General features: G+C 36.0%; 24 protein-coding genes and 2 pseudogenes across 33 annotated transcripts; 14 read left to right on the top strand and 12 right to left on the bottom strand.

Moving 5' to 3' along the window:
- The first annotated feature begins 28508 nt into the window (after nt 1-28508).
- Nucleotides 28509-91040, top strand: Pgant9 (polypeptide N-acetylgalactosaminyltransferase 9). The gene is given in 9 exon segments (XM_088041095.1): nt 28509-28563; nt 41558-42110; nt 58505-58613; nt 72841-73112; nt 73159-73475; nt 79495-79887; nt 83779-83926; nt 83929-84038; nt 90013-91040. Coding segments are annotated over 8 exon segments (1914 nt in total). The 5' UTR covers nt 28509-28563; nt 41558-41815; the 3' UTR covers nt 90283-91040.
- A 2056-nt stretch (nt 91041-93096) lies between these two features.
- On the top strand, nt 93097-94846 carry LOC148171075 (uncharacterized). Its single transcript, XM_088041617.1, has 6 exons — nt 93097-93321; nt 93368-93747; nt 93796-94209; nt 94258-94501; nt 94549-94713; nt 94762-94846. The coding sequence occupies exons 1-6, from the start codon at nt 93097-93099 to the stop codon at nt 94822-94824; spliced, it is 1491 nt and encodes a 496-aa protein (XP_087897743.1). The 3' UTR covers nt 94825-94846.
- A 224-nt stretch (nt 94847-95070) lies between these two features.
- LOC148171074 (uncharacterized) lies at nt 95071-96150 on the top strand. The gene is made up of 3 exons (XM_088041231.1): nt 95071-95242; nt 95291-95843; nt 95891-96150. The coding sequence occupies exons 1-3, from the start codon at nt 95166-95168 to the stop codon at nt 96065-96067; spliced, it is 807 nt and encodes a 268-aa protein (XP_087897357.1). The 5' UTR covers nt 95071-95165; the 3' UTR covers nt 96068-96150.
- On the bottom strand, nt 96067-97658 carry LOC148171073 (innexin inx2-like). Its single transcript, XM_088041230.1, has 3 exons — nt 97216-97658; nt 96822-97165; nt 96067-96764 (listed from the first exon to the last, which is right to left on the bottom strand). Exons 1-3 carry the CDS (start codon nt 97454-97456, stop codon nt 96246-96248), a joined length of 1104 nt encoding a protein of 367 aa, XP_087897356.1. The 5' UTR covers nt 97457-97658; the 3' UTR covers nt 96067-96245.
- Nucleotides 97659-100657: 2999 nt separating this feature from the next.
- On the top strand, nt 100658-115450 carry gw (trinucleotide repeat containing adaptor protein gawky). Of its 2 annotated transcripts, none has more exons than XM_088041229.1 (14): nt 100658-100803; nt 109601-110279; nt 110669-110788; nt 110840-111096; nt 111151-111889; nt 112165-112451; nt 112508-112684; nt 112735-113340; nt 113392-113534; nt 113760-113913; nt 113968-114185; nt 114235-114481; nt 114535-114654; nt 114727-115450. In XM_088041229.1, exons 2-14 carry the CDS (start codon nt 109640-109642, stop codon nt 115033-115035), a joined length of 4017 nt encoding a protein of 1338 aa, XP_087897355.1. In that variant the 5' UTR covers nt 100658-100803; nt 109601-109639; the 3' UTR covers nt 115036-115450. The 2 variants fall into 2 exon arrangements, with proteins under 2 accessions (XP_087897355.1, XP_087897354.1); XM_088041228.1 differs by having other exon boundaries at nt 112138-112451.
- An 8953-nt stretch (nt 115451-124403) lies between these two features.
- Nucleotides 124404-125100, top strand: l(1)10Bb (BUD31-like protein). The gene is made up of 3 exons (XM_088041128.1): nt 124404-124586; nt 124634-124923; nt 124972-125100. The coding sequence occupies exons 1-3, from the start codon at nt 124493-124495 to the stop codon at nt 125020-125022; spliced, it is 435 nt and encodes a 144-aa protein (XP_087897254.1). The 5' UTR covers nt 124404-124492; the 3' UTR covers nt 125023-125100.
- Nucleotides 125101-127074: 1974 nt separating this feature from the next.
- On the top strand, nt 127075-130658 carry peng (Pumilio and CPL domain-containing protein penguin). The gene is made up of 2 exons (XM_088040645.1): nt 127075-128908; nt 130471-130658. Exons 1-2 carry the CDS (start codon nt 127298-127300, stop codon nt 130642-130644), a joined length of 1785 nt encoding a protein of 594 aa, XP_087896771.1. The 5' UTR covers nt 127075-127297; the 3' UTR covers nt 130645-130658.
- A 29-nt stretch (nt 130659-130687) lies between these two features.
- Nucleotides 130688-135289, bottom strand: Syngr (synaptogyrin). The gene is made up of 4 exons (XM_088040646.1): nt 135008-135289; nt 134535-134769; nt 132032-132171; nt 130688-131981 (listed from the first exon to the last, which is right to left on the bottom strand). Exons 1-4 carry the CDS (start codon nt 135107-135109, stop codon nt 131775-131777), a joined length of 684 nt encoding a protein of 227 aa, XP_087896772.1. The 5' UTR covers nt 135110-135289; the 3' UTR covers nt 130688-131774.
- LOC148171069 (ribonuclease kappa-B pseudogene) lies at nt 132215-132709 on the top strand (annotated as a pseudogene).
- A 59-nt stretch (nt 135290-135348) lies between the features above and the next one.
- l(2)41Ab (lethal (2) 41Ab) lies at nt 135349-138441 on the bottom strand. The gene is made up of 7 exons (XM_088041810.1): nt 138252-138441; nt 138083-138209; nt 136567-138037; nt 136309-136517; nt 136047-136262; nt 135804-135998; nt 135349-135756 (listed from the first exon to the last, which is right to left on the bottom strand). The coding sequence occupies exons 1-7, from the start codon at nt 138305-138307 to the stop codon at nt 135349-135351; spliced, it is 2682 nt and encodes an 893-aa protein (XP_087897936.1). The 5' UTR covers nt 138308-138441.
- A 12-nt stretch (nt 138442-138453) lies between these two features.
- LOC148171066 (phosphoribosyl pyrophosphate synthase-associated protein 2) lies at nt 138454-140154 on the top strand. The gene is made up of 5 exons (XM_088041812.1): nt 138454-138533; nt 138723-139045; nt 139092-139656; nt 139706-139852; nt 139908-140154. Exons 2-5 carry the CDS (start codon nt 138849-138851, stop codon nt 140064-140066), a joined length of 1068 nt encoding a protein of 355 aa, XP_087897938.1. The 5' UTR covers nt 138454-138533; nt 138723-138848; the 3' UTR covers nt 140067-140154.
- Nucleotide 140155: 1 nt separating this feature from the next.
- Nucleotides 140156-143520, bottom strand: LOC148171065 (uncharacterized). Its single transcript, XM_088041809.1, has 5 exons — nt 141294-143520; nt 141059-141252; nt 140877-141013; nt 140545-140663; nt 140156-140496 (listed from the first exon to the last, which is right to left on the bottom strand). The coding sequence occupies exons 1-5, from the start codon at nt 143327-143329 to the stop codon at nt 140289-140291; spliced, it is 2694 nt and encodes an 897-aa protein (XP_087897935.1). The 5' UTR covers nt 143330-143520; the 3' UTR covers nt 140156-140288.
- A 206-nt stretch (nt 143521-143726) lies between these two features.
- Spf30 (survival of motor neuron-related-splicing factor 30) lies at nt 143727-144677 on the top strand. The gene has a single exon (XM_088041816.1). It carries the CDS (start codon nt 143852-143854, stop codon nt 144590-144592), a length of 741 nt encoding a protein of 246 aa, XP_087897942.1. The 5' UTR covers nt 143727-143851; the 3' UTR covers nt 144593-144677.
- Nucleotides 144622-145315, bottom strand: LOC148171063 (ras-related protein Rab6 pseudogene; annotated as a pseudogene).
- On the bottom strand, nt 145169-146826 carry LOC148171062 (NFU1 iron-sulfur cluster scaffold homolog, mitochondrial-like). 2 transcript variants are annotated; one of them, XM_088041815.1, is made up of 4 exons: nt 146538-146826; nt 146134-146492; nt 145343-145685; nt 145169-145248 (listed from the first exon to the last, which is right to left on the bottom strand). In XM_088041815.1, exons 1-3 carry the CDS (start codon nt 146609-146611, stop codon nt 145369-145371), a joined length of 750 nt encoding a protein of 249 aa, XP_087897941.1. In that variant the 5' UTR covers nt 146612-146826; the 3' UTR covers nt 145169-145248; nt 145343-145368. The 2 variants fall into 2 exon arrangements, with proteins under 2 accessions (XP_087897941.1, XP_087897940.1); XM_088041814.1 differs by lacking the exon at nt 145169-145248 and having other exon boundaries at nt 145333-145685; nt 146538-146825.
- A 1104-nt stretch (nt 146827-147930) lies between these two features.
- Nucleotides 147931-148922, top strand: Thor (eukaryotic translation initiation factor 4E binding protein thor). Its single transcript, XM_088041817.1, has 2 exons — nt 147931-148128; nt 148495-148922. The coding sequence occupies exons 1-2, from the start codon at nt 147987-147989 to the stop codon at nt 148707-148709; spliced, it is 357 nt and encodes a 118-aa protein (XP_087897943.1). The 5' UTR covers nt 147931-147986; the 3' UTR covers nt 148710-148922.
- A 98-nt stretch (nt 148923-149020) lies between these two features.
- On the bottom strand, nt 149021-150340 carry LOC148171060 (glyceraldehyde-3-phosphate dehydrogenase-like). The gene is made up of 4 exons (XM_088041813.1): nt 150148-150340; nt 149947-150103; nt 149368-149902; nt 149021-149324 (listed from the first exon to the last, which is right to left on the bottom strand). Exons 1-4 carry the CDS (start codon nt 150223-150225, stop codon nt 149051-149053), a joined length of 1044 nt encoding a protein of 347 aa, XP_087897939.1. The 5' UTR covers nt 150226-150340; the 3' UTR covers nt 149021-149050.
- A 2085-nt stretch (nt 150341-152425) lies between these two features.
- Usp7 (Ubiquitin-specific protease 7) lies at nt 152426-162877 on the bottom strand. Of its 3 annotated transcripts, none has more exons than XM_088040487.1 (11): nt 162607-162877; nt 162382-162563; nt 162089-162331; nt 161890-162040; nt 157859-158127; nt 157633-157807; nt 156442-156959; nt 153459-154390; nt 153106-153396; nt 152669-153054; nt 152426-152617 (listed from the first exon to the last, which is right to left on the bottom strand). In XM_088040487.1, the coding sequence occupies exons 1-11, from the start codon at nt 162686-162688 to the stop codon at nt 152517-152519; spliced, it is 3330 nt and encodes a 1109-aa protein (XP_087896613.1). In that variant the 5' UTR covers nt 162689-162877; the 3' UTR covers nt 152426-152516. The 3 variants fall into 3 exon arrangements, with proteins under 3 accessions (XP_087896613.1, XP_087896610.1, XP_087896611.1); XM_088040484.1 differs by having other exon boundaries at nt 153106-153411; nt 162607-162790; XM_088040485.1 differs by having other exon boundaries at nt 152426-153054.
- Nucleotides 162878-165077: 2200 nt separating this feature from the next.
- Nucleotides 165078-214522, top strand: bsk (mitogen-activated protein kinase dJNK). Of its 5 annotated transcripts, none has more exons than XM_088041648.1 (10): nt 165123-165167; nt 170609-170656; nt 199185-199242; nt 205860-206008; nt 206436-206565; nt 206917-207114; nt 207165-207429; nt 209694-209977; nt 210031-210218; nt 213255-214522. In XM_088041648.1, exons 4-9 carry the CDS (start codon nt 205896-205898, stop codon nt 210211-210213), a joined length of 1173 nt encoding a protein of 390 aa, XP_087897774.1. In that variant the 5' UTR covers nt 165123-165167; nt 170609-170656; nt 199185-199242; nt 205860-205895; the 3' UTR covers nt 210214-210218; nt 213255-214522. The 5 variants fall into 5 exon arrangements, with proteins under 5 accessions (XP_087897772.1, XP_087897774.1, XP_087897771.1 ...); XM_088041645.1 differs by having other exon boundaries at nt 205847-206008; XM_088041646.1 differs by lacking the exon at nt 170609-170656 and having other exon boundaries at nt 165078-165167; nt 205847-206008.
- LOC148171058 (divergent protein kinase domain 2A) lies at nt 165125-174585 on the top strand. Its single transcript, XM_088041652.1, has 5 exons — nt 165125-165167; nt 170609-170656; nt 173409-174181; nt 174228-174340; nt 174390-174585. The coding sequence occupies exons 3-5, from the start codon at nt 173416-173418 to the stop codon at nt 174570-174572; spliced, it is 1062 nt and encodes a 353-aa protein (XP_087897778.1). The 5' UTR covers nt 165125-165167; nt 170609-170656; nt 173409-173415; the 3' UTR covers nt 174573-174585.
- An 18-nt stretch (nt 214523-214540) lies between the features above and the next one.
- Nucleotides 214541-219129, bottom strand: BicC (protein bicaudal C). The gene is made up of 6 exons (XM_088041641.1): nt 218907-219129; nt 218610-218861; nt 218411-218565; nt 217740-218364; nt 217098-217692; nt 214541-215459 (listed from the first exon to the last, which is right to left on the bottom strand). Exons 1-6 carry the CDS (start codon nt 219127-219129, stop codon nt 215045-215047), a joined length of 2265 nt encoding a protein of 754 aa, XP_087897767.1. The 3' UTR covers nt 214541-215044.
- Nucleotides 219130-219496: 367 nt separating this feature from the next.
- On the top strand, nt 219497-221068 carry Mettl14 (methyltransferase like 14). Its single transcript, XM_088041650.1, has 3 exons — nt 219497-219694; nt 219748-220346; nt 220393-221068. The coding sequence occupies exons 1-3, from the start codon at nt 219629-219631 to the stop codon at nt 220898-220900; spliced, it is 1173 nt and encodes a 390-aa protein (XP_087897776.1). The 5' UTR covers nt 219497-219628; the 3' UTR covers nt 220901-221068.
- Pten (phosphatase and tensin-like protein) lies at nt 220919-229726 on the bottom strand. 2 transcript variants are annotated; one of them, XM_088041643.1, is made up of 6 exons: nt 229642-229726; nt 225898-226146; nt 225354-225801; nt 224811-225306; nt 222971-223103; nt 220919-222489 (listed from the first exon to the last, which is right to left on the bottom strand). In XM_088041643.1, the coding sequence occupies exons 1-6, from the start codon at nt 229685-229687 to the stop codon at nt 222368-222370; spliced, it is 1494 nt and encodes a 497-aa protein (XP_087897769.1). In that variant the 5' UTR covers nt 229688-229726; the 3' UTR covers nt 220919-222367. The 2 variants fall into 2 exon arrangements, with proteins under 2 accessions (XP_087897769.1, XP_087897770.1); XM_088041644.1 differs by having other exon boundaries at nt 220919-221889.
- On the top strand, nt 229056-233527 carry LOC148171053 (uncharacterized). The gene is made up of 3 exons (XM_088041653.1): nt 229056-229567; nt 232466-232936; nt 232987-233527. The coding sequence occupies exons 2-3, from the start codon at nt 232544-232546 to the stop codon at nt 233320-233322; spliced, it is 729 nt and encodes a 242-aa protein (XP_087897779.1). The 5' UTR covers nt 229056-229567; nt 232466-232543; the 3' UTR covers nt 233323-233527.
- A 1417-nt stretch (nt 233528-234944) lies between these two features.
- Nucleotides 234945-236788, bottom strand: nmd (no mitochondrial derivative). Its single transcript, XM_088041876.1, has 3 exons — nt 236475-236788; nt 236207-236424; nt 234945-236156 (listed from the first exon to the last, which is right to left on the bottom strand). Exons 1-3 carry the CDS (start codon nt 236639-236641, stop codon nt 235435-235437), a joined length of 1107 nt encoding a protein of 368 aa, XP_087898002.1. The 5' UTR covers nt 236642-236788; the 3' UTR covers nt 234945-235434.
- A 1262-nt stretch (nt 236789-238050) lies between these two features.
- On the bottom strand, nt 238051-255019 carry LOC148171051 (calcium-activated chloride channel regulator 4-like). The gene is made up of 4 exons (XM_088041120.1): nt 254787-255019; nt 241543-241973; nt 239918-241491; nt 238051-239864 (listed from the first exon to the last, which is right to left on the bottom strand). The coding sequence occupies exons 1-4, from the start codon at nt 254931-254933 to the stop codon at nt 238411-238413; spliced, it is 3606 nt and encodes a 1201-aa protein (XP_087897246.1). The 5' UTR covers nt 254934-255019; the 3' UTR covers nt 238051-238410.
- Nucleotides 255020-260434: the final 5415 nt, after the last annotated feature.

The raw sequence follows: 260434 nt of genomic DNA, 5'->3' as shown, positions 1-260434 counted from the left end.
CCTCAACCGCTCTCCTTGCGAAAGTAAAAGTATATCCTCAACCATCATCAAATTAGATCTAAAACGAAAGTCATTACATAAAGTTCGTCGTACGTGTCTAAACTAGATCAGTGTAATGATTCCATCTAATCTTCATTAATAAGCACCTGACCTTGCGATCGCCATCGAGTTCTGATGAGTACGAAAGGTGACGAAACCGGTCAACGTACCGTACGTTTCCTGCAACGGCTTAGTACGGTATAATGGCAGTGCTTGTCCTTGTCGAGGTCCTAGTCGTTCTTCGCCTTCGAGATCGATGCCATCGCCGGCATAAATTCGCAACCAGACGCGTGATGCAGACAAATTAAAAAGTGTGGAATAGTTGCTACTCAGTCGGTTTCGGTAATTCGCGGTTTTGGTGCGATGTGAAAAATGTTTAATTTATAGTGGGCGGTTTGTGTATGAAGGATGAAATTTGTTTGGATTAGTTGATGGTTTAGTCTGACCAAAGTGGTGAGTAATAATAATAAAATCGAATTCGGATTATCCGTCCCTCAAGAGTCTAAAATCAAACCGTGCTTGCGTGATTTTTTAAGAAAAATAAACAGTTTTCTGCCACAAACATTCAGTTTAGTAGTTTATGGATGCTACAGATTTCTGTTTAAATTTCTGAGGCAATTTTATCGCGGTTTTCGCTTATTTGTCGTACCGTTAAGTCGCCCGGAGCGCAACTTTGACATTTGCTCTTTTACCAGAATCGCGTACATCATTCTCCGCGTGTTTGGCTTTTCGCAGGAAATAAATATAAATAAATATTTATTTACAGTAACCTTTTAAATACCAATCATTTTTCAAGCTTGTTGATGTCAATTTATTTTGATTGAGGTCGTTTCGAACCAACTTTTCCACACATAGTTGCATCATTATTGACGAATTCATTAGCGGCTGCTAATAGCTAACTAATAACTAAAGAAGGTTACTAATTAAAAAACTGAGAGTAAATTTATTCGGGATGATCACAGTTTGAATGTTTCAGTTTTATGAAATTTGTTGGAAAGTGCAAATAAAAGTCGATCAGGTTTAGATTGAAAACTTTAAAATACTGGATGGAGAGAAATCGTTTGGCGTTCTTAAGAGATCTTAAATTCTCCAGACATCAAATAAAATTGTTGTAAAATGAACTGAACTTGAGATTCTGACAAAATTCTTGAGTAGAATTATTTATCGATGGCATAGTTTGAAATCTTTTTCTGCACTTCGATTTTGGGCTCTTCAAATTCGTTCTATATTTTGGACATAAATTTTATTATTCTAGCGTTGAAAGTACTAAAATTTCAAGTCGGTTTTAATAAAAAAAAAAACAAATTTTGGCGCGTTCTTGACATAAAATTAAAAAAAAATGTTTTTAGCTTGATAATTATGTATTTTGGTATATGTAGTGGAAAAATAAGTCGAGAACAGCAATTTCTTTAAATTTTATGATGTCTTTAAAAATAAAACTAAAAAAAAGTATTCTTCCATGAACAAAAATTTCCAGAACTTCTTTTTTTTTTATTTATAGTTTTGAAATTTGCCACAATTAAAAATCAAGTTCAGAGTAGTAAACTTCTCTAAGTTTTATTGTTGTGGCGTTAAAAGTACTAAAATTACAGGTTGGTTTTAATTAAAAAAATTAAATTGTGGCTTGTTTTCAAAATGAAAATTTCTAATATTTGTCTTTTTTGCTCGATCATTATGTACTTTGGCACAGTTAACAAATAAGTCGAGACTAGCAACCTCTCTAGATTTCATGTCTATAGCATTAAAATTCCAAAAATGACAGCTCTTGGAATCAAAATGTACAAATTTTTGCTTCTTTCCAAGAATAAAAATTTCCAGAACTTACTAAAATTTTGTAATTTGACACAATCGAAAAACAAGTTAAGAGTAGTAATTTCTGTCAATTAAGTTGTTGTAGCGTTAAAAGTACTAATATTACAGGTTGGTTTTGATTGAAAAATTAAATTTGGGCTCTTTTTCAAAACAAAAATTTTTAAAATTTGTTTTTTATGTTTAATATTTGTGTATTTTGGCACAGTTGACAAACAAGTCGAGAGTAAAAATCTTTCTAAATTTCATGTCATAGCATTAAAATTCCAAAAATGACAGTTCTTGGAATCAAAATGTACAAATTTTTGAATCATCCCAAAAATAAAAATTTCCAGAACTTGTTTTTTTCGTTCTATAATTGTGTAATTCGGCACAATTAAAAAACAAGGTCAGAGTAGTAACCGTCCTAAATTTCATATTTTCAGCGTTAAAAGTACCAACGTTACAGGCTCATTTAAAAAAAAAACACAAATTTTGGTTCTTTTGCGAAACAAAAATTTCTAGAATTTGTGTTTTAGGTTCAATAATTGAATACTTTGGTAGAGTAGACAAATAGGTTGAGAATAATAATCTCTCCAAATTTCATGTCAATAGCATTAAAATTTCAAAAATGACAGCTTTTGGAATCAACATGTACGAATTTTTACCTCCTTCTAAGAATAAAAATTTCCAGAACTTGTCTTTTTCGTACTAAAATTTCGTAATTTGGCACAATCAAATAACAAGTTGAGAGTAGTAATTTTCGTAAATTAAATTGTTGTAGCGTTAAAAGTACAAAAATTACAAGTTGGTTTTGATTGAAAAATTAAATTTGGGCTCTTTTTCAAAACAAAAATTTCTAAAATTTGTCTTTTATGTTCAATATTTGTGTACTTTGGCACAGTTGACAAACAAGTCGAGAGTAAAAATCTGTCTAAATTTCATGTCTATAGCATTAAAATTTCAAAAATGACAGCTCTTGGAATCAAAATGTAGGTACAAATTTTTACCTCTACCCAAGAAAAAAAATTTCCAGAACTTGTCTTATTCGTTCTACAATATTATACGTTGGCACACTTAAAAAACAAGTGAAGAATAGCAACTGTCATAAATTTCATTAGTTTAGCGTTAAAAGTACTAAAATTGCAGGTTCGTTTTTATTAATAAGTCAAATTTTGGCTCCTTTTTAAAATAAAGATTTCTAAAATTTGTTTTTTTTGGTTTCTGATTGTGTACTTTGGTACAGTTGAAAAATAAGTCAAAAATAGTAACTTTTCACAAGAAAAAGAAATTCGGCAAACTTCACAAAAATGATCACAAAAATGATCATTTTAATTTCATTTTGAAACGCTATTTTAACTTACAGAATCTAATAGAAATTTTAAGATTCTTTTATTTGCTTTAAAATATTGTAACTGCAAAATTTCTAGTCACTATAAAAGTATGAATATCGAAGTAAAATAAAAATAATACTAGAAACCAATAAAAAGTCCAACGATTCCTATCGTATTGATGTAATGTATAAATATTGAAACCACTTTACTTCAAAATTTTTCTATTCCGATCATAACTTCCATATTTCATACTCAGTGAATGACAACCACTTACTTCAATTGAAAACGTTGAATTAATTTTTCGATCGATACGATTAAATTAATGTTTTCCTTTTTCTTCACGAATAACGATTAACTCGTAAGTGAAAAATAATTACACAAGACAAATTTCTCATCGCTCAAATTACCATTCTTAATTAAAACCATGAATTAAGAATAGCAACACTATATTTACCAGTGAAACGACTCTACCGCACCGCCATAAAGTACACCTCATCGTCATGCTCGAATGGCGGAGCTAATTATGGATTTTACAGTGATTATAGTTGAAGGTGCACTTAGTAGCTATCAATTGCCATATTCCGAATTACTGCAGTCTCGGGATTTACCTGTATAATAGGTCTTGATTAAGAAATTCAAATGAGGCCCGGCAAAAGAATAGTGGAGTTGCCGCACACATCGCAATTAATCCGCGATAATTAACTCAATTATCCGTAAAACCTTTTCGATGTTATCACGGTTGACATTTCTCGCATCCAGCGAATTCCGATAAGATCAAGACGATGATGCATCCAACGAAATGAAAGTTGCATGATGGGTCTGGGTTTTACCGTATCTTGACCTTTCTACCATCACGACGTTATTGTTATTGATTTTCGTGGAAAAAACTTGCCGTTCGTCTAATCTTCGGCCACTGCAAAGTGCTTGTAATCCTTCTTACGAGTTGGTGGTGTTAATTAGAAAAAATTGTCGACAGGTGGAAAGGTGAACATTACAGTCACCAGTTTCTTTGGTGCTACTTTACTTAATAAAATGGAGTTCCGACACGAGTTTCTCTTAGGAAATCTCAAGAGGTGCTTCAATGATTGATAAATCATTTTAGAAACCCACGTCGAAGAGAAAATTACCGATAATGCATCGTAATAGGGCGATACGACACAATTGCTGGGAAAGGCTGAGCAAAAAAGGGTCCTATAATGGCAGACAAGTATCTACTCAAAATTCAAAATGGGCGGCAATCACATGAAACAGAAATATTTGAGTGGTTTATTGACTCGAGGGGGCAATAGGGAAACGAGGTAATTTGTGGAGATTGTTCAGGCTCTGTTCAACTATCTATAACGTGTTCTATTTAAAATAAAAACGCTAAATGAAGACACAAGGATCATTGGAGGAGGAGGAGAAAAACGGGACAAAAAATTATTCCGATTTGGAAGGAATTCTGCTTCTGACTATGCAGAGCGTCTCTTTAAAAAACAATAAATCAACCATGCAAATGAATGTAACGTCGGAGTAAATTTTAGGATGGAAACCTTATGCCTTTTCTTACTTACTTGCGTTCTGTAAGTTTTCATAGCTGTCAGCAGACACGAATTACTCATAAAGGTTTTGTCACGGCAGTAAAAGAAGTGTAATTTGTAATGGCCATTCTGTGTCGCGTCATTGTAATGTTCGCACTTTTTCCATACTAAATTCATTTCAAGTGTTGTGATATTAATCAAAGTTTACTCAAAAGTGAATATGATGGATTATACTGTAGTTTCGCTCGTTTTACCGGTCAGTAAATTTACTTTGGAGATCTCAGAAGTACCAGTTTTACATTTCAGAAGCTTACATCAAATAGTAGATTACATACCGAGGTGGGAAGTTCATGATTCCTCTCGAGAGAAAAAGTTTGTCACCGAGGCGTCAGCCGAGGTGGACAATTTCTTGAGAGATAGGAATCGAACTTCTACCGAGGTTTGTATACTATTTTATTCACAATACTATTAAAAAAAATAATAAGGAAAGTTAAAAGTCTAATATTGTTAAACGTTTATTTGCTTCCAAAAACTGTTACCAAATTACTTCGGCCCATGGAAATGACATTGGAAATGACTCATCTGGAGTGGATATATCTAACACTTTTTAATAAGTAGTCCAATTTGGTTCAACCTCCTACCAAAGTCGCTACTGTCAATTCATGAAGTTTCAGGTTAGGAATTTTTGATTTCAATACAACTTTATTATTATAAATATCTTGAATAGTAAGATGAATAATATATTTAACCAACGAAACTTAAAACTAACAAGTTAAATTACAGGGCTATTCACATAACTGTACGAGCTGTAATTTCAAAAAATGCAACCCATTATACATTTTCAAAGCAATCTTCGCTTTTAGCAAATTGAAATACATAAAATCGATCAATGATGCCTGCATGGTTAATGCTTGACATTTAAAAAAATCATCACACTGACATTTATTGTTCAACGATTTATTAAGATAACAAAAGTGGAAGCCAAATTTATGTTACAGTAACAAATTTTTCCGGAAATCGTCATTGAAACAGCATTTCCTTGCGACATTAGGCGCAGGAAAATTGGATTTCCCTGACTAGTACTGTAAAAACTACAAAAATGACGCAAAATAATTAGTTATTTAAACAAGAAAAATTTATTCAAAATTTCGTAAATTACACTATTTACAGATATTAACATTAATTGTAGAATTCGATATATTTGCAATGTTAATTCCAGACAGAGATTTATGATCAAGTTTAACCTTTTTATCAAAAATTTCAGTCGAGATTTCGGTGCAACAGATTTCAGATGAATCACTACTTGTAGAGGGACACGTCTCGATATTAGTGAAGGGTCTTTTTTTCGGACCAGCTTGTATTTTATTAGCTATATCTAATTTATTTTCGATGGATTCTTCTATGTATCCTTCTGCTACTGAACTGCTTTGCCATCCTCCATGCCTTTTTAAGTTGGTAATATCTCCTCCTCCGTCTACTAGTAACGTCGCGGAACTGCGCCGCATACAATGTCCTGTGTATTCCAGAGGTGTTGGTAGACCAAGGTAGGTAGCAATTTGAGAAGGAAATTTACCAAATGAATGCAAGCCCACTGGTTGGACCGTACATTTCCCTTTCTTGTAATTTAAAAATAAGCGCTTGTGTGGAGTACTAGGCGGACGTAATTCCAAATAACGTCTGTATGTAGCAAGATTTCTTTCATCAACAACTACAAAGCGTCGAGGTTTTTTTGTTTTAGAATCAGGAATGTGTACTATGAGCACGTTATTTTGATCTTCAATGTCGTCAACTAACATCCTTGATAATTCGTCGCATCGACAGGCTCCAGACACCCCAAAAATAAACGCCACCTGAAATTACCAAATTTAATAAAACTTAAATATGTAATCATTGTAATAACTTACTTTCATTAATAAAAATTCCTTGTCGGGAGCTTCAAGCAGAAATTTATCTATCTGGTCCCGAGACAAACATTTCGATTTTTTTGGTTGGTAACCAGTCGATTTTCGTTTTAGGTAAGCAGTTACCTTACAAAACTTGCTGATATCCAAATTTTCCTTCAACAAAAGCACGGCTTTCAACATAGAGTAAGTGTTCCAGAGGCTTGAAGCCTTATAAGAACTTGATTTTTCCGCAAAATAAGCCAGAAATACGTCTTCCGTTAGCGAAGTAACATTTTTAAGCCTGCGCCAATCTTCAAAGATTTGGAACTGCTTTTCATACCGCTCCTTAGATTTCGACGGTAACAATTCTTCTGTAGCAGCAGCGGCTGCTTGTTGGAAACTTGTTGGAAAATCTCGATTTTTAGCGATTTATTGCGATTTCCGGAAAAATTTAATACAAAACTCGTCAGTAAAATGTCTTACTTGACTCGGAACTTTAAAATACTCGGCACAAAGTGCCTCGTATTTCAACATAGCTCCTCTTCAGTAATGAGACATTTTCCTGACTTTTATGTAAATAACTATAATAAAAATTGGAAACAAATCATCATAACAAGTGTTGAAAATGCTGCCCATTCCTTGCTTCGCAACAAGCTATTCTGTTCATAAAGAATCGCCGCACGCGTTCCAAAATTTCTGGTGTTACCGATCTACAGGCAGCCGTAATCTTTGCTTTTAAATCTTCCAGGTTTCCTACAGCTCTTAAACCTACATGATATGGTATAGATGACATTTGTTAGCGGAAATAATTCTTCAAACTGAAGACAAACTGGTTCCAACTTGACGTGCCACAAAATTTTGACTGACGTGCGGATGTTCTGTAACATCTTGAAGAACCGCAACTTCATTCTCCATACCTGTGGCTGTTCTAGTTCTAACTCATTTCTGTTGGGGCCAGTTTTCTCTTAAATGTTTTTCCAATTTTCGGAAAATTTTGTCTGTTGGGTGTGCAGCACGGTCAGGATATCTTTGTGCATATAAATCTTCAGCCGCTACAGCATCATCATGTCAGTTTTCTCGTTGGTAGAATACATTTTCGCAAAGACAATGATAACTAGTCGTATTAAGTTTAGTTTGCAAAAATTGACAAATCCTTATGACACTACTGGTTGATATAAAGCATCTCTGATTGTATTTTTGAAATTTTAATTTAGAAAACCCAAGTCAACACTGGAAATGTATTGTTGGTTGCATTTTTTGAAATTTTAGGTCGTACAGTTAGGTGAATAGCCCTGTATATTAGAGGAAACACCGTTAATGTTAAATGTGAACGAAGAGTGATCATAACCTACAACATACAGTGTCAGACCTTGTTTCAGTTGTTCATTTGAAAAGTTAAACTCCTGCAGTCAAACGAGACGCGGTTGTTTCTCCTCTTAAAATGTTGACATTCTTCTCATTTTTTGTAAAATTCTCCGGAAAATGTACTAGTTTTAAACGGTATAGAAGCTTCAGCACCCATTTTACACCCTTTTTGAAATCAACTTCGACGCCAAATGACAAGATAGAAATGAAAAATTCAGTAACGCGGCCTACTTCATTTATCAAAATCTAGTTATCTGGCATTTGGAGGTCGGGAAATGGTCACTTCCCAGCGAGTTGGGAAGTGAATTACCGTAGTAACAGCTCACTTTTCACCTTACGAAAAGTTAGAAAATGAACAATTGTTGACTGATTGTGAATAAAATTTTTCCTACGACCCCATATGAAAGTGACATTTTCCACACGGTTAAATGACTCCGAAAGTTGATGTTTTCGTACATTCATTTCTGGAAGTAAAAGTCACTAGTGTGATATGAATCAGCACAGACCTGTCAAAATTGACAGTTATTTTCAAATACAAATGTAACTCCTGAATTGTTGTCTCAAATATCTAGACGATTCACTGTAAAACAACAAGCATAATGATAAAAATGAATTGGTTTGGTCGTTTTTGACAAATCAGTTTTGACAGGTCTTTTACTTTCGGAAATGGATGTACAAAAACATGAACCATCTAAATATGTAGAATACATCACTTTTTTATGAGGTTGTAGAAAAATGACATTTAGAATATGTAGATAAGAAATGAACTATTGTCGAAACTTATCGGGTTCTTCCTGATGATGAAAGGTCGTAGGAAAAATAGTGTACATAACTCGTCGGAAAGTGTCTTTCTTGCACTCGGCTGGCGCCTCGTGCATCTACTTTTACACTCGTGCGAAATTGGTTACTTTCCGTACTTGTTATGTAATAGTATATTGTATAACAAGTGTTGAAAATGGAAGATTTCACACGAGTTTTGCAGAATTGAGCCACGAGCCGTAGGCGAGTGGCTTAAGCAGACGAGTGTGAAATCGAATTTTCAACACGTGTTGTAGTCGATATTTTTCCGACGACCACAAAAATCGCAGAGTTAATATTTATTTTTTTAATTAAAGTTTATATTTTACGCTCTTCCACTTGCTAATTACGGTGCAAAAACACGTCAAGTTATCTCTGGTCAAGTTAAAACTTAAAATATCATTCGGCAGAGCACCTAGCCGCGGATAAAATAATTATGCCGTTAGATACCGATCTGCGTCAACCTGTGTGCAATATAAAAACACACAGTTGTCGGCCAATCAGAGATCGCAAATTTTTCATTGCACACGGGTATGCGCTTCGTTCGCCTTCGCACTGAAATTGTTTGCAATTTTAAATTTTCACTACGAGAAAACTGTATGAAATGTGGCATATTTTATAGTGGTCGTCGGAAAATATCTATATTACACGTCATGATTGATTTTTGATTTTGTGCTCTTTTGGTTTAGAGGGAAAAAACAAAGATGATGCTCAAACTCAAAAAAAGTGAATAGAAGCGACCAAATTTTAGGATGACAAAGAAAAAATCAAATTTTTTGAATTTCTGAGACCAAAAAAAACGGAAACTAAATTAAAGTTACAGAAAAAAATCTTTCGTTGATTGTTGAAAACGAGTGGACACTTATCTCAATTTTTCGCACTAGTGGATTAGACAACGTTTTTGCCAGATTTTTTACATGCCGCCGTACAAAAGTTTCTGCCATCACCACAACAAATTTCCTTAAAATGAAATAAACTGTAGTTCAGAGAATTTTCGATTTTTGATATTAAAACACAAAACATCCGGGCTCTAACAAAGCAGAAATATGTATAATATATTCAATGTGTGAAAAAAGTTCTCTTTTATCAAACATTTCTGAATATCTTAACAAGGCCAGAATATTTTTAAGAACAGATCTAGATTAAGTGAAGTGAAAAAAAAGTTTCCGTGCACAACTCCTGTAAACTAGTGCAATCGTGATTTGCCACTGAGATAAAATGAAAGTGTTGTACCAAATGTGGCTAAACCGATAAAACAATAGACTTCCAATTCAATCGGAAGCAAGAAAGAGAGCTGAAATTACTTGAGACTTTCATTAATTTGGTTTAAAAACTGAAAGTTATTCTTTAACGAATATAATAATTATTACATGAGAACGAGTTCTACACTATCCTTTTTCTACGATCTTCGTTTATTCGTACAAATGGCTGAGACGAACTGTTGCCACGGCAACGCGTGTGGAATGAAAAAGCCGTGTACAATGCAGAGCATTAAATGACTAAAAAAAAAAATCTGATCGCGGTTTGAGCGTCTGTAAAACGAAATAGCTTCGAATCAAATCAAGATTATTATGTCATGGTACCGCAGATTAGACGATATTAATGTCTAAACGAGTCATTTCCTCGACCAATTTTCTCGCACGGCATCTCGAATGTAGAAGAAAGCGAAAGCTCATCGCAATGTTGTTTTCACGGGAAGATATTTCCGGAGATCATTTCATGTTTTCATATTCCCTTTCATTTTTCCATGTCGCCGCTGTGAAAACATCGCACAGTTCAAGAGTTCAATGAGATTTATCGACGATGCCACCCATCAAAGAGCGCACCTTCTTGTGATTAATAAACAAAAAGAGAAACTCGACAATGGAAGAATAAATAGGAATGTACGATGGTTACAAAATATGCAAATGTCGCGGAAAGTAAACCAGCGAAGAAATTAGTTAATAAAGAATGAAGTCTAACGCACACCGTGACGCGGCGGCCGTTTTTACGAGCGCCGCGTTCTAATGAGTGATCTTATTAGAGGGAATTAAACTGCGAGCTAGGAGAAAAAATAGGCAATTTTCGTTGTTTACAGTTTGCCATTAGCCGTTAATAATAATTTGCGTCGGCGGAAAATTAGCCAACCACACACACATAAACACTTAAAACAACAACGTCGCGAACATTACCGCTAGACGCAGTACACCACTGCATAAATCAATTAATTACCGCCGGAAAATTGTTTATAATGCGGAAAAGGTACGAATTTGCTGTCGTAATTAAACGAATAAATAGCCGAAGGGAAGCCTAATGAAGCGACGTTTAAAGCGCAACTTGAAAATAATCAAATTTTACCCCAAGTGCAAACAGAGTTTAATCACTAAAAGACTGCATCTTGCTTTAATGGAAATTCGGAGAAATTCAGAATCTAAAGCCTGTTTTGCTCCATCAGGTCCGGAATCAGAGATATTTTGGGAAAATGTTTTTTTTTGTCCTACTGTACAAATATTTGTTTTCTTCAGTTTTTCTTGAAAAATATAAATCTTATCGCTACTTGCCACTCTTTTTTGAGATTTTTCTAGATTGTTCAATCACCATTCAACAGGGAATTTTGGGACTATAGCGACAATGGACAAAAAACTAAGACATTTAAAAAAATAATAATATTCCAGGCAACTATTTTTTTATTTTTGTGTCTAACATAGAGATCAAGTTAATTCTGAAAATTTTATCTTTGTAACTAAAAATTGTCCAATTTATGGGACTAAATACATGGTTTTGGAAAAAATGTTGCTGATGTCGGAATAAATTTTTTTATTTTTCTTCCTATGGAGGTACAATCTTGAAATTTGGTGTGCTTAATATAGAGATTGATGCTAGTAAATCCTGGAAATTTTAACTTTATTACCTAAAAATTGTACAATTTACGGGACCAAATACATAGAAGGTTTTGGGAAAATTTGTCAATTTCTCTCTGATGGTATAAAAATTTCTCATTTTTGATCGTGTGGAGGTACAATTTTGATATTTGGTGTGTCTACTAAAGAGACCAAAACTAGTGAATCCTGAAAATTGCAACTTTGTAACTTAAAAATTGTTCTATTTACAGGACTACATATAAAGTTTTGTATAAAATTACCACTTTTTCTTTGAAATTTGAAAAAACAAAAAGTATTTTTGATAGTGTGGAGTTACAGATACAAATATAGAGATCCAAAATAGTAAATTCTGAAAATTTTAACTCTGTTGCCCAAAAATTATACAATTTACGGAACTCGATAGAAGGTTTTGTGAAAAATTGCCAATTTTTTCTTGATAATGGTATAAAAATTTCCGATTTTTTATTGTGTGGAGATACAATTTTGATATTTGGTGTGGCTACTATAGAGTCTGAAACTAGTAAATTCTGAAAATTCCAACTTTGTCACCTGAAAATTATCCAATTTACGGAACTAAATAGACAAAATAAACCGTTTTTTTTTCGGAATTTTTATCAGTTTTTTTCAAATATCCTGGCAAAAACTGACTCTCCCGGCGACATCTATATTTTGTTGGAAAGCTTTGCCTTTTCAATGGTCTATTACAAAGTTTCATGATTGACCTGATGAACGCAATTCTGCTTTCCAAAATTTGTTGGCTAGTGAAATTATCCGCTCCTCTTATCAATTTTTAAGTTTCCAGGGTGGAAAAGTGCGCGAATGCCACCTGTCAGGAAACGTAAACTTTCAATCATTTTTGGGTCAGCTGGACTGTGATTGCAGTCATTCATTATTCCACTAACCCCAGATTAAGTCGCTATTATTAATTGGAACCGTGGGCTATCGATATGAATCGGGGGAGAGAGTAAACATTTCAAATAATTTTGTACAATTTAGAAAAGGATAAAGGAATCTTATTATTAGGGGCCGGAAAATCAATACACATTTACATTATTAAATTTTCTAGAGATCCATCAAATTTATTTATTTGACAGCACCTTGAAAACTGGAACAGGATCAGCAAAATTTCGCGAATAATGAAGATTGTCTAAAACCTTTTATGTAGGGAAATTGGATGCCATTTGTAACTAAAATAACTTCTGCTTTTTCATTCTAGACGATGTATTAACGAGAAATTCGGGGACATCACCCAGAAATACACAAATTTCCATTACATGATTTTGAATTTCTCAGATTCTAGTGCCTAAACGTTTAATATGATTTTGATTTCTCCAAATTCTTTTCTATATATTGTCATTTCATTCTAAAAATTATTAACTTATGTTTTTTGGAATTAAATAATTTAGTTCTGTTAATAAATTATTGCTAAAAATCAAAAATTTGGAGCATCTCAAGAAGAAAAATTCTACCAGAAATTCAAACGTTTCAAAATAATTGTAAAAGAAATTTTTTACAAAAATTCAAGTTATGTATATTCAATATAAAAATCCGATGCATAAATCTGATCTACGGAAACTTGATTTTGTTGCATGCTTTCCGCTCCTTAGTTCTGCAGCTCGTTGAAAAGATTATTTTATAACTGTGTTGCTTCTAAGCAAAGATGAAGAAAATAAAACTAAATGAAGCGCATCCATAAAAATAAAAAAAGTTTTCATTTGAGAAATTCGCTACTGATTTATTATCGAATTGAGTAATTAATTAGCGTAATTAGAAATGTACGTTCTATGCTATGTTTTGAGAATGGAATTGAAATGGAACAATCATAGTGTGTCCATTACAGTATGAGCAATAATTAATTAATTTTCACCGGACTGTTTGTTTAGATATTTGTTAATTTACGTAATTTGTTTACAATGTTTGTCCCGGGGGCAAAGGTTTAAACTGTTTAAGTTAATTTTGTTAATTAACATTAAGTTGAAGACATTTTAAAACGGTAATGACGGTCATTAATGCACGTTTTTTTTTGAGCAAGTCCACCCACGCCGGTAGTCTATACAAAATCGTTCAGTAATGAAGGTGAGTTAGTGACTAATTTTTTCTTTCTGTTTCAGAATGTAAGTATGCAGTTAGTTGGCTGCCTTTCCTGTCAGTTTTAGTCGCTCAGGTAAATAAATAATTAATTATTTTAGTAATAGAATAGACTTTAGAATTTGAAATGAGTTGGTACCACTATTGTCATTTGTGTCATTCTCAGCCAGGGCTACCAACTGACGACATAAAACATAAAACAACCATAAAATATCGGCTAGTTTAGCACCATCTTCATTCATTTGGAATGTAATATCTTGACCCTCTAAGCCGTCTAAATCCACTCCAAGTCTTGGAAACTAAGACAGCTGTCAGAGTTTCAACTGAAAGTTATAAAGTGTAACATTACTCATCAGAATTTCTTTAAAGTTTAAATTGTTACCGAGGTCTTCCTCGATATTTTCGAGCTCTGGATTTCGTGATCCCTTATTACGTAATAAAGTAGTTGAAAATTTATTCCAAGCATTCACGATATGTCCTGAATTTAACATCTTTGTTTCTGCGTGGGCTCTTTATATTCAGAATGCCTCCGCGGAACTTTGCCAGGAGATAAAGAAATAGTTTAAAATTTTGCGTTTCAATTAATTGTGTTCCCTCGGGACTTAATATTCATTGAAAAATCCCTCCGTTCCATTTAATTAATTGCATCAGATTTCCCATTAAGCTGCAATCGAAAAAGGATTGTTTGCCGAAGAGGTTGTCCATCAGAAAGTGGATCGGTATCTTTTTCCTCCACTTCCCGTGCTGAATATTTATTTCCGAGCCAAGCTTCCCGTTTGTTTGTGTTTTAGGGGGTTGATTTCCCCCGACATTGATCGACTCTAATTCGAGAGTTTTAAAGAAGTTGATGAAAAATTCACCATTTTTCCGAACACACACTTTCATGAAATTACGGTAATAATATGAAATGCCAGAGGGTAAATAAAGACAATTTATTTCGTCCTTTATTACTGTCTTCATTTTTATGATGGAAACGTCGAGGTGCCGCTTCAACCTTTAAAAATATTTATCTTTCTCATACGTCCCCGTGGCGCTCATCCCCGAAATTCAATTAAACTTATTGCGTGCTGAAGCTCTGATAAATATTTGTCACTCGCGGGTTAAATTGGAATCCGAAAATAGCCCCACTGCACAAATCGCGAATATTATTTTTATCGTCGAGGGAAAGTTATACGAATGTCGGCTAAACAAACACCACATTAGAATGGCTTTTTCTGCCCGGAAGCGCGGAGTCTTCATAAAATCACATTTAAACCGCCGCCCTGAATTCGGGGGTGGCAGTAAAATGATACGTTTTATCCTCGAGGGTCGCTTATATTACGCCCTAATTAAAGTTGATAATTAATTTATTGATTTTGTTTTTGCGCCTTTGTCACCGGACACGTCGCTGATTTGCATAGTCCGGTTTTTCAATTGTATAATTTACACCGCTGTTTAATTAATTATAATCCGATACCGGTTCCTGCAAATTTCGACTTTGAAGGAAAAAACGTATAATTGATGGAAAAACGCCGGAATAATAAAAGGGATGAAAACATGAAAACAATCCCTCCGGGACCGCAAATGGAATTATCTCTCGATACACTTTTATTGGGGTAAATCCTGATTTCGTTCCTCGTAGCTTATGTTTAATGTATTATGAGAACATGCAGTCATTACAATATTCTGCATAAAAATCAAAACAGATGTTCATGAATATTCCAAGGTGAACACAATATTGCTGATTATCCTTCTTTTACTCCGGATAATTGGTTTGAAGCAGTGCCTTATGGTAATACAATTTTAATTAAAATTAAGAAGAAATTAATGCATGTGGTTCTGTAATTAAGGAAGTCTTATTCGTTATCTTAAAATTATTCGCATTGGATAAGCATCGCAACGAAAATTCAGATTCTCGTTGTAACAAGAATGATATAATGGGATGATAAATAGGCTTACAGATTTTCAATGCAACCAATAATACATATTCATTGGAATAAATGTTGTAAAAATGCAACGGTATGCAAAAATATGTAATTGAAAAATTTAGGTCTTTTTAGATATATTTTTTAAGAGTTTTGGATTCTACTATTCTGTCCTACTTTAAAGGAATTTGTGCATAATTCAGATTAAATTCAAGGAGAAAATGTAAACAGAATTCGCGGAATATGTGAACAAAATCTACAGTTACAGCAGAATCTAGGGGATTTACAGAAATTAGATAGATACTTGATTTGAAAGGGACTGGAGACTCTAAAGATACTCTAAGTCTTATTTAGACCATCGAACTAAGATTAAATTTGAGGGATTACAAAGGTATTCCAAATGGAAACCTTATGATTAAGGATTTTTTTTTTACATTTAATTCGGTTATTATTGTCATGGTGCTCCCTTTACATAGATTTGACGTAGAAATCAACAAGGCGAGAGTTTTTAAGAGCGGTAGGTATACAAACAGTAGTGGATATTAAATTTTGAGTTGCAAAATTTGCAAAGCTCAATATTATCGAAACTAAGACAGATTTTGAGAAACGGTTTTTACCATCGTATTTCTTGCGTCTTTTATGTCTAGAATCCGCCTTCAATTTAATGTGATTTTTTGGACAAAAAAATTTTGCGACTCGATTGATGAAAATTTTAGATTTTTTGTTTTTTGATCGCCTCTCGTGAACTACTGATGTATGAATGATTCCAAAACTGCCTTTGCTTCTCTTGTCAGTCAAAAAATAACTAATAAAAAGAGAAACATTTTGAGTAAGAGAAGTTTTGGGTTGTCACCAGAGGACCAAAATTTTGAAGCTCTGGAAACGATTTTGCTCGATATTTACGGAATTAGGACAAATATAAAGAAACTCTTTTTTAAATCATTTTTCTCCCGATTTTTTAGCTTCGGTTTTAGATAGTTTAAATTCAAATTTTTTATTTTTTCAATGTAGAGGTTGCTGGCTTTTGGTTTCTCATTGGGACTCGATATTGATATCTCGCTTATTTATGAATCAACCTTAAAGTATTGGTGGGCATTTTACGCAAAATTTCACGTCGAATCCAAAAATGTACGAGTTTTTAAGATCGGTGCACAAATAACTCAGTTATGAGCGATCAATGTTTCAGATATGGAATTTCGAGTTGCACAATTTTTAAAGCTGTATATCTCCGAAACTACACAGATATTGATAAACTATTTTTACCATCGAAGTTCTTGCGTTTTCTTTGTTTGCGAACCGCCTTCAAAAGTCGAAAATTTGATGGTCGGTTTTTTGGGCAAAAAAAATTTGCGACTCAATCAATGAAAACTTTTAAATTTTTCTATTTTTACGCAGATTTTCGCATTGAGTTCAAACTGCCCTTGTTTTTTTGTCAGTCAACAAATAACTGAACAAGTGGCGTTTGAAATTTCGGGTTGTCGCCAGAGAGCCAAAATTTTGAAGCTCCGAAAATGACTTTGCTCGATATCTCTGGAATTAAGATAAATATGTATAAAGAAACGCTTTTTGAAAAAATGCGAAATATTCATTTTTTCATTTCAGGAATTTTTCCTTTTGGTCTCTAATTCAGACTCGGTCGATATCTAATTTATTTACTTGATGTATTGATTTTCATTTCACGCAGAATTTCAAGTAGAAGACAAAATTGTAGGTCCACAAATAACTGAGTTACAATTACAATTTCGGATTTTGAATTTTGAGTTTCTATACCGAACCTAAGACGGGCTGAAAGATGCGGTTTTTACCATAGTTTTTTTGCACTTTTTCATGTAAGGATTCTGAAAAGAAAATTTAAAGTTTATTTTCAACCTCGAACGATCATATTAATTTTTAAATGTTTTTTTCGAAACGTCACAAAAAGTCACTATTTTTTAGTCGTTTTTGGACAGTAAAGTAGGCAATTTGGTTATAAGTAATAAAAAGCGCACGTTGACATGGAAACACTTTTGCTGCCTACGCAAAAAAGTACTTTTGTGCGCCTCCGTCATTTTTCATGGCATTTGTGATACTCATTTGCGGCAAGAAAACCACCTTTTGAATGTCTAGGCAATCAAACGTGACATTTCGAATAGTTGGTTTTATTTTACAAGTTGGCATCGCTGCATAAATGTCAATAGTGTGAATTTGTGTGCAGATTTGGAGGCCAATGACCATCGAAAATAATAAAGGTAAAATAATTAAGTGGAGATTCCACAAAAATTTGCTGAAACACATTTGAATTTACATTAATCTGCAATCGTTTGATTTGAATGGGGTGCTACCTATTTCCCAGCTGATGAAATTCCCCTAAATGAGGGAATGACGTTTCAAATTCAAACCAAAAGTCAAAATAAATAACTATTAATAATTGTCGGCGCACAAAATTTCGTGTTTGACACGGCTAGAAAATGTTTTGGAAATGCACGGAAATTGAAATCCTCGCCCTCCGGGCTCGGATTTCAATACTTTCCTTGCATTTCCAAAAGGCCATATTCTAGCCTAGTGAAACAAATAACTATTGTATTTGTTATTCGGCCGAAAATTGACTTTGCTGTCCCACAACGGCTACGTTACCTTCGCCTTGCAACTGCAATTTAATTGCTCCACAAAAAGTACAACTTTTCTGCCATATAACAAAATCTACAATTTTTTCATACAAAGCAGATCATTTTAGATCTTATGCTTCTTTTCTTTCTTCTTTTTTGATCCATTTTTTCTTAAGATTCTTTGGTTTTTCTAGTTTGTTTAGGTTCTCCGAATCGATTTACTTAGACGAATCAAGAAGTGTTAAGCTCAAACCAATAAATTAGATGTATGTAGGCTATTTTGAGTTGAAATACGAACTCTACTCAAATTGATAAAATATTAAAGAGCCGCCAACTTTCGACTTCCTGTTCAACTAGTGTTGAACAAGTTATAAAACGGGCCAGCAAAACCAATTACTGCCCTCGAGGTCTTTTGGCAAAAGCATTTTCCGTAATACTCCGGTTGTGTAGTTTGGTCGCCGAGGGCTTTTTGCTCAACTCTTCTGGTTGCATTTACCGAAAGTTTGATGAAACTGCATTTTATGTCTCTTGCGAATTAAATCCATTTGTACTAGTAATCTTTCGACCTCAACTTTATTAAATATGGCGTGACTAAAAGACCTTTAATAAAACAGTCAATCATTATAACACCCGAAAAGCGGCATTCAAATTTCTTCTACTTAAATTAGCACTCATCTTCGTGAATAGGAAATGTATTCATCCGCAAAAATCTCTCGGGATTATGGCTGAGTGAAAGCGCAATTTCTTTTTGATATTCACTGGATTTGCATCGCGATCATTAAAATTCCATGAGTCTCGAGACAATGAAGAAGTCTCGGATCCTTTTTGCGTTTTCTCCGATGACCCTTCGTAATCCCCCAAATCTGTTGCGTTAATGGACGAAATGGCACTTCATCTCCGCAGGACAGCACATTAATAATGTATAAGTTGTGTGATTTCGGTTTTCATTTTCGACACGTATGAGAATTAATTTCGGATGAACAAAGAGGCCGGAAGCCAACAGACGCGGTGACGTTCCTATATGCCACGATGCTTTTAACGTATTACCAAGCATTACCTTAATCAGAGTGCTAATGATAACATATACACCTAATTACAGCCCTTTTGTCATGTCACTAGGGTGTGCGTTCCTATAACGCTCCACAAATTACCAAGGGAATTAGAACAATGAGGCGATGGCATAAATTCCCTCAAATATCATCATGGCAATAGCGGACCGCAACGACGAAAAGCTTTTTACGGAAACCTGATCGATATCTCTACTTCGAAAACGTTGCACATACAGGGCGTTTGTTTTTCCATCCATAAACAACGAGATTATCCGTGTTAGGAAACTACAATTTTAGACATTCTTTTATTGTTCACTGAATGCTTTGTACGGAAAAGCATTCCAATTATTTGTTGCTCTGTTTATATATTAAATTTATTTCCGCTTAAAGTGGGACTCGGACGGTGCTTAATTTTTATTTTTTTATTCTTGATAACTATAGAATGTAAAATACTTAATTCGAGAAGTTGTTTTTGATATTTGATTTGTCGAAAAAAAATTCTTGACTAAAACTATGTCAAACTTCTGCGGTCAATACCTTGCTTATTTTTCTTAACAAACTTACGTTAGCTCATTGTACGTGGAATTTTGCGCAGATTCCAAATCTGGCATTGAAATTCAGATCCGACAACAAATAACTGAGTTATGGTCGATCAAAGTTCCGGATAGTTGATTTTAATGTTTCCAGTTTTTTCTAATTTTTAAAGTTAAATATCTCGGAAACTATTAGAGATATTGAGATGCGGTTTGCGTCATTCTTTTTCTCGGCTCAATGTTCTCAAAAGCCCTAAATTCTAGTCGATTTTTCGCAAAAAAAAAATCCGACTCAAACGATGAAAATTTTTCAATTTTTTTATTTTTGGCCATAACTCGTAAACTGTTTGTTTGATTGGGTTCAAATTTGGCCAGTTGATAGACTTTGAGCTCTTCTTTCGACTGATGTATAACTCAAAGCTATTAAACGTATTTTCATTTTGAAAACATTGATTGAAAATCACTCTAAAATAATGTTTTCAAAACAGTTTTTGACCAATACCTCGTTTATTTATTAAGCAAACTCAACAAATTTGGGTCTCGTTGTACGCAGAATCTCACGCTGAATCCAAAAACATGAGAATTTTTGAATTTTTGTCAACAAATAATTGAGTTATGGCCGTTTGAAATTTTGGGTTGTCACTAGAGGGCCAAATTTTTGAAGGTTCAAAACAATTCGTGCTCGATATCTCGGAAACTATTTCAGATATTGAGATGAGGTTTGCGCCATTGTTTTTCTCGCGATTTTTTACATAAGAAGCAGTTCTTTGATTTTTTTACATCCGAAATTTGCAAATTTTCGCAAAAATTCATGACTAAAACTATGGCCAAACTTCTGATATCGATATCTCGCTTATTTTTTAGAGGAAACTCAAGTTATTATACTTCAGTGTATGCAGAATTTTACGCAGATTCCAAATCTGGGATTTAAATTTAGATCCGACAATAGATAACTGAGTTATGGCCGATCAAAGTTTCGGAAAGTTGATTTTAATTTTTCCTCATTTTTCGTAATTTTTAAAGTTAAATATCTCGGAAACTATTTGTGATATTGAGATGCGGTTTACACCATTGTTTTTCTCGGCTTATTTTACGTTAGAAAATGTTCTCAAAAGCCCAAAATTCGATAATCGATTTTTCGCGAAAAAAAATTCCGACTCAAACCATAAAAATTTTTATTTTTTTTTATTTTTGGCCATAACTCGTAAACTATTTGTCCGATTGATCTCAAATTTGGCCAGTAGATAGATTTAATTAAGGATTACCCGAAAATGACGATTTTAAAACTGTTTTTGGCCAATCCCTCGTTCATTTATTAAGCAAACTCAACAAATTTTGAACTCACTTTACGCAGAATGTCACGCTGAATCCAAAAACATGAGAATTTTTGAGTTTTTGTCAACAAATAACTGAGTTATGGCCGTTTGAATTTTTGGGTTGTCGTCAGAGGGCCAAATTTGTGAAGGTTTAGAACAATTTGTGCTCGATATCTCGGAAACTATTTCAGATATTGAGATGCGGTTTGTGCCATCGTTTTTCTCGCGATTTTTTACATAAAAATAGTTTTTAGATTTTCCAAAAGTCGACAGTTCCAGTTTTTCGCGAAAATTTATGGCTAAAACTATGCCAAAGTTCTGATATTGAAATCTCGCTTATTTTTTAGAGTGAACTGGGATTTAAATTCAAATCCGACAACAAATAAGTGAGTTATTGCAATTTGCGCCATCGTTTTTCTCGCGATTTTTTGGATAAAAAATCGTTCTTAAATTTTCTAAAAGTCGAAATTTTGTAGAATAAAACTTTATGATTGTATGTCAAACTTCTGGGGTCGTAATCTCGCTTATTTTTGGAGCAAACTTGTATTATTATAGCACATTTTACGCAAAATTTTACCCAGATTTCAAATCCGGTCTCAAATTCGATGTACGATAACAAATAACAGAGTGATGGTCGTTTATACCTTCGGATACTTAACTTTTATGTCTCAGATTTTTTATTCTTAATATCTCGATAAATATTGTTTTTTTTGCACTTATTTCTTTAAATTCCTTCTTTTCTTAACTTCACAAAAGAAGCAGAAAAGTCAAATTCTAGTGCGGGAACAGAAGAGAAATTTTTTATTTCAAATCAAAGCCGGTATTGCCCAGATAAAGGTCAATCGCACATCGCTTCCTTCTCTGACACAAAAAGATCGCAAAGAGATAACTGTCTAATTGTTGCTCTGGATAACAACAATAATTTATAAATATCGTGAGAAACTTTTACTTTAGTGTCATTATTTCTGTAAATTTATAAGTGATGTAACTCACGTAGTATTTTAGATACCTCGCCAGACTTCTGTGTCAGATAAATTAATAGATTAATGCAATAAAATTCTATTGTCCATTGACTAGAACGCGGTCAAGTTGAATTCAGATAACGAGGTGTTATTTATTTGTTTTACATCACAATTACATTAATTGCAGCTTGCACAATTTCGCAGACTTTCCTCGGATGTGAAACGATCACTCCTCCATTTAACCGTGAAATTTATAAACAAATAGAAAATATCACTCCCTTATCAGCCTCCAGAGCGCCAAAAATGCCGCTTTTCATGCATAAATTTCGAGAATCCACCCCAAAATTCCGATAAAAAGCACGTAAAGCCAAAAAGGGTTCAAAATAAAATTGCCGATTTGATTATATCGCTCCAACTGAGGTGGCTATCACAATTTAGTACAATAAAATAGCATCGTTAGGGCCGCCCTGGGCTTCCCCCACGAAGACGGTGAACAAAAACATCACGTGCACATGGAAAAAGGGACGTGCGTCCCGGTTCACGATCCTAAATAATTTATGAGCGGGCTCATCAATTCCGGTTGATGAAAAATGAACGTGGAATCAGGGAACGGGACACGCGACCTTTAGTGTAACCTTCGAGGGAGAGATCCAAGTCAGCCTCTGACCTCAACGAACAAAGAAGTGAAGTTTCTATTCTTGCTAAGCGGAAGGAATAAGAATTTCGCCTAGTTTAGACCACAATTAGTTTCGGAACTAAATTTGGTGGAGGCGCCGGTTCTCCACCGGAAACTTCAAAGTAGACAGATGCAGTAACGTAATTCGTGTTGACTTCCTGGCCGTTTTAATGGGATTTCACTCAGTTTGAATAAACACAATATCAATTGAATTCTGCGGTTGCAACTCGTTTTATTTTAATGGAAACGTTGTGCACAGGATTTAAACATAATGGGCGTTTAATTCGAATTAGGAATGAAAACAAGAAGGATTTTTATCAGTGCGGGAAAGTTGCAGCAATATCTGGATGGATTTTTGTCTCTCCAGCAAATGCCGCCAAACGTGGCTGTCGAGCCGTAAAATCCTACTTACGGCTGCTCGAATGTAAATAACTATTTGCAGCTCGTACAGTCTAGTGGGTGCTTCAGTTTCAACTATTGAAATTGGAGATTTTATTTGAATATTTTCCAACGATTGAAGTGAAAATTTCGTTCTACTTTCTACGGGAGCTAAACTTCAAAGTAAAGGAAAATTGGTACATTTTCGTATTTTGTTAACATTCAGGGATACTGAAATATAAAAGTTACGGTACGAATCTGTAATGTTTATAAAATATTCAGGCTTAGTTGCGAGGGAGCGGTTTTTTATGAAAAATGCAGAATTTTTATAATTCATGAGGAAGAGTAGAGAATGTAAGCAGGTCCAGGAAATTAGCATTCTGAAATTATTAACAAAATTTGGTGCGTTTGTATTGGGGAATAATTTCAATTTTTTTTTCTAATTTTTTTCCCATGTTCTAAAATTTAGAAAATAAATTTGGTGGAAATAGTAAAAATTCAAAATTTTATTGTATTAGGCTTAAAATTACCAAAGTTAAGTCATTTTATACAAAAATGAAGAAATATGAAATTACCGTAAAATTAAAAATTTTCAAAAATTGTTATTTTTGATTTTAAAATTTTATAATTTGACACCCTTTTTGAACGTTTTAAAAGTACTGATGCCTCCAAATTTTACTGTCGTAACTCGTAAACTGCCAACATAATGGAATTTAATAGGAAAATTTGTAATCTTGAGGTCACAGAAATGAAAAATTTCAAAATTCTTACTTTTTGTTTTTAAATTTTGTACCAAAATTGGAAGACTTAAAAAAATTTAACTTTTCAGCTCGGTATCGAAATGAAAAATTATTAAATTCTTGGGTTTTGTTCTAAAAATTTTGTAATTTAACGCACTTTATATGAATTTTGGGACTAGTTATCGCTTCAAATTTCACTGTCCTAACACGAAAACTATCAAAATTACGAAATCTAATAAAAAAAATTGTACTTTTTAGTTGACCATAGAAAATAAAAATTCTAAAATTCTTGTTTTTTGAACTAAAATTTTGTAATTTGGCAGACTCATTAAACATCTTAAGAGTAGCTATCTCTCCAAATGTCACTGTGTTAAAGCGAAAACTGCGAAAAGTAAGGAATTTAATGGAAAAGTTTGCAGTCTGAACTTCGTCATAGAAATGAAAAATTCTAAAATTTTTCCTTTTTGTTTTATATCTTTGTAATTTGGCACACTAAATAATCGTCTTAAGATTAGCGATCTCTCAAAATTTTATTGTTTTAACACGCAAACGACCGAAATAATAAAAAAAAATGTACTTCTTAGTTTGTCATAGAAATGAAACACTATAAAATGTTTCTTTTTTGTTCTAAAATTTTGTAATTTCGCATACTTAATAAAAGTCTTAAGATCAGTATTGTTTCTAAGTTTCACTGTTCTAACACGAAAATTACTAAAATTACGGAATTAAATCAATAAAAAAAATTGTACTTTTTGGTTTTCTATAGAAATGAAAAACTCTTAAAAATTTCTTTTTTGTTGTAAAATTCTGAAACTTTTCACACTTAATAAAAGACTTACGACTAGTATTTTTTCGAAATTTCACTGTCTTGACTCGAAAACTACTAAAATTAAGGAATTTAATAAAAACAAATGTACTTCTTAGTTTGCCACAAAAAGTAAAAATTCAAAAATTCTGGCTTCTTGATCTAAAGTTTTGTAATTTGGCAGACTTACTAAACGTTTCAAGAGTAGCGATCTCTCAAAATTTCACTGTCTTAACGCGAAAACTGTCAGAACTACGGAACTGAATTGAAAAAAAATTGTAATTCTGCTTTCGCCAATGAAATAAAAATTTCCAAAATTCTTGCTTTTTGTTGTTTGGCACACATGATAAGTGATTCAATAGAAGGGATTTTCCTTCTAAATTTTACTGTTTTAACACAAAAATTTCCAGAATTGTCAAATTTAACAAAAAAAATAGGATATATTTTTGAGTTTGAGATTAAAGAATCTTCGGCTCGACATTCGATGCTAAAATGAATTACTTCTGCGTCTAGTTTTGTAAATATATAGCTACAAAAGAACCAATCTAAAAGATTTCTTTGCCAGAAGGAGCCATAATGGATATAATAAGAGCTCCAGGAATTGAAATTTCAACTTCTCCAATTACATACATTCTGATTCGGTTCATTAATATTGCGGTTTCATTATGTTTTCTATAATATCATAGATAAAGTATGAATATGTTTGCTGATGTCAAAAATCTCTTCCATTTGTACGCATCTATTCATCACAGAATCAAACAGTTAATGACTTTCCTAGTTTAGTAGCTCCAACATGCGTCAACAATCATTAGAGTTTGCACAACAGATCCATATCACCAATTAAAATTGTCGTTCTCTCATCATGTCTCGTTTTACTATATTCTCAGTTCTATTCACGTTTTAATAATCCTTTGATTTTCCAACTACAGAACTAGAACGAAATGAGCCAAACACACAGAATTTTAATTTTAAGCGACACATAAAAGAATCAAAGGATTCGCAAAACTCCGCTAATTTGCGTTTTCATAAAAACCTCGAAAGCTCTAAAATAGAAAACGACGGATTCTTTTCACATGGCTGGGTCTAAAAATGTGCGTGAAAAACTGGAAGGCTTGCCCTTCCGGCAGTTTATTTTTCAAGCGGTCCTCGATTAAAATTTAAACGGATTTCAGTCGAATGTTCATTACAAGCGCATAAATTCCAATTTGTTGTGAATTCCCTGTCTCTCGACCGCACAGATACGTTGCTCTTTTTCCACTCTGAAATTATAATGAAGCTGAGTCGAAATAGAGAATAGAGAGGCTCCGGAATATTAATTCCAGTTTCAGTTAACTCCGCACAAGCTACATTCGTTATCTTCTGGTTTTCCAGTGCGCTGTTTAGAAATGTAATGAAACGAACGCGGAGTTGGGTGTGCCATTTTACACCAGATTTAACAGTGTTCGTTTAATTATTGTTTTTATTTGTTGGTATAATTTGCTCGTATAAATTGTTTATAATTATGCGCAATGTTGTTTTCATAAACGAACTTTACAATTATTGGAATTGACGGGAACTCAATGTTTTGATTTTTCCACTTTTTAATCGGATCAAACTAACTCGGTATTAACTGGGAATAAAGCTTTTAGTAAATTATTCATTGGCAATATCAGATTTCGAATTTATGGACCGAAATTCCAATTGTTGAATTACGAATAACTTTATTTGAGAGAATTCACAGGACTGATCTGAATTCTAAAAAATAAATGGAATTTGGAGAATTAATATCAAATCTTCAGTTTCCTGAACATCTTTAGGCAAAAATCTAATTATCTAAAAACTTGAGAGAATAAAAAAACTTTAAATTTTGCGGAAACAATGAAAAATGTTAAATACCCAAAGGAGTCCTGGGATCTAGCTCAATTATCTAAAGAGAAAACAGCTTAAAGGACCTTAAATGATAAAAAAGGAATTGTGGGTTAAAAATATGAAGACTAAGGAAACAATAAGGCAGCGGAAATTTTAAGAACCAATGGAATTCGGTGAATCTGAAAGAATTCAAAAATGTTTTTCTTAAATGGACGAATTACAGAGTGTTGAAAAAATTTAATTAGCTTTTCCAAGATCTCAAAAAAAAAGAATAAAGAAATTACAAAGTTTTTAAAATTTTCGTAGATTTTGTTTTTTTTTGTTTATAAATCAAAAATTTCTAAAAATTTGTCTGTTCGATTTAAATTTTTGCACATTGGTAGTCTTACTAGAACAAGCAAGAGGAACCACGTGTATAAATTTCGTTCTTGTGACACGAAAAATGAACAAATTACAGAGTATTGAAATAATTATATTAAATTTTCGGAGTTCTCTAAATAAAATTTCTGAAAATTCAAATTTTTTGTCCATTTTTTTTTAAACTGGCACATTTAATGAGACAATCAAGAGTGATATTTTCGACAGTTTTTGTTAAAATCACACCCCGAATAAAGAAATGCCAATGAAATGAAAATTTTGGTAAATTTTGTTATTTTTTTTTTTCATTGCAATTTTTAGTTTATCAATAGAAATTTTTTTTAGCTTTATATTTTTATTAGATTCGTTTAGAGTCTCTATGTTTCATTGCACTTGTTTTCACATTTCAATAAAATTTTTCAGATTTGCTTGATTTATCCTCACATCACCAGGATTTTTTTTTCAGATTTCGTTTATATTTTTCTCTTTTCTTGTATTTTTTCCAGGTTGTCTTTAAGTCTTTTTTATTTTTGTTCTGATTCTACTTTTAGATTTCTTTTTTTGTTGTTTTGAATTAAAATTCGGCGTCATTGTTAAAAAAATTCTGCAAAGACTTTTGGATGACAGATTCTTTCTTCAAGCAAAGCCCCGCACAAACAAAAAATATAAAATTCATTTCCAGTGACATACGTTTAAGGTCTGTCTGTCTCTTTATGTTTTCGGGCAACGACTTTAAGCCGTAAGAAAAAGAAGTGACATTTCATTTGATATTTTCGCCGGTGTAGGTAAAACCAAAGACGATTTACGTAAATTTTGTTGATTTATTCCGTTATGTTTAGACATGTTATTAGTAAGCAATAAGAAGATCTTACTACACGTTCCGCGCAATGCATATTAATCTCCGACTGACGTCTATTAGCATAGAGACAACATACAGAGCTCATACAAATTTTCATTAGCTAATTGGAATGTGTCTCGGCTCGGTGATAAATCGATTAGTCCGAACTTTGTGCAAATGAATTCCTAGCGGCGCTTCTTTGCATGCGATTTTTCCGTCACCTCAGCCTATAATTTCCGCATGTTTCCAGCTGTATGAAAGTTTGTTTCGTAACATTTCGGCATGTAATTTTCCTGTAGTCTGGAAACAAATGCGTCCCTCGAGAATTTTTCTCGACTTTATCTTTAAGGTCAACCCAGTTACGGCTTTTCAAGAAGATTACAGCTTTAGTTTTTCCTTTATTTGCAAAGAAACCAGAGATTTATGTCTTCACATTTCGCCAAGTTCAGTAATGAGGGTTAAAAAGGTCGCAAAGCGCCACCTGATTTAGTCAAAGATGACCACTTCCACCCCCGTGGAGCCGCCCTTAACTGCGTCATTTTATTGTTTTAACAGCCCGATATAATCAAATCATCGGATTTTCCCCGAAACCCTTTTACTGTTATGCCCTTTTTTTATACGTGTCTCGTTTCCGCTTCCGGAAACACACACGCATACGGAGCTAATGTTTTCCACGGGGGAAAACGCACTTATGCTAATGGTTACGTGACTTATCCAGGCACGGATTAATGAGGAATCGATCCCTGAGGCGACTCCGGGGATTTCTACACTCCCGGAGTGTTCGGATGCGAATGTATCAATGACGACCTTGGAGATTTTATCGGTGAAAATAGCCGAAGACGAGCTAGTGTTGGATGAGGTGTTGTTGTGTGTGCGTCTGCTTGATTTGCTCTGTTGTAAGTCATCAGTTTTTTCAACCCCTAGCGGATTTAACACCCTTATATCTTACGAGGAAAACGAGATTTACACGCTCGGCGGATGAGAAGCGTGGGCGAAAGAAATTACGAAATTTCGGGGGCGGCGAACCGACGTCTACGACAAATTGTTGAATGTTACAAATAAACTTGTGGTGTGTTGTTTTCCGGGATTCGCTGAATAATGGCGCATCTGAAGATTTCAAGATGTTTGAAAGGTCAGCAAGTTTCGCTTCTTTTTTTCGACAAGAAAAAAGGTCTAAACTGACGATTTTACAAAAATTTTACTAATTTTAATTCTTAGAACCAATCTATCGCATTTCTAACATTTTTAATTTAATTTTGTAAGTCTGGTAATAATGAGTTGAACTGATACAATAATGAATTTTGAAGGAATTACTATTTTTGGCATGCTAATTAACTTTGCCAAATTTGAAAATTTTAGATCTAGAAATAGAAATTTTACAAAATTTAATGTTCAGACCCAATAAAACGTTTCTAGCATTATTAATTAAATCCCTTAACTCTAATAATTCAAATGACACATCAATAAATTTTGAAGGAATTACTACTTTCGGCATGTTTGTTATCATGGCCAAATTACAAAATTTTAGAAATAGAAGTAGAAATTTTACACATTTTAATGTTTAGAATCAATCCTAAATTTCCAACATTTTCAATTAAATTTTGTTAACTCTGATAATTCAACTGTGACAGTAATCAAATTTGGAGGAATTACTAGGTTCAGCTTGTTTATTAACTTTGCCAAATTTCAAAATTTTAGAACTAGAGATAGAAATTTTACGAATTTTAATTTTTAGAGCAAATTAAAAATTTCGAGCATATTCGATTAAATTTCATAACTCTGATAATTTAAATGGTACAACAATGAAATTTGAAGGAATTATTACTTTCAGCATGATTATTACCTCGGCCAACTTTTAAAATTTTAGAACTAGAAATAAAAATTTTACAAATTTAAATTTTTAGAGCGAATCCAAAATTTCGAATATTTTTAATTAAATTCCATACCTCTGTGAATTTAAATGGCACAACAATGAAATTTGGAGGAATTACTACTTTTGGCGTGCTTATTAGCTTGGTTAAATTTCAAAATTTTAGAACTAGAAATAGAAATTTTACGAATTTTAATGTTTCGAGCAAATTAAAAATTTCGAGCATATTCGATTAAATTTCATAACTCTGATGATTCAAATTGTACAACCATTACAACCATGAAATTTGGAGGAATCACTACTTTTGGCATGTTTATTAGCTTGGTTAAATTTCAAAATTTTAGAACCAGAAATAGAAATTTTACAAATTTTAATTTTTAGAGCAATTCAAAAAGTTCTAGCATATTTGAAAAAATTCCATAACTCTGATAATTCAAATGGTACAACAATGAAATTTAAAGAAATTATTGCTTTCGGCATGCTTATTACCTCGGCTAAATTTCAAAAGTTTTGAACTGGAAATAGAAGTTTTACAAATTTTAATTCTTGGAGCTAATCCAAGAAAATATTCTTATCAATAGGATTAGCCCAAAATGACAAAAATGCCAATAATAGGTCAATGTTTTAAAAGTCTATTAGCAAAATCATTCATTCTGGTGTCAATAACTCAATCCAATAATATCATTATCCACTTGAGTTTAAGTCAACTGTTTGTAGATAAGATAAGAATATCGTTCAATTAAGTATATACACAATAAATCAAAAGTTCAGCAATTCCAATTTAGTTAGTTAAACTGCGAGAACTGTGAGCCAGTGAGCTAAAAAGTAGTTAAAAAAGCTCGTTTTGTGCCCACAATGGCTCATTATTACCTTTTTTCGCAGCTCGTAAAAGTGAACAGTAAATTAAAGCCGGGAATTTATGTCACATAACCTATCGACAGTAATCTATATTCACCGCAGTTTCTAGGAAATTTATTAATCACGTTTAATGGATCGTTTAGCTGCTCCCGCGCATAAAATCTTCCTATTTAAAATAAAAAAAATACCGTTCGATTTACAGATCCGACAATATTAATCCCCGAAATCCGGAGATAACTCCTAATTTATGACACTTGATTCTCCCGGAAAAACTCCAGAGGAATTTTTCTTTTGTATTGGATAATTAGATCCGACTACTAAAACTTTAAGTGCGCTAATAAAACCCATCGTAAATTCTCTAAATTAGCACGAGATGCATTTAGCGAATTATAAAATTCCCTTGAAACAACAGTTGTACCAGTTTACGAGTCTAAAGGAGTCCGAGAATTTTGCTTTGTCTGCTTGAACGGTGGGGAATCCATAAAAAATAACGTAATAAAACTCGAGATGCTTAATAATTGAATTATTTTAATCTGGCGAGATTGTTTTCCTTTCATGGGCTGATATCTAGGGGACGGGAAAGTGACGTTTATTTTTTTAGTCAAATTGACATCATTTGTATCTCTTCATCTTCGGTTTTCAGCTTCTTCTTTGTTTTTACCAACGCCAAGGGTGTACAAAATTTTGCTTCTTCTTAATAATAAAATTTCGAAGAATTACTACTTTTGGTATGCTTAATATCTCAAATTATAAAATTTTAGAACTGGAAATAGAAATTTTAAAACGAACAATTCAAAACTTCAAACCAGTATTTTTAATTAAATTCCGTAACTTTTATAATTCAAATGATACAATAATTATATTTGGAGGAATTACTTTTTTTTATATGTTTATTAACTTGGTCAAATTACAAAATTTTAGAAATAGAAATTTTACAAATTTTAATTCTTAGAGGGAATCCAAAATTTTCAGCATTTTCTATTAAATTTCGTAACTCTAATAACTAAACTGGTAAAGTAATGAAATTTGGAGGAATTACTACTTTTGGCATGTTTATTAACTCTGCTAAATTTGAAAATTGTAGAACTAGAAGTAAAAATTCTACAAATTTAAATTTCAAGAGCGAATCTAAAATTTCCAGTATTTTCAATTAAGTTCCGTAACTTTAATAATTAAAATGATACAATAGTGAAATTTGGAGGAGTTACTACTTTTGATATGATTAATAACTCTGTTAAATTTCAAGATTTTAAAACTAGAAATAAAAATTTTACAAAATTTTTAGAGCAAAATCTAAACTTTTAGTCTATTGTAAGTAACCAATGTTTTTAAATTTTCAAGATTTTTTAACGTTACTTTCGCGATTTCTGCTATTTAATACCATAAAGCACTTCCTCTTCCGTTCTCAGAGACGTAACGTCTTCCTCAGAGAATTAAAATTCATCATAATTAGTCCAACTCCCAGAAAAATCCTCCAGAGGAAAGAGCGCAACTCAACCAAAATTCCAAGAGGACATCTTTATCCGCGACCTTACCGAATTAATATGTAACATTAAACACGAATCCGATCTTTCAAATCGCCCTCAAATCCCGAAGGTCGCTGATGTAATCTCAAAGTAAGAGGAAAAGAAAAAAATCGGATGCAAAACAAGCAACAATAAAAAATCCGCGTCTGCGGTCGTCTCATTTCACGCCCCATTCGATTCCCGAACGGGTAAATTGACGTAATCTTCATTCTCCCCATTAAACCGCCTCCAAGGCCGCAGTGTGGATAATGAAAATAACTCATTTTGTCGAGGAGTCAATACTAAAATAAAATGGGTACGTGTCCACTCATTTAAAATTAATTAGCTTTTAGTTCAGTAGGTCGCGACCTTATCGAGCATCGAAAAAACGTAACCTTTGAATTCGATAATAATTGCATCTATGGAGATTTTTCCCATAGTTAGAGAGATGACACGTTACAAGAAATGTGATCATCACCCGGACTTCTCATCACGACCCTGCTCACCTTCAACGAAATTAAAAAGCGGCGCGCCGGTCGTTTCTTGGCGGAAAAGAAACCGAGATTTTTTCAAATCCGCGTCGTAATCATCACAACTGAATTAAACCGTTGTCAGGAACATAATTTGCTCCTCAACTCTTTAAAAATTAACAGATTCATTTAAACTTGACGAGGAAATATCTCTTCCCCATCTCTATAGCTTCCAAACTTTCTTTTCTCTCCGCTCTTTCATTAAAAATTTACCGGGGCGTCGGCGACGCATTAAAATCATACAAAGTTTCTCCGTTTTCTTTATTTTCCGAATGAGATTCTCGGGCCCAAAAACCGACAAAGCCCAAAAAATGTAATAAAGCCTCCATTAGTTCTGCGAAAAGTTGCTAATGAAAATTAGTTTCCACCAGCTTCGCAACGCCGCGATGAATTCTGGTGCATTTTTCTGGCTTTTTTATAAATAAAAAACGAGTTGGAATCGATTCGAAGGTTATTAACTTCAGAAATTGATCAGCACGAAACCGGTCGATCGGACGAAATATTCAGGCAAAATGGTAAGTTTGCTCTCTGGACGGGAAATTGAAATGAATACCGTCTTGAGTAAATTTAATTGAGTCGTTAAATTTAATTTTTACAGATAAACTGGGGAATTTAATTTGTTCTGGAAAGTGGGAAACATCAAAATATTGATTGCGAGTTTATGAGTTGACGAAACTTCGGGTACAATGCCGCCTTCGCATTTGCTAGAGAGCAGGATTTGAATAACGCTTTTTGGCATATTTCCTCGTTTATTTTATTTTCTTGTTGCATTCTTTAGATTTTCGGTACATATAACAAGTAAAGGAAGAAGAAGAAGTTAAAAGATGAAAAAAAGTAAAAATACTGAATTTCTTGGCTCGTCCTAACAACGAAATTTCTAAAATTGCGCGTCTAAGTTTGTAATTTCTCACACTTAAGACAGTCAGAAATGACTAAAAGGGTGAAAATCTGGAAGAGTCTATGAGGCATTAAGTCCTTAGAAGTCCCGGAAGATCCTGAGGACTTATAAAGGATATAAACAGCTCTTTGAAACTTTGACGAGCACTGAAAAGCCATCACGCTCAAATAATTCTGTCTGACCATTAGAAGCTATCTAGAAAAGCTGGAGAATTGAACGAATGTACAGAATACTAAAAATTAATTTTAAAATCGTTTAAAGAAATTAAAATAATTTGAAAAATTTAAATTAAAAAAATGTAAATTATTCTAAAATGTCAAATTAATAAAAAAAATCTGAAAAATGGAAACATATTCCGGCTAAATATTTTTTTATAAAAATATAAAAGAATTACCAGAAGGCATTTGAAACGGAAAATCAAAATTCTGAAATATTCTTATCAGATCCAAGCAATACAAAAAGATTCAAAGAATTTAAAAAATGTGAAAATGTCCTGAAGGATCCTAGCAAGAAGTTTCTTTAAAATTATCTTCTGACTCTGCAAAGTCCTGAAAAATCTCTAAATATCCTGAAGGATGCTGGTGCTTCATAATTCTGGAAACTTCAAAGAATTCAAAGCATCGAGCAGACTCAAGAAATACAAAAACTCAAAAAATCTAAAGAAAGTTGAGGGCGCCAAAAACAGAAATGAGACATTAAGGGCCGCTTTACACAATAATATAGTTGAAAGTAAATTAATCTTGTACCAAATTTAACGATTTCTGACATTTGGTTGGCGGGAAAACAATCACGTGTCACTTGAACACAATGTTAGGTAGTTAACTTTTCTTCTAAAGGTCGGTTTACACAATATTTTAATTGAAACAAAGTTAGTCTCGCACCTAATTTGAAAATTTTTGACATTTGATTGGCGGAAAACGATCACATGTCACTCTAACACGATGTTAAAATATTTCATCGAAATTAAAGATTTATTTAAACTCTGTAACCCTAGCCTAAGGATCTAAAGGGCCGTTTTTCACAATAATTTTATTGAAATTAAGTCAATCTTGCACAAAATTTGACGATTTCTGACATTTGATTGCCGGAAAAACGATCACATGTCATTTTAACACAATGTTATGGAGTTAATTTAGCTTCTAAAGGCATGTTTATATTTTAATTGAAATAAAATTAATCCCACATCTAATTTGAAGATTTTAGGCATTTGATTGGCGTAAAACGATCACATGTTTATTCTAACAATGTAAAAATAAATATTTCATCCAAATTAAAGATTTAACAGTCTTTTATATTTTTTGCAGGAATTTAAACTCTGTAAACCGGGCTTAACTGTTCAAAAGATGGCTTTACACAACAATTTTATTGAAACTTAGTAAATTTCGCAGTTATTTTGACGATTAGACATTCGATTGGCGGAAAAACGGTCACATTTCACTTTAAGACAACGTCAGGTATTTAATCAAAATTAAAGATTTTATTTAGCTTCTAAAAGCCGATTTACACAACATTTTAATCGAAATAAAGTTAACATTTTTTATATTTGATTGGTCGAAAACAATCACATGTTAAAATATGTTGTCGAAATTAAATATTTATTTTTTTCCACTTGGTAAATCGGCCCTAAAGATCCAAACAGCCGTTTTACACAATAATTTTATTGAAATGAATTATTAACATTTGGTTAGAGGAAAAACGGTCACGTGTTACTTCAACACAACGTTAAGTATTTATTTCAAAGTAAAGATTTAATTTAGCTCTTTTAAACCGGACCTAAAAGTGTCGAAAATGCAAACTAGAAGAATTCGAGTCTCATAAAAACTAACTAATAACTTCGAGATTTAGAGCCGTTTTAATAAAATTGGAACTTTTTATCCTCAAAATGAGATTTTGTAATTGACCACTTTTAATAAATAAAATTAAAAATAAATCTCATTGTTTTAGCCGTATTTTAAAGAATTCTGGCGAATTTTTGTCCTGACTTGTCCGAGAACTTGCTGAGAGTGTTTTAAACAGAGGATTTTAAAAATTAAAATTTGGAAGGACTTCCAATCAATGTGAACGCAAGTTAATATGTACTTTGTGGATTTAGAGTTGCAGACACTCCCATGAAGCAGTCTGGGTCACCGTCATTGCAATCACCCCCCAGACAGATCACGACATACTTCAATTCCATTTTATGATCTTGCTGAGCGATTCTATTACATCGTCGCGAAATAAAACCGGAATAAATTTCAAACAAAATATTACATTTCATGTTTATATAAAATATCAATAAATTGATTGATATTGTGTTCGCATTTCCCCAATAATTGAGTATAAAAATTAAATGTAGAGGCTCAGTTTTAATTTCGTTCAGTAATTGTTTTAAAATCTCCAATATTCATTGATTTCCACTCAGTGAATTTATTTACTCTCCTCCCAATTATTATTTCCACGTTTTGCTCCCACGTTATAACAATAGCAAATGGTTGACTTTTCCGGATTATCCGAAAATCTCGCTCGACTTGTCCGTCTCTAAATCAATTCCGCATCGCCTCCCAACCTTTTCCAATAAACATATCAAAAATCCCGTCATCACCAATTTCCTCAATTCCGTGCACGTCTTTACATCCATGACACTTCCATATTTCACATTTACCGCATAATGACGTCATTTATCAAACGCTATGTCCATCCAGTCTTTTTGTGCTACGATAAATAATATTTAGAGTGTGCTTCTCTCGGTATCCATTGTGTTTACGAAACCCGGAACAACCCATAGTCGGAACCTCCGGGAGGATGATGGATGGGTGGAACGGCACGCCACTGACTTGTTGGACTTGTTATACATAAGCAGGCAACAATTTGATTTCGAATCAAGTGAATAATGTCTGGGCGATTTTTCCTTTTTCGAGCGTGCATTATCTCCCTGGAGGGCGCTTTGTCAAGTCCGGAGTCCGGGCTCCGGAATCACGTCCTTGGGCTATTAATCATCATCAATTTGTTGGTTGGAGAGTGTTTTTAGTTATCTCCGAGGATTGTTTTGTTATAATTTAATTTGCAGAGAGGTCTTCTGGGTCTGCACATTTTTGACCAGAACTCTTTCTGCAATAAATACATCACCGGAATTGAATTGTTTCTCTGGAACATTCCCATTTATGTAACAACTTAATACAAATACCTCACAACAGAATTTAGTACCCGCTAAATGTGCAATGCACCAGAAGTTCCATTTCAAAATGATCGGATATTCAGTGCAATGTGCATGTCATTGCAGTAACCTACCCTAACAAGAGTGCATTATAAATTTTGAATGCAATTATTTAGTGACCGTACGTTAAAGACGACCACGACTAAACTAGAACATTGTTGTGAATAATGTGTTTTGTTGTTGCTAAAATAATTATAATGGAAGCATAACCATTTTGTGCAAACTTCGCTTTAATCATTGTTCTGGTAAATGGACTTAACTAGATATTTACGATTTGAATAAAGTTAATTTATCTGATGTAACGAAACTATTAAGTTGGGCGATAAATTTTCGAGAATGGGCTCTGTATTAGAAACTTGGCAATTCCACACAAGTGGAATTCGATGAGAAAACTTATAAACGCATGTCAGGATTTGATATTTAACTTCAACGTCGAATTGATCGCTTTTTTAATTGAACACGCGGTATACATAATGTTGGAGTAATATCGAAACTTGTTAGCAAACATTGTCGTCTTAATATTTCAGTTATCTTAACAGTTCTGTTGGCAATATAACCGGAAATATGTTCGAGCATTCCGGACAGTCTCGACCTAGATTGCTGGTCGAAATAGAAGTGCAACAAATGTCTCGATAAACGAATATGCGGAGAATGGAAAATCAATGGTTTCAGAGTAAATCGTTTTTTTAAGTGGTAGAGGTTTATATTTTGTTTTATTTACATAAATTTTACTCACAAACGAAAAAGAATCTGCACAAAGAAAAATGACTTAAAGAGAATTTAGAGAAAATATAAAGAGAATTTGTAAGAATTCAGAGAATCTAAGTAATATAAGAAAGAATTTGGAGAATTTAAGAAAAATTTTACGAATATAAGAAGAATCTAAGGAAATTTTAAAAACTGTTAAAGAGAATTCGGAAAATATGAAGATCTTAAATATCCAAGGAGAATCTAGAAAGTTTAAACAGAATCTAAGGAGGATAACAAGAAAATAGAATAATTCAAAAAGAATTTAGTGAGTCTAAAAAAATTAAAGAGAATTACAAAAATGTAAACATAATTTGAAGATAATAAGAAAATCTACATATAAAAAAATATTTGAAAAGATAAACAGGAAATATCGAAATAAAATATAGAAACTTTAAACTAATTGTAAGACAAAATTATTTATTTATTATTAGGATTTTGAAAAACCTAAAGAACTCTAAAGAAAATTTAGGAATTTTATAAATATTAAGTGATTTTAAAGTCTAAAGGGATTTTAAAGAATTTATAAAATCTCAAAATCAAAGAGCGTTGGTAGATCTTAGAGAATTCATGAATATAAAATATAAAAATAATGAATTTATGGGAATTCTCGAGAATATAAAAAAAATAAAAAAATTAAATTAGCTTGTAGAGAAACTAGAGAGTATCTAAAATTAATCTGTAAAATAAAGTAGAAACTTAAATCTAAATAAAAACAATAGAATAGCAGGCAAAGAGAATCAAATACAAAAAATTCAAGTCTTTCAAAAATTATCTAACAAAAACTGAAGAAAATTTATATTAATATTTAGAAAATTAAAGCATGAACGTTAGGGATTTTTAGAAAAGTTTAAAGAGTTAATTAAATTAAAATAGATCGATAACTGTATAGAATATAAAGAAAATCTAAATGAGAATTCAGATAGAATTGATAAAGCTTCTAGAAATTCTAAAGAAGAAAATTGCAGACAATTTAGGCATTCTAAGAAAAAAATCTTAAACGAAATCAAAAGGATGTAGAAAGGATTTAAAAAAAAGTCTAGAAAATTCGATGATAAATAAAGTAAAGTCTAAATACAGGGTGATGAAAAAAAGGCACCCTTAATAGAAGTGCCATGTTCTTCTGTTAAACCATCTCAGAAATCAAAGCAAAATTTATCTAAATCTATTCGTTTTTACAATATGAATTTTTTTCAAAGGGAAAATTGGCCATGCTGCTAAACACTTCCTAATAAAATTTTATATTTAGCAGTTTTCGTAACTAAGCATGATTAGGAGTGGACTGTTGTTACGAAGATAATAATCAACATCACTTTTTGGGTTTTTTAATGGGAATCTTCAACCATCTACACTCTTTTCGCTCATGTGCTTCAAAGCTTTACATCGAAAAATTTTCTAAAAAGTTAAGAAATGGTATTTTAAAAGTTTAAGGTTTTTGGTTTAAAGCACTTTTTTCTTTTTTCGGATACTGAATATCATTAACTGTAAAAAATCGAATCTCCAACAATGAAATTGTTATGCAAATAAAGTTTGATTGTTTAAAAAAGAAAACTTGAATCTTAGTTAAAAAAGCACAAATTTTATTTTGGTTTTCAATTTTGTGTTTTGGAAAGAAAATTAGCTGCAACATGATTGGTAGCGGGCGCTTTTTTTATCTTCCTGTATAGAAATCCTAAACAGAATGAAAAAGCAAAGAAAATCCAAGAAGAATAGACTAAAACTGTAGGGAATTTAAGGAAAAATCTAAAGAGACAGAAGGCGACTTACGAGAATTTATCTACATTCTAGAGAAAGAAAATCAATATTAAGTCTAAGGACAATCTAAACAATTAATAGAATTTGGGGAGAATCCGAAGAAAATCTAGAGCATCTAAAAAGAAACGAACTGAGGATGTAGAGAAAATAGGGAGGAGAATCTAAAACTGTTGATCTAAAAGGAACAAGAAACGAAACAAGAAACAAGAAAGAAAAACAATAAGAAAATCTAGAGAATTTAAAAAATGTTCAATTTCAATGTGGCATCTTTTAAATTTTCGAATAGTACTTTGTAAAAACCATGATTTTCTAACTGGTGACAGATTTCGTTTATACTTTTTGCGTTGTGGTTGTTCGAAAAGATCTCGTGCAGGGCTTCTTTTTCGACTACAGATTTTGTCACCTGGTTCAGTGGTTGGGTTATCGTTTACAGTAACTTCTTAAGTACTTCTTTCTTGAATTTTTGACACACAATCATCTAGAAAAAATGATTGTGAGTAGTTTTGAACTTACATTACATAAAAGAGTACCGAAGGGAATTAATTGACTGGGAACTGCTGAATTTAAAAGCCTTCCGTTTGTTCCAAATTCGGAAAAAGTAAAATGTCGTGAACAGTGTGCTGCATGAACACTTTGCCTGAATCTAAAGCTTCTAAATTTCTGTTGCCTGTTCTCTTCACCCATTCTTTAAACCTCTCATAATATTTGCCAGGATTTGGAAATCGGTGGAATTTAGGGCCAGGTTTGAAACACGTTTGAACACTGCACAGCTTCATATGATTACTTTTTGTGAAAAAACTTGTGATGCAATGACAATTTTTTACTAAGTGGTAACTTAGAATAATCTATTAATTCATTGTACTATATTTTATTGCTAGGTTTCAATTTAAAATTTTAAAATTTCGATGGGAAGGCCATCTATTGTCTTGAGTGAGGTGCAAACAAGGAAAAAACCACAAAAAAACAGTGACTTGGCATTCTATTTACTATTTTTTCTATAATTTGATTCAAGACCGACTCTATCCGTATAAGAGGCCTGTTCGCTCCCTATTAAAACGGGTTCCCGTCTAGCAAACCATGGACGTGCGAATTGTGGCGTCACCTACCTGCTAATTCGAATAACTGAATTGTCAAATCTCCGCTGTCAATCATTTTCCGAATCGTAATTCATCGTTTTGGTGTCTTTAAGTTCCTCTTTTTGTCTTCGTTACTTCGTGTTCAGGACTCCACTTGACCCTGATGCCGCAGTTTAGAAGAAACGGTGGGTGCTGTGCCGTGTGCGTCTCGTTCTTTTTCATTTAGGGGGGTTGTTGATCGAGTACCTCGCCTTTTTTTCACTTTGGCTAACGCGGTTTTAACTACTGAGACCGAATTTCTTTGATCTCCATGGCATAGCATCACCCGACTACCTTCCACGGATTGTTTCTTATTAAACTGTATCACTTTGTGGAACGCTTGCGCTTTATTGTAGAAAATCTCATGTATCCGTCGATTACTACCCCAAAATCCTCGCGGAGTCTCGCGCAGGGAGTTCTGTTGGTACTTCCGCACCGATAAGGGCTGTCAGACTTTCTCTTCGAACCCGCTTCACGCGCCTGGCGTAGAGAGTCATCATGCGTTCCCAATATTAGCGTAAAAGTGCCTATTTTCGATAAACAGTGTAACTACTGGCGTAATTGACAAATCAACATAACCTATTTGTCTCGTTAGTGACAACGACTGTCCCAGTAGTAGTGGAAAATTTCACAAGACGGCGCCACAATCCGCACTTTTTGACAGGAACTTTTAAAAGGCCCGAGCGAACAGGCCTCTTAAGGATATAGTCGGCCTTGATTTGATTTTGATTTTAAAAGCGAAAAAACAACTTAAATAACGTAATAAATAATACTTTGGTGTAAAGTCTATCTGTCTACTCTCCTGTGTAAACTTTCGAAAGTTCTTGGGTGTAAATCAGGCTTTTAATTCTTTGGGGACACAATAAGGGAAAAAAAATTGAATGTAGCAATTTTTAAGGTTAACACGTTGTTAAAGTTGCGATGTACATAATCATCTCTAATTAAAATTAATAAATTAATCAAAAATTTGTTCCATAGTAGAGATTTGAATAATTTTTGCAAACTGGTGCATCAAGGTCAAACGCTTGCTGCCAACTGGTACCGGTAAAAATTACTAGGGTAAACATTTAAAAAATAAATCAGAGATGCCATGACTTTCGAAATGTCATTCCAAATGTCAGTTTTAAATTGTTCAGTGCCACCAAATTATGAAACAACGATTGATAAATCATTGAAACAGTAGCGGTAAGAATAATATTTATTTAGTAATGACCGATAAAACTCGGAAATAAATAAAACCCGGCAAACGTATTACAAGAGATTATCTTGACTTTATCGAACCTCGAATCTCATTTCGTATTGATTTTTCATTTCGCTGAAGTGCTTTCAATTTTGAAATCAGCGCTCTTGCATCATTTTTTTCTATGCTATTATCTAGTGAGACCTTGTCACATTTTGACACTTTCATTTTTGTTCCAGGAATGGATCCAGCTCGAATCACATATCACAACAGCAACCTCATCCATAATCAAATAGGAAAAAGCGAATTATGTTGATCCTGTCGTCACCGTTCTGTGATAAAACTCGTTATCATTTAGACCCAGTGCTATCTCTCTGACAAAATGTTAATCCGAAAGTGTAGATAAGAAGATAAAGACGTGGAACAGTGCGTGTGTGCGCGTGTGTTGAACCTCCCTCCGCCTCGAACCGAAAGCACGTTGTCTCAAACGTCTGAAGATGGGTCTCTTGTGGAGGAAACGTTCGTTCTTGTTGAAACTGATAGTGGTAGTGGGTACGGCGTGGTTCACGATAGCTTTCCTGCTCTACAACGACGATCGAAACGCGAATAGAATAGCGGTGCCTTTAGACCCCGCCAACTATCAACCGGAAGCACTGCCGCGAGTGTTGCCGTTCAAACGGGAGCCGTCGCCGCCCCCGCCGAAAGTCGAAGAGGACCGCCAGGTGCTGCTGCCGCCTGTCAGCGACGCCGGTGAGATGGGCAAGCCCGTCATCCTCCCAGCAAACTTGACAGGTAAAAAAATAAGTGCCGGTACTGATAAGCGCGATAAAATTAGTACGACTCGGATCGGAAAACTGGCGTTCCCGCGCCGCCCCCAGGGAGGTGTCTTACATTTTACCGAGGGTATACACAGATAATGGTGTTGTGAAAATTGCGTAAAACTCCAGGGACGTCAGGGATGATGCGATGCAGCCGATACGGAGGCCGACCTGGATGCCTTCGAATTCCCATGCGGCGGTTTCTATCCGGGACCTTGCCAATCCCGGCCACGTCACGGGAAAATAAAAACTCCGGGAGAAACGAGATGTGTTTACTTCGAGTCGTTACGCCACCTTAGCCAATCTCATCCCTTGAATTAACCGATCGCCTCCAATTCTTTATGTGAAATGGAACGGGGTGGATGGGGGCGTATTGACAAACGAGGCGGGGGAAAAATTGCGATAAATTAGAAAAGTTTGTAGCGTTCTTTAATTATTTGGTTTTAACAGCTCCTAAAGGATCGCGTCTGTTCTTTATTTTTAATTGAACGATTAACGGAACGGGCCATTAGGAAACTCGTGAATTTATTATAGAGGCATAAATGGAATTGGCAGGAATGAATAAATAAAATTTCCGCTGATCGTTCATTAATAATTGATTTTTAAAGTACTAGTGGCGACCACCTAAACAATTTGTGCCGCTGCGAAAAAGAAAAAAAACGGGACTTCAGTGGGAATCGAACCCGGGACCTGCTTTGGAGGCCCGATTTATTAACGCGCGAGCGTAGTGAACTCTTATTGCACGATTTTGTACGATTTTAAACTGTCATTTTATTGTAGAATTGCCCTCTGATTCTGAATCCGAAGCCCGTTTTGCTCCATCAGGTCAGGACTCAAAGATATTTGTAAAATTATTTTTTTAATATTTAATATTTTTAGTTGAAAATATAAATCAGAAAAATCGAAAAAAATAGAAACTTTAAACTAATTGTAAAACGAAATTATTTATTTATTTATTTATTTATTATTAGAATCTTGAAAATTCAACGAGAATCGAAATTCAATGCAAATTTGAAGAAAATTCAATAAATTTGCCACAGACTATAAAAATATAGGACATTCAGAGAAAATTTACAAAATTTAGACAGTTTTGGAGGAAATATGTAGAATATCTACAGCCTAATGAAAATTAGAAAAATTTAAGAATATAAAGTGTATTCAAAGTCTAAAGGAATTTAAATTGTAGAATCTTAGAGAATTCATGAATATAATTTATTTCATGGAGATTAAAGCTTTTAAAGAAACTAAATATTTTATGAAAATATAAGAAACTAAAGAAAAATAACTAAATATTTATGACAATACGTCTGAAAATGCATTGAAAATTCAGAGGTTGTCTAAAAAATTTAAACAGACTCGAGAATAGAAAAAAAAATTAAAAAATAAAATTAGCATGTAGAGAAACTAGAGAGTATCTAAAATTAATCTGTAAAAGGAAGTAGAAACTTAAATCTATGAAAAATCAATAGAAAATCTGGCAAAGAGAATCAAATATTAAAAATTTAATTCTTCCCAAAATTATCTAAAAAGATGTAAAGAAAATGTATTGTTACGAGAAGATTCTGGAAGCTTCGAGCGCCAGCGCTGGAATGTTCCGTGCGTTTCGAGAATCGCCGTTTCTAGAAGGTCGCTGAGTCATAGGCGGAACTCCCGAATATTCTCGCAGCGCTCCAGCATTAGGCTAGTAGTAGGGGAATATCTGTATATAGGGGAGTAGCGATAGGATTGTACATAGTCTAGTATTTGGAAGTCTTGTAAAGTGAATAATTGTGAAGTACGAGAGTGTTCATAGTGTACAATAAAATTGTTATTGTTACTAGCGAGACGTTTGATTTTTCGGCCAACGCGACAACTGGTGTCAGAAAGTGGGATCCCGCCCAGTCTTGTGATCGAGAAAATTCTGGAATTTTCGATCGGAAAATTCGTGACATTACCGGACTGTGACATTGTTACTTGATTGTGGACAATTTTTATGCCTGTTCAAACCAGACAGCAGGCCGCAGAAATGGAGGGGCTACAAGAATTGATGACCACTATGATGGCAAAATTGGAGACAAATTTAGAAGAAAGAAGACAAAGAGAAAAACTGGAAGAAGAAGAAAGAAGACAAAGAGAAAAACTGGAAGAAAAAGAAAGAAGACAAAAAGAAAAATTAGAGGAAGAAGAAAGAAGACAAACAGAGAATGCAGCAATCCTGAACCAGCTTAAAGACATGGAACAAAACATGAACGGAACCATTATGGTTAAGGTCGATGAAATTCAAAAAGAGGTAGAAGAGTGCCTAGTAGGCGTTAAGGAGGAACTACTAGGCGTCAGAGAAGAAGTAGAAGAGTGCATAGGAGGCGTCAAGGAGGAACTACGAGGAGTCAAAGAAGAGGTTACAGAGCGGCTAGAAGGCGTTGAGGGAGAACTACAAGGCGTCAAAGAAGAAGTTAAAGATCTGGAGCGATTTAAACAGCACATGGAAAATGAGTTGCTTCGCTTAAGGCGTCAAGTTCCATATAGGACCGGCCTGACCACAACGAAAGAAATGAAACCCCCGACTTACGATGGGTCGACCTCACTGGACAATTACAAGCTGCAATTTGAAGTGGCGGCCAAACAAAATGGATGGTCGGAAGAAGAAAAATCCTCATTTCTGATAGTTTCCTTGAGAGGGGCGGCTCTGGACCTGCTAGAAACAATTCCAGGTCGAGACAAAGAGCGGTACGACCAGCTGATGGCAGCATTAGAGGCCAGATTTGGAAACCAACACCTCCAGCAAGTATACGTCTCAGAGCTCAAGACGCGGCGGCAGAGAATTGGAGAGTCTCTGCAAGAATTTGAGGCAAGTGTCAAGCGCCTTGTTTTGCTCGCCTACCCTTCGGCTCCGGCGAATTTTGTGGAACAACTAGCTGTGGATACGTTCCTGCAAGGGATTCGAGATCCAGAAATACAAAGAACGGTCCGACTGGGCAGCTATCACTCCGCAAAAGAAGCTCTGGTGCGCGCTCTTGAGGTGGAAGCCGTTTTCAAGAGCTCTGTGAACGTCCCCGACTACCGACGAATTCGGGGTGTGGGTATTGACGAAGAAGAGGCAACACCTACCGCTTTCGTTACGAAAGCCGAGCTAAACGACATCCTCAAGGAAAACAGGGAGCTACGGATGGCAATGAAGCAGCGAACTAGCCAGACCTGCTATCGTTGCGGAAAACCAGGCCATTTTAAACGTGACTGTAGGGTTGTTCTTAGGAACGACCAGAACGGTCCCCAGTCACGTCCTCAGCAGTCGGAAAACTAAAGCCCAGCAGTGTCAAGGGGCACACACTGGCTGGGGAGAGCACAAGCCCCAAAGTTATTTCCGTTATGCGTTTGAAGAGAAATTTTGAGAGTTTGATAATTGAAGGAAGTGTGAATGGGAGAAAAGTGAAGATGACGGTCGACACCGGAGCCATGGTTTCCCTCGTGAGGAAGGACATGTTGGACAACAGGACATCTCTGGAAACAACGAGTGCTATTTTAAAAACAGTCACGGGAGATGTCGCCACAGTAAGTGCCGAGGCAGAGGTCACGGTCCAGTTGGGAGGTATGAAGTTTCGGCATCGGGTGCTGGTGGCAGGAATTGAGGATGAGATGATCCTGGGAATGGATGTTATTGGACGACATGGGATTTCCTTTAATCACAACGAGAAGATCCTCAAGATTGGAACCGAAAGCTTTGTGTTATCGACCCCAGAAGTAAAAGAAGATGGAGTGAAAGCGTTCGCCTGTGAAAATACTTGTGTGGATGGGAACAGCGAGAAAGTGATAAGTGTGCGTTTAGGAAGTAACTTTGGGAGCTGCGTTGGAATGATTGAACCGACCAGGGACATGACAAAACCAATTCTTGTTGGAAAGACACTAGTAAAAGTGACGAAAGAAATACCTGTGCGGGTGGCGAATATCAACCCTACTCCAGTCACGATCAAGAAGGGCGATCTAGTTGCTGTGTGTGTTCCGATCTCCAGAATAAGTGACGCACAGCCATCAAAGGAAAACGTGAAGACCGTGAGAAAGTTAAAGCTGGAGGTAGACACGAGTGACCTTTCTGAAGAAGAGGCCCTTAAAGCACAGGCTTTCATCAAGAAGAATAAGGACGTGTTCGCCGTTGAGAATGAACCATTAGGAAGAACGAACATCGTTCAACACAGAATCAATACGGGCGACCATCAACCCATCAGACAGGCACCGAGAAGGTTACCGTGGGCGAAGCAAGAGCAGGCCGAACAGTTGGTAAAATCCATGCAAGAAGAAGGAATTATTGAAGAATCCAACAGTCCTTGGTCTTCGCCGGTTGTGCTCGTAACCAAGAAAGACGGTAGTACAAGATTCTGTGTGGATTACCGAAAACTCAACGATGTTACCAAGAAAGACAGTTTTCCATTACCCCGGATTGACGACACTCTCACAACTCTGTCAGGGTCGACGTGGTTCTCAACCCTAGACCTGAAGAGTGGTTATTGGCAAGTGGGACTTCATCCCGAAGACAAGGAGAAGACAGCGTTTTCCACGGGAAGTGGCCTGTACCACTTTACGGTTATGCCTTTTGGGCTTTGCAACGCACCCGCTACATTCGAAAGACTAATGGAATGTGTGTTGCGTGGATTGACGTGGAAAACTTGTCTGGTTTATTTAGACGACGTTATGGTCATGGGTAAAAACTTCGATGAACACCTGAAGAACCTTCAAGAAGTGGTAGACCGGTTTAGGGGTGCCAATTTGAAACTTAATCCGAAAAAGTGCCATCTATTTCGGAAGAAAGTGGAGTTTCTGGGGCATACGGTGTCATCTGAAGGAATCAAGACCTGCGAAGATAAGATTCAGGCGATTAAGGAATGGCCCAGACCCAAGGACAAGCACGATGTGAGAAGTTTTATTGGACTTTGCACGTATTATCGGCGGTTTGTAGAAGGTTTCGCCAACATTGCTGCACCTCTGCACAAACTAACGGAAGCAAAGGCATCATTCAACTGGACATCAGACTGCGAAAGCAGTTTCAAGCGACTGAAGTTAGCTTTGTGCACTAGCCCGATTTTGAGCTACCCCAGGACTCATGGAAAGTTCGTCTTGGACACAGATGCCAGTAACATCGGCATTGGAGCGGTGTTATCGCAGGTGCAGGATGGAGAAGAGAGAGTGATCGAGTACTACAGCAAAGTGTTGAGCAAGCAAGAGAGGAATTACTGCGCTACAAGAAAGGAATTGCTGGCCGTTGTAAAATCTGTAGAGCATTTCCACAAATACTTGTTTGGCCACGAGTTCTTGATAAGGACTGATCATGCTGCCCTCACGTGGTTACTACAGATGAAAGACGCCAAAGGACAAGTGGCTAGGTGGATTGAGCGGCTGCAGCAATACCACTTCAAAATCAAACATCGACCAGGAAAGCAACACAATAACGCTGATGCTCTCTCTAGAAGACCTTGCAAGGATTGCAAGCAGTGCGCGAAGATTGAAGGGCCATTGCCGATAAACAGGATGGTTATCGGTTGTGATGATGACTGGACTACGGAGAATCTTCGGAAGGATCAACAAGCAGACCAGGAAATTGGGCCACTGCTGGAGTGGAAAGAAACGGATAATGGAAGGCCGCGTTGGGAAGATGTCTCGGAAAAGAGTCCAGGATTGAAGGCGATGTGGGCGCAGTGGGACTCACTGCGAGTAGAAAATGGGGTACTGAAAAGGGCTTGGGAAAGCGCAGACGGGAAGAAAGTAATCTCCCAGTTACTAGTGCCCAAGAATAGAGTTCCCCAAGTACTCAAGGAGGTCCATGACGGAACATCAGGCGCTCACTTCGGAGTGAACAAAACCTTAAGTAAGATTAGGCAGCGGTATTACTGGGTTGGCTGCCGGGAAGATGTCGAACGATGGTGTAGGAGATGTTCAGTTTGTGGGGCGAGCAAGGGACCTCGAACGCGAACTAAAGGAGGCATGAAACAATACAACGTGGGAGCCCCGTTCGAGAGAATCGCTCTAGATGTGGCCGGGCCATTTCCAAAAACTGATGACGGCAACAAGTACATCTTGGTTGTGCAGGATTATTTCAGTAAATGGCCGGAAGCGTATGCTCTTCCCAACCAAGAAGCCACAACAGTAGCTCGAGTCCTGGTGGATAATTTCTTCAGCAGGTTTGGAGTTCCACTCGAAATGCATTCCGATCAAGGAAGGAATTTTGAGTCTGGCGTTTTTCAAGAGATGTGTAAGCTGCTGGGAATTAGGAAGACTCGAACCACACCCTTGCACCCGCAATCCGACGGCATGGTCGAGAGATTCAACCAGACGATGGAGGAACATCTGTCCAAGGTAGTGGAAGAGCACCAGAGGGATTGGGATCGTCGACTGCCCTTGTTTATGATGGCCTACAGAGCTGCCATCCATGAAACCACGGGAGAAACACCAGCGAAGATTATCTTTGGAAGAGAGCTGCGTCTCCCTTGTGATCTTCTGCTTGGTTCGCCTGGGGCGGAACGAAAGGAAGTACCGGAATTCGTCGACAACCTGAGAGAGACCCTACTGGATACACACCACCTTGTGAGGCAGAGGATCAAAATGGCTAGTGACAGAATGCGGTCCAGATATAATGTGACGGCTAATCATGAAGGATTCAACGAAGGAGACTTGGTGTGGTTATTCAACCCTCGGCGAAAGAAGGGCCTATCTCCGAAGTTGACACCTACATGGGAGGGACCGTATAAGGTGATCAAAAGGATCAACGACGTGGTGTATCGGATCCAACGCAGCGCCCGTTCAAAGATGAAAGTGGTTCATCTAAATAGACTTTGTAAATATCACGGAGAATCAGGTGTTTGGTCTGATCGGGACGATCAGAACTAAGAGGGGGGCAGTGTTACGAGAAGATTCTGGAAGCTTCGAGCGCCAGCGCTGGAATGTTCCGTGCGTTTCGAGAATCGCCGTTTCTAGAAGGTCGCTGAGTCATAGGCGGAACTCCCGAATATTCTCGCAGCGCTCCAGCATTAGGCTAGTAGTAGGGGAATATCTGTATATAGGGGAGTAGCGATAGGATTGTACATAGTCTAGTATTTGGAAGTCTTGTAAAGTGAATAATTGTGAAGTACGAGAGTGTTCATAGTGTACAATAAAATTGTTATTGTTACTAGCGAGACGTTTGATTTTTCGGCCAACGCGACAGTATGGACAATTTAGAAAATATTTAGGAAATCTCAAAAAATCGACTGGGATTTGTAGAACAATTCAAAGAGAATCAAAATAGAATAACTGAATAGAATATAAAGAAAATCTAAAGTGAGAATACAGACAGAATAGATAAAGTTTCTAGAAATTCTAAAGAGGAAAATTGCAGACAATTTAGGCATTCTAAAAAAAATCTTAAAAGAAATCAAAAGAATGTAGGAAGAATTCAAAGAAGTCTAGAAAATTTTATGATAATCTAGAAAACTGAAACAGAATTTATAATATAAATGAACATTTTTTTTAAGTACTATTGGCGACTACGTAAACAATGTTTGCCGCTGCGCGAAAGAAAAAAACAGGACTTTGGAGGCTCGATTTATTAGCGCACGAGCGTAGTGAACTCTTATTACACGATTTTGTACGATTTTAAACTGTGATTTTAAAGTAGAATTTTGATTTTGAATCCTAAGACCGTTTTGCTATATCAGGTCAGGACTCAGAGATATTGGTAAAATAATGTTTAGTGCACCGCGTGAATAATAAATCTCGCGTTTCTAAATGATTTATTTCACTGGTCAGAATGGAAGATCATAGATAAAAATAATGCGCCAATTTTCTCTAAGCGATTTTTTTTATTAAAGTGTCGTTTCACCGCTTTATGGCGCCACATAAAACCCAAATAAACATAATGTCCGTACTTTATCAAATAATTCAACACAATATTAATGACACAAAGTGCCCGAGCAACTCTATTTCAAACAACCAAACACGAGAGAATTTAATTTTTCCAACACTGTAATAATACTCCAACTCCGTGGAGTTTTAAAAAACTAGTTCTGGAACAGTACGAGTTGGAGAACTCTTAAGATAAATTATTCAATTATGACGAGACGACGTTGTATCCACCTCGACAAGGTTTTTTTTTTCATTTTTTTCATTTACATTGAATTATCCTGGCTTTGCAAGTTTTGTAGTTAATGGAGAGAGTTTAAAATAGACACGGGACTTTGGGTTTTAGTAAATAGCCCCGTCACGTCCCATTAACGATTTAGAGTTGGTCTGCCATATACGGAATATACTCTTAATTAGATTATACAATTCGTTTTATTACCCGCTGGAGTTGCTAGTTTACGGGATGATAGCTTGAATGAATTTAGAGTTGGTTTAAAATTCAATGCAACATTTTATGTGGTCGTTGGGAATATTAAATTTATTTATTAAAGGCCATTGGCAGTTTTCACGGTGTCCTTAAAATCTTATTGAGTTCGTATTTTTGACGATCGCATTGGGAAATTCTCATTTTGGCTTGAAGCTTCAATTTAATAAAATGAGGAATTTTTTACGGATTCACAGAACTAAGAGAAATTAGAATATACTAGCTAAACTCGGAAATTATAATTTTTGCTGTAAACTTCGATTTTATGAAATTATGCATTTTTTTGCAACATTTTTTTTTTAATGACAGTCACAAGGAATTTTTAACATATCCGCAGATTTAAGAAAAATACGAATTTTTTAAGATGCGTTCAAAATTCAGACTACTTAAAATCTCTAACTTTCTTTAAAAAACTCTCTTTTTTGCTAGAGGTTTCAGTTGAACGAAATGTTGCAATTTTCTTAGAGAATTTGCTCTTTTAAGCACAGAAACAAGGAATTTTAAACATATCTACAGAACTAGGAAAAATAAGGATTTTTACAAATTCAGAATGCTTAAACTCAATTAATGGTTTAACAATTCTCATTTCTAATCTAATGAAATTTGATCATTTTTTTGCATAATGTGTTTCTTGTAACACACAGACAATGAATTTTCCGTGTATCTAGAGACTTAAGTAAAATACGAATATTTTAAGATGTCTAAAATTTAGGCTACTTGAAACTTTCTTTAAAAAAATCGCATTTTGGCTAGAAGCTTCATTTGGATGAAATGTGATCATTTTCTTACAGAATTAGCTCTTTTCAGTCTAGAAACAGGAAATTTTCGACATGTCTACAGAATTAAGAAAAATACGAATTTTTGACAATGCTTTAAAAATTCAGACTGTTTAAACTCCGAAAATTGTATTAAAAATTCTAATTTTTGCTGAAGTCTTCAATTTATTGGAACTTGGTTATTTTTCTGCAGAATTTGTTTCGTAAAACACACAGACAAGGAATTTTCAACGTATCTACAGATTTAAAAAAAATACGAATTTTTTAAGATGCGTTCTAAATTCAGACTACTTGAACTCTCTAACTTTCTTTAAAAAATCTCATTTTGGCTAGAAGCTTCAATTGGATGAAATGTGATTATTTTTTTACAGAATTAGCTCTTTTAAGCTTAGAAACAAGGAATTTTTTACATAACCACAGAACTAAGAAAAATACGAATTTTTGAAAATGCTTTAAACTCAAAAAATTGTATTAAAAATTCAAATTTTTGCTGAAGCTTTTATTTAATTGGAATTTGGTCATTCTCTTACAGAATTTGTTTTTTAAAACACACAGACAAGACATTTTCAACGTATCCACAGATTTAAGAAAAACTCAGACTACTCAAAATCTGTAACATTTTTTAAAATATTTTCATTTTTCCTAGAGGTTTTAACTGAATGAAATTTAGTCATTTTCTTACAGAATTTGCTTCTTTAAGCACAGAAACAAGAAAATTTTGAGGTATTCACTGAATTAATAAAAGTACGACTTTTTTTGAAATGCTATGAATATTTGGACTGCTCAAATTTTGTACGTTTTATTAAAAATTCTTATTTTTGCAAGAAGCTTTTATTTAATGAAATGTAGCCATTTTCTTGTAAAATTTGCTTCTTAAAACACAGAAACAAGGAATTTGTTACAAACCCATAAAGTAAGAAAAAAACACGAATTTTTAGAAACCCAATAAAATATCTTAAAAATTTTTATTTTTGCTGCAACCTTCGATTAATAAACTGTGGTCCTTTTCATGCAACATTTAGTCTTTAGAATAGAAAAAACAAGGAATTTTCTAAGTATTCACAGAATTAAGAAAAATTCGAATTTTTGAAAATGTGCTTCATAATCAAAACTACCATAAAATTCAAATTGGAACTCGCAACCCAATCTATCATCTCGCATATCCTAACCTGTATTACCAATACTGGTATGATGGAGTAACCCTTGACTCATGTTCACCATTTCCACTCTTGCTTTGATCACATATTTTCTTACTCACATGGTAATTGAGAGAACTATGCAACATTGTCAACGACCAATTCAAATGCACAAAATGGGAAAAGAGACGAAAACTAGTAATCAATTGATTGATAATATTAACAGACAAATTTATAGCCCATAAATAAAGAAAATTCATCAAAATTGAATGATGTTTAATTTATTAATTAATTGAAAACAAACGGGAAACAATATGTTGCATTTCAAAGAGAATTTATATTATTGTTATTTATTTTTGTGATCGCAAAACTACAAAAATTGATTTTTGGTCTCTTGAATTATAAAGCACAATTTTTCACCGGTAAGTCTAATTTTGCACTTTTGCACCTTAAAAATCAAAATTGAAATAAAACAATCGGACTTACGACTTTATCTTTTTGACAATCGAAATCACAATTATGGAATTTAAATCGCTGTGTCAAATTTCGGTCAGATGCAAATGACGGATTTTACAATTAGGCGACTGTTAATCTGTTATCTGCATGTAAACATACACTAATACAATAGCATTAAGACTACCACTGCGCAAAAAACGGCTACACTCAGGGGTCAATTTCAAGTCGTTTGCGACGTCGCTATTTAGCGACATTGCTAAGGTAGCTGTGATGTGATTGACGTTGCTACGTCGCCAACACCTTTAGCGACGTCGCTAAATAACTTGAAATTGACCCCTTACACTCCGCGAGAAAACCGCAAACGCGACTCTGGAAGAGAAACATCCCATCGCGAGGTCCATTGTCGTTCAAATCTTGTCACCCAGAAGGATAAAATCCTACCTTGTTGGATTCAACGTCGTCGTTATCTTCGTACACGGATCTACTGCAATAGAAATTTTTTATTAAAAATTTGAATCAATAGTTTTAAGTTAAGCAGTTAATTTACCTTTTAATCCTGATCCCTAAGCGGTGTCGTCGCGCTCCTACCACTGCATCCCCCTCTAGGAACCAGGAACCAGGAACCACTCACTCACTTTGCTTCAACAACGATTTTAATTTTACTTTTAAGACACTACTGAACTGAACTAAACAATCTCGCGCACTAAAAATTTCGGCACTCGAAATCGATGGTGGAATTAGAATAGAAGGAATAATAAGAAAAAAAGAGAGAATTGAAGTAGATAAAATGACAAAATTAAGAACGTCATAAAATGGTGGAATGGAAGAAAACTCAATAGAAATGGGAGACAAGTAGAACTTGAAAAGTATGTACCATCGTACAAGTCCTACCTTTAACTCAAGGCAATCAGTAAAGTACACTAAAATAAATTTCAAGTCCGTAGCACGTCTTTCTTACTCAAAACTCGCAGAACAACTAAATAAATAATGGCATTACGGGCGTTATTAAATAACTATTATTTAACTCTTTAAAAAAAAAACGACTCCCAATGTATTTGTAACTGACCTGTTTTTTCACTAATTAGGAACAATGCTGCTCAGTCAATTACGTATTCTGCGTAAAAAAACAAGACTAAAACTGTAGCACTAAAATTACCAAAATTACGAATTTTTAGGTTTCGTCTTAAAAATTTGTGTCTTTTGAGCTACAATGTTGCAATTCGGCAGAGTTAATAAACGATCAAAAACTAATAATTTCCCCAAATTTCATAGTTGTCGCACTAAAGTTACCAAAGTTACGAATTTTAGGGGAGGATCTTTCATATTTCAGCTTCGCCTTGGAAACAAAAATTTCTAAAATTTGTGTCTTTTTATCTGCAATGTTGCAATTTGGCATTGTTAATAAACGATCAAAAACTAATAATTTTCCCGAATTTCATAGTTGTCGCACTAAAGTTACCAAAGTTACGAATTTTTGGGGAAGATCTTTCATATTTCAACTTCGCTTTGAAAATAAAAATTTCTAAATTTTGTGTCTTTTGATTTACAATATTGCAATTTGGCAGAGTTAATACAAGATTTCAAACTAGTAATGTCCCCAAATTTCATAGCTGTAGCACTAAAATAAAAAAAAATACGAATTTTAAGGGAGAATTTCTCATATTTCGGGTTTACCTTGAAAATAAAAATTTCTAAAATTTGTGTCTTTTGACCTACAATATTGCAATTTGGCAGAGTTAATAACCTATGGAGAACTAGTAATTTTCCCAAATTTCATAGTTGTAGTACTAGAATTACTAAAATTACGAATTTTTAGGGAAAGATCTCTTATATTTGGCTTCTTTTTGAGAATAAAAATTTCTAACAATTGTGTCTTTTGACCTACAATGTTGCAATTTAGCCGAGTTAATAAACAATCTAAAACTAGTAATTTCTCCAAATTTCATAGTTGTAGCACTAAAATTACCAAAGTTACGAATTTTTGGGGAGGATCTTTCTTATTTCAGCTTTACCTTACTAATAGGTGACAACGACTTTTCAGAAGGTTGAGTTTTAAAATAAATCTAAATCATCAAATTTATGATCTTCTCATGTCATGCCTGAACCGCATTTTTGAAAAATAAAAATTTCCCGGCGCATCCACCATTTTCCGTTCGAACAGAACCGCATAGAAATGTTAGCAAACCTCTCTACCCTCCGCTATTTTTTAACACTTCTTAATGTGTAAAGTCAATAGAAACAGCAAAGCAAACATTTTATTGTAACTTGCAGAACATGCACGTTGCACGTTCTGCAACAACAGTCTCCCGTTGTCACGTCGAATTTAGCAGCTCCGAATCATGTTCTCGCAATGTCTAATTAATATCCAATTGTCGTGATTTCACAATATGCTCACTTGTAACGCCAAGATTCTCTTGTACAACGTCACACTTCCACGGTTCGATTTGAATAAAACATGGCACTAAAATCCAAACCCTGCGAATTTGCATGACTGAATCGTCGTTGGAAATCATGCTTCTATTATGGGTATTAAAAACTGCATTAAAAATTAACCAGAAATGTTTTTGTTAGGATTATTATTTGCGTTGGAACCAAAAGCTGAAATATTTATTTAATTTTTTATTCCAAACGTTACATATTTTATTGTGGCATGTCTGATGTCTCATTATTTATTTTAACTATTAAAAAATGACATCCGCATAAATCACGTCGAGGTAAATTTATCCATGCTATTTTTAACCATTTGATCACACTACAACCTGTAATTAGAGAAGATCGAGAGGTGAAAAGCTGGACGTAACATAATTTGTGCACTCTATGTAAATTTGCCGGAAACGCGTTAAATGATAACCTTTGCCAGTAAATTGCCGCTGATTTGGATTTGCAAATATCGTGCTTCTAGACATTAAATCTATCGTCATTTCGTTCTTTTATTAATGCAAAAACGTGAATTAGTGTCATCAAGTGACATTTAGTGCGAAGATTTAATCGGATTAGTGTGCATTGTTGGGTACATTTTTCAAAGAAATGTGTGTTTGCTCGTATATTCGAGGAATTAAGAGTTTGTCGTTTTTTCAAATTAGCGAATAAAGTTGCCATAAAAATCTAGGATTTTCGAAATTTGCAGATTTTATTAAATTAGCTTATCCAAATATTTTAAATCTGGCAATTTTATGAAAAAATTGTGATTTTTTGTAAGCTGTGTGTGTCTATTTTTTTAAGAAATTTGTTACTTAAAAGACGGAGACAAAGATTTTTAGATCTATCAACAGAATTAACAAAAATTGGAATTTCCGAGATCTGCCTTTTTATTTCAAAATATCTCATTTACTCTGTAATCTTGAATTTAATGAGATGTGGCAATTTTCGTACACAGTTTGTTCCTTAAAACACAGAAACAACAAATTTTGCACATACTTCACAGAATTAACAAAAATAGAATTTCTTGAAGTAGCCACAAATGTTTTAAAGTCTTTCTTATTAAAAAATTGTCATTTTGGCTATAAGTCTCAATGCAAGGAGATGTGGTAATTTTTGTACACAGTTTGTTCACTGAAACTCAGAAGCAACGAATTTTAGACATATTCACAGAATTAAAAAATTAAGAAATTTGTCTTGAAAATTTAAATTAAAAAAATTATTGCCACTTTTTCCATAGGCTTAAATTTACCTATACGTGGCTATTTGTTTATAGAATTTGTTCCTTAGAACACAGAAGCAATGAATTTAGACATATCCATAGAATTAACGAAAATAGGAATTTTTTAAGCTCCGCGGATTTGATTTAAAGATTCGCAATTTTCCTGTAATCTTGAATTTAATTAGTTGTGACAATTTTTGTGCACAACTTGTTCCTTAAAACACATAAACAACGAATTTTAGACATATTTCACAGAATGAATAAAAATAGAATTTTTTGAGCCGCAAATGATTTAAATTTCTCGAAATTCGGGGATTTTATTAAAAAATTGTCATTTTGGCTATATTTAAGCGGATGTGGCAAATTTTTAGCACACTTTGCTTCTTAGTAAACAAATTTTAGACATATTTACAGAATTAAGAAAAATACGAATTTTTAAAGGTGCTTTGAACATTTAAGATTTGGAATTTTCATGAAAAAACGGCAATTTTCTCTGAAAGCTTGAATTTTCCCAAATATGTCTATTTTTTAAAGAACTTGTTTCTTGAAACACAGAAACAATATTTTTTTATCATATCCACCGAATTAACAAAAATGAGAATTTTTGAAATTGCCATGAGTTTTTAGAGTCTCCGAAATACGCGGATTTCAATTTTTTTTTGCTGTAAGTTTCCATTTAATGAGATGTGGCAATTTTGGTGCATAATTTATTTCTTAAAACACAAAAACAACGAATTTTAGACGTAGTCACAGAATTAAGAAAAATATGAATTTTTGAAGATGTCTTGAACATTTATTTTTACCCTTTGAATTTCATAAACAAATTGTAATTTTCTCTGTACGCTTTAATTTATCTAAATATTTATATTTTTTTTAAATAATTTGTTTCTTAAAATACAAGAACAAGGAATTTTTGGGATATTCACAGAATTAACAAGATTATGAGTTTTTGAAGTAGCCACAAGTGTATTAAAGTCTTCGACGTCTAAGGATTTCATTAAGAAAATATAATTTCCTCTATAAACTTAAATTTACCCAAATATGAGAATTTATTCCTTAAAACACAGAAACAAGGAATTTTTATTATGTCTACTGACCTAACAAAAATAGGAATTTTTGAAGTTGAGTTTTCGAAATACGCGGATTTCTTAAAAAAATTCTCATTGCTGTGAAAAGCTTCAATTTAATAAAATTTGGCAATTTTTGTGTGCAATGTGTTTTTTTAAAACACAAATACATTGAATTTAAGACAAACTCACAGAATTAAGAAAAATAGGAATTTTTCAAAATGCGTTGAACATTTAAAATCTGGGAACTCATAAAAAATTGTAATATTCTCTGTAAGCTTAAATTTACATTTATTTTCTTACATAATTTATTTCTTAAAACACAGGAAGAAGTAATTTTTGGGATATTCACAGAACTAACAAAAATAGAAGTTTTTTTTAAGAAATATAAGTTTTTTTTAAGTTGACAGTTAAAATTCGTGGATTTCATTAAAAAACATTTTTGCAGTCAATTTTTGGGCATAATTTGCTCATTAAAACACAAAAAGGACGATTTTTAGACATACCCACAGAATTAAGAAAAATTGGAATTGTTGAAAAGGGCTTAATATTTTAAATTTGCAAACTTTATTAAAAATTGACATTTTCTCTGTAAATTTCAATTTATCTAAAAATGTTTCTTAAAACACAGAGTCAAGAGATTTATCCATAGAATTAAGTAAAAGAGATGAATTTAATTTTAAAAATATCTGAATGTGAAAATTTGAAAGGATTATAAAAAACTAAACCAATAAGAAAGTGTAAAACTCGCTCATCCGTACAGAAATTTTCAAATGGTCACAACAGATGAAACTGCGTGTTTACCTAAATAACGAACCACATTTGTTAATCGAAAAGTTTATTTCCCGCCAACATATCAATTCCGCAGCTGAAAGTCACACCGAACCGCATTTTATTTATTCATTGTTTACTTTATTTACCTAATCGTTTTATCCGAGCTCCCACTGTATTTTTTGTGTTTTTTCAGGCGAAGTGAAGAAATTGGTCGACGCCGGCTGGCAAAAGAACGCCTTCAACCAATACGTCAGCGACATGATAAGCGTCCACCGAAACCTACCAGACGCCAGGGACGAATGGTAAGTCTTTTGCATTTATATCGAATGCAAAACGCGTATGTGCGCTCGGGATTTTCCAGAAACATAAAAACCGGCGAAACTTTCTCACCCTCGTTTAAAGATAAATGGAAACAATTAAAACTTTCTCGACTCCTCAGAATCACAATAGACTTTTCAAATTTAAATTGTCGCCGAGTGTCTTTCCCTGTCCGATGATCGATGTTTTGCATTAATTTCGTTTTGATGTTGTTTGTTCGAGTCCTTCAAACATTTATGACGTGCCATCATAAAGCGGTTCTGTTTCGTTTCTTAATCGAATTCGAACAGCCCCGGCGCATCCACCATTTTGCCATCTCTCGTAAAAAAAATTAGATTACTGTCTCCAAAGAAAATATAATGCTCTTTCTGTAATTGGATGAAAGGTTAAACGAGTTAGCGATTGATTTAGAATTTTCCATTTCCGCGTGTCTTAGTCAGGATGTCATGTTAGCAGGAAGCGAAACGCGACATTTCTAAATTGATATTCGGGCTTACATCCGAAATTTTAAGATTGCGTCATTTAGGACCGATAGAAACTCGCCGAGATGCTCCTTGGTCGGGAAATGAGTTATAACGAACGCTGTTTTTGAATTCGGGAAGAAGTTGGGAGATTTTTCATTGCGGTTTGGGTTTAATTTCGCTGAAAATGAAATGAGTTAGCGAAGAGCAGTTTTAGAGAGGTGATATAGAAAATCGAATTATGCGAATTTCGGGATTGATAAATTTTGATCCTCAGCTGTAATGACGTTTTAATGCCATCATAGACGAAACATGTCGTATTTTCCCGTCTAGGATGCCATCTCACGATAAAATTCTCATTTTTTTATATAAAATTTTGTAATTTTGTGCTCTTAATAAACACTTCCAAGGTGATAAGTTCACCAAATTTCAATCCTTCAAAGTCAAGGTTGCCAGATTTTTAGAATTTCATAGAAACTTTTGGACTCGAATTTGGACCTATAAATGAAAAACTCTCAAATTCGTAAATTTTGTTTGAAAATTTCGAAATTTTGCACATTCATTAATAATCTTTTATGCAAAAAGTCCAGCAAATTTTATTTTATTTATATAGTCCTATATCAAATTTGGGATTTTAAGTTTGTCGAATAAACAAAAAAAACGTAAAATTGTTATTTTTCTATTTGAATTTTGTAATTTTGTGCCCATAATAAACACTTCGAAGGTAATAAATTCATCAAATTTCAATTTTTCAAAGTAAAAATTGTGCGATTTTCAGAATTTTATAGAAACCTTTGGACTCGAAGTTGGACCTATAAATGAAAAACTCTCAAATTCGTAATTTTTGTTAGAAAATTCCGAAATTTTGCACACTTATTAATAATCTTTTATGCAAAAAGTTTAGCAAATTTTATTTTTGTAACGTTAAAAATGCCAATTTGACATAGCCTCATATCAAATTTTGGATTTTGAGTTCTCCGAATAAACAAAAAATCGTAAAATTGTTATTTTTCTATTTGAAATTTTGTAATTTTGTGCACATAATAAACACTTCGAAGGTAATAAGTTCACTAAATTTTAATTCTTCAGAGTAAAAATTGTGCGATTTGCAGACATTTATAGAAGCTTTTGGACTCGAAGTTGAATCTATAAATGAAAAACTCTCAAATTCATATTTTTTGTTTGAAAATTCCGAAATTTTACACACTCATTAATAATCTTTTATGGTTAAAGTCCAGCAAATTTTATTTTCGTAACGTTAAAAATGCCAATTTGACATAGTCCTATATTAAATTTTGGATTTTAAGTTCGTCGAATAAACAAAAAATCGTAAAATTGTTATTTTTCTATTTGAAATTTTGTAATTTCGTGCACATAATCAACATTGCGAAGGTAATAAATTTACCAAATTTTAATTCTTTAGAGTAAAAATTGTACGCTTTTCAGAAATGTATAGAAACTTTTGGGCTCGAAGTTGAACCTATAAATCAAAAACTCTCGAAGTCGTTATTTTTGTTTGAAAATTCCGAAATTTTGCACACTCATTAATAATATCTTATGCAAACAGTCCAGCAAATTTTATTTTCGTAACGTTAAAAATGAAATGCTAAGTTAACATAGTCCTACATCAAATTTTGGATTTTGAGTTCGCCGAATAAACATAAAATCGTAAAATTGTTATTTTTCTATTTAAAATTTTGCCATTTTGTGCACATAATAAACACTTCGGAAGTAATAAGTTCACCAAATTTTAATTCTTCAAAGTAAAAATTGTGCGATTTTCAGAATTTTATAGAAACTTTTGAACTCGAAGTTGAACCCTATAAATGAAAAACTCTCAAATTCGTAATTTTTATTTGAAAATTTCGAAATTTTGCACACCCATTAATAATCTTTTATGCAAAAAGTCCAGCAAATTTTATTTTCGTAACGTTAAAAATGCCAATTTGACATAGTCCTATATCAAATTTTGGATTTTGAGTTCGTCGACTAAACAAAAAAACGTTAAATTGTTATTTTTTTATTTCAAATTTTGTAATTTTGTGCACATAATAAACATTTTGAAGGTAATAAATTCACCAAATTTTAATTTTTCAGAGTAAAAATTGTGCGATTTTTCAGAGTAAAAATTGTGCGATTTTCAGAAATTTATAGAAACTTTTGGACTCGAAGTTGGACCTATAAATGAAAAACTCTCAAAGTCGTAATTTTTGTTTGAAAATTCTGAAATTTCGCACACTCTTTAAAAAATTTTTATAGAAAAAGTTCAGCAAATTGCACTGTCGCAACGTTAAAACTGATTTTAAATTCTGGACGAAGTTGGAGATTTTTCATTGCGGTTTGGGTTTAATTTCGCTGAAAACGAAATGAGTTAGCGAAAAGCAGTTTTGGAGACGAATTATCCGAATTTCTGGGTTGATAAATTTCGATCCTCAGCTGTAACGGCGTTTTAATAGAACTAATGCCCGACCGGAAATAAGACGAAACATGTCGTAATTTCCCGTCTATGATGGCATCTCACGATAAATTTCCGAAGTGAGCTTCAAGAAGCCATTGAAGCAAATTAACGCCAACATTTCGATTTTGTTGTTTCAAAACGAAGAGTTCCTTCCTTGAAGTTCCTGTAAATAATTAATCTCCCTCCCGATGTGACAGTAGTCTCTCCATTATAAAATCTAAATTTTATGATCGCCCCGAATACGTCTATCCACCTTTTTAAACTTTCAAGCTCCCGTTAAAAATTGCAAACGTCAGGGATCATGTCATCATATTTCTCCCCGTTTCTCTCGCATTTCTATAAATGCGCGCTCTGTAATTATAGACGTCCGTCTTGGACGTATATCCCGGAATTATCGACTCTAAAGCTTTGTGATTAATTACGGCGCGTGTTCGCCCGGAGCCGAAACCGGAAACCGGCCGACGCTCAAACACTGAAAGGAAAAAATGCGCCGCCCTTCCCTATTGTACCGAAACCGGACTCGTTTCGTTCATTGTTCCGGTGTGTAACATCGTTAAGTGGAGAAATTATTAAAAGGGAATCGATCGAGGATGTGTTTCCTGCCGGAATTTCGGCGGTTACGCATCGATGGTTTGGGTGGGCGGGAACGACGAAAAAATGGCCAATTTCGGTGCAAGTGTAATTAGTAACAACATCGTTGTTTGATTTGTTTGGATGTTCGGATGGAATGGAAATTTTGAGGGCAATTATTGGGATTGGGGAACTCAAACACAAATGCGTGCGGTGAAAAATTCATTCGTCTTTACAAATTTCGTCTGTTTTTAAAATTCGCATTTTCGATACAAAAATTTTGTACATTCTAAAAAGGACTTTTGGATTTAAGGTCCACAAAATTGCAACGTTGTAACGTTGAATTTAATAGATACAGGGTGATTTTTTTAAAACGGAAGGCGTTTTAAACCAAAAGATACTAAAACATTTAGAAAAATTTTAAAATCATCAGTTTATAGTAAATTAAAAACCATTTAATTTGTTTTTTAAATTTTTGAAATCGGTTCATAAATAAAAATGCTACAACGCCTGTCGTTTTTAAAAAATTATCCTATATACACATTTGGATTTTGGGGTCTTGTTCTAAATAAAAAACTCTAAAACTCTTATTTTTTTATCTAAAATTTTGTAATGTCGTGTATTTATTAAAGACTTTTAAGGTGTTACGTTCAGCAGATTTCAATTCTTTAAAGTTCAAATTGCCTGATTTACAGAATTTTATCGAAACTATAGGACTTGAACTTGGGCTTATGAACGAAGAACACTAAAATTTTTGTTCTAAAATTCTGACATTTTGTACACTCATTAAAAACCTTTTATGCAAAAGTACAGCAAATTGCAAAATTTTGGATTTTGTGTTTGGCGAATTAATAAGAAATCATAAAATTTTTAATTTTTTATATACTTCTAAAGTAATTAGTTCACCGACTTTTAAGACTTTCATTTCAAAATTGTGCGATTTTCGGGATTTTATAAAAACTTTTGGACTCCATTTTCAGAATTTTATAAAAACTTTTGAACTCGAAGGTAGACCTATCAATGAAGAACTCGCAAATTCGTAATTTTTGTTTGAAAATCCTGAAATTTTGCACATCATTAAAAACGTTTTATGCAATAAGTCTAGCAAGTTGCATTTCTGTAACGGTAAAAATGCCAAACTGACGAAAGTTCAATAAAAAAATTTGGATTTCTATTTGTCTAATAAACAAAAAATTGTAAAATTGACATTTTTTTATATAAAATTTTGTAATTTTGTGCACTTAATAAACACTTTGAAAGTAATAAGTTTACCAATTTTTAATCCTTTAAAGTCAAAATCGCCAGATTTTCAGAATTTTATACAATTTTTGAAGTCGAAGTTGGACGTATCAATGAGGAATCGCAAAATTCGTAATTTTTGTTCGAAAATTCTAAAAATTTGTACACTCATTAAAAGTTGTTTATGTAATGCATTTCAGTAATGTTAAAAATGTCAAATTGACGTAGTCTCATAAAAAATTTAGATTTTGAGTTCGTCGAATAAACAAAAAATGTGAACATTTTCATTTTTTGGCCTAAAATTTTAAAATTTTATCTACTTAATAATCATTTATGAGGTAATAGGATCACAAAATTTCAAATCTTTAACGTTAAAATTGCCAGATTTATAAATTTTTATGCAAAATTTTGTACTCTAAATCTAAAATTTTTCATTTTTATTCTGAAATTTAGAAATTTTACACTTTTTTTTAATTTCCAGTTTGCCCTTTAAACAAGCAATTTAAAAATCCCATTTTTATTATCTCAAATTTTGGAATTTCGTGCACACATGTTGTAATTTAAGCCACATTATTAAAAAAAAAACTATGAAATTTAGAATTTTGTGTTTTTTATTTCAGTTCTAAATTTCTATAATTTCGTAGACTTAGACGTAAAGTCCGTTCATTGCTGTATCGCTACTAAAGTTATCGGAATTGCAAATAAAAAAATCTCAAAGTAAAAGTTCAAAAGTTTAAAAGATTCTCCAATTTCCAAGCGAACTTAATAAGCGCTTCGGCCAAATTGCATCGCTTTAACATTAAACCTGCCGATCCCACAAAAATTAATAGAAAAGTTCGTAAAACGAAAAGACCAGGTCGAACAGAAATGAACTTCCAATAAAAAATGCACAACTCTTTTCCTTCCCCGGAAATTGTACCGGAATTTTTTATGGTTTCTTCCTAATCCCCATACATCAGTGAATAAATAATAATTGCAAGCGGGGCTTCTTGTTTCCGGGTTAAGACGTAACTTCTCGTCTAATTCCCGCGTAATCGCCCCCAGGATTCCGCCGCGCCTAACTAGAAGGGTGTGGAATTAGAATACAGAGATTTTGGGTGAAATTAATGTGCCTTGCTAAGAAGTAGGAGTCCTGGAGGATTCGTTTTCTTAAATAGCTGCTTGGTTTTATTTTTAAAAGGGTTTTAAATTAGATTTGTGCCCGCATGAGGCGTTTTTTCCCCACCACCCTTATGCACCGGTAATTAAAACTTCTCAGGGCGAAACTGCGAAATGAAAGGGTTGAATGCTATTGTCGAAAACTGAAGAAGTGGACGATGATAGTGTGCTTTAGCTGCCTCCATTTTTCCGCACGGAAAGATAAATGGTTTCGGGTAGTTAATACCCCATCAAAACTAGTGCACTAATGGCGTTAAACTCCGCTCTGCATGAATTCTGAAGTGTTGCCAACTTCACCCCATTCGCTCCGTTCCTTCGAGCGCGAACTGATCGCCCAGATTAACTAATCTAATTCATGCATGGAAAGCGTCAAGAGTCAACAGCTGTTCATGGTCAAACCCGACAATTAAACCCCCGAAACTTTTATTGAAAAAAACCGGAAACGTTCAAACGATTTTGACGCGGCGTCAATCGCCGCCAACCCCCGACGCAATTAATCGCTGAATTATTCGAATTTAATTGCAGGAAACGTGATTTTATTGCGACCCGATCTTCAGTTACAATAGCTGCGCCATCTGTCGGTGGCGGCGAGTCGTTAAATTTAAAATTCATGAAGTCGGGGGTGGGGTTTTTTGCATATAGACACGTGTCGAGGGATAAGGGTCGACCTGACAACTCCCGAAGTATAATCGAACAAAGAAGAAAAATGTTATATAGAATTTAAATCTATTCATGCATGCGTACCACCATGCTGGCGGATTCGATATAATACGGCCTTTTCGGGGGCGGCGAGGCGGGGGCAGAGACAAGAATTTGCGATAGTTATACTCGTATTTCAAACAAGTTTATTAAAAATCTTCGCCCGGCGCATCCACCAAAATGTTTCAGGACGGATTTTTTATTTTCTGACGAACAAAAACATTGATTTATTCGAATGAAACGGTAGAGAACATTTACAGAAATTACAGAGGTACTTTGAAGAGCTTGAAAGCTTCCAACACTCGACTAGAAATTCAGGATTTTTACGTCGGGTCACAAAGAAAAACTCGTGACACATTGCGGTGTTTACCAAACGCGTGCTTTACGCTACGGCGAACTAGAATATGTTCTTGTTGTTGAAAGATTATTTTAATTGGAGTTTGTAATTAATTATAATTTCGGGTGCATTATGGCGTTGCAATTTCGCTCATAACTTGCGTAAACAAGTGTTGGGGTAAATAATTGTTTTAAATGCGCGCTTTTTGGTTGGTTGGTAAATACAGCGCGAGAAAAAGTTATGTACACAACACGCCAATAAATTTATACGTTAAACTGGGTTTAATAGTTTTATAAAATTTGAAATCGAGTCGGAAACTCAATCGAAACTTGAAGTTTGCAAGGGATTTGGAAAATCTAAATATTTAATATATAAATCTCACATTTAAGTGACGTTGCGGCGAATTGCTACCCTTGTAATGAAAAAAAAAATTTTTTTTTAAGAAGCAGGAAACTTGATTTTGATCTTGGTTTAAATTTGCGACAATTTTTGGGTCGTTATTTTGTCATTTAGTTGCATTTTGTTCGAAAAATAAGCAAAAAAAAGTTTTAAGAAAAAATCTGTTATCTCCCTGATGCCGATGCTGGTACAAAATATTTTAACTTTTGATCGTGAGAAGCTACAATTTTGTAATTTAATGTGCTAAATTAAGAGATCGAAACTAGTAAATTCTCAAAATTTCAACTCTGTAACCCAAAAGTTGCCAAATTTACGGGGCTAAATAGAAGATTTTGTAAAACATTTCCATCTTTTCCCTAACGCCGGTAAAAAATTTTTCAACTTTTTATCATGTGGAGGTACAATTTTGAAATTAAGTGTATAATTTCAACTTTGTAATCGAAAAATTGCTCAATTTACGGAACAAAACAGAAAGTTTTGTAATAAAAATCCATTGTCTCTCTAATGTCGGTACAATTTTTTTTAACTTTTGATAGCGTGGCGTTAAATTTTTGTAATTTTTTGTGTCTAATACGAAGATGAAAACTGAAAAAATCCTAAAAAATTTTAAGCTGTAACTCGAAAATTGTCCAATTTATAGGATTACGTAGAAAGTTTTGTATAAAATCGCCACTTTTTCACTGATCTTAAAATAAATTTTTTTTATTTCTCATAGTGTGGAGATTAGAGAAAATTAGAGAAATTCTGAAAATTTCAACTTAAAAATCCAAAAATTGTCTAATTTACGGAACTAAGTAGAAAGTTTTGAGAAAAAATGTCATTGTCTCCGTGGTGTTGATACAAAAATTTGTAACTTCATGCCCTGGAGTTATAATTTTGCAATTCGGTACGTTTAATACAGAGATCAAAACCAGTAAATCCTCAAAATTTCAAATCAGTAACTAACAAATTGCTCAATTTCATAGAAAGTTTTGAATAAAATTGGCACTTTTGCCTCGATTTTGAAATAAAAAAATTTCATTTCTCATCGCGTGGAGATACAAATCTGTAATTTGGTAAGTCTAATATAGAGACCGAAACTAATAAATCCTGAAAATTTCAACTCTGCAACCTAAAAATTAGGCAATTTACGGTACTAAATAGAAGGTTTTGTAAAAAAAATGAGATTTTCTTTCTGTATTTTTGTAACTTTTTATCATGTGAAGGTACAATTTTGAAATTTAGTGTATCTAATATAGAGTTCAAAATTAATAAATCCCAAAAAATTTAACTATCTATTTCAAAAATTGCCCAATTTACGGAACTAAGTAAAATCTTAAGAAAAAATGCCATTGTCTTCCTCATGTTAACATAAAAATTTGTAACTTTTCATCGCCTAGAGTTATCATGTTGCAATTTGGTACGTTTAATCCGGAGATCAAAGCTAGTAAATCCTGAAAATTTTAAATCTGTAACTGAAAAATTGTTCAATTTAGAGGATTTCATAGAAAGTTTTGAATAAAATTGTCAGTTTTGCTCCGATTTTAAAATAAAAAAAAATCATTTTTTATAGTTTGGAGATACAAATTTGTAATTTCGTGAGCGTAGCATAATATCAAAACTAGTAAATCCTGAAAAGTACTAATTAGTAGCCCAAAGGTTTTGAGAAACAATGCGAATGTCGCTATACATTTTTTTTTAATTTTTGTTTGCGTGGAGTTATAATTTTGTAATTTGGTGGGTCTAATAAATACAAAGATCCAAACTAGTAAATCCTGAAAATTTCATTTCTGAATCCCAAAAATGTCCAATTTACGGGACTAAATATAAAGATAAAGGTTTTTGAAGTATAAAAAATTGCCGCTTTCTTCCTGATCCTGGTCATATCATTTTATTTTAAAAACTATAAATAAATCTAGAAATAAATTGTAAACAATCTGGAGAAAATAAAGTGTAAAATCTAAACAAAATCTAGAAAAAATCCGCCTCTAGCGCCCGATAATAAAATAACAAAGTTCCGACCAGAAGTGCTAAAATCTGATTGTATTTTCGTTTAAAAAAGGACCTCGCTCTTATGACAGCGACCATATATCGCCTGTTGTTTTTTCGCCGTTTTGACAACGACGATACATCATCCTCACTGTTGCATTGTCACCGTTTTGACAGTAGTTCTTGTTATTAAAGTAACCTCTTTATTGGTTGATAAATAATGACGCCAAGGCTTTCCATTAGTTGAATCGTCACTTTTATTAATACACTTGTTCGTCTGTCATAAAATCCGTAAATCCTATAAATTATAGACTTCACCATAAAACCACCGCTGTATCATCGTGTTCCTGAAATATCCCCATCATCCATATCAAATCCCTCGCAAGATCACACTTGATGTAAAAAATATGCGCAATTCTCCTCGTTCTGTTTATTCCTGCTTGTTCGCCGAAATAGTTGTAAACAAGAGTTTGACTCCTAACAAACATGTTGCGGTGAAAGCATCAGAAATCAATACAAAGCATTCCATGTCTTTACGAGAATCACACTTTTTTGGGGCTCCACGGAAATCTCCTGCTGCGGTCGTAAATTGCGTCGAACTCGGAAAGTTTGATGATGTTTTGACACGTTAGTAAAGCAAATCATTTCGCACAGTTTAATTAAACAGTCTGCAGACTCCGCCTTTGAAAAACGGAGTTTAATCAAGTGGAAATTATTTTTGCGTCGAAACGAAGAAAGAGGATTTTATAATTCAGAAAAAAAATTCGCATGAATGTCTGGCGCTTTGAAGTCGATGCGATGCAGCGTGTGCGTGTAATTAGAAGGAAGGGAAAAAAATTGTTATCCCACACTCGTTCCTGTTTGCCTTGCAGTTGTTCCTGTGGGAACCCGTTCGATTTTTGACTGAGAATCTTCCCATGAAACCCCTTTTTGAAAATTCCTCGACTTTCCCATAATAAACTCCCGAAAAACCCGTGATTGAATTTTCTCCGGCGCTCTCTTTGAAGCATTCAAAATTTGAAAGCGTCGTTAGAAAGGCGCCTTTTCACGGAAGGAACGTCGCGGCGTCTCTTAATGGGATCGCGCCGGCTCTTTCGGAACAATTATAACACCGGGCGACTCCAAACGGGCTTTGTTCTTTCTGGCCATTAGCACGACGTAATTGTGTTCTTGTTGCGGGACGTCGGGACGCGTTTGAAAAGGCTTCATACAAGAGCCCGACACGATTACACCGACTCTTTGAATTAATTAAGCGAGTTTCGGACCGGCATGCGGTTCTTAAAAACGAGCACGTTCAATCATTTTAATTACTTCTTGCATTGGAAATTGTCGGCTGGTTACGACGACCGGGAATTGCTTAAGGGCGAGACGACCAATGACGACGGTCTTAAGATGAAATTAAGGGTCGTGGCGCTAATCAAACGGGGGAGACGGTTTGAGGATTTGCTGACGAAGGAACGTCCGGCTACAATTACAGAGAGATGAATGAAAGTCAAATTGGCGGTTTCGGAGTTGACACTTTGTTAGAGTGGTGAGAGATTCTGCAAAGACAGCTGACCTAAAAACACGAATATTGTAGAAATTTCAACATTTTAATGAAGATTTCATTACAAACTAACGGAACGGAAATTTCGCAAGTCGAGTAACTGTACATCAAACTAATTTACTCTAACAACATAATTTATGGATTTGTAGTCTATAGGGTCTTTCTTCCCCAAGAAAATAAAGTTTTTATCGCTTTCCTTCCGCATCTCGAAAAAACAAAACCTGACGACAATGGATCGAGTTTTCAAGTTTACATTTATCGCTTACACATAAAATACCGACGCAATCACGAGAAATGTACAAAATGTTCTCCATTGTTGTTTAAACAGCTCGAGTGGGTTGCAATACCACAATCAGGTGCATGCGGATCGGGAATATGTTCCAAACAAATTCGGTTTGTTTCCGAGGGATTTCCACTGCAATTTCCCATTTTCGGAGGAGAAATAAAAAGACGAACGAGTTCAACAGGATTCGCTAATTTAGTGATGTGTTTGATGGATTTGCTTACATGAACGGATCGAAAATTGTTAATTGGTACTTTATGTGGTTGCTTTAAAAATAGAATGTGCTGGTGTTTTCAATTCTGTTATGTTTTCGTGCACGTTTCAGTCTCTAGAGGCCCAATTTTGCAATCTGCAAAGGCAGAAATTATACTAAAAAGATTTGTAATGAATTGTACGAACTCTATAGGCGGGAAAGCACTATTTAAAAATTTTCTTCTTATTTTTGCATATATTTACAGATAAAACCTAATAGAAAATAGCTGCAGTTTATGCAATTAAAGCTCATAGCCACTACTAGATTTTTTTATAACTTGCAGAAATGGAGCACTCAATATTTTACTCCATTTTTAAAAAATTGTGTTTTTTTTAATTCTATAGATTATTTAGAAAAATCTTTATTTCTGCGTTTTAACAGACATATTCTGGAAGAATATAACTGCGGTTCATGAAATTGAAGCTCATACAGACAATTTGGAAATTAATTCGGAACTAGCAGTTCCAGAGCACTGAATTTTTTTACTCAATTTTCAAAATTTTCTATTTTTTTAATACTGTGTAAATTTAGATTTTTTTTTATTTGTATCTTTAAAAAGGCAAAATGCAATAGAAAATAGACGTAGTTCTTAACATGAAAGCTTGAAACGACAATTAGAGAATTTATACAGAAGTGGCAGATTCGGAGCAGTCAAATTTTTTAGTTTATTTTCAAAAATTTGTATCCATTTTAATTCTATGGGTTATTTCAAAAAATTTTTATTTTTGTGTTAAAACAGTACTAATCGAATAGAAAATAGCTGCAGGTGAATGAAATTGAAACTTATAGAGACAATTAGGAATTTTATAAGGAATTACCAAGTCTGAAGCACTCAAATTTTGTAATTAATTTAAAAAATATATATATTTTATTTAAAATTTTATTATTTAAAATATATATTTTTCTTAATTCTCTGAACAATTTAGATTTTTTTTATTTCTGTGATTAAATAGTATATTAAAGAACATGTTTTATAATGGCCAATTTTGTGCACGAGTTCCCGGTGTACAAAACGAGCCGCAGCGTAGGCGAGTTTTGTATGGGACGAGTGCACCAATGCCATTATAAAACAAGCCCTTTATACTATTTTTTCGAATTTGCACCCTTTTTTTAATAAAAAATTTAAATTTTCCAATTCTAAGAGTTTTCGTGTTACACGATTGGTAATGGTTTTGTAACCACGATTTGCCACTTGATTTTAAAATTTGACATTTATTGAGTTTCACTGTCACTGAATTTTGACATAACCTCACAATCTGCATTCACATCCATTATATTTAGGTACAATTATTGTTGGTCGCAAAGGACAATTCAATTATATTGATACATTTTTTATTCACGCAACAATTTATTAAACACGAATCGTAAAATCCAAATTGACCAAGAACTTGACAGGAAACAGGTGACAGTCAGACTAATGAGTTATGCCAATTCTTAAAAAACAAAATTTCCCACTTTGAGTTCTTCTATAGATACCTATAAACGACTACAAATTGAGTACTCTAATGGACCTATTAAAGCGACAAATTCGAAAAAAGACATAATTCACTAGAAAATAGGTGCACTTCTTAAAATGGAAGCTCATAACGACAATTAGAAATTTTATTCAAATCTAGCTGATTTGGAGCACTCACAATTTTTAGTTCATTTTCAAAAATTTAATTTTTTTTTCAATGGGTTATTCCGAAAAATTTTAATTTTTGTGCTAAAACAGGACTAATTTAATAGAAAATAGATGCGGGTTATGAAATTGAAACTCATAGAGACAATTAGGAATTTCATAAGGAATTATTAATTCTGAAGCACTCAAATTTTGTAATTAATTTTCAAAAATTTTTATCTTTCTTAATTCTGTGGATAATTTAGAATTTTTTTTATGTTTAGACAGACATAATCTAGAAACAAATAAGTTGTAGTTTCTGAAGTAGACGCTTTTAGTGACTATTAGGAATTTTATAACGAACCAACAGATCTGGAGCACCGAAATTTTTGGCTCATTCTTCAAAAATTTGTACGGTCTTTAGGGTTTTTTAGACTAAACGCATTTATTAGTTTCGTTGAAATTAAGTACCAGTTCGCTCAAAATGCGACTAAATGGCAAAATGGCGCCCTCAAAATAATTCGCCGACTCAATGTCATTTAAATCATGAGATTTTGCAGCCATAATTTCTCGCTCTTTATCCAGCAGTTCCCGTTCCACAAAGTAAACTCTAAAAATTACTACCTTTAAAATCAATAAAGTGGCCACACTTGTGAAAATAGGTGCATAGAACGTGCCTAGACATAAAATAAATCGGTTCTACATGCAATTCCGCTTTATTTTCAAACGTGTTTCGTTGGTTCAAATGTAAATATCATTGTAATATCCAATAAATCTCATTTATTTGCACTGACACGTTTCACAACACTGTTGGAATTAGCTGTGTAAAATACAAAGAAGCTGTTCTTTCAAAGAGAAAAACGCGCTTTTAGGCCGACAGGTTTTTTGTTGTATCTTTTTTATTTTTTTTTCTAGTCCTTGAATCTAAATACTCACAATATATTAATAGTTATTTTCACTCAAACAACGTATTTTAAGGGCCAAAATAAACAAAAATTTTTTTACTTGGAACTACTCATTTGCGTCTCATTTGGACGCCCCGATCCATCATTCTTTCATGGTGAAACTTCCTCCGCTGGAGGAAATAAAACAAAGGCAAACAGCCCCGAATCAATCACTTTTCCTCCCTTAAAATTCGAGTTATTGATCAGTGATACTCCGACTCATGACCTGCCCTTTTACCTTCAACCTTCGCCCTTTCAATAAACCTGTTTTTTCACCTCTCTGCTTGTTATTCCAGGTGCAAGGAGCCGGGTCGCTTCCTAGAAGACCTTCCCCAGACCTCCCTGATAATATGTTTCCACAACGAAGCGTGGACCGTTTTGCTCCGCACTGTCCACTCCGTCTTGGACCGCTCGCCGACTCGCCTCATCAAAGAAGTGATTCTTGTGGACGACTTCTCCGACATGGATCACCTGAAGGAACAACTAGAGCGGTACTTCTCCGACGAGCCTAAAGTGAAAATCGTCCGTGCTAAGAAGCGCGAAGGGTTGATCCGTGCTCGGCTCTTAGGTATAACAAGTTTTAAGTCCTCCAGGTTGTTGACTTGTTGTTTTAGGTGCTGCCCACGCCACGGGGGACGTGTTAACTTACTTGGACTCCCACTGCGAGTGCACCACCGGCTGGCTGGAGCCACTCCTGGATAGAATTGCAAGAGATCCGACGACGGTAGTGTGTCCTGTCATCGACGTGATCGACGACACTACACTCGAGTACCATTACCATGACAGTGGTGGTGTCAACGTGGGCGGCTTCGATTGGAATCTTCAGTTCAACTGGCACGCGGTGCCCGCCCACGAGAAGAAGCGGCATAAGAACCCAGCCGAACCGGTGTACAGCCCCACGATGGCCGGGGGGCTTTTCAGCATTGATAAAGTGAGTCCACCCCTGCGTTGGCGTGATTGCAAATGTCGCGGATTCGTGTTTATTTTTATACATGCGAAGCACGAAAGCTCATAATAAATTTCTGCTAGTATTGTTAGAGCGACGTCATGCTGAGACGCTTTTTGCTCGAGACTAAGTGAAAGTGGAGGTTATTGTTTATTAATGACATGGGGGAAGTTTCGAATTGGGATGAAAAGCGGAATTTTTAATCGGAGCCAATTTCGACCTGCCACGGTGTGACATGGATTTGATTACCTGTTCTTTGTTTTCGTGGCGGCGTAATATCTTGAGCCAAATTTTCGAGGTAATTTTGTTGAGAAAATACGGAAAGAAACGCAAATAAAAAGTGGGAAAAATAGAAATCTGGCGCATCCACCACTTGTTACGAGTAGTGAAAATATTTCAAATTTTTATGTTGGCTGCTGGTTTTTGTTTTTTGAAATTTATTTCTGGTTTTGCCGATTACTGTCCAATCAATGGAATTTTATTGCAGCAAAATAGAAATTTGCATCCATGTTTGTCAAATTGTCTGATGAGTTTTATACTCATTGGAATGTTTTTTTATTACTTACACGAGTTTATATCATTTTATATCAGCGCTAATTCTAAATCTTTACTCTATTTTTCTTAACACATAAATATCAAAATTACACGCTTTTTATAAGAAAAATTTTTTTTTGTTTATTTACTAAATAAAAAATTACAAAATCTGTTTTGTATCTTCCAAATTTTGTCAATTTTGACAAAGTTAATAACCAACACTAAATTAGTAACTTCCCCAAATTTAATTGTTGTGACGTTAAAATTAGCAAAGTTAGAACCATTAATAAATAATTTTCGCAGTTTTTCGTTCATCCAAAAAACAAAATTTCTAAAATCAGTCGCTTCTACTCTTTAAACTTGAAATTTGGCACAGTCATTAACCAAGTTTCAGTTAGTAACCTCCCCAAATTTGATTGCTGTGGAGGTAAAATTACTAGATTTACAGCCCCTAAAAAAACTTTTCGCAGTTTTTGGTTTATTCAAAAAATAAAAATTTCTAAAATCCGTCGTTTTTACTCTATATTTTTAAAATTTGGCACAGTTAGTAATTAGGTCTAAGTTAATAACCTCCTTAAATTTGATTGATGCGGCGTTAAAAGTACTAAAGTTATAACCCTTAATATAAAATTTTCGCAGTTTTTGGTTTATCCAATAAATCAAAATTTCTAAAATTAGTCACTTGTACTTTATAATTTTGAAATTTGGCACAGTTACTCAGTAAACTTAAGTTGGTAACTTTTAAAAATTTGATTGCTGTGGCATTGAAATTACTAGATTTACAGCCCCTAAAACAACTTTTTTTGCCGTTTTTGGTTCAGTCAAAAACTAAAAATTTCCAAAATTAGTTGTTTTTACTCTATAATTTTGAAATTTGGCACAGTTATTAACTAAGTTTAAGTTAGTAACTTCCTAAAATTTGATTGCTGTGGCGTTAAAATTACTAAAGTTACAACTTAAGATGAAATGTTCGCTGTTTTCGGTTCATGCAATAAATAAAAATTTCTAAATACAGTCGCTTTTACTCTACAATTTTGAACTTTAGCACAGTTATTAACTATGATTAAATTAGTAACCTTCCTAAATTTTATTACTGTGGTATTAAAACTATCAGATTTACGGTCTCTTAAAAACTTTTTTCGGACTTTTTGGTTTATTCGACAAATAAAAATTTTTAAAATCAGTTGCTTTTACTCCACAATTTTGAAATTTGACACAGTTTGTAAATAAGTCTAAGTTAGTGACATCCCCAAATTTTATTTATGTGGCGTTAAAATTACTAAAGTTACAACCCCCAATAAATAATTTTCGCAGTTTTTGGTTTATCCAACAAACAAAAATTTCTAATAGTCAGTCGCTTTTACTCTACAATTTAGAATTTTTTTACACTTATTAACTAAGATTAAATTAGTAACGTCCCCAAATTTTATTGCTGTGTCATTAAAATTATCAGATTTACAACCCCTAGAAAAACTTTTTTCGCACTTCTTGGTTCATCCAATAAATAAAAATTTCTAAAATCACTCGCTTTTACTCTAAAATTTTGAAATTTGGCACAGTTATTAAGTAAGTTTAAGTTAATAACTTCTGTAAATTTGATTGCTGTGGCGTTTAAATTACTAGATTTACAGTCTCCAAAAAACTTTTTTCACAGTTTTTGGTTTATTAATAAAATTAAAATTTTTAAAATCAGTTTTTTTATTCGATAATTATGAAATTTGTCACAGTTAGTAAGTACGTTTGAGTTAGTAACCTTGATAAAGTTGATTCCTGCAACGTTAAAATTACCAAAGTTACAACTCTTAATAAACAATTTTTCCATTTTTTGGTTCATTCAATAAATCGAAATTTTTAAAATTAGTCGTTTTTACTTTATAATTTTAATTTTGGGCAAAGCTATTAACAAAATTTAAGTTAGTAAGCTCCCCAAATTTGATTGTTGTGACATTAAAATTAGCAGATCTACAGCTCCTAAAAAACTTTTTTCGCACTTTTTGGTTTAATCGAAAAATAAAAAATTCTAAAATCAGTCGTTTCTATACTATAATTTTGAAATTTGGCACAGTTATTAACTAAGTTTAAGTTAGTAACCTCCCCAAATTTGATTGCAGTGGTGTGAAAATTACCAGATTTACAACTCCTAATTGAACTTTTTTCGCAGTTTTTGGTTTATTTTAAAAATAAAAATTTCTAAAGTCTATCGCTTCTATGCTATAAGTTTGAAATTTGGCACTGTTAGTAAGTAAATCTAGGTAAGTAACCTCCCGAAATTTCTTTACGTGGCGTTAAAATTTTCAGACTTACAAGCTTTACTATATTCTTTGGGGACTTTTAGTTCATCTTTACATAAAAAACTCCCAAACTTATCTTGTTTGACATACAATTTTGCAATTTGACACATTTAATAAGCAACCCCAAATTACTAACCTCCCCAAATTTAATAGGTGTGGTGTTAAAATTATCACAGTTGCAGTCCTATATTTTATTAAAAAATGAAATTTTTAAAATCCGATATTTGATTTGTTCTAATTCGAGCTTCCGAAAATGGAAAAAACCTTTGAAAATTTAATGCAGAACTAAAAGACAGAACTGTCATTAAAAACAGAGCACTTAATAAATAATTCTCAATCAATTATAGTAATTAATTCGCGCTAATCACAGTTTTTTCGATCCGCCATGCGCTCACGTGAACTCAATCATTATTCAGTCATAACGTGCCGTCACAATCGTTATCATTAATACATAAATCAAATTCCAACTAGCATACGTTAACGTTCGTCTGAGATTTTATCGATAACAAGCCATCACACGGTCGCTTAATTATGCTCCCTGAAATTCGTTATTTCTGATAAAACCAATGTCGCATTCATATTCCCACGGCAGTAAAACCCAATTGGTTTCCATCCAACCATCCATGTTACACAAACAGCTTATTTGTCTTGAGGGCGCAACGTCAACGGATCCTGTGGGAGCGAGTCGTGTCAGGCGTACTTCCGCCGCCCCAGGGCCGGACTCCGTTGCAAAGCCAATAGAATCTTTGATGTGTGATAATTAAGAGCATTGAAAGCAAAATGTTAATCCGCGCGCAAAAAACAATTCACGTAAAGCCGCTTTCCGCGCGTTTTTAAGACGATTTATCGCCGAACGGAATCAATCCGATTAATAGATAAAGCGCGCGCCAAAAAAAGTCCGGTTTTATCCGGACCCGGCAGTAAACAAGAGTGTTATGCATATGTTGGAAGTTTGGCCATAAATCGAATTTTCGCGTTTCGCTTTTATATACACACGTCGATACACGCGGTTCCTCCCGTAATAAATTTTTTCGGGTTGACGTGAGCGCGCCAAGAATAAACACCTTGCTGCTGTCGGGGGCGCAATTTATTTCGGAAATTATTATCGCCACGTCAAAACGACACGGTGGATTTCGAGAGCTGAGATTGATAAGCTCCGATTTTCGACTATTAAAATTGCACAGGTGCGAGAGGATCGGGAGGATGAATGGGGCGATATTTTTCCAGGGGGGAGGTTTTAGGCGCCTTTGTTGGTCGCACAATGCTTGAATAAAACGGTAATCGCTCAATTTTCAGCTACTTGCCGACCTTTGTTCCGTAATTGACACTTTTTACATGCTCGAAAAGTGGAAAGAAACGTAGAAACTAAATAAATAGCCATTTTTAGTGTACGCAAAAACTGTATTTTTAGTAACAAAAATAGCTCTTTCTGCATCTAATTTTCGAGACTCAACATGTTCATTTTAATGAAACTTGCAAGAGTGTTTCTAGTGCTCTGTTTCACTGAAGAACTTTATGTTAGGAAGATTTCGGTGGCTTTGTTGCGTCGAGCAAACAGGAAATATTTGCTTTTCATTAATTCTATTTAATTAGTAATTATAACAGTTCTAACATCGCACAGCAGCAAATTAATTTAATTTAATTTCTTCGAAAATGGTGAATGCGCCGGGATAATTTTCTAAATTAAATCGGATTTAAAAACATTGATCTTTTTTTATTAATCACTTTCAAAGCACTATCTATTATCTTAAGTAGTAAAGTGAGCAAATTTACAAAGAAAATTTCAACGAAAAGAGACTTTAATAGAATAAAATGAAGCTAAAATTGTCTTTCACACGGTTGGATTTAGATTATGGCTATTTTATAATTTGATTGCGTGTCACTCAACGTTGAACTTCAAAGCAGTGATTGAGGTAAATATTAATAAATTGGTTAGTTTGGATTTGCTGTCGTTCGACCCGCTAGACCGATCATTTAATTTTTGGGAATTTAGATTGATTTAACGTGTTTAGGAAAATTTGTTTTGTGGATCAAACGCACGTTTTCAGCATAATATTTGGCTTTTTTAATGCTTTCAAAAGTTGCTTTTTATAAATGATTTTCTCTATCTATCGTTCGAACATTCGCCTATTTATGGACCAATCTTAAAGTATTGGTGCTCATTTTACGCAGAATTTCACGCGGAATCCAAAAACGTGCGAATAATTTTTAACGTAGGTCTACAAATAACTTTTTTGCACTTGTGCTTTCCCAGTGAAAATTTAGACGATCCAGAAATTCGAGAATTTGAGAATCAAAAATATGTGGAATTCGCTAGAAATGATTGACAGTTCTAGCCACCATTCTAAGTTAATGCAAGCTATATTTCTTCAGCAAATTATTGCTAATTTTCGCCGCGTTTTCATAAAATCCGCGATATGGTCGCCTGTTATAGCTGTAATATTAAACGTCATTATGCAGTCCATAATTCCTGATATTTATGCCCACTTTGAGTACAGCAAAATCACTAAAACCTCCCAACACACGAACACTATTTTTAAGCATCACATCTAATCTCATTACGATCTCTTAATAACACCAACTGAAGAAAATAAAGCGGGAAAAAATAAATTCAACAGATTAAGTATAAAAAATCTGCCTCCAAGAGATTAAAGGTATTAGTGGTAAACACCCCGTCCTAACGAACGCAGAGAAAAAAGCAGCGGCTGCTTTTTTTAGCGTCGCGACGTCACAGTAAACATAAACAAAGTTTTTACGTACGCTGCTGGTTTTCCGGAGTCTAGGAAAATTAGCTTAGTTTCGAACGGCATATAATGTTGGGGGAGTTAAGACAAAGCTTTGTTCGTTGAAATGTTTGACAGGAATTCCGATGCAATTTCCATAGTGAAGAGCACCCGGAGGCGTTCTTGGATGCGTAGTTTGCTAACTTGCCGAAAGAATACCTCCAACGCTCCTGCGGTCAATTATTTTCGTTTTTAATCAACTTTTTATGCGCCATAAATGCAATCTTAATTATATCTCGAATAAATAATAACGTATTGATTTTTAGCCGGGGTGAGTCTGCAAAAAATCACCCTAGTGGTGATGTTTTAATTAAATTATTGATTTTTCTTCTACTAAACCACTGTCGCACGAATTGCCGACAAGATTTTTTCTACTATGTCCGTTTTATTTTCCAGAACTTCTTCGAGAAGCTGGGGACCTACGACGAAGGCTTCGACATCTGGGGCGGTGAGAACCTGGAAATCTCCTTCAAGACGTGGATGTGCGGCGGCACCCTCGAAATCATCCCTTGCTCGCACGTGGGTCACATCTTCAGGAAGCGTTCTCCGTACAAATGGCGAAGCGGCGTCAACGTTTTGCGTCGAAACTCCGTTCGTCTGGCGGAAGTTTGGTTGGACGAGTATGCACAATACTACTACCAGAGGATCGGCAACAATAAAGGCGAATTTGGGGACGTCAGTTCACGAAGAGGACTTCGCAAGAAACTAAACTGTAAAAGTTTCAAGTGGTATCTGGACACAGTTTATCCGGAGTTGTTCATCCCTGGAGATGCCGTCGCCAATGGAGAGGTATTTTCTTATTTATTCGCAGTGGCGGATTAAATGACGACACTCGTTAAATACGCTGGAGAGGAAGGGGCCGCTATAGCGTGGCCAACGGAAACGGGGTGGAATGGGGAGATTTATCGGAATTGGTGTCTGCAATTGAGAGTGATGCTTATGTGAGGTTGAGCGCGTTTCTTTTTAAGAAAGATGAAAGTCTATTCGATTACTAACAAACGATCGTAATTTGAGACTGTTTGATTGAGTGCCGTGCAAGGAAGTATGAGTTGAAACCGGCATGCAGGTGCCCGTACACGAACGCGGTTTACAATTTCATCCGCGAATTTCTGTCTGTGCCAAACTTCTCGCCTAACATTTCTTTTTTTTCGTTATTATTTTTTTTCTTCTTTGTGATATGTTCAATTTAAATTCTTTATTTTTTCTTACAATTTTTTAGTTTATCGTTTGTGCAAATTTGTCGCCCACAAACGCGAAAATTGAGATTTCGTTTTTTTATTCACATTCTACTTCTTTTACTCTCGTTGGTTTTTCTGTGTATTTTAATTTTAGACTTGGTAGAAATTTCAGTCTTCAAAACTTCAAATTTCTGACCAAAACATACATTTTTATGTTATGTTTGTTTTCATTGCTCCAAATCTTCATATTTCAGTTTGAAACGTTCATTTCTACAAATTTTTACTGTTAAAAATTTTTATTGGTTTTAATTTTCAGTTATACAAAACCAAATTGTAAAAAAGTTTATTGGTACCAATTTTATTGCATTAGTTGAAATTTTCATGCTTTACGGTTTGTAATCTTTGAAACCTCAAATTTATGACTAAGTCGCACATTTTTATGTCGTCATTTTCGTTTTCATTGCTTCAAATTTTCATATTTCAGAAATATTCATTTTCCTAAATTTTTATAATGTACCTAAACCGATTCAATTTATTTAATTCTAATTCGCATTAGCTCAAATTTTTAGTTTTTCAATTAAATTTATTGGTTCAAACCTTCAGTTGTACAAAAATCAAAAGTTTATTGGTACAAATTTCTTTGCATTAGTTCAAATTTTTACGTTTTACGGTCTGAAATTTTCAAAACCTCAAATTTAAAATCAAAACGTACATTTTTATGTTGTTATTTTCGTTTTCATTGCTTCAAATTTTTGTTTTTCAGTTTAAAACATGCAGTTTTCTAAATTTTTATAATAAAAGTCAATTCAGTTTATTTAATTTTAATTCGCATTAGTTCAAATTCCAAATTTCTCAAATTTTGTTGATTTAAATTTTCAGTTGTACAAAGCCAAATTGCAAAAAGTTTATTGGTACAAATTTTATTGCATTAGTTCAAATTTTCATGCTTTACGGTTTAAAATCCTTGAAACCTCAAATTTATGACCAAATTTTACATTTTTATGTCGTTATTTTCGTTTTCATTGCTTCAAATTTTTATATTTTAGTTTGAAAAAATTTTCCCAAATTTTTATAATGGAAGTAGATTTAGTTTATTCAATTGTAATTGGCATTAGCTCAAATTCTTAGTTTTTCCATTAAATTCTCATAGTTTATTGGATCAAACCTTCAGTTGTACAAAACCAATTTGCAACAAGGTAGTACAAATTTTATTGCATTAATTCAAATTTTTGTTTTACAGTCTAAAATCTTCAAAAGCTCGAATTTATAACCAAATCTTATATTTTTATGTCGTCATTTTTGTTCTCACTGCTTTAAATCTTCATATTTCAGTTTTAGACGTTCATTTCCTCGAATTTTCGGAGAAAGTCAATTCAGATTTTTCAATTTTAATTCGCATTAGTTCAAATTCTTAATTTCTCAATTAAAATTCTTATTTTTATTGGTTTAAATTTTCATTTGTACAAAACCAAATTGCAAAAAAGTTTATTGGTACAAATTTCATTGCATTAGTTTAAATTTTTTTGTTTTAACGGTATGAAATCTTTAAAATCTCAAATTTATAACCAAAACACACAATTATATGTAATTTTTGTTTTTATTGCTTTAAATCTTTATATTTCCGTTTGTTAAATATTTATTTTCTCAAATTTTTGTAATGTAAGTCGATTCAGTTTATTTAATTCAAATTTTCATTTTCTGTTTTTTTTTGGTTTAAATTTTCAGTTGTGCGAAACCAAATTGCAAAAAATTTTTGTTGGTATAAATTTTGATGTATTAGTTCAAATTTTCATATTTTATGGTCTGAAATCTTTGAAACCTCAAATTTACAACCAAAATGTCGTCATTTTTGCTTTCGTTGCTTCAAATCTTCATATTTTGGTTTAAAACGTTAATTTCTTTACATTTTCAAGGTGAAAGTGAATTCAGTTTACTTCTAATTCGCATGAGCTCAAATTCCTAATTTCTCAATTAAAATTTTAATTTTTTTATTGGTTTAAACTTCAGTTGTTCAAAACCAAATTACAAACAATGTTTATTGGTTTAAATTTTATAAATTTTATTGCGTTAGTTCTAATTTTATTGTTTTACGGTCTGAAATATTCGAAACCTCAAAATTTATAACCAAAACGTAGATTTTGATGTCGTCATTTTCGTTTTCATTGCTTGAAATCCTTATTTCCCCAAATTTCCACAGTGAAAGTTTTTTCGCATTAGTTCAAATTCTTAATTTCTCAATGAAAATTTCCATTTTTAATTAGTTTAATTAGTTTGTCGTTTTGCCGTCGTTCCTCTGAAAAATACCAAAACGGGGAGAATGTTGAGTATCCGTCAAACCGCGCAACAACCTCCCCCGGCGTGTGGGCCGCTTAACCGCCTCGAACTCGTACAAATTGCCGGCATTCCCCCATTATTCCATAAAATAAACGCGAATAAACCAGCGAAATCGTATTAGGTATATCGCGTTTCCCCTTTTCTTTTTTACAACCGCCACCAGTCGTTGTAAACATGTCTGTTATTTTACCGCCGTGCCCATTTACACGGATAGCACGTCATGTCTTTTATCCTAAACTTTTACAAGAAATCCGAAATTAGCCGCCGAGACAATAAAGAAACAGAAAACTTGAGAAATTTAATAGAACGCGTCGCGACGGTCAGAGAGTTTTGTCGCATCATCGTCGTTAATGGACACACACGACCCGGCCGTTTACCGCTTCCGGGAGCGGCTGAATGGCTCTCGACTGGCTGTTTCCAAGAGAAAAATAAAAGGGATTATAGGGGTGTAGGGGGTAATTACGACTTTATATTCGGCGCGAAATTGTCGGAATGTGTCGCCGAGCAGCCAATTTACTTTTCACGCAAAGAAGTGGGAAGAATCGGGGGTAATTAAAATGCTCAAGGAATTGGCGCGGCGGCGGCGGCGGGCGATACCTCGCAAATTGGATTTTTCAAGTTTCTTTTTGCTTTTTTGGTTTTTCTCTAGGAGTTCGCTTGCATAGTTGCGAAAATGAAGTAAATTAGCCGGCTAAAAGACATTTACATTTGTGCGGCATTTGCTAGAGAGCCGTAAAGTCTAGAAAGTAAAGTTCTTCTCGATCATCCTGTGTTTCGAAGCCATTTTTCGACGAAATGGTGCGGAAAATCCGTTTTCCAATTCGCGCACGTGGATCGATTATTCACAACCGCAGACATTTATAAAAAAGTAATTTTCCCCACCGAAGGAAAAAAATTGGATATATCTGACCTAAAAGCAGCGTAACGAAGATTTTCTCGTCTCTCTCGAAAATAATAGCCTTTCAATAAGTCATGTGTCGAAAGTACTTTCATCCGCTCCTTTATCAATTCTCTTTGGCACACAGAGGCTTACAGCTATTTATTCTCTTGTGCAAATACACAAAATCCACTCAACTGCTCGTCTAAAGAGATTTCGCGCGGTTGTGTACCTTGAAAAACCATGATGACAAATCCCGCCGCCCCCATCTAACGCCCCTTCTGCCGACAGATCCGCAACTTGGGTTACGGCGGCAAGACCTGCCTGGACTCCGCCGCCCGCAGTAGAGACCTTCACAAACCCATGGGATTGTACCCTTGCCACCGACAAGGAGGAAATCAGGTAAATTCCCACTGCTCTATTTCAAGAATTTCTTTCTCTTACAGATTGCCGTCCACGAACGCGAAATCTGTCTCGATTCGGCCTGCAAACCTGAGGACTTGCACAAACCAGTCGGGCTTTGGCCCTGTCATAGACAGGGCGGGAATCAGGTAAAATCGCCGCCACCAAGAAGCGAAATCGGTGTAAATAACACGACTGGATCGTGACGTGGATTTCACTAACACGAGCTTATTAACAGCTTCTTCTTCTCGTTCTGTGGTGTTAATTTGAGTGCCGCGACCGTAACGATTGAGATCAAAAGAATGAAACACGTGAGAGTTCTTCCGCCGCGTTATGACTTCCAAGTTCCAATTTGTTCGGATCCGCGTCCTGGAGCGATGCTTATTATGAAATTATTTGGCTCTAAAGCTCTCAGGTTTTAGGTTTCTGCTCTAGTTCTTTACTTTTTTCTACAATTTGGCGGTTTTTGGGTTCTTAAGATTCTCAGGTTGAGAAACTACTTTTCTCAATTCAGGTTTTGAATTCTAGGATTTTCGGTTCTTGCTTTCCAGAGTTTTAGAGTTTTTCCTAGCGAAATTTCTAAATTTTCAGCTTCGGAAATTTGTCGATTCTAAATTTCCGTGATTATCTTAGGTTTTTAGGTTCTCCGGTTTCTGAAAATAGGCTTTCTAGGTTTTGAATTTTCAGAATACGACTACAAATTCTGTCTACTTCTCAGACGGTCAGATTTTTAGATATTTTCAGTTTTTCAGGTTTCAAATTCCATATTTTTCAATTTCTTAGATTGTTGACATATCTCGTCCTAAAATTTCACAGTTTTTCTTCCAAAAAGTCTAGTATTCTTAATTTCAGGAATTTTTATATTCAATAGCCTAACATTAGGCTTTTTAGGTTTTATTTTTTTTATATTTTTGGATTACGATTTTGTTACATTTTTATAAATATGTGAAGTTTAATTAATATTCTCAGTTTTAGATATTGATTTGATTCTTAGATATAGTTTTTGATTTTCAGACTTTCCTAAGCTAAAAAATTCAGTTTTTTTGACTTTTTAATCTCGTTTTCTCAGTTTCCCAAAATTCCAATTTTCTTGTTCGCTTCAAATTCTTAGTTTTTCTGATTTTTGCACAGTCGATTTTCCTAATTTTTTTCTCGGGCTTCTTTAGGTTTTCTCTTAATTTTCATGCTTTAAATTTCAGGGTTTCGATTTTTTGTAGAATTTGTTTCGATATTTTCGGAGTTTTTAATCATAAAATTCTTTAATTCCCAGCTTCAGAAATTTGTAGTTTTAAACTTTCTGTGATTACCTCAGTTTTTCACATTTTTAGGTTCTTAATTTTTGGTTTTTAGGATTGTATTGTAATTTTCATGATACGACTTTTAAGTTTCTTCAATTTTCGCGGGGTCAAATTCAAAACTTATTTTTATTATTGCCAAATCTTCAGCTAAAAATTCTGTCTTTTGAGATTTAAAAGTTTACAGCTTTTCAGTATATTTTTTTATTTTTCCTAAAGCTTTTCTCTGATTTTTTGAGCATTTAATTTTTCTCAGGCTTTCAGGCTTTTAGATATTCTCATTTTCTTAGGTTTTTAAAGTTTTTGTATCAAAACTTTTAGAAATCTTTAAAAGTTCTTCAAATTTTAGGTTCTCGAGGTCTCGGGTCTCCAATTTTTTAGATTTCATAATAAGAAATTTTAATTTCTACAGTTTTAAAATAAATTCAAATTTTGTTTACGTACTTTTAAATTTTTCAGATTCTAAGTACTCAAGTCTCTATTTAAAAAAAAGAATCTACGATTCTCAGATATTTTTTCTGATTTTCAGATTTTCGATTTTTTTTATTTTTTAGGCTTTCAGCTTGTAGATCCTCAGTTTCTATTTTTTTTAAGTTTCAAATTCCAGGCTTTCAATTTTTTGGCGAATTTTCAAAAATTTGTTTTCTGTAATCTCAGTTTTTTCACATTTTCGGGGTTCTAGTCTTAGATTTTTTTATTTTATTTTTTTATAATACGACTTTCAGGTTTCTTCACTTTTTGCAGTGTCAAAGTCAATATTGCATTGTTAAATCTCTAGCTAAAAATTTTCAGTTTTCCTCAGCCTTAAAAATTTGCAGCTTCTATTTTTAAATTTTTCGAGTATTTAATTTTCCAAAAATTTCCTTAGACTTTCAGATAATTAGATATTTTCAATTTCTTGGGTTTTTATAGTTTTCTAGAAATCTCAAAAAGTTCTTCAGATCCTGAATTTTTTAGTTTCAGAAATTTGCGATTTCCAGTTTCGTCCCTTGCAGACTTGAATTTTTCCGCGTTTGAAAAATAGCCCCACGTCCCAGCGCGCTATCACCCCCTCGCGTAGCTAATAACCGCGTTTCATTTTGTCACATCCCGCCCGGAGCCCGGATCCGCAACCCGGAGCGACGTGTTCGAAGCGTCAGTCCGCGCGCTTAACCAACTGTCGATCCGGACGTGATTTATGCGAACGCCGCTGTTGGATTTGATTAAATTTATGGAGTTTATTAATAACAATCAGTCGAAACAAATATAGAATTGTAAAGGGCGTCGTTCTCCATCCCCGGGGGTCATGCACAAGTATCGAAAAATGCACGGTCACGAGTCGAGTACTGCCTCGATTTCCAATAAATTCGAGACGTCGTGCGCCGCAAACCGTTTCGACACACTAACTTAGGGTCCTTTTTTCCTTACGTGACCTCCATGATGCTGATTCGTGTAGTCTTGTTCTTTCTTTCTCGCTATTCTTGTACATAACAAAGGATTTTTGAGGTCTCGCTCACTAACTAGCGAACGCCGCGTCAGCTGTTTATTCCTGAGGGTAGTCTGATGATGGTGGTGGTGGTGGTTTTTCCTAGTTCCATAATTTAATAACGCTGACTGGGGTACAGTCGTGGCCACAAACTCAAAAAAACTAAGTACAGTCGTGGCCACCACTGAGGTTTGTATCTCTTTACTTTAACTCCGCTCTTCTTTCGCTAAATCTCCAGGTAAGTGATAGTCGTAAGACACCGCGGAAAGTCTCTCAAATTTACAAAACAAAATGCTCCAACAGGTGTCGCTGTGTTGCTTCGTAATTTCGATAAAAGGCGACAAAGTTTGTGCATGTGTCTGACTAGAAGAAATTTACGAGCGCAATAAGAACACCGAAGAGATCTTATCCAGAAAGAGCTGTAACGTGGAACGAAACATTGTTCTGGCACAGAGCACGTTTCTTATTAGCGATGTGTAATTAGTTTCATACACAAAACACGTGGAGATGACGTCGCGACGCTGACACGTCGCCGCGTGTCTCCGGTGGATAAAACCGAGCTCGTATACAGAATCATCAAGAGGTTTTTTCGGAAATTGGAATGTCAGTTATTACGGAAACAAAACACGAGAGGAAGAGTGAAAATGAGGTTGTGACTGTTGAAGTGACGAAGAGAAAAATTACTGCAAGTCGAGATTTTACTACAAATGGAAGGCTCGTTTGGTATTCAGGGGACGGCGATGCATTTTGCTCTGCTCTTCTATTCACGGCGGCGTCTGTCGCAGGCAATGGAACTTTACCGGGTTTAACTTTCTGTGATACTGCACTGGCGAAGTTTTTAGGGTTCGAATATTTTAGGGTTTTTTGTTTTTAGGATTTCTCTACATTTTGCTCATGATTTCAGATATTCTGAGTATTTTAGCTTTTAAATTCCAGACTTTCCAATTTTCGAGAGTTTTGGCAGAATTATGGACTGTTTTATTACAAAATTCTGGAATTGTCGATTTCAGAAATTGTCAGGTTCTAACTTTGATTGATACTTTATTATCTCAGGATTTTACATCCTTGTTTTCCACTTTTTTAAGTTTGGATTATTTTTAAAATTTTTAGAATTCAAACTTTTTATGTGTTTTTCAAGTTTAGAAATTTGGAGATATTTAGTTTTCCTAAATTTTCCTGAGGCTCTCAGCTTTTAGACTTTCTGAATTTTTCAGGGTTCAGATTTTCCAATTTTCTACGTTTTTGGCTATTTCTTTCCAGAATTTTGGAGTTTTTAGTTAAAAAATTCTAGAATTGTTAATTTTAGAACTAACTTTTGCTCCATTGTCTTAGATTTTTAGATTTTCAGATATAAAAGCTTCTGATCCGACTTGAATTTAGGCTTTTAAGGTTTCGAATTTTTTATATTTTTAGAATTCAATTTTTTTAACATTTCCATAGTTTAATTTTCTCAAGTTTCTATCTTTTTCTTAACTTTAAAAATTCTCAGATTGAGATTTCGAAATAGTTTTCTTCAGTATTTGAAATACTCAAATTTCTCAATTTTCAGATTTCAAATTCCAGGTTTTCAAACTTCCAAGATTTTCTAACTAATGGCTTTCTGGATATTTGGAGTATTTTTTGGGACTATCTCAGTTTTTGAGATTTTTTGGTTCCTAATATTAGGCTTTTTAGGTTTTTATTTAAAAACTTTCAGGATTCTCAATAGGGACTTCAGATTTTCAAGTCTACAATTTTTTTTCGAAGTTTTTGATTTCAAATTTTGTGTAGATTTGTGTAAATTAGATTCTAAGGTTTTATATTTAAAAATTCTATTTTTCAGTTCTAGAAATTGCAAATTCTTGGAAAGATTCTTTCCCACATTATTACCAAGTTTACAGACTTTTAGATTCTCAGTTTTTCTGATTTTTCGAGCAATTTTTCTAAAGTCTAAGCTTTTTTCTAATTTTCGAAATTTTGTTCAATGGCAAAATGGTTTAGATTGTGCATTTTACTGTCAAATTTCTCTTTGATTGCATTTTCTAAAAATGCTTTCAATTTAGATTTTGAAACCTAAAAACTTTCAGGATTTTGGATTTTTAATTTTCTCAGTTTTTGAATCTCAGCTATTCAGGTTTGCAGTTTTCAGATTTCTCGATTTTTGACGCATAGCTTTTGAGTATCTTGAAGATTTCATTTATAAAATTTAGTTTCTTAGTTTCAAATTCAGTTTTTTTAGATATTTAGAATACTAAGTTTCAATTTTCTTACACTTATATCGTCAAATTTAATTAGATTCTAGAATTCTCAGGTTTTTAATTTCTAAAATTTTTATCAATAAATAATTCGATCTATTTCTGAGAGTTTGGAGATCTTTATTAGACATAATCTTAAATATTCAGGTTTTTAGATGTGCTTACAGGTTTTCAGAATCTTAGTTTTCGTGATTGTTTGAGCTTTCAGTTTTCCCATTTTTTTCTTAGGTTATCAAATTCTAGGCTTTTCAATTTCCGAGAAATATGTTGAATTTGTTGACATTGTCAAAGTTTTAATCTTTAATTTTGAAACTTTCAGGTATTCAGGTTTCAAGTTTCTCAGTTTGAGAATCTTAGCTTTTCAGGAGTTCAAATATTCAGGATTTTCGATCTCAGATTATCTGATTTTTCGAGCTTCCAATTGTCCAATTTTTTTTTGGCTCTCAATTTTTACGCCTAAAATTCTAGGCTTTCCATTTTATCAAATGACAAATTGTCTTTCAGATACTTTGTACATTAGACTGTCTTATTCTCATTTGTTTGCATTTTCAGAGCTTTCAATTTAGATTTTGAGACATTTAAGTTTTAGGATTTTTAAGTTTCTTAATTTCAGAATCTCAGCTTTTCTGGATTTTAGTTTGTTCAAATATTCAGAATTCAGATTTTCAGTTTTCCTGATTTTTCGATCTTTCGCCTTTCTTAATTTTTTTCAGGCTCTCAAATGCACCATGTGGAATTTCAAGTTCTTAAATTCCTGAGCTTAGGCTTTTTGGTTTTAATTTAAGTTTAATAAGTTTTTAGGTCTTCTTTCTATAAATTTTCAGATTTCTAAATTTCAGCAAATTTCAAATCGCAAGAAGAATGAAAACCATCCTGCAACTCGAGATTTTACTACGAAATGAAAGACTTGTTATTCCAGCAACGCTGCTGCATTTTCCTCCATTCTTCTATTCACAACATCGCAGCCAATAGAAATTTGCGATAGTTTTCGTCTGTTTACCATCGATAACAGAACTCGATTCTGTAAACTCACCTTCAACTCGAAGCTTTTTAAGACGTTCATTGTTCTGAATTTGAGAGACTTCTTGTTCGTTAAATAAAAAACACTTTAATCGAACTTTCTTTCCAGTTCTGGATGTACAGCAAGGGGGGAGAGATTCGCCGAGATGAAGCCTGTCTGGACTACAGCGGCCAAGAAGTGATTCTGTATCCATGCCATGGCAGCAGAGGCAACCAGTTCTGGGACTTCAACGCCGATACGAAGCTTTTACGACACGGCAGCAGCGACAAGTGTTTAGCCATAAACGAATCGAAAAATAAACTTATAATGGAACATTGCGACAGCGGTAGTAGTAGACAGCAATGGTCGTTAGAGAACTACGACGCCAATAAATTGTGATTACATAGTTCAATTTCTTGTTAGTGTGTGGCAAAAGGACGTTATTAAGTTTTTATAAATACATATTTGATAAGTTTTTTTCTTCCTGTTTGAATTCAGCCGAGGTGTACAAAGTTATTGTATAAAAAGTGGATTTGTTTCTGCGATTTTACAGTTTTATAATAAAAAGCCGTTTAGATTGTAGTTTCGATTTTTATCTATTGCTAGAGACTGTGTCTATGTAAAATATCAGAATTCCATAACTTATACATATCCAATTGTTTTAGTGCTCAATTTTATTCTTGTTACATTCCGTTGCTTAAGTAAAAATTTAAGACTGTAAATAACTGTTAACATATCTTACAATTGTTTGGAACGGCCTCTGTATATAGAAATTGTACTTAATTTCCACAGTTTGGTAATTTCGAAGGAAAAACTATCATCATGTGATAAAGTTAGTTTTTTAAGTACTCATCGTTTCATTATGTACATATCTTTATTTGCTCAATTTCGTTTCCTGTTTTGCGTCAATTATTGTTCTTAAAGAGCCATAAAAAGCGTTCTGTATATACGCGAGCGACAGTATTTCATTACCCTGTTTTATCAATTATGATTTATTAATTATTCATCAAACTTTTACGTGGGTAACATAACAATGTACTTAATATTAAATTCAATTATTGTACTAGAAAGTAAATGTAGGCCAGTGTATGTATTTTTATAATGTGCCTTAATTTTGTGTATATAAAACGTTAATAAAATTATGTTGATACCAACAATTTATTAGTTTATTGTTTATTTTATTTTCAGCTCGCTGAAAACGCGGTTTTTGTTTTGTCATAAATAAAATTATAATATGAAAGTGATAAAATGGTAGAATTTTTGGTTTGTTCTCAAAATAAAATCGTCTAAAAAGTTTGTTCTTGTTTTAAAATTTTGGATTTAGCACAGTTAATAAACAAGTCAAAAGTATTAAAGCCTTCAAAGTTATCAAATTTATTAGAAAGTGGTGGCAATTTTGAGTTCCTTTCAACATGAAAAATACTAAAATGTGGGCTTTTTGTTCTAAAATTTTGAAATTTAGCACAGTTAATTTAAAGATTCAGAGTTATAAAATCTGCAAATTTTACGACTTTACGATTGAAACAGTCAAAATTACGGATTTTAATGGAAAGTGAAGAAAAAAATTCTAAACATTGGGTTCTAAACTCAAAATTTTAGAGATCCTTGACCAAAATTCGTAATTTTGGTTATTTTAGTGCTACAGCTATGAAATTTGGAGAAGTTACTATTTTTGAGCCGTAATTAACTCTATCAAATTGCAACATTGTAGTTTGAAAGACAAAAATTTTAGAAATTTTTATTTTCAAGGCGAAGTCGAAATATGAGAAATCTCCTAAAATTAGTAATTTTGGTATTTTTAATGCTACAGCTGTGAAATTTGGAGAAGTTACTAAGTCTGAGTCGTATTAACTCTACCAAATTGCAAAAGCTTAGACCAAAAGATACAGATTTTAGAAATTTTTATTTCTAGCACAATGTAAAAATTTGAAAGATCCTTCACTAAAATTCGTAATTTTGGTAATTTTAGTCCCCCAGTTATGAAACCTGGAGAAGTTACTATTTCAGCGTCGTATATTAAGTTTACCAAATTGCAAAAGTGTAGGCCCAAAGACACAAATTTTAGAAGTTTTTATTTCTGAGGCAAAGTAAAAATTTCAGATATCCTTTACTAAAAATCGTAACTTTAGTAATTTTAGTCCTACAGCTATAAAATTTGGAGAAGTTACAATTTCAGAGTCGTGTATCAACTCTGTTAATTTGCAAAAGTGTAGGCCAAAAGACGCAAATTTTAGAAATTTTTATCTCAGAGGCAAAACAAAAATTTCATAAATTCTTCACTAAGACTCGTAATTTTCGTAATTTTAGTACTACAGCTATGAAATTTGGAGAAGTTACTATTTCTGACTTGTTTATTAACTCTACCAAATTGCAAAATTGTAGAGCGAAAGACACGGATTTTAGTAATTTTTATTTCTAAGGAAAAGCAAAAATTTCAGAGATTCTTCACTAAAATTTGTAATTATGGTAATTTCAGTGCTACAGCTATGAAATTTGGACAGGTAACTATTTTTGAGTCGTGTATCAACTCTACCAAATTGCAAATGCGTAGAGCAAAAAGTACAGATTTTAGAAATTTTTATTTCAAAGCAAATTTTGAAATTTTGGAATTTAGCACAGTTAATTAAGAGATTGAGAGCTAAATAATCCTTAAACTTTACGGCTTTTAATGCAGTAAAACCTTTAAAAATTACTGTTTTTGGGATAAAAACTTTCAAAGATACGGAATTGATTAAGTAGTGGCGGTGATTTCTGATTTGTTGCAAAAAAAATCTAAAAATTGAGTTTTGTGCTCTAAAATTTTGAAATTTGGCACAGATAATAAAAAAATCGAAGGCTATAAAATCTCCAAACTTTACGACGTTACGACTGAAACTGCCAAAGTTACAAAATTTAATGGAAAGTGGTAAAAATTTTTGATTCGTAAAAATTTTTAAAACTTGTTTTTTGTTCAAAAATTCTGAAATTTAACACAGTTGATTATCAAGTCTAAAGTAGTATAATCTCCAAAAATCACTGTTTTTAGACTAAAACTGTCAAAATTACGGAATTTGTTAAGAAGTGGCAGCCATGTTTGGTTCCTTTCAACATAAAAATTCCTAAAAATTTTGTTTTTGGCTCTAAAATGTTGGAATTTTTCACAGTTATTTGTGTACAACCCTAGCAACCCACTAAGTAACCATGACACCCCATCAACAACGCCAAACCGTCAAAATGGAGTCAAAATGGTACCTCTTCCCCGGCCAAACCTTCGAAAACACAAAAATCTCAGACCGCGCTCACGCTCTTCACATAACTTCCCACTCATGGAACAACATCACTCAACATTTAGAAAGGAAGAAGCGCCAACAAGAAGCCATAGACCGAGAACGCGCCCACAGAGACGCCCTAAAACAAGGATCCGAAGCAATGACGAAGAATTGGGACGATTCTATTCAAGTATCCTTTTACTTCCTCTCACTAAAAATGTAGCGATTCGTTCTAGAATCTCCGGTTACGGAAAGAACAAGAACGAAGAGACCGCTTGAGTAAGAAGCATGAGGACAAAATCCAACTATTTTACAAAATGCGGAAAGAACAAGACGCGATACGGAAGGAATACATTGAGAAAGTGAAGAAAGAGGCTTTTGTGTCCACCGGGTACCCTAAAAATCTGACGAGTGCGTTGATTCTTTCCGAAACGTTGTACGAACAGGAGAGGCAGAAGGAGTTCAACCAACAGCTGCGTGAGCAACAGAAAGAGGCGAAGAAAGTTTTCGACCAGAATATACTCGACACGGATACGAGACAACAAAAAGAAGATCAAGAAACGAAATTAAAAGAACGCGAAAAGGCACAGAAGAACGCGGAAATATTACAAGAACAGTAATAAACTTCATTTTCTTGAGTTATTCACCGCATTTTCTTTTTCAGGATTCGCGAATACGAAGAAACGCAACGAGCGGATAACCGAGAACGCCTTGAAAGAGAGAAATTAGATCGCTACCATGCAGAAACAGAATTTGAGTTAATTAAAGAGTACGAACACAAAGAGAAGATAAGAAAACAGACTGAACTAAGAGAGGAAATAAAAAGAACACTCAGAGAAAACCAGGAGACGCGGGCAACGGCAAACAACGCCAACGTTGAGGTGGAGAAAGCTGCAAAGTTCTACGAAGTGGCCAAATATCGCATGAAATGTTTGATGAAACTAAAAGAGCAAACGCTAAGAGAACAAGGAATAAAGGAACGTGAGAAACTTGCGGAAAAACTTGCGATTATTGCAAAAGCGAAAGACGCGGAAGAAAATGCGAAGATTGAGAAAGCTTTGGCTGAAGGAGAAGCGCGGTAAGTGGAGCTAATGATAAGAAATCTCTTTAGTAATTTTAAGTGTAGAGAGAAGGCCAAACTTGAAGCTAAAGCCGTCAAACTCGCAGCGGCCAAACAAGAAAGAATTGAAGACAGAAAACAATACCTGAAGCGATTAGAAACTGAAAAACACATCGAGAAAGAGGTGGATAGATGGGAAGTTCTAAACCGTCGCAAAATCGACGAAACCATGAAAGAGTACAACGAACAACACAAAAATGATAAGAAGATAAAAATGGAGGAATACAAAAAGGAGCTGTTGGAACAAATGGTGAGTGCTTTTTTATTTTTCTTACTTCTCAATCATAAAAATTTAAGGATGACGATAAAGAGAGAGTGAAACGAGAAAAAGAAATTGATGATCTCTTAACTCGTGCCAGTTACGAAGAAGATGATAAAATGTTCTTTGAATATGCCAAAGAAGTCTTGGATTTGGCCAAAAGCAAAAATCGCACGACTTATCCCATTGAAAGAGTTATCGCGGTAAGTTAATTAGCGTTTGAGGAATCCCAAATAATCAGTTTTTGTCAGGAATATAAAAAAATCAATAGACTAGTCTCAAAATCGCGACAATGTCGTTGCTGCAAGAAGTAACATCAAGCCTTTTTGAAAATTTTGGGGATTTTTGTTGCCGCAGTTGGTACCAACACCTTCCAATTCTAGAGTTAAACAAACAATAAATTATATAAAAACTACCAAATGAGGTTTTATTCAGTCAATACCAAATGAACAATGCTGGATATTCTAAATTTATTGGACAAAATAAATAATAAACCCTTAAAATAGACAACCCTTATTACCACCAATAGTGGGCTAGTCACATGACTCAAATATCCCACCTCATTGGTTACTCGTTCAATCCATACGTCATCGTCCTTAACCTCTCATCAACATAACCTCAAAATAAACCACACATTTTTTTGTTTATTTTTGCAATGGGGCGCAAAATTCCCGGAAGAAAGCACCGCGGAGTTCGAGATCCGGAAAAACAACGCCACGAGCGCTTCCAAAAGTAAGTCCCTGCTTTTCTTTAACCTAACCTCAAACTCTTGGTTTTTAGGATAAAAGACAAGATAAACACTCCTCCGACAAATCCTGACGAGCAACACGTCCCGAAGAGTCTTCAGCGTCTTGCTGAGCTCACTAGCAGGATAAAATCAGGGGAATTCAAGCGCAAGAAGTCGAGGCCCCGACCAAAGGAGATGTTTGAGCAAGGATCTAATGAAACAGAGCGACAGTTTTTGTACCGCGTGAATCGTGAAGTTGCGATGATAAAACACGAGGCTGCTTTTGAGCAGAAGTTCGGTGTGGAAGTCAGGAGGAATGAAGAGGGTGAAGTTGAGGAGGTGAGGAAGTGTCCTCAGGATCCTATTAAAGCTATGATGAAAGAGGCACGAAAAGAGAAAAAGAAGAAGAAGAAGGGGGGTGACGAGGAGGTGTTGACAAAATCCCAGAAAAGACGACGGAAATTGTTGGAGAAGAAGAAGAATAAAGGAGGGGAAGTGGATGAATTCAAGCAGTTTCAAGATAAAGTGAAGTTTGGGGAACAAGCGCATGAGCCCCCAACTCTCACGGCTCCTAGGAGGGTGAAAATTGGGGGTGAAGCTCCAAGGGTAAGGAGAATATTACAAAATATGATAAACTAAAGTTAGTTTTACAGCCTGGGAAGAAAGATTTGTTGCTGAAGTCAATGTTGGATCAAAGTAAAGTTATTGATAGGACTGGAAAAAGGAAAAATTTGCCCAACGCGCTGAGGAGGCAACTAGACAAACAACAGAAGGAGATAATTGACGCGTATCGACAAATTAAAGAACAAAAACGTGAAGTATTGCAATAAACAAGTTTATTAACAAACTCGAAATTCTTTATATCAAAACTATTAAACTTTCATATAACATATAAATATTTTACGTATAAATCTGTGGCGACCTTTGAATTTGAATCCCAAATCCAAAAATCACAAAACATCTTAAATAACTTAACAGATAAGTTTGGAACGTTTCACAATAGACTAGTTAAATTGTATTCATATCCAAAGGGTAGGCACAATAGGGATTTTTTGTTCTCAATGTTTCATAAATGCCTAATACCAACTCTCTAAAAATAATTGGATTTACATTCTTGCCAATATGATACAACACAAAGAAATCTCCATAGCTAAACTTATCAATGATGGAAGTTGCTTGTTTATTCGCGATGAACCTCGCTTGAGCCATGAGCAAATAAATCCGCAATTTTGGCACCAAAATAACAAACATACGATAAATTAGCGATAGAACTGTAACAACAGCCAGAAAGACCAACCAAAACCACAAGACAATAAACAATTTTTCATTTAACACGTTAAGTGGAAGCACACATAAAGTGTCCCGATTCTGGGGGGTTCCAGAGGGACCATAGTGATAATACTGACACTTTGTAACCTTTGGGAAAACTTGATTCATGGGGTTGACGTCGGTGGAAGTTAGAAGATTGATCCCATAAAAAGAGAACTGTCCTCCCAGAAACCAGTCCATGAGGAAAATTTGCGAAATCTGTGGTAACATTGTATCAATAGAATTTCAGGGCTTTGTTTAAGGGGGCGCACTCACCACGTTGATTAAGTTGAGGATCTCGCAGACAATGTAACGAATTGCGTACAGCTTGTGGAAGTATTTCCCGTTTAGTAGGTAGTGGACCATCTGTGACTTTGTTGTGGGGTTCCAAGCTGCTGTTACCAGCGGTGAATTCAAGTCACTTACTAAGAGACGGAGTCGCCCCCCTTCCCAGGTCTTCCATAAGTAGCGAGGAAGGTAAAACAGGAGCGCTTGGAAACAGAAGACTATGCAGACCCACTGGTAGTACTTCTGCCAGATTATACGATCGTCCTTTTCTCTAGCTAGTTGATTCGCCCCGTTGTAGTCGTTCCCTAAGCCCCGAAGGTCGCCCCCTTTCCCTGGAAAAAAAAACTGTCTTTGATGTCTTATAACCCAAAGGCGTTATTACCTGCTAGAGTCTTTTCAATGATGTAAGTCCCGGAAATCCAACAGTACGTCTCCACGACTTCCTTGAAGTCTTTAACTTGGCAGTCGATGGGGTCCCCGAAGTACTGCTTACTGGTCAAAAGAATTGAAAAAACAATTAACATTATCACAGTCAGTTTATAGTGGAGCCGGAACACATTATTGTCGGTACGGATCTGCTCCACTTTTACCAAAGACTTGAAAGAGTTCAAAAAGTCCATCATTGTACAATTATTTCCACTATCTTCATCAGTCAGAACAAAGCCACACTATTCAGATTCAGATGGTACTAAAATGGCGCCAACTTCACTGTCTTACGAACGCCGGCATAAGGTTGAATTCGTCAGAAAACGCACTGAGCAAAAAAGGAAGGTTTTTTTGTTTGTAATAAAGCTTTTTATGGGTTTTTTCCGCAGTTTGGGTTCGTTTTATTATTAATTACAAGGATTCGGGAAAACGTAATTGTGTCAAAAATTGTTTTTGTTTGCAGGGGTGCCACCCTATATGGGGTACAATATTCAAAAATTCCAAAAAAGAAATAAAAATACGTCTTTAACGGCACATTCTTTAACGATTGTAGTTTTTCCTTGCTAATTACTGAAAAAGAAAATTAATTTTGTTAATTTCCGGTCTCATTGAACAGGGCCGGCCTCAGCGGCGAGCGCAAAAAAACAGATGCTGACTTCACATTGTTGGGACACAGTCGCGAGCAAAAATACGCGTTTGACAGAACTTAAATCGTATTGTGACGGTCAAAAACAACAAGGATAGAATTTTAAACAGAATTTTTACGTTCTGTTAGGAAAAAATAGTGAAAACCATACTTTAATGTCTTTATTATTGATGTTTCAAATCTTCAAAGTTGACTGTTCATGGAGAACATAAAGGTCGTTTTACATTTGACGGTTTTCCACAATTCTATGGCGAGTCTCTATTTTTTCCAAAATTTAGTTGTGTAAATCAAGACTTCAATTATTAACAAAGTAGGCATAATGATTATTAAGGTAGGCATAACAACGATATTCTTAAAACAAATGAAAAAAATGACAATGCGTTCTTTTGGAAGCTAAAATTAGGTGTCTTTTCTTAAAATTAGGAGTCCTAAATGTGACGCTAACATACCTAGTTTGGCTACTTATTTTCTTTTATAGGTACTTTTAAATCCATAATTAATTAATTACCTAATTGGCTACTTAAGTAGTTCTGATAACGTGTTACTGGTAGTTCAAAAAAATTAGTTTTCAACCCGTTCTATTAGTCACGCCCTGACAATTTTGGACATCAATAGGGGCTATTCTGTATCGGGTCTGTTAAATTTAAAGGGTAGGTTAAAATAGTCCGATTTAACGGTGCGGGGTTTAAATAGCTATTCTGTATCATGAAATAAACGTAGTACGTTAAAATGGAGAATTTTAACGTACGTCTGTTAATTCGATTGTGAACCAGCCATGGTGGTAGGTTTTCGGACCCGAAAGTAGGCTGTTGTGATCGTGCGCGTGCGCTTTATGTGACATCGACTTAAATTCAAACGAAGCAAATAAAAAAATAAATATATTTGTTTCGTTGTTACAAACGTATAAACGCTACAAAAAATGAAAATTTCTTGTTTCTGGTTTGATAGCACCTTTAGATGCAACATCTGGCTTCAAGATGTACTTCGAAAAACCCATGAGCAGGCAAAGTTTGGGTCAAAGATAATAATATGCAAAATATTTATAATCGAAACGTGCTGATTTTCTTTCCATCTTATTTTATTACAAGAAGGTAAGTTATTTTGATCTAGAATTTGTGTTCATTATTGTGGTTGTGTTTGGTGCGTCTAGTTGATCCTCTACCTTACTTTGTTTAAAAGTTTAAATAAATATGTCGAGAGCTCCAAGAATTACCAAAAAACAAAAAGAAGGTTTAATTGCATATTTGGAGGAACATCCTTTCTTAATTGAGGGCAGAGCCAGAAATGCTGTTAAATTGAAGAGATTTGAAAACAAATGGGAAGAGTTGGTCCAACAATTAAACAATTTTATAAATAATTTATCCGGCAATGTAAATGGATCGCTTGAATCTCTCAAGTGTCAGTGTTTTATACGAACTTCATTTCTGCAAATAATTTAAGCTTTAGGTAAACATTTATAATCTAACCTCTAATTTTACCTTCGTATTCGATCTTCTTCATCATGCATAATTATCAAATGTATTAAACCATCCAATGCCATTTTTGAGTTGCAACTTTGTGGAAGAATTATGTTATAATTGCAATATTTATAAAAATATCAAGCATCGAACTGTCAAACAGAAACCCTGTTAAATTTAAGGGATGGCTTCGACTAGCCCTTAAAATAAGCAGTTTTTTAACGTACCTAGGTTAAAATTTTAACGGACTTGGCTGATACAGAATAGGAATTTCATTTTAAAGGACCTTTAAAATTTAACCACCCTTTAAATTTAACCGACTCGATACAGAATAGCCCCTAATGTCATTTAATTCTCATAAAGTGTATCCTTTATGTATTTTATTGTTACTGTTACTTTTGACTAAACTAATTAAAATTAGCACGTCAAATTGACAGTAATGCGTAGATTACACTCGAAATGTCAATAAAATGATGTCTAAAAAGATTTCATCACGACTGTACGACGACAAGAAGTTCCCAAATAAATAATTCGAGCGCTATTTTAATGTCACATTGAAATTACACATTTGGTCATAGAATAAATGATTCTAAAAATGAGATTATTAATAACTAATGACTGCTTTAGAACTGTAATGACAGTGAAATGATACTAGTGTCCAAATTTTTTTATCCGCATAGTACTAACCAATCACAGGCCTTTTATTTAAATTTGACGTCTTGAGTTTGAATGAAATCAAGACACCTGTAAACAGAGTTGCCAACACATTTTAAATTCTAAAGCCTGTTCCAGCACAAGGGCTTGAAAAAGTCTGAAGTCATCTCTGGACTAAAGTTTCTGTTACAGAAGATGCCGACCAAGGTTCATATTCGCAATAAAATAAACAAAGAACTGTATAGAATTACAATGCGCAATTAACAGACTATTAATTTAGTAAACTAAAATGATTAAAAATTAACAAGGAGAAGGACTACTTAAGTTGTTAAAGTTGGACCAATAAACCAATAAATGTACAAAAAATGCTTTAGAAAATGCTTAAATAAGTGTGTATTGTTTAAAGAGGTTATCGAACAAGGAACAAAAACTTATTAATACTCGATAAAACGTGACAAGTTCGCTCATTCGTCGCATTTATTGGAGTCGATAATCGTAATGGTCCTTTCATTTCGCGTCATTAGCTCGAAATCTCCACATTTCCGGTTGTAAAGTTTCCCCCGTTTGAAACGAAGATTTTTTGCGCGAATTTCAAACCGCGCTGACGGAAGTGGCATCCGGGACGCATGCGTGCCAACCTCTCGCGAACTACCAACTAGAAATAGACTTAAAAATGGCGTCATGCTTCGACGGTCATTTATATGTTTGACGAGAATTTCAAGCTGAATCTTTGTGATTTCGAGTGATATTTGTGCGAATTTTTTAATTAAAAGACTTTTACGGATAGGTAAGTCATTTTTGCTCAATTTCGCTTGTTTATTACTGTAGTTTTAACGATGGGGGTTCTGAACGAATGGCGTCGTAAAAACTGTTTTAAACCACGAAATTATGGCTGCAGAAATAAAAGAAATGGTTGAAAATTGCGGGGTTATAAGGGGGCTACTGGGTTTGGTGCGCATTGTGAAGAGCGGTGGTGAGAGTTGCCATCTTGTTGACAAGGGGGCTTCGGTCGGAAAAGTTCATTACGTTATCACAATGTAAACACGGGTTGTGAAACTCGCCTTAATTATAACCACCTAGCGATGTTATCAGTTGATAATCCCGATAATGATTGAGATTACGTTGTTTTTTTCTCTTTCGCGGAATCGGGGGTACAGAGCGTGCGGCGTGAAATCGACACCGCGATCCAAAATAAACATTGTTGTTTTGATGATCGGTGTCTTGCGCAGTATTTTTCTAATGCAACACCAATTAGTATTTATGCAATGAGAACGAGTGAATGTATCTTTGAGCAGCTTCCAGATTAGTGTCTAGTTGGACTTGCTCGAGGGCAAGTGGCGGAGCGCCGTTCTTCGCAAATATGCGACCTTGATTAAGTGTATGCTCCTAACTTACCTACCAACTTGACAAAGCTGTACTGTTGCCAGGCTCGGGGAAAACACTTTTGATTGTGTCGTCGGTGGCGTCGGAACGCTTACACTGTGACGAAAGCTTCGGCTTGGCCAGCGTCCAAGTGCCAACTGGAGCTTTCCGAGCGCCAAAGGGGAAATGCGGAAAAACAGCCTCGAGGGCCCTTGGGAAGCCCACAAGTGGCGCATTCATCAAGTTTCCACCAAACGCGGCCTTTGGGGGGCTTCGGCATGCAATATTTAGCAAGTTTTTGGGGCATTTAGACTGATAGATACAAGTTTCGGGGCCATTAAACTGTGTAGAACTTTCATGTGGGTAGTGGGAAAACGACAGTCAGAATAAGTAAGAAATTGACTCGTTTGATTGGATGAGGGGTCGTAGGAAAAATGGTGTACATAACTTGTGTCTTCCTCGTGCATCTGCATTCCCACTCGTGCGAGATTTGGCACTTTCCGCACTTGTTATATAAAGACGAGGGGTTAATATGCCTCAAAAATGGCATATGGCTGATTTCCCAGTCATTTCCTTGTGATTTCTCTTGATTGACCTTATTTAAAAAATATATATACAGTGTGTCCCAGAACTCTTGACCTAGAGAACAAAGGCTTATGGAAGCAACAATTCTGAACCAAAATTTTGAAGCTAAAGCAGTATTTAAATCGCTAACTATACCATTCATTGGTCAGATTAACATGACACTCTCGATGCCTAGGATATTTTACTTCATCTCGAAAATAAGCTCTCTGGATTGCTCGTTAAATTTTTATCCTTTTTCGAATACTATGTATTAAACTTGATCAATTTTTGTTTTAAAATTTACCATCTGTATTGCTGTCGCCAACTTAACGCCTATATAGTCTTGATAACTTAAAAACTTACAACTGACAGATACCAACTTTCGGGGCCATTAAACTGTGTGGAACTTTCATGTGGGTAGTAGGAAAACGACGTTCAGAATAAGTAAGAAATGGACTCGTTTGTTTGAATGAGGGGTCGTAGGAAAAATGGTGTACACAACTCGTGTCGTCCTCGTGCATCTGCATTCCACTCGTGCCAAATTTGGCACTCTCCGCACTTGTTATGTAAATATCTATATTTGGCTCCATTTTAGGTCGAACAAGACCACTGAGAAGTCGAAGCCAAAACACTAAAGTTGGAGTCCAGTCTAGAAACCGAAGAACTGGTGTCTTAAATTCCAACATAAATCTCATTAACCTTTCACGGAATTGTTGATATCAGAAAATACATTCTTGAGTGGGTGTAACTCCTGCAAGTTGTGTTCAACCGTTTAAAGCGCTTTTCTTCGGGCGCTCTCACAAATCTGCACAATAACGGAAGCAAAACTGCTACTGTGCGTGTAACATCAGCATTAAAAAACAGTAACTGTCCGTTAATGAGTGTTAATAACAACTTGCAAACACCACAATCGGGCTTTACCACTTTACATCCTGTTTTCTTTCACTTTCGTTTTATCGTACTCTTTTTGATAACAAGAATCTTGAACGTAATTACGTCATAGGAAGAATTCAAGTTGTTTTATTTTACACAAACCTGCCATCAGTTAATTATATCGTAGATGTTGAAACCACGAATTTCGTCGTGTTGTGGTATCCTGTGATCAACCACAAGCAATTTGAGGGAATGCGCCATATAATTGCAGGTCTGTAATAGTTGGCATGGTGCCACAGCCGGTGTGAGGTACCGCAATCTGATTTTAGTTATGAACTTTACATTTTGGATGGTATTTCAGACGTCAGGTATTAAAATAGAAGAGAAGAGAGATGTGGGTATGTGGATGCAATTCAATGGCACAAAGAGTGAGGGAAAAAAGAATAGTATATAAAGCGAGCTACTGCTCAAAAGGTGTACCTACCTGTAGTTTATTTCAAAGGAAAACCGGTCGTAGCTTGGTTCAATTACGAAATGTGTGCATATTAAGCAGCGCTTTCCTGCTACATTAAAGAATTATTTTGGTTGAGTACGTTATATTGGCTATGGTGTGTCAACATTTACTGCACGAATTAGAGTAGGTGGGTCGTAAAAAATTTCATCGATATTTACACGGTAATGATTCAATATTCAAATAAACATTAGTCAATATTGATTTCCATTTAAATAACAAATTATATAATTATATTTTTGTTACACCGATGACATCAATAATAACGAGATTATTTTAAACTATGATTTTTATCGGTACCGTTGTACCATATCGTTCAATTCACCAACAAGATATCGAAAGTGTTGCAATCAACTTGATAAATGGAAATTTCGTTGATTAAATTGAAATTGAGAACACAAGTGGGAGAAAATAGCGCACTGTTGTTTTCGATAAATGATTTATTGGACAAATATGTGCTGATATAAGTAGTCCATCGCTGATGGATTATGGCTGCACAACACTACTTCTCCCATCTGCATAATTTAAACGAAATATATTGTTTTTTTGTGGACTAAAAACATATTATTATGTGACATCATTCCCCATTTGACAAAAAAAAACAAACAAAAAGAAATTTGTTTTTTTTTAAATGAGGCTTCAATTCAAAAATAATTAAATCATGCTCCCCTGGCGCCGGTTTATTCTACGCCCATGTGTCAACCCCTTCAGTCAGTGTACCTACTTGCTAAAATGCAAAGCAATCTTTGACCGATATTATAAAGAATCACTCTGTTTTATAAATTATTACGAATTTTATAAATTACATAAGTAAGAGATCTAAATAGACGCAAAACATCCATTATGTCACATGTATCAAAATAAAAAATTTCAATAATATTGCAGTACCGTAATAGTTATTTGGATCACAAGGCCGGAAAATGCTATTTTGGAAGTCTGAGTGAAATTGCCAAATTGCGGAGCTTCGTCTTCGCAATTTCACTCAGACTTCCAAAAGTGTAGTTGGACGTGTGATCCACACTATTTTTTAGGCCAACCAAATTTAAAAAATCAAAAAAAAATCTGATATACCTAGTGACTTTTACTCTACCAAGTTGCTGCTCGTCTAGCGACGACTATATTGGAAATAAAACAATTTATTTCTCTTCAACAGACTTCTGTCCATTGTGCACAGTGCAATGCCAACCGTTAAACAATAAAACTAACTAGTTTCGATTTTAGAGGCATAGGCCGCCAAACGCCGTATTCCGGCCATTTACATGTATCTAAAAATGTTAAAAAGCGCTATTTTGGTATTTTTTTTTTTGTTTTTGTAGTGGGGAAAATAATGACAAAAAGGATCAGAATTAAATATTGAATAAAAAATAAATTTGTATTACATAAAATGCACAAAAAAAATGGAGGATGATGGAGCGAAATACCAATAATAGTAGATTTTATTACATGGCAGAAAAGTGGTACTTTTTGTCAAGCAAAAGCGTAGCTTATGCAAAATTGCGAGACAGCAAAAGCCACTTTTCGACCAAATTACAAATACTAGTTTTTCTACAAACGAAATATTCAGTTCCACGACAGACAATGAGGAAACGCAAATTGAACTATAAATATGGATGGCTATGCATGTAGTTGTCATTGATAACATTTAATATATTAGTTTCAAAAAGTTTCAAAGTTAAAATTGTGTAAGTGCCATACAAATGAAAGTCTCTAATAGTAGCAGTCACAAAAAGTACTTTTTCTGCCTAGGCAAAAAAAGTGTTTCTTTGACAATGGGCGCTTTTCATTATTTATAACAGAATTGTCTACTTTACTGTTTAAAAACGACTAAAATAGTGACTTTTTGTGACATTGGAGAAAAAACACAATTTTACTAAAATAGCAGAAAAAAGTTTAATTTTGTTGTGCGGTGTTATTGAAAGGTGGAGATCGAAGAAGCGATAAGAAACTTTTACGAAAGTTTCTACTAAAATTTTATACCATTCTATAAAAGGATAATAGTCCCTTAGAAGTCACAAGTTTTCGATATCTTACAGACTCTTTCTACCTTATCGATTTTATCTAAAAATGCACCACTTTATAACGCCGTGTAATAAAAGTGCCACATATTTTCAATTTACTGATTAAACTTTATTGTTTATCTACAAGCGAATCCTTTGATAAAATTCACTTATTCATCGAACAAATTACTTAGCGAGAGGCTTCTTTTTCATTAAGTTACCAATGTCACAATAATCGATTCTTCTACTACACTGAGGACAATTTAAGACTTGGATCAAATCCAGTCGTTTTCTGATTGATGCCATCCTTCCACATTGCGACAACAAAGCTAACAGGCAAACAATGAAAGTCCGCGATAACTTGTTGCAAAGCCTGGCGTCTACCAGAACTGAAGAGCTTACCTTATTATTATTAGGAACAAGTGCATCGTCTTGAAACAGATAACGTGTAAAGGTTGCGATTGGAAACCGCAAAATTTGCGATGACGTAACACCGGTAGTGTATTACAGAATTTTATTTTTAGATGATAAAGCTTACCTAATCTTGAACAAATAACTTTGGCAAATATGTTTTGTTATCGGAGATATCGAATTTTGGGAGAGAAAGGTTAGGCTTTGGGGTTTTAAATGAGTTGCACAGTTCGCCACAATCTATTGTCCAATTATGGTTTTGTCTTTATTACCAATACTTAAGCACCCAACTATTTCAGGTTTGTCAGGGTTTGAGGTAAGATTGCTGTTTAAACAACTTAAAAGTCAAAGTTATAAACGCACAAAAGTGATTGCTAAACTATAGTCCTGTTGTCTGGTAGAACTACCAACAGCTTATTTGAAGGCGGAAAGGTAATGTTGATATTTAAGTTTGATGGATTGGGAGCTGAAGGGTAAATCGTCGTGTCTGAATTAGTGAAATTGTTGTTGTTTCACTTAGAAAGCGAATTCCATGATTGGACGTCTTATTGGCTTGCATCATGTTCTGGACGGTTCAGTTGTTCGTAAACAAACCTGAAGTATGTTCTGTCGACCTTTAGAAACATGCAACTGTCTTGACCTGCTAATAAAAGCAAGTCGCAATTGTTTAGAGCGAATCGGTGGCGAAACGAATGTAAGGTTAATCACCTTGACAGAAAAATAGCATCAATTGCAAAGAAAAAAGCGGCATCATCCACCCGCAAAGAGTGGCTAGAAGCATCGAGCGGAAAAAAACTGTCAGTTTATTAACCTCGCAATTAGCACATCCAGGACAGTTATAGAAGAGCACGTCTATCGTGTTCTTCTTCCGCAGCTACGGAACGAGGAAATACGTGATGATCGCTTCCTCTGTGACCCATTTAATTTCGGCCAAGTTAAGGTCACAACAGCGTCGGCCTTGCGTACCCTTCGATCATCCCGGTCGACCTGACCTTATCCCTTTTCCCCAGTTGTGAGGGAAATTGGGTCAGGGCGCGCGGCGGCGGCGACGCCGCCGTCGTCGATTATTCAGGAGAGCGAAGCACAACAGTTACCTCGGACGCCGTCTCCGATGCCGGTTGTCCACCACCCCCTTAATCGCGGCGCTGAAACCGACGTTGAATAAGTGACCAGTTTGTTTTTATTTACGTTGCATTCCAGTATTTGTCTTGTTGTGATCGCGCTGGAGCCCCTTGGCGTGCCCCCCGCACCCCCGACCGATCCTGTTGTTTATCGAAATCACTTTCCGGACTGCACGCTTTCCAAAACCGAATGCGAGCGGAGTCAGCCGACGCGCGACGAGCGAAGGCAGCCCTGCCACGTAATTGCGGATCAATAAACAAATCTGTGGTGCCCGTATAATACAAGTATTTAACGCCAAATTATTGAAATAATTGTGATATTTAGTATTCTCATTTGTTCGTGTGATAATTCACTGACTTTCTGACTGTGAACGCGAATCGGTTTTAGTGTATTGGATGATGATAATAATAATGACTTGTGTGAAGTTTCTCAAGCGTTCTGATGCTCCCCTCTACCAACTTGGCTAGTTCCACGGGCGTCCATATTTGTGTGTAAGTTCGACATTTATTGGCGTTTTTTATTATTGTTGTTGGTATGTATCGCCGGCGGTATGGTCCATCGACGAATTAGGGATAAACACGCCCATTTTCATCCAGACTGGAACATTCGGGACCTCCGAACCATTCCAGACTTCCCGTTTCTTTTATCGATTGCATGCTAAGCTCCACCGGAACAAAAATAAAATCGTCAGAATGACAATGATTGACGCGATGCTTCCTACGATTAATTACCCCACGTCCCAAGTTATCAATTTTCACAGTTGGCAATACGAATTTCCAACGCCTACACAGCCAGTTTCGTTTGCACAATGCTTGAAAATAATCTCTACAGGGTGAGTCAAGCTTGCGTGCTCCTCCTGTGATGCTTTTATAAATATTTTATATTTTTAAAAAGTTGAATGTACAGGGTGATTCTTATGGTCGTATGCTCGAGACAAACTGAGCTGAAGTTTGTTGCGGATACTTTTTGAATGTTGCTAACTTCACTGTCATGATAGTTGTAGTATTGACAACCAGCGAGCTGACAACATAACCTACAAATTACATTTCTGTTTGTTAATTGCTAGGATGTCTGATATAGCTACGTTTAAAGGCAGGTGGCAGACGATTGTGAAAATTCGCCGGAAAATGCGATAGAGACGTTTGTTGGAGGGCAACTATAGTCGGAATTTTATAACTTTGGTTTAACCCCGCCCACATGAACAAATGACGATTTGAATTTGTCGAATCAAGAAATGGCTAGCCTCCTTTACTCAACATAACCAAAATTTGACAACTCAAGTGTCACACATGTCAAGAAGATCTGCGGTTTTGCGAGAATTCAATTAATCGTGAAAGTTTCGTCGATTTTGATGATGTTTCATCTTCTAATGTGTGGGCATTTCTACCTCGACTTTTAGCAACTATCGACGAACTATCAAAATTTTGCTGAGTGAATCAGACTTCCAGCTGAAATTCAATTGGCCCAAAAGGTAGGCGGAGTTAAACCAAAGTTACCAAATTCTGACTATAGTGCAGATTACGAAGTTGAGAAAAAAACTTGCAAAGTACGTTTGCGACAACCAGCCATCGTTGCCACATTGACCTATGTAGGCAAAAAACTATAGGGTAAAGATCTATTTTCCAAATGCTGAGTGTCTTCTTAACATCTAGACAATATTATGGGAGATTTTTATGGAAATCCTAGGAAACATTAAAATTTTAACGGCAAACACATTTACATGTGTTGTCTTGACACTTTGACTTCGATTTTTTTGAAAACTGTACGGTAGTCGATTTATAATTTTGGGAAGTTGCTAGTGTACCTCTATTCTAAACTTTTGCAAAGTTTTATCAAAATCTTAGTAAAACGGTTAACGTCTACTATTCTACTTTAATATTAATAAGAATCACTTTGTATATGTCTGTATGAAATGCGTATCTTAAAATTAATTTCAGATGGCATAAGTGCACCATTTTTGCAGGGCCGCATTCAACTTTTTTTCTTTATTCTCTCAGCTAGCTCAACTGGACGATATTAGTCTGGTGGGGTCCGTCAGACTCTAGTCAATTTTTGGGCCTAAAATAAAATTCAATACTGCAATTTGCTTGAAAATGATGATTTTGAAAATCATTGTAAATTAGAAGATTGTACTCAGTAGCTGACTTAAAAATCATTATTTTTTGAGATATGAAAACAAAATTTGACACGTTTGACTACACTCTTTCCCATGATTTCACCAGAAATAAATTTTGTACATAAATGTAAAAAATAGACGACTTTAATTTTCAGGATATACAAATGGCCAGAACTTTTTTTTTAATGAAACACCAGGTATTATTTTTATTTCCTTTTTTTATTCTCTTCATTTTTTGTCTTAACCTCTACATCGGTAAAATACGCAATTTTTGAAATATTTATAACTTGACAACGGCGCCTCCAAAAATTTAAAACTTGATAGTTTTGAATAGCTTACTAATAAACTCATCAATATCCTAAAGTAAAAGTAGTAAGTTGCATTTAAAGAAAAAAAGTTGAATGCGGTTCTTCTGACAACTGAAATTAATTTATAGAAATGCATTTTATTCAGACATACATTCACTTTTTCAAAAATATAAAATATGTATTTATAGAAGCGTCACTGAAGGACTACGCAAGCTTGACTCACCCTGTATAAGTAACAGCGCGCTCGAAAAAGAAAACTGTAAAGTTTTATCGATAAGATAAGCCGAACTGGGGACTGTATCATATTTGTTTTGTTTCAGATCTCTGGCTGGCCAGACTGATATGGAGCACTAGTGACGATGCGCGCCCCCACCCCCTCCGAGCCGAACTCTACATTTCCTACCTACCAAGTGCCTCAAGTGTCAGCCATGAGGGGCAGCGCACCCCCAGTACAAGTCGCTCGGGCAGCTTGGGGGGGTCGAGCCGATCCCCCGAGCCAACCCTGCGTCTCATCAGTAGACGCCCCATCTGTGATAAACGGCTCAAGTTGCCGTTCGTACGGCAACTCTAATATTAGAATGCAATCTGTGACCGAAAACTGTCTTCTGAACTCTGTTACCGTACCAAAAATACAACGTAAAGACCACTGCAAGGTCGCCCACAATAATAGCGATAAGTTAGATAGTAAGTTTGGTGCTTTACCCCTCGGACGAGACATTCCCAACCAAAAGTCTGATGACCTCGAAGTACTCGACCTCAATGCACTGAAGAACCTCACCGATAGTACTGCTACTAGCTGCGATAACAACGACTATCATTACGATGATGACATTACGTGCCGCAATGGCGGCGGTGGCGGCGGCTTGCCCCCCTTTGTTCAGCGCACAAGCGACAACTATGCGCCACCTTTGAGATTGAGAGGAGGCGGCGAGAGTTCGCTAAGCACAGGCACCTCTGGCTGGGGCACCCCGCCTTCTCAACAGGCCAGTAACAATAACGGTAAGTTTTTACTCCAACACTGTTTTTGTCCCTTTTATCGCGGGCAGAAACACCTGTAAAGCAAAAAACTGACTTTCTGCTACTTTTTATCATCACCATCGTAACATTTCTAATATTGACACTACTGCCAACATCACAGAAAAAAGCGGCGTTTCGTTTAACTTACAAGAACTTTTTGCCCTACAAATTACGAATATGCAAAAGTTGCTTTAAACAAACTGGGTCAAAGTCTCCACAGTTTACTCGTATAACTTTCAGCTTCAAACATTTGCCAAGAATTTTTACAACGATTACAAAATCGGTTTGAATTAATTGTCTGTTTAATACCCGAAAAAGTTGAAAAAGTCCGACAAAAACTATCGTTTTGTGACACTTTTGTTTGATCGCAGCTAACTCTTCGAGTGGCTGGGGGACAGCCAATCCTGCAAATCAAAATAATACAGGCACTCAGCAATGGAACAATAACGCTACTCGACCACCAACCTCAAACCAGGGACCCACGCAAGAAGGTAAATTGGCGTTTGTTGGTTTTTATCTATTTAACTGTTTTTTTCTTACAGCCAACAAGGCTAATTCAAATCTCAATTCGAATGGACAACAGCAGACACCGTCCTCTCAACCAAACAATTCCAGTTGGGGCCCAGGTGCGAAGCCAGCCGCTGCTACTAACAGTGGTCCCCAACCCACAACTTCGACTTCTACTGTTAAACCACCAATTCCCGTCACCCAGCCAAACCCGAGCCCTTCAACCAAACAACAACTTGAGCAATTGAACACTATGAGGGAAGCCATTTTTAGTCAAGACGGTTGGGGAGGCGTAAGTCTTAGTCTTTGAGAAAATTGTATGGAAATCACGTTTTTATTAATGTAGCAACACGTCAATCAAGACACGAACTGGGATATACCAGGCAGTCCGGAGCCCCCATTGAAAATGGACGGATCAGGTCCGCCTCCATGGAAGCCCGCAGTCAATAATGGTACTGAGTTGTGGGAAGCCAATTTACGCAACGGTGGACAGCCGCCCCCACAGCCCCAACAGAAAACCCCATGGGGACACACCCCATCTACCAACATTGGTGGTACCTGGGGAGAAGATGATGATGCCGACAGTTCAAACGTTTGGACTGGTGTACCGTCAGGACAACAACAATGGGGTAACACTGCTAACAGTGGCGCAATGTGGGGAGGCCCTAAGAAAGACGCGGAATGGGGCGGAGCCGCTGGAAATCCCGGTTGGGGTGATCCTAGGACAGCTGATCCTAGAGCTGCAGCCATGGATCCTAGAGAAATGCGTCCGGATATAAGAGACATGAGAGCTGGAAGCTCTGATCCTATGAGACTTCTGGATCCTAGAGAACAGATGAGACTGCCTGGAAGCGACATGAGAGGAGATCCGAGAGGAATTACAGGAAGACTGAATGGAGCTGGAGCTGATGCTTTCTGGGGACAAGCCGGACCGCACACCGGCGCTCAGCATATACATCATCCGAACAAGATGCCAGTTGGTCCTGGAAACACCGCTGGATGGGAGGAACCATCACCACCCACTCAAAGACGCAACATGCCTAATTACGACGATGGGACTTCGCTATGGGGCACACCCCAGCAAGGTAACAGATTTTTTTATTTTTAATCAAGGCAAGCGATGCATGGGTAAGTAACAAGTTCGCATCAGTGAAACTGGTACGGACTTGACAGTATGTAGGATTTGTGGGCTTATGGATGCTATTTCTGTTTTTTGACCACGAGACGAACTTCAGGAATATCTATAGCGACACACAACACTTCTTACACAGTAGCACTTACACGTGTACACCTCATTTTCACGAGCACTCATCATGCTTTTCACGTACAATAGGCTCTCACTGGAAAGATCTGCCCACAGGGGCAAGTATGGGACGTGGCAGCAGTGCCGGTCCTCCTGGAATGGCCCAGTCTCGTCTCAAACCCGATGGTTCCGTATGGTGTCACGGCCGTAACGGTTCCTGGGATGAGGGCGGTCCAGGATGGGAAGAATCAGGTGCATGGAACAAACAAAAGATGGGTGGCACTCACCTCTGGGGAGACAACGAAATCGACTGGGGTCACAAACAAGGTCCCAAACAAAATCTCACTAAAGAAATGATCTGGAATTCGAAGTGTTTCCGCATGCTGATGGACATGGGCTACAAGGTAAACTTTCACTGAAACGCAATCATATCTTGTGTTGACACCATCCCAACCTGCAGAAAGAAGAAGTGGAAACCGCTCTAAGACGAGGTGACATGAATTACGAAGATGCTCTCGAAATCTTGTCGCGGAATCCCGACGGATGGAGAAACCGCCACGACGATCACTATGACCATCAGCAATTCCCAGGACAAAGGTTCCCGTCTGGACCCCCTGGACAGATGTCTTTCCCACAGGTAAGACCACAAACTCCAGTTAAGAGCTCTGATAAAATGACTGTTATTAGGGTAACAACGCTCCTAACCTGCTGAACAACATGAACAGCACCGGCGGCCCAAGCAATTCTCTCATCAACAACATTTCGCCCGCTGGCGTTCAGAAGATGTTGACTCAAGGCGGTGGCGGATCTCAAGGCTTCGGCGTTGCTTCCGCCGCAGGTCGCAACTTGCAGCCACAGTCTCAACCATCAACTCAACAACTACGAATGCTCGTTCAACAAATTCAAATGGCCGTCCAAGCGGGTTATTTGAATCATCAGATTCTCAATCAGCCGCTTGCTCCTCAAACATTGATCCTATTGAATCAACTGTTGCAACAAATCAAGACATTGCAACAATTGATGACTCAACAGTCGGTCGCCCAATCGCAATGTATTAACGGGAAACCGAACAGCGCTCTGCTGCAATGTTCAGTCCTGATCACAAAAACTAAACAGCAGATTAGTAATCTGCAAAATCAGATTGCTGCACAACAGGCGATTTACGTGAAACAACAGAATCACGGCAGCATAGGCGGAGGGCAATCCGATCTGTTCAAAGCGACCACACCGATGCATGATTCTATAAATGCGTTGCAGAGCAACTTTGCTGATTTGGGCATCAAAGAACAAGTGGTAAGTTGCACAAAGGGTTGACACGGCTCGGCTGATTTGCAAATGTTTCAGAATCAAAGCCAATCGAGGCTTAATCAATGGATAAACAAAGACAAAGAAGACGGAGGTGAATTTAGTCGTGCTCCTGGTTCATCCTCAAAACCTTTGGCTACCTCACCCAACATGAATCCATTAGGACTGACTCAACCAGATGGGTAAGATGCGGCCTATTTGATTTGATACAGTGGCGGCCTAAAGTAACTGGGTTTTCAGCCCGTTTTACAATGACAAGTTACTTTTGGCTGTGTAACTAATTCAATGATTAAAATTAACGGATCCAATTAATGAGAGGCTTTGATTATCACACACGTGTATGAGATCTTTTGAGCTCATTATCGCGTTCTTGTAAATGAAGAGGTGATTGATGACTTTATTTGCAGCCCGTGGTCCAGTGGCCGCACCGGCGACGGAGGCTGGCCAGAATCCGGAGGTGGCGACTCCGCAAATGATGGCAAAGACGCACAGTGGCCAACGCCTGCTCAACCTTCCCTGTCTGATTTAGTACCTGAATTTGAACCTGGAAAACCCTGGAAGGTAAGGAGGCTCGTTGGCATAACTTGACCGAAAATTAATTCGAAAATTCCACAGGGTAATCAAATAAAGTCAATCGAAGATGATCCCAGTATTACGCCCGGTTCAGTAGTGCGTTCGTCACTTTCCATCGCCACAATCAAAGATAACGAAATCTTCACCATGAATCCGAACAACAAAAGTCCTCCAGCTGGCGACTCCATTCAGCCTTTAAGCCTCAGTTCTTCGACTTGGAGCTTCAACCCGCCGTCTTCGACGTCCAGCGCTTTTACAAGGTTCGTCGTGTCGTTTCGGTGTTATCATTTACTAACTGGTGTGGTGCAGTCCGCAGAGCAAACTGCCTTCCTCCAAAGGTGGTCTGGGCGATCTCAACCCCACAACAACCGTGACTTCGGAACTGTGGGGTGCTCCGAAGGCCCGTGGCCCACCACCAGGTCTCTCCGCCAAAGGTGGCGCCTTGGTCAACGGTTGGTCGAGCAATCTGACGTCTGGTTCGTGGAGCGGTGGTCAACGCGGCTCCGGTAATTGGGGCGGATCTCCATGGTTGCTTCTCCGCAATTTGACTGCACAGGTATGCTAAATTAGAGCGGCGGTACAGACCGAAGTTAACGCACGGGATTGCAGATTGACGGGTCGACTTTACGCACACTCTGCATGCAGCACGGTCCCTTGCAGAGTTTCCACCTTTACTTGCACCAAGGTTTCGCTCTTGCCAAGTATTCGACGCGTGAGGAGGCTACCAAAGTAAGTCGTCGAAAACAACCAAAAAAATCTCGTGTTGACTTCGGTTGTTTTACTCCACGTTCTGTTGTTTAGGCTCAAACTACTTTGAATAACTGCGTTCTCGGCAACACGACAATTTTGGCGGAGAATCCGTCAGAATGGGACGCCAGCGCTCTGTTGCAACAGGTTGCAAACCAACAGAGTTCGTCCGGTGGATGGAGAGGTTCCACCAAACAACCCAGCACAGGGGGCGACACCTGGAGCACGGGTTGGACAAACAGTCAATCGTCTGCTAGTCTGTGGGGTAGTTCCACTTTGGATACGACGGATCCGGCAAGAGCTACCCCTTCGAGCTTGAACTCGTTTCTTCCCGGTGACCTGCTCGGCGGTGAGTCAATGTAATTAAAACGAAACACACAAATCGATTCTGACTAATTATTATATTGGGTGTTGATTATTTCTACAAATCTGATGTAAGTTTTTATTATACGTTTTTAAAACAAAGAGTGACATGTAAGAAGATATTGAAAATTTGTATTATTCCAAACTTTTATTGTTATCTGTAAATTGTATTTTAATTTTTACGACGGTTGTTGTTTTAGGATTACGGAATTACTTTATATTTTTTTTTTCTGTCATCTAAAGTTCACAGATGTACACAATCCAGTCGTAACGTGAATGCCGTTTTTGTTTTTATTTAGAAATTCTAAGAGTTGCCATTTTTATTATTTATTTATTTAATCATTTTGTGTATATTTGTGACGCAAATTTGTCTGTAAAGATGTCAAATAAAGTATTAAATTGAAAACAAGACGAATCCGAATCAGAAACGATTATCAACACTTGTTACTTAATCGAAAAAAAAAAGCAAAAAAAATTCAAAATGATTCCAATTGAAACGACTGTGAGGCGGCGTTTTTCTTGTTGTTTTCCACTGAAGGCGCTCAAGTTTCTAAACGCACTTAATGTGACATTCATTGTAGACGTAACCCGAACTAGTCCCGAGCAAGGTTAATTATATATTAAAAAACATAATATATATATGTACGCGACCAAACTCATTCGTGTATTTAAACATAAAAAGAAAATTATTTAAGGTGTACTGTATGTATTGATTTGTTCTCTCACATCAAGATATTTTTTTTCCTATTATTAACTATTGTATATTAATGTTGTTTTTAATGATTTAACGTACCTAAGTTGTTTGTATGTGTTTGTTTCCCCCAGTGTGGTATGTCCGTTCTTTACACAGGTCTTGGCGCGTGGCATTTGTTTCAAAACTCGTGTTATAATCGAACAAAAGTCATTCAAATACAACACCTGCAAGACGAAAGAGCGGAAACTTGTGTGAGATGTGTGTAAAGAAGGTGCTGTTAATTTGTTAACCCCACAAAACCTGTGATCTCCAATTCCTTATATCAAAATACACATACAAATTAATCATTTATGTAATATTGTTATGAATTAAGCAGGTCCTGACGCGGACCGTAAGCTGAAATAACACCACACAATCAGTTCTTAGACTGCACGCTATAAGTATTCTTAAATAAATTTAGTAATAAACACAATATAATAATAGCGGATAATATATATCGTTCTAATTATAAAGTTTATTATATACCTATATATTACTGTATTCTGTGTACTGTATGTATGTTAGCCATAGACTTGGATATGTTGTAATATTAGTCCATTTACTGTGATTTTTTGTTTCTGCTCGGTGACCGAACGACGCGCTCGCTCGACTCCCCTTACACCCGCCTACACCCTAAAGAGTCGGCGTGATCGAACGGCACCATCACGAAACATGTTCAATCACATTGTGTTAACGTGGTGTTCATGAGATATTGATTCATCTATAGCTAACAGTATGAGTGGTGATGGATGAGCCATTCTGAGTCTTGAGATCACTGCGGAGGGCGTCTTTTTTCGCACCCCACGACGAACCCCGCGCCATCAAAATTTCAATTCACATTCTAGTCCGAATTTTTTATTTATTTATATTTATAATAATAATGTCCAGTAACGTTACCTTAACTGAAATCTAGTGAAGATAATTAAATATTAAAAAAAAAAGGAAAAGACTGAAAAATCTTAAGATCTTTAAAATGATGACAAGTGCATTTATTTTTAGTAAACGCGATAAATCGACGACGTGATAAAAAACGGGGTCGAACAAAGGACGCCGCTGGGGATCTCATTGATATACTTCACTTAAATTGCTCCAAAAACCGGAACGTTCCGGGTGCGGTCCGGGGCGTTTCGGAATGGTTCACTTTAGATATCTTTACAGGTTCGATGCATTGACTAACATATGTTTTTTATGTACACAACTGTGCTGTGACTCTTAAGTGGCTTTTTAATTTTTAAAAATAATGAAAAAAACCCAAAAAAAAACTTTTGTTCAAAAGAGCTCTTGATTTAAAAGCTTCGGTTAGCTTTTAAACGGTTGTCTATCATTAATCAAGTCGGTCCTGTTCCCGGTTTTGTTGTATTTATAAAACAGCTTCTCACTAAGTCATATCGTATGGTAAAAACAGGAATTAAGTCAGGGTTCGTTTGTTAATTTAGCGTTCGTTTCTGGGGTCGGGGGTGACTTGATAAGTGGTTAATGACTAGATAAATGGTGCAAAAATTGGGCTACTTTTCGGGAGGTGCGATTTCACTTGCTTTAATTTTACTTGAGAAATGAAAAGACGCTTTATTTGGACCTCTCGGACGAGCCTATACGTTGTAAGTTCCAATAGAATTTCTAAAAAATCTAGTATCTTATTGCCAATTTAGTATAATGAATGTATTAGAAGTTAGGTATTACGATATTAATTAGAGTTAAGAGTTTGGTAGTAGGGTATTCTTTCATGTTGTGTATTATAAAATATTTGACAACCGACTCTGAATGTTACAGCAGAAAAACGTGCAACAATCGTTAAAATGTACCCCTTTTGATCACCTCTTAACAAAACCGGTTCATTTAAGTGCTTACCTAGGTGTGCGAAACTGATATGCCATAAGTCAAGTCAAACTCGTGGAAAAAGAAGGCAATGATGGTGGTACAAGTCAACTGAATTAGACTAAAGTAATACTTATAGTATAATAATGTACCAAAAGCTATAGAGAATTGTTTTATTTTTATTTAACCAGTTGAATAGGGTATTTTTGAATAAAGTAGGCATAAGTTTTAAAAAATTGAAAAATAAAAACGGCAAAAAAAACACTAGACGGCGGCCCCCTCGCCGTCGGAGTCGTATTGTGATTTACTTACTAATTTAAACTACCTACGTTATATCGAGTGTGCATTAAGGGAGAAACTGTGTCCGGGTCACGTGAACCGGAAACGGTTTTCCTAATATTCTATGTCTGATATTGTGTACCTTCAGAAAAGTAGTTTTAGTGTTGTTTATTTAATACATAAAAAAAGGGAAAAAAACAAAAAAAATCGTAGGTTAAGCTCAGCTTAAGATCATATGGTAGACTGTAGGTTTCTGCACAATAATGAACTAACCTGTGGCCATTCGGGCTGTTACGACACGTAATTCAACCAAATTGACACGGATTCACTTAAAACGACAAAACGCCAATTGAAAAAAAAATTCAAAATAATCAACTGATGTTATACCACAAAATGAGTAAAATAAACGTGTAGAAAGGAAGGAAATATAGTATTTGATTTAGGTTTACAGTATTTGTGATCAAAGTGCCACTTGTGTTTCAAGTATATATTTAATCATTGTCGCCACTGAAACTATATATCTTATATATAATTAAAGAATATATTATATGAACATTATATGGTAAAACATAGACGGCATATCTGCCTTAGTGTAGGGTAAAATTTTTTGGTGTTCGGTAGCTGTAAGGATGTTTATTGAGCTTAATTATTCCTGGATTCGGGGGGTTCGCGACCGAGTTCAATTAAAGGAGAATCCCAAGAAGACAAGTGCGGAACCGCCCGGATTACGACTAATCCATTAAAATGAGGCGTTGGCAATATATAAACATATATTATAGTAACATTTTATCCAGAATACGGTGGCTGTTTGTTATTATTGTGTATTTATTAAGACTTACAAAATGCCAAAGTTTTATTGTGTGTGTCGAAGCAAAATTTGGAATGTTTCCCTTCTTACCACCTCGAGCGCCCTCTGTCGAACCCTTTCGGCTTATCACTCGTTCGGCAGGCGACGGACGACGGTTGCGTTTATTTGAGCCATATCAATAACATATTAATGCCAACGTGATGAGACATTCATGAGGTTAGTAATGACTTTGCGACATTCCTCTCTGTAAAAATTGCAACATTCACACGGTCACTCGAAGTCTGCCAAAAAATCGTTTCAAACAAAAAGTTCATTCTTTTTCAAATCGGCAATAATTCATGGATTTCTTAAATGGACGGCCAGTATCTTGTTGTTGAATCACACGTATGTTCATCACGCTTTCGCTTCTAGATTTTGATAGTTGCAATGTTCACCATATTTGATAATACCAAACGATGTGCCTCTTTGACTTATTGTTATTTATACACGACAAGCACGTGACCTGCCCGGTCTCGAATTTTTCCCAAAAAATTACTATAAATGTCTTAACAGACCTGAGAGCTTCAATTATGAACGAAAAGGTATTCGAGCGATTTGTCTTGAATTATCCATATCTTGTTGATTTGAATTCGTTCGTTAGCGCGCAAGGTTGAGGTGTACATGGAGTGAATATTATCGGTTGAATATCAAAAAAAAAATCAATAAAAATAACACAATTAAATGTCTGATCTAAGTCGTAATGGTTGGTGGGTATAGGATAAGTTAACTTAGTTTTACTTAAACTCGTTACTTAAGTGTAGACAAGGCAGCATTTAGTCAATAACTTAGTATTACATTATAGTTGTGACGTCACAACGTGCAATACTTTTCCTTTTTCCAAGTATTATTTTTACCATACGCTTTCGTTTCTAGTGGATATATTTTATTTATGTGCAGTTTCTTTGAATCGGATACTCGTATTTTTTGTTTGTTTGACTTTGCTGCACGCATCTTGCCATCCCGTTGATTTTATTAACACTGAATACCAAAGACGTTAAAGTGTCATATGATCAATTGTTTTAAATTTCTTCGTCTAGAATTTCCGCCAAAATCTTCCAGCTAAGGTTGTGATAGTGTCGTAGTGTTTAAACGCTTTTTTATTTTTATTATTTTAGGTAAACTAGACCCGAATTTCACGCCATTCGTCTTTAATTTGTTTTTGTTTTAACTTGAGCCAAATTTAGTGTTAGCACAATGATGAACTAACAAGTGCCTATTTAATGTGCAATTGATCTTGGGCCTGACTTTTCGACAGGGTTTTAATAAATATAAAATAAAGGGCGATTCGATTGTATATTTCAATTTCAAGGTCATAGCCCCACTGTACAAATTCACAGATAGTAAAATTCTTAGCCCTACTAATGAAATGAAGTTGAAGTTACATAATGTGTTTTTTGATTGTTTGCATCAAATCGATATCGGCGTGGTCTGTGGCGTTCGCAAGCGTTTTTTTCGATTGATTTTTGACTGTTCTGCTTGTGTTGCGACGTTTGCGTCCGTCACGGTTTGCCTCGACTGTTATTTAGTTGACGATCTCGGTGAGAGATTAAGCTAGCTGGAACTGCCATCTGTAAAAAGATAAATGAACTTATGTATGTCCTATTTAATCAAGAGTTTTACTCGTACGTAGGTTTAATAATGTAACATATGCTGTGTTTGAGCTACTAATCGACACTAGGGGTTTCCCGAGCACAGCCTGACGGTGAGTCGCCTGGTGTGCGCTAGGTGTAGGTAGTTTGTGGGGTAGTAGATGATCGTTAGGCCCTCTTTCTCAGGTTTAGAAATATCGTCACTGGTTTTCTTAGCTGTAGTATCGTACTTTTAAGCAACTTATTCGTACATTCCCTTGTTTACACAGAAATTAACAAATCTGACGATTTCGGGCATTTTCATCATTCATTCTTTCGAGATTTTCTTCGTTTGAAAACACGAGATTTGTGAAGAATCAAAAACGATTGCCTTAAAATGACAAAAGTGTGCTCTCTGTCTAGTTTCTAACTTTTAGGATATTAATAGGTTTAGGGTATCGGGTTAAAGCCATTTCGTTGGCCAGAAGACTGTAGGAATACCAGGTGATTAAAGCGATCCTCCGGCCATCAATCCCGGAGTCGCTTTAACGAAACGAAAATATTAACTTAAGACTTGCACAGGTTAAGTATCAAGAATTTTGAGAGAACACTCGGTCCATATTCAAAAGGTGCTCTTATCGTTGTTATCAATTGACAGCTTTATTTTGTGGGTTTGTTCTATGAATCTCCCTTTGCAATAGTCCTAGAATGATACATCTCGGTTTGATTAGATAAATTGTACGTCCGACTCGATTGACAACCAAAAAGAAAGACCCAAATTTTACTTGAAAACGTGCCAAAATTTTGCTTAGAAACTTTTGCTCACGGCGGTCCCACGTGGACCGTATACGCTTACCTGCTGTGTATATTAACTTATATTTAAAAAAAAAATGAATGCAATATATATAATGTGTATATATTGGCTGAAAACTGTACAATTGTTATAATTTCATAGTATATAATCTATAATGAATTACTTAATTATAGGGTTAGGAAATGTGTTATTATATATTTAAGGTACATTAGTATTACAATAAAGTTTTTTTAAGAAAAGCGAAAAATCCGATCGCTGATAATCACTCCGTTTACACCGACGCCTCAATTACGAACTTCTGTCTAGCCTCTGATTTCGTTCTCGAAGCGAGGAAGGGCAAAATGGCCGCTGAAAGCGGCCATTTTGCCCCCCCACAGCCACGTTTTTCTCCTAGGTTAGGTTATGGGTTAATTAAGACTACAATTAAGTGTGTTCATTTATATTATTTTAGGTTCGCTTATCTTGTTGCTTAGTGCTATAAAAAACAGTTAATCTCAGATCGGAATTAAGTTTGAAATTCGTTTTTGTTACCAAATATAGCATCACATGACGATTTTGATGATTGATTTAGAAAAAAAAATGGCCTAAACAAGTTCCCTCCTCTAAACTTCTAGTCCAACATAATGCCTGAACAGTTATTCCATTCTTCTAGCATTTTTTAATTATTTATTATGTAATGTTGAGTTTGTTGTTAAAAGGTAGTGCAAGTTTTCGTGAGATATTTGAACAATCACAAACACTAATAGCAATCGTTAAGCGTGTTATGATTTGGCGTTATTTGTAGATTAATTGAGAATATAAAAGCCTTCCAATCTTCCAAGAGTGCAAGAGAGTTCCTTTAATTTTTAGCGACTCGCTTCGACGACTGAGTCTTAACAAATCGTATACCTGCACCTTATTATGGTTGTGTTATTTAAAGTAGATGATTTATTTTTTGTTCTGTAAGAGCTGTAATTAGTACTAAAGTAGTTATTCGAATAAGGCAATATTTAAATTTATTTTTCTGTTGACAGTTTAAAAATGTGATATGCTGACAATTTTATAATACAAATTATCGCATCTGAGGTACCTTATCTAACATCACTATCGTTCGTAGTTTTGAAAAAATAAAAAAACAAAACGTAATCATTATGACAATGTATATCGAAACAACTTGAACACGCATCGATCGCTGCGCCCGCCGAGGGCCGTTATCAACGATGTACATTCTCATCGTCGCGGTACAAATCGACACTAATAGGCTTAATGCGTCTTTCAGACATTTATAACGGTCTTTTATCCATTAAAATTCGGACAAAGGTAGTTTACAGATGTGCGGTCGGCTGGGTCTGATCTGATTTATTTTCTTCAAACGACAGATAAAGGGAATTAAAAAAAAAACGTGTGAATCTCTAACAAGTCGACGACATTAGCTTTCATGTCCGATATTGGGAGGGTAAACTCAGGGACCAGGCCAAAATGTCACGGTGATATCAAATAAACTTAGACAAAATTAAGAAAATCAAATCTGATGTGTACTACACCCCCAAATAATAACGTATAATACATTTCAATAAGATAATTATTTAATAAGAACTCAATTGTATGTTGTAGGAACAAAAATTTGAAAAAAAAACTGTATAAACGTTACTAAAAACGACAAAAAAAGTCATAAACCCGACTGCACTGTTCATTTTATGATGTATTATTCTAAATTTTGATCATTATTTTGATGCCTATACGAGTCCAATCATGTGTCTACCACAATTATGCAGTGCAGCAGGGCACCTAGGTTAAGTTAGGTTATGTAAGTGCTTTTAAACAACTTACAAGTTGTTATGCTCTGTACTTGTAACCCAATTGACCAGTATGCATTCAGTAATAAAGGTTGTCTTAAATGTACTAAATCTTTCTTTTCCCCCAGCCCACCACTTTGTGGCACAAGGGTGTCAAGTCGTACACGAGAAGAAGGCTAAAACAAAAGAAAGTTATGAGATATTGTCAAAAAAAAATATTTAGTTGGCTGTTACTTTGTGAACGTATGATTAAGATTTGAGTGAAAAATGTACTCTAAAACAAATTGCAGATTGGCCTTATTCTAGCACGAATTCGAAATTGATTTTTGCAACGAGTTTTGTACTCAATTTTTTCTACGGTTATTATGGAATTAACATTCCGTGACAATGATGATTCTACCAAACTGTGATGAAATGACTACCATTGGAGCATCTGGTGGAGGATAAGCGAACTACATTTAACATCGATTTGTTTCCAAATGTCAATCTGTGGAGTTCTATAGTTTGTGGTAGAAAAAGTATAGTCTGGGAACTCGTTTGGAATCGCTATTCTGCACTCGTGCAAAAAATGAGTCGTTCCAAACTCGTTATTGAACATACAAGGTTTATAATTGTTTCTAGCATCAAGGGGGGCTCTGGAAATCCTGTCATGCACTATTTTGCCGCTTTGTTTTCATAGTGAATATAATTATGTTGACAACTATTTCAAACGTCACTTACGTCAACGACGTTTCGTGTCAAAATTTTAGATTTTCAGGCTTTAAACCACAACTTGAACAGTTTGTTGTCAAAACTAACTTTGTTCAATGATTGAAGTTAACTATAAATGTCAATTGAAAAATCTAAACCCACATTTGTAACGAGCGACAAGTTTCTTTCACATTTCATAGCCACCCTTGATGCTAGAAACATCTAAAAACACCTGGTTCTATTCTATATTTCGATTTATTTTTTTATATAGCGAGCTAGAATTTTTAATGACTTCATTTCGACACCAGAAATAATTTAAGAATCGCTTATTTCAGCAGGATTTTTGGTGTCATTATGAAAGTGACTAAAATCGTTTAATAATGAAGCTTGTTCTTGTATGATTTGTTTCCTACGACTGTATAAATTGCCGCAGTCGACTTCGGCTCGTGCACAAATGTTCATACTCGTGGGAAATTAATACCATTCCATGCCCTTTGTACAATTAACTATTAACATTTTATTACGTCATTCCAATTTTCAAAATTTCGAAATTTATGACGTCTCGCTAAGCCATGCCTGTGTAAAGTGCCCTTAACAATGTAAACCAACCTTTACCGACTTTTATTACAAATCTGTCAAAAACAGCAGGAAATTGTGCAACTTTACAAACAAGTGAAAAATTGACAGTTGACATTTCAAAGTGTGCATGCCAAAATGAATCAAAAATCCCTAAACGTGACAATCCTCCCAACATAAATTTGAGTTTTCAAGGCATGCAGAAAGGCTGACTTTGTAAATTCGAAAACCCCGCTGAACTACTGCGCATGCGTATCACCCCGCGAAAAACCCCAACTCTCCGCCCAAAAGTCCCTAGTTTTTCCAGAGCTTTCTAACCTCACCTGTCAACCATCAAAACAACTTTCTTCTGTTTTGGAAATGCCCAAAGTGCGCCGCAGTAAAAAAGCGCCCCCAGAAGGATGGGAGTTAATCGAACCAACCCTCGACGAACTCGAACAAAAAATGAGAGAAGGTGAGCCCCCTTTTTAAACCGTCACTTTCTGACAATCGTACTTGCAGCTGAGACGGAATCTCATGAAGGCAAACGTAAAAATGAGTCGTTGTGGCCCATTTTTAAGATCCACCACCAAAAGTCGAGGTATATTTACGATTTGTTTTATAGAAGAAAAGCGATCAGTAGAGAACTGTATGATTATTGTTTGACTGAGAATATCGCGGATAAGAATTTGATAGCGAAGTGGAAGAAGCAAGGATATGAGAATTTGTGTTGCTTGCGTTGTATACAGGCGAGGGATACGAATTTCGGGACTAATTGCATTTGTAGAGTTCCTAAAGGAAAGTTGGAGGAGGTGAGTGTTCCTGGGGGAGAATTTTACAAGCTAAATTGGTAATTGCAGGGGCGCATCGTGGAGTGTGTGCACTGTGGATGCAGAGGATGTTCGGGTTAAAACAAAGTAATAATTTAAGAACCTTATTTTAAGTATTTGACGTTTATGTATGAAAATAAAACAATTCCACACCAGGGAGTTCGAGTGGTTTTAGTGGCGACACTGTTTCCCTCGTGATCTAATCTTCATTCCACCAACACCCCCCAGTGAAATAGATAGATAGGGCTCTCTGACACCACCAAATCCAAATTCAAAACCTCCAATATTTTTATTCCACAAGTCTAGTGGAATTTGGATAGACTGTCAAACTAGACAGACGTCAAAGATCTGTCCTATCTTTAGAAACAATTTTAAATATTGAATAAAACAGTTACCAAGCCGTCGATTTTGAATCAGAGTTCAGATTCTTTTTCCTGAGGTCCAAATTGACTAAAAGAGTATTTTTTGCTTTTATTTCCGCCGAAAACATTCAAGTCGAAGTGAAGAATTTACAAAATTAATTAAAAAATAACGGAGCGTCGAATCGAAAAACCGTCAACGGATTCTTCTTCCTGGGGTCAAAATTGATGGAAAAAATCGGTTTCTAGAAGATTTTCATTTTCGTCGAAATCCACCAAAATCCATGAATTAACCCCTTTGGTCTTTTTTCGGCGAAAAACACGAAAGTTTTTAGATCAACACGAAACTTTGCTCACGGCATCATTTGACACTCCTGCATCCATTTCTGGCATCAGTTCCTCGCTTTCTGCGAAATTTTTCGAGAAAATTTAAATTGAAAATGTCGAAATTGAATTTCCCATGTGGATACGTCCTGTCTTTAGGCGCGATCTTAAATAATAAATAAAACAATAACAAAGACAAGAATACTAAATCAGAGTTCAGATTCTTTCTTTTGAGGTCCAAATTAACAATTACAGAGGTTTATTGTTTTTATTTACAACGAGAAAACGTGTTTACAGTTGACAAGTGACATTTCCAATTCCACTACATTTGTGATGGTAAGTCGCGCTAAGCTAAGACATACGCCCGGGCCAAGGCATTGTGTATTGTTGGTTGCAGAACCTTAAATGAAATTTTAAAGTTAAATAAACAAATAAGCAAGCATTGAATTCTAAGTCAGAGTTCAGATTCTTTTTTCTAAGATCAAACTTAATAAATGATGTCGTTTAGTGTTTTTATGTTTACCGAAAATTTTAAATAATCAATAAGAAATTAACGGAGCATCGAATCGAAAAACTTTCACCACATTCTTGTTTCTGAGGTCCAAATTGATGGAAAAAATTGGTTTTAATGAGATTTTAATTTGAGAATCTAGAAACTTAACTTAAAATATTGATTGCCCAAGTCTAGTGGAATTTGGAATCTGTCATTCTCGCTCAAACGTCAAAGGACATGTCCTGTCTTTAGAAACAATTTTAAATATTGAATAAAAGAGTTACCAAGTCGTGGATTTTAAATCAGAGTTCAAATTCTTTTTCCTGAGGTCCAAATTGATTGAGAGAGTATTTTTCTGCTTTTATTTACCCCGAAAATATTCTAGTTAAAATGAGCAATTCAAAAAATTAATTAAAAAATAACGGAGCGTCGGATCGAAAAACCGTCAACGGATTCTTGTTTCTGAGGTCAAAATTGATAGAAAAAATTGGTTTCTAGAAGATTTTAATTTTCGTCGAAATCCACCAAAATCCATGAATTAACCCCTTTGCTCTTTTTTCGGCAAAAAACACGAAAGTTTTCAAATCAACACGAAACTTCGCTCACAGCATAAATTGACACTCCTGCATCTATTTCTGGCATCAGTTTCTTGCTATCTGTGAAAATTTTCGAGAAAATTCAAATTGAAAATGTCGAAAATTTAATCTCTAAAATGGATCTGTCCTGTCTTTAGACACAATTTTAAAAAATAATTAAAACAATAAAAAAGTTGAGAATGCAAAATCAGAGTTTAGATTCTTTCTTTTGACGTCCAAGTTAACAAATGTAGAAGTTTATTGTTTTTATTTGCATTGAAAAAACGAGTTTACACTTGACAAATAACATTTCCAATTCCACTACATTTGTGAAGGCGAATTATGATGCAATGCTAAGCTAAGACATACGCCAGACCTTCTGTATTATGGGTTGCAGAACTTTAACTGAAATTTTAAAATCAAATAAAAAAATAACCAAGCTTTGAATCTCAAATAAAAGTTCAGATAAGTTTAGAAATACTAGATACTAGACACTAGAACTTGTATATTTTCTGGGTCTTAACTCAATATTTGTCTCTCTTTCTATTTGACACGACGCGAATTCTAACCTCAAATTACCACATGTGTGTCGTGAGTGTCTAAACATGATCAAACGAAAAGAAAAAGAAACTGGCGACGCCCCCAGCGCGAAGAAGGTAAAGACAGATCACCCCAAACGCACCTTTGAGAAGACAACCAAGCCGAACCCTCACGATGGTAAGAAATTCCCTCAACGTGTTAAAGGCAAACCCTTCGACCAAACACAGAAGCCTGAAGACTGGAACGAATTCAAGAAAAAGAAGAAGGAACTAAGATTAAAACGAAGACAAGCCAAAAGCGGGTTCGACATCATCGTCAAAGCTAAACAAATCGGTGAGAAACTCCGATGTAAAACCCTAAAAGGGGGCGATTTAGAACGAAACAAGTTAATTAATGAGTTACACTCGATGCTGAAGGGACAGGGACACTACGCGAAGTTCGTTTTGGCTCACGACACCTCTAGAATTGTGCAGTGGTTGCTCAAATACAGTTCAGAAATAGTGAAAAATCAGATCTCACAAGAACTTGTTCCAATAAGCGTGGAGATGCTACAGTCAAAATACGGAATTTTTTGTGCAAAAAGACTCTTGAAGTATGGAACGGTGCCCACGCGCACTGAAATAATTAATAAAATGTATGGACATGGGGTGAAGTTAGCCAGTCATGCCATCAGTGCTGCTGTGTTTGAGTATGCTTACAGTACCTGGGCGAGTCCTCAACAGAAGCAACATCTCCTCCAGGAATTCTTCGGCGAAATCTACCGAACTAGTAAAGACAACGAAATTAAACACCTGAGGGATGTCTTCAAACAGAGCCCGGATCTGAAGGCGGCGGTCTTATCAACAATAAAAGCCAACTTGGGGAGGATCATGGATAAGAACTTATTAGATTCAACGTTGGTGCAAACTCTTCTCCACCAGTTTCTCTCAGAGTGTTCAAATGAAGACAGAACTGATTTAATTTCGCAGTTGGTTCAACACATCGTCGTTATAAGCAACAGTAAAGACGGTTCCAGAGTCGCCATGCAGTGTATTTGGTTGGGCTCGAATAAAGACAGGAAACAGGCGATGAAAACCATCAAGGAACACGTTGTTGAACTGTCCAAACACGAGCACGGCCACTGTACAATCATAACTCTGTTAGACACAGCGGATGATACAGTTTTACTCCACAAAATCATCTTAAGCGAGATCCTCAAAGCCGCCAGAGACTTAGCAGTGGATGATTGGGGGCGAAAAGTCTTACTCTGGCTAGTAGCCCCAGCTGACTCCACTTGTTTCCATCCAGTTTTTGTCAAGGAACTGGAAGAAGGGAGAAAGGCGTCGAACTCCAAGAAGGATCCTGAAATCAGGCGGAAGGAGATTTTAAGCCACTCTATAGACACGTTATTGAGTTTGGTCGCCGAAGAACCGGAATTTTGGCTGAAGAACTCTTCGCTAGCGTACGAGATGCTCTCAATTGTCAAAGCCGGAAGTGGAGAGGGACTTAAAACAGCCGTTGAAAGTCTTGTAAAGGTCATTGTAGATCCAGAGTGGAAAGTTAAGGCCAACGAGGACGAAATTCTGGGCGTGGAGGACGCAGGTCTTCATATGGTACTGAAGAAGTTGGCTAAACACGACCAGAACTGCGAGGGGCATTTTGGGGGCTGCGTCATCAGTTCACTCTCAGATGAGACTGTAAGTTAAAGCGAAATTAGCTTGTCTACAAGTGTCTTACATGCTGCACCACTCAGTTGAGTTCAATAATGACACTAGTCGGGTAATGAAAAAATGTGTTTCATTACTCAACTAGTTAGGTAATCGAGCTACCTTACATCACACATTTTGACAACATTCGACTTGTTGGGTTAAAGTTCGTTTATTTCACTTACAAAAATCCGTTTTGTTCAAATCTCGGAAGGCACATTTAAACGCTACTTTTTTTTTAATTTCGGTTAATTAAAGTTGTGGATAAATTGTTGTATTGCAATCGTGTTTTAGTCACGTTTTATCCACTTCAGAATATTAAACGTGGGAACTTAGTAATAGTAAATATTCTTGTGTGGATAAAACGTTGTTTAAAACACTTATACAATAAATAACTATTTCGGGCGATCGTCTGTTTTTAGGTAGAATTAATGCATGATTTGTCGGCTAAAATCATGCATTAAAGTGGGCTATTAATGAATGATTTAATGTGTTTAATATAGGCAATCTGTTTGTTTACTAATGGCAAATCAAAAAAACGATTTTTTGACTTCACATAGACTCCTAGTTCGATAGACATCGTTTGGAATTACAGTCAAATTTAACAACTGCGGGCACATCCATCATACACATAACCTCACTTTAGTTTTTGTATATTTGGTTGCATAAACACTGTTGAACCAATTTTTTTTTTGGTAAATTTTTCAATATTCGATCACCGAAAAAGTTTTGTAACTAACTGTAGTTAATGGGCGATTAAAAATCTCGCTTATTAACAGCACTCACTACGTAACTTGTTGGTTAAATAGCTATTTCGTGATCGTTTGTTTCTGGGTTCTATTAATGCATGATTTTTCGGCTGAAATCATGCATTAAAGTGGGCTATTAATGAATAATTTTATTATAGGCAACCAATTATGATTTAGCCCCATGGTTGTTTACCAAAACCAAATCAAAAGGGCGATTTTCAGACCCCTAGTTCGATATACATCGTTTGGATTAATCTACAATGCTAATAACCAGTTATTTAATTTTTAAATTACACTCAAATTCGACAACTACTGACACATCATCCATCATACACATAACCTCACTTTAGTCTCGTCTCGTCTTGGACAAATTTAAAAAACTTTTTTTGGTAAATTTTTCAAAATTTGATCACCGGCAAAGTTTTGTAACTAACTCTATGATTAATGGTGATTAATAATCTCGCTCAATTATTATTCGGTTTCATTAACCAACTTGTTTGTTAAATAGCTAAATTATCTACGATCACCCACGGCTAAAAAGATGCGACGTTTTTACAACTCAACACAGTCGAATGTCGTCATAACTCGCTGCGTAATGTAGCTCCATTATAGCACTAGTTTTCAGATTTTTTTTTCAACACACCATTGATGTCAAAATCGGGAAAAAGTGCGTAGACAAAATAATGTAAAAACACGAGGCTTGTAGCACAGTTACCACAACTCGGTACGACATTCCCCACTCGCATTATAATGATTGCAATAACCCACTTGTCATGTAAATGACTAATAAAATATTTTTTTTAGTTGAAGAAGTGGCTGGGTCTGAACCGCGGCTGCTTTCTGCTGGTGGCAATTTACGAAAGCAGCACAAGTGAAGTCCAAGAAGCCATAAAGGAGAAACTCAACGGTCATTTGAAGTTGTTGAAGAAGCAGTCATCGACAGGAAGTAAAATTTTACACAGGAAGTTGACTGAATAAATTCTTTGGTTTAAGTGTCGTTTGAGTTGGCGTAATAAGAAAGTTCCTAATGGTAACATTTATTGGTAACTCAATAATACACTGAATTAATTCGTACACCTAAATATAACTTCATAAAAATAAAAATCACATTAAATTCAATAGAAAAATAAATCGAGAAAAAAACGAGTCTTTTCAGAGTTCAATCCACGTACATACATCTGACTTGAAAACGGTAAAACGAATCACAAATTGAGTAGATTAGATATATCTACAGTTGACTTTATTGCTAATTAAATATGCTAAAAACTATCATCGTGACAAGGAACAACTTTACTATGCCACACCCATCTAGAATAACATGTCATCATCGAAGCAGCAGTAGAACGTAAAATTTGACCATGTTTTTGAATACCAATTAGTCACATTTGAAATTTTTTAGAAAAACTGTTGTGCTCAGATATGTAACCCTACATTGTTCGTCCGCTTTAGTGCCCGTGATTTGCATGAATTTATTGTCGCTCAATCTTAACGGAAAGTTCTAGAAACGGTTCAATCTCAATTCGCAAGTTGATCCCACATTATGAGAAATAAATAAATGGCACACTGTCAAGAAATGAAAAGTGCAGCTGATCCACACACTGCAAAAGAAAAGGTTCGAGCCGGTTGTCTCGAGCCACATTTACGTCTAAAATCTACAGAGAGTGTACTTGCTATGCTCGAAGGCGAGAATGGCAAGTACTATGCACAGATGCCTAATAACTGCTTTGAAAATAAAGCAAAATCGCTACAAGCAGCTCGACAATTATTATATAACTGTACATTGAACATTCTATATAATTATTTAACATTTTATATAATTCAACACATCTTTCTTCAATAATTTGTGATATAAGTAGCTACTATTAAAATACATGGCCTTACAAAAACGCAAATGAACAATCCATGGCACAACCCATGTAACAAAATATCAAAAATAATGAGAAATAACGTCTGAAACTGAATTCTTTGGTAGTTCCCGATAATAACAATAATACGATCCTAAGTACAAAGGACTTACTGAAATACTTTGTCAGCGAATATTCGACTCGCTTTAGAGATGAGGCAGCTGCGCTATGTTCACTAGTATAATTTCAATAACTGTCGCCCAGTTAGTAAGCTGGTGCTTGAAAATCTGTGGGGCCTCGTTGGTTGGGTCCCGCGGAAAATGGTGGCTCTTGGTAATGCTGGTCCGTCTCTGGTCCTCCAGGATATGAAGGATACGATCCTGGCATACTCGCATCAGCTTCATAGTTGGTCGCGAAAGCTGCGTCAGCCCCCTGGCGGAAACGTTGGAATGCGAAGAATGCGCAACCGGCCTAAAATCACCCCAATCAACAAACATTTCTAAATGAACACGACGACAAACCCATGAGAAAATCGAAAAGAAGGAGAAAGCAATGGCCGCTTGGACGTTGTTGACGCCGTAACCGTTTTCGGGGGTTTTCGATTTGCCCCATTGACTCGCCAGGTACCAGAAGCCCACGAAGTAGAGGAAAGACCAGAAAGCTAAAAACAAATCTCGACATGAATCACAACCATATGACTATCGTATCTTATCTCCCTGATTTAAATCAGATTAATTTAGTGTTAGTTCAACATGGCTATTTGTGGGCCGAATTGTTCGCTCTGCTGCTCGATTTTGTCAGTATGGGGCATCATTCAGTTGGGCCTTATGGGGGTGTTTTTCTACTTCCATTCCGTGGCGTTTGTTGAAGATCTACCAGTGAAATTTAGTGAAGACGAAAAATTAAGTCCAGTGGAGAAACTCGACAAGTTTAACCAGGACGTGGACGATGCTTATTTGCAAAGCGCATATAACTGTTGGATTGCAGCCTGTGTATATGTGGGAGTTTTGGCCTTTTCCTTGCAACAAGTGTATTCAAACCGCCGGAAATAATAGATACTTGTTACCAATTAAATGTACAGTAATGATATTTTAAGATAATAGTTTGTTAGCACGTGATGGTTGCGACATCAACCACTTGCAAGATATTACACAAAACAATAAAATTGTAACTGTTTTTGCAATAAATTTGTTAAACATTGAAGATAATTTGTGCCAAAGTTGCCTAGTTTGAATGGTTTGGAACTCAGAAACTCAAAAATTTGAGAAAGATCCACAAAAACTAGGGGATCCGGATCTGGAAAATCGGAGATGATGTAAAAGAAACCGAAAATGGAGCTCTGTGATTAGTCATAATTTACACAACTGTTTTTTTTATAATAGTTTTTTACGCTACAAGTCCGGGAACGACTATTTTACAGTGCAAGTGCGATGTTTTAGGACGAGGCGACCGAAGGGAGCATAATTTGAACTGTAATTGTGGATAAAACGTTATATCGCGTTTAAACATTCTTGTGTGGATAAAACGTTGTTTAACATATTTATATAATCAATAACTATTACCTACAACCGCCCACGGCGAAGAAAACCCGATTTTTTTTACAACTTGGTGGGTATGACAGGTGCACTTTTTTTTGGAAAGTCGAATATCAACATAAATCGTTGTGTCATATACCTCCATTGCAGCACTAGTTTAGTAATGAGCACATTACACAATGATTTTTTCATTACACAAGAAGTGATATAATTGTTGCTTTACAACACGGCCGTACGTAAGTTCAATTTTAATCACGGATAAAGAGTTTACGAGTAATTAAACTTCGGACTACCTCAAAGTGCAGTACACGATTTTTCCAGTTTTGAAATGACAAATGAGCCGAGTGTTAACTTTGAAACAAGTATGTACTCTATAAAGGGTCCGAGACTTTAGAAAAGAAATTCCGTTAAAAATTATGGACATTATCGGGGGGTAGAAGAGAACAAACAAGTTACAGAACACCATTTCAGTCCTGTAAAGTATTTTGGTACCCGAATGTGCCATTTACCGGACTATAAAGAGTCCTGTAAAGTACAAAAAAATGGACAGTGAAATAAAAAATCAGCAATTCTTAAGACATGACATGTCAAACAAAACTGTCACATTTGTCAAATTACACATATACAGGGTGGTCCACGTTGAGCATATTTTCAAAAACTACGTATAATTCAATAATTTTTACGGAGTCGGCGGTTTAATACCTTGCAAGGGGTCGATTTCAAGTGTGACTTGCGTTACTGCAAATCCCATTTGCAACATAGCAACGCCAATCACATTGCTCATACCTTAGCAACGGTTGCAAATTTGCGTTAACGCAGTGACTTGAAATCGACCCGTAAGACAGTAAAATCGTTCTTTTTGGACTCAATCCAACTTACTTAACTTCTCCACAAACGAAAGAATTGGGGTAGATAAGCATATTTGTACAAAACTAAACTATTAATACCCAAAACTTTAGCAAACAGACGGCTGTGTAAATAATTTCGTCACTTTTTTAAACACATTCATTCACATGGAAACGAACAATTCCAAACCAATTTAATATGTATTGACGGACTATTTACACACCACTGCGCATCGAAAAGCTGCAATGCACCGATGGATAGGAAGGACATTTAATCCACTTTTTATGCATAAAATTACACTTTACCGGTCGTAAAACATGACGTTAAGAAACTCGTGTTTTTTATTGAAATGTGAAATCGATAGCAGTGCTACCAACGTCCGAAATTATGCAACGCCTCCTCGTTATATCGTTTCCGCGTGTCAGATTTCCGTGTGATCAACACGAAGCTTTCGTTTATTTAACTTGATATGACAATGTTTGGTTGTAAAATCCAATTATTATCATATCATTGTTCTCTAGCGTTAGTTGTTTTGTACTTTTGACACACAAATCTAATAATAGAATTGTCATAATTAGCTGCTAGGACAACAGGGAAATGATTCCCGGCCTGTTGCGTTCAAATTTAGACAAAGTTTCAATACCTGAGAAGCCCAAATCGCCCAAAACGTAGTGTTTCCTGGTTTTGACTGAGGACATTTGTTCAAATAAATATTCGCCAGCGAGGAATCCCATGCTGGCAAGGAACGCAATAACGCTAATTCCAACCCCATAATTGCAGGCGTTTGCATCCCCATTATACAAACATTCTTCTTTTCCACTCTTATTGACCAACCAACCCTGGGAGGATATGCAGCCAAATACGATAATTGAGAATAACTAAAACAAACACCAAATTAATGAAAAATTGAAGGATGGGGTGTTGAAATGGGGGCCAAGGGGGCGAAATTGTGCCTTTTATCGATGACCCATTTCAAAATTTTGAATAATCAATACACATCTGACACACCCCCCACCAAGTCTCCTGTCAAATCGATTATTTGAAAATGAACAGTTTGGAAAAATTGGGGTTAACTGCATGGCAAGGTGGAATTTAAGTGAAAAATTCAACACTTACCCAACATACAGCTCTAAGGATAACTTGGGGCCTTTGGGCGAAGGCTAGAGGGTCAAAAGATCCTCCTGCTTTACCGCCTCCGTACGCTCCTACACCCTCCATGTTTTTGTAAAGTACTACACGGTCAAAACCACGTCTAGTACTGTTGTTTTCTTTAACACCCCTCTGAAGAGACGCTCCACCACTATCCGATAATAAGACACGGATTATTTATTTACCGAATTTAGTAGGAATCCCGTGAACTGCGCCTCAATCATCAATAATTACCACACCAATCCGAACTTGACTCCACCGCGCTCGCGCGGGAGATTCAAACAAACGTCAGAATTTTTCTGAGGAATTTATTGGAAGTACACAAACATAGACAGTTTCAGGGTATTAGATAAACGATTAAACTCATGGAGATGATTCGGGAAATCCCCTTGGAGATTCTCCACGATTTTCACCAACTTCGAATTGGTTGTCTTCTCTCTGTTATAAGCAGTGAGAAGAGAATCCTCCGTGCGAAACACGATATGAGGTTTTCTACCCTTCGTTATATCATTGAACACGTTGAGTTTCTTCTGGACTTGAAGAAGCAGCTCGAAGTTCATCTGACGATGCGTGATGGCGTCTTCAATGCTGTCTTCCACGTCCCGGCGATTCGATTCGTTTCTGCGAATCTCGTCCTCCACAAGTCGCACTTCTTCTTCAATTTCCTTCTGTTTTGAGTCGTACATGATCATCTTCTTCACCATTTCCTCGATTTGCTGCAACGGAAACAATAAATTTGCGAAGATTTGGGTGGTCAACGTACGTTTTGCATCTGCTTGGTCTTGTTGCGGATGTCGTCTAACTTCTTATTGAAATTCATTCGTGTCTTCTCCATTCCGCCTTTGGACCTCTTCTCGCGAGCTTCCGCGGCTGTTACTATCGCGTCTCTTCTTGAGACGCAGTGCTCCAAGTCTTGGACGAGCACGTCTTGGACTTTCTTCAGTTGGCTGTATCGCACCTTAAAAATTAAGTTTAGTTGGGAGTATTAGGACTTAAATGAGAGTACATTCATTCTGTGGATTTCTGCTCTCATGTTACCAACTTCGCCGCCTTGTCCGCGCTCCTCCGTAACTGTGCTTTTCGCCTCTTTCGCGCTTAGAAGCTTTTTCTCCCATTCTAAAGCCACGCGGTTGATATCAATCAGATCTTTGCTCATGACGACTTTATCTTCCTCCAGTTGTTCGATTTCATCCTCTAAACGAAGGCATTCAAGCTCAGCGTCCTAAAACCAATCAGATACTTTAGGTAAAGATATAAGAGCTGCTTACTCTAAGCTTGTACACGTAGTCCTGGCGCAAGACTTCGCTGTCTTTATCCATGTGGATTTTGAGACCTCGAGTTTTGACCAAGTTGTCCCCCATGACGGTCAACTGACTATGAAGATGATTAATACCACGGATGACTTTCTCTTGTTGTTTTTTAAGGGCGTCGAGGTCGTCCGACACCCTCAAGTTCTTCTGCTCCAAAATCAAGATTTCTGCAAAATTAGTATTAGTTTGGGGTGAATTTCCACGAACCCGACTTACGCTTCCTGATGAGATTATTCTTCTGAATTTGCTCCTGCCGCTCTTCGGAAATCTTCAGAAGATTTCCTTGTTCCCGCAACCAGAACTGCTGCAACATCTTGTTCTGTTCCTGTAGTTCTTCGATGTTCTTTTCAAGATTGCTGATCTTTGCCTCCAGTGGCGACGAGTGACTCATCGCGTTTTTATCAATCGCCTTCTGCAGCTTCGCGTTCAACATGTCGATTTCCCGTTGCCGCTTCGAAATTCTCATCTCCAAATGCCGCATTTCTTCTTGGTACTTATCAGCGTCTTTCGATAACTCGCGATGCTTCTCATCCAAGTCTTTTAGGTACTGTTGGGCTTCAAAATTCGCGTTTTTCTGCATTGCAATATCGCACGCAACTCCCGCGTTCTTGTTTTCCGAGGCTGCGACCGCCGCCTCCAGTTCCCGATTTTTGACACGAAGGAGTTTCAATATCCTCTGTAGATTAATGGCGCTTTTGTTGCTCGAGACTTGTTCTTCCAAAGTCCTCATTATCTTCTCTTCGATTTCCCCGCGGGTTAGATTGAAGGCTTCGTGCTCCTTGCGAGTAGCCGCCAGGAGGTTATTGGAGTCTTCCGTTTCTTCGTTTATCTTCCGGATGTCTACTTCGGTCTGCTCGATGATGCCTTCCATTTCCATGATCTTCCTTTCAATTTTTTCCTTTTTTCTTAGTTCGGCGTCCATGCACGACTTCGTGTTTTGCATATCGGAGCTGAACCGATCTCGCAATAGTGTGATGTCTTCATTCCGCCGCATTTCCTTCTGAGTGAGTTTCTTCACTTGCTCGTTCTCCGCGAGGATGCTCTTGAAATTCTCGGAGTTTTTCGCGAGTTCTTTGTTGAGACACGCCAGGACTTTGTCTCGGTTTCCGATCGCGATAATAACGGAGTTCCAGGAGTGCATCAAACAGCGGTACTCCGCCGCCATCGCGTCGATGTTTGTATTCCCTAACGCAACAGTCTGTGCCAGTTCTTCCCGTTCTTCCTCTTTGATCTTCATCTGGACGTCCATCCTGTTGATTTCCTGCTCCAAATTCCAGATTCTCGTCATTAGTCTGTAGATCAAAGCGTCCTGAAACCGCTTCTCTTCCAATAGTTTTAATTTATCCTTTCGGGTTTTCTCGTAGATGCGCTTCTTCACTGTTAAATCAGACTCGAGGTTCCCTTCCCATTGCGACATTTGCCGGATGAGGAAATGAGTCCCTTCGATTTCATTCCTGAGTTGGATTTCCAGCGACTCGGCCTCGTATTGCTCCGCCTGTCTTTCCTTACAAATGTTTTTTTTCTCGGCGACTACGTTTTCTACTTCTTCGCGCGCTGCTGTGATCGTCTGCAGTTTAGAAACGTAGTGATCGAGACCTTTCTGTTGCTTGTTAAGGAGCTGTTGCTGCTCGTACACCACCATACTGATTTCTTCACGTTTGGCGTCGTTCTTTTTGGCACCACCTTCCTACAATAAAAGGAGAATCATAACTTTTCTCGAATATTAACTCACATATTCGTAGATTTCGTCCTTCAGGTGGTGGATTTGCCGTTCGAGGTGCTCTTTCAACGCCTTTTGGAACTTCACCAAGAGAGGGTTGTCGGGGTGAAGAATACCCGAGGCTTCCGCGCCCCCCGTCCTGAAAAATTCATGAAGAAAGGTAAGAGAAAACGATTTTTACCTTGAAGAAGGTGTGTTTTCGCTTCCAGTTCGTTCCGTATCGTCATCACCCTCCATTATTTAAAATATTTAAGAGAGAAGATTAAAAAAACCACCAGGTTGTTTACGCGCTGTCTAAATTGGTTGCCTAGCAACGGAAACTGGATTGACAAAACGTGACGCCCAAAGTCCCTAAATCGATAGAATTTAGTGACTTTGCGTGACGTCATTGTTGATTTATCGAATTAATAAAATTAACGAATTCAAGGACAGTGCATTGAAAGGAAACCTACGTGGACAGGACGTGAGTGTTTGTAAAAATTGACCGTTTTAGCTCAGTTTTGAAATTTTTCGGTGTCAAACTCTTGTCACTGTCACAGCTGTGCCTGTAGCCACTTCCAGTGTTTATCGAGAAATGTCAATGTAACTTTATAATTAGATTAACATTTCCAAATCTTCGCGAAGTGGAGTAATGTATTCTGCCCATTTTTAGTGTTGGCGTGGAGTTAGCTACCGCAGGAGGCAACAGTTTGCGAAGTTTCACCTGTTTCAGTGCCCCCTTAGAGGTTTTTGTAACACTTTTTTTTCACCTGGAGGTAAAAACGAGGTTTTGGAGGAAATGGAGGCCCCCAAAACATCAGACGTGGTCTTGGTGGGTGGCAATTCCCACCCGGAATTGGTGAATTTGATCTCGCACCGTTTGGGGGTGAAAGTTGGGGGCTGTGCTGTGTACCATAAAACTAATCGCGAGACGATGGTGGAAATTGGGGACTCAGTCCGAGGGAAAGACATCTATATCATACAGACAGGAACCAAGTGAGTGGGGCTCCTTTCATTACTTCCCACTAATTCTTCTTTGTAGAGATGTAAATAACAACATTATGGAGCTCCTCATCATGGCGTACGCTTGCAAGACGTCTTCCGCCAAGTCCATAGTGGGAGTCATCCCTTATCTCCCCTACAGTAAACAGTGCAAAATGCGTAAACGTGGCAGCATCGTCTCAAAGCTCCTCGCGCAAATGATGTGCAAATCTGGCCTCACTCACATAATCACCATGGATCTCCACCAGAAGGAAATCCAGGGATTCTTTGATTGTCCCGTCGACAACCTCAGAGCGAGTCCCTTCCTGTTGCAATACATCCAGGAATGTATTCCCGATTACCGCAACTCCGTAATCGTCGCTCGCAACCCTGGCACCGCCAAAAAAGCAACATCCTACGCCGAACGTCTCCGACTAGGCATCGCTGTGATCCACGGAGAGCAAAAAGAGGCGGAGTCTGATGAAGTCGACGGGCGGTACTCACCTCCCACCCTCCCACGATCACGCACAATGGACGCAGGAGTGGGCGTTCCCGTTCATATCGCCAAAGAAAAACCACCAATCAACGTCGTGGGAGATGTCGGGGGACGAATCGCCATTATGGTGGTACGTGGTTAACCAATACGAGCCGCCCAGACTGTCTTTTTTTTTTTAGGATGATCTAATTGATGATGTGCAGTCTTTTGTGGCTGCGTCTGAAGTGTTAAAGGAACGCGGTGCCTACAAGATTTACGTCTTAGCGACACACGGACTGTTGTCGTCGGACGCTCCGAGGCTTATCGAGGATTCGCCGATTGATGAGGTGAGCACGCCCAGGGGGTGGTGCGTTGGGCGGGGCTTAATTAAGTTTATTGCAGGTTGTAGTCACCAATACGATTCCACACGAGTTGCAAAAGCTACAGTGTCATAAAATCAAGACTGTGGATATTTCCATTTTGCTCTCAGAAGCAATCAGAAGAATTCATAACAAGGAATCCATGTCGTATTTGTTTAAGAATGTCACTTTGGAGGATTAAGAACCAAGTATTGTATTTCATTTTCATATTTTTGCATATTTAGTTGGATAATAAATGTTACGATAAGAAATAAAGTGGTTACCAGTAACTTCCTATCGAAAATATTTTATTTGCAAGACAAATCTGTTACTTAAAATAGCAAATTTGTTACAATGGGAAATGTACAATGAATGGCAACTACAGATCTCGAAAACATACGTAAAATCAGTCAACAAAAACGAGTTACAAGTCACTAATTAAATGACTTAACGAGTGGCTAACGATAACGTCTTCGTTAGCGATCATTATCACATTTTTCCCAGAAGGAATATATTCACATTCATTCGGTACTTCTTCCACTATTAATTCGCCGGTTTGTGCATTCCAACAAAGAATTCCTTGAGAATAGTACGCAACCAAAATTCCGTTTTCTATACACACTCCTTTTAATCTAAAAAAATTCGTTACAATTTGATCAAATTCATAACCAAAAACAAACCCATCAAAACTTGATGCGGGGCTATAAGTCTGAAGTTTCTTCCACGTGTGGTTCATGCCGTTGATGGCGATGAGGCGCAGCTCCTGGTCCACGCACTCTTGGATTGTGAAGAGGAAGCCCTAAGCACCAATCAAATGATCAAAATTCAGTCACGTTGTTGGTTATCATGGTTACATTTCTGTCTCAACTCGTGAGCAAACGCACGTCTAGTGATAAAATGAACCACTTCTGCCTCTACTTTTACAAATACAGTAGACTCTCGATAATTTAAATTTTTTGCCAGGTCCCTTGAATTTCAAATTATCGAGAATTTACTGTAGCTACTTTCTTACCCGATCGCACTTGACCCAAAGCGTGACCGCCGGCGCCGGAGTATTCGCCATTTCAATGGTGGCAACAACATATCCGTATTCAACATTCCACAGCGTCACCCGATTCTCACCGCAGCCCATCACCAAACTATCGCAGTCTAAAATCCAAAATTAGTAAAAATCTCAACACTTTTACCAACTACCTTCGATGTTATGCAAAGAAGAGACGTGATGCTGCACCGCCTGAATTTCGCTGATATTGGCGACGGTCTGGAAGTCCGCCGCCAAGTGATACGAGCGAATCTTCGTCATTTTATCGGTTCCTTGGACGGCGCGCCAGCTTACGATGATCCTCGGGTACGATTTCAACACGCAGCATTGAACGTCCTCTGCAAATCTTCAAAAAGAGTTATTTTTCCGTGTGGATGTGGTATTTACCCTTTGATGTTCTCCAGTTGGAGAGCTTTCTTCTCGAGCCCGTTTTGTCGTAACCGCCAGAAGTACACGATGGCGAAGACGTCGGCTAGAGGAACTTGGCGCAACTCCGACTTGTGCTGTTTCGTCCACAATTCGACGAACGCCACGCTGGTTTCGGTGGATATAACCATCTCCTTGGCGATTTTCTGGGTGTAAGCGGTGTTGAGAGACATGCGCTGGATTTCGCCTTTGGGGATCCACATGTTCTGGGCGCCGAGGACGTTACCCAGCGCGCTCTGCGTCCAGAAAGAGATCAAACTCGACTGGACGATGACCAGGTTGTAGTCTTGGTAACAGGCGCTGAGGATGGAGCCGTTGCTTTTTGAAATACTGATCGAATGGTTAGATTTCTGGCCAGAATTCGAAGAATTCCAGTTGTGCAGACCGTAATTATTTAAAAACAACCGCCGCTTGTTGGTCAAAGTTAAACTGCTATGGAGCGACTTTGCTTGGACTTCTTTACTAACTGGAAGAACTTCAAGATCGGGGATTGGAACTGGGCTTAAGCTATCAGCGTGGGATTGTTCCTCGTCCTCAACTTCTTCAGGATTGTCGCTGGGGTCAACTTCTTCAGGATTGTCGCTGGGGTCAACTTCTTCAGGATTGTCGCTAGGATCAACTTCTTCAGGATTGTCGTTAGGCTCCACCGCAGCGTAATCATGCTCTGAACAAATTAAACGAATGACTAGATTCTCGTCGAGTTTCATTCCTTCTTTTATACTGTTTTCGTTCTGATCAACTTCCTCTTCCGTGTTTTCCTTCTCCTCCGTTTTCCTTTCGTTCGATAAATCCGAGAAGATTTTGTACGCCTTCTGTACATCCGCCTCTTGCGTCGTTCTTTTATTAATCAAATTCGTGATGGAACTCGAGGCCAATATTCGACTCTCGATCACACTTTTTCTGTGTTCTTCGCTCATTTTATCCAACTCCAGCATATCGTCGACGAAGTTCTTCAAATCCACGTTTTCATCATCAGAGTTTGTGTGAACAGAGACGATTTCAACACGAGGAGAGTTTTCTACTTTCGGTAATTTCTCTGCCTTTGGAGGTGGAGACTCTATTTTCTCCTCTTTCTCTTCTTTGAGTTTCTGAAATGATTTCCGCCGCTTCTTCTTCAACTTTGACTTCCTCATCAACAGTCGATCTAAGGAGAGGTTTCTGAGGCGCCTCTTACTCCTCAGATTCATGCGTTTGGGGATAAAATAGCTCCTTTTTAGCTTCTGGTGGAATTTCAAGCCAAAGTTGAATCGCTGGCGCTTCTCAACCTTATTCAGACTTCCATTGACCACAGTTTGGACGTGGTCTTGAACCAAACTCTTCACGGAGTCTTCAAAATCAGTGACTTCCGCATAGATCCTTTTGGGAGGCAGCGGCAGCACTATTTTCTCTTCCTTGTTCTGTTCCAAACTGAAGAGTTTCTTCATTTTCTGTTTCATATCAGACTTTAAAGTTGCATGTTTCTCCCCACCTTTCAACTCCCTCTGCTGCGTTTTGGACCTTCTAGAGCGTCGATATTTTGCAAGAACCTGTTTGAGCTTATCTTCAGGCTTCATGAGCTGAAGATAATTACAGAGTTCTTTCTTCTGACTTTCCGGACTTAAGGGAGTGAAGTTGTTCGTAACGTGACAGTTGTTAAGCTGTGCTCTCTTCTTCTTCGCCTCTTCCATGTAGTAAAGAAGCGGAGTCTTCATGGTAAAATGATTGGGTACGATTGGACGGCGAATCTTCGGAGTTTTATCAAAGTCATATCTAATGCAAGTGTGTGTTTGACTTTCATTATCCACCACATCAGGGGGCTCCGTGTAGTCACAAACTTTCATCCAATTTTCAACTTTGTCTGCACAATTAGGGGTTTTATCGTTGCTCAAAATTCCTCGTAAAATATTCACGTTTTCGTCATTATTAGCCACGGGGACTTTCACGATGGTGATGTACCTCACAGCGCTGTCTTTTACTGGGGGCTTACTGGGGAGTGAAATTACACTTGAAATATCCATTGCACTTTGAATTAATTCCAACGCTACGCTTAAACAGTTAAACGTTGTTCTTTAAATATTTTAACATTTTTAAAGGGCACAGTTTTGGGGGGACGCCAAGAACAACCCCCCAAATTGGTTAAAAATAAGAAAAAAACTTTGAAGGGAGCTTGTTGACGCTATGTGACTTTTTGGTAACCAACTATGGTGGATTTGGTTGTACCAACCCCGGAAAAAGTCCCCAATTTTAATTAAAAACGACATCGAAACTTGTGTTAACTAAGAAAAAAACAGTAAAGGGGTAGAAGTGGGGTAAAACAAACGTTATCTTAAAATATCGTTGTTTAAAATAGTGAGAAAGTTCAATTATTGGGGGTGGTTGGCACCGCGAAAGTCCCTAACCGCGCAACTAAAAGATTGCAAATGGCCGCCACGTCTGGTTATTGACGTTTGTAAGTCAGTTTTGTTTGTAAAGACGAGCCTTGCGGTAAGTTTGCAGCAGCAGCGAGATAAGTTGATTGTGTACGTTTGTTTACCCTGAAAATGGACGAGTTGCAAAACTACCGCCTCCAACTCCAGCAAGTTGAAGCAGCCCTGTTGAGTGACCCCGACAACAAAGAGCTGCAGAAGCTAAAACTCGATTTGGACGAAGTCATAGATTTGTCTCTCGACTTGAAAAACAAAGCTGAAGAAGCCGCGAATCAACCAGAATACACAGAACCAGTCGGAGTCCCTGAAGAAGATGAAATCACAAAATCGCTCCTTGCAGTCGAACAGTTCGTCGCGAGAAACAAGTCGAAGAAAATGTGGAGATGCGGGGATATTTGTCTCGCTAAGTGGAACGATAATGGACAATATTACGAGGCGAGAATTGACGCGATTCATCCCGATGGAAAGGTAAATGTGACTTTTGAGGCTTACAAAAATCGCGGTATTTCTACCTTATCGGAAATTCGAGAATTCACAGGGGCGAAACGTGTGTTGACTGAAGCGGAAAGAGTCAAGCGACTTAAAATGATGAATAATCGCGAGTATTTGAAGAAGAAGAAGTTAAAGAAGCAACAGAGATTCAAAGAGTTGGAGGAGGAAAGAGAAGTTGAGAAGAACAAGTGGTTGTCTTTTACGAACAAGGCCGCGAAAACCAAGAAAAGTGGCCTTACCAGTAAAAGCATTTTCGCGTCACCAGACTCTGTTGATGGTCGCGTTGGAATCGGCACCTGCGGCATCAGTGGAAAACCAATGACTCAGTTCACCACTGCGGAAAAATGGAGAAAAGGTGTCTAAGGAGTGAAGTTAGGTCATATTTCTACATCTGATTTTGTGTAATTTAATTTAGGTAACTGTGTTGTAAATACAAGGTTTTTCTTAAGACTCTTGTTTTACTTAACACGCACAGTTTGTATCGACAGGAAACACATTATTGTTCTCAAGATTCACTTCCTGGAGCTCTGGAGAACTTTGCGGTTCCGCCGCAACCAAATTCTCCGTTATTCTCCTGAACAACACCTTAATATTAGTCCCCATTTTCGCGCTCGTTTCCAGGAAGTTCATCCGAAGTTCTTTGGCTTTTTCTTCGCCTTCTTGGCGCGAAACTTGTCTCGAACTTCCCAAATCAACTTTATTTCCTACTAAGAAAACGATGACTCCGTCTCCACGTTCGCTGCGCACGTCATTTATCCATTTGGTGGTCTGGTGGAACGAGTCTTCATTAGTTATATCATAGACCACCACCGCAACTGAAGAATCTCTAATATACGCCGGAATTAACGACCGGAAACGTTCTTGTCCCGCCGTGTCCCATAATTGCAAACGGACGGTTTTATCCGCCCAATACGAAGTCTTCGACAAGAAATCTATGCCAACAGTGGCTTGGTAGGACGTGTCAAAACTATCATACATAAACTTGGTAATAATCGAAGTTTTCCCCACACTTTGCTCACCTAAAAAGACCAACTTGTACTTTTGTAAATTGGAGTTGTAATCTTGAGAAATTGAAAACTTTGTCATCTTAAAGAAAGACAGGCGCCTACTTACACTTTATTTACATTTCATACTTATAACTATTTATCTTGACTCTTTAATTTAGCCTCAAATTTCCTCAGTTCTTGCTCCGCTACTAGATCAACCTCGTCCTGGACCTGCTCCACCCCTAAAACTTCAGGGATGTAAAACTGGAGCATATTCTGTACCCCATTCTTCAGGGTGACTATTGAACTAGGGCAGCTTGTGCAGGCCCCTTGCAACTTCAATTTGACGATGCCGTCGTCGTATCCAATGAAGATGATGTCGCCACCGTCTTCTTGCACTGTTGGCCTAATTCTGGTGTCCAGCAGTTCTTTGATCATTTGGACGATCTCACTGTCGTCCTCATTTATCTCTGAAAATCACACGTTTCTGTATTAAGTATACGAAGTGCGGTTTTTATGGTCCTTTAAGTAGCTTTTATGGCCCTAGTACGACAAAGTAGCTATTATGATCCTAGTAGATACAATTAAGTAGCTATTTTAATCTCAGTTAATACGTCAAAGTAGCTATTACAATCCTAGTAAGATACTAGTCCGCAAAATCCGCATTCTCCGGATTCAAACGAGTCGGCTAATTATGATGCTAGTACACTACATGGTTGTTATGTTACTAGTACGATAAAGTAGCTATTATAATGGTACGCCAAACTACCTATTAGGATCCTAGCACGCACAAAATAAGTATGACGCTTCATATTAAGATACTCGTCTGCAAAAGCCGCATTTTCCGGTCTCAAACGAGTCCGTCAAAGTATCTGTTTATAGACTGAACATCTTAAAATCACGACTTTGCCCCCTTACGTGTATCTGCGTTTGGTGTAGCCTCGGACAACACCGGTAGACCGCTGGCGAAGAAGTCCATGATTGTCGCAAAAATCTCAGGTTTTATTATCCTCCATTCCACCTCGTCGTCGATCTTAGTAATGGTGATAAAATCAGGCCCCAAAAAGACACTCTTCACGCCCTCAACCCGGAAAAGCAGTTTTCCCAAAGGGGAGCAATAAGCAGCTTGTCCAGTAGGAAAATCAATGGTTTGACCACTTTCCAAGACTTTGACTCCAGGCAAAAACTTCAAACTGTTCGGATTTGGGGTGTCTTGCGTTTGAATGAACATCGAAAGTCTCGAAGTAGTGGCAATACCACGAATCCAGTGGGGACCACTAAAAATAAACATAACCTCAAAGTTTAAGTATGGAAATACTCACTTTTTACGGGCCAAGGTGTAGTTGGGGGGTTGGTGGGGCCACTGGGAGACTAAACGAAGAGCGTTGCGCCACATTTCGGTGAAGTTTCCGCAGTTACGACAAATTTGTAGGTTAAGTGCTAGTCATAAAGGACAGGGTGTCAACGTGTACTGTGGTCACAATGCGAAGCGCTCGAAATCCAAAATTCGGAAATTGCGTGAGAATAGGGGCTAGCTTGCTGCGAAGTTGTGGAAAATTACTACGAAAATGTTGACGGTTTTTGACATTTGACAGCAAGTTTGACGTTGAGGAATGTCAAGAAAGGGGCGCGGAATTCAAATTCCAGGAAGTGATCAGTCCCACACTCAAATGTAAACAAACACCGTGTGAATTATTCAGAATCGATTAGTCAGAATGAAAGTCTAGAATAACAGAAATAGAAATATGCATAGATAAGGTAATAAACCGTTTGAGAATAATTAAAACGAACGTAAACGGATGCGTGCACAGATAAGCGTTCTTTTTCAAAAAAAAAAAATGCGATAAGACACGCGCGATCAAACGGAAAAATCGGCGGCGCATTAAAAATTGCAACGATTCCTCTTCAACGATGCAAATTTATGCAAACAGCTAATGAAATGGGTGGCATTAAACTTTTATTTATATTTATTAGTTTCTGCGATAAAAATCACACAAGTTCTTAGAAAAACATAGTCAATAGTAGTTAGCTCCGGGACATTTAAGAAAATCAATAAAACCCGTTATTTACAGTCATTGCTTCGGAATTTTTCTTGCAACGAATTTTGAAAAAACGCGAAAAATGCGGCGGCGTCGCGACAGGACTGGCTCCAGCCCGCGCGGACCAGACAAACACCTTGTTTGTAAATATTGATGACTACCATAATTTTTAATTTTTTTTATGACGGTATGCCAGTTACGGTTTGACGTCACAATAGCACGCATAAATTACATTTTAATAATGTTTTCGGGTTCCAATTCGTCTTCAGAATTTGTTGATAAATTGTTTGGTGTTTATTTTTATAATCTCTCCCAATTTCAAAGTTCATAAATATTTCCAGGCTTTTTAACGACGTTTTCCATCGTAAAAATTCCTCCGCGAATTCCAATTTTCGCTCATTTTGCAAGTTTATTATGAGTTTCCTCGCTCTCGATACAAATACCGAATTGATTACTCATATAGCCCCCATAAATCATACCTGCAATCGCATAAAACAAAACTGCGCCTTTCCCTCACAACGCAGAAAATGCAAATTGCCTCGGAAATCCAGGAAAAGCACCTCCGCAGTGAACAAGCCAGGAAAAGCTCCTTCAGCTCCCTCTCAAACTCAAAGATTGTTTACATCTCAGCAGGAAAGTGGGAGACTTAAGAGGGGGTAATCTGCTTATATAACTAGACTCACCGACAACTCGACGCTCCTTATCGTAGTTTATTTTTCCAACAAAGTGAACATGTCAGCATCACCCATGGCAAGACAAGCGACCGAGAGTCAGGCCATTCCGACCAAAAAAGTCTTCATCAACGATCCTTCTGAGCTGCCGTCGCACTACTCCTCCACCCCCGGAGGGACGCTCTACTCCACAACCCCCGGAGGTTCGTTTGACAATATTTACGTTGTAAGAAGTTCAATTAGTTCACAAGTTCATCAGACTTATGTAATGTAAAAACAAGTCGCGACTGCACGTGGCGAATTTATAATACGGCCTTGAGTAAGCGGTGATAATAGTAAACAATGAGTTAATTCTAGCTTTTTATAAATACGCAGTTTCGGAAAAGGTGCGAACACACGTGGCCGCGGGTTTTGTTTTTGGTGTCGCGAAGACCTTTTAATTTGGGTCAAGGCTCCTCGAGTTTTTGAGTTTTTTCGTACAATTTTCCATCCTTGAAACTCCAGGGAAGCGAATAAGGGGTTTATGGGACATCCCGCCGCTGAGATTTTATTTTTACGCGTGATTTCAGGTACGAAAATAGTCTACGAGAAGGCATTCTTGCTCAATTTGAGAAACTCGCCCATTTCGAAAACTCCTCCGAGTTACGGAATCCCGGATTCGCTGATGAAGGGGAAAAGTCCGGTGAAGAGCAACGTTTGCAATGGGGCCAATAAGCGGAGTTACATCCCCAAGAGGAACAGGATTGAGGATGGACACGAGGAGCAGTTCCACTTGGATATTTAGAAGACTGCATTTAGTTTAGTTGGACTTTTTTGAGTTTGATTCGCGCGTAAAGTCGTGTTATTGTTAAGACGTAGAAAATCTGCTGATAAGGGGATTCGTAAGAGTTTGCACTAGACGAGAGCTTATCAATTCGACGATTAATTGTTACCTATGTTTTTGTATTATTTTATGTATTTTGCACTGTGTTCTTAATAAAAATAAGTACCAAACCCACGACGTCGCCAAGGTCGCGACCACATGTTTAAAAACCCAACACGAAGTAGTATAAGCGTTGATTTATGACCCATTTATAATGAATGAGAGGAGTACAAAGAAGTTTGAAGTGCTTTGTTTATCCACCGCTAATCTTTGCACTCCCTGGACGCCATGTACTTGACCAAATCCACCACCCGACAGGAGTAGCCCCACTCGTTATCATACCACGCGATCAATTTAACAAAGTTCTTCGTCATCGCCACACCGGCGCTCGCGTCGAAGATGCAGGACCGCGAGTCTCCAATCACATCCGAAGACACGATGGGCTCTTCCGTGTAGGCTAAAATCCCGTTCATGCAGCCATTCGCCGCCTCCTTCATCTTCGACGTGATGGCTCCATACTCGACGGCGGTCTCAAGACTAGTCAACTTTTAAAGTCTCATTACTGTTAGATCAAACTCACATTACTGTTAGATCAACCATTGACCCATTCGGAACGGGGACTCGTGCGGCTATCCCTGTCATCTTCCCTTCGAGTTCGGGGATGATTTTCGAGAGAGCTTCAGCGGCGCCGGTGCTTGTAGGGATGATGTTCTGAAGGGCCCCTCGACCGATTCTGTAGTTTTTCTTAGCGGGGCCGTCGAGGGTGTTCTGTGAAGGAGTCACCGCGTGGATTGTCGTCATGAGACCACAGGCGATTTTGAATTGGTCGTTGAGGACTTTACACATTGGCGCAAGGCAGTTGGTGGTGCAAGACGCGTTCGATACGATCTTCATTTCGGGGCAATACGTGTCTTGGTTCACCCCCATGACAATCATGGGGACGTCGCTCTTCGACGGGTACGTCAAAATGACTTTTTCAGCGCCTCCCTGTATATGCGCCATCGCTTTCTCGTGACTTTTGTACAACCCAGTGGCGTCGATCACGTAATTCACGCAGTTTTTCCCCCACGGGATGTTATCGGGCTTCTTCTCGTTAGAAACGTCGATAACTTGTCCTGAAACTCACCATGTGGTCTCGTGGAGGTCTTCAGGTACTCACCATCGACTTTAAGAGACGTGCCCAGGACCAGTATCTCGCCATGGAAGATTCCGTGGGTCGAGTCGTACCTGAAGAGATGCGCCATGTGGTCCGCCGTGAGGTACGGATCGTTGATGGCCACCACTTGCGGCCACCCTCCAGTAGGGGTGCATTTATCCTAGGGAAGTAAGGAAGATTTTGGGGATACGACAGGAGACTCACCTCATTTCGTTTCTGGAAGACCCGGCGCATCACCATCCGGCCAATACGCCCGAAGCCGTTTATCCCGATTTTCGTCATCCTGACAGTGACAATTTGACCAGCGATTGCCTGATTCAAGTCAAGGTCACGACCTCAGGCGTGAATCTTTCTTCAACAAGGTGGGCATTTTTGCGGCGCAAAGAGCAAGGCTGCGATCGTGCGCTGGTAATGAAAGTGCCCACATGACTTGGTCATCTTATAGAAAAACAGGCGCCGCAGTTCTTGCTCTGCTACCAAGCAGGACGGATACATATTATGATCCTAGTACGATAAGCAGTACTTTAACGCGCTAAATTAGCTATTATTATCTTAGTGCCCTAAAGTAGCAAAACTATTATAATACAAGTACGCTAACACACCTATTATGGTCCAAGTCCGCTAAAGTAGCTGTGATAATCCTAATACTCGTACGATAAAGTAGCTTAGTTAGCACGCCAAAATAGATATTACAATCTTAACTAGTATGCCAAAGTGGCTAGTATGAACAAAGTAGTTAATATAATCCTAGTACACTAAAGTAGCTTTTATTAGTACGGTAATGTAGCCAATATGATCTTAGAGAGTAAATTAAAGTAGCCATTATGATCTTGGTTAGTATGCCAAAAGTGCTATTTTAATCCAAGCACGCCCAGATAGCCATTATGATCCCAGTACAATAAAGTAGCTAATATGATTCCAGCATACGAAAGTAGCTATTACAATACTAGGACTGCAAAGTAGCTACATATTATGATTCTAGTACGTTAAAGTAGCCATTATGATTTAAGTGAGTACGCCAATCTAGCTATTATGATCCTAGTACGATAGAATAGTTATGATTCTAGCACGACAAAGTTTCTATTGTAATCCTAGTACGTCAAATTACCTTAACTATTATTTATGGTCCAAGTTCGCCGAAGTTGCTATTTTGATCCTAGTACGACAAAGTAGTTATTATGATCCTAGCATGCAAAAGTAGCTATTATTTTGAAAATTTGACTGTAGTCTATGCTTAACTGTCGATTTGACGTGCAGATTTCAATGAATCTTGTGAAAGTGACAGTAATAATGAAATACATAAAGGGTACTTTACACTTATGACAGAGGTCTAAAATAATTTGGCCGCGACTGTATTATGATCCAAGTACGCCCAAGTTAGCATTTTGATCCTAGTACGACAAAATTGCTGTTATGATACAAGGCCGCTAAAGTAGCTATTATAATCTTAGTACGATAAAGTAGCCAATATGATCCTAGAGTACGTTAAACTAGCCATTATGATCTTAGCTAGTACGCCAAAATAGCTATTATGATACTAGTTAGTACGCCAAAATGGCCATTATGATACTAGTTAGTACGACAAAATGGTCATTATGATACTAGTTAGTACGCCAAAGTGGCTATTATGGTCCTAGAAAGCCAAAGTAACTAATATGATCTTGGCTAGTATGCCAAAGTAGCTATTTTGATCCAAGCACGCCAAGGTAGCATTATGATCCAAGTACGATAAAGTAAGCTATTACGATCTCAGTATATGAAAGTGGCTATTATAACACTAGGACGGTAAGTAGCTACATATTATGATCCTAGTACAAAAAATCAGCTATTATGATCCAAGTACGCAAAAGTGGTTTTTTCTTCTGCAAGGCAGTGATTTTTGCATCGCAAAGAGCAAGGTTGGGATCGTGCGCTGGTAATGAAAGTGTCCACATGAGGTCCCTTCTCTAATAAAAAGTCCGTGTTTCAATGGTTTAATACTTTATTTTTATTCTATTATAAAATGTGTTTACATAAAGTTTCAAATAACAATAAAGAATATAACTTTACAGGATCAGAAAAGATACTAAAATATTCTGGGAAATATCAGTTGCATTTAAAAATTCATGCGGTATTAAAACAAGATGATACTACACAACCAACATCACAAAATTGAAATAAAATCGCCACCGCTCCGACTGTTAATATCAAACAATGGAAATTCTCTTAACAAACGTCATATATACATTCGCATATATGATCACGTGCTTGTGTTGATAAAAAATTGATAATTCTATAAGTTAATACAGTAACTCAAGTACGTGTCCACCTTCAAATCGAAAAAATTAAATAAAAGAAACAACTAGCAAACAGCTTTAGCGCGAATATATTCTAAATAGACAGACATGAACAAATATATATTTTATATACAAAATGGTGTCACACAGCAGAAGACTTGTGCTCACACAAAGCACCAAATGACAAAGCAGCCGCACTTATCGATTCCACTATTGTTAGGGAATTTCTTAATCGTTAAACTGGCAATACTGCAGAGCCGAAAAGTGCAAGGTTGTGAATTAAGCTTCCTCAGTCTCTCAATTATAAATTTTGATGGCTTTTTCCAAATAATTAAACCGCGATCGCTTTGGGGCTTTGTTCACGTGATCCAAACCTAACCAGGGCTTTGGGCTACCGGCTGAAAATCCCAAATAAAACAGTGTCATCAAGTCAATCAAAAAACACTTACCTTGATTTGGAAGAGGTCTAAAATCAGCTAAATTGACTACATATTCATCGTCTTGAAGGACCTGTTGCCGGCCCATGGCGACGATTGAAAACTTGTACTTTTCGAATTCCTTATCAGGGACACCTAGTCGCTTCTGTATGCGTTCTTTGACCTTCGAGAAGGGCTCTCCTTGCTTGATTTTGAGCAGGAAAGGGAGGCCGAAGGTCGAAAACACCTCCTTCTGGAAATGCGCGCAAGAAATCAACATCTCGTCTTCTGCTATATGCAACTCATCTCTTGGCACTTCTTCGATCCTATAGATTTTAGCTGCGTTAATTACCAAATGGTCTAAGGGCGTGTCGTCTTTCGGACCTAACGACACTTTGTTACAACTGACTTCTGTAAATCTGCAACGCGGGTAATTAATCTTCATTTCCTTCGGTTCCGAGGGATTTTACCTTAATTTCCCCGTGCTGCCTTCGCCGAACTCAATTTGCTTCTTCGCTTCCTCCAACAGATCGCTTACCGTTCCACGTTTATTAGGATACAATATAATTTCTTTTTCTTCTAAAACATTGGGACCGACATAAATACATTTGAACTGTTTTTTATTCTCTAATTCATTAACACGGATGCTGAGCTGTTGGTAAAAGATTTTTTTAGGCGCCTTAGGTTTGGAAAACACTAAAAGATCTTTCAAGGTGCCCTCAAAGGTGCACCTTAAAGGATGTCCCGGGCTGTCTTTGTAACTGGAAGATACGGAACTTTAATTAATTCGATTAGTTTGTAAAGTGAGCTAGGAATAACGTACTTTTGACATTTGAAAAACTGGAGGAGGTACGGATCTGTCCCGACCCTTTGAGCCACAGCCCTCGCCAACTGATCGTAAGTCATCCTCTGGGAGAGTTCCATGGTGAAGCCTGGATCGTTTGGCGTGCACTTATCCACGAACGTCACCTCGACTCGATAATACAAATCTTTGAAGTAGTCAATGCAGGTGGGCAAATCGGAGAATTCCTCTCTTTCCTCCTTTTCGAAGAGAAGAATATCGCCGTCCATTAATTCGTCCAAGACCTTCTCCAGAGGCTCGTTGAAATTGGTGATCTTCTCAATCATGTTAGGCCTGATTTCTTCGTACAACACCAACTCCGTCCCTGGTAAAAACCCAGCCCTCTCATTCAACAAAGGAACCAACTCGCTCAATTTACTAGTAACCGGTAAGTAACTATGACCACAATAATGAATCTTCTTCTGCTTGGGATCATACATCTTAAAAAACAACAAAACATCCGTCTCCTTATCAAAATTCGGCAAAGTTGTCAACCCGGAATCCGGCGGCAACAACTCCAAGAAGATAGTCCAAGGATTTTGATTTTCAGCGGCGTCGATGACCGCCTTATGCGATTCGGCCTCCAAATCCAACATGCAAGGCCTCATCGTCTGGTTGGACCTCTGACTGAAAGGCCACGGCCTGATTTGCTCCGTCGAGTATTTGAAAGCTTCGGCGAACATTTCCATCATTTCGCTGACGAGAGCCATTTTCTTGATTTTGAAGACGCGAAACAGAGGCCGATCGGGATCGTACAAGTCGTTACCTTGATGACCATCAAAACTGTCTTCAAGAAGGACGTTGATGGTCATGTAAAGGTGCGCTTCGTTCCGTTCTTTTCGTCGCACCTGTTCCATGCGTTTTTCTTCAGCTAAGCGATCCGCTAGCTCGCTGGGGATGTCGGCGTCAGTGACCTTCAACGAACCGAAGGTGAGAGGGTGGCAAAGGCAATTTTCAAATAAATAAAAGAAACAGAAATGTTTTTTTTCCTACGACCCCATATGAAAGTGGCATTTTCCTCACGGTTAAATGACTCCGAAAGTAAAAATCACTAGTAAAAGTCACATGTATATCACACTAGTTGCCTAGGTTGGTGGGTTTGAAACTCAGAAACTAAGAAATTTGAGGAAAATCTACCAAAACTAGGGGATCCGGATCTGGAAAATCTGAAGGATGATGTAAAGAACCGAAAATGGCGCTCTGTGATTGGTCATAATTTACACATCACTATTTTTTTTTATAGTTTTTTTAAGTCACAAGTCCGGAAACGACTATTTGACAGTACAAGTGCGATGTTTCAGGACGAGGCGACCGAAGGGAGCATAATTTGAACTAGTAATCGTGGAAAAAGCGTTATATCGCGTTTAAACATTCTTGTGTAGATAAAACGTTGTCTAAAACATTTATATAATGAATAACTATTACCTACGACCGCCCACGGCTAAAAAAACGCGATTTTTTTACAACTTGGCGGATATGACAAGTGCATTTTTTTTTGGAAAGTCGAATGTCAACATAAATCGTTGTGTAATATAGCTCCATTACAGTACTGCTTTTTAATAGTTTTTTACGTCACAAGTCCGGGAACGACTATTTTACAGTACCAGTGTGATGTTTTAACACGAGGCGACCGAAGGGAGTATATTTGAACTAGTAATCGTAGATAAAACGTTATATCGCGTTTAAACATTCTTGTGTGAATAAAACGTTGTCTTAAACATTTATATAATGAATAACTATTACCTAAGACCGCCCGCGGCTGAAAAAACGCGATTTTTTTACAACTTGGCAGGTTTAGTAATGAGCACATCACACAATGATTTTTTCCTGCGACCCCATATGAAAATAGCAAGTTCCACACGGTTGACTAACTCCGAAAGTTGATGATATCGTACATCCATTTACGAAAGTAAAAGTCACTAGTGTGATATGAATATATCCGCACAGACCAGTCAAAATTGACAGTTATTTTGAACTACAAATGTAACTCTTAACTCCTTGTCTCAAATATCAAGACGATTCACTGTAAAACAACATGCATAATGATAAAAATGAGTTTCTGACAAGTCAATTTTTCTACGACTCCATATGAAAGTGGTGTTTTTCACACGGTTAAATGACTTCGAAAGTTGAACTTTTCGTACATCCATTTTCGAAAGTAAAAGTCACTAGTGTGATATGAATATATCCGCACAGACCTGTCAAAATTGACAGTTATTTTGAAATACAAATGTAATTCTTGAATTTTTGTCTTAAGTATCTAGACGATTTACTGTTAAACAACATGCATAATGGTAAAAATAAATTGGTTAGGTCGTTTCTGACAGGTCTGTGCGGATATATTCATATCACACTAGTGACTTTTACTTTCGTAAATTGATGTACGAAAACATTAACCATCTGACTATATGGAATACGTCACTTTTATTTAAGGTCATAGAAAAATGACATTTAGAATAGACGACAAATGAACTATTGTCAAGACTTGATTTCTTCCTGATGATGGAAGGTCGTAGGAAAAATAGTGTACACAACTCGTCGGAAAGTGTCTTCCTTGCACTCGTGTAACATCTGACATCTACATTTACACTCGTGCGAAATTGCTCACTTTCCGCACTTGTTATGTAAATATCTATTTGACAGGTCTGTGTGGATATATTCATATCACACTAGTGACTTTTACTTTCGTAAATGGATGTACGAAAACATCAACCATCTAACTGTGGAATACGTCACTTTTATGAGGTTGTAGAAAAATGACATTTAGAATAGACAAGAAAAGAACTATTGTCAAAACCTATAGTTTCTTCCCGATGATGAAAGGTCGTAGGAAAAACAGTGTACATAACTCGTCAGAAAATGTCTTTCTTGCACTCGTGTAATACCTGCACTCGGCTGGCGCCTTGTGCATCACACTCGTGCGAAATTGGTCACTTTCTGTACTTGTTATATAAATATCTATTACCTCCTCCAAAACGTTATGAAGCTCCGAATCTCTGATATAAACCAACATGTAGGCGTTGGTGCAGTGCTTCACTGTCATGTTCATGTCTTCATCGTGGCCTCCGTAGTTGTGTTCTATCGCTTCTTGTTTCGTACACCTCGAGACCACATCGTCGTCGAATTTACACCATTTCCCGTCACCTCGCGGATTAATGAAAACTACATAATGACCACCGTGGTTGTCGCCAGAATGTACCAAAACAGCGTGTAAAGTGTAGTTGGCCGGATTACTCGGATCCGGCTCTTGTAAATACGAGTCTAGCGATATCTTCTCGTAGAATTCAAACCTGTCGTTGAATTTAACCGAACAATCCGTGATCGGATCGTATTGAAACCTCATCAAATGTAAATGTAGGACTGGTGGAAAAGCGGAGAAAATCACCCCTTTTTCGGCATCTTGTAAACCGTGCTCGCCGGCGTCGTATTTGTTGTCGCCGTCCAAGGTCTCCTTCGCGATGTAGTCTTTGAAAGACTCGTCGACTAGAAAGAAAGTGGTGCGAATTGATGATTGGGTGCTATTTTTAGTCGACTAGTATAATACACTCCCACTCAAAAGTATTTGCCCCACCAACATTTTTTTAAGTAACTCCAAAATAATTTCTTTCTTTCGCTTTTGTTTGGCGTTTATTGTTTTCATGTTTGATGCTAACAGCAATTTTTTCTTTTTTTGATGTTTTAGAAAATCTATTTTTTTTATTTTTTTTAATGTACTTTTAGAAATTTTAAGTCATCGTTTCACATATTTTCACAACCCATCAGCCTATAAATGCAAGAACTAAAGTGGTGATTGACGTTTACCGTTTTGTTTAATATCGTGAAGGTCTTTGACAACAAAACTTCTATAATTTGTGGTTGCGGAAGTTAATTGTTCTTCAACTTTTCTCAAAAAATTAGTGACAGTTTTGTACCGAAATGGTGAAGAAATGCAATGATTATCTCTTACCACAGAATCAGCAGAAATATAAATAACCGCGAAATCGCAAATGAATTAACAATATTTTTATGTGGGCAGATACATTTTGAGCGGTATTGTACAATGAGTCAGAAGCACGTGACTAAGCACCTGATTTTTCTTAATTGGCAGCTACCGTAACCTAATCCTAATAGGTGTAACTTTATCCGCGCCACGTCAAATGACTAGTTCTAAACTTACTATTTTTCTTCCCCTTGATGTTGAGCTGTATATCATAAAAAGTTTCCGAGCGTGTGCTTGAATAATCGACGTTTTTACACCTAATATACGAAATCATCTTCCCTTCGAACAGCTTGGGAACTGTGCCCTCGACGCAAGTCCCCTTCATCTTGCTCTCCAATTTGTCTAAAAGTACCTGAATTCCAATCATTATTCATTTCTTTGCGTTCGACTGGACTGTATTTACCCTGAGAAATTCTTGCACGTCGTGTTGCATGAACGAATCCAAAGTTTCCCAACCGAAACTTTTCGTTAGTTTCTTTGTACCAACCGGTTTATCACAGAACTGCAGTTCGTGAAAAACCCTTTGAAGAGCCAGTGCTACGGATTTCGTCGAATCGTCCGATTCGGTCGGCATTTTGTAAACGGCTCGTCGCAACTGGTTGGTGAAATAAAGGGTTTGAAGGAGGGAATTCATGTAGCAAGTGGCTCCTTGGTTTTTCAAACCAACATAACCTGCGAAGAAACACAAATAAAATCGCTGACATTTATAGAATTTCGTTACATCACTCTTATCTAATTGCAGCTATTATTTGTTGACATGAAAGTAAAAACACCAGATAACGTTGTTTCTTTAAACAACGATCATTCTCGAGCTAAATCAACAATAGATCGTTTGGCTCCAGTTCGTTGAAACCGAACAATACTCCAATAGTAACAATAACGCGCAAAAACGAACATGAACTCTGTAAATATACAGAATGTTGCCCCTGACATGACTCTTCCGGTTTTAATCGTACTAACAAAGTATACAATGATATTGATCTGTACGCACAACAATGTATTTAAAGATGAACTTTAATAATGGAACCGCAATTCCCTGACAGTTATGATCATGTTTATTGGTAATATTCCGTTATCAAATTTTGCTGCTCTAACCAAATACCGAATTCTAATTTGACATTATCTATTTTTATTTTAGATGTGATATTGCACATATCACTTGATTTAATTTACTAAGGTCAGAAGACCCGAAAAGTGACATGATCGTCGGACGTGGCCAAAATTTGATCCATCATTTCTGCTTCATGATGTCAATATTTGATTAGTTTGCTGTACAAAATGAGGGAGATAAATATATTTACTCAAAATCCGCTAATACAGCGGATATATATCCAAAATCCGTTATTGCTGCACTTCTGTAGTGAATTTTATTGTTTTTATTGTTAGTAATCTGAGTTTTGGATAAAATATTGTATTATATTCGAGTAAGATTGAAAATTATTAATTGGGCTGATGGATTTGTTAATAAAAGGTAAAAACCAGAACGAAATTACCCAACCTGGCAAAAAATAATAAATGTTTCTATTTAACGTCCTGATAACATATCAAAAATTGATACGGATAAATACGAAATTCGTTGTTGTAAAACTGGTTTTTAATATACTATTACGTCATGGTGAATGTGGACCTTACTTATTACATTATACGGGCACACTTTTTTTCTCATTGTGCAACGGGCTAAAAAGCAATCAGTTGAACTACTAATAAGTCATCGGAACTACTAATAGTAAGCAATAATTAAAAAATAGCAAAACGATTCCATCGCCACACTAATGAGACGTAATTTTACCTTCCAGAAGTATCAATTTGCTCATTTGTCTTATTAGTCATTGTAAGCCTACCCTAACAATCATTATGCCTACTTCTATACTTATCGACCAGATTTACACAACTAAATTTTTCAGAAAATAGCGTCCAAGGTCGGTGTCAGTTGCTATTGGTCCCTACTGTACAGGGTCCGGCAACACTTGTGTCCACCCCCAAAATCGTCTTTAATTTTAAAGATAAAATTTTGAAAATTTGCATACACTCATAGTTGACAAAGCTCTAGAAGCCGACGCAAAAATGTATTTTTTATCACTTATAGTTTTGGCGTCGCGACGCCTTAAAAGTGTATTTTTTAGCTAATTGTGAAGTTTTATGAAATGAACCTTTAATTTAATTTTTTTTCGATATAAATGTGTTAAAAATATCTCAGTTGACATTTTAGATTTAATGTAAATTGTATTCAAAATTTGACGAAAAAATGCTGTTTTATCAAGTTAGTTTCCAATTTTATTACGTCAAAATTGGGAACTACGTTTACACCCATCTGTCAACATCTTGTGTCACAAATGACATCTAATCTTTGGTTCGTTTTAGAAGGTAACAAAAGTCTTACTTGGCGAAATTGTCGCTTTGTCGATGTTAATTAACGATTTCTGGTGTCCATAAAGTGCAAAATGCCCGAGTTAATCAAAATTGACCTTCATAAGAGTGAATGAAGTGACTTGTGAAATTTTGGTGTAAACGTAGTTTGTCACTGCACCGTCAAAATGTTGAAAACTAACCTGATAAAACAGCGTTTTTTTCGCAAATTTTAAACACCATTTGAAGTAGATTTAAAATAAAAACTCAAATATTTGTATTACAGTTATGTTGAAAAAAAATTGAATTCGCTAATATTACCTCAAAAAACCCAAAAATCGCTAAAAATTAAACTTTTTAGGCGTCGCGACGCCAAAGAAACCGTGATATCAAAACAAATTTTGGTGTCAGCTTCTAGAACCTTGTCAACTATAAGCGTATGCAAATTTTCAAAATTTTATCTTTAAAATTAAAGACGATTTTAGGGGTGGACACAAGTGTTGCCGGACCCTGTATAATTGAGACTTCAAAATTGATTTCTTCCACTTTGCGTTCGAATTGAGAGTATTTCGATACGCTTTTGGGTATCGAAAGAAACAAATCCCGTGCAATATTAACAGTGCAGCTTTTTTTTTGGTTGGCAATAGAAAGTGTAAATTGTGTCGATGGTTCGATTCCGGTTGGTACAACTTTTGAACGACATTGTAATCCAGTCAAAAATTTAACTGTTGAACTATTAATAGGACGTTATCATAACTACCTGAATAACTATAGCGAGAGATCAAATAAAACTCATCCTCGGTTGGCTTTGAAATTTCAAGTCATGTCTTTGATTGAAGAAACAGTCTTGTTTCTGTCAAGTAATGTGACGTTGTCAAACTAGAAATTATTTGAAAATTTTAATGAACGATTTTGACAACGCTGTCATGTTTGATTCATATTGCAAAAAGTTCTCTTATGAAAAACTAATCACAACACGTACTTTTGCTTTAAATTACATATTTGCATTTTAAGACAGTTTTCATCATATAACCTTAAAATTGGCAGCTGTCAAAGTGGCAATTAAGGACACGCTGTGGAATTCCAAAGGTAACTGAAGATGAGTTTCTATTTGATCTCTCGATATTAACCTACAAGAGGTAATCTGTGCCTACAATGTAAAGTTGTTTTGACGATTGCAGATTGTTAAGCCCACTTTGAAAACCAGTTTTACACAGCTCAATGTTTGAAAAATGTGGTTCAAGACTTGTACCACTTTATTTTGGCCGCCACTGTACTATTTCACGTGGAACATAAAGGTCATTTCACATTTGACAAATGGCATGGTTCAAAATCCCATGACGGAATGGTATATGCAATGAATTTTGAAGCAGTGATGCAGGCAACCGTAAGAAGACGAAGAACAATTGGCAAAGAACCACCGAATTGGTTAAAGGTATCTAAGAAAATTTTGTGTTTAACGTCAAACTGACAGTTATTATTTTATACCAGTAGCGTAGTTAGTTTGTAATTGTGAAAATAAACCTATTTCCTGCACAATAAACTTATCTTTATTACGTTTCTATTGATTAAAATTAGGTATTTTGAACATTTGAGTCTACAAAATGAAGTTTTTATGGTTAAAATGACTGATAAATGGCCTTAAAACCATCTTCCCATGTATTTTGACAGCTTAAAAACCGAAGCTAGTGTGGACATCCCGAAATTGGAACAATTTGGAGAGTGGAATTTGAAATGTCCTTTTTATGGACGTTGTAAAAATAACGATCTTTTTACAACGCCGTGCGAAATTTGTCTTATTTGCATGGAAACAAAATAAAATACAAGAACAGAGAAAGGTCAGTTGGCATTTCCAATGTTGATTTTGTAACTCTTTGCGCCATCGTAAGTCAACACTCATCTCCGTTCCAGTTTACAGAAAATTTTACGTAATTTGTTATAAAAGAGTTGAATGTACTAAGAAGAAACATTTTGTGTGATTGTGTACATTCTTGAAAAAAATGCGGAACATGATCTGTATGTCAAGGTCAGAACATTTAAACACGCAAAGGTCAGTCAACTTGTGTCATAATTGTATGCAAAGCTCACCTGTATGTTTTTTGCTGTCCCATGAAACCCCATGTGGGGCGTCCGCCACCACGTGTACTTCCAAAGTGATGGCATCATCTTTGATGTAGCCTTTTTCAGGATCAAGAATGTCATTCCAAGCCATGAAGTGCGAAAATCCCCAATCATTTTCCTAAATAAAAAGTGTTGATTATTTTGAAAGGTGCCTCCAGATGGTTACCTTTGAATAGAACAAGTGCTGGATTTTCCTCGAAAAAGGCTCCACGTCTGGCCGCACGGAGAGAAGTCGCAATTCGGCGACAGCATAGCAAGACCAAGAGGAAGACTCACTCTCGCCGTTGCATTGCAAGAAGAAACCAAGAGAGCGCTGCGCCGTCCTGTCCTGTGAGTGGCTGTTCCTGGGCATCACCATGATCTTCCAGGGTAGATTCCTGACGTAGCAAGCGGGAGACAGCGCAGAGTCCTGAGGGAACGAATGTCAGGTGTCCACAGGAGCGGAAAGAATAAACATACCTTGAGTTTGCTGAACTGCTGCACTGTGTACCTGAAGGTGGCTTCTGATCGCGCCTCATCTTCTTCCATGTCGGCGTCTTGCACGGTCATATTGGGGTCCGGCTGCGGGCCGATGATGACCTCGCCATTCTGCTGGTCCATCTCGCCGCCCCCGGTGTCCGTGACGGACTCTGTCGTGGTGACTGCAGGGGATTTAGCGCTTGTCAAGTTGGTACTTTTACTCACCTTCCTGGGTCTCCATCTCCTCCACCTCGTTGTTCTGGGGGTTGTCGTCGTTGCGTCTGTACTGCCCCGTGACGTGGTTCATGTTGAGGGATGGCGTCTTCGCAGCCCCCGTCCTGTCTTTCGCAAACCCGAACACACCTTTGTTCTTGCGCGTACTCACCGAGAGGTCTTTGTCCACGCAACAATTACCACCGTTGTGGGTATTATTTTTAGTGCCGGAGACGGTAGTCAATTTGACGAAGTGCTTACTCGTGACGCGACCAATTCTTGCTGGTTTTTATACCCTCTGACAGAGGGCTGCACACAAGACACATATATAACGAGTTGGATTTGTGACACGTGACGGATTTTACTGCGTTTGACACTCACTTGATTTTATTCTTCACACGACAATTCGCTTTTCTGTGAGGAAAATAAACAAAATGGAGGCATTTTCTTTAGTCTCGGCTCGTGATGGTGGGCACAACACTCACTCGGTTACCGGTCCCCACGTTCGACTGCGCGGATGCGCACGCTACCATTGCGCACGTCAAAAGGAACCTGGATTTTCGAATTTTACCGCCAAAATCACTGACTCTCCAAAAATATACAAAAACTAATTCCGGAACGATGATTTTGCACAAACGCTGCTCACACCTTCTAAAAGGGACGAAACGTAGGATCTGACATGCAGTTAGATAGGCAGCCCAGAAAATAAAAATTGGCTTTTTTCTTCTTTTTAGTTCGTTTTCTATGACTCGTCCCTTCGTGTGTTTATTTAGATCTTATTTTATGTGAGCGACAAATTAATCATTTATTTAATTGGTAATGAAAGCATCAGAGAACAGAGCCGGATTCAGGGGTTTTGGAGCCCAAATTACCACCAGTTCAGAGCAAAAAGTTTGAGAGAACGGCTAATCGCACACTTTAATTTTTATTTTAAAGTCAAAAAGAGTCAACTGAACTGAAAGAACAGTCGCTATGTAAAAGTTGTTAAGGTGACATGTGACTAATTTTCCGCCAATCAGATGCCACCAATCAATCATCACATTAGATGTGGAATTAACTTGACAGTATTAAAATGACAAAAATTATGTCAAGAAATCAGTGACAATTTTGCCCAAAATTTCGTTTTCTTATTCTCAAGCATACATAGAATGTTACAGTCACGGTCAAAATAAACTGGTAAACTTTTTTTAGTCATTGTAGAACGGGCCGAAAACTAGGTACTATCGCGGAAACAAAATTTCAAACATCAAATTGATTGATGTTTAAAAATTGTAAACTGTCCTTTGTCTTTATAACCTTAAAATTTGTAAAAGACTCAGAAGTGTCAGAAATTTACTTTGTATGTCAGTCACAATGACAATAAAGCTTGATTTACATTGCCATCTCAAAAAGTGATGTTCGAAATTTTTATTCCGCGATAGTATACCTCAAATTTCCTGCAAAGAATTTTTGTAGACGCCAAATTTAAAATGCGGTTCTCTGATTGGACGTTCAACAGAGTGAGTTACATGTCACCAAACTTTTGTTACTTTTAGTACCGCATACTAAATATTTTCCCATACTTTCATGATATTTTGCGATTAGTAAAAAACTTGACAGTTTCTTGTGAACGTCTATTAAACAAAATTGACATGTTTGTTTTGGTCATCACTGTACTTGTCTTCTTCTATTAAACAACTTAAAATCCAAGGTTCCTACATTAATCTAGTAGCCTTGGTTTAAATCGTCTTTTGTTAATGTGAGCGGAGCTACGCCAAAAATATTCTGAAATTTTTCTTACTTTGGTTTAACTCCGTCTTTCTTTAGGGCCAATAGATTTCTAGTTGAAAGTCTGATTCACTGTGCAACAATTTTATATTTTGATAATTTTTGACGGAAGTCGAGACATTAGAAGACAAAAATCTCACAATTAATTGAACTCTTGTAAATTGCAACTTTTTTTGACATACTTATATGACACTAAAGCTTGTTGAGTAAATGTGTCCCAATTCAACAAATAAAATCGTTTTTGCTTATGTGGACAGAGTTAAATCAAAGTTAAGAAAATCTGAGTTTAAAAAAATGGACAAAATTCGAAAACACCAAAAATGATTGAATCTAACAAACAAAAACTGCCAACATATCAAAATTACCTATCGAGCGGGTGACTTCGTAACTTAATCCGGACCTGTGCGCATGCAGCAAAATAAAGAAAACGCGTAATAAAAACCAACACAAATCGCACAAATTCGGAATCAAACCTTCTTAACTTGCAGCACCACAATTATAGCACAATGACTCGAGTTTTCATAAATTTTTGAAAATTGGTGGAATTTGTTTCCTTTGGTTGGCGCCCCAACTAGGATTTGTCAGTGGCGCGCTCTTTGTATGTCCGTGCAACTAAACGACGCGTGCGCTTTTTCGGCAAATTTGAGCAAAGCTATCGAAGTCGTCTCTTGACTTTCCGGACGATGTGTGGTGTATATTATAAATTTTATAGTTTACTTCATGTTTTCTGTTGGAATTAACTTTATTTTTGTGCTTCGTACGTCTCTGGAGTGAGCCCACATTGCAGCAACATTGACCTACAAGAGGTAAGTCTCTGTTGAATAAAATTCCTCAATGCAAACAATTCCCGGCTGTGTTCCCACGAAATCGATTGTGTTGTTTGAACCTCCACCAACTCTCCTGCCGAATTTTCACCATTTTCCGGCGGATTTTCCACCTTGCAGGAGGATGAGATCGTGGGTACCTTTGGACGGTAATGCCAACGTCGATTGGAAAATGTGACGATCGCCTGTCAATTTTCGCGTTCTTATAGGTTAGGTCAATTTATGATCATAATCACGCCCTAATTTCAACTTCAAGGGGGTTTTGAGTGTCTTTGTGAGTTCAAACGATCGGTTTGGATCGAGAGGTTTTCCGTGGGTTGATGCAGTTACAGCCCCCGTGTCGTTATTCTAAAACTGCGCAAATTTCATTGAAGAGTTGTAGTGGTTTTGGCCGAGTTCCAACCGCGAATATCTCCAGTCAACATGAAATTTCATGTTCCAATCGATAAGAACAAGAGTTTTTGATGTACAGAGGGGGATTACAAGAATTTTGATGCAGGGAATCCCTTGTTAGCTTGGCCGTTAACCCCCCACGCAACAGCTTGACAATTTTCACCGGAAGAACAAATCCCCGGATTCGTCGACTTCGCCTCCGGGCTTCTTCACACGTTTTACAGCTCGGAATCGAACATGATTCATCGGCGATGATTCACTGTTATTATTTTTTCGCGATTTTTGAGGCCCGTTATCTTAAGAATAACATCTCTATATTTAGCCGAAGACGTGCTTAAACCACCCCTAAATATCACGTGCGAAGGTAAACAGAAATGTTTTCATAAAATATTGATTTTCTGCATTCAAATCACCGAATCACCTGACTGCTATTCCTGCCTCTTTGAAACAAAGAGGTTTGCAGGTTTTTTGGGGGTTGGCTGTGGCCAGAGGCAAGTAACAGGGCCGTATTCTCAATGAGGGACGCTCAGAGATCGATAAATAAACCACGCCCGCCCACTATAGTTTTATAATAAAGAGGCATCCAGTGTCTGCATTAACATTCCGACTTAATGAACTTTCACCAACATAACTTACGGAGTTGGGAATTTGATTAGGGGAGGGTGGGGTAAAATGCAACAAAGTTGAGTGGTACACCGGCGGGCAAGTTCGAATTCTTGACCTTCTGGTAATTTTGTTATGGGGATCAATATGCTAACATCGCAGAAGGTCCTGACGAATTTGAATATTCAAATGTCCCGCCTTACAATTTTGACATGTGGCAATTCGTTTTCGATTTAATGTCACTTCTCGTGATAATGTTAGGAACTTTGGTTTTGTTACGTTGGGGTTGAAGACGCGAAATTATCGGCGAATTATCGGTGTTTACATCATAATATCATAAAACATATATTAAACCCAAGGGTTCAAGGAAACCAAAGACATTATTATTGATTAACAATCATCAGGCTTTTCGGTTGAAATTAGAGGAAAAAATTTCTCAGAAACTCAATCAATTTCATCAATAATTATTATCAATTTATCATTTCCATATCAGTGTATTAACACATTGACTCTTGTCGCATTTTTTGCGCCTCACTGTACTACAGTCGACCGACAAAAATTTCGTTCATCGCGTACACCATTTTTTTGTTAGATTGAGTTGGCCTGATAGTGACAGTATTTGTCAATTTGACATAACCTAGTTCTAAAAAACCCAGAGTTACATAGCCAAAAAATCATTAAAATGCAGCTACTTGATATTTAAAGTGTACGCGTTTTTATTGAAAGCCAGTGTACATAGGACCAACCAAACCCACAATTTTTGCTCGCGACTGTATGTGGTCAGACCCTGGAATTTGTAGCTTATTGGTAATTTTAAAAGCTCAGGAAACTCAGAATGCCACACTACCGACACCAAATTGTAGTTCCATGAAAACGTTTGATGTCAGATAAACCCTAGATTTTAGTTACTTTAATTTTTTTGAGTTGGGTAAAACAAAATTGTCTTACTTTGGGTACAGGGTTTCTATAAAAGACTATAGGATCTCAGTGTGCTCTGAAAAACAGAAAAGTAGAACCAGAACAACTGTAAATTAGTCACCAACTGTCAATTCACTGTAGGGTCAGATAGAAGGCGAGTTGTTTTGGCAGTACTACCAACATAAAATTGCAAGGCCTACTTGACAACGTTATTAATTGCAATTTTGTACTTTTGTCACGAAAATAACGGCAGTGAAGCTTTTGTGCAACAGAATTTATTACTTACAAGACGTTTTGGACCGAGATGGTCAAGTGATAAAGTATATTTGGACTCTTCGCTAAATTTTGACATTGCACATTGAATTTCTGGACTTAGCTTTACAACAGAATTTTTTTATCTAGTTGTGTAAATATTTCGACGGTTTTATGACAAGTTGACAATGTGCTAGCCAACTAGATAAAAACTCCGATTTAAATACAAAAGGTGTTACGCAAGGCTCTGGTCTCGGGCCTCTTTTCTCCGCAAATAGGTGGCTTTGATATGAATTTGTTTTTGCGCTTTGGTTTATTTTGGCTTGTCGCCTACTAGATCACCAAACCGAACCGTGAAGGTCTCATTTTTGCGGATTCAATTACGATCATCGGAAGTTAGGCGCAAACTCGCCGCCCCTGAGCGGAAGAAGGAAAATTGTTCAGGTGCGACTTTTGTGGCCCATAAAACAAAACGCGTTTCGTCCCTAAAGGTTTTTATCATACGAAAGTTGCCGCATCATCGGATTCTGACTTGAGAGAAGAGGAATTATCTTAATGGCATAAATTTGCGACTGTGCAGGAAGCCGTTCTTGTAGTGGATGATTGTTTTATCAATACTGAGCAAAGAGGAATTTATGCTAATCTCGCTGAAAGTGCAGTTGGGACGTATCTCACCGTCGGACGTCTTATGAATCTTTGATTTTAAAAGATAAAGGCGATGGAGCAAATTGAAGCGACGTTCGCCAGGAGGACGGAAAAATGAGTTTGGCTGCAATTTAATTAAGGGGATCAAGGTTGGGATAGTGGAGGTTTTAACGTCTGTGGACTTTGATGCCAATGGTGTTGGTGATGATGACATTGTCGTGTGGGTTGACAGCCAATTAAAGAGCAACGGACCATGGAAAAGGCAACGAAAACGACACACCCGACCTGTGTAAACAAATTCTACACACATATTTGCAGTGGAGTATAATAACCGTTAATGAAAACCCTTTGTTTGGTTAGTCGAAATGAAAATTGTACGTTTTGGAGCGCCCATCAATGAACAACATTCTCCTTATTTTTCGATATCCGATGCGTTCTTGGCACGTGCTTTTAATTCCATTCATAAAAAAATTAGTCGACTGATTTAGAACACCTTTTGGCATGAGATTCGCTCCATTCATATCGCGACTTCGAGAGCGTTGCGTTACTTTTAATCACATTACTCCGCTCCAAAGGGACATGTAATGGCGATACGCCACTTTATAATTACCTTAAAAGTATCGGGAATAATTAGAAACCGCCGAGCACTCATCCGCTCTCCGAACGAGACAACTTTTGATAAATCGATCAGTTCCAGCTTTGGGCACAATCACGTTCAAAGCAGCTGCCGCCAACGCTGGAAAAACAGCCGCAGAACGACGATCGATTTGGGATTCTGAGGAGGCCCCGCGTTGGGCGCCACTTATCCCATCTAAATACCCAGACACTGTCAAGGTTGGCGTAAAATTAGTCGGCATAGGCGGCTCGCGCTAAGGGGGCGGGAGTTTAAAGGTGATGTTGGCATCCCAGTCACGTGCGCCACTGAATTTACATAGCCGGCCGAATAAGCGACTTATTACAAGCGGTTTGAATAATTCCCAAGGCGACCCTCGATGCTCTAACTTATTTAAAAGTTGAGGTTGGAGAATTGATGACGTGTGGGGTGGCAACGGTGATTGATTAGCGGTGACGTCATTAATTTTACTCAGGAATTCGGGGGTTTAGGGCGCATCTTTTTGGTCCTTTTGTTAGTTGAGGGAAATTAGGTTTTAAATCCTAAAAAAATATTAAAGTTTTGAAATTTGAAACAAAAAAAAAGTACTCTCACCCAACGTGGGAGCTTCAACCCTTAAAATTGGGATAAACACCTCTAAAAAATGTTTTCCTCATTTATCTTTCAAACCAATTATTTTAGAGCAAAAATAAATGTAATAAAAAATGTTTAAAATTAAATTTTCTAATAAAAATTTTCTATTAATTTTTTGCGTACAGCGAATGCAACTCGCGCAAATACGGCGCGAAGTTGGGGGTGAATTGTATTCACTAGTCAACAAATTTTAGAAAAATTGCACTGGAAAAATGAAAAATCATTTTTAAACTTGAATTGCTTCATGATTAGGAATCCTCAATCTATTTTGTTCCATCAAATCAGGCCTAAGATTTATTTTTAAAAAATATTTTTTTTAGGCGACTTTAACTGAAAATGAACCTTTTAGGCCTTAAAAGCAGCCTAAAAGTGAGTCTTTTCTGGCCGCAAACATTTTCTATGGTGGCGCCATCTATCCATAGTTTTGCATATTACATCAAGATACCGATATTACCCTCAATTTTATAATTATTTGGATAAAATAAAATCGACAAACTGCTGTAAAGTGCAACAAATACGTGTAGAATTATTGAAAATTAACATGTCTAGCAGTGCTGCAACAACATCAAAAAGCACATCAAACCTAGTTCATACAAATTGTGAAGCTTCACATGCCGAAACTGCAAATGTAAATAAAGAAAGTAAGAACTTTTCTGAAGGATTCATAAATATTTACAATTATTCAGTTGTTATAAATCATTAAATCAATAAATCATAAATAAAAATTAATTAACTTTAAATTTAATGTCGCCTAAAAGATATTAAAAGAAACACTTTTTGGCCTTGGTACACAAATAACTATTTTTTAACGGTCATTTTCGATCTACTTTCTTGAACTATGTAGAAATCCGCCATGTCAGCGCCCCCCAAAGAGGTCAAAATCGATTAGCGATTAACCGGACTGTACAGTTTGAACAGTGAAACATCTCTGAATCCCATCCATTAGGATAATAACTCCTAATCTCTGCCCAGGACCAACGCAAATCAGCCTCGCAAAGTGACATTTTGATAGTCAGAAAAGGGTTCCTCGGCACGTTCTTCAATTAATAATCCCTCAGGGTACTGTCAAAACGAACACACATCAAATCCTTTTAGTCCTTGGCGATGCAAACTGAAAAAAGGGAGCACAGGCTATTATATTAATTGAATCCGGGAACAAAGCGTTCTTGTCCGAATCAGTCCTTGTTATTGTGATTGGAATCGATGATTTTTCTTCCTTGAGGACATCTCCAGGGGAACGATTTCGATGGTCGGTGCAACAATAAAACGATCGTTATTTCGTGTATTAACGTCGCGGGAGATAAGGGAGATAAATTAACGTGTTTTAAGTCGTCACGATTGAATTGAAGAGAATTTTTTGTTGCAGATGAAATAGCGTCGGACCAACCACGAATCTAATACGATTGTTATTAAGGTAAGCCGCTTTGTGGGTTGTTGACGTCATTGTGGGGACTTGTGGTCGCTTTGTTCCTTTTAGATGGAAGATGCGATACTGTTGACTTTTAAAGAGAATCGGTTTGAATCGAACAAATGAGGGATAATCCCATGTGAACCGAAAAAACATTTAACATAGAAAGTAATTCATTAAATCCTGCTCAAGGACCTTTTTATTCTGATTAATACTCTTAATGGCTCTAAAAATTTCAGTCAAAGAGAACACATTCCTATAATGAGATCTTGGGATTTAATCTTCTTGACGTCTCAAAGAAAAATTAAATCCGTCATTTTCGTTTTATTACAATTTTCAACCGGGTAGGAATGTTACTAAGTGTGTAGTTAGATGAGTTTTGAAATTCTGAGCGACCAAGCGTTCCATTTACGAGTACGTGCAAAGCATTAGATTGAAGAATTGCTACAAGTTAACAAGATTCCTCTCATAAAAATTTATGAAAACAAACTTATCGCGTACTTTCCTACTCTTGATGGAAATAATCGGCGGTTAGCTCGAGATTGTTTTACATGTCAACAAACCCCAGAATTTTGCAATAACAAATTCATTTTCCGACGGTTTTTTACAAATTTTAAACGATTTCTGAGAAGATTTTTTACAAATTTTAAACGATTTCTGAGAAGATTTTTTGAATAATCTGGCAATTATTCTTTTGGCGATTCTTTATTTATATTACATGTTGCATTCTTGTATTTTTTGCGTTTTTTTCACGATTCCTATTTAGGAAACTAAACTGTTACAGGATGTTCTCTTTCACTTTTTTTGGTGTATACTATTTTTTTGGGCGAATTATTTTTTTTTTCAAAACAATCAAGGTACCACTCAAATGGTAGAATTTAGGCATTATACACAAATTTACCCGCAATTTGGATTTAGAATGTAACAATGTAATAATATACGGGGTGTTCCATTTAAAATAAGCAAGTTGACTACTACTTCCGGTATAACCTTCATTCCTCTTATTCACTTACTTTTGTTTCCAAAATTTCAAATTTTCGTCACATGTAGTTTTTGAGGAAAATGTTGAAGAAGGTCATTGTGTACCTACCTTATATAAATGTAACTCTGTATATGGGGCATTCATTTGTTGGATTTTTGAATTTTTGTTTTATTTTGGATTAAATCTTATAGATTTGGATGGTTAGGATTATTTTTCAAGTTCGTATTTTTGGAATTCCGAATTTTTTTAAAATCTTGGATTTTGAGGTTTTTCCATAGCTTTGAATTTTATTTTGGTTTCCTCAGCTTCTGTTTGTTTTACATTTCTTGGATTTTTTGTAATGAAGTTTTTTTGATGCCATTTGTTGGATTTTCTTCAATTTTTTAGAATTGTTTCGCTAGTTTTCATGTTTTTTTTGTTTTTTTTTTAGATTTAAAAAAATAAATATTTTAATTTATTAGATTTTTCAAAAATTTTTGTTTTGTTTGGATAAAATTTTTAAGATTTGGATGAATTTTTCCGAAAATCTGGGATTTTGAACTTATTCCAAATTTTTGAATTTTATTTTGGTTTCCAAAATTTTTTTGTAATGAAATCCGTTTATTTTTATGGAATTCTTTGAGTTCTTTTGATCCAAATTTCCGAAACTTTCTTTAAACTCTTCAAATTCTTTGGAAATCTTAGATAATTTTTTGGCATTTTGCTCGGTTTTTTGAGATTTTTTTTAAATAGTTTTAATGCTTTTTTTTAATTTTTGTAGTTTTTTTTTTAATATTTTTCAACAATTTGCCTTCCTCAATTTCATTCAGGATTCATTATTTAGATTCTTGGCTATTTTTGCAATTTTTACAATGTTTGGACGGCTTTTTTGAGATTTTTTTAGGAAACTAAATTGACAACAGGAAACATTTATAAGGGTCATTAATTAGGCTTCGAAAAAAAGATATTCGAATTTTGGATTAAATTTTTTTTGGATTTGCTTAGATAAGAACATTATTTGTATTTTCGGGATGTTGGTAGTTTTGGAATTAGGATTTTTTAATTTTTTTTGGATTTCTTGGATTCGGTTTTTAGATCTCTTCAGTTCTGTCCAGTGAACTCGTTTTGGTGTTATTTCTGGATTTTTTTGAACTGCATTTAGTGAACTTTAAAATTTTTGAATTTTGTCGAAATCTTTCGTTTTGTTTTCTGTGTTTTTTGGTTTTGAATATTTTGCCTCTGTTGCCCCCTGAATTGTTTTTTAGCCACTTTCTTCCAACATCCATCAAAATACTTAAAAGATCAATAAATTACAGGTACTCAATTACTTCATTGTTGGTAACACTGTTCTAAAAATTTAAATGGCAATAAGCCGCCATCCATTACGACTCATCGACGTCATTAATTACAGTGACATTGCAGCCGCAGTGCTACCAAAATGATTAATGACGGAATTTGATAAAAACTTGCCTTTGTTAAGCTTAATATTGAATTTTTCACCACAATGGTGGGGACACGCATTAATTCAACCCCCTGCAACTCGCATAATAATTACCGGTTAAAAACAAGACGTGGCAACCCTCTTCGTTGTAATATGACCCGACTATTTTTATCTCGCGAAGTCTTCGTTGTTAAGAGGGTGGAAATCGATACTTTCAACATCGCAAGCAATCTTTCGTATTCAATAAGATGATTAGAAGAAACGTACGGATTCTCCCTCCGGTCTGAGAGCGTTTTTCCGGGAATCCTTTTAGGGGTGTTTCTGCATTTGTGGGGTAGTAATATTTCCGATTTTAGTTGAAGGATGAGTACCGAAATCGTCGTCTTGATAATATCAACAGTCGCGGGTATTTACGTGGGGGTGATGATGCAAAGACCGGTGGCGAGCTTCACCGATTCGTCGAAATGTCCGTTTTGTTACGGCGACGATTTGTGCAAGGATGTGGAGGATGGAAGGATTTTACTGCGATACGACAGCTGGAGGGATTTTTTTTATAATTTATTCAGCGTGAAGAATTTATTCTTCGCTGATTACGACGGGAGGAAAGTCGTTTTGAAAAAGTTGGGGCACCAGGAGAAGTTGGATGGGATATCCAGACCAACTGGCGTGACAAAGGAGAAAGTTCTCGAGTTTTTGGACGGTGTTAACAAAGAGGGTGTTGAAAACTTCAAGTCTTGTAGTAGAGACACTTCCGAGCTGTTTCTGGAGCGTGTGAAAAGGTTTAGTTTCGAGCAGATTTGGACGATTCTTCAAGTCAGTGTTGAACCTCTTCTGTTGAGTCTTTTGGAAGATGACGCATGGCCTGTTCCTGGGTTGTTGGGAACTTGTGGGTTTCTTGTTGTTGAGGAGAATTGTGGCTTCCCGCTCACCGATTTCGAACACGCTTCATGGGAAATCCGCGCTTATTTAGCTGTACAATTATTGGAGGCTGCTGTTGCGTTCACCTCAAAGCACCCCGATTTCAGGGTGTATTTGACAGATATATCACCCGATAACATCGCCGTCGATGAAAATTACACTCTATATTTCATCGATCTGGGGAACGTCATCTTGACACAAAAGCTCGAAGGTACAAACCCCACAAACTCCGAATTATTTCATCTCTGAAATTTTAGATAACCAAACAATACATCACTCCGAATACTTCCCTGATGACGACTTCGTTTATAGCGAAGAGGAAGTTTGTCAGAGCTCAGTAAGCGACCACAATGTTTATACAGTGTGTCGAGTGAGTTCGAAACAACCCTTTCGCTCGGTATTAATGGTTTCTGTTTTAGTTGTTATTAAGTCAGAGAGCGCCTTGGCCTATGATGCCAAATGGACTGCTACATTCCCCGCCCCCGACTATGTCTAACGACGTGTTCAATTTGGTGGAGGAATGTGTCGAGGCCGGAGAGAAATCGAGACGGTTTTCTGTCGCGGAGGAGTTAACCACATTGTTGAAACAACCAATTGAATAAATGCGAAAGAAATTACTTCGGCGAAGTTTGATTATACACCCACACCCAAAAGTGAGAAGTCTTGTAGGGAGAAACTCACAATATACACAAGGGAGGCTGTGATATTTACCTACGGTTTGTCACCTAAATGCTTTTGTTATGCAGATCGACTCTGTTTCGAAACAAATCTTGCATAAAGTTGACGCTGTCTTCCGCTTCAAACATGAAATTTCAATCAACTCCCCACGTCTATAACTTCAACTAATTATGAAGGATGCTTGCAAACACTTTGTGTAAATATTTAGTGGTCGTGGTCGCGGTCGCAGTCGCAACTTCTATTTCTTCGCGCGCGCCTCCTCCTCTCCATTAAATTTCTATCATCCCAATCGAATAATACGTCAAAGACGCGTGTCTGCTTAATTCAAATATTTGCATGTTAAAGATCCGCTCGCACTACATCGCCTAGTGCAGACAAACCTTAATCTCATTAAACCGAGCAGATTGCAAGTCCGGGAGCTAAAAGGAAGATTAATTCGGATTTTGCGTCTACATGTGTATGCGTACGTCAAGATCTAAGCCAAGTGGGATGATACGCTTGTCTTGTGACAAATTAGACGTGCAAGATTCTGGGAGCTTTTATATTTAGATAATTGCGGTGGAGACAGGCGAAATTTATTTTTGATAGGGCGATCGAAGGGGTGGATTTAATTAGACACGTGTGTAAAGGAGTGGAAAAAACGTTCCATTTAATTAATTTACGATAAACAGAGTTCTATCAATACTCTTCAGACTTTTTTTTGGAATATAATCAGTTTGAACACGTTTATAACCTCCGCCAAATGAGACAGTTGTAGACCAGAGGAGACAGTTTTTAGAATTTTTTTATTTTGCTGACAACTAAAAATTCCTATTTTTTTTTTAATAAAAATTTGTAATTCTGGTAATTTTTACGCTGCGGCAATGAAATTTGAGGATTTTAGTATTTTGACGTTGTTTATCACCTCCCCCTAATTAGAAAGTTGTACAGCAAAGGAATCAGTTTTTGGAAATTTTTGTATTACAATCGAACTAAAAATTCTCATTTTTTTTTAATAAAAATTTGTAATTCTGGTAATTTTTACGCTGCGGCAATAAAATTTGGGGATTTTACTAATTTGAACTCGTTTATTACCTCTACCAAGTTAGAAAGTTGTAGAGCACAGGAGACAGTTTTTAGAAATTATTATTTTCCAATCGATCTAAAAATTCCCAATTTTTAAATAACAATTTTTAATTCTTATAATTTTCACGCTGCGACAATGAAATTTGGGGGTTTTAGTAGTTTGAAGTTGTTTATCACCTCTCCCAAATTAGAAAGTTGTAGAGCAAAGAAGACAGTTTTTAGAAATTTTTATTTTACAATCAAACTAAAAATTCTTATTTTTTTTTAATAAAAATTTGTAATTCTGGTAATTTTTATGCTGCGGCAATGAAATTTGGGGATTTTACTAGTTTCAAGTTGTTTTTCACCTCCCCCAAATTAGAAAGTTGTAGAGCAGAGGAAACAGTTTTTAGAAATTATTATTTTACAATCGACCTAAAAATTCTCATTTTTTTAAATAAAAATTTGTTATTCCGGTAATTTTTACGCTGCGGCAATGAAATTTGAGGATTTTATTAGTTTGAGCTTGTTTATCACCTCTCCAAAGTTAGAAAGTTGTAGACCAGAGGAGACAGTTTTTAGAAATATTTATTTTGCAAGCGAACTAAAAATATTCATTTTTTTTTAATAAAAATTTGTAATTCTGGTAATTTTTACGCTGCGGCAATGAAATTTGGGGATTTTACTAGTTTGAACACGTTTGTTACTTCCTCCAAATTAGAAAATTCTAGAGCGGAGGAGACAGTTTTTAGAAATTTTTGTTTTACAATGGAACTAAAAATTCTCTTTTTTTAATGTAAAAATTTGTTATTCTGGTAATTTTTACGCTGCGGCAATGAAATTTGGGGATTTTATTAGTTTGAACTTGTTTATTACCTCTTCCAAGTTAGAAAGTTGTAGAGCACAGGAGACAGTTTTTAGAAATTATTATTTTTCAATCGATCTAAAAATTCCGAATTTTTTAAATAACAATTTTTAATTCTTATAATTTTCACGCTGCGACAATGAAATTTGGGGGTTTTAGTAGTTTGAAGTTGTTTATCACCTCTCCCAAATTAGAAAGTTGTAGAGCAAAAAAGAGAGTTTTTAGAAATTTTTGTTTTACAATCAAACCAAAAATTCTTATTTTTTTTAATAAAAATTTGTAATTCTGGTAATTTTTATGCTGCGGCAATGAAATTTGGGGATTTTACTAGTTTCAAGTTGTTTTTCACCTCCCCCAAATTAGAAAGTTGTAGAGCAGAGGAAACAGTTTTTAGAAATTATTATTTTACAATCGACCTAAAAATTCTCATTTTTTTAAATAAAAATTTGTAATTCTGGTAATTTTTACTGCGGCAATGAAATTTGGTGATTTTACTAGTTTGAACACATTTTTTACCTCCTCCAAATTAGAAAGTTTTAGAGCAGAGGAGACAGTTTTTAGAAATTTTTGTTTTACAATGGAACTAAAAATTCTCTTTTTTTAATGTAAAAATTTGTTATTCTGGTAATTTTTACGCTGCGGCAATGAAATTTGGGAATTTTATTAGTTTGAACTTGTTTATTACCTCTTCCAAGTTAGAAAGTTGTAGACCAGAGGAGACAGTTTTTAGAAATTTTTATTTTGTAAGCGAAGTAAAAATATTCATTTTTTTTCAATAAAAATTTGTAATTCTGGTAATTTTTACGCTGCAGCAATGAAATTTGGGGATTTTACTAGTTTGCAGTTGTTTATTACCTCCCCCAAATTAGAAGGTGGTAGAGTAGAGGAGACAGTTTTTAGAAATTATTATTTTATAATCGAACTAAAAATTCTCATTTTTTTTAAAATAAAAATTTGTAATTCTGGTAATTTTTACGCTGCAGCAATGAAATTTGGAGATTTTACTAGTTTGAAGTTGTTTATTACCTCCCCCAAATTAGAAAGTTGTAGAGTAGAGGAGACAGTTTTTAGAAATTATTATTTTATAATCGAACTAAAAATTCTCATTTTTTTTTAAATAAAAATTTGTAATTCTGGTAATTTTTACGTTGCGACCATGAAATTTGGGGATTTTATTAGTTTGAACTTGTTTATTACCTCTCCCAAGTTAGAAAGTTGTAGACCAGAGGAGACAGTTTTTAGAAATTTTTATATTGCAAGCGAACTAAAAATTTTATTTTTTTTTCAATAAAAATTTGTAATTTTGGTAATTTTTACGCTGCGGCAATGAAATTTGGGGATTTTACTAGTTTGAACACGTTTATTACCTCCTCCTAATTAGAAAGTTGTAGAGCAGAGGAGACAGTTTTTAGAAATTTTTATTTTGCAAGCGAACTAAAAATATTCATTTTTTTCAATAAAAGTTTGTAATTCTGGTAATTTTTACGCTGCGGCAATGAAATTTGGGGATTTTACTAGTTTGAACACGTTTTTTACCTCCTCCAAATTACAAAGTTCTAGAGCAGAGGAGACAGTTTTTCGAAATTTTTATTTTACAATCGACCTAAAAATTCTCATTTTTTTTTAAATAAAAATTTGTAATTCTGGTAATTTTCACGCTGTGGCTATGAAATTTGAGGCTTTTACTAATTCGAACTTGTTTATCACCTCTCTAAAATTAGAAAGTTGTAGACCAGAGGAGACAGTTTTTAGAAATTTTTATTATTTAGCTAACGAGCTAAAAATTCTCATTTTTTTTTCAATAAAAATTTGTTATTCTGGTAATTTTCACGCTGTGGCAATGAAATTTGGGGATTTTACTAATTAGACCATATTTATCACCTCCCCCAAATTAAGTTATGGACCAGGGGAGACAGTTTTTAGAATTTTTTTAGAGAAAATGGTATTGTTTGCTTTTCACTTTTGATCGAGCCATCCTCAAATTTTATTCATCCAACGTCCAATCTATTAAGGCGTCATTATTTTTCCTCTTCTTTGAACCCTTCATCGGAACGTCCTTAATTTTATTAAATTTGTGCCTCGTTCCCTGTTAAGCTTAATGAAACGCCGCCACTTGTATTCATTACAAAGGATGCCAAAAATAATCTCGAATGATACGTACCCACCTTTATGACTCTGTAAATATTTCAATTAACAAATTCCTTTTTCCTCACCGAATTGCTGACAGTCCCTTGAAGCGTTCTTAAAAAAAACGGAATTTTATCAGACTCATTATTAAAAGTGACAGCGTTACGTGAGATGTAAACGTGAAAAAACTCTATTTGCGGATTAGAGATAAAATCCTGTTTATTTAGCGCGAGGGATGAATACTGGAAAAAGACCCAAATACGTGCCTGGATAATGAAGATATTACGCATGGAAAAATTCCGTCAAACTATCTGAAATTGTGGTTGATGAAAGTCACTTTACACACGCGATGAAAACTCGGCGTTATTTCTTTCCCCAAAGTTTTTCCGTCAGCATAAATCGGAATTCTATTCGGCGATTTTTTGCCGATTCGAGTTAGTTTAGTCAACGTAATAAAAACACTCCACGTAATAAAAACAAGATGCGCGCTACACTAATTTCTCTATTGTTTACTGAGCGGAAAATTCTCGCGTGTTCAACTGAAATTTGTACGGATTTTTCTTGCATTCATTTTTCATCAGACGTTAATTTATATTCATACAGTTATTACCGTTTGCTCTCTGGAGTTTTCGCGGGTTGTTAAAAAAAGAAACTGAGGTCACTGACAGGGGAGGAGTTGAATTCCTAATTTTCCGGGTGGTGATCTGTTAGGAAAGCTTGTTTAATTAATTCGAATTAAAAATGGTTTTCGTACTGATCATTTGTTTAAGTAATTTGAGGCGCGGAATAAAGAGTGAGGAGGATTCTGGAATTATAATTAATTTTTACTTTATTAAGGAGTTTTAACTCGATCCTTAAAACTCTAATTGGAAGTTGATGGATCGCTTTCACGTTTTGAATTTTTTCACGCAGATTCAAAATCTATTTTGCTCGATATTTCTGGAAAGAGATAAGCAAATCGTTTTTCTCGCAATTTTGTACCTTAAAAATCGGTCTTAGATTGTTCGAGTTCTAAATTTTTATTTTTTAAGTGTAGATCAAAGAATTGAAAAACATTGAAAATTTGGTGCTCGGCAAGTCAATAAAAAATGAGTTTTTTTCACTCATTTCCGAGTTTCCCGAGTCTATCTTTCACTGCGGTTGCTTTTTAGACTGTTAAAATTAGCAATGCAAGTCAGAAGTTGATTTTAAAATAAGTAACAAGTTTTTAATTAGATTTGGCTAAACTGTAAATTAGTTCCTAACTCAGTTCAGACTGGGAAACGTTAAAATGCGCACACGTTAATTTTAACAGGAAACGAAGCACATTCAGCTCAATTATTTAGCCACATTCAACTAATACAGCAAAAGTCTGACTTTCTGCGGATACAAAATCTGTATTGCTGGTTGCATTCTTTTAATTTTTGCCTCTCGAGTTCGTTCATTGGAACGTTTTAATTACCGAATTGAAAAATTCTATGCAACTGCACAAAAGTGCAATAAAATCGCTGGAGTGGGCAGTTTTCAGTCAATGTGGTGTTCGCAATGGGAATTCGCTTGCTGTAGTGTGAAATTGGAAACAAACGACCAAATTAACCGAAGCGTCAAATCAATGACGTGAAAATAGAAGACTCATGCAAGATTTGATTCCACAATCCAAAAAAACGCCACTTTTGAATTTTTCTTCCTGTATTATCAAAAGAAACGAGGTGATTTTCCCCAAAACCTTCATGACCCACAGACCGCAGCAAACCGCACTCCTGCACTTACGTTGCGGTGTAAACAACGATTGCAATTTCCCCAATTTAGCCGAGAGGCCGTTTTATCATCAGTTGTATGTGTCGGAACCGGTGGGGTCCAACAATATCGACCACTGGGTGGCGCTTGCGTGCTCTCCTTTCCCGGTTAGTGAACTGGAACCCTTCGTGAAACAGCGTGGGATAAAGGCAACATCACACCATCCGATTTGTTTGATTGCAGAATTGCCGCATTGTTCAACGCTTCGTGTTCTTATAATCGCCCGTGTATGTTTAGCTTTAGATCGAGAGCGTGAAGGGCATTACTGATTTGCTGTTCTGAGAGGATTTTTTGTTGTAAATCGGACAAAGGGTTGGCTTGTGGAGGTGTAATTGCACCTTCTATTGGCAATCCGTCGATCGGATTCGGATTTTGTAGTGAAGGGGAGGTCTGATGGAATTTTTAATATTGTTACCGTGTGATGTGACGATTATTTATTGGCGGGGCGAGTTTCTATTAGGTTTTTATGACGTTTATTTAAAGGAGGCGAAGGGAGGTGGGGAAGGGCTTGAAATGAGAAATACTTCAGAGGCACCTGTCGGTTTTCCAAGGGTTTTATTGGGCGGATAGGCTTTTTCTGAACTGTAGTGTTGACCAAGAGGGCATTTAATTCGTACGGTTTTAATTTTTCGCATTTTATTGAAGTGCACGGCTAATTTAAGGGCTTTGTGTAGTTAAATTAGATTAATTTTGTTTTTGTAACCAGTTGAGCCTTACATTTAATCCGATTTTAAACTAAATTAATAAATATAGGGGAAAATTAATAATTGAAAAATGGTGGATGCGCCGGGATATTTATACAAAAATGTGGTTAAAAACATGAAAAGGAAATTTTTTCATTAGTTAAACGTCCAAGCTTAACGTAATAAATTGTGCAATGTTTAATTAAAAGTTTAAATTTAACTTTTGGGTTTTCAAAAAAAGTATTTTGGGTTCCAAAATTTTTCTTCGATTCTCAGGTCTAAATTTTTCAGTTTTTTAGGTTTCTAATTTGCATCTGATCTGTTGAGGTCCCAAACTAAAATTTGAAGATAATTTTTTATATTCGTCAATTGTCGATGATTTTTTTGTATTTTTTGGAATATTTCTTATTTTTGACCTCTTTCACTTTATTCGATTATTAGACTCATGTTCCTCATATTCTTTCAACTGTTTTTTCGGCTGTTTTTTGCATAATTTCCTAATTTGGATGCCTTAGAATTCTCCAGATTCAAAGTGCTAGAATTTAGAGCTGAGCAAAGAAAATGTTTGAAATTTTTGGTTTTTTCTTAAAACTTTTTAACGGTTGGAAACTGTTGTAAACGTTTTGTCATTTTTCTCACAAAATACAAATGATAAGAATTTAAAATTTTGGCAACAAAAGTAAGCGAATAAGACGAAACGAATAAATAGATTCACACTTACGTGACACTTCCGGTTATACCGGAACTTGCTTATTTTAAATAGAACACCCTATATTTCATTGCATTTTTGAATTCTATATGAAAATTGAAGATCACTTTCTATATACCGTACTATACCTAAATTGTATCATTTCTGGAATATTTCAATTTTTCAAAAAAAAAAAATTAAATTTGCATTACAAAAAAAATCTTTTCACAAAAGAATTTTTTATTTCTATTATACCACTAAATTTGTTTATAAAAGATTCACATAAAATTGAATTATCATTCCAAAGCATGCTTAAAAAATTGGAAACAAAAGAGTAAAAACACTTTTTTTTTTCGTATTTTTAGCAGAAAATAATTGTCCAATACCTACATAAAGTTAGCGCAAAATTTTCTTGTACGTTTCTATTGTTTGTATTGGCGATTTTGAAATCGATTATAGGGTACTTAATTTGGAAAGAAATTTTCACTTCTTTTGTGAATGTTTTTTTACAAAAATCAAGATATCTCTGAAATGGTTTAATTTAAGTATAGCACATTATACATAAAGTCACCCTCAATTTGGATGTAGAATCTGAAATTGCAATAATATATGGGGTGTTCCATTTTAAATAAGCAAGTTGACTATTACTTCCGCCTTAACCGGAAGTGTCACAATTATGAGAATACCTATATTGTGATTCGATTTGTCTTATTCGCTTATTTTCGATCCCAAAATTTCAAATTCTCATCTTTTGTATTTCATGAGAAAAATGTCAAAACGTATATACAGTATGTTCCCGGATTGAGTTCACAAGAGGGAAAAAACGTTATTTTTCATTTTACAAAAAAATGACAAAAGAATAATATTTTTTGCTTAATTTAAAATAAATAAATCTTTAATTAAAACTTTAATATTATCAAGCTGTGTTCTTAAAATCGAAAAAAACAAAAAATAACGAAGAACTTTTTTATTTTAAATTTTGGAAAAAATGTCAAAGTAATGAAATTTGTTCCTTAACTCAAACCAATTTCCACTATTTGATTGACCCATTATCTGTTTTAGCACATAGTTCAATTCTAACAAGTAATTCTTTAAGACTGTTTCAAATTTTCTCAATTATTGTTAAGGATGCAATTGCATTTCTTTTCCAATTTTTTAATACTTACACATTATTGGGTACATTTTTCTTTAATCTTTAACGCACTATTTGATGTTGTGAATCCACAGCCTGCTATTATTTAAATACGATTACAAAATTTAACAAAGAAAAATAATGAAAAAATTAATTTTAAGAGTACAAACTAATAATTTTAAAATTTTAATTGCAGATTTATCTGTTTTGAAATAAGCAAAAAATGTTATTCCTTTGTCATTTTTTTGTAAAATGGAAAATAAACTTTTTTTCCCTCTTGTGAACTCAATCCGGGGATATACTGTATATTTTTTTATTTATATTATTTTTTTTATTTGTCTATTGTAAATTACAATTTTAAAAACTTCTGGAAACTCTAAAAGTGCAATTAGCAAGCTTACAATGGTGGATCAAGCTACAAAAAAAAAGAATTTTTTGGACCCTTCAATTTCTATGGATTCTATATTCATCAAATTATTAATTTTTAGAAGCCCTAATTAAATAATTTCCCTATTAACTTTTTGCGCTTCATCTCCGCTCGCTTTAATCAAAGCATTCGATAAATTACTTGAGGATTGTACAAACGATGAATACTTGAAAGACCAGGGAAGTTCGTAGAAAACTGTCTCGTCTGCAGTTGCAAAACTTTTTAGTTTTCTTTATGGAAATTCAGACAAGTTGCAAAGTTCAGTTTTTGTGAATTCAATAGTTTATTTTGTCGCGGTCGCTCTGCAGGAACTTAACGTCATTACAAGTCTCATTTTTGTCGCAACGAAATTTTGAATGAAGCCATAGAGAGTCAAGAGAAATGAAATTGCTACAGTAAATTTAAAATGTAAAAGTTGGTATTATCATAATCTGTTTTGGACACTTCGCATTGTGGATCTTGCGATGGATTTTCCATTACCAATGATTTATCGTTAAACTAAAATTACCTGTGACCTTAACTTTGAACTTTTCTCCCAATCGATACTACTTTCGAGCCCATCAAATTCCTTTGATTTCACACGGCTCAATTTATTTTAATTCGAAGTGGAAGCGATTTCCATTACCGCCCTTTCATAATTCGATAATCTCATCAAGCTTCGTAAATCTCATAAATATTCTCTGTGATAATTAACTGGGAACAACGGTGAGACTTAATATCCTCTCAGTGATAAATATCCACTTCCTCACTCTATCCAGTAATTGGCTTATCTCGCGCATTTTGCCACAAGATGCGAATCGAATATCTAGAAAACACACCCGGAAACGCTAAATTTCCATATCAGTGCGAATAAAGTCATAAAAGTGAAATACGGAGCCCGGAGAAACCTGCGTCAGCATCGTCACGATAATGTGAGTGGAAACCCGTCCGAAATGTCTGTGGACAATTCCACTTCTCACAAAATTTTATCACGACATTAAAACCGGGTTCCACTCGGTTACACAATATTTGGAGAAATGGTGGATGCGCCGGGTGGTCGGCGCGCAATTAATTTTTTTCTATTTATCCACGTCTAAGACAACGTCCAAATCTAAATTCCATCGCGTCCTCTGACAGCCCCATTAATCGTCAGGGCCGGAATGAAAACGAAACCGCTCGTCACCCTCTGATTTGCCAGTTTGGATAAATCCGGTGCAATCGAGACCAGACGCCGGATTTATGAATATTTAAATTGTGATGTGGAGATTTTACAGAGTGCGCGTCCATTGTTTGTCGTTTTTTCTTTTTACGTGAGTGAAATGTAGTGTTCTTGACATTTGATTCTTGAAAGACGAGGATTTTCGACACCAAGAAATTGGAGCTTGCAAAAGGAGAGAAATGCGAGTGTGGGGTTCAGACGTTCCGCTTTGTGCAGATTATTAATGAAAGAAGTTTCTAGTAATTATAGTCTCTATTATTATGGTCAGTCTCTTTCGTTAATTTTTTCTGGATGGTTTGTAATTCAGTACAGCAGCAGAGGCAAACATGAAACTACGTGCTTATAATTCTTTTATTTTCATTTGCTAATTAACTGGCGGTTTATTGCTCATTAGTGGGAAGTATCGCACAATTTGAATTTAGCAATTGTGCGAGCGTTGCTAGTCAACATAGCAAGGGATTTTGAGCTTTAATTATTGCGTTTACTTTTGTAGGTTTATTTATATATGGGCTATCCCAGAACTTCCACGTGTTTTAAAAGAGAAAATCTTCTCAGATTTTGATGGAGAATTTTCCATTAAAAGAAAGTGCGAGCATTCTGGAACACCGATAAGCCTAAAAAAATACTTTTGGTCTAAAAGAATTAAATATGATTGAAACTGGAGAATTCAAAATCGAAATTATAAAAAGGGCCGAAGGTAGAGTCGAATGATCGAAAAAGTGAAAAGAGGTCAAAAATGAGAGATTCCAAAAAATACAAAAAAAAACTTCGAAAATCAAAAACTCTCAGTTTGTCAGGTCTACAATAACTCTTCACATTTTAGTGTCAGAGCTCAAAAGAACTGATTGCAATCCTAAGAAACTCAGAAATTTAGACCTGAGAATCGAAGAAAAATTTTTTTTTTTTTAAATTTAAATTTACAATTTTGAAGCTTCGGAAATGATGCTGGTCGATATCTTCAGGATTACGACAAATAAAAAGAAACTGTTTTTAAAATCGTTTTTCTCTTTAAAAAGATAACAGTAGTTAAGATCCACAAATAACTGAGTTATCAGCGATCAAAATTTCGGATATTAAATTTTGAGTTGGAAAATTTTCAAACTTCAATATCTCCGAAATTAAAAAAGATTTTGAGAAACGGTTTGCGCCATCGTTTTTCTCGGCTCATTCAACTTAAGAAAAGTCGAAAATTCGATGGTTAATTTTTTTAGCAAAAAAATTTTGCGCCTCAATCGATAAATTTTTTTTAATTTTTTGTTTTTCGATGGCCCATCGCAAACTGCTAGTCCGATCGATCTGAGATTTGGCCAGTCGATTGATGTAGAGCTCCTTTTTCGATCGATGTACAGGGTCCGGCAACACTGGTGTCCACGCCCAAAATCGACTTTAATTTTAAAGATGAAATTTCGAAAATTTGTATACGCTCAAAGTTGACAAAGCTCTAGAAGCTGACGCAAAAATTTGTTTTTCCTACGACCCTATATGAAAGTAGCATTTTCCACACGGTTAAATGACTCCGAAAGTTGATGTTTTCGTACATCCATTTCCGAAAGTAAAAGTCACTAGTGTGATATGAATATATCCGCACAGACCTGTCAAAATTGACAGTTATTTTGAAATACAAATGTAACTCTTGAATTTTTGTCACAAATATGTAGACGATTCACTGTAAAACAACATGCATAATGATAAAAGTGAATTGTTTAGGTCGTTTCTGACAAATGACATTTAAAATAGATAAGAAATGAACTATTGTCGAAATTTATGGTTTCTTTCTGATGATGGAAGGTCTTAGGAAAAATAGTGTACATAACTCGTCGGAAAGTGTCTTTCTTGCACTCGTGTAACATCTGACATCTACATTTACACTCGTGCGAAATTGGTCACTTTCCGTACTTGTTATGTAAATATATCTATTTTATCACTGATAGTTTTAGCGTCGCGACGCCTTAAAAATGTAATTTTTAGCTAATTGTGAGGGTTTGTAAATTCAACCCCTAATTTAATTTGTAATAATAATTTGTAAATTCAACCCCTAATTTAATTGTTTTTCAGTATAAATGTGTTAAAAATATCTCAATTGTCATTTTAGACTTAAGGCACATTGAATTCAAAATTTCAGAAAAAAATGATGTTTTATCAAGTTTGTTTTTAATTTCATTACGTCAAAATTAAGAACTACGTTTACACCCATCTGTCAACATCTTGTGTCACAAATGACATCTATCCTTTGGTTCTCTTAAGATTGTAACAAAAGTCTCACTTGGTGAAATTGTCGCTTTGTCGATGTTAATTAATGATTTCTAATGTCAAAAAAGTGCAACATGCCCAAGATAATCAAAATTGACCTTAATACCGGTGAATGAAGTGACTTGTGAAATTTTAGTGTAAACGTAGTATGGCACTGCGCCGTCATAATTTTGAAAACTAACTTGATAAAACAGCGTTTTTTTCGCAAGTTTTAAACGCAATTTGCATTAGATTTTAAATAAAAACTCAAATACTTGTGTTACAGTTATGTTGAAAAAAAAAAATGAATTCGCGAATATTTCCGCAAAAACTCAGAAATTGCTAAAAATTATACTTCTTAGGCGTCGCGACGCCAAACAAACCGTGATAAAAAACAAATTGTTGCGTCAGTTTCTAGAGTTTTGTCAACTATGAGCGTATGCAAATTTTGAAAATTTTATTTTTAAAATTAAAGACAGTTTTAGGGATGGACACAAGTGTTGTCGGACCCTGTATAATTGAATAATACTAAACGCAGTTTTCGCTCCGAAACAGCCTCTTGAAATTGACCCTAAAATCACCTTCTGAAAATGTAATTGGGTCGATATCTTAGTTATTTGTTGAGAAAATTTGAGCTGGATGGGCTCATTTTACGCAGAATTTCGCGCTGAATCCAAAGCTACCCTAGTTTTTCTCGCCAGTCAACAAATAACTGAGCTAGAGGTGTTTGAAAATTTTTACCTTAGAACTCGATCTTAGTTCGAATTCAAAATTTTTATTTTTTCAATGTTTTCAGATTCTAATTCAGACTCGGTCGCTACTTCGCTTATTTATGAAGCAATCTTAAAGTAATAATATATTAAATGTATTAGATATATTAAAATATTAACATCTCTGAAACTCCGACAGATCTAAAAAAACTAATAATATTATTAAACTAGTTATATTTGGAATATATGAAATCTTCGATCTAATGATTGATAATGTCTAATTTCCGAATTATCTATCCTTTATGCAGCATCAATCTAGGTTATGATAGAAAACATCAAAAGAAAGAAGAAAAACATCCAATAACTTATATCAAGCAAAATATTAATAAAATGAAAATTGCCTGAAACTCGGCTGCACTATGAAAATGAACCCTGGAACAATATTAGTCCAGAACATTCAAGGGGCAAATATAATAAAATTGCACGCACCAAATTACAATATCAGCGTCATTTAATGGCAGTTCCGACCTACTTCGAAAAACTACACCACAATTACTACCTCACGCATAAAACTGCGGTTAATCTAAAATCTCCCAACTTTTTTAGCCTTCGCCACCGATTCCGGTCATGTCGCGATTTGGGATCTCTTAATATGCATCCGAAGAGAACCTCAAAATAACAGTTTTCCTCCAGAGACCCAACCCTATCTAAGAACGAAGCGCACATTTAGCTATCAATCTGTCAATTGTAGCCTTTCGCCCCCGCCTATTAAATTCATACCTCGATAACTAAATTTCCGATAACGGCATAGTAACACTATTACCCCTCCAAGTATCGATTATCCCTGCAAACGTCAAAACAGTCTCAAGTTCCAGACTCCGCCACTAAGCCCGGCGCATCCACCAGTTTTGATTTATTCACGTCATTATACATGTTCCGCACTAAATACTCACCCCATTTAATTAGAGCTTATGCGATCTAAAGGTGATTAATCATCGGTGGTGTGTATCGCAATATGTCGCCACGTGCCCTTTATGGACATGCACAGTTTCACCTAATTAATTTCATATTTGATGAGATAATCGCGCCGAATTTTTCACCGCCACTGGACATCCAGGGAGACGAGGGCGGAATTTGGGGGTGAAAAGACTAAGAAGACAAATAAACGTTGAATTAACCACTGAGTCATATTGTCGACTCCACTTTCGCCGGCTTGCAAGGCCGCAAATAAAAAATAATCTCCGTCACATTCCGAGCAAACATTAAAAAGCAACTCCGGCAATATCATCATCTCATATTTTTTATTTAACTTGGGTAAACATCTTCGTTTGGAAAGCCTAATAAAGCTTTCCTTGGAAAGAGCTTAAACCGCTTCTTTGATCCTTCCCTGAAATAGACCTACAGCGAATCTTAATTTCATTTGGAATTATTGTTTCTCCAACTCAATAAATTCGTTTTGTTCGTCCATATCCCAAGGGAGGATTTTATTTAATAAGTTTTCAGATTAAGTATTTATCTCTTTGTGAAATCCAAGCCGCATAAAGATGTACGTTTGGCTGTTTGTTTTTCTGAGGCGGTGTTCGAAGGAAATAAGTCTCTTGAGCCATTTTCGCACGGATTCGGAGAATTACTTGGGATGATATATTACACTCAAAGTTCGGACTATTACCGCACCCTACTTGCCAAATTTGGCTGATGTTAAAATTATTTTTATTCAAAATAGACACACCTGCATATTTCTGTCTGTTGTCTCTGGCGGAGCGCCCGAAGATTACCCAATCGGCCAATTAAACAGAAAAGGAAACAGGTTAATTAGGGGACTTTCACCCTCGACCACCGATGATTTACCCGCTTTTAATTACGCCGCTCAAATTAAATGAAATATTAGTTTTTTGTAAGTTAATAACGTATCTAAACGCAATTTTGTGGGATCACTCTTCAATTAAAAAAGATTTTTTGTTTTTTCAAGAATTTTACACAAAAAATGTGTCTTCTGCTCTATAGCTTAAATTAGATAGATTGGGCACAGCTGATAAACGTCTTTGTTAGCGCAACATAGTAATTTTCTTAAATTTCAATGCTATTGGACAACAAATTTTGAGAGTTACGAATTTTAATTAAAAAAAATGGATTTTTTATTAGTCTCTCAAATATAAATGTATAAAATTTGAATCTTACGCTCTATATTTTTGCAATTTGGCTCAATTAATAAACAACTTAAAAATAGTAATCTCCCCAAGTTTCATTGCTATAGCACTTTAATTGGCCGAGTTACGAATTTGCTTTTAAAATGTTGAATTTTTTGGTGCGTTGTATTTTTTTCTCTATCGTTTTGCATTTTGGCACAATTTATAAGCAACTTAAAAATTGTAACCTCATTAAATTTCATTGCTATAGCAACAAAATTATCAGATTTATGAATTTTATTAGAAAATGTTGGACTTTTTTGGTTCACCTTTAAAAGATTTCTAAAATTTGGGTCTTCTGCTCTGTCGCTATGCAATTTTTCACGATTAAAAAACAACTTAAACATAGTAACTTCTCTAAATTTCATTGCTATAGCACTTAAATTGTCAGAGTTACGAATTTTGTGGAACAATGTTGGATCTTTTTGGGTTTGTATTTAAAAAATAAATTTCTAAAATTTGTGTCTTTTGCTTGATAGCTTGGCAATTTGGCACACTTAATAAACAAGTTAAATCTAGTAACTTCCCCAAATTTTATTGCTCTAGCACTAAAATTGTCAGAGTTACAAATTTTGTTAAAATGTTTTGCATTTTTTTTTTGTTTACGTTTTAAAGATAAATTTCTAATATTTGTGTTTTTTGTTTGATAATTTTGCGATTTGGCACAGGTTATAAACAACTTAAAAATAGTAACCTCCCTAAATGTCATTGCTATAGCACTAAAATTTTTAGAGCTACGAAATTTTATTAAAAAGTGTTGGATTTTTTTGGTTTGCTTTTAGAAGATAAATTTCTAAAATCTGTATCTTACGCTCTATCGCTTTGCAATTTGGCACAATTAACAAACAACCTAAAATTAGTAACCTCCCTAAATTTCATTGCTATAGCACAACATTGTCAGAGTTACGAATTTTATCAAAAAATGTTTGGTTTTTCTGGTTTGCGTTTAAAAGATAAATTGTAAAATTTTGAATCTTATGTTCTATCGCTTTGCAATTTCTCACAGTTGATAAATAACTTAAAAATAGTAACATCCCCAAATTTCATTGCTATAGCACTCAAATTATCAGAGTTACGAATTTTGTTGAAGAATGTTGAATTTTCTTGGTTTGTTTTGAAAGAAAAGTTTGTAAAATTTGTATTTTACGCTCTATCGCTTTGCAATTTTGTATCAATTAATAAACAACTTAAAAAGAGTAGCTTTTTAAAATTTTATTGCTATAGCACTTCAGTTGTCAGAGTTACGAATTTTGTTTCAAAAAGGTACGATTTTTATTTGGTTTGTTTTTAAAAGATAAAGTTCTAAAATTTGTGTTTTCTTTTCTATCGCTTTGCAATTTGGCACAATTAATAAACCATATAAAAATAGTAACCTCTCCAAATTTCATTGCTATAGCACTAAAATTGACAGAGTTACAAATTTTAGGGCTTTTTATTGGCAAAATTCCTCCCTCTACAACAACTGAGGAAGCTTTTAAACTCGCCAGTTTTTGCTTGCGAGAACAGAGAAGTACATTTTCAATAGGAAAAACTCATTGTTCCCCTTTTCCACAAAAACGAAGAAAAATCTTCATGCTTGCTTTTATCCTAAAAAGGTATCGATTTGATTGATGATCTTGTCGTGTTTATGTTATCGCCAGTGGAAAACGGCAGTTTTGTAAAGAAAACTGATGATGCCAAGTCCACTGAATTAATTTGTCTTGGAAAATCGACAGCAAACTTCGGAAGTTAATAAACTGAAAATATTGTTTAAATTTTAATGAAAGCCGCCAATCCCGAGAGTTTTTCCTTAGGGAAATTTTGTGGAAATGTCGCAACTCATTAATTTACATACATTTTAGGCGTTGTTTGGGTAGTTTTCTTCATCCTAGGGACTCTTGAATGGACATAAATCTGGACACGCAATTAGTCCTTTCTGTTTCGTTAAAACTGTGCTGAATTTACTTTGCTCTCCTGTAATAAAATCTGTCTATAATTAACTAATTAATAATTATTATTCTTCCATAAATAGGCGTGGGCGCGAATGTCCATCTTCCATAAACCCATCTATTCAGAATTCAAGATTAAATATCGCAGAATTCTCCTCATTTATTCTGATTTTTGTTTTGACCGATATTTTCTTTCTCCTGTTAATTCCTCACATAAAAATGAGTTGCTTGTCCCTCAAGTTTCCACGATAAAAAATGTAGACCGTTTTCTTTATCTCTCGTAATAAACGTTCTCGACTTTTTGTCCGCATTCCCTTGTTACTTATTCTTTCTCCATGTTTCTTTTTACTGCTCACCCACCACTTCGGTAATTTTTTATTAAGTTGACACTGCTTCCATCATTCCGGTTTTCATCGCGGCTCCTCCACGTTTCTCCTTTTTCTATTCCTTTATATCGACTAACTCAATTCCGGGAACCAAATATCCTCAATCAGCGCACTTATTTCCACAATACCATTGAAATAGAGTTAAGCAGCTTTCAACTTGTAGTGTACTTTCGACTTCCAACTCCGGAGTATTTGCATTGAACGCCAAAACTAAAACTTGAAATAGTCGCATTTATTATTCATCGCATTAGCGCCGAAAGGGCACCGTGGGCGGACGTTTCAATAAATAAAAACTCTGAGATAAACCTCGACGTTTCAGTCGGAATTCGATAAGACTGACATTTATCTACCGCGTTTCCTTCAAAGTAATTTAAGTTTACCCGACGTGGAGGGTTCGGGGGACTTCTCAGAGATGGCGCTGCGTTAGTTTCGATTTTAAGCCCTTTTAAATCGGGAGTTGATTCGATTTCAGGGCCACACCTCACTGTAACGTAATAACGCGTGAATAATAAACAAATTAATTCGGCTCTGCCGGTGACGCCGTTATTAAAGAGGAGTTATTGCAGGAATTAACCGAACGTGTGTAATTATTTTTTCGCGCCCAGCGAGCTTTACATTACAAAGTAGAAGATGTGCATCTCGGTGCATTAAAAGCCCCCTTTTAGAGACGAGATTTGCTGCAAGCACGGCTGAAAGGAGACGCGGGAGAATTTCTAGAAATGCACATACGTGTGCGATTCATGCACAGAGACAATGAGAATTTCCAGTTTTAGCTTAAAAACTACTTAGACGACGAGGAATATCGTTTTAGTGCTTGTTTTATTTCCTTGGCAGTTGGGAGATGGAAACTGCAGTGGAAATAAAAACGGGCTGGGGTCGTTTGTCACAATTATTCTGACGTTCTGTTTGCGTGGGGAGTACGAGGGGTGGGATAGTTTTTGTCTACTGATGAAACTGATATTGTTAAAATAGAATTTAGAGGATACAATGGAGTGACAGAAAGTGGATAAAATGTTTTATTCAGTTGGGATGGTTTATTAAAAACTGAATACTGAGAGCCGTTACGAATTTGCAGGGAAATGGTCTCGGAGTACATTTTATGGTTTGGCAGCAAATCTATATTGTTCACTCAAAATACAAAATTTTCCGTAGATTGCGTAATTTCGACTGTTTTAAAGTTGGAGCAATTAGATTTGGTAGGTTTACGACTCTAAAGATGCTTATTCGGTGTATTAAATAACAGAATTTTAGAGCAAGAAATAAGAAATTTAGAATTTTTTCTTGGCGAACCAACTCAAATTCCAAAATTTTCTATTAAATTCCATAACTCGGATAGTTTTAAAGTTAGACCAATCAAATTTGGTTAATTTACTAATTTGGTGATACTTATTGAGCGTTTTAAATTATAGAATTTTTGAAGAAGAAATGAGAATTTTAGATTTTTTTTCTAAGTAACACTAACTTAAAATCAATTTTTTTTTATTAAATTGCGTAACTTTGATAGTTTTAAAGTTAGAGCAATCAAATTTGGTTAATTTACTAATTTCGTAATGCTTATTAAGTGTTTTAAATTATAGAATTTTTGAGCAAGAAATAAGAATTTTAGAATTTTTTTCTTGCAGGACTATCTCAAAACAAAAAGTTTCTTAAATTCGACAGTTTTAAAGTTAGATCAATCAAATTTGGTGGATCTACTAATTTACAGATGCTTATTACGTGTATGAAATAATAGAATTTTCAAGCAAGTAATGAGCAGTTTAAAAAAAACTTGCATTTAGCACTGACTAAAATCCAAAATTTTCGATTAAAATTCGTAACTCAGGCAGTTTTAAAGTTAGATCAATCAAATTTGGTGGATCTACTAATTTACAGATGCTTATTACGTGTATGAAATAATAGATTTTTCAAGCAAGTAATGAGCAGTTTAAAAAAAAAACTTGTATTTAACACTGACTAAAATCCAAAATTTTCGATTAAAATTCGTAACTCAGATAGTTTTAAAGTTATAGCAATCAAATTTGTTTAATTTACTAACTTGGTGATGCTTATTGAGCGTTTTAAATTATAGAATTTTTGAGCAAGAAGTGAGGATTTTAGAAATTTTTTTCTTAGTAGGACTAACTTAATATCGAAAGTTTTAAAATAAATTTCATAAATTCGACAGTTTTAAAGTTGGATTAATCAAATTTGGTAAATTTACTGATTTAGAGTTGCTTATTGACTGTATTACATTATAGAATTTTAGAGCAAGAAATGAGAATTTTAGAAATTTTTTCTTAGTAGAACTACCTCAAAATCAAAATTTTTCTATTGAATTGCGTAACCTCGACAGTTTTAAAGTTAAAACAATAAAATTTGGTAGATTTACTGATATAGAATTGCTCATTGACTGTATTTCATTATAGTATTTTCAAACAAGAAATGAGAAATTTAGAATTTTTTTTTTGGACTAACTCAAAATCAAAATTTTTCTATTAAATTGCGAAACTTTGACAGTTTTAAAGTTAGAACAATCAAATGTGGTAGATGTACTGATTTAGAGTTGCTTATTAAGTGTATTAAATTATAGAATTTTTGAACAAGAAATGGGAATTTTAGAAATTTTTTTCTTAGTATAGGACTAACTCAAAATCATTTTTTTTTATTAAATTGCGTAAATTTGACAGTTTTAAAGTTAGAACAATAAAATTTGTTAGATTTACTGATAGCGAGTTGCGTATTGACTGTATTAAATTATAGAATTTTCGAACAAGAAATGAGAATTTTAGAAATTTTTTTCTTAGTATAGGACTAACTCAATATCAAAATTTTTCTATTAAATCGCGCAACTCGAACAGTTTTAAAGTTAGAGCAATAAAATGTTGTAGATTTACTGATTTAATGTTACTTATTGAGTGTATTAAGTTATAGAATTTTCGAACAAAAAATGAGAATCCAGAATTATTTTTTTTGTGAATCGACAAAAAATCAAAATTTTTCTATTAAATTGCGTAACATCGCCAGCTTTAAAGTTAGAGCAATCAAATTTGGTAGACTTGCTGATTCGGTTATGCTTATTGAGTGTATCAAATACAATCTAATAAAAATTTAGAAGACTACAGAGAATTTGTAGGAAATGCAAGGATACTACCAAAATTTAAAATTCAAATTTGGAAATGTAGTTTCCAGAGGTGTTCATTTCAGTGAAAGCAAATGAAAATCTTCCGCCTGGGCAAAAATCGTCAAAAGCCCTACACTCCAAAAACAAAGGATTTATTCACCGCTGTAATAACTCCTTTAATTTATTTTATTAAAATAAATTGCACTCCGCTTTCATATTAAAATTTTTAATGAAAAGCCGCTGCATTTCCTGGCTTTTCAATTATCACAAATCAAGAAATCCCCTTCTTTCTTAGCATTTACTTGCTCAGTCATACGTTTATCCAACCCTCATAAAATCGGACTTACACGCATTATCAAAAAGCCGTCCAATTATACCGCCGTTTAGTGGAAAAATCCCTGCGATTAATCACGGCTTCCTGCTGGGTATTAAAGTCGTTTTAGTGCAGTCCCATGATCGATCTTAGGGGAGCGAAAATCCTCCACATAAATATAATATGGGGCAACATCAACTTCCGCTCGTTCTATGGTTTCGTCTGGATTTTTTGCCGAGTTGGCAAAACGAGCGAATTTTCATGAGGTTTGGGTTGAATAGTAGTCGTCTGTAATGACTGTATTTTCGTTCACGTCTCATCTATAAATTTCTTTGCGAGATCGTCCATTATATTTTATTTCTTCGCGCTTTGGAGAAAGTGTCAAAGGGCTTGTCAGCTGAATGTTTTATTGCGATCAACATTTTTTGGATCATGTTTCATAAAAGTATGATTGCTGGAACTTGCGTTATCATGAGGAGAAACCTCGTAAAAATCTCCAATTTACATGAAATAGGAGTTTTTACAATGCCGCCGTTCTTCTAATGGTTTTCGTAGTCTCATTCTGCATTCTAATGGGAGCGAATGAAACGTTACAACGACCACCGTTATCGCCAACATGAATATGGAAAATTCTGCAAGAATTTTGCATTAGACGGCCAAAAGATTTTGTAAAAAAAGTGCAATTCTACTTTAGAAGCGACTCTACTGCTATTTTTGAAAAGTCCTGACCTTACCTCGTCGATCTTAAATAGAAAGAAGGTCGCATCTAATCAATCATTTCCCAAAAATAATAATTTTCTGTACCAATTTGATAACGGACGCAATGAAAGAAAATGAATTTCCTCAAGATCTATCAAAATCTGAAAGATACTCTCGAGATTTTTCCTCTATTTTTAACCGAAGCTGATGTAAGGAAAACGATGTGTGAAGTGGCTGGTAACTGAATTTGGAAGTTTCGAGAGGAGATTATCGTGTTATAGTAACAAACTTTTATGCACAATATGGTGTGAAATTTGCACTAGAAGCGTTTGATTGTCGGTTTGAAAGTGATCAAGATTTTAATGTACCTAACTAACAGAAATGCGAGAAGGTAATAAAATGTAAATTAATTAGAAGACTTATAGGGAATGACGTCGCGGCGTTACCATGGGGGCGAGCAGGAGAAAATTAAATTTAAAATGATATAATATGGAATCGATAGCTAGAACGGACAAAACTAGTTTTCAGCAGTTTGGTGCGAAAGGTGATTTTGTAGCTCTTTTAGGGGGGTTTCAAATCTGTTTGCTCGCCAAAATTTTGAGGTATCTGTTAAGAAAAATAAAAAAAAATTGATTTTTTTGATTCATCATTTTGTAATTTGACGCTGGGTCATCCAAAAAATGAAAATTTCTAAAATTAGTTATTTTCGTTCGATAATTTTGAAATTTGGGTAAATTAGTAACTAAGTCTGAATTAGTAACCTGCCTAAATTTAATTGCTGTGGCATTAAAATTACTAGAGTTACATCCCCTAATAAAAAAAATTGCAGTTTTCGTTTCATCCAAAAAATAAAAATTTCGTTTCCGCTCTATAATTTTGAAATTGGGTACAATTAGTAAGTAAGTTAAAATTAGTAGCCTCTGAAATTTCGTTGTTGTGGATTTTAAATAACTAGAGTTACAACCCTTAATAATAAATATTTGCAGTTTTCGGTTCATCCAAGAAATGAAATTTTCTAAAATTAGTCGTTTCCGCTCTATAATTTTAAAATTTGGTAAAATTATTAAGTAGGTCTAAATTAGTAACCACCCGAAATTTTATTGTTGTGGCTTAAAACTTACTAGAGTTACAACCCTTTATAATAAATATTCCCAATTTTCGGTTCATCCAAAAAATAAATTTTTTTAAAATCGGTCGCTTTAGCTCTATAATTTTTAAAATTTGGTTCAATTAGTAAGTAAGTCTAAATTAGTAATCTCCCAAAATTTCATTGCTATGGCTTTAAAATTACTAGAGTTACAACCCTTAATAATAAATGTTCCCAATTTTCGGTTCATCCAAAAAATAAATTTTTTTAAAATCAGTCATTTCCGCTCTGTAATTTTGAAATTTTGGTAAATTAGTAACTAAGTTTGAATTAGTAACCTGCCTAAATTTGATTGCTGTGACATTAAAATTACCAGAGTTACAACGTTGAATAAAAAAAATTCGTTGTTTTCGATTCAACTAAAAAATAAAAATTTCTTAAATCAGTGGCTTCCGCTCTATAATTTTGAAATTTGGTAAAATTAGTAAGTAAGTCTAAATTAGTAACCACCCGAAATTTTATTGTTGTGGCTTAAAACTTACTAGAGTTACAACCCTTAATAATAGATGTTCCTAATTTTCGGTTCATCCAAAAAATAAAAATTTCTAAAATCGGTCGCTTTAGCTCTATAATTTTGAAAATTTGGTTCAATTAGTAAGTAAGTCTAAATTAGTAATCTCCCAAAATTTCATTGCTATGGCTTTAAAATTACTAGAATTACAACCCTTAATAATAAATGTTCCCAATTTTCGGCTCATCAAAAAAATTAAAATTTTTAAAATTGGTCATTTCCGCTCTATAATTTTGAAATTTTGGTAAATTAGTAACTAAGTTTGAATTGAACCTGCCTAAATTTGATTGCTGTGACATTAAAATTACCAGAGTTACAACGTTGAATAAAAAAAATTCGTTGTTTTCGATTTATCTAAAAAATAAAAATTTCTAAAATCAGTGACTTCCGCTCTATAATTTTGAAATTTGGTAAAATTAGTAAGTAAGTCTAAATTTGTAACCTCCCGAAATTTTATTGTTGTGGCTTAAAACTTACTAGAGTTACAGCCCTTAATAATAGATGTTCCTAATTTTCGGTTCATCCAAAAAATAAAAATTTCTAAAATCGGTCGCTTTAGCTCTATAATTTTGAAAATTGGGTTCAATTAGTAAGTAAGTCTAAATTAGTAATCTCCCAAAATTTTATTGCTATGGCTTTAAAATTACTAGAGTTTTACCACGCCTAATAAAAAGTTTTCGCAGTTTTGGGTTCATCCAAAAAACAAAAATTTCTTACATCAGTCTCTCCTGCTCTATAATTTTGAAATTTGATCCAATTAGTAACTAAGTCCGAATTAGTAACCTGTACAAATTTAATTGCAGTGGCATCAAAATTATTAGAGCTACGAAGCTTTATAATTTTATTTGGAAAATTTCAGTTCGAAAAGATCCAAAATTTTGTCTTTTCTGGTCTATGTATAATTTTGAAATTTGGCACAGTGCATCAGCAGGTCCGAATTAGTAACCTCGCCAAAGTTGATTGCTGTAGCGTTAAAATTACCTGTCCTTTAAGTCAAAATAATTCGTCTTACATTTTTTTTGGGTCGAAGATCAATTTTTTTTTGTGTTAGCAACATACTTATAATATTATTCTACTTTCATCACCGTACTAACAAAATGGCGCAAAATTTGTATCTGGAAAGGAAAAAGAAGGAATTTGAACAAAACAATTATTATCTTTGAATCACGTACCGTTTTATTTAAAGAATCCACAGGTACTAAACATATCAACTGAGTCATACTACAATGTACACATTACTTAACTCTTGAGTCTTACCGTAATGTATAATTTTGGTAGCTGACTTTGTGTTGTGATTCATTCAACATGCTGATTACTCAAACTATAACACAATTAGTCTGTGATAACACGTCGAAGTTCCAACATTGAATTTTTTTCTTTGTTTCAGAGCTTCTATTTTAACTTGGCACCGTCCTACCAATAGCCACTAAAATGGATCGTTCTTGGTGAGTACTGAAAAAATCGACTCTGAGTGAATACTAACAATTTATTAACCCATCGAAAAACGGCCGTTAATCACACAATGTAGAGCCTATTATGTCAAAAGTAAAAGTTATATCGGCCGTTATGCGACACGAAAGTAAATTCCGTGCCATGGCAATGGAATGAACACGCTAAAATGCAGACGAAACAGCTGTCGCGTCCTTATATCAGAAAGCCAACTTTTTGGCGACGATTTTGATATTTTCATTCTTGGAATAGTTGAAAGTGGGCAAGACTCGTCTTTATGTAATTCACGCCTCGGCTATTTTTAACCAAGCTGTTATAAAATGTAAGGTGAATTCCTCAGTGTCTAGATAAACATTGGCGTGCAGCCAAGTGAAACAAGAATTACCTTGACGCCAGCTAACAAAGAACTCATTTCAACCCCTTTTTTAACCGCGCCTAATTACGATAATTAAAAACGGACTAAGCACTCGGAGGCGGCGAAATTGAGTTTTGTTTTCCCGTTCCGATAAAAATCAATCCCGCACCCCGTGATGAGGTATTAAAAATGATGCGAGGGTTAACAACCCTTAAAACTGTCTTGATTGCTCGAGCGAATGTGAGAAACGTAATCTTGACGAGTCGTTTCACGGATTTTATGCGTGTTTTGGATCGCCGACGATTTTCATTCATCTTTACCACGAAAAAAGCAGTTGCCAGTTTTTATGCACAGATCGTAAGACAATTTCTGTTAGGAGAAGAATTTGGTGCCGCATCTGCCAAAAAATCGGAATTCGGGACGTGGCGCCTCGACGGAGGCTGATGGCGTCGGGTTCAGTGCTTTTTTAGCAGTGCAAGAGGTGCTTTAAAATGTTTAGGGTAACCATTTTCGCTCTTATATTACCTTATAAAACGAGTTAGTTACTAAACTTTTCCGTATTTTGAGAAAATTAAAAAAAATGGAAACTTCATTGGTTGTAAATATTTGCATAACAAGTGCGGAAAGTGCCGAATTTTGTAAGAGTGGCAGATTGGATGAACGAGCGCAAGAAAGACGCTTCCCAATTAAAAACAAGTTGTTTCGTTATTTAAGATGATTTTTCCACCCTAAAAATCTAGTTGAAAATTAATTTTATTGGTGGCGCCATCTATTAGAAGATTCGAAAACTGCAAGTAAGATGTGTCAGATCAACATTTTTTTTTGTTTTCAATGGTTTTTTCGCCAGAAAACTACAAATTTCGCTTTGTAAGGTCTCTCCAGCAAATGCCACCTTCGTCTCCGCCAAACATTGCAGTCGGGCCATAAATTCCTACTTACAGTTGCTCGAATGTAAATAACTATTACGCACTCTAAAGTCACTTACGCATTTGTGCGTTTGGTGTGGTTAGGTTTTCTCTGACTTAAGTCATCAGTGAGGATATATTTATGGTTTCGGGACCATTTAACTGTCTGGAATTGTCCTACGAGTCTAGGAAAATGACATTTAGGATAGGTAGGAAAGAGTTATTTTTGCACTTGTGTATTACCTATACACTACATTTCAACCAAAATTTGGGTTAAAAGTCAAATCTAAAACTGCAAATATGTCAAAAATTCTAGGAATTTGGGCTAAAATGTGTTGTTTTTTTTTATTTTAAGCAGAATTTGACTTTATAGTGGCGCCATTTATGTAATATGTCAAAAACAACGAGATTTTAGGTAAAAATTAGATATTTTTTAATTTTCAACGTACATTGCAATCCCACTCGTGCGAAATTTGGCGCTTTCCGCACTTGTTATGTAAATATCTACAGTTGGTTGAGGTTGCAACTGTCCACAAGGTCACAAATTTTAAAATTTATTGTGTAAGTCGTTCTTGTTGCAAATGTTGCAATGGTGTTATGTGAATCGGGTTTTAGGGTACAAAAGACGATCGTGCAACTTCGGTCAACGTTAAATGTCGAAACTCAATTTGTTTTTACCGCTTTTGAAACAGGGAATTTTACTTTACTTGGACTCTCATTAATTGTCAAAATTGTCAAATGTCAAATTTTGGGGGATGATGTTAATCCTATCATCGTATAATTCTCTAAGTTAATTCATCAAAAAAACCAACTTTACATGAAAAAATAACTGTCAAAATGGAGATTGAAACCTAAACCGACTATGGCAAATATCCACCCAAGGTCACAGTTTTTGAATTTTTATCGTGTAATTCGTTCCTATTACAAATGTTGCAATGACAGTGTCAACGTCGTGTAAGTTCTGCCAACGTTAAGTGTCAAAGCTCAATTTGTTTCTTACCTTGGAACAGTTTAAGGGCTCGCCTAATTAATTACGTAATTTTTATATCAAAATTGTCAAATGTCAAATTCTGGGGGATGATGCCAACACTGTCATCTTAAAATTCCCAAAGCTAATTCATCAAGATTGCAACTTTAAATAAAAAAATAACTGTGACCCAAGGTCACAATTTTTTCAATTTTATCGTGTAATTCATTTGTTGTTATGTTATGTGAATTAGATTTTGGGGTACAAAAGACGATCGTAAAAGTTCTGCCAACGTAAAATGTCAAAACTTAATTTGTTTCTTACCGTTTTTGAAACAGCAGCGCATCTGTAGAAAATTTCGCTTTACTTGAAACAGTTTGAGAGCTCGCACTAATTAATTCCGTAATTAATTGTCAAATGTCGAATTCTGGGGGATAATCATGCCAACCCTGTCATCTTAAAATTTCCAAAGCTAATTTATCAAGATTGCTCTGTCAAAGTGTACACTGCAACCTATACCAACTTTACAATTAGTGTGGGTTGCAAACAAACAAAATGCAAATTAAAAAAATTTCATAGTGTAATTCGTTCCCGTTGCAAATATCGCAGTGGCGATGTGATGTGTCGAAATTAAATTTGTTTGTTACCGTTTTGTAACAAGTCAAAATTGTCAAATGTCAAATTTCTGGGGAAGCAACTTTAAATAAAAAAATAACTGTCAAAGTGTATATTTGCGACCAAAGCCGACTGTATTTCATAACACGTCAGTTGCAACCGCGATATTAATTTCCCGTCATTTTTCTGCGTCGTGCATGGCGTGGTCTGGAACAAATTGGGAGATGACATTTGCAAAAACCGGCGCTTGTCGTCCATTCAGTTTTCGAATGAAATCGTGACAATATCCAGCGACTAAAACGACAATAAATCCGCTAAAATTAGTTGGTTTAAACCTGTTCAGATTAAAATCCAATAAATTTAATCCCGTACATCCTGTCGTGACATACAAACATCTATTTAATTTAAACTGTTAGTTTTTATTTAAAATAACGTTTGCTTGTTCTAGGTAATTACACTTAATCTCCATGACATTCTTTAGTGCAAAAAGTAAATTCCACCAAGTTTAATTAAACATGTAACAGGTGACAGTTTTGTATAAAAACTGAAATAATCTGACTGCAGTTTCATTCCGAAGGAAAATATTCCGAGCACGCCGAACCAACAGAATGTTATATTTAACTAGAGGATCAGAAAAAAGAAAATGAAAATGGTGTTCGCCGAGTTAATAGACGAGTTTCATAAATTAGATTATCTCATTTTCCTCGATGGTTTTATCCAAACACTACTATGAAGTTAGTTGGCAAGCAAATTCATTTCTGACCTCCTGGAGACTCAAAGATAACAACGCCACGCTTCATCAGAAAATAAAGTTGGCTCTTATATCACTTTCTGTTGGTGTTACAAAGTGCTTCTCCATTATCATTGCACTCAGACGTTGTCTCCTAAACAAAGAACGACGTCTGCTCGAAGTTCGAAAATCTAGTTTAGAATATCAAGTTTTTCTGTCATAAACACGAAGCGAAGACTTGCAATCGCGAACTTTTGTCGGAGATTGTGTTCGGTCTTGAGCTAACGAAAGAATGATGACCACTTTTTTTGGGTTGTCACTTAAACTATCGAATAAACTAGCACACTTGGCCGGGCGTGAAAACAAGCGTTAAATTTGTTTTTAAGGGTTTAACTCGACAGAAAATCGAAATCGAAAATCTACTTTTGCAACCAATTATAGGAAGTATCAATATTTTGATTTTTGCAACACTCCCAAATGTCCAATTTTGAAGATATGGAGTCGGCAAAACCATTATTTTGGTCACTGGACTAAATTAGACGTATGTCTTGAAACCCTGTCATTTCCTGACATCTTTCAAGTATCTGACGTTTAAACATCAAGTTCAGACACACGTGACTTTATTTACAATTTTTTATCGAATTATTTTCGAAAAAACGGAAAAACGGTTTGGTTTGTCCTAAAAATGGAAATTTCTAAAATCCGAGTCTGTTGCCTAAGAATTTTTAAATTTGGTACAGTTGATAAATGGGGCAAGACTAGCAGCCTCCCTAAATTTGATCGCTGTGGCACTAACACAACCAAAACTACAATTTATTTTTTTTAGAATTTTGAAACTTATTGGTTTGTTCTAAAAATAAAAATTTCCAAAATTTCAGATTTTCCCCTCAAAGTTTTGAAATTTGGTATTGTTAATAAATGGGTCAAGACTAGCAACCTCCTCAAATTTCATCGTTGTAGCGCTAACACATCCAATAATACAATTTTTTTTAGAATTTTGAAACTTTTTGGTTCGTCCTAAAAACAAAATTTCTAAAATCTAAGCCTGCTGCCTCAGAATTTTGAAATTTGGTACAGTTAATAAATGGGTCAAAACTAGCAATCTCCCCAAATTTCATAGCTGTAACACTTACACAGCCAAAAATACATTTTTTTTTATAGAATTTTAAGACTTTTTGGTTCGTCCTAAAAATTAAAATTTGTAAAATTTGCGTCTGTTACTCCAGAATTTCGAAATTTGGCACAATTAATAAATTAGTTAAGAGTATCAATGTCCTCAAATTTCATCCTTGTGGCGCTAACACAACCAAAAATACATTTTTTTTATTGAATTTTGGAACTTTTTGGTTCGTCTTAAAAATAAAAATTTGTAAAATTTGAGTCTGTTGTCTTAGAATTTTGAAATTTGATACAGTTAATAAATAGGTCAAGACTAGCAACCTTTCCAAATTTCATCGCTGTAGCGCTTACACAACAAAAAATACAATTTTTTTTTATTAAATTTTGAAACTGTTTGGTTCGTCTTACAAATAAAAATTTCTAAAAACTGAACCTGTTGCCACAGAATTTTGAAATTTGGTACAGTTAATAAATGGATTGGGTCTAGCAATCTTTTCAAATTTTATCGGTGTAGCGCTTACACAACCAAACATACATTTTTTTTTATAGAATTTTGACACTTTTTGGTTCGTCCTAAAAATAAAATTTTCTAAAATCTGAGCCTGTTGCCTCAGAATTTTTAAATTTGGTACAGTTAATAAATGGGTCAAAACTAGCAATCTCCCCAAATTTCATAGCTGTAACACTTACACAGCCAAAAATACATTTTTTTTTATAGAATTTTAAGACTTTTTGGTTCGTCCTAAAAATAAAAATTTGTAAAATTTGAGTCTGTTGTCTTAGAATTTTGAAATTTGATACAGTTTATAAATAGGTCAAGACTAGCAACCTTCCCAAATTTCATCGCTGTAGCGCTTACACAACAAAAAATACAATTTTTTTTTAGTATATTTTGAAACTTTTTGGTTCGTCTTACAAATAAAAATTTCTAAGAACTGAGCCTATTGCCTCAGAATTTTGAAATTCGGTACAGTTAATAAATGGGTCAAGACTAGCAATCTCTCCAAATTTTATCAGTGTAGCGCTTACACAACCAAAAATATTTTTTTTATAGAATTTTGAAATTTTTTGGTTCGATCTAAAAATAAAAATTTCCAAAATCTAAGTCTGTTGCCTCAGAATTTTGAAAATCAGCACAATTAATAAGTGGGTCAAGACTAGCAACCTTCCCAAATTTCATCGCTGTGGCGCTAATACAACCTATACTACAATTTTTTTATAGAATTTTGATACTTTTTGGTTCGTCCTAAAAAAAGATTTTTAAAATCTGAATCTGTCTCCTAAGAATTTTGAAATTTTGTACAGTTAATAAATAAGTTTAGGGTATCAACCGCCCCAAATTTCATCGCCGTGGCGCTAACACAACCAATAATACGATTTTTTTTTATAGAATTTTGGAACTTTTTGGTTTGTTCTAAAAATAAAAATTTCTGAAATCTGAGTCTTTTGCTTAAGAAATTTGAAATTTGGTACAAGATTTTGTGTCTCCGGCCGTATGTCTTGATACCTGTCATTTCCTAACATTTTTCGATTATTTGACGTTTAAACATCAAGTTTAAACACACGTTCTGGTGCAGTGGAAAGACATTTTCTAAAATAGAATTGCCTCCTGATTCTGAACTTCCAGAAATAGGAAAAATAAAACTGAGTTAGTCTAAATCCAAGTCTAAATCGGAACAAAAGTGTAGACTTCGCTTGGATTAGTCTAAAGATCAAATAATCTAGAAGTAGACTAAACTGACTTTAGCCGAAACTTTGGTAATTTCGCCGATATTAATCCTGTGTGTGCTCCGCTGAAACTAATTCAGATTTCTTAACCGCTTGAGCCTTTTTGGACTGTTTTTGAAGAGTGCCGACTAACAGAGTCACGTCCAAATCTCAAGTTCGCCTTTTAACGCTCCTTTATCAGGTTATTTTTTCAGACGACGGCGTCGAACTATTGGGACTGGCGCTATAAAATGTCCCGTCTGTCTCAATTCTACACCGTTGAGGTGGGTGACACCAAATTCACCATATTGAAGAGATACCAAAACTTGAAGCCCATCGGTTCCGGCGCCCAAGGAATAGTCTGGTAAGTCCCTCCAACTCTTCCTTAACATTGCCTGAGTAGTGATTTTATTAAAATTGGTTTTTTCTTTTAGTTCGTTGTTTTCTCCTGCTTGCTCTATTTTCCATGTGCCTTTCATTTGTCTAGTTTTTTATTCATTTTGTGTGTTGCCGTGTTAAAACATAAGTAAATAGTGCACGATGTCGTCGATGAGGCCCGGATTTACACAGCACAATTTCGGAGATACGGAATTTTGGGTTCCTGATCGGTACGTGAATTTGGAACCCAAAGGCGGTGGGGCACAAGGGTTAGTTTGGTAAGTGGGCACCTATCCACCCCTCCATGTCCTGTTGGTTTAATTCACTGGGCGCATGTGCATGATTAATTCGGTGTGGTGTTTTTTTTCTTTTTTAACCTCCCCAAGATTGGTACTCATGATTTGGAATTTTAGCGCCGCCGTCGACACGGAGACTCAACAGAATGTAGCTATTAAGAAGTTAAGTAGGCCGTTTCAAAATGTGACGCACGCCAAAAGGGCGTATCGCGAATTCAAGCTCATGAAATTAGTTAATCACAAAAACGTAAGTAGCCAGTTCGAATTTCGCGCCCTCCATTTTTGGGGATTAAAATAAAGTTACTAAACCTCGTTTTTTCTGTGGGCGTCAAATTTAAAATGCGGCGCTGTGATTGGTAGATTTTTTTAAACTTCTGTCAAATGTCAAACAAGGGCTGTCAACAATAAATTTGTTTCTGTTTATTCATCTATTAATTAAAACAGACATCTCTCCATTGCAGATATCTAACTTATCTATTGTTCTCTGCAGGAAAAATGAGGTATAAAGTGAAAAGTGTCAATTTTGTCACTAGTGGTGAAGGCGCGAAATTCAAATCCCAGATTCTTTTGACACTCAAACTGAATGTCTTTTCCGCAGATAATCGGACTTTTGAACGCTTTCACGCCTCAGAGGTCCTTAGAAGACTTCCAGGATGTGTATTTGGTGATGGAATTAATGGACGCGAATCTGTGTCAAGTGATCCAGATGGATTTAGACCACGAAAGGATGAGTTATCTCCTGTATCAGATGCTTTGCGGTATTAAACATTTACATTCGGCCGGTATTATACATAGGGTACGTCATTCAGTCCTTTTGTTCCTCCAGTGACGTCTGATCTGTTTCAGGATCTCAAACCAAGCAATATTGTAGTTAAATCGGATTGTACATTGAAAATATTAGACTTTGGTTTGGCTCGTACAGCTGGCACCACGTTCATGATGACACCTTACGTGGTCACGAGGTATTATAGAGCACCGGAAGTCATCTTAGGCATGGGATATACGGAGAATGTGGACATTTGGAGCGTCGGATGTATCATGGGGGAGATGATAAGAGGCGGCGTGTTGTTCCCAGGGACCGATCATATAGACCAATGGAATAAAATTATAGGTGAGGAGCGAATGATGTTTGAACCAGATTAAGGGCGGAATTGTATAAATTCTTTAGTTGGATGCTTTCCAATTTATGTATCGATTTTGACAGCTTTGCCAGAAATTTGATGCTTCGAGTTTACGGGCGTTGTTTTAAGTGAAGTGGATTTGTCACTGTACACATTTACTAAAGGAATTACAGTACATAAAACGAAAAGCGGCATAAATAAAATGGATACGAATACAAATTACCGCTTAAATTACGATATTGGGCGGAATTTAATTGAGATTTTTATTGTTTTTTTTCACATCAGAATTTTTATCTAGTTAGTCTGTGGACGTATGTGTTGATACCTGTCATTTCCTCACATTTTTCAATTATCTGACGGTTAAACATCAAGTTCAGACATACGTTACTGTAGTGGAGCAGTGAAAAGTCCTGATTTTGAATCCGAAGCCCGTTTTGCTCCATCAGGTCAGGACTCAGAGATATTTGTAATTTGTTTTTTGACCTCTACTTTGCAAAAACAACCTCCAAAACCGTCTGTCTAGAGCAGAAATCGTCTTTTTGCTTCAAATATGAGTGATTTTTCGACGAGTTTGGTGAATTTCATGCACATTTCTTTCGGTTTCTTTATAATTAATCATTGAATTTTGCTAAAAACTTGCTTTTTGATAAATGTTCTCTTTTTACTTTACGAATACAGCCTTCAAAACCATCTATCTAGAGCAAAAATCGTCTTTTTGCTTCGAATATATCTAATTTTTCGACGAATTTTGAGAATATTATGCAAATTTCTCTTGATTTCTTCATTATTAATTATTGGATCTTGGCAGAAACTTGCTATTTGATGAATTTCGTCTTCAACTTTACGAATACAGTCTTTAAAACCGTCTATCTAGAGCAGAAATTATGTTTTTGCTTCAAGTGTAATTGATTTTTTGACGAGTTCTGTACATTTCGGCTATTTTTTTCATAATTAACCGTTAGATCTTGCTAAAAACTTGCTATTTGATAAATTTCGTCTTTTACTTTACGAATGCAGCTTTCAAAATCATTTATTTATAAGTGATTTTTCGACGAGTTTTGTGAATTTTATGCACATTTCTCTCGATTTCTCTAGTATCAACCGTTGTATCTTGCTGAAAATTTGGCATTTTATGTATTTTGACATCTACTTTACGAATACAGCCTTTAAAACTGTCTATCTAGAGCAGAAAACGTCTTTTTGCTACCAATATAAGTGATTTTTTTGATGAGTTTTGTGGAGTTTATGCGCATTTCCCTCAATTTCTCCATTATTAACTGTTGGATTTTGCTAAAAACTTGCTATTTGATAAATTTTGTCTTTTACTTCAGGAATACAGTCTTCAAAACCATCTATCTAGAGCAGAAATCGTCTTTTTGCTTCAAATATGAGTGATTTTTTGACGAGTTTTTTGAATTTCTTACACTCCATTATTAACCGTAAAATCGTGCTAAAAACTTGCTATTCTATGCATTTCATCCTCTACTTCACGAATAAATCCTTTAAAACCGTCTATCTAGAGCAGAAATCGTCTTTTTGCTTAAAATATGAGTGATTTTTCGATGAGTTTGGTGAATTTTAAGCACAGTTCTCTCGATTTCTCTAACATTTACCGTTGGATTTTGCTAAAAATTTGCTATTTGATAAATTTCGTCTTTTACTTTACGAATACAGCCTTCAAAACTATCTATCTAAAACAGAAATCTTTTTTTCCCTGCAAATATAAGTGATTTTTCGACGAGTTTTTTGGATTTTATGCACATTTCTCTCAATTTCTCCATTACTAACCGTTAAATTTTTGCTAAAAACTTGCTATTCCATGTATTTTGTCCTCTATTTCATGAATAAAACCGACTATCTAGAGCCGAAATCGTTTTTTTGCTTGAAATATGAGTGATTTTTCGACGAGTTTGGTGAATTTCATGCACATTTCTCTCGATTTCTCTATAATTAACCGTTGGATTTTGCTGAAAACTTGCTACTTGATAAAATTTCGTTTTCTACTTTACGAATAAAGCCTTCAAAACCATCTACCTAGAGTAGAAATAGTCTTTTTGCTTCAAGTATAAGTGATTTTTTAGTACGCATTTCTGTCGATTTCTCCATAGTTAACCGTTGGATCTTTCTAAAAATTTGCCATTTCATGTATTTTGACCTCTACTTTGCGAATTCACCCTCCAAGACAATCTGTCTATAACAGAAATCCTCAGTTAGGGTGATTGTGTTTTGTACGAATTTGTCTTTCCCATTTTAGAGCAACTCGGCACGCCGTCTCAGCAGTTCATGGTCCGCCTGCAGCCCACCGTTCGCAACTACGTGGAGAATCGCCCTCGTTTCACCGGCTTCCCGTTCGACAAGCTCTTCCCCGACGTGCTGTTCCCATCCGATAGTAACGATCACAATCGTCTGAAGGCGAGCCAAGCGCGAGATTTGTTATCCCGTATGCTGGTGATTGATCCTGAGCGAAGGATATCAGTCGACGACGCTCTGTTACATCCATACATCAACGTGTGGTACGACGAACAAGAAGTGAATGCGGTAAGTCGTTGAAATCCCATCGAAGTAGTGATGTGAAATACGTGTATTGGCAGCCTGCTCCCGGTCCGTATGATCATAGCGTCGACGAACGAGAGCACACCGTGGAGCAATGGAAAGAACTGATCTATCAAGAAGTGATGGAATACGAGAGTTCGCGCGGAAGAGGAGGTTCGAGTTCACAACCGAGTCCCGCATCAAATTCAATCGAGCCAAATGGGACGGACTCGATGCGGTAGAAAAGGTGAGTGGAGGCGAAGGGTTAGTTGAACGTTTTCGGCGAACTGATAAGGGTTATGGGGGTTGATAATGGATCATTGGAGGTTGGACAGAGACTTAAGGGATTTAACGTTCAAGTTATCGTGTTTTTGGGACTGGCGGATCAATTGGTGGATGTCTGTATTCTTGAGATTTCAAATAAGAATAAGAAAGTTTTCTATATTTCGCACCGATTCAAAATTGAGGGATCTGATTCTTAGTACTTTATACATGAGCGTGGTTTTTATATGTAAATGCAAGGATATTTTATGCACTTTTAGTGATGGATGATGAGGAAATCGAGTCCTCATAAAGAATTTATTTTCACGATATTCCTGTGAGATCCACCTCTCAGCATAGAAGAAGACGTTTTCAAGTTTTTATTACATACATTAAAGTTAAAATCGAGGGCAGTGACAAAAATCTGAACGAAATATGAATCTTACGAAAAATTTGGTTTTATAAAATCGATCAGATCTAGAATGAGTCAAAAAAAAATTATTAAAATTCGATGAATTTGATAATTTTAGTGTTGCAGTAATGAAATTTTGGAATATTACTACTTTGAACTTACTTACTGACTGCGCCGAATTTCAAAAATTTAGGTCAAAAAGTACCAATTTTAGATATTTTTGTTCTAAAATGGGTCAAAATTTCAAACATCTTTTTATTAAGGCTTATAGTTCTGGCAAACTAAACGTTACAATCAAATTTGGACGTGTTAGTACACGTGACTTGCTTATTGATTGTACCAAGTTTCATAATTTTTGAATGAAAAAGACAAATTTTACCGATTTTTATTTCCAAAATGAGTCAAAATTGCGAACTTTTGTATTTAAACCTGTAATTTTGGTAATTTTAGTGTTACAGTAATAAATTTTGGCAATATTACTTCTTGGCACCTAATTATTGACTGTGCAAAATTTCAAAAACGTAGACCCAAAAAGACCAAATTTAGAAATGTTTATGTCCAAAATCAGTGAAAATTGCCAACACTTTTTTCATAAAAATCTATGATTCTAGTAATTTTGGTATTATAATAATTAAATTTGACTATTACTTCTTGGGGTTTGCTTACTAATTCCGCCGAGTTTCAAAAATTTGGGGCAAAAAGTTCCAATTTTAGAAAATTTTATTCTAAAATTAGTCAAAATTTCAAATATTTTTTTATTAAGGCTTGTAGTTCTGGCAATTTAAATGTAACAGTCATGAAATTTTGACCTGTTACTACTCGTAACTTGCTTGTTGATTGTGCCAAATTTCATAATTTTCCAACGAAAAGGATAAATTTTAGAAATTTTTATTTTCAAAATGAGTCAAAATAGCGAACATTTTGTATTTAAATCTGTGATTTTGGTAATTTAAGTGTTCCAGTAATGAATTTTGGAAATGTTACTTCTTGGCACTTGCTTATTGACTGTGCAGAATTTCAAAAATGTAGACTCCAAAAGACCAAATTTTGAAATTTTTATTTTCAAAATAAGGCAAAATTGCCAACATTTTGTTATTTATACGTGTGATTCTGGTAATTTTAGTGTTACAGTGATGAAATTTGGGATAATGACTAATTCGGACTTACTGATTATGCCAAATTTGAAAAATTTAAGTCGAAAAGTACCAATTTTGGAAAAAATTGTTCTAAAATGAGTCAAAATATTTTTTATTAAGGCTTGTGTAGTTCTGGCAATTTAAATGTTACAATAGTGAAATTTGGGGCTGTTACTACTGGTAACTTGCTTATTGATTGTGCCAAATTTCATAATTTTCGAACGAAAAAGACAAATTTTAGAAATTTTTGTTTTCAAAATTAGTCAAAATTGTGATCATTTTTTATTTAAACCTGTAATTTTGGTAATTTTAGTATTACAGTAATGAAATTTGGAAATGTTACTGTATGGCAGTTGCTTATTAATTGTGCAAAATTTCAAAAATGTAGACCCAAAAAGACCAGATTTAGAAATTTTTGTTTCCAAAATGAGCCAAAATTGCGAAAAATTTTGTAGTTAAACCTGTGATTTTAGTAATTTTAGTGTTACAGTAATGAAATTAAGAAATGTTACTTCTTGGCACCTGCTTATTGGCTGTGCAAAATTTCAAGAATATAGACCTAAAAAGACCAAATTTAGAAATTTTTGTTTCCAAAATGAGCCAAAATTGCGAGCATTTTTGTATTTAAACCTGTGATTTTAGTAATTTTAGTGTTACAGTAATGAAATTTGGAAATGTTACTTTATGGCACTTGCTTATTAACTGTGCAAAATTTCAAAAATATAGACCCAAAAAGGCCAAATTTAGAAACTTTTGTTTCCAAAATGAGCCAAAATTGCGAAAATTTTTGTATTTAAACCTGTGATTTTAGTAATTTTAGTGTTACAGTAATGAAATTAGGAAATGTTATTTCTTAGCACTTGCTTGTTGACTGAGCAAAATTTTAAAAATATAGACCCAAAAAGGCCAAATTTATAAACTTTTGTTTCCAAAATGAGCCAAAATTGCGAACATTTTTGTATTTAAACCTGTAATTTTGGTAATTTTAGTGTTACAGTAATGAAATTTAGAAATGTTACTTTTTGGCACTTGCTGATTGTCGGTGCAAAATTTCAAGAATGTAGACCCAAAAAGACCAAATTTATGTCCAAAATAAGTCAAAATCGCGAACATTTTTTTATTTAAACCTGTGATTTTGGTAATTTTAGTGTTATTTCAGAAAATTTTAGTATTACCAAAAGTATTAATAACCGCCGTGCTCTGTCGAGATTCTACTTCCCATATCAAGTTCCTTTTAAAACTCCACCGCCTCATTTCCACATAAAGGACGCCATTAGAAAATTTCCTCCTGTTGATTTAAATCGCAATTTTCAAAGTTTCCCTTACACTTCAAAGGCCTCGAAGTTTAGTCAGATTAGTGTTTGACGCACGAACATTTGATCAGGTGCGGACAAAAGACAACAATTTCACTCGTTACAAATTCAAAGCCTTTATAATCTCAGATTACCGACTCTGACTCCTTTCTTTGTTTCAGGATTTGGGACGCGAAGCACAAGTTGCAATTTCACCTAGTCTAACTATTATATTATTGAAGATATTACTGACATAAAGCCCACCATAAGTAGTTGCCGATACCAATAAATACAGACAGAGTATACATAGTGAGCTGTGTTTGTTACAGTGAGTATAAGACTACACACGGGTCCCTTTTTTCTATCAACCGGAAACTTTATATATCCTTAATCAGTATGTGTGATATGATAACTTAAGACTAATTTGTATTTTAACTGATTCTTTCCAAACAGTTTTATTTTTCCAAAATAACGTATTTTTGCAAAAAATCAGCAGATACAGTTATACGAAGCATTGATGGAACGTCTTTTTGGAGACAATCATTTAGTTCGCTCGGTTTCCATTCAAAATACAAATTAGTAATAAATGTATAACAAAATAAATATTAGGTAGTACATAGTTATTATAATTATTATCAGTAGTCTTGTTTTTCTTTTTGTTTTTTATTTATTTCTCGTTCGAGCGCAATATTTTTCTATTAGATATCTGTTTTATAACTTATTTTTTGCTCTTTTGAAAATTTTATAGTTATATAGACATTATATAATAGAGTTAGTGAGTATAACCATTTGAAACTAAGGTAGGAACATCAAATTGAACATGTTTACATAATTTGGAAGTCAAATTGTGTGAAACTAGAAGAGAAAATTACAATAATAACTTTATGTACTTGTGAACATCCGATCCAAACTGTAAAAAGTGACAATTAGTGAATTTTATAGGTGGATTTAGTTCGTACCTTTTTATTTATTTGTGCAATTTTGTTACATTTGTTTTACTCTTAACTTTATTGTGATTTTAATCGTGAATGTGCAAAGACTTCTAAAATGAACTTAAGATAGACAAGAGTTGTGTAGTTTGTAAAGTTGTACATTTTTAGTTATTTATTGTTTCTTTTTTTTTATAATTTATTTGAGGCGGTCTTTCATTGTTTCTCTCTTGATGAATAATGTAAATAACTTCTCAATTAGAATTACCTGATTTTTTCGACTTTCCACTTATCCTAGCTAAAAGAAAAAAAAACAATTTACGCATAGGTGACAATTGCAAATCGGTAGAATATTTTTTGTGTAGGTGACAACACCTTTCAGTTTTTGTTCTTTTCAAACACATTTTAGAGTGTTTTACCGGTTTACAAGAGAATTCAAGAAATCACGTTTAGTAATTTGTAGTATACATACAATGCTTGTATTGTTCTGCTTTGTAAATAAAATAAACAAAGTAAACTGATCCCTGCATTTTTGAGAGGAATAATAAAAACAACAGATGCAGATATATCCAACTCTGTAATAATCAATCAATACTTAACTAGTGGTTATAAATATTAATAAAGAATAAATAGTAAATTACATCACATTGTATAATTGTACAAAAGTTTTAATTTATCACGTAAAATTTTAAACATCAATCAAAGAATCAAATCGCAAATTAAAACTTTTGCTTACAAAATAGAACCTTAAAATTACGCCAGTTAAAACTACAATAAGGTGAGATTTTAACTACGGCTACGGTTATTATAAAATATCACATTCGGGACCGACTTCTAAAAATTATACAAATAAAACTCGTCACAGTAAATTATTATAATCCATAGAAAATGCGCGTTGATTTTTACGTAATAATTTACATGAGAGTCGTTAAACACTCACCATACACCTCAAAAATCCAAAACAACACAACATTAAAACAAATACATTAAATATCAAAAAAGTAGTCAAAATTGACAAAAATCTTGGTACAACTCAATTTTATCTACCAATTCTCTCTGGGGCTGCTACTGTGGCTCGGTGGCGAATTCGACGAAGGACTCTTCCTCTCAGCTCCCGGCGCCACCGCAAAAGAGCTCGATCTCTTGTTCAGCTCGGAGATTGCCAGCAACATCTTGCGCCGACTTCCAAAGGCCTTCACTCCAATTGTCATCAAATCTTTGTCGGAGAGAGTGGCGAAAGTGGCCAGATCGACTTCGTGTTTCACGAACAAAGTCACGTAGTGGTCCAACCCTAAGGAGCTGAGGAGGGACGGGACGTCCGACCATGTCTTCGTCGTTACGCGATTTATGAGGGACAGCGGGCTGTGGTCTAGGAGGTTGCTCGTGTTCTGGAAGCAGGCGGAGGTCGACGGCAGGGCTTCCGGGGACTTCCAGATGTCCTCGTCCTTCTTGAAGAATCTAGCAGAAACAGGGGCTAGAGTGGCAATTCTACAGGGACGAACTCAAAAATTTAGTTGGGTAAATCGTACTTTCAACTTGAACGAAGTAGGCACAGTTATTACACGGTAGGCCTAAACACCGCGTTAATAAAACAAATGAAAAAATTGATAATACGTTCTGGAAGCTGAAATTAAATATCTTAGGAGGCCGTGCGGCGATGACAGTTTCGCTATTTATTTTCTCTAATTTAAAAAGTGGCCTTTGGTGTATTAATAGTGGAAAAACTTGAACTTAATTGTACTTTTTAATTTATTATGCAAGCTTCTCCAATTACAAAAAGAATTGACGGAAATATGATTAGCAGAAAAAAGATCGAGATTGCCATGACTCAATATCACTGTCAAAACTGAAATTTTGGGAATAATCAAGGTGGCTTTCGTCGTCTGTTTGTAAGTGATCTGTCAAGTGTGCAGTTTGTTTGAAGATGAATTAGTGTTCCAGTTATTTTTGGCCCTTACTGTATAATAGTAAAAAACTTGAACTCAATTGTAAATGAATTTGAGTACTTTTTAATTTGTTATTCAATGTTTGACCAATTACAAAAAGAATAAAAAAAATATGATTAGCAGAAAAAAAAGATCGAGATTGCCATGACATAATCACTGTCAAAACTGAATATTTTGGCATAATCAAGGTGGCTTTGGTCGTCAATTTGTTTGAAGATGAATTTTAATAGTGTTCCAGTTATTTTTGGCCTTTATTGTATAATAGTAAAAAAACTGGAACTCAGTTGTAAATGAATTTGAGTACTTTTTAATTTATTATGCAACGTTTCTCCAATTACAAAAACAATCGAAGCAAATATGATTAGCAGAAAAAAGATCGAGATTGCCATGACTCAATATCACTGTCAAAACTGAAATTTTGGGAATAATCAAGGTGGCTTTGGTCGTCAGTTTGTGTGTGATCTGTCGAATGTGCACTTTGTTTAGAGGTAAATTTTAATAGTGTTGCAGTTATTTTTGGCCCTTATTGTATAATAGTGAAAAACTTGAACTCGATTGTAAATGAATTTGAGTAGTTTTTAATTAATTATGCAACGTTTCTTCTCTTACAAAAAGAATCAATGAAAATAAAATAAACAAAAAACGATCCAGATTGCCATGACGCAATGTCAGTGTCATAATTAAATTGTTGCTAATAATCAAAGTGGCTTTGATCTTCAGTTTGATCTCTGAGGTGTCGAGTGTGTTTGAAGATGAATTCCAATAACGGAAGCCCTTCCGGTCCAATTATAAATGTAAGTACGCACTTTTTTCCTAGATTATCTGACATCACGTGACTATACAGTCGCGACAACAAAATTTCGAAAGTCATATTTGTAATTGCGATTATCATAAAGTGACATTTTTGACATTTTTGGTACTTCAAGTTCGATAATTTAAATTTACATTGAACTAACATTTTTAGTACGTTTATGGCTTTGACTTTTTCATTTATAGAAATAAGGCATTGAGATTTTGGACGTAACACTGTCAAAGTCGTAGCCACCCTCATGCAAATAATTTTCGCCAATTTATTGCCAGTTGGCAACTCTGCGGTGCTCCTGCAACATTGCAGAGCTACCAACCCTTAAAAACGTGTCTTTTCTCTTACCCTGCTGGACTCGTGTGGCTGATCCCGCATCCCGCCCAAGCACTCGTCGGCACCCTGTAAACCCCCGGACTTGGTCTAGTCTGCATCGCCTTGAACCCAGCAAGGCGTTTGCTCTCGTAACTGTCAAACACCCCCTTCTTCTCGTTCATTGATTGGTAGTCTGAAGTAGTGGGAATCTCACTTTGTGGTGAGACCGAACCTCGGGGGCTGGAGACGAAATGGGCACTCCCACTGCTATTCCCGGAAATGCTCGACAAACTAGAATCAGCCTTCGCGTCTGATTGGTACGAAGAAAATGCGGAACTGCTGGAGGTTTGTTGCATCATGTTGTACATCGTGGGGGCCTTAGAAGGGATGTTAAGGAAAGGAGAGGTGTGGCCTAAATTTCCGGAAGGATAGTGCCAAGAGAAAAGAGGGCTGAGCAAAGGTGAAATGGGCGGAGGGTTGATGTTAGTGGGAGTGGTGAGAAGGTCGTGAGTGCTGGATATCGAAGGAGAAACCGGGATGGATGGGATGTGGTAAAAAGCGGGGATATCAGCTTGGATTGGGGGCTCATCGATGCCGAGGATGATGTTCCGAGCCTTGTAAATATTCGCTGGAACAAAGAAATTAACTAAAACTCCACCAGGAAGTGGTACTCACTTGCGTGACGTTCAATTCCCTTAATGATGCACGCTTTAATCATTTGCTTGGTCTTCTGTCTGATGTTGATGGTAACGTCGCAACTCGTCTGGATCTCGTTGATCTGTTCTGAACGTATCTTCAAACCCGCTGCGTCTTCTGGAAGGTCGAAAATGATCAACAGAGGCAAACTTCCAATCAAAAGCTGGCGAGCTCTGTACACGTTGTGAATATTTCCAGAGATATTCACGTTGCTCTTCTTCAAACTAGGAATATTTTGATCTTGAGCGTCCGGAAACATAATCTGACATTTGGTGTACTGCATGATCGCCTTTAGATTCGAGTGGTTCTTCCCCAAGACAATCTGATGGTGTTGAGGCGAAATCTGGATCGACATCTGCACAGCAACTTGATTGGTCAAGTTCTCACACATGAATTCCATCAGGAGGATTGTGGCTTGTTTTACTTGCTCCACTTCCCATTCTACTCCTTTGACCAAGACGATGGTGGCGTGGAGTTTCGAGCGTGTCTTGAACATGACCTGGACTTTGTACTGTTCCTGGATTTTGACAACGAACGGACATGTATTGTCGATGTTTTGTGCCATGAAGGGAGGCTCGAAGCCGAAGATCAGCGGAATGAGCTCCTGGACAAACAGAGATGCCAAAAAGTCAAGATTTGGGAAAACTCACCCTCACGCGGCACCTGGCACTTTCCACCCCCTCCAAATCCCCGGAGATGGACACCTGGTTGCTCTTCTCCATCGGATTTGATCTGTTGGAGTCGGGGAAATGCACGTGGCACTGCGTCTCCTCCATGACTCGCTTAATACTCAACCCTCCCTTACCTGCGAAGATCATTAACACTGGTGTTGTCACCACGTGAACTTACCAATGATGTGGGAATGGTCCGTGTAACTGATGTCCATCTTCATGGTCACCCGATTGCACCTCGTGTACAAAATAGTCATAATCCTGTCTTTGGCCGTTTGGACATCTTCCGGTTTCCCCGCAATCCTCACGTGCGGATCCTTCTTCGATTTAGCACCCAATTTGAGTTTGTTGGGCCAAGTAATATAAGTGTCAGTATCTTCCATAATCTTCGCAAAAAAGACGTCTGCAGGTATGAGCGCATCATTGTCCCCTTAAAAAAAACTTACTTTTTGTACCACGTGAAAATCGCACTTACCACTAAGCATCTGCTCCAATTTCTTCCGATCGACTCTGAAACGGTCCTGGTACAAATCCGAAATATCTTTTAATCCGTGTTTTGCGACGAAGTCCCTTAATTCCTCCCTGGAGCCCCAGTTGGAGTTAAAACCAGAAGTGGCTGTGCCGCTTTCGGACACTTCAGATAAAGCGTCGGAATTTTTTACCTCGATACCACGAGGTGTTAAATAATTGCAAGACATTTTCTTCGTCGTCAAAGGAAAAGCACTACAGCCATTTAATCGTCACCTTTATTGGAAAATTCACGCGACCGGCACAGGTTCAGGTGACGCTTTTTCACGTTTACGCGCGACTGAAGAGCTCTTTTAATGATAACAACTCGCCGAAGAGGTTTTTACCACCTTTTTACCAAAGTTTTTCCGCGATGGCTATCGCACAGAGAGGAATCCAAGGCGCGAATATTCAAAAACTCCCATCATTGCTCACTTGATAATCATTTTTGTGCGATTTTTGAAGGGGCCGAGGAGGCACAAAGAAGAGCTCGCAACACCATCAAACTATTTTCCTTTTTAAATTTGAACTTGGCGCGCTTGGAAGTCCGCCATTGCCATGGCAACAGCCAATCGCGCGTGCGCCCTCAGTGTTTTCATCAAATGTCAACCAGTTGCGTTTCTTCCAATTTGTTGTTTATCGCATAATAAACCGTGAAAATGAGTGAAATTCGGTGATACAGCCCCCACAATGGGCGAAGTCTTGAAGCACCTGCGCGAGAAGTCGCGTAAACGCAAGCAACTGCTTGCACAAACGGTAAGTTGAAACTTTGAGGTTATGTTTTTCCCGACAGCCCCATTTGGTTCCAGCTCGGTGTTTCAAGCGCGGAAGAGCTTCGACAAGTTCTCGGCACTGCCAGTGAAGCCCCCAAGAGACGACCGGACCAAAATAACGCAGATAACGATAAATATGACTACAAGAAAGACACACCAAATGAGTTGGTTTATCGGGATTCTTCGACGTTTTTGAAAGGGACGCAGTCTTCGAACCCCCATAATGATTACTGCCAGCATTTCGTGGACACTGGGCAGCGTCCACAGAACTTCATTCGCGACGTGGGGCTCGCGGACAGGTTTGAAGAGTACCCCAAACTGCGCGAACTGATCAAGTTGAAAGATGAGCTAATCGCGCAGACTGCTAACCCCCCGATGTACCTAAAATGTGATTTGTCGTCGTACGACTTGAAGAATATCAATTGTAAGTTTGATGTGATACTAATTGAGCCCCCTTTGGAGGAGTATCAGAGGACTATGGGGGCGACAAACATGCAGTTTTGGTCGTGGGACCAAATCATGAATCTAGACGTAGGAGAAGTAGCCGCACAAAGAAGTTTCGTTTTTCTTTGGTGCGGGAGTTCCGATGGGTTGGACATGGGGCGCGTGTGTCTCAGGAAATGGGGCTTCCGCAGGTACTAACCCCACTTCTGGTTTTATTATATTCATTTTTGTACGCAGGTGTGAAGATATTTGTTGGATAAGAACGAATATTAAGAATCCTGGACACTCCAAAAACTTGGATCCAAAAGCAGTGTTCCAAAGGACCAAAGAACATTGTCTTATGGGAATCAAAGGCACTGTGCGTCGGTCGACGGATGGGGATTTCATCCACGCTAATGTTGATATTGATTTGATTATTTCCGAAGAGAATGAGTATGGGAGTTTGGAGAAACCTGTGGAGATTTTCCATATAATTGAGCATTTTTGTTTGGGGCGCCGACGTTTGCATATTTTTGGGAGAGACAGTACGATACGTCCCGGGTGGTTGACTATAGGGCCCGAATTGACGAATTCGAATTTCAACGCCGATTTGTATTCGAGTTATTTTATTAGTAATAATATCACGACTGGTTGTACAGAGAGAATTGAGGCTCTGAGACCGAAAAGTCCTCCGCCGAAAGGCAAAGGAAACTCTGGAGGAAGAGGACGAGGAAACTTCCAACGCGGACGTGGTAGAGGACGCTGAGGATTTTAATAATGAAGTAATTTTTAAAGCTTTTATTGATTTTAACATATGACACTACCAAATTTGTCCATTCAGCAGTGCTTCAGATCTTACTTAGAAAATATAATGTTAATCTGGATCACAATCACAATAAGCAATATCAATATAAAAACTATTATAACCATATAATTATGTATTTATATATAAAAATAGTGGTTTTATTTTAGTTCTGTTTGCTTAATGAAGCAGTCACTTTTGTTTTTGAACGTTACATGAACTGGTTGGTACCTTAAGTAATTAAAATTTAGAAAGTGATTTCACTGGGTCGGAGTTTGTGGTAAAAACAATTAAAATCAGTTAAAACAGAATTTGGCGTCGTAAGTACAATTATGTTTCAATTGCAGAAACAAAAAACTTTTTCTTATCGATTAACTTATAAAAAAAGTATTTCCTAGAATGTAAAAAAATACATTGGAAAACTATACACTAAATTATTCAATTCGAGCCTACAAATTGGTCTTAACACAATAATTTAACAGCCTTTTCTAGGGAAGAGAGAAACTTTGTAATTTACAAAATAAAACTAGGGAAAATTAGAACTGAAGTCTGAACAATAAAATCGTATACTTTTGAATCTGTGTCCGTAAATTACATCATTCAGTCTTCATATTGTACTGGCAATTCGATTCGTTTCGGTTAGTGTCGTTCATTTCTAAATTTCCCTAAAATAGGGAGGTTCAAGGGGTTAGGGGGGAAAAAATGGCAAATCTTAACCGGTAACCAAAGTACTAACATTGGCAAGATAAAATGAAATGAGATCAAAAAAATCATTTGTACTCTCATAATAACAAAAAAGTTTTGACTGATTTTAAACTCGGATTAAAAGCAAGCGGGTGAATGGATGATTATAAAAATAAAAAAAAATGACACAATCCCTCTGTTACATGCAGTATTTACAGTTTGTTCGACGCATGCCCTTCGAGCCTCCGTTCACAGGTACGTGGACTCCCCTAGAAATAAATTTAAGTAAGACTGATTTCCCGACAGTACATACAACACAATAAACACAAAGCACAAGCACAATTTACAGAGATAATTACCTGCAATCCATATCGGGCGGTGGCTAACAAAAAAAGTCAACCAACAAGAATTTTCGAAATTTTTTAATAGTTCGTTAACGGAAAATACAATCTTACAAGTTGAGCTTACACAATACAGTTTATTAAATTCAAATCACTAAGCAAACGAGATGTGATTGTCCTACGATAATAATTTTGAGGTAGACGCGCTGTTCCCTATCCATGACACCGATTAAATACAAAAAATTGGCGTTCGATTTAATAAACTGTACCCCGCAACGGGTAGTACTGTTGCTAAAAGAACTTTATTTTGTACTCGGTATGAATCAAGTCGCCCCGCGAATGGGGCCCAGTGGGACGCCCGGGTTAGAGAAATCTAGGAATATTGGATGCACGGTTATACATAGAATTAGGCAGTCAACAATTCCGGTTGTTGGTCGCTGTTCGCTGTTGTTAGTTGCGAAGCTAACTCGCATTCTGATAAGATTCGGTAGCCGACACCTCGAGGATCCATCGTCTCGCCATCCAGGACTGCATGAGATTAACCCCAAACATAGATTAGTAAGGCATGCAGATGGTGAATAAAATAAAAAAAGTTAATACAACGAACAACACGAAATGGATGAAATGGTTTGCGGAAGCGTTGTACTTCGACTGACAGCATACATGTAACAATCGTCGCTGATTTTCTCTCTATCTTTAGTAACAAGTCTTTTTTGAAACCGAAACAGATCTAGGCGTCTATAGTAGTATTTACAGATACAGCGTGGTCTGGAAGTCTCCCACGACCACACTGCTTCTATTATTTTTTTTTAAATATTCTATTACAAAGCCAACACATTGGTTCAAAACTATACAACAGTAATTTCCTAATGAAATAAATACTTTTTTTTTATTTAGTAAACAGTTTTTTTTCGACAACACTTAATAAGTAACATCACTGGATTTTTTTTGTTCAATTTTTCCTAATTTTGAGTTTGGACGGGATGCCGGACAAGACTCGTGTACTCACCGCTTTCCCAACCTTCTTCTGCTGAGTCAGCTTCTGACCATTCAGCTTCGGAACTTTCGCTGTCGCGCGGAATTTCCTGCGGGTAACTCCAAGTCGATTGGTGTGTTGGAATTTTCTCAAAGAAGAGGGTTAACTGAAAACAAAACAACAACTTCAAATGAAGACTTTTGTTTCCACTTTTCCATCTCATCAAGTAGGCTTAAATTATATCATTATATCATCAGCCTCAGTTGGCTTTGAAATCTCAAGTAACGGGAAAATTTGGCGTCAAGAAGCTCGGCATGTCGTGTTATTAAACCATACTGATAAATGGCAAAGTGACAAGTCGAAATTTAAAAAATATCTTTATAGCACGTTACCACTTCGCCATTTTTTGCTTTAGAACTGTCAGTTTAACAGGTTGTATGGCTCAATAACAACATCAAATTCATTTAAAAATAAAATTTCTTGACCATTCGTACATTTGATGTGTCAACTGAGAATTTTGTAAAAATTTGAATGTACATCTCATTGACAGCTGTCAAAGTAAAAGTCAATTACTTAGGATGAGTTTGAATTTGATCGTTCTATTCAAGAGATAAGATTTTCTAGTCCAAAACATTTGTTATTTGTGAATCTTTACCTTTTCAATTGTCTTCGTTTTAAATTTCATTTCATAACAAAGATAATGGACTAGAAAGTTTTGGAAGGGCCACCCTGTATATGGCATTTTATTCACTTTAAAGATCTTGAACTATGATCGTGCTAAAAGTAGGAGATTTTGCAGATTGTGATTCAAAAAGTTACAAATTAGAAATGGAGAACAATTGTAGATAAAACATTGTAAGATACACGTTTAAAGTCTCTTCATAGCCACCTTATATTTACAATTTTGTTTGAATAATACCAACTCAGAGACATTTTGGGTTTGCAGCTCCAACAATTTGCCAAAGTTTTGACTTTTCATGAACAATCCAATAATAAAACCTCTCAAAGTTTGAAAATTTTGACAACTTATAACCGGTTCAAAATAAATACAAGATGTTTATAAATATTTCTAGTATCAAGGGGGCTCTGGAATTCCTGTCATGCACTATTTTGCCGCGTTTTTTATAGAGAATACAGCTATGTTTAAAATTATTTAAAATGTCACTTACGTCATTTCAATTATGGTTTTGTTTCAAAGTTTTAAGATTTCAGGCTTCGAACCACAACTTAAACCTTTTTTTTTAAACTAACTTTGTTCAATGATTAAATGTCAGTTGAAAACTCTAAACCCACATTTGTATCGAGCGGCAATTTTTTTTGACATTTCATAGCCACCCACGATGCTATAAACATTTAAAGACCTTGTAGCTTGTAACTGGTGTGAAAAGATGATATTGTTGGCAGTTCTGAATTACCAATGTCACTAGTTAACAGGGCTACCCCTCCTTGTCAAAATTCCGAGCTGCTTTTGATAGTTGCAATATTTTAAATTTAGTAAATTTATAACAATGCAGTAATTATCGCTATTAAAACTAAAAGTAGTTCACTGAAGTCGATGATCGATCAACGTCTGATAAGTTTATCAGTCATTTATAACAGTTTTGATAATTTCATCTGGACAACGATTTGTCAATCCTCCTCATTTTTTCTCTTTTTTTTATAAATTTCAGGTTGCAACTAGTTATGAAGGTTTTATCAATCGTTAACACTTCATATCAGCACTTTGAAACAATGGAATATGACTTCGGCGATAATATAAATAGCTTAGTTGGTAATTCCTTGACAACTAGCTTTACGTATACAGTAGATTCCCTTTTTAACGAAAGAGGGGAAATCCTCACGTTATACAGTTTCTTTGCACTCTTCTCCTTACCTGAAAGTCAGCACTAAACACTTTATTTTGTTTGTCCTTTTTATTAACAATATCGAGTTCGTCCTTCCTCAACGTCAATATATAAATCTGTTCGCACGCACCACTACCGTTCTGTTCGATGAAACCGTTCGAATTGTCCATTTGATTCACAACAAAGAACGTGTTGAACCAGAATTGAAAAACTCGTTCTTTCCTCCCAAGTTTCGGCTTATTAAAAAACTCCATTTTAATGTCACCGGACAACTTAACACACAAGTCCATGTTGATAACCAACTTGGATTCACCCTTTTTCACTTCGTAAACTCCGCTCTTGAACAACTTCGCGCATTTCTGCGTGTGCCGCTCGTCTTGTTCTTGCAAAGTCTGCTGCGAGATGGAGAAGCAGATGTAGCCTTGGCCGCCTGCGAAATTCGGGATCGGTTCCAGGATAATCTGCTTGATGTACATGGAGACGGGGGAGTAGTTCCGCTTCTCCCTTAACATGCTCTCGTAATACCTGAAAAAAATCGTGGAATCTCTGCGCCACCTCGTTAAAATACTGACCTGATGTACCGCAGTTGACTGGGAATCGTCACTCCTTTGCGGTCCTGAGTCCGGGCCTGCCCGTAATGGTTGAGAGCATCATCAGCAGTGGCAAAAACTCCACTATGCAGGAGGTAGCAGCAGATCATTGTTCCCGTTCGTCCTTTACCGGCTTTACAATGGACGACGGCGACGTTTTTGGGGTCCTTCGACAACCACTCTTCCACGCTGAGGCAAAAGGGCTTGATCAACTCGATTTTCGGAGGGTTGTGGTCGTCGAAAGGAAAACTTTGTACTCGATTGTGGAACTTGGATGTGTCGTAATTGCGTTCCGAACAAAGATTGTAGATGAAGTAGTGGTTGTTGTGCTTGGAGTCGAGGAGTTTTACGACGTCGTCAATGTGGTTGCGATAGACGCTTTCGATGTTCGAGGCGGGGTAGCCCATGGCGATTATGTGCTCCGTTATATCTAACCAAAACTTAAGGAAAAAAAAACTGGCGAGGTCTATCCGGCTCGAGGGACCAAAACAACCCTAAAAACCCCGTTTTCCCCCAAAAAGGATACAAGTCAAGTCCAGGTTGAACCCGTCCTGTTTGTACCGGTTCCTCCTCTTGCTGACCACCCCCCTGATGGTGTTGGTGATGTTCATATTCGGGAAAGACGTCGCCATGTTCGCCGAAAGGGGTCTATTGTTCTCTACGTGATTTCGAACAGGCAGATGCCCATTCAAATAATTTGAACTTGTCGGTTCATGTGTCGCATGAAGGGGTGTAACAACCGAATGTAGTTGGCCACATATTTTCGTCGATTTGTCTGGGGAGAAAAAACACATTGAAAACAAAAAATTCAAAACGCGTGCTTCTTGGCAGAGCACCAAAACTGCAATACTGCTATTATCATTCAGTTCGTAATCTTATCTTAACCGGAATCGTGAGAACGATCTGTGTGCTACAACATGCAGCCACACACGGAGCTAAAATTATCATCAATGGAGAAAAAAATGGAATTACATTCGGTGCAAATATTTAAACATGATACGTGACCGTTGCCACGCGAGTTTTCGCGGCTACCGAAAAACTATTTTCACAATTCGCACGGAAAAAGCGTGGAAATCGTGGAGTACAGTGGAGCTAATTATAACTTATAAATCAAACGGTTTAATCAAGCATAAATATAAAGAAATAACTTTGGGTGGGATTCCACGTAGGTCTCGCAATAATGGGAATTTTGACGCAATTATTAGGACAGGATTGTTTTATCTACCGCAAATTGAGAATTGTCACAGATATGACCGCTTAATACCTCGTTTAAAGTTCATGACTCACATTGGATTAAACGTGTTAGTTTACAGCAAATTGAGAACTGTTACCAAGTGTCCAGAAAAAGGGTCGACTTACACGTGAACACAACGAATTCTCATGTATTGCGTGCACTTCTCCTACTCCATACGGAAATAGCAACGCTTTCTTTATCAAACCATTTAACATTTTACAACTCCTCGCAGAAAAAATTGAACACCAGGTATAATAATCAATAAAAGTTAGAATTTAGTGGGCGTCAGAACCGTGAAGTCATGTCGGTTCGTTCTTGATACGACAATTTAATTGACGGATTCTGAGGGTATTGAAAATTGGCAACGCGATAATTTGCCGAGCGACAAGTGTACGAGTTAATTTGATTGACGCCGTCTAGTTATGCGCGCCAAAATAAACTTGAACTATTGAAACAAACAAAATGTACATAATTTTAGACGATGGTGGTATTTTGACACGCTGCTAAACGTTTTGCAGTGGCGCGACTGTATTAAAAATTCTGCAAAGCCAATTATAATTGTTTTCTCTGGCTATAGCAAGCTGTGTAGATTCCATTTTTTTTCATTGACTCTATTTTTGATTCTACTTATCATTTTTTAATCAGAAAAGAATTTAGAATTTACGCAACTTTTGCCCAATTGACACATAATGTATTGTGAAGTGCGAAGAGTGTATGAGTTAACTTGCTGTTCGCGTTTTTTTGATTTGGCAGTTCTGTAAGGTAAACTACAAATCTAAAACCCCAAACACCCTGTAGATTTCAAGGTCCTGTAAATAATTTTGTTTTCGTAAGTTTCGCGTTCCAAAATTAAAACAAAAGTGAACCAAACTGTTTTATGAAATGTGTGTTTTATACAAGGTGTTTATAAATGTTTCTAGCATCAAGAATAGCTCTCAAATTTTAGTCATGCATTATTTTGCCGTTTTGGTTTCATCGTGAATGTAACTATTTTGAAAATTATTTATAATGTCATTTACATCAACAACGTTTTTGTGACGGTTTTCTGTCGTAAGTTTATAATTTTAAGGTTTTAAACTAACAACTAGAGAAACTAGGAGGGTTTTTTTTTTCAAAACTTACATTGTTCCATGATTGAGGTTAACTACAAAAGTCAGTTGAAAAATATAAACCCACATTTGTAATGAGCGGCAAATTGCTTTGACATTTCATAGCCACCCTTGATGCTTTTTGTTGAGGCATTGTTTTAATGTTTTTTTAGAAAAACATTTTGAAGTTTCCGTTTAGGGACATTTTCCTAGAACGGTCATGTTGGTGAAACATCATTCAAGTGTAAACTGTCATGAAAGGACGTTTGTTATTGGGTGAATCTGAAAGTTTTGACAAGCAATTGACAGTAGCACCAACTCACAAAAAAGTGTTTTAAGAAGTTTCTTAACGCATCCGAAACAATTGAAAAACAATGCTAGAATGTAACTCTCCAAACACCTAATCGGAAAAATCAGTTTAGTATAGACCAATCAGAGAACAATTTGCAAAGACTGCAGAATTCTAAATCAAAGTCATTTTAGGATTATTTTTTTGATTTATTATTTAATACCAGTGGCGTAGTTGGTTCGTAATTGTAAAAATAATTTTGTACAGGGTTTCTACAAAAGAATATAACATCCAGTGTGCTCTGGAAATTGAAGATTTATACCCTTGCCACTTAGCTCAAATACTGAACAATTTTACAGAGTCAAATTTTGAGGTTTGGTGTTTTAATTAGAGGTTACTCACGAATTCAAAGCCTGCAAGGTGTTGAAACTATCAATCTCTGGGTTCGAATTGACGGAATCGAAAAAACGACAGTGGAGACAAGTGTCAAACATTAGCACAGTTCACCTTCACCAAAAGGCGGCACATTTTCACTGGTTTTGAACGCCTACTACAATGCTATTTTCTTTTATAGAAGTCCGATATATACAGGCATCCCAAAAGTAACTCAAAAACTCAAATGCCTGGGGACACTGCATTACACAAAGCATGCGAAAGATTTATCAACCATTCTGGGACACCTGTATAGACAAATAAACTTTAAAAATCGTGCAAATTTATCTTTCTAGAAGCACTCTTTATCTCAAGGCTCCACAAAATCTCAATTCCTGCGGCTTTTTCACATCCTGATGCACTATTTATTAAGTTATCATATCTTATCAAACTCCCACCAGTCATGGCGATTTCCGTATCTTACCTTAAAGCGAAGTCGGTGGTAGCACTGACTCAAGCCGCGTATAAAGTAGTAGTTTTATAGGTTCTCGAGAATGTAAAAAAAAATTTCAGCTATAGGTTCACGTATTGCATCAGACGACCTGTTGAGAACTGCTGTAAAGCGCATGACAAGCCCTGAGCAACATTCGGTCTGGCATCTATAAAAATTATAATAATCGTATTAATTTAATTAAATTTGAAATAGCCACAAATGGTGCGAGATGATATGAAAATCAATGTTGACCTAAATATCAAGACCGGAAACCGATATGAAAATTTAGCTCGGTTTGAAGTTGTGCAATTTATTAGTAATGGGATTTTCGGGGCCTCCCTGTATCCGCGATTTATCTCCGATTGTCTCGTTTCTTGGAAAGGAGCTACGTAGTAAATAAATACTACGATAGACAGGTTTCGTAGATTTGGATGATAATTTGTTGTTTTTCGCTGGATTTGATAGATCGAACGGTGCGAAGAAACTTTCCAAAATCACCATTAAAACCGCCTATAAATAACTCCAACATAAACAATTTGAGAGTGTTGGATTCTTGACGAAAACCGGATCATTTACCTAGAATGCCCTTCATCGGAACGACCTTCACACCATCCCTGGTAACCCTTTGAATTCCCTTCGCCAGGGCCGCATCGAGGGGGAGGGACGAAAAATTGTTTACACAAGCAGAAGCGGAACTATTTACATATTGCGACCTTCAAGGTAATGTTATCTCGCTGATATTATGTCACTAGTTTAAAGGCTTTTCTTGGGCCACCGGGGTGCAAGAGCCTTACCTTTAAATCGGTCCTTGGATTTGCCGCAGCTGGAGCACAGCCCCATAAAAATCTCTCTTCTGGGATCCGCGAAATGTTTATAAATTTATCTAGTGCACTGGAGACTGTTGGTAACATTGAAAAAATCACACGATGCTCCAGCGTCCGGACTCTCGACGAAAGGGCAAGTCGATTCAGGGCGCAGCCCCCTCGACAGAGCCCTTTAAACCACAGGACGATGCCACTCTGGTAATTAAACACATGCGTTCCAACACGAGCCACACTGTCGACATCACGCACTGTGCCCCATTTCGGGCTCGAGGGGCTGCTGGGGCACTTCCTTTGAAAGAAATTGGGGCGATTCTCGGTATTTTAAGCCAAAAATCACTGGCACTGTCAAACGTCTTTGTCTTTTTTACGGCACTCGCGACTCGACACAGATCAGTGTAGGCAACTGCAACATGCGATCTGTCCACCACCAGATGGCGCTTGAAAAAACCGGGAATTTCGTAATTTTTCTAAGCTAAATTGAAAGAAACGGCAATTTCCGTTTACATTTTCCAGTTTCTGGCGACTCACGGTGTCGCAACACGATGACTGAATGATGTGTCATCGACTGATGGGGTGATAGCGAAGAAGTGGTGGGAAGAAATTCGTGGAAATCGCTCGGATTTCTGGGAAGCGTTATCACAGAGCGATAGTTTTATTGGTTGTTTGAGGATTTTTTTTATCTTCGTATCAGTTATTCCACCTTTTGTGTAAATATACATCGACGAATAAGCGATAGACCGCTTGGCTGTGTCTAGCATGGTAACAAAAGAGATAAAATTAACATTCGTTATAAAATGTAGATTATCTTCCACTTCATATCTCCTCTAATCAACTATTCAAATAAAGTTTCGTAATTCCTGTTGCATAATAAATCCAAGTGGATTAAGTGCTGTCATTGTGTATGCGGACATTCATCCCATTTCCTAATACATTCAAATTTACTTGGATATTTACATACAGCTCTCATTTTCCGAGAATTATTACAAAAATACTTGACATTTACAGTACGAGCTTACATTATCACGGGAATAAACATGACATAACACTAATTAACTAGAGACATTAAGAAAAACTACCTACTCTAAATAGCTATAATAGTTCTCGACAAACTATCTGAAAAATGCTGCTAAAGCCTTTATATTTTCTATGAAATTGTTTAACACAGTTCAGCAGGTTCAAACTCGGACCACAGATCAACGAATGTTGAAGGAATCGAAAAAAAAAATAGTATATTGTATAACTAGTGCTGAAAGTTGGATGTTTCACGCGAATGTGAAATTTGGCTCAGTCGCAGGAGTGCGAAATGTTCAGTCAGCACGTGCTATCCACCATATTTACACTCACGTTCAAAAATCTTGCACCCTCTTATAAAACCATAGTAAATGTCAAAATTTAAATATGGGCATAACTGTACCTTAAACTTATTAAAAAAAGTTGAAAATTTTTGGTCCATCCTAAAATGAAAATTTCTAAAATCTGTATTTCTTGTTCTAAAATTTTGTGCTTTGGTGCAGTTATTGAACACTTTAGAAATAGTAACCTCCATAAATTTCATCGTCATAACTTAAAAATTAACAAAGATGCGAATTTAAAAAAAAAAGTTGAAAAATTCTAAAATCTCTATTTGTTAGTTTAAAATTTTGTGCTTTGGTGCAGTTAATGAACACTTTAAAATTAGTGACCGCCATGATTTTCATCGTCATAACTTAAAAATTAACAAAGATATGAATTTTATTAAAAAAAATGAAAATTTTTGATTCGTCCTGAAATAAAAAAATTTAAAATAACTATTTCTTGTTCTAAAATGTTGTCCATTGGTGCAATTAATGAACACTTAAGAAGTAGTGGCCTCTAAAATTCTAAGGAATATCTAAAAGAATTGAAGAAAATCCAACGAATTTTATAAATAAGCTGGAAGAAAAATTTATCTAGTGCATCTCAGCGAAATATAAAGAAAATGTAAGAATAATTTAAAAAAAACTTGTAGAAACCTTCAAGAAAAATGTAGTGGCTCTAAAAAGAATCAGGAAGGAAAAATCAGAGACCAAAGAAAATCCAAGTGGATCCTAAGGAAAAGTCGAAAGAAACTGTAGAGAAGACCATTATCAAATTCAAGGATAATTAAAACAGTTTTAACTGAATTATAGATAAATCTGAAGAAAATCCACAGCATCTAAGAAGAATTGAGGAAGATCGAAGATTAATCTAAAGATTATTAAAGAGACAATATTAATGCATTTTGCTAGAAAAGTCTAGAAAATTCAAAGAGAATCTACAAAATTTAAACAGATCTAAAGCATCCAAGGAAATTATAAAAAATAATTTGAAACCCTAAGAAGAATCTAAAATGAATTTAAAGAGTGAGTTTAAGCAAAATCGTGGAAAATGCGGAAAATATAAAAAGAATTTATCGAAAATCTAGAGAATCTGAAGAAAAATCAAGAAGAATTTATGCACATTCTAGAAAAATCTATGCAATTTAAGCAGAACTAAAAATTTTAAAACGGAAATTCGAATATAGAGACTTTATAGTCTAAAAGAACTAAAAAGAGACTCCCCAGACAATTTAAAAATATATATATTCAGAAAAATTCAAAGAATATCTAAAATGTTATCTTAAATATTATAAATAAATATGATTTATTATTGTTACCCAAGTCGCTTTATTAATTCAAGACAAACATTTACCGAGAAGATTTAAGCCCGCAAGCTTAACTCTTTGTAGTCTGTGCACACATTATTTTTTCTAAGCGCTTATAATAAAACTACTCTTGCCATTTTGGCAATTTTTCAGAAAACTCCCGTCTTCAGCTTGAAAGAAGCCCTAGAGAAGCTCCACATCGACACTTACCCAACCCGGCGCTTCCGAGACATGGTCGCCCTCCTAAAAACCCTCACAAAAATCCTAAAAGAACTGCGACTCTTCGGAAGTTGTCACACTATTGATGTAACAGAAAAACTCCACCAGCCTCCCATCATTCGAAATGTACAAGTCTACAAAGTCTTCACGGAAAGTTTAGTCCCGCAGACATTCACTCACGTCCTCATCAAACTCCTGTCGTACATCATTATCAAACTGAAGAGATGCGATAGTGAAGACGCTGCTTCGATTCTCCACGATTTCGAAGAACTTCAAGTTTTATTTTTCGAGTATCGAGAAAACGGGATTTGGGACAACACGGAAATTGATAGGATTGTTGTTACGTTTCAGAGAAAATTAATTGTGATGGTGAAGGAGCTCAACCGTGGAAATCGTGAGATGAAGGTAAGATTTTCGTTTGATATGAGACCTCGATTTTGGTGTCGGAATTTCAGTTGCATTTGTTCAGTATCATGAGAGTAATGATCGTACAAGTGGGAATTCATCCCATTTATCAGAACTCCACGATCAAAAGTTTGGTCAAAGAAATTCAAGTTTTAGATGAAGATGTTGATATTTTTGTGTTGGAAAACCACTTGACTTATTTATATATAATCAACGAAATTGTGGGGACAAACTCCTTTGGTAAGACGAAAGATGCTACTAGAAAAATATTGTCGCAGTTGAAGAGTATTTTGATCAAAATCGGTGCAAATAAGATGCGATCTCGTCAATCTTATTTGGTTAACAGTATTTTAAACACCATTGAGTTATATCTCTCTTTTAACTAATTCTTTTAAATGCGTTGTGACTCACTTGTAACTAGTTCACGCTTTAGTAATGTGCAATTAAATATTAAATGAGTTATTGTTAATTATTCTTGCAGTCATAAATCGGGGATATCGTACTAATTTATCTGGAATAAAATATGATACATTCCTAGAAAACTTGTACCAGTTGGAAACTGAACTCTATCAATAAATCATTCAACTGATTTATGCGCATTTTTGTAATTGTTTCAAAATAAATACATGTCTCAACCCACTGTAGGAATATAAAACTAGAGAATTATGATGTTTTCAATTAAATTATAGAGTGAGATAATTAGATTCGTTGTAAAAATGCAATGCCCTTCTCGGAGGTATTTATATTTATCTTGCCTTGGCAGCATTCTCGGACTATGGCGAAAAATTTATGATTTGCAAGTGGTCATAAAATCAGGAAGTAATGAGCGTGGTTAATTATGCGGCCAGTAGGCGGAAAAATATTTTGAGATGTTGGTAGTACTACATATTTTGATAGATTTCATGACTAAAACTATGTCAAATTTCTGAGGTCAATATTTCGCTTGTTTTTGGAGCAAACTTGCGTTATTGAGGCTCATTTTACGCAGAATTTTACGTGAAATCCAAAAAGGCGAGAGTTTTTAACTTTGGTCTACAAATAAGTTAGTTATAAGCAATCAAAATTTCGAATATTTAATTTTGAGATGGAAAATTTTCAAAGCTCAAAATACGAAAGATTTTGAGAAACGGCTTTTACCATCGTTTAAGAATCCGCCCTCAAAAGTCGAAAATTCGATAGTCAATTTTTTCGGCAAAAAAATTTTGCGACTCAATCCATGAAAAATTTTCAATTTTTCGTTTTTCGATCGCCCCTTATAAAATATTTGCCGTATCGATCTGAAATTCGGTCAGTTGACAGATCTCGAGCTCCTCTTTCGATCGATATATAATTTAATAATATTACACACAGTTTTCACCCCGAAACAACGTCTTGAAAATGACTCTAAAAACACCCTCTATTTCTATCGATATCTCGTTTATTTGTTAAGAAAATTTGAGCTAGATGGGTTCATTTTACGCAGAATTTTGCGCTGAATCCAAAACCACCCTTGTTATTCTCGTCTGTTAACAAATAACTGAGTTAGAGACGTTTGAAATTTCGGGTTATTGCCAGAAGGCCTAAATTTTGAAGCTCCAAAAACGATTTTGCTCGATATCTGCGGAATTAAGGAAAATATATTCAAACCGTTTTCGAAATCGTTTTTCTCGCAATTTTTTACCTTAGATAGTTCGAATTCGAAATTTTCACTTTTTCATAATAGAAGTTAGCTGCCTTTACGTCTCTGATTCAGACTCGGTCAATATCTCGCTTATTGATGGAGAAATCTCAAAGTATTGGTGCTCATTTTACGCAGAATTTCGCGCAGATTCTAAATCCACGTACGACAAAAAATAACCGAGTTATGGCCGTTTGAAATTTCGGATAGTTGATTTTAATTTGTCAAATTTTTAATCGTTTTTCCCATGCTGTTTTCCTTTCGAAATACCCTAAATTCGCCTCTGGCCACGTGTTTGACCCATTTCCACAAGATTTCCGACAACTTATATTAAAAATAAAACTCGTTCCATTTCAACACTGGACAACCTTTATTAAATTTCTAAATCTTAAAAATAAAAAATAATGGAGTTATTTGTATAACAAAAGATCCATTCAACATCCATAACGTATGACATCAACAACGTAGTAAAATCTGTTGAGTTATCACACTTGAAATTTACATATCTACGATTGCGAAAGTGCGAAAAAATTAAAATACGCGTTCATACATTTGTACTTGTACGATTTAGCGTGACTGATGGCGAATTTTGAAGCAGAGAGCATTTTCGGTCTCTCGTTAGCAAAGCTAGTCTCTACAGGGTTTTCTAAATGTAATAAAACTTGTAAGACACCCAAGGAAATACTCAACCACAGCCTACTCGAGGCACGAATTGTAAATAAAAAAATTAAAGTCCTTGATAGTTGGTACACTGCTTGAAATGATTAGAGAAAGTCTCATGTACGGCTACAGTATCTTCAAAATTATTTAAAATCGGCGCCAAGTACTGGAACCACGCTAGCTAGTCTAATTCAATCCTATTTATTGGAAGGGCTCCACAGTGCATTTTGGACTCCTTCATTTTATTTAAAGACACCAATAAATCCTCCATGGTGATGGGTCTCAACGCGTCGTGGAACTCATCCTCTGAAGAATCCAACACAGACTCGTTGTGTTGCTTCATGTAGTCTCTGACTCGGTAAACCGAACCGTTTCTACACAGCTCCCTCAGATCCGATCCAGAGAACCCGTCAGTCAATCTCGCCAATTTCTCCGCGTCCATGTCTTCAGAAACCGGCTCGTTTTCCAGCGTCAGCTCCAAAATCTTCATTCTTTGTAAAGTGTTGGGCATGGGAATGTGGAACGTCGCAGGCATGCGACGTAAAATCGCCTTATCCAAGTCCTGGGGGCGGTTAGTGGCCCCCATTACAATCACTGTACAATTATGATCAGTAATCAGCCCGTCCCATAACGACATGAACTGAGCTTTCATCATAGCTGTGGCCTCATGATCTGTGGTGTTTCTTGACCGCAAAAACGAGTCAATTTCGTCGATGAAAATTATGCAGGGTTGGAGTTTCACAGCGAGGGTGAAAACCGCAGCGGCTAACTTCTGGCTCTCGCCGTACCATTTGTCGGTGAGAATCGACAAGTCGAGGTTGATGAAACGCGTCCCGGCTTCTTTAGCGGTGGCTTTGGCGATGAGCGTTTTCCCGCAGCCAGGAGGCCCGTGGAGTAAAACACCTAAACGTGGAAGAGAATTATTAATCTGACTACACCCCAATCTTCAGTACCTTTAGGGGCTGTTGTGAGCTGCGAATCCGCAAACAACTCCTTTCGTTGTATTGGAAGAATAACAGTCTCGCGGAGCTCCTGAATTAAATTATCCAACCCCGCGATGTTACCCCACGACACGGTTATGTCCTGAGGGTGGATCAAGTGAGCTGCAATCATCATTTCGTAGTCCGACAAGTTTTCAATGACTAAAGGTGCATGACCGCTGCCAGCTAACCTAAAAATTATGTAATTTCTTTATGATCTTTGTATCGATTTTGGACGTACCTTTTGAGCTGTTCTTGGGCCTTTTTGCGCGCCTTCTTCTTGCTTTTGTTGGTCGGGTCTACTTGGTTCATTAGCCATTTGATGCTGATGAAGGTAACGGCTGAAACCAAGGTTAACCTCACAACTAGGCTGATTATTTCGTTGCGGTTGAACGCAGCGTCTGCCATGGTAATGTCTTTAGGAAAGCACAAAAGAAGTGTTGGAACGTCACACGCTTTGTATGAACCGGGGCATCCCACTTGTACGAAAATGAAGTGACAGGAAGTGTCAAGTAAGGAGAAACGTCACCTGTCAAATTGTGGAGTTGTTAGGTTGGCAATGATTTGGGGAGAAAAATGGTGGGAGATGTGCGCGCAAATTTCAAAATATTTAGAATTTAGAATAGTTTTTGATTGGTTTTTCTTACTTCTTCTTTCGTTCTTTTGAAATTCTCGCAAGATTTTCTTGACATTGTCTTGATTTTCTTTGGGAAATGTAAGAAAAAAATATAAGAGGAGTCTGTAAAGTTAAGAAAATCTAGAGACTAAACCGGAAAATGTGAAGGAAAATCTAAGAAAGTCCAAAGATTTAACAAGCCATAATAAGAGTATCCAAGAAAAATCTACGAGATTAAGAAAATTTAAAAAATATGAAGAGAACTTGAGGACACACTCAAAAAGAATCTACAAAGCCCAAATCAAAGCTTTAAACAGAATCTAAAGAAAATTAGGGACCAAAAAAAATATAAGAAGAATTTAAAAAGAATTTATGCTAGATAAGAAAAGGATTTAAAAAGAATTCAACAAAATGTAGTAAATCTAAAGAGAATCTAGAAAATTTAAAAAGAATAAAAAAATTATCTGAAGAATCTGCAGGAAAATTTGAAGAAATAGAAAGAAAAATGTCAAGAAAATTTAAGAAGAGTTTCGAATTAATTTTAGAGGCTCTAAAAAGAATTTAAAAAAGCACAAAGAGAATTTATAAATCTACTCCAAAGAACACATAAAAACTCCAAACAGAATCTAAGAATAATAGAAAAAATTAGAGCCCAAAGAAAATCCAAGAAGAATCTAAAAATCATTCTAAAAAAAACAGGCTCAAAAGAGTCTAAGAAAAATTATATAAAATCTATAAAATGTAAACAGAATTTGAAGAATTGGACTGAATTAATAGAAAATAAAATCTAGAGAAATTTGAGAGAATCTAAAGTTGATATAAAAAAACCAAAAACTCTAAAGACTATTTAAGAAAAATTTAAAATAAAATTATGGAAAATCTGGAAAATTTAATCAGAATTAAGAAAAACCAAAAAAAATTCAACAGTTCCACAAATTTGCAGTCTGCATGCAGTACATAATCCTGTAAAATCGTTTAATTGCATTTATTTTATCGTATAAACAAAGCTTTTAGAAACAAAAATAGAAATTTTAAAAATTAATATTTTTTTTCAATTAATTGAAATTAATTGTCGTCTTAATTTTTTTTATAATTTTTTTTCAAAACTAAAATTTTGAAAAAAAAACGTCCCAATAAGTTAATTAAAAATAATACATGTCGAGAGAAGGAGGAAATTTTCGGAACCTCTGCAATAAAACGATTTTTGAACTGAAATTTTTATTTTATTGCGTATTGTGTCGAGACATTACAAAACAATATCAAAATATATACAATTTTGTCTTACATTTAAGAACTACCCTATCTATTTACAGAGAACTACAGAGTTATGTATAGCTAAATGGGACAATACACAGCGATCCGCATTTGCCAAAATCATATAAGGTGAGATCAGTCTCAAATAAAATTTGTATAAAACTACAAATATCATCTTACACGCTAAGTACTGGCTTTTATATAACGTACATCAACATTGACTAGTAAACAAAATTTACAAAAAAATCAACAAAAAAAATTACACTTCATACAAATACGTCGTACAAGTCTCAGTAATCACGCACCGTTACACCATCGTCACATTCCGTCTTTTCTTATCACCACTGTTAACCGAAGACAGCGATCCTTGTAAACTCGGATTGAAAGGAACCAACGCCTCGTTCCTCTGCATGGACTGGTAGATTGGATGTCCCTGTTGGTTCCCTTGATGCACACCATAAATATTATAATTCACCGGATAACCATTGGAATTGAACGCCGGAAGTGGAGGAACCGGAGGAGGTATGTGTTGACCTTGATAATGCTCGGAAACCAGGTGTCCATTCAAACTCATATGATCCATATTTTGACCATTGAGCGACATGTGGTCCATGGGAGCACTCATCATAAGATCCTGATGAGCCTCGTCCATATTTTCCAAAGGACTGTGCCTACGCTCGTGTTCGTGCAGAAGTTGAGAGGCGCTCCAAGAGTTATACGGACTGAGAGTGTGGCCACTGCGCCCCAAAGTGCTGTTGGAGATGACGCTCAAGCCTTGGTAGCCGTTGTTGGGGGTTCCCAAATCACGCTGCGCCATCTGTTGCTGCTTCAACTCCTCAATAAGTTGCTGTTCTTGTTGATTCACCAACGAGTACCTCTTCTTCGGGTCCTCCTCATACTCGTACTTGATTGGTACCCCAACTTGATGAGGATCCGGAATGTCCGTAATGTAGTTGTTTTGATTCTGCGCCACGTGTTGGGGGCTACTAGGGACAATGGTGATGGCCGAAGAAAGTTTATCGTTTTTAATCGAACTCGTGGGTTTCTTATGGGTGTCGCGATGATCGCGCTTCTTCAGCACGCAGAAATAACAATACACTATCAAAAGAATGACCAAGAGGATGACACCTATGGCTATGGGGAGAATCAACTCCAACCCCACTGCCATGGGTTTGGAGATGCTCGGACTTTCTAGACTCGTCCCCACGGACCCCATGTCGTTGTTGGGCCAAAAAACTTGCTCGTTGGAGGTGTACGTCGGTGGGATGGTCGGTGGAGGAGGTGGAGACGGCACTAAAACTCGTATCCAGTTGGAGACCGGCCCACTCAACTCCGAAGAATGCCGCGGATACGCTTTGATCGCAAAGTAGAGAGGTTTATCCAACAGTTCTTTATTCATCGACATGTCGATGGTGAAGGTGGTTTCAGAACCCGGAGCCAGTGGGTGTGGTTGACCATCCCAAACTTTCGCGCTCGTTTCAAACCCATCAGTTACGTCTTGCACGTTTTGAGCGAATTTAATTTCGTAGCGAGAAACGGTTTGGCCACCCATATCCGGCGACGTCCATGAAAGACGTGCTTTCATGTCTTCGGGGATGACTTGGGCTTTCAAGTCGCCGATGCGGCCAACAGACACGAGGCTTTCGCTCGTGATGTCTTGGGAAGTGATCATGATGGTTACCTTTGGTAAGACTCTTTGGAAGGGTGAGACTGGAGTGACTCCCGTGGAAGAGATCGTCGAGCCACAACACGGCTTGTTATCTAAAACTGAAGAATTAGCACGGAGTGGTAAGGTTACCACGAAGAAAACTCACCATCGAACTGCGTGGTTTCCGTCCACGTGTACGCGGTGTTCCCATTGTCAGTCACGACCACCTCGAAATTGTACAAGCCCGGTCCTGAATTACTGGCGCTAAAGTAGCTGGTGTAGACGCCATCGCCTTTGGTGATGTCGGGGTCTCCGGCTCCAGTATCCAACAATTCGATGTGGTTTTTATGGGGGTACGACCCATTGACTTCTGGTTTGGTCACCGTAATTTCCACCTTCGCCCCCAGGACGGGAATCTCCCCTTTCTTCACTTCCACCAGAAGGATCAAAGGACCATTCGCCTCGTTTCTATGAGTCCAGAACCTCGCTCTAGTCACCGGCGCGGTTTCAGAAGTCGGCGTCGCGCTCACTTGTAAAAAATGGGGCTGGGGGTTCCCAGGGTACGGCTCCACTACGTAAGTCCAAGTACCACTCTCGGAGATGTTGGCGGTTAGTCCAATCATCTTAAAATCAATGTATCTGTCGTTTCTTTCGGAGAAGACTTGATGGCTTGGACTGATCAGTTTCAAACTCTTGATCAAAGGAGTGACGGAATTGTACGTGAAGAACGTGAACTGCGAGGGTTTTCCAAGAGTCGAATCTAACATAAAACTCCCAGTGATGGAACTGCGACCATCATCAGTGATTTCGCGCCGGTGGATCTCCATCGGCAAGTCCGAAGAGCTTCCAGAATAATAAGTTTGTACAATGTCGTAAAGAACATTCTTCAACTCGAAATACGTGGAGAGGAGCGTCATATCAACGTTGAGCTTCTTCTCGAAGACTGTATAAGCAACCCCTCCTGTCTCTTCCGCGAGGATGTTCAACATATTAGCCCCCATGATGGTCGGGTAGTTTATAGCCGCGATTTTAATCTTGGATTTCTTCACTTTTTCTACCGCTTTGTTGATTTGTTCGTTTTGGTTCATTCCGGGTGCGATCACCACGATGACGTTGTTCGCAGGACCGGACTTCTTCTCCCGGTCGTTCAACATCTCAACTGCGTCTTTGAGCGCGCAGTCGAGACAACCAGGCTTGAGAAAATCGCTGGGGGTGTAGGGGATCTTCGAGTAGAACTTGTCGCGGTTGTTGCTCTCATCGCGATCGCTCTTCTTCATGGAGACGATGTCCAGCGCTTTCTTCGAGGTTTCTTCCGCCAGCACCATACCAACTTCTGTGTTTTCCGGGACGGTGTTCAAAGCCCAGTAGCGCAGAGCCAGACGGAGGTAACTCCAAGACTCTCTTTGCATCATGTCTTTGGTGTTTTCCAACACGAAGACGTAGCGCGTCAGGTTTTGTTTCTTGTACGTGATTTGAATGGAAGTGTCAATGAGCTGGTTGCTGTTGACGTTGTTGATTTGTGTGTTGGCGGTGAAGTCCGTGTGCTTGAGGATGACGTCGAGGACGCTTCGTCTTTGACACAAAGAGTTGTGTTTGGTGGGGGCGAAGCGGTCGTGGTTGCCTTCGTCGCAGAACATGGAAACTTGAGGAGCCTCCGCGGCGAACATTATGGAAGAACGCGCCTTCTCGTTCACCATGTTGGTGGTGTTGTACGGCACGTGAGGGTTCGACGTGCAAATCCTGCAAAAAGAATTGTTAAATCGTGAATAAGAGACGTGGAGGAGGACGTACTCAAGGTGATCAATCGGGAGATCCGAGCAACCTGTCGCTTTCGCCTTCTTCTCATGGTCATCGTAAAAGCACATGGGGTAAATGGGGTCATTGTAATACCCTTGCTCTTCGAAGACGCCGTAGCGATACATCGCAAACTCCTTCACCAGCGAACGCGCCAAACTTCCATCTCTTTGCATGAGACTCTCGTACGCCAGGTACACCTGATCCCCAGGTTGCCCACAGCCTAAACTCTGTTGAGTGTAAATCCTCCCTCTGGCAGGTCCACGCGGCAACACCGTCACATCAGAGGTTTCACCCGAGCCGGAAATAACAGTTGAGGATGCGCAAGAATCCGGCCATGTTGGCGGAAGTAAGACAGTTGCCGAACGAAGGTAAGCCCTGCTGTCGAGGGCGGAGAACAGGTATTGAGACGCAGTTGTAAGGGTTTCCTGAAATTGAAAAAATTCAATGAGATGCGCTGTTGGAGAGGTCGTGTGAAATGGCATTTACATCACTATTATGTCGATGGCCTACTTTCATCAGCCTACGTAAAGAGCGAAGAACGCATCTGCAAGGATGATACCGTAATCATAAACAATGATGGACGGGCTTAGATAATTATCGGTTTATTGGATGGGGGCTTCCAGCGAGGTATTTGAAAGGAAAGAGCAGCAAAATGATAAATTGGAGTTATTTGAAAGCAAAGACTTTTAAATTTCTGTGTGAAAAATTTCTTCCGATGTTTTAGTTCAATGTTCTATTCCCTTAGATTTGAATTTTTAAACAAATATTCATTGGATCGAAATTTTAATTGTGGGCATTCTCAAAACCTCAAAGTCGAACAGTATTTCTCAAAAGTTCGAAATTTCAAGCGGATAAGAATGAAAATAATCTAGATAAGTTCAACATTATGAATCTTCACGGTATCGAATTATGAGTAGTGAAGTTTTAAAACAATTAAAAGCAGAAGTTTCGAACTGGTATTTACATTTTCAAACAAAATTTCTGTATAAAAAATAAGCAACTTTTGATTTTTTAGTTTAAAGATTCATTCACCTGTATTTTAAACCGAATATTCATTACACCGAAATTTTATTTAAAAATCCCAGTAGTTCGAAAGTTAAAATTTGCTTTACATCAAATAGCAATTTACTAAAACAACTGACTTTGTTCTTCTAAAAGTGGCTTACAATCAACCTTGAGCGGTAATTATGTAATCGTCCCAAGCACTGCTTATTCTTCATTTTTAATAGACCTTTTAAATGTAATTAGAAGATTACATAACCTTCGGTGTTGAGTATGACTACAATCCTACAATTTGCTTTGGAATCATGACACGATTTTGCCCGAAAATGCCTTCTTTGTTCCATTAAACTGGTGCGAATTTGCATGAATTAGCCTCAAGAGTACCCAGCCCGACCTTGCTCGTTCATTTCTACCAAAAATAGTCAACAGTTCCGCATTTCTAGTAAAATATTTGTATAATAAATAACATTCATCGCCGGTAGCCCACCAACCATGAAAAATCCACGTAAAATACGACTTCCAGTAGCATCTCGCATTAAAGTCTCCTCTGCGCCATTGTAACGCTCCTCCATAAATTTCTGGCGGATTAAAGAATATATGGCCGAGAATATTTCTCACAGTTGTGAAGAAAATCGTGATTCAATCACCAGCAAACGGGTCCACCTCGCGGCGATCACGATCCGAATGAAATTTAACGAGCGATCATGGCGACGAAACTGAAAGTGTGGAGGAAATTCGGAAAACGCACGCCACTGGTTGGGGGGTCAAAGGTGGTCGCGAGCTAACGGGAGATTAACCAGAGACATGCTCGTCGGGTTTGATCGCTTATTATTGGCGGATTTATGCGTAATCTACCGTTAAAGTCATTAGTGGTTATTGTTGAGAAAGAGAATTCGGATGAGGCGACCTTGCGTGAACTCTGCAGTTTTCACAAGACATTTTCGCCGAGAATGAAATAAAAAGAAATAAAATGAGTCAAAGATCACGAGGCTGGACGTGTTTTATCGGATTTCGGATTTTTGACACACAGGATTTAAATTTAAGGCTTGAAATAGCGTGACACGTTTCAGGAAATGTCTTAACAGTTAAGTATTTTTAGATAACAGTAATGTTTAAATACCGACGCAATTAAGAAAGTTAGTGAACAACGCTAAACATTTCAAAGAAATTCACACACCGTATGATTCTGTATTGTCGTGAAATTAACACGTCGCCTGTTGGAAATAACGTCTTTACGCGTTTTTCGAAGAATTCTTGGGTTGTTTACTTATGGAATTAGATAAATCGGTTATCACTGCATTAGTTCGGTCAATATTTAGCGTTGCAAGTTGATACCAAAATTTCTTAAATGCGAAAATATTACGAAAACGCCGAGTTTGTTGTGTTAACACACTGCAGGAAAGTCAATGCCCGCGATAAGATAAAACTGCGGCAATAAAGATTCGGTAGTTGGTAGAACGACAACAACTCTAACGATTGACTTTTGGTAATTTCTTATTATGGAAATGTTTGCGGTCTGTCTAATAAAACCGCCTTTATTGGACTTTATTTGCATCCGTAAAACATTCTCGTTTGCGATAAAAGGGAAAATAGCTATTTATGGAACTAGAGGCAGGAGTGATCCATTTTATAACAAGACGTGCTATTGACCATCGAGGGACAACTGCGCTTATTAAACGCGTATTTATACTATTTTTTGTGTGTTGCCATTATTTTAACGTCTTTTTGGAAAGACAATTTGAAATTTCCATTTAGGGACATTTGTGTGTTTGTGTGTTTGCCTCGTGTTTCATACAAGTTTTTTTCTAATTTGGCTACAAAACACGTTAGAATAAAGATATAACATTTTATTATTTATTTATAAGAATATTTATGTATTCTACTTCATTAGGAAAGCCATGACTTTCAATTAATTTTCTGTAAGCTACAGTCATTCCAGGTGTCATTTATCAATTGTTTTTTCAGTGTTACCTTTCTATCAAAATTTTCCCCATTTAGACTACCCTATGGTCGAATAAGATAACAAGAACGCCATCTAAGTGCGTTTGGAATTTCGAATTCTGTTGGTAGCACTTGCCTTTTTGACATTTTGGAAAAACAATAAACAAAAATGTCATTATTGATGTGAAATGTCATTTTGTAATTTGTCATTTATGAGATCAAAATATTGTGAAGAAACTGAATTAGATTAAATTAATTTTGCATCGAATTTGATGATTGTTGACGTTTGATTGGCAGAAAAACACTGTCTCGTCGATCGTTCATTAATGAGGGTCATTAATAAACATTTTTATGTACTGCTGGCGACCACATAAGGCAATTCACCTCAAACAATAAAAAAAATTTTAGCCGCCTCTAGTTAACTACTTGTCCTACCGATCTGAAATTTGGCCAGATGATAGCAATTGAGCTGCCCTTTTGATTGATATACAACTCAAAAGCATTAATCGTTGTTTTCGCACTGAAAAAGCTTCTTGAAAATCACCCTAAAAGTCCTACTAAAAACCTATTTTGGTGTTTATTCGTGAAGCAAATTTACGTTATTTCAGATAATTTTACGCAGAATTTCGCGATGAATCCAAATCTGCGTTCAAAATTCCCGTCCGTCAACAAATAAGGGCAAAGAACTCTCCCATCGATTCCACGAAAAAGTCAATTCAACCCCAAATTAGCTCATCGAAATCAATAAAGCGCTATTTTTACACACTTGAGGGTCTTTTTGCCCATCAGCCTGCTAAACGCCAAAGTGTCCGATTGCCTTTATCGTTTTCCCGTCTCGAATATCGCCGACCCCTCATTTCGCACAGGTTTCTTTAATCTTCAAAGCGACCAGTGGCGTAACACATTATCGATTTCATGGTACCCACCGTTCCCACGGCATTGATAAAATCGTACAATTGTCTAAAATTAGTCCTTGTTAACATTGGCCGTGTAATCAGATAATGCACTGAGATTCAAGATGTGTGGGCAAAATCCGACATCCCGTCCACTTTTCCCTCTCCGCTCTTAACTTAATAACACCTCAGTTTAAAGATACTTTTCTATGGAATTACTTGAGATGACGAATCAGTTTTCAGTTAGATTTTTCCGGCGATTATACCTTCTTATTATGCGGTGTGAACAGGTAGAAGGAACCCAAAAAACGTTGAAATTTGACCGGTGACACTTTTAATTCTTCGAGAGGTCAATCGGCGCGTTGTACTAATTCCCCGGGTAAAAGAACACCGGTGATAAAATCGCACGAGCGCAAATTTATCGTTATGGCATGAGTATGTAAATGGACGAGCGAGCGAATGTGGCGCAGAGGTCGCAAAGTCAAAATAGTGGACAGGTTGAAGACGTGACAACTTCTCCAATTTCTGCAGCAGTTGCGGGATGAAGAGCAAAGACCACCTGCTTCGCATTTTCTGAAATTCCAATAAGGGGAGGACACGTGGTTTGTCCTTGTGATGTAAATCGTACATTGCAGGGTCGATAATTGAATTGCAGAGGGTGCATATCCGAGTATGCACGCGATTAGCATTTCAAAGAAATAGTTAAGGGAATTGAAATCGCTTCAGCTGAAACAAAGGGAGATGATCGTGTGGAGCCCTTTGATGTGTAAAGACGCGGCCATCACGAGGATGTAAATTAACAGTTTTGCTCTTCGGAGCCGTGAGAACTGAAAGGCGCTTCGTGACTCGAAACGTTAAGTAAGAAGATGCTGCAGAAGAAAAAAACCAAACACATACAAGAGAACGTAAAACGTAAACATACATGCGCATCACCACAAGTTATAAATACCATCACCTAAGCAATTACGATGGCGAGGAAAACCAGCTCTGAGGTTAACCTTTAGGCCGTTATGAATTTTTTCTTGTAATTAAAGGTCGAAGGATCCTTTCCAATTGCTGCCAATCAAGAAAACAAAACCGATTTGCATTAATCCACCTGCTTCTTCCGCTATTAACTTGGAGCTTTAATTACTTCTCGAAATGACGTCTATTATTATGGTACTAAGTGCCGTTGTATGGTACCATGACACACCCACGTAGCCGAAATTTGGTTACATAATGATAAGGATTTTTATAATTAGGTATTTCAAACGCAACGGATCGTGATGGCCTGAATGCCGTGCCATATGAAGTTATAACAATGCGACTTTCACATCGGATCAGCATCTTTTCAATCGGCTAATGCCAAACTCGCCCTTTTACCTTTGAAAGACGCGAAGAGGTTTAGCAACGTGCGGCCTACTTCGCGCGGAATTCTTTCATTTGTGGATATTGTGTGCTTTAATTGGGTTCTCATTAATTATAAGAAATATTAATATAATAGGAGCGACGTTATGAAAAGATGAAACTCATTTGGGACGACGCGGTTCAAAGACCTCTGCTGCAATCTTCCAGGGAACTGACAATTTCAAATCATTGTCATTAAAACGAGATCTTTTTGGAAGAGCCCAATTTTTCATCAGATTCAATCAGTTTTGTACTGTTGAGATTTTTAAAATCCGAGCATTCGATACCGTGAATATTTGCGATATTGGACTTATAGACTGTTTTATTTTCCCATCTGCTCGAAATTTCGAGCTCCGTACATTAAAAATTTTGATCTTATAAACATTTGTTTAAAATTTAATTCTAATGAACGAAACTCCGAACCAAAACATCGAAAAACTTTTTTTCGTCATTTGAACTACTGGGGTTTTTAAAACTTGACTAACTAAAATTTCGATGTAATGAATATTTGTAACATACTTGTCCCTTGAAATTTCGAACTTTTGAAAAGTATTGTTCGAGGCTTTGAGATTCTCGACATTCAAAATTTGATCCTGTGAATATTCGTTCAAAAATGCAAATCCAGGGGAACGAAACTTTGAACCAAAATAGCGAAAGACTTTTTTATAGGAATTTCATATTAGTAAATTGCTATTTAATATAAAGGAAATTTTAAGTTTAGAACTACTGGAATTTTTAAAAAATGACTAAATAAATATTTAGCCGTAATGAATATTCGTAAATATTCTCATCCTCTTGAAATTTCGAACTTCTTGACATTATAAAATTTGGATCTTATGAACATTTGTTTAAAATTCAATTATAATGGACGAAACTCCAAACCAAAACATCCAAAATCTTTTTTTATACAGAAATTTCATTTTAGTAAATCGTCATTTAAACTACTGGGGTTTTTAAAATTTGACTAACTAAAATTTCGATGTTATGAATATTTATGACATACTTGTCCCTTGAAATTTCGAACTTTTGAGAAGTTATTGTTCGAGGCTTTGAGATTCCCGACATTCGAAATTTTGATCCTATGAATCTTCGTTTAAAAATGCAAATCTAGGGGGACAAAACTTTGAATGAAAATATCGAAAGACTTTTTTATAGAAATTTTATATTGGTAAATTGCTATTTAATATAAAGCAAATTTTAAGTTAGAACTACTGGGATTTTCAAAAGTTGACTAACTAAAATTTTGATATAATGAATATTCGTAAATATTCTCATCCTCTTGAAATTTCGAACTTCTTGACATTATAAAATTTGGATCTTATGAACATTTGTTTAAAATTCAATTCTAATGGACGAAACTCCAAACCAAAACATCGAAATTATTTTTTTTTTATACTGAAATTTCATTTTTGTAAATCGTCATTTGAACTACTGGGGTTTTTAAAAGTTGACTAACTAAAATTTTGATGTAATGAATATTCGTAAATGTTCTTATCCTCTTGAAATTTCAAACTTCTTGACATCATAAAATTTTGCTCAAATAAATATTCGATTAAAAATACAGGAGAATAAAACTTGCCGGGAAAATGCTTGAAATTGATAGCGAATTTCGAACTATTGAGACGCACTTTTGGACGCAGAGATTTTGAGATTCTCGGCAAACAAAATTTTGATCCTATGACTATTTGTTTAAAAATACAAATTTAGGGGATCGAGACTTTAAACTAAAACATCGGAACATCTTTTTATACAAAAATTTCATTTCAGAAAATTGTTATTTAATATAAAGCAAATTTTTACTTTTAATTTAGAACCTGACTAACTAAAATTTCGATATGGTGAATATTCGTAACGTTCTCTTTAAATTTAGAACTTTGGCATTGTAACATTTTGATCCAATGAAAATTCGTACAAAAACACAGAAGGAAACAAAAAACACAGAAGCTGATATTTTATTGGTAAAAAACTCGACATTTGCTTGTAGAGCCATCTTTTAACCAAAATTGACATTATTCATTCTAACTTATCATTTAAAAAAATTTCTCGATATAAATAAATCCTGTGCAAGAAAAATGGCGTATCGTGTAATTACCGCGCCTGCATGAAGGGGGTCCATTGATTAAGAGCGTATTTACATAATTTACGACGGGCCTCCGGTGGGCACCACAACTAATTAGCCACACAAAGCCGGTTCATATATTAAATTATGACAAGTCGTATTGTGCCCAGAAAATACCGATCTTTGTTGTGCTCCGGGCAGCCGCTACCGTGTAAGAACCAGAAAAAATAGCCGATGGAAGCGGTCGGTCGGCATCGATATTGAATTAAGTTCTGCGGTTATTTTATGTCCATAGAATTTCTCTTGTGGTTTAAAAGCCATTAGCCGGCTCTTCCGTGTGGACGGATTCGCTTACGACCATTTCCCAGAATGAGGAAATCTGTGTTGGCATCGAAGAGTCGTGGGATTGTTTAATTAACCAATCCAACCTTGCCGAGCCTCGCCCATCATACCAACAGGTGTTAACAAATAGACAAACATCTTCATGTTGATTTTCAATTGTTGAAATTATCACGGTAGCCATATTTTCGTTCTCGGCTCATCGTCTCACGCATCGTCGATATCACCCATGGGATAAATCACGTCGCTCTAGAAACGTGAGGTAGACGCTCACGAAAATCGAACGATTACCATCGAAAACTCTTTGTTCGATAATGATGGAGAGAATGTCAAGGAAAGCGTGCTGAAGATCCTTGGAAAAGCGCATCATTCGGTGAATTGTTGTTGCAATGCTTATTTGTTATTAAAATTGTTCAGGTAAGGTTACATCATGACTCGTTTGTTTTTGCTGCGGGATGTTTTTCAAAACTTGTGTTTGATTCAAGGCGAAAACGTGACGGTTTTTGAATTCCGCGATGCTAATCGAGAATGAAAATGGATTTTAATGAAGCGAGGCGCAAAAATCACGGGATTTAATTAGTAAGACGTTAATGCATTGATTGACAAGTTGTAATTGTATTGTTTCCATTTCAAGGAAGCGATAAAAGCGAACTCGCAGTTGCACTTTCCGTTCTTTTAGAATGTGATATTCGCTCGATATTATGAGACGTTTTATCTGTTCTGAGAGCTAAAGAATATTTTATTTAATAATATCCAGATTCCTCCGATTCCAAACACACTGGAGAATGTTAAATATTGGAGAAACTATAAAGATTCCATCGAGTGAAAAATATTCACAGAATCCACAAATTTCAGGGATTTCCCAGAGGTTAAAAAAATTAAAAGTGAACATGTTAAACGGATACACCTATACAGGGACCGGCAACACTTGTGTCCACCCTCAAAATCGTCTTTAATTTCAAAGATAAAATTTTGAAAATTTACATACGCTTACAGTTGACAAAGCTGTAGAAGCTGACGCAAAAATTTGATTTTTATCACTGACAATTTTGGCGTCGCGACGCCTTAAAAATGAAATTTTTTGTTAATTGTGAGGGTTTATGATATCAACCTCTAATTAAATTTTTTTTCAATATAAATGTGTTAAAATATCTCAGTTGTCATTTTAGATTCAATGCAAATTGTCTTCAAAATTTGAGAACAAAATGCTAATTTATCAAGTTAATTTCCAATATCATTACGTCAAAATTGGGAACTACGTTTACACCCATCTGTCAACATCTTGTGTCACAAATGACATTTATTCTTTGGTTTGCTTTAGATTGTAACAAAAATTTTGCTTGGTAAAATTGTCGCTTTGTCGATGTTAATTAACGATTTCTGGTGTCCATAAAGTGCAACATGCCCGTGTTAATCAAAATTAACCTTTATAACTGTGAATGAAGCGACTTGTGAAATTTTGGTGTAAACGTAGTTTGCCACTGCGCTGTCATAATTTTGAAAACTAACTTGATAAAACAGCGTTTTTTTCGCAAATTTTAAACACAATTTTCATTAGATTTAAGATAAAAACTCAGATATTTGTATCACAGTTATGTTGAAAAAAAAAAATAATTCGTGAATATTTCCGCAAAATCTCAAACATCGCTAAAAATTATATTTCTTAGGCGTCGGGGCGCCAACCAAACCGTGATAAAAAACTAATTTTTGCGTCAGCTTCTAGAGCTTTGTCAACTCCGAGCGTATGCAAAGTTTCAAAATTTTATCTTTAAAAGTAAAGGCGTTTTTAGGGGTGGACACAAGTGTTGCCGGACCTGTATATTATTGCATGTAAATCGGTCGATACCACGCTTATTTATGGAGCAATTTTAAAGTATTGGTGCTCATTTTACGCAGAACTTCACGTAGAATCCAAAAAAATAAGAGCTGTTAAGATCGATCTGCAAAGAACTGGGTTATGAGCGATCAAAATTTCAGAAATTGAATTTTGAGTTGGAAAATATTCAAAGCTCAATATCTCCGAAACCACAACAGATTTTGAAAAACGGATTTTCGACTTTTGAGGACGTATTCTAAACAAAAAAAACTCAAAGAATTCGATGGTCGTGGACCACCCTGTATACCTGTACAACCTTTCTGCTGCTATCAAAATAACAAACAGTTGCATCAATTTTTCCTAAATGTCCCGATAAAACCGAATCCTGCTCACACTGACACTAATGTCCCCGTCAAAAACTCCATTAACCTTATCAAAGACCCAAGCATCCCATTAGAGAAGTTAACATAAAATGAAGCGTTGATAACTTAGTTTTATCAAAAAAAAACACAAATAACTCTGATGATTCTAACACAAACCAGTATTGTCCGTTTGGAAATAAACTCATCATTTTAAATTAACCATGATAAATCCGCCGTTATTGCCATAAGTAGTTTCGTCGTAACAAGCAATTTAGCAAATGATTGCTCTTCTTTCGACGTTATAATTCCTTCAGTAAACCAATATCTTGTGAGCTTTGAACTAACTACACATTCGGTATCAAGAGGAATTTTATCAAGTCAGAAACGTGGGAATGATTTTCCATTTTTATCTTCACTGCTTGGCCAATTTTGTTCAAATAACGTTATAACACTGTTGGCTAGTTAAGCGGAAATTGTACACTTCTTAATTTTTAGTTCAATACTAATAAAATATATCCGTATTTCAAAAATTATAACTTGTCAGGCGCGTAATAACTATACTTGAGCCACGCTGAGTTCTTATTAAACTTGTTTATAAATGTTTCTGTGGTCAATTTAACATCAATTTACTTTAGTCTGTCCGTCTAATCGTCATGCAGAACAACCTTTAAGTAGAAGTATACCGTTTTTGTGATGGTACCGAAGACTGGAATTTCTCTTCAAACGCACAATTAGTTCGGTTTTTATCGAGGTACTGCTGGTGTGGCAATGTGGGCCATACATATAAAAGAGAAAATACGAAAGAAGAAAAACCGCTTTTCTGGCGGAGAAAATCTCACAAGCTGCATAGATATCATTGTGGCAAGGGAATTTTAATAGCTCTTGACCTACCGGAAAATGGAAATATTGCAATGAAGAAGCGTAATTGTATTCTACGAGAGAAATGCACTAGAAGAATTTTAAATCTCTCCAGCGAATGCCGCCAGAGTCGCGAACCTTTTTAGTTAGAACGAAATATAAAAATTTCTAAACTGTGTTTTTTTTTGTTATATAATTTTAGAGACTTGGTACAGTTAATAAGAAGGTCAAAAAGGGTAACCTCCCCAAATTTGACCTTAATAGCATCAAAACTACCAAAATTATGGGGGTTAATATGAAATTTTCAATTTTTTTTTCAAACTAAATGTGGAAATTTCTAAAAATTGTCTCCATAGCTCGATAATTTTGCCGTTTAGTACAGTCAACAAGAATGACACAAAGAGTAGTTTCCCCAAATTTGAACCTTATGGCGTCAAAACTTCCGAAATTACAGGTGTTAATAGAGAATTTTTGACATTTTTGATCCAAACCAACTATAAAAATTTCTAAAAAATGTCTCTTTTGCCCAATAATTTTGAGACTTGGTATAGCTAATAAGAAGTTTAAAAAGGATACCTTACCCAATTTTGACCTAAATCGCATTAAAAGTACTAAATTTATGGCGGTAAATATAAAATTTTCGAAATTTTTAATTCGAACTAAATGTGAAAATTTCTAAAAATTGTCTCTTCCACTCAAAAATTTTACCGTTTGGTGCAGTCAAGGAGAATGATACTAAGAGTAGTTTCCCCAAATTTGAAGCTTGCAGCGACAAAACTTCCAAAATTATAGGTGTTAATAGGAAACTTTTGACTTTTTCGATCCGAACCAAAGATAAAAATTTCTAAAAAGCGTCTTTTTTGTTCTATAATTTTGAGACTTGGTACAGTTGATAAGAAGGTCAAAAAGGGTAACCTCCCTAAATTTGATCTCAATAGCATCAAAACTACCAAAATTATAACGGTTAATATGAAATTTTCGAAATTTTTTATTCGAACTAAATGTGGAAATTTCTAAAAATTGTCTCCATAGCTCGATATATTTGCCGTTCAGTACAGTCAACGGAAATGACACAAAGAGAAGTTTCCCCAAATTTGAACCTTACTTCCAAAATTACAGGTGTTAATAGAGAATTTTTGACATTTTTGATCCAAACCAACTATAAACATTCCTAAAAAATGTCTCTTTTGCGCAATAATTTTGAGACTTGGTACAGCTAATAAGAAGTTCAAAAAGGGTAGCTTACCCAATTTTGACCTAAATCGCATTAAAAGTACTAAATTTATGGCGGTAAATATAAAATTTTCGAAATTTTTAATTCGAACTAAATGTGAAAATTTCTAAAAATTGTCTCTTCCACTCAGAAATTTTACCGTTTGGTGCAGTCAAGGAGAATGACACTAAGAGTAGTTTCCCCAAATTTGAAGCTTGCAGCGGCAAAACTTTCAAAATTACAGGTGTTAATAGGAAACTTTTGACATTTCTGATCCGAACCAAATATAAAAATTTCTAAAAAGCGTCTTTTTTGTTCTATAATTTTGAGACTTGGTACAGCTAACAAGAAGGTGAAGAACGGTAACCTCCCTAAATTTGATGTCAATAACATCTAAACTGCCAACATTGTAAGAATAAAAAGGTAATCTTCAAAACATTTGGTTAGAACTAAAATTAAAAATTTCTAAAAATTGTCGGCTCAGGCGGCAAACATTACTATCGAGCCGTAAAATCCTAATTAAAATTGCTCGAATGTAAATAACTATCTTATACTGCTGTCATCGAAAACGACAATTAATTTACGCAATTAACGCAACACTAGTAGTGCAGTTAGTACAAGGTTACGTTCTTGTACTGTCGTCGCTCGTGTTGTTTAAATTTTTATATTACATATGAAATACCGTAAATCGATACAAATGTAAAAAATCATGTACGGTACTCTCGCGCAAAGCTCACAGCGAAAGCTCGCTCACATGCTGGTTTAAATAACCATTTTACTGCAGTGATTAGCACAGAGGCTAAAAACTCGACCGCAAATTACCCAAACGGCAGGAATTAGTTGGTCAAAGTGAAAACCCGAATCCACGCTCAACTTCACAAGTAAAAGTACCATCGACAATTAAATAAATACGCAGACAATGGTGATAAAAACTCCACTTTCAAATCGAATTTACTATTGTCAATTGATTCGAACTTTCTAGTGACTAATTTCCTAGATGCGAGGTTTCACAGCCGAAATTGGAATTTCAGATCCATCAACACGTGAATGTGCATTTTAAGAACCATAAAATTACCGATTGTATTGGTTTTGGAGGACAATAGAGGAACGAGTAATTACAGCCGTTAAAAGCAGATAAAAGTTAATCTCGGTATTTATTCTCGGGACCATTAAGTCACCAAGTGGTGTTATCAAAGAATTTTAAAAGGCGGCGGACAATAACGGGCCGCAGACGCTGACTTGGGGCGCGCTAATCGAATCGCGAAATTGATACTGATAAGTTAGCCAACAATTGAAAATCGCTGATTGTCCGTTTCGCCATTGTTTAAATGGAACGCAACTCTTACATAAACATTTTCCGGTGATTTACCTCTAAATTATCCAGGACGATCCTGCAATCCTTCACGGGGACTCCTTCGGTGATCTTGACCACAAAACCTTCATAAGCACCGTTCTTCAGCTCCAGACACGAGCAGTGCCCCAAAATCACCAAAAATCCAACGAACAACCTCTCCATATTTCCCTTTTTTTTTTTTCTTTTTTTTTAACAAACACTCATGTCTTGCACTGCACTACACTATCGATTGTTTTATCGTCGCCAGGACGACCGTTGGTACAATAACAACAATGTTCAGTAAAGTAGACGTTACGCTCCGGTAGTGGCGATACGCACCGACAACTTTTGGTAGCACAACTGGCCTCGACGAAGAGTCAGAACGAACTGGCGGCTCTGAACTGGAAGAGCGGTGGAATGACGCGACGACTCCCACTCAAGAAGATGCACCGATGCACGGTATCGCACAGTGGGTAAGCGTGGTAGCTGGTGCCTGAGGGTGGACGAGGTTCTAGCGGGTTTCAGGATGCACCGGAGCGAGATGGCACGTGAGAAGAGTTGCAGCGGTTTTGCACAAATGAAGTGCATTTCTTGGGTAATTGCTGGCGGGGAAAAAGGGTGGAAGTGTTCCGGGGGAAAATTCGGAAAAAACGGAAGTATTGGGTGGTAGTGTTGTCTGAAGATTTTGATAATTAGGCGAAGAAGCGGACCAAAATTATGAAAGTTAAAATTTTTAATTCCTACTAAATCTGAAAATTTCTAAAAATTGCCTACTTTGCTCGATAATTTTGCCGTTTAGTACAATCAACGAGAATAACACTAAGAGTAGTTTCTCCAAATTTGAACCTTATAGTGTTAAAACTTCCAAAATTACAGGTGTTAATAAGGAACTTTTGACATTTTTGATCCAAACCAAATTTAAAATTTCTAAAAAGTGTGTTTTTTGCTCAATTATTTTGAGGCTTGGTACAACTAACAAGAAGAACAAGAATGGTAACATTCCCAAATTTGACTTCAATGGCGTCAAAACTACCAAAATTATGGCGGTTAATTTAAAATTTTCGAAATTTTAAATTCGAACTAAATGTGAAAATTTATAAAAATTGTCTCTTCTGCTCGTTAATTTTATCGTTTGATACAGTCAACGAGAGTGACAAAAAGATTGGAATTCCCAAATTTTAACCTTACGGTGTTAAACCTTCCAAAATTACAGGTGTTAATAGGGAATTTTTGACATTTTTAATCCAAACCAAATAGAAAAATGTTTAAAAAACGTTTCTTTTGCCCTATAATTTTGAGACTTGGTATGTACAACTAACAGGAAGAACAAGAAGGGAAGCCTCCCCAAATTTGACCTCAATAGCATCAAAACTACTAAAATTATGGCGGTAATATAAATTTTTCGAAATTTTTAATTCGAACCAAATGTGAAAATTTCTAAAAAGTGTTTCTTTCACTCGATAATTTTACCGTTTGGTACAGTCAACGAGAAGGACACAAAGAGTGATTTTCCCAAATTTTAACCTTACGGTGTTAAACCTTCCAAAATTACAGGTGTTAATAGGGAACTTTTGACATTTTTTATCTAAACCAAATACAAAAATTTCTAAAAAGCGTCTCTTCTGCTCTATGTTTTTGAGACTTGGTACAGCTAACAAAAAGGCCAAAAAGTGTAACCTCCCCAAATTTGACCCCAATAGCATCAAAACTACCAACATAATGGCGGTTAATATGAAATTTTCGAAATTTTTGATTCAAACTAAATGTGGAAATTTCTAAAAAGTGGTTCTTTTACTCGATAATTTGACCGTTTGGTACAGTTAACAAGAATGACACAAAGAGTGATTTTCCTATTGAACCCAGTGTTAAACCTTCCAAAATTACAGGTGTTATTAGGGAACTTTTGACATTTTTTATCTAAATCAAATACAAAAATTTCTAAAAAGCGTCTCTTTTGCTCTATGATTTCGAGACTTGGTACAGCTAAGAAAAAGGCCAAACACTGTAACCTCCCCAAATTTGACCCCAATAGCATCAAAACTACCAACATAATGGCGGTTAATATGAAATTTTCGAAATTTTTGATTCAAACTAAATGTGGAAATTTCTAAAAAGTGGCTCTTTTACTCGATTATTTTACCGTTTGGAACAGTCAACGAAAATGGCACAAAGAGTGGTTTCTCCAAATTTGAACCTTACAGTGTTAAAACTTCCAAAATTACACGTGTTAATAGGGAACTTTTGACATTTTTGATCCAAATCAAATACAAAAATTTCTAAAAAGTGTCTTTTTTGTTCTATAATTTTGAGATTTGGTACAGCTAATAAGAAGGTCATAACGGATAATCTCGACAAATTTGACCTCAATAGTATCCAAACTACCAGAATTATAGCGGCTAATATGAAAATTTCGAAATTTTTAATTCAAACTATAAATGTAAAAACTTCTTAAAATTGTCTCCTTCACCCGATAATTTTACCGTTTGGTACAGTGAACAAGAATGACAAAAAGAGTAGAATTCCCCAATTTGAACCTCACAGCATCAAAACTTCTAAAATTACAGGTGTTATTAGGAAATTTTTGACATTTTCGATCCGAACAAAATACAAAAATGTCTAAAAAATGTCTCTTTAACTCTATAATCTTTAAATTTGGTACAACTAAGAAGGTCAACAAAGGTAATCTCCCCAAATTTGGCCCCAATAGCATCAAAACTAATTGCAAAATTTCAAAAAATAATTCCGTACAGCGAACAGCGCAAAAGATCGTCCTAGAAACGATTCTAATTTCCCATTTTTATCTCGCTACGTAATATTTGCATTGCTTTATTAACCTTGACCATGAATCACAATTGAATGTCGATACAACAGCGAGAAGGCTGATCATAAAACGCATTATTTTGCCATCAAACACCTGCTCCAACTCAACGGACCAGAAGCTGCTTGAAATTCTTTCAAACGCAGTTTTCAAACTCATTGACCTATTTTGTTTGATTTGGTTGCATCGTTTATTACTCTCGATCATCTTGTTTAAAACTGGATAAACAATGCTCTGTGGGTGTTGAAACGTGGGTTTCTTATGCAAGTGAAAAGGCCATCATAAAATCAATTTTAGATTTAGACAATAGTTGAAGCAGGATGTATCGCTATGAAATTTATTACGCAAAACAATGGTGTTATTGAAATTCAGATTAATTGGTTTTAAAATTAGTCTCCGGACGGGGGAATTTAAGAGCGGCAGCGAAAATGCATCCATTTTCATTAGGGATGCAAGATAAAATGCTTTTAGGGTTATCTATATTCATATGGGCAAAATATTTTGGTGTTCTCTACAAAGTGAAACATTGTACCCTGTCTAATCGCCCATGAATTTCTCAATTTCCATGCCGGTGCTGAACCCATAAAAACGCGCATAAAGGTGGTACTAAACCAGTCGAAAACAGCAATCATGTAACATAAGCCTAAAACAAAGTGCTTAACCAAAGTGAATCATTTTCTTGCTCCCAGAGCTATAAATCAGTACTCATCGCATGACATTTCGCATAATAACCATGTCGAATTTCCTCCAACCGCGTTTGCTGTGAAATTTGAATAGAAACATGTCTGTCTGCATTAATTTAAAGCAAATACCTGAAATGAATGCGGAGAGGCGTTCCAATCAGGTGCCCCAAATCATGAATTACTGCGGCGTTAAAAGCCGCTTTATTTAAAAAAAATGGGAATGAAATAATCGCGTCCAAAAATAAAACGATTACTGTCTGATTTTTACCTAATTAGAAACACGTGTGTTGAGAAGGGAGGAGAATCCGAGCCGAAATTAACCCCTTGATATAAAGCAGTGTGTCGTCTTTATGTAATCTATGGTGGTATTTCGTTTGCTTTCAACTGTCAACTGCACTACTTAGAGGATGCTTAAGATGCCGCCGCACCAGACTAATTTACTGAGATCTTTTGGTTTTATCCTATTAAGCGCAATGGAAGACTATTTCGGGGGTTCGCTGCTAATGCAGTTATGTGGATATTTGTAAACAGTTTTATGAGGAAATTCTATTGATCTCGGATTTATGGATTCCGGCTAAAATTGGACCCGAATAAATTACAGAGACGTGCGCTTTCAATCTAGATTTGGACTGGGAAATAACGTCGAGACTTTTCATTTTCTTGTGGCGCGGCGGAGGAAAAATGAATGAGGGTTAAGAGATTACTTTTGGAAGGATATGATTGGAGTTATTTTTATTTCGGGATGGAGCATGGTGTGAAAAGACGAAGCTTTACAAAGGCAAATGAGGAGATTTTACTTTTATTTTACGATTTTACGACTATTCAATGATTTTTTTTATTTTTTTTTTGACGTAACTGAGTGATCGGTCGGTATGTCGCTTATTTATGGAGCAAGCTTAAGGTATTAATGCTCATTTTACGCAGAATTTCATGTAAAATCCCAAAAGGTAAGATTTCTTAAGATTGGTCTAAAAATAACTGAGTTATGGCAATCAAAGTTTCGGATATTAAATTTTGAGTTGGAAAATTTTCAAAACCTTACATTTTCGAAACTAGGAAACATTTTGAGAAACTGTTTTTATCATCGTTGATTTCGTGCAGATGTCAGCTGTTTTCTTGCAATTCAGCCGTTGAATCTTGATAAAAAGTAATGGTTTTGTAATTTCGAGCCTTTCTTTGCGAATTCAAGCCAAAAAACATCGAAAATCAGCGAGAAATCGTCGTTTTGCATTGAAATATGCGGATTTCTCTAAGAATTTTAATGATTTCGTGCAGATTTCTGCAGTTTTCTTGCAATTCAGCCTTTAAATCATGATAAAAAGTGATAGTTTTGTAAATTTCGAGCTCTTTTTTGCAAACTCAAGCCAGAAAACAACGAAAACCAGCGAAAAATCGTCGTTTTGCATCGAAATATGCGAATTTCTCTAAGAATTTTGATGATTTCGTGCAGATTTCTGCAGTTTTCTTGCAATTCAGCCTTTAAATCTTGATAAAAAGTGATGGTTTTGTAGATTTCGAGCTCTTTTTTGCAAACTCAAGCCAGAAAACAACGAAAATCAGCGAAAAATCGTCGTTTTGCATCGAAATATGCGGATTTCTCTAAGAATTTTAATGATTTCGTGCAGATTTCTGCAGTTTTCTTGCAATTCAGCTTTTAAATCATGATAAAAAGTGATGGTTTTGTAAATTTCGAGCTCTTTTTTGCAAACTCAAGCCAGAAAACAACGAAAACCAGCGAAAAATCAATATGCGAATTTCTCTAAGAATTTTGATGATTTCGTGCAGATTTCTGCAGTTTTCTTGCAATTCAGCCTTTAAATCTTGATAAAAAATGATGGTTATGTAGATTTCGAGCTCTTTTTTGCAAACTCAAGCCAGAAAACAACGAAAATCAGCGAAAAATCGTCGTTTTGCATCGAAATATGCGGATTTCTCTAAGAATGTTAATGATTTCGTGCAGATTTCTGCAGTTTTCTTGCAATTCAGCCTTTAAATCATGATAAAAAGTGATGGTTTTGTAAATTTCGAGCTCTTTTTTGCAAACTCAAGCCAGAAAACAACGAAAATCAGCGAAAAATCGTCGTTTTGCATCGAAATATGCGGATTTCTCTAAGAATTTTAATGATTTCGTGCAGATTTCTGCAGTTTTCTTGCAATTCAGCCTTTAAATCTTGATAAAAAGT

This window comes from Gnatocerus cornutus, chromosome 7 (genome assembly GCF_029298725.1).
Source record: "Gnatocerus cornutus isolate USDA-ARS CGAHR chromosome 7, icGnaCorn1.1, whole genome shotgun sequence".
NCBI classification, from domain to species: Eukaryota; Metazoa; Arthropoda; class Insecta; order Coleoptera; family Tenebrionidae; genus Gnatocerus; species Gnatocerus cornutus.
Note: the sequence above shows the minus strand (reverse complement) of the source record. Positions and strands in the feature narration are given on the sequence as shown.

Bases quoted from the DNA above. Each gene is read 5' to 3' on its own strand.
- peng (XM_088040645.1), top strand. From the start codon at position 127,298: ATGATCAAACGAAAAGAAAAAGAAACTGGCGACGCCCCCAGCGCGAAG. The intron at 128,909-130,470 runs GTAAGTTAAAGC...TATTTTTTTTAG, and splicing joins GTTCACTCTCAGATGAGACT to TTGAAGAAGTGGCTGGGTCT.
- bsk (XM_088041646.1), top strand. The intron at 207,115-207,164 runs GTACGTCATTCA...GATCTGTTTCAG, and splicing joins CGGCCGGTATTATACATAGG to GATCTCAAACCAAGCAATAT. The intron at 209,978-210,030 runs GTAAGTCGTTGA...GTGTATTGGCAG, and splicing joins ACGAACAAGAAGTGAATGCG to CCTGCTCCCGGTCCGTATGA.
- LOC148171074 (XM_088041231.1), top strand. From the start codon at position 95,166: ATGGGGCGCAAAATTCCCGGAAGAAAGCACCGCGGAGTTCGAGATCCG. The intron at 95,243-95,290 runs GTAAGTCCCTGC...CTTGGTTTTTAG, and splicing joins CGCCACGAGCGCTTCCAAAA to GATAAAAGACAAGATAAACA. The intron at 95,844-95,890 runs GTAAGGAGAATA...TTAGTTTTACAG, and splicing joins TTGGGGGTGAAGCTCCAAGG to CCTGGGAAGAAAGATTTGTT.
- BicC (XM_088041641.1), bottom strand. From the start codon at position 219,129: ATGTCTTGCAATTATTTAACACCTCGTGGTATCGAGGTAAAAAATTCC. The intron at 218,862-218,906 runs GTAAGTGCGATT...GTTTTTTTTAAG, and splicing joins ATTGGAGCAGATGCTTAGTG to GGGACAATGATGCGCTCATA. The intron at 218,566-218,609 runs GTAAGTTCACGT...TGATCTTCGCAG, and splicing joins GGACCATTCCCACATCATTG to GTAAGGGAGGGTTGAGTATT.
- LOC148171066 (XM_088041812.1), top strand. From the start codon at position 138,849: ATGGAGGCCCCCAAAACATCAGACGTGGTCTTGGTGGGTGGCAATTCC. The intron at 139,046-139,091 runs GTGAGTGGGGCT...TCTTCTTTGTAG, and splicing joins ATCATACAGACAGGAACCAA to AGATGTAAATAACAACATTA. The intron at 139,657-139,705 runs GTACGTGGTTAA...TTTTTTTTTTAG, and splicing joins GACGAATCGCCATTATGGTG to GATGATCTAATTGATGATGT.
- Thor (XM_088041817.1), top strand. From the start codon at position 147,987: ATGTCAGCATCACCCATGGCAAGACAAGCGACCGAGAGTCAGGCCATT. The intron at 148,129-148,494 runs GTTCGTTTGACA...GCGTGATTTCAG, and splicing joins CTACTCCACAACCCCCGGAG to GTACGAAAATAGTCTACGAG.
- Usp7 (XM_088040485.1), bottom strand. From the start codon at position 162,688: ATGAACCACGTCACGGGGCAGTACAGACGCAACGACGACAACCCCCAG. The intron at 162,332-162,381 runs GTATGTTTATTC...TCGTTCCCTCAG, and splicing joins AGCAGTTCAGCAAACTCAAG to GACTCTGCGCTGTCTCCCGC. The intron at 153,397-153,458 runs GTACGTTATTCC...CGTATCTTCCAG, and splicing joins CAGTTTTTCAAATGTCAAAA to TTACAAAGACAGCCCGGGAC.
- gw (XM_088041228.1), top strand. From the start codon at position 109,640: ATGCGCGCCCCCACCCCCTCCGAGCCGAACTCTACATTTCCTACCTAC. The intron at 110,789-110,839 runs GTAAATTGGCGT...TTTTTCTTACAG, and splicing joins CCAGGGACCCACGCAAGAAG to CCAACAAGGCTAATTCAAAT. The intron at 111,097-111,150 runs GTAAGTCTTAGT...TTATTAATGTAG, and splicing joins GTCAAGACGGTTGGGGAGGC to CAACACGTCAATCAAGACAC.
- LOC148171060 (XM_088041813.1), bottom strand. From the start codon at position 150,225: ATGACGAAAATCGGGATAAACGGCTTCGGGCGTATTGGCCGGATGGTG. The intron at 149,903-149,946 runs GTGAGTACCTGA...GGTGAGTTTCAG, and splicing joins CACGTCTCTTAAAGTCGATG to GACAAGTTATCGACGTTTCT. The intron at 149,325-149,367 runs GTGAGTTTGATC...AAAGTTGACTAG, and splicing joins ATGGTTGATCTAACAGTAAT to TCTTGAGACCGCCGTCGAGT.
- LOC148171075 (XM_088041617.1), top strand. From the start codon at position 93,097: ATGGAGTCAAAATGGTACCTCTTCCCCGGCCAAACCTTCGAAAACACA. The intron at 93,748-93,795 runs GTAATAAACTTC...TTTCTTTTTCAG, and splicing joins GCGGAAATATTACAAGAACA to GATTCGCGAATACGAAGAAA. The intron at 94,210-94,257 runs GTAAGTGGAGCT...TTTTAAGTGTAG, and splicing joins TTGGCTGAAGGAGAAGCGCG to AGAGAAGGCCAAACTTGAAG.
- Spf30 (XM_088041816.1), top strand. From the start codon at position 143,852: ATGGACGAGTTGCAAAACTACCGCCTCCAACTCCAGCAAGTTGAAGCA.
- Pten (XM_088041643.1), bottom strand. From the start codon at position 229,687: ATGGGGCTGTGCTCCAGCTGCGGCAAATCCAAGGACCGATTTAAAG. The intron at 226,147-229,641 runs GTAAGGCTCTTG...TTTTCTCCCCAG, and splicing joins ATCCAAGGACCGATTTAAAG to ACAAATCGACGAAAATATGT. The intron at 225,307-225,353 runs GTCAGTATTTTA...GATTTTTTTCAG, and splicing joins AGTCAACTGCGGTACATCAG to GTATTACGAGAGCATGTTAA.
- LOC148171051 (XM_088041120.1), bottom strand. From the start codon at position 254,933: ATGGAGAGGTTGTTCGTTGGATTTTTGGTGATTTTGGGGCACTGCTCG. The intron at 241,974-254,786 runs GTAAATCACCGG...TTTCAATTTCAG, and splicing joins TCGTCCTGGATAATTTAGAG to GAAACCCTTACAACTGCGTC. The intron at 239,865-239,917 runs GTGAGTTTTCTT...CTTCAGTTTTAG, and splicing joins GGAAACCACGCAGTTCGATG to ATAACAAGCCGTGTTGTGGC.
- Mettl14 (XM_088041650.1), top strand. From the start codon at position 219,629: ATGGGCGAAGTCTTGAAGCACCTGCGCGAGAAGTCGCGTAAACGCAAG. The intron at 219,695-219,747 runs GTAAGTTGAAAC...ATTTGGTTCCAG, and splicing joins AGCAACTGCTTGCACAAACG to CTCGGTGTTTCAAGCGCGGA. The intron at 220,347-220,392 runs GTACTAACCCCA...TTTTGTACGCAG, and splicing joins AGGAAATGGGGCTTCCGCAG to GTGTGAAGATATTTGTTGGA.
- LOC148171058 (XM_088041652.1), top strand. From the start codon at position 173,416: ATGAGTACCGAAATCGTCGTCTTGATAATATCAACAGTCGCGGGTATT. The intron at 174,182-174,227 runs GTACAAACCCCA...CTGAAATTTTAG, and splicing joins CTTGACACAAAAGCTCGAAG to ATAACCAAACAATACATCAC. The intron at 174,341-174,389 runs GTGAGTTCGAAA...TTTCTGTTTTAG, and splicing joins ATGTTTATACAGTGTGTCGA to TTGTTATTAAGTCAGAGAGC.
- LOC148171062 (XM_088041815.1), bottom strand. From the start codon at position 146,611: ATGTGGCGCAACGCTCTTCGTTTAGTCTCCCAGTGGCCCCACCAACCC. The intron at 146,493-146,537 runs GTGAGTATTTCC...GTTTATTTTTAG, and splicing joins TACACCTTGGCCCGTAAAAA to TGGTCCCCACTGGATTCGTG. The intron at 145,686-146,133 runs GTAAGGGGGCAA...TGTGATTTTCAG, and splicing joins TACACCAAACGCAGATACAC to AGATAAATGAGGACGACAGT.
- nmd (XM_088041876.1), bottom strand. From the start codon at position 236,641: ATGGCAGACGCTGCGTTCAACCGCAACGAAATAATCAGCCTAGTTGTG. The intron at 236,425-236,474 runs GTACGTCCAAAA...CATAATTTTTAG, and splicing joins GCCCAAGAACAGCTCAAAAG to GTTAGCTGGCAGCGGTCATG. The intron at 236,157-236,206 runs GTACTGAAGATT...TTCCACGTTTAG, and splicing joins GCTCACAACAGCCCCTAAAG to GTGTTTTACTCCACGGGCCT.
- LOC148171065 (XM_088041809.1), bottom strand. From the start codon at position 143,329: ATGGATATTTCAAGTGTAATTTCACTCCCCAGTAAGCCCCCAGTAAAA. The intron at 141,014-141,058 runs GTAGTTGGTAAA...TTTGGATTTTAG, and splicing joins TTCTTTGCATAACATCGAAG to ACTGCGATAGTTTGGTGATG. The intron at 140,664-140,876 runs GTAAGAAAGTAG...ATTGGTGCTTAG, and splicing joins TTTGGGTCAAGTGCGATCGG to GGCTTCCTCTTCACAATCCA.
- Syngr (XM_088040646.1), bottom strand. From the start codon at position 135,109: ATGGAGGGTGTAGGAGCGTACGGAGGCGGTAAAGCAGGAGGATCTTTT. The intron at 132,172-134,534 runs GTATTGAAACTT...ATTTGTTTTTAG, and splicing joins GGGCGATTTGGGCTTCTCAG to CTTTCTGGTCTTTCCTCTAC. The intron at 131,982-132,031 runs GTTTGTCGTCGT...GGGTGATTTTAG, and splicing joins TCTTTTCGATTTTCTCATGG to GCCGGTTGCGCATTCTTCGC.
- LOC148171053 (XM_088041653.1), top strand. From the start codon at position 232,544: ATGGTCGCCCTCCTAAAAACCCTCACAAAAATCCTAAAAGAACTGCGA. The intron at 232,937-232,986 runs GTAAGATTTTCG...TCGGAATTTCAG, and splicing joins GTGGAAATCGTGAGATGAAG to TTGCATTTGTTCAGTATCAT.
- LOC148171073 (XM_088041230.1), bottom strand. From the start codon at position 97,456: ATGATGGACTTTTTGAACTCTTTCAAGTCTTTGGTAAAAGTGGAGCAG. The intron at 97,166-97,215 runs GTAATAACGCCT...TTTTTTTTCCAG, and splicing joins CATTGAAAAGACTCTAGCAG to GGAAAGGGGGCGACCTTCGG. The intron at 96,765-96,821 runs GTGAGTGCGCCC...ATGTTACCACAG, and splicing joins TCCTCAACTTAATCAACGTG to ATTTCGCAAATTTTCCTCAT.